The sequence below is a fragment of the Cardiocondyla obscurior genome, linkage group LG17 (assembly GCF_019399895.1).
Source record: "Cardiocondyla obscurior isolate alpha-2009 linkage group LG17, Cobs3.1, whole genome shotgun sequence".
Classification (NCBI taxonomy): Eukaryota; Metazoa; Arthropoda; class Insecta; order Hymenoptera; family Formicidae; genus Cardiocondyla; species Cardiocondyla obscurior.
In genome coordinates this window covers 3487657-3731449 of record NC_091880.1, presented here as the reverse complement: position 1 = coordinate 3731449, position 243793 = coordinate 3487657, and the positions used below count along the sequence as shown (strand labels likewise).

The window sequence follows — 243793 nt, the reverse complement described above, 5'->3', positions numbered from 1 at the left end:
CTGCAAATTTACAATCGCTTGTAATAAGCGGTTGCGCGCTTCGTTCACGATTATGAGCTCACTTCAGATACCGAGGGGACTTATCGAGTTAAGGCCCTTCTGTAGCGCCGGGCTACGTAAGGAAGGGACGTCCGCGACTTCTCAAACTGGAACGACAATGGGAAAGGTGCGCGCTTTGACTTGCTAATGCGGTTTGTATTTTACGCGCTCGAGGAATCTCGTGCACGAAAATGAGATTCATTGTTCGTTCCAAAGTAATTTCGCCGCTTTCGCGCAATTAATCTTTCGATCGAGGGTCCTCGACTCGATTCGCAGACGGGACGCAATGCTTACCAGAATGAACGGTTAGGATGTCAAGGCGCAGGAATGCATCGGCCGCACGCAATGTTTCCTGTAGGGCCACGTGCGACGTACGTTGTTTAGGCGGTCGGCGCTGGGTATAGCCCAAACAAATTCGCGTCAAGGTCGCTAACCACACGACTCACTTGCGGTCAGACTCGACAGCTCACGGTACATCTGTGGAATACATTTATCATAATTGCAAATACATATTATTCCATTCGACGCTTATCGGGATTCGACTTTATACATATATTTTTACATTCGATGCTTCTTACCAAAGATGAAAATTATTTCGCGGCTGCCCGAAATCCCGTGGAGTATAAGCCGTCGTTTGATCGCGAGGTGTCGGTGTGAAGTCGAGGGCAAGAAGGAAAAGAGAGCCGAAACTATATTACCGCCATGAGACTCGCGAAATAATAACGGGCGCCCTTTCGACGTATCATCGTCAAGTTTAAAAAAGCCATTACGCACCCCGCGTCTATCCGATCTTTTTCCTCGTCGCGTCGCAAAGCGCGGAAGGGGAAGGGGGGGTGTCGGCCGCGGTGAAAAATTCGCCAATTAAAAAAATCTCATTTCTCCGCGGTAACGAGGGGTGGCGCGCAATTAACGTCAGACGCGAAAATGATTTATGGCAGGCGAGGGGGGAAGAGAGGGGGCGGGGGGGAATGCGCAGCCCGTGGGCGGTGTGGCCGAGCTTATCATAAATTAATGAATTATCGGGGCGCGCACGGGCACGAGACGCAGAAAGGGACAAGAGCAGGAGGAGAGGGCGAATCGCGCGTGATGCTTCAATGTGGCGTCTAAAATATTCATCGGCAGCGCACCGGTGCGCACCGCGTCCCTTACCATCGCCATATTTTTTTCGGTTAAAAGTTTCGAGTCCCTCTGCCCCCTTCGAGCTTCCTCTCCCTCCGCGGCTACTTCTCGAGTCCAAGAGAGGAACGCTAGCTGATGGAAAACGGCAGGAACCCTGAGAATACCATTGGGTTTGACGAGCGTCGCGTGCATCTCGTAACAAAATTCGACGCTCAGAGCCGATCGTCTTCGAAAGAGGCTTGGGAAGCACCGAGTGCCGGGATGACGGAAGGAAAGTGATGCAACTTACCGTGGAGCTCAGGGCATTGTTCGCGACCTTTCTCCAAGCGATCTCGACTCGCGATCGTTCATCAAGGCCAGGATGCGCTCGTCCTTCCGTGACCGATCCGAAATGACGCAGGAGAGTACGCGGATTCTGACCGGCGACGAGTCCATTGCCGGAGCCGTTGGTCGAATGCATTCGAACGACTCATCGCTACCCAGCGGTACGGTCGGTAAATTATCTCGCCGCTCCACGGCCGAACTTCGGCCGCCAGCCGCGGCGTGTCGCACAGACGCAGTAGTCGACAATATGGCCATGTGTCGAACGTGCGGTGTGTTTACGCGAGAGTGGCGAGGTGTCTGATTAACGACTCCGCGAGCGGAATCGCTGCAGCGGAACCGCCGCGGGTGATTCACGGCGACGATGACGCGTTCGTAGCGGTCGAGTGACGTTCGTGCGGCATTGCTGGCGACATGGCGGGCGCGGACGAGACGCAGGTCATCAGGTGTGCCTACGGCTGCCAGGACACCACCTGCAACGCCACGGAGGTCGGGGAGAGCGGCGATGGGACAACGGCGAGCCGCACCGTGCGCAGCTACCGGCCGCATGGCAGCCTGGCGAGAGTGCTCTACGACAAGCGGAAAGCGGACGAGTGGCTGGCGGCGTACGACAAGCGCAAGGTAAGTCTGGTTCATCTTCCATTCCGTTTCCGACGTCCCATGGAACGGCGGAACAGCCGGCATGAGGCGTCGATAACTTCTTTTTTTACTTGTGGCCTGTTGAAATACGCGACGAGTCTCGCGGCAATGACGAGCGAGCCCCAGCCGCCGGTTGTCGCGATTCTGTTGAGCTCTGTCTCGTTGAGCGTGCGCCTTTTCGTCCCGCGTCCCGCCTCGTCCCCGTCTCCGCCGCCCCGCCACCCCGCCACCCCGCCGTATCTCGCCGCACGCCACGCGTCTCCTTCGATCAGTGTCTTAGGTCACGTCGGTAGTCTCGGGCGAAGCTGGAGCGATAGCGAGATGAATCACGAAACTTTCCAACGTTTAACGCGATCCCCGAATACTTCGAGCGCGGACGTAAATCAATGGAGCATATTCGCGTAGGCAAATCATTCGCAAAATTTATGAAACTGTAGTAAAAAAATATGCGGAGGGAAAGGGAAGTGCGAGGGCTACCTTCGCGGTCTTTTGCAGCATTTTTTTTAATCGATTTTAATTTAATTACATGCAATTAACAGAATTAATTAATTTTTTTTTTTTTTTTTTTTCCTTTGCATTTTATTGAAGATGTATAATATAGTAAATTTAGAATAAATGTTCGTTTATTGGGAGAGACTCTAACGAACCCAGGACTCTTCGAGGAATTTTGTCGCGGTTTAATTATGCACTGCAAATAATTCTCAGGGATCATTAACGTTCCGATAAACCGCGCAGACTTTTTCTCTTCGATGGGAAGCGCGGTTACGCGTATCTTTTCTTTCTTTTTCTTTTTGTTCTTTTTATTCTTCAAGATCACATGACAGCGTAAAATTTAACGCACAATTATACCGACGTTCCGTCTTGCACTCGCATGCCTAAGTCCCCTGTCGATTACCCCTAATTTATGCGGCCGTAAATTAATTACGATTTCCCAGAAACCTCCCACCGTCAATTTTACGACGACGCCCGCGGGTATCTCCCGGGCGCTAACAAAGATTTTTTTTCCGAGAAACGAGGTTCTGAAATCTCCGCGAGAGTCCCGGGACTCTCGCGGGCGCGGGCCACCGGGGGTAATTGGGCGGTCGGGGGTAAAGGGGGGGGAGGGAGAAAGGGAGAATACACGGGGGCACCGGCACCCCGGGAGGGCGGCAGGGGAGGGAAGGGCAGTAATAATTAGTACAATTACCGCACAAGGCCAACCACTGACTACCCCCACTAGAATAACCGCCGGGACGCAGAGCTGCTCAAGAGTCAAGACCGCGCTCGGTAATTACGGGATAATTACGTCCTCGATATTCCTGAAACGGGGCCGCTTCGGGCATCGTCCACGACGGTATCGGGGGAGGAGGGAGGGGGGTTAGGAGAGATTCTCTCCGCGCTCACCTATCCTATTTATAATTACGGCGACGGGAGAAGTCCACGCCAATTTAACTCGCGGCGGTCACGATCGCGCGGTCCCCGTGACGATCGAGGCGAAAAATGCGCCCTCGACTTCATCGATCTGGGATGCGGCTGCGATCGTGGCTACGAGGCACGAGAGGCGGCACGCAGGCTTTTTAAATGTCACTGGAAATCGCATAGACGAGGCATTTGGGAATAAAGAATAGTATGCGAAATATTTCTCACGTATCTTCTCACGTTGAGAATGTTAGATGTAATATTTTATTTGCCTTTAGACATTATTCACAGATTAAGAAATACGCGTATGCTGCTGGTTTTCTTTTTCTTTTTTTTTTTTTTTTCTTATTAACAAGGAAATTAAAATTAAATTGATTGTCGAATAAATTAACAAACTCGTTTATTTCCTATAAATTTTTTATACGAAATATATTTGTCTGCATTAGCGCAATTAATTTTTTATTTATTTAGTTTTCATAGCTCTTATCTCTGAAGAGGTCTAATTGACTCACGATCAGTTGCTCTAGCACTTGTAACTTGTTTGATGTAAATTTGATATAGTAATTTTTAGCGCTTTGAATAAAATTATATATGTTATTAAATGCAAATTATAAAATTTATTATTATTATTACACGTATAATTACTTATGCAATATATAATATAAATGATAAATTGCTACGTGATACCGTACATACGATTTTAGTGATTAATTCTGCATAAATATTGTTGAGAGATAACGTTATCTGTTAATGTGTCGTTATCGATGCGTGGAACATGTCACATAAAATTATTTTTATCGTTATTTTTTAATGAGCAACGTTAAATTTAATTAGTAACACCGTTTTTTTAAAGCTTTTATTTCTATTTACACATGACACAGTTTACTTCTCTATTAATAAATTGTTTCTTTAATTTTTACTTTAAATTATTTTTAATATATTATTCAAAGTGACAATATTAATTTGCTATATTAATATTTTATAGTCAATTTTTTTTTCTCTTTTTTTTTAGACACTTTCAATATTTTGAAGTAACTTCTTTCTCACGTGAACATATTCTAAAACTTCTTTCAAGATCTTTTCTCAGATTCTCGCCAAAACTTTTGAGAAAGCACCAGGTATTAAGAAAAGCTGCAAAGTAGTCAAACGTGAATCTGTATATCTAAATTGGTTAAAATATTGAGGCAATACAAAGTGCAGAATCGGGAATAAAGTTTTAAATCGACAATACTATTTAATTAGAATTTCCTCGGACCGCTAATTTCAAAAGTTCTGCTCTCTATCAGCGATCCTTTAAAATTTTCCAAAGGAATTTCCTTTTTCGAGAGCTAGGTACTTTTAACTAAATTCCGATCTGTCTATGAAACTCCGCATTCTTCCTCTACGAGAGCGACTCTCGAGTTACATATGAAGTTACGGTCGATATTACATTCTCAGATCGTGCTAATCTCCCGCGCGAATCGGACAATCCGGGCGCGTCTCGTCCGTCAAAAAGGGTGAGGAAAGAAAAAATCAGGTTGGGGGTGGAGGAGGAAGAGAAAACAACGGCGCGGCTTTTATCTCCGTATTCGCGAGCGACGTTTTTCCCCCGGTCTTGCTTCCCGCTACCTCGCGAGACGCAGAGCGAATCGATCTCAACTCCGACGACTGCGGTGCACACTCGGGCAGGTGCGCTCACGGGAGAAGGGAAGAATCCCATTCGGTCGCGTGAAACGAGAAATTTGAATTTTCTGCGACGCCAGGGGGATGGCGGCAGGGAAAAGGAAAGGTGGTGGATTGCCCCGCGAGGTTTTTCTCCTCCTCCCGCGAAATCGACGCGAGACATCGCTTCGCGTCCCCGACGCCCGCCGCCGTTATCGTCGCCGTCGAAGTCGGCCGACGCCTTCGTCGATCGGGAACGTCGCCCTCTAATATCCTCCCCCCGGCAAAGTCTAAAAACTTTCCTCCCAGCCCGGACGTAGTGTTGATGCGGCGGCTCTACTTCGCTCCGATGTTTTAAGCTTTTAAAAAGGGCTCACGACTACGTCCGCACATCTCGCCGGATCAGGAACGCAAGGGGGGAAAAGGAGATAAAAGAGAGAGAGAGAGAGAGAGAGAGAGCGTTGCGCGGGACATAGCTTTGAAATATTAAGTGACTGATGGATGAGGCTTTTGAGGGGAGGAAAGAGACGAGGGGAACTCGGGAAAAGGACGCGCACCAGACAAGTATATCTCGTCGTTATTTCTCGTTTGCCCTTCGCCCGTTGTCCTACTCTTCCGTGCCGCATCCGACCCTTATATTTCGCTCCTTTCTTTTTTCTCGCGCCCTTCCAACCGAGCGTGCGTTCCATTTCTTAGGAATCTTAAGTATGCCATGTATGAGCGTGGGTAATCAATATCAGTTTCGGAACTTATACATTTACAGTGGCAATATTCTTCAGACGAGAATATTCAATGAACACAAAAGGAAATAATAATTGTAATTATTAACTATCAGGAAAGAAACAAATTTAAGATAATTTATCGCGTTTTACGTTTCGTCGGACTAATCTCTTTCTTCGACGTAATAATTTTTCATCAATCAATCGCAACGTTGGATTACTGACATCACTAAACATCCGAAACGTTCGTTATCAATCAAAATTCTCACAGCCCCGAGCAAATTTATAACGCACGTGTTACGCTACACTTGTGCCGGTGCTCCGGCGCATCGGAGGAGGAGGGCTCAACGGCCTCGCGGAAGTATTCACGTGGAACATGAAACGATCTGTTACGATATGATTACAATTTGCGTAACATTTTACGGGCTCGGATGATACCCGCGCCGTCGTGCCTGATCGATCTCGTTGTAAATATCGACGTTAAAGCGAAGCTATCGACCCATGATCGTGCACGCATCGCGCGCTAAGCAGCGATGCAAATAACACCTCGACTTCCTCTACCCCCGCCTTCCGGCTCTATGATATTCATTACGCGGCTTATTCGCGGGAACGTAAAAAAATAAAAAAAAATATATATATATAAAAAGAGAAGAAGAAGAGGCCGCCGCGACCAGATGCGCTATCGCGACGGGATAGGGACGCGAGAGATTGTTTGGAGGGGTGAGGGGGGACCGTGAGCGGATGATAAGCCTCTGCGCGCGTTTATGACCCGGTGTAATCCTCAGTCTCTTTCTCTTACGACACGTCGTCCTTCTCATCCGACCGCCCGGCCGACTTGGTCATCGCGAAGGAGGATCTCGACGCAGGATCCGCGATAAATCCGGATGGCCGGCGGATCTCCGCTTATCACGCCGCATAATCGCACGTGGCTTATACGAGGCCGCGCCCGCGGACCGGTTACGTCAGAAAACTGATTTCTGCGAACGTGAAGCTTGACATTGTGAAGGTGGACATAATTGATATAATGGTTTAAAGACGTCAAGCGTCTTCCCTTTCAATTTTGTCTCTCTCTCGTTTTTTTTTCTTTTTTTTTTTAATGTCAAAGTTATTTTGCACACCGGGACTTGTTAATATTTAACTGACGAAACAAATGCGAATTTTTCAGTCGCTTCGTGCCGCTTTCGCCGCGAGCAGTGTTAGAGATTCTTGGAAAACACGAGACTCCGACTGACAAATGAGATCGCACGTGCGAGAGAAATAGTACCGGTTCCCGGGGTGAAAATGATACCCCGGCGACGTAACGCGGAAGATACGCTTTGTGCGTTGCCGAAAGTTTGCGCGCGACTGAAACCCGGATTTCGAGACGCCGACTCTAAAATAGCGGGAAACAGACTTCGCTCTGGAATGGCGGAGATGAGAGAGATCTCGTTAGCCCCGCTTTCTCGGACTTTTTATTTTATCTTTCGGTTTCTTTCTCTTTTTTTTTCTTTTTCTTTTTTTTTTTACGGAGGCTGTTTTTCATAGTCGCGACCGTATCCGAGACGGCGACGCGTGAAGGAAGAAACGCACGACGAGAAATACGCGGATTTATTTCATATTTTTATTCGACAGAAAAATAATATTGGAGCCCGCGTACGAAGTTCCAGACATCAGAATAGCTTACACGCTCTCGTGGATAACATCTTCGTTGCAAATTGCATCAGCGTATGTAAAATATTTTGCTTCCAGTATTATAGGAAAATATTTCAGCTTCTAAGATTAAAATATAAAAACAGTTCGTTATTTGCCGTCTTCGTCGCGTCGGGTAGGTGTTTCCCGAATTCGCATTTACGCCAGTTCTTTTGGCGCAAACGAACTGATATTCTAGGCGCGGCTTGGTCTCGTTAGCCGATTGTCGATCTCGATGAAAAACTCCTCACGGTTAGTTACACCGCCGTTGCTTTCCCAATCAAGACACTCGCGCTCCCTTCGTGTGATTTTTACGAAAGGGGTACCAGCTTTGCTTCGCGCTTTTACCGCTTCTTTAGTTTTCCGCCGACTGCTCCTCGTCGTTACACTCGGCAGACTTTACCTCGGGCGTTCGATAAAATTTCGCAAATCAGTTTCTTCGTGTAGAAATTCATATGTAACCATTTTTTTTTTTTTTTTACTCCTAAACCTCCCACTTTTATTAAATACTTTTATTAAATAAAATATTTTATCGAAAATATCTCATAAGAAAATATAATAATAGCTGAGTGAATACGAGGAAAAATAAAAAGACTTTTTACAGTACAATTTTTTTTTATTTAAATAAATTTTAAATTTTACAAAAAAATTTTCCGAAATAATTTCAGGCTACATGAATCTAACCCTATCTACATCAATTGCAAACAATACCCTCGTAGTATTTACCACCTTCCGTGCGAGTATCCGACGACCTTTCGCTCGAACATAAGTTCTAATTCCGATCCCCCGTGCGATAGAACTTCTTTTGTAAGACGCGAAATCTCGTCGCGTGCCCTCTTGGAGGCGGGAAAGAGCTTTCTCGCCGGGAGAAAAAAAAAAAAAATTCGACGGGAAGGAACGGGGAAGCTCTCTCGTTCTTCTCCCACGGCGCCGATATAACGCCTGACGACCCGTCGCCACCCTGGCAGCAATAACATAATGGCGCGGGAAGAGAATGCGTTTGACTCGCGATCCAACACGCCTCAGGAATCCGAGGAGCTCCACGTAGCCGTGCGGCCAAACATCCCCAGTATTCCGCGCGGAAAGCATAAACCGCTCGACGACGTTGTTTATCGTTCGCAGTTCGCGCCGGGTTTACGCGTGTTCCGCTCAATTTTCTCTCCCGGAGGAAGAGATCTCCAGAAAAGAGAAGAAAACGTACTCACGCGAGCGATTCCGGAGCTATGACAATCGAGCACAATAGCGTGTTTCAGAAATAGTCAAGACGCACTGATTTAAAATTCCAACAGACTGTTATAATTTTTCGCGACTGCTGAACTAGATTAAAACAGAATTGTTGACACCTTTTTTTTTTTTTTTTAAATTTAAGAATATTCGAGCTTTATTAATTTGATAGAATAACTACAATATTGTTTAAAAAAATTAATAAATAAATAAACGAACGTAAGATTCAAAATCTAATGAAATTGCGCGCCGCGAAAGAGACTGAGGCTCTCGAAAAATGTTATCGCCACGGTGCGCGATCCACGAAAACAATTTGGTAAACACATATCAATTCGGAAAACGCATGTCGCGAAAGCGCAGTCTGATCGTCCGAATGATAGCTCAACGTTACAGTTTGCACTTCCACGGTTTATGTTTTACAAGTTTTCCCATGCATCGTTCCGCGTCGGTATAAAGCGACGCATAACCGTCTCGGACCAAGTGCGCCTTCAAACATAACTTCGCGCGATGATCAACAGACTCACGAGTCTCAAATCACAGAACGAGACTTCCTCTTCGGCATTCTTACAGGACGAAGAGCACTATCGCCGTAAGCGTTACTCCGTTACTTTATATTTGAAAATTGTGTAAAATCGCAATTTCGCTGGCATTCCTAACGACGCGTTTCTTGATATAATTATTATAATATAGCCCTCTATCGAAGCTTTTTACGCGAGATAAAATACTAGAGTTCCACGGATTCTCGACGGCAATCTCTAATATGTTCTTTATCAATTTCCTCGATACTCGAACGTTACGAATTAACAGTTCCCAATAATTACATTATATCGTAGCCGAATTGCCTAATCGCCCTAATAACGGTAAATGAACAAAGCCTCATTAAGCGCGAGAAATAAGAATTGTTCCGAGACTCCGCATTCATACTCGATCTAAATGACGGCGAATGCCCGGCGCGTATCCCGCGAGGATCTCGAGGTCGAGGGCGTCAAGATCTCCCGGCGTTATTTCGCCCGTTCGTCGCGGTGAACGCGCGACGTTGATTTAGATGGCTGCGATTTCCGAGTCGGCTACTTGTTGTCGGTCGCCGAGAGGCGCGATTGGTGCGTGGCTACACGGAAGGCACCGAAGGTAGCGGCGGTCGATTGTCTCTCGTCCTCCGTCTGCGTTACTCCGCCACCGTGCCCGGGTTCCTCCTTTCCTTCCCTTAGATCCCTGGCGCGGCGCAGAAAGTCCCGCCACTAATGACACGAAGAGGAATGCTGTCCGGCAGCGCGCGCGACCACGTCGGTAGCCATTTGTAATGCCCCCGGGGTAAAAAGTCGAATCAAAGTGTGATGACGTGGGGTGAGCGCGTCGGGCTACCTGCAATTAGCGACACACGCTGGTAGCCATAATTAAAATTGCACGCGCGGCATCCTCTTTGCGCCGCAAACGTGGCTCGCCTTCACACTTTCACGCGCCGGCGGACTTCTTTGTCTCGATATTACCCTCGCGGTGGTTGCGCACCGGTAGTGCTTTTTATTCGAAAGTAAAGAAGCGCCAAAAGTATAGGTAGAGATAAAGATATTCGTATATTTAAATAAGTTCTTTTTTTCTATTTTTTTTTATCGGATAAAAAAAAACACCGCTCTTTATTGACTCTTGAATTTAATTCGACACGATTAGCTTAATTATAAATGCAAAACCTGCACGCGTGAAAATAATAATCACGGGAATAAAAGCAACGGAAGTGCAATTGCAAGCGAGATTACGTCCAGCAATGTTAAATTTGGCGATTCACGGGTGCATCGCGAGAACATTTTGAACCATCGAAAAAGGTTCGCTCTTGAGAGGTTGTGGAAGACGTAAGGGAGACTCGTTCGAAACACGATTACTCATCCGGCATCGATCGGGAGCGCGTTTTGCGAAAGTCCGGCATTCTCATACCGTAAGTGACTCGAGGTGTTATATCGCGGGGTCTTATCGAATGCCGGGCGAGCTGCTCGGCCCTCGGACAAGAAACGCTACGATCCGTCGCGCCTCCGCCCGGTGGACGATGACATAGTCGATCGGCGGGGAATTAACGCGGGCCGGCCGAGTTAATGTACCGCCGTGGCGAGAAGAGCGGACTGTTTTAATTAGAGAATCTAATTGATGGCCGGCTACGCGGCCGCGGCAACCGGGCGATCCATAAACGACTTCTTAGGGCCGCGCACCTGGGCACCACGGTGTTAATTACTCTCCTTCTGTGGCGAGGTCTTTCCATCTACCAGGTTTTTTCCCCCCGCCGGCTTTCATCCTGTTTCGAGCTCTCGACTACCGAGAGCCGCGCGCGAGAACGGGACGGAGAAAGAGAGAAATTTACGGTGAAAAAGAACGCAAGACGGAGAGATGACCGGGGGAGGAGAATGAGAGACTGCGACCGGGAAGGGGGGGGGACGGTAGGAACGAAGGGTGAAATAAAAGGTAAAAAAAAAAGATAAAAAAAAAAGAAAGAATAGGAGAGAGATCGAGACAGAGGGAGACGCGACGAGAGAAAATGAGGGAGCGGGAGAGGAGCGGAGCGAGCAACAAGTGTCCCCCGTCGCGAGGCGCAAAAGCATTCCTAATTACACCCCTGCCCCGCTTGGAGCGAAACGAGACAAAAAGCGCCTTGATTACATTTTCGTATAATTTCATCGGCCGGCTTCTCTCGCCATTAAGAGCCGCCGTTCCGCGCCGCGCCGCGCCTCCGAGCGCGCGCGCAAATTAGATCGATTCCTTATTGCCCCGGGGCCGCGTAATTGGTTCTCATTCTCGGAAGCTGACGGTGAAATCGGATATCTGTCGTGTAGCGCAAGGCCCGGTGAACCGACCGACCGGCCGGCCGGCCAGTCAACATAATTGCTTTTCGGACTGTGTGGCGTTTCGCGATTCTTCCCGAGGACGTGGACGAGGACACGGACGTAGACGGCAGGCGGGAAAAGAATCGTTAATGCTGGCGATACGCGATTTCGACAATGAAGCGAAAAATGCTCAGTGGACGCGACCAATCGCGCGGCGCTTTAATGAAATATAAGACGTTATGGGGCTTTCTTTTTCTCGCGCATTAACGGAGTCGAGACCTTGCGCCGCTCGAACCGCAACCGCGACGGTGCGCTCCGTAGCCGATATGTGTATTTTGCAAGAGAGGAAACACGTGAGGGGAAACGAAAGAAGAAACCCAGCGGCGCGTAATTACGCAAACTCTTGAGATGTGTAAGAGCTCCGAGGGGAAAATTGATCCGCGACCGAGGGATATACGTATCGTTAATACCGTAATACGCGGCCGTAATGAAGCGAGAAATACATTTTCGGCGGCCCGCCCGGTGGGACGTTAATGGAATATATACGTGGAACTTCACGAATTTTATTCCCGCAAATTGATGTACCTTGTACACCAAGATGATTTTAGCGATCAAACAATTTCGCCCGCGAGATTACGCAACATTCGGAGAAAATCAATTCTTATTATCCCTCCCTTCCCGGTTATAATTTTACTCCGTTATACGGTTAGTTATGTAATAAAATATTATACGAGCATCGTTCTCCCCATCTTAGAATCGTGCTAATAAATTTCAAGGCTCGTTGTAAAATTTTCACGAATACTTCTCGCGCGGATAAAATCCACTTTAATTTTATTTGTTTATGATGCAAATACCAGAGCGCAGCTAACAATTATATTTTATTTTTATAGTGGTACAGGGTAGACAAAACTAAGATCAGGGAAGATCTGCTAAATTTGTGGGTCCCGCTTGGTACCGGTTCCAACGCCGACCAGCCCGACAAAGCCACCGAAATTTTCCTCGTGAGATCCGCGGAGAGATCCGACTCGCTACCCCTGCAGGCTTGGCACTCGTTAGCCAGGTCGGCGTTATCCTGGTTCATCAGTCGAACATCCATAAACGGGTAAGTGCCCATTACGCCGTTTTGTATTGATTTTTGCGCGAGATATCTCAATATCGCTGCTTGCGGATCTCGCTGAATCTAATTTCATTGCGTTTGTTATCGATACGCGTTGCTTAAAAAAACATTTTCACTTCTCGTCATTATAATTTATAACAAGCAGGTTATACTTTCGTACAGCTAATAACGAACATTATTCGTATTTAATTAATATTCCGCGATATTCGTGTATTTCGATATAAATTAACAGAATAATACAAAGCGTTTTATTCGACACTCGTGGAATCTCCGCGATACAGCCTAATAGCGTACGTAATTTTTCGGTAGCTTTCCGTCTCTCATGCGTGATAATCCGTCTCCTCGTATACGCGCGAGCATCCGAGTACTTATATATCAACCGAGAGGTCCCCGAGCTGCAGCTGTATGCTATCTATATGCTAGGGCAAGGCCGAGGGCCCTCTTTCGCTGAAGGCGATATCGTTTGCGAGGTGATGAAAGGGGGCCTTCCCTTCTCGGCGGTTAATTAATAACCACGGAGATACAATCTCCGCCTATCTCGCTGTCCGCTGCGAGACTCGACAAGCTGGTGGCAAAGGCCCTGGCATGGCCGCGGGTCGGCCAGGCGGCGAGGTGGGCCGTGGGGGCCTCCGGTGCCGGGATAAAGAAAGAGAGACGAAACGAGAGAGCGAGAGAGCGAGGGCAGCGCCGTGGTTATTGATGGCCAGCTTTGTTTGCCCCCCGAACCGTTTATTAAAATCCAGCGTGGGTGATTAACCTCTCTCCCCCGGCCGCGTCGTCCTGCCGGCTACCAGGCAACGGGCAACACCTCCACACTCCGCCCGCGTACGTGCGTGTTACTATGTATGCGGGCATCAGTAACCCGGGGAACCGTTTATTAAAATTTCTCCCGACGCGGCTAGCCGCGGCTACTAGGCGTGACACCGCCGCTCTCGGCTCCGAGAGACAGATTGCTGAGCGAAAGCGTAGAAGATCCCGACAGTCCTTGCACGCGGAAGAGTGCCCTTGACCGGCTAGACGTTCGGGGATGGTAATTAAAAAATGTACCGCACTTAACCGGGCGATCTTACGAAATACAAATTTCAATTAAATCGCTAATAATGTGCCGCGGAAACGTGAAATAAATTGTTATCAAATCAAACGGAGAAATTAATTTAATAGCTGACGGGCGTTTTTTTTTTATTTTTTATTTTATTATTATTTTTTTTTTTTTTTACTGAACCGTCGATACTGCGCCACGAAAACGATCTTTCCGAATTCGATGCAACTCAATCACGACCAGACGGTAACGGACGGACGCAGCGTTCTCGCATCGCGGTCGGGCATGTCGAGGGACTTTAGTCACGGTGGTACCAGCTGATCGAAAACTCGACGAGTTTACTACTGGCAATCACACTTAGGTATTTGTCTTCGTCATCGCCGAGACGCACGTAATTAAACCCTTTCGCCACGCCATCACGGACCCTCCCTACCTTCGGACGCGAATTGATTGGTGTAATAATCACCGATATACTACATCGCGAGTCAATAACACGCGGACACGCGCATTCGTGCGAAATGCAAGTTTAGTCTCAATTTCGAAATACAATTACATGAAATAATCATATATTACAATTTAAAAAAATACTGGTGTTAATTACGTGGAGATATAACGTTCGCGCAACGGTTGTTTTATCCATACCATCCCCGTTGCGGGCGAAAGTGCTCTAACTTTTTTACAAACATTCTCTTTTTATTTATTTTTCTTTTCGATATTTTAATTACATGCTTCCCCGAAATTATCCACGGTAATTACACTTTGTAACACAGTACCTATCGAGCCCAGTGTAATTTCATAAAATTGGTAATTATGAAGAATTTGCTTGTCAGAAGTTTATAAATGGTTTCTCAGTTCCGCCGAGCGACAATTGGCCTCGGATCACTAAATAATTATCGATAATTACTCACAATTATGTTCGATCTGTAATTATAGTCACACGCGATTCGGAAAATGATCAAGCCTTCGCTGCGTGACGTCAGAACAATTTAATTCATATTAAATAGTAATTAACAGTAATTGCTCGCAATTATATTGAGCGCGCAATTAAGTTACATTGCGGGGCTGTAAGAGACCGAAATAAGATAATGAAAACTGTAATGGTATCGCCGACAATGCCCATCCAATTTCGTAACGTGCATCTGCTTGAAATTTTAATTTCCGCAGCGTTCTTAACGTGCCTTATCTAATCATGACTATTCCTTCATCGCGCGGAATCCTCACGATATTGCATTCTTTTACAAATCCGAGAAACGCTATTATCGAACAATACGAGCATTAAAGAAACGAGCTGGCCAATTATGAATAATGATCGCGCAACTATATTGAATTGAACGGGAGCTAGTAACTTAATTTTTTGTTAGACCATTCGTGTATTTTTTTCTTCTTTTTTTTTTCTTTCTTTATTTTTTTTCCTCACGCTGACACGTAAATTATAATGTAAATGCATAAAACATTAATATGATAACGACATAAAAAGTTCGATCGTTGTAAAGCCAATTATAAATGTAAATACTTGTAAAAAAATAATTTTTAATATCGCGACTTGGAATTAATAGGATTCGAGAATCAAGGATGTCGGGTATAAAGGATATATATTTGAGAGTTAAATAAAACACGCTGTGTTTGAGATTTGAGCAATCGCAGCCTCACGAAGGGACTTTCACTCGTCTAATAACACCTGCGCTAAACAAGCGAGATCGTTGTCACGAATAACCAACCATCGCGAGATTATATCGCGTGCCCATTAACCCATTCGGAAGAGGCAGTTTCATTTGAATGCGCTTTATAGACGCGCGTACGTGCATAAATAAAATATTCATACTCCGGGAAATAAATCCACGAAGCATCGACTCGAGGTGCAACGAGGGATCTGTAGAAGAAAGAGATTAATACGCGCTTGTGAAATTAATTTAACGTTGATTTTTTTTTTCTTTTTTCTTTTTTTTTTTTTCTTTTTCTTTGCCTCGCGTTTGCGGGTATTTCTCAATTTACACCTGCTAAATTTTTATCCGCCCCAAAAATCTTTGAGGAATATAGCGCCGGCTTTCATCGATCCGGACCCGAGAACCCGCGGAGCGAAGGATTTACTACGAAGCTAAATGCTCACCCGTGATTCTTACATTTCGAATAATTGTGCACGTTCGCCCGTGACTCCGCGGCTTCACTCGCGTCTAATAACGCGTGCGTTAAAGGCGCGCGAGATAACCAGTCGTGAATAATCATCGCGCAATTATATCGAGCGCGTAATTACGCGGCGCAAAACGTCCGCGCGTACGATTGGACCGGTGGAAAAAAAAAAAAAAAAAAAAAAAAAACCATATCTCCCTGCACTCGGAACGGGGAAACCGTCAACGGAGTCACCTGGGTGACGTTCACGTGACGTTGCAACGCTCCGTCCTGCTGAGAATATTAATTACGTCCTCTCCCCCGGCCCTTCCTCCCCCCCCCCTTCGGCATCCCCCGATTCCCTGCGCCCCCGGTAGCTGCCGAGTTCGAGGTCTTCGCTCGCTCGTCTCACAAATTAATCATAATTAGCGGCGAGATGTCCTCCATCAAAGCGCTGGTCGTTTCGTCCTCGGCGGAGAGGAGAGAGATACCGAGAGAGGAGAACGGGAAATCACGAGGTGGCGGGAGGGATGTGGGGACAAGGGGGCTAGCAAAGAGAAGGAAGAAAATTAGCCACTCGAAGCGTGCATCCGCCCTGCGCTGGCGAGAACGAAGGGGGGCCTCTCTCGCTCTCTCTCTCTCTCTCTTTTTCTCTCCCCCGTCCTCGCGGAGTCGCGCGGAGCAAAGCTGCCTTTTCGAATCTGCCGGTGCCCGCTCGCATTTTGATTTTATTTTTCGCGCAAATTGCGCGCAATTTTCGCCGGGCCGGTGAACGGCGCGCAGGTGTACTCGAATAGAATTCCGGGGGCATTCGCGTTCTTCCGCGGGTCTCGCTCTGGACGATGTCAATTAACATTGATTGGCGCCCGGAATAGGTTATTACTGCTAATTGCCGGTCCCGGAAATCCTTCCCGACGCGGCGGAACCGACGCACGAGGCGTGCGGGAGGGAGGGATTTCTCCGATTGTATCTCGATGCAAATTCGGTGGTTTATACACCGCGGGGCTCGACTCTCGCGGAACTACGCATAATTACTAGGTCGGCTGCCACCGCTCCTCGTTCTAATATTATCATTTCTGTTGCCGAAAGTACGCGCGCACGGACGAAATGCGAATGCGTCCCAGATCTGATCTCGCCGATCGTCTAATAAGGGAGGACCCGACGTGTAATTTCGCGCCCGTTGTCCTTCGCACGATTGGCCTGTCTCTCGATTCTCGCCAGATTTATCCTCGCGCCGACGTGCCCGACGAGGCTGCAATTTTGTCGTGAAAAGTTTAATTAGCCACGAAAAAAAGGACCAACGCGAATGGATAAAATCGTGATTGCTGCTGACAGAAATAAGAAGGTAAAAGGGACGCGCGCTAAAACGAGAAGCGCACATTTCTTTCACTTTGGTTTTTTTTTTTTTTCTTTTCTTTTTATCCGAGTTTTGTTGTAAGAAATAAGAGGAGGCTCGAGAAAGTAGAAAAATGTTTTTGTTAACGGACGTAGCGAGTGCGGCGGTCGTAATTATTATTTCCATAATATTACTTTCGCGCCGCGAGTTATTGCCCGCGATTATAAAATGAGCCGAAGTAGAGCTCCAGGCTCATAATCGAGCCGTTGAACAATAAAACATTCCGATATCAGCGCCGTATAAAGAAAATCGTAAAATCGCGAATTAGCGGAACGGACAGATTGATAGCGCGAGCGCCAGTCAAAGGGTTAATCATTCGGTAGCCGACTCATGAAAAGAAAATGAAGAGGAGAAAATGACGTGCTGAGATTCTAGCGTGGCCGACGGGGGGAACGGAGGATGCGAGGGAGATTATCAGGTACTGCGGCCGCAGACGGAACCCAGTAGCTAGTTTTTGTCTTAGGGCTCAACCTGTATGGGACCGATGAGAGCCTCCGATGGTAGGGCAATCGAGCGAACCGTCGAGAGAAGGGGGTATTTAGTTCCGCGCACCACCTGTTACCTTCCTGTCTCCTCGTCGACCTCCCTTCCTCTTATCCAAACCTGACTTCTAAAGGGTGACCGGACCCCGACTTCTTTCCTCCGCGTACGAATGATCCGCGTTTCGTTCAGCGATGGCTTCGAGAACCATTCGGCAAAGATATTTTCTAAATCTAGCTAGTGATTTCTTTATCGTATGACATAAAAAAAAAATCTTCCACCGTTAGTGTTCTTATTAATATTAATTATAAACAATCTTTGCATATAAATATTCCGCGAGTCTTCGTTAGTTTGAGAGCACGCGATAGTTTTCGACTTAGATGGCAACGAAGACGTATTAATTTCGAAGGAATTTAATGCGTCGTTACTTTTGATAACAAGGAAATGATTCGGTGCGTTATTATTTGATATATCGCGTAAGATAAAAATATCGTGGAATACGTACTCTCAAACCGAGTCCGTCACGGAAATTCTGGCAGTTAATTTCTCGTATCATAAGTTGAATCTAAAGACATATACCTGTCCCGTATTCGATTACTCCAACGTTAAATATAAGTTTTATGCAAATCAGCCGATGGTCGTTACATCAAACGGCAACCGTAGGTACGGAAAGTAAACACGGGAATTTATATGATAATGAGGTGGGTGAAGAACAATTAAAGACTCCGTCATCAAGGAATTATACGCGCGCAATTGCGACAGGTTTCCCTCGTCACGCTTAGTTTGAAAATCATTAACTCGGTACACGGTTCGGACCGTCGTAGGAAATTTCAATATCCAAAGTGAATTGCAGGAAAGAGAAAAGAAAAAAAATAACGCAGCATATGCAAAAGCAATTTTTATTAACATACGAATAATAAAATTATGTACGTCACTCTGCCATTTTTAAAACGCTGGAAAGATTGGAAAGATATTTAATCTCACACACAAGCTTTTTTTTCCTTTTTTTACATGAATATTAAGCGATTTTTTATCTGATTTTCTTTCTTGTGAGAAATTAGTTATCATTTATCAGAAGATATATGGAAAATTCTTAACTTATTTGGAGACATTTTATTTTTTTTTATAATAATTTAATGAATCAATAAGATATTAACAGTGTGCGAAAATAGAAACGTAATTTTCATATAATTGCCACTTAGATTCTCACGTATCTGCGTCTATTCTAAACGTTGAAAGATTTATCGACCGTCTGCATTGTTCTCGTGTCAAAGTTCGTATCTGTCACGTATGTTCGTGTCTCTTGCTGCGCGCCGAATACGGGACAAACGAGCTGGACACGTATGGCGCGTTCGAACGCCACGAGGTAAATTCGATTTTAATGAGCGAAAAGAAGCCACGTGGGATAATAATGCGCGGGGACTGGGCCGAACTTCCTTCTTTTTTTCCTAATTCGCCGACGGTCGAACCGGTAATTTTCCGGAAACGAGCCGCCGTGCTCGTAACACACGTGTTACCAGGAAGAAATTACCGGGAGGTGGGCGACAGTAAGAGCGAAACGCGAAGCGTTACATTCCGCTTCGCCACTCATTGGACAGCGCGCGTAACGCGCAATATGCAGTTTTCCGGATACATCGACCTCGCCACCGGTCGTAAAAATTGTATTTGCGGTGTTAAGGAAAAGTGACAACTCGAAACGCAGCTTCGGACGGAAGTGCGGTTCCGCGAGATTAGCTGCGGCTTCAATACAATCGCACGTCAAAGAAAGCGCGAGTCGAATATTAATTGATATGTTACTCAGAAGTTTCTTAATCGCAGTTGAATATTTTACGTTTTTTTGTCGATAATTTAAAAATAATAACAGTTCAAGTAGTTCTGTAATTTATCAAACCTCCTAATGACTTTATTCAAGTTATCAGCGAGTTTCTGTATTTGAGACGATCGTTTTTGCGCTTGACCACCCCTCGAGCCACCCCGAGCTGCCTCCGTTCTCTTTCGGGCTGCCTTTCTTTCCGCAGGCAGCATCCTGCGATTGGTCCGCGACGGGGCGGCGGTGCCGGCCCAATTGGTCAGTAATTATCATTAGCGCGTTTGCGCGAGGGGTGGCTTTTCCTCCGATTGGCAACCCTCTCCCGTGTAATTAACGCCGGGGCGCAGGCGCGAGTTCTCGCGCGCCGAGCGGAAAAGCCGTATCGGCGCCGCCTCGTCCACCCTCTCAGGAAACCGACTCGACCCAGGATCTCGCTCTGTCTCTCGGTCTCGATTATGACCAGTAATTACGAAGACGAGAGGCGGCGCCCCGAGGGTTTATTCCCGGACCGCACGACGGGGCATCGCGCCGCGCCGCGCCGGCGCGCGTTTGCGCTCTCTTAATTACTCATTAACTCTTTCCGGGAGTGACGCGCGCTACGAAGGGGCGGTTTCGCAACGTTCCCGGGCACGAAAGGGGTGTTTCCCGCTCATCTTACTCTTCCTCTCTTTCTGACGTAATTAAAGACTTGCTAATTATCTCACGGAGAAACGGCACGCAGGCTTCTTTAACCACACACCACAACAAATTTAATTATTTCGTTATGTATATTTGTATTTATATTAATTAGCAAGATAATTACTTTTTTTTTTTTAAGGAAAATTACGTTTCTTTTATCCTTCACTTAACTTGAAGCGTTAATAATATATAGTTACCTGCCATACGATACTTCATAATTAATTACAATAAATTTACTGTATTTTATTAGAGGAAAAAAAAATTATATAGTACTCCTCGCTATCGAAAGTGGCACGCGCACTAGTCCCATGATATCGATCGCCTCAATATTATCTTCGTAGAACTGCATATAAACGCATACGAATGCGGGGTTACTACCAAACAAGTCAATTAACATCCATTATCGGAATCACTTTATTGCTTGCACATGTAGAACGAGGTAATACGCGTTGAACATAATTGCCGAAAAGCTGTAATAAAAACCAATAATATTCTCGTTTCCTCATATCTCTTAAAGAAGATATGTATGTATCTTATAACGTTCTCTGGCTTAGAGGTACATATAAAAATACAGGTATACGTTTCCTTATTTTAATCAAAAATTATTATGCAAGATCATAGGAAGGATATTCTCACAAATAGATGTTAGAAAATAAATTTTTAATGCACCAAATATTATAGATAATGTAAAAATTTTCTTACAATGTGAAACACCGCGGACTCGCAGGCACAAAAATATATTCAGTCGTACGCTAGATAACGGCTGGAGTACTGAGCTTTTCGTACATCAATAACGAGTCTTGTTACTTGCGTATTAATCCATTCTTTCCGGGAAACGCCGGGCAAACGTGATGAAAAAGCAGCAAGTCGCTCCGGGAAAGAGTCTCTTTAAAATTCACCCTTTAGCTTTGCAATACACGCGATGCGCGTAATGATACAGCATTGTTGCTTCGCTCTATTTTTTTCTTTTCCACACGGTTTTACCAACTATCAATCATATTGCCTTACGTAAATTCGCATTACTGTAATGATTCACATATTCGTTGCGTGCAAACTGCTACGTACTGCAAAAAGGGGCGAGACTGTTAGACTAAAAAAGAAAAAGAAAGAGAAAAAAAAAAAAGGAAGTATATCATCACGAAGCAATCGTAATCGATAACACCTAGCGATTTCATTGATCACCTTGACGACATTAAAGATACAATATAATTAGGCATAGATAAAATATCTGTCGTCTCAATAAATTATTAATCCCGAAATGTGATACGGCACGGATGTCAACTCGACACGCGAGATTAAATAATCAAGCTTAATTCCCGAATCGACGGTCTGAAGGGAACATTTTTGCTTCGTATTAAATATGAAAATACGGGCGACACAATGGAGAGATCGTTAATGGCGCTGTGCTACGCAACGTACGCGGGGATGAGGTCGGGAAACTTTGTTGCGACAGAATGCCTTCCGCGTAATCGAATTATAAGTTCGCAAGGATGAATTTTTTCCCCATTCTCCACGTGACTAATGAGGGTAAGCGTGCCCGGACGAGCGCATGCAGCCGAGTGTATGCAGGCGCACGGAGTCACCGGCACGGCTCCGGCCGAGTTTACCGGTGCATAATGCACACGCTGCATCCGAGCAGCGTCCGCGTGTATGTATGTACGTGCCGGGACGGGCGCATGGCTCGTGGAGGAAGGATTACATCCCCTGTCTACTACGTGCGCCGCTAAATATGTCCGGCTAAATAATAAATCCCCTGATTCACGTGCCCAGCGTCGTCCCCGACTGTCGCGGGATAAAGATGTGCTTTTCGGGAACGGCCAAGTTTAAGTCTAAGTCGCTTTAGTTGTCGAGCAGCTGTCTTCGAAAGCAGCTGACTCGAAGTGAAGCAAGAATACGCTGCGATATTACTTTGGCTCGCGCGTTATAAATCTGCACGCCCGCGTTTAGGTCAGTACGCAAACGTTTGTAATGAATTTTACGTTTGTCTCATTTTTACTCGAATTTGACTTGACTTTAAGCGAAATTAACGCTCGGTAGAACGTGCAATCGCGAGGATTTTTTTTTTTTTTTTTTTCCTCTCTCTTTCTCGAGATGACGATTCTTTTATAAGTGCGCTGAAAAAGAAACTCACGCGATTTCCACGAAAAGATCAACGGCACCTTTCTTCGTCTTTCTGTCGACTTCTTTTACGACGCAGTACACGCGGTACTCGTACGCCAAATCACGATGTTTAAAGCGTCTAAAATTCAGAAATGTCCCCGTCAAGAGAGGGATTTGCTAGTGCCGGCGAGGAGAGAAACGAGTTATAAAAGTGTATGTTTCCCTGGCGAATAGCGCGCGCACGCCTCGTCCTCTTCGACTTCCCGTCCACTTGGAAAATCCGACGGCGTCGCGTGGCCTCGGCCGAAATTAACGATCGCCCTTGCTGTCACGTTACAAGAATAAAGCGATTGGATGTTGTTCAGCCACGTTACGCGCTCTTAAAACGCGCGAAATCGCCGAGAAGATTGACCCCACGAATGACATAAAAAATTGTTAAAAATTTCTCCAGAACCTCGGCGCTGACCTAGATCGAAAATTACAAGTTCCATATTTTACAATAGATCAGACACGGTCGCAGTTTCTTCTATTAAACGAAACGTGAAGAGACAATGGTGGAAGAAACGGGCGACGGGTATAAAATGAAAAGGATCTCGAGACATCCCGAGAAAATTGACAAAATTAACGAAACGAAGCGGGGCAAGAGAAAGGAGGACTTCCTCCGCTCGTGGACGTCTCGTCAAGTCACAGGGGGGGTGGCGGGCGGAACGGGCTGCGTCTGCTCTCGAGACTCGATATGTGACGTGTGATCTGCGCCGCGGCACACAAACACGCGCTCCCACACGTCGATATTGCACATATGTACACGTAGACTTTCTTCCAATACGATTCACAGAGTCGTCCACTTACTATACGTCCACTGTGCAGCGAGGGGGTGGGTGAGAGGCGCGATGGTAGGTCTAAGGGATGAAACGAACGGGCCAAGTATATAAGAGACAGGGGTGGGAATTGAGGGAAGAGCAAGAAATCGGAGGGGAAAGGGGAGGGAGGGAGGGAGGGACGAGGCAATCGCAGAGAGAGCACGGAAGAGAAGGAAGAGAGCACGGGAAAGTCTCGCATAACGATCCCGTTTAAGAATCACTCGCCTGCCCCTTTCCTCCCCGACGCGTCTCGCCGCTCACCCTTCCTCTTGCCACCCCCGCTTGTGACCGGGCGAGATAGCGGACCGTTCCCGGCACCTACTCCGTCCACCGACCTCCCTTTCTTCCCGCTTCGCGTCGCCCAGCCACCCTCGAAGGACAGCATTTGCAAAACTCCGGCGTGTATAATAATTATTATTGTCCACGGCGCCCCTCACCCCTCTTTCCGTCACCCCTCGATGCCTCTCGCCCGTCTGCGCCTCCGTTCGACGGCCGCGGTGGCGTGGTCTCCCCTCCAACCGTGGACAGGGTGGTCCATGGTCCACGCCTACCCAGCATCCCCAGCTTCGAGTGACGTTCGTTCGCCTGCCTCTCCGCGCACCCTCTCACCCCTGCACCCACCCCCACGGATCTTACGGACTCGTACCCGCGTTCTATGTGCTCCATCAACGGAGAAGGACCAGCGGAGGCAACGCGAGCGAGAGGGAAGGCGAGGGAGAGAAGACAGCTAACGAGACGCTGTGCCGGTATGGGGAATGCTAAATACACGTCTGCTCCCTCTCGCTCCCTTTGCCGCCTTCCCTCCCTTCTTCCTCCACCGGTCGATTCTGCGATCGGTCCATGTGTCTCGCCACGTTTCTCTCTCTTTCTCTCTTCTGCGACATCCCCACGCCCGCGACACCGGACCCCGCCGCGCGTGAAGGGTCCCCGCGAGATAAATTCGCCCTCTTTGCCGTTCCCTTCTCCCTTACCAAGGCGAAGGTGGCCGATGTTCGCCGAAGACTGCACTTACATTGTCACTACGAGAGTGCACGTCGCGCGATGCATGTCGCTCTTGTTACTCGCGCCTGTGCGGCTCGTACCATCTCCGTCGTGTTCATATGCGCGCGTTGGGAGGGCGGGAGGACGAGAGGGTGGCTAACGTCGATTGTATAATCGCGGCGAGAAAGAGAGAAAAAGCCACGAGAAAGATGAGCCGCAATGATATCAGGACCGAAGGATCCTCAGCTCCTTTCTCGTACGCTTTCTTCCGCGCGCATCCCTTTTACGTTCTTTCACCTAGCCGTATTTTTGCTCACGAGCTGCCGCTAGCTCTCGTACGTCGCCTTTTTACATTTCGCACATTTACGTCATTAATTCAACTGAATTTTAAACGCGCAACAATCAATTTATTTTTTTTTTTTTTAACATCAATTTTAAAAAACAAGCACGAGGAGATAAGATCGTTAACCAACGTTACATCGTTCTCCGTAGAACGCGAAAATAATTGGCAATCTTTCAGCTGCTCGGTGTAAAAGCTACGACTTATCTCGCGAGTGCGTTACAATTCGAAGGAAATCTCTTAAGAGGAATCCCCGATAACTTCTCCCTTGCATTCGGCGATGGCCAATGATCTATGAAATTTCTCCGAGTCTCGGCGGTCCTTTTGCCTTCTCCGATTCGAAATACATTTTTCACGCTGGCGGACGTTGATTGAATGCACGTAAGGAAAGTAATATCGCGAGAATTTACAGGCTCCAAGTTTTGTTCCGCGTAAGATGTAATGGAGAGGAGCGGATGTTCTTTGTTCCGCTCGCCAAGTTAATTAGGAACTTCACCGATAGTCAATTAAAAAAAAAAATCTAATTATTATATTTTAATTATAGATTTATTATTACAAAAATGTAACGGTAAATTACAATACGAAGTATATAAACTCTCTCTCTTTCTCTGGCCAGAAAATCCACGCTGATTCTTTACAAAAATCATACATCGAGTCCGATTAAAAATCGTCAGCAGCGGAATGTAGTGACAACGATAAACACAAGTATACAGTTTGTATCCTGTATTAAGCGGCGATAACGTGAATGCATTAACGATCTCGAAAAGCAATCTCACTCGATGATATAGAGGGAACTCGAACGTATCGGAGGAACCGACGAGAGAATTGACATCGAAAAAAATATAAAAAAAAAAAAAAAAAAGAGGAGGGAAAAGAGAAAGGTCAGGACGCGGTTCGTTGCTCGTTCAGAACGACGACAAACGAAGGTAAAGATGACTGGTCAGATTCCTTAAGTGTTCCCCCAATCATGAAGAGAGAGAGAGAGAGATGGGCAAGATCCCATGTCACTCGGTTCATTAATCCATTCAGGACGAACTCTGAAAAGTTCCATCCCGCGCCGTATTACAGAATTACATTTCGTTCGCGCGCTTAATAACGTGAATACGTAATGATCGTTCGAATCGTGCGTATTCTCGAGCGTGACGAGATCCAATCGAGTTATCATCGTGCTGGATATATGCACGCCACCCATACAGACATCCTCTATCACCCTTTAAAATGTACCTAACACGCGTCCTTAACACATAATTTATAAATACAATAATTACCAATTGCGGCTGCATATTGAACGAAAAAAAAAAAACGCATTCCACTTAAACTTTAATTAATTGAAAAGGAAAAGTAAAACCGTGTCTCGTTAGAACAAAATAAAATTGAGCGTCCCACGTTGATCCCCCGAAATATATTCTTTAAAAAAGTTTTTTAATTTGATTTAGTGCGTGCTGCAACCCGCTTTCTCTCTCTCGCTCTTTCTCTCTCCCCCTGACATTCTTCTCAATTAGTTATCTTGAATGCGCCGCGCGTTGTTCGCGGATAACATCGCCCGCGCGCAATACCCGTCGAGGATTCGCGCGCGGAGGAAAATTGCATCGCGAAGCGGCGAAGAAGAGCTGACTCGAACGGTGCCGATCTCGCTGGATCGCTCGGCTCGACCAAGGATTTGCAAACAATGGCGTCGTAGCGCGCGGACCCCTTCTTTCGATGGCGGCTCGATACGCATCGCATTTACATATTATTGCTATTATTAGGTAAACGATCCTCCGTCGAGCGCCTCTTTAACACTACCCGCTCGCTCGCTCGCCCTCCGGGCTATTTTACGATCGTGGGGCCCTACGCACGAGCGAGAGGGCGAGGGAGGGCTCCCTTCTCGCCGCGTATCGATAAAAGCCCCAAGCCTCGAGCTCTCACCGGCCGCGGCTCGGCCCGGCGACAAAAATTGAAGCACGACCCGGGCCGCCGAGAGTGGGTGGCTGGAATTGTAAATAATCGTCCTGCGGAGAGATCGTTATCGGACGAACACGGCGCTATCCTGTCCTCGCCGCCGGCGGCGAGGACTATCGATGTCCGTCGCGTCTCCTCCTAAATCGATTTCGCCATCCGGCCGGCGTCTTTACATCGCATGCGATAAAGACCGCGGCGCGGAGGGCATTAATGAACGCGGGATATTTGCCGTGCTTAATTTCGATTCCGGGAACCCGGAGCGCATACCAGCCTTCCTGAATATGAGACACAAAGCTGCGTTATTAAGTGAACATTAAAGTGCCGAATAATCACTTAGAGTAAAATTACTGTTGAATTATTTATGAGCGCATTTGCGTGCGCTCTCTTTCCCTCTCCCGTCGTTTTGAAAATAAGAAATTAAATTGTTAAAATTATCAGAGAATTGGTGGAGGCACGATCATACTCGCATTTTTTTTTCCTCTTTTTTTTTTCTCTCTCTCTCCGCCTTGTTATAATTACAGATATTATAAATATTGCCGTCGCACCCTCCGGGATATGTTGCATTAAATCCGGTTAAATGCTCGTTTAGTGACCTAAGGGGAAGAGTTGCAATCTGGGCTTTTATTTTACAATCCGAGAAAGGTCCGCGTGGCAAAGCTTAACATCCCCTGCAAGTTTCTGACACAGACACACCGGTCGATGTGATCGAGATACCACCGGTCGTCCCGTATCTCCACATATAATTACTTCGCGTTGCCCGACGTTCCTTTTTAAGGCCTGTAACGGCATGGTCGCATAGCTAGACCGCGTGACGCCGGGCCCGCATTAAAGCCCGCGCTTTTACGGGTCGGGAGTTACTGCCCCTCCCCCCCCCTTACCCCGTCGTCCTTTTCGAGTCCAAATGAGGCAAAAAGGGGCCCTAGTGGTCCTCGATAAAACAGAAAGCACCGAGATAGAACCCAGACGAGGAAGAAGGAGGGAGAGAGAACGAGATAAAAGGAAGTGTTCCGAATCCTGGAGGGAGAGAGAGGGTTGTACGCGCATACAATGGGGTCCCGGAGGGAGAGGAACGGTCAGGGCAAAAGCGGCGAATTAATTGTCGCTCGCGCCGCCGACGAAGCCGCTGCGATCTACGGATCTGATTTGTGGACCGCTCGTATATATCACCGCGGCCACACGCACACGCGTGTACGTGCGCGAGGTTCCTCCCGGTCTCTCCTCTTTTTCCCTCTTTCGACGCATGAGGCTCGCAGCGGAGGCTGCGAGGGCGACGCGACTGCACCGAGGACCGGTGGTGATGCTGGGCGGCTGACAATGGAAACGAGCCCAGAAAAGGAGAGGGTACGTGCACAAGGGAGAAAGATAGAAAACAAAGAGTGTAGAAGAATGAGAGAGAAGGTGGACGAGAAGCTGGGAGGACGACACGGTAGAGAAAAGAGGGACGAGGAGAGAAAACAGGAATAAGAACAGGAGCGAGAGGACCGCGCGCGACGTACACGAAGGTGAAACCTCCGACGAGCGAGGGAAAAGGGGGAGGACGAAGGGAAGAGAGAGAGAGAAGGGTGACTTAAGGATCCGCAGAAAGAAGGAACAAGGTAGAGGAGCCGGACGATACTACGAACAATGCGCCAACCGGGTTCGCGGGTCTCTCCTTTCTTTTCCTCCCGTGACGCTCTCTCGTCCCTCCGCCGTCTTCTTTTTATTCTTGTTTATTATTCAATGGGGGCCAGGAGGTGCTCGTTAATTGATGGCACCGGCCATACCCGAGCGGCGCTCGGAAGAAGGAAAGAGGAAAGCGAAAAGGGGAAAAGAAAGGTAAGGGCGGCGGAGGGCAGAATCGGAATCGGACGGGAAGAGAAAGCGGGGAGGCCAGCCTCCGTGTGGGCCACCATCGCCTTATTTATAACGCCGAGGGGGTAACCGAATTCACGATCAAAATCCCGCGTTCCGCGGCATTGATGGATCGCCGTGCGCCGCGCAACGCCGGCGACGGCTCTGGTATTTTCAAATGAACCCGCCCCTTTTTCCCTCGTGATGCCATCCGCACACGGAGGAGAAGTCGAAGGATAGGGGTGGAAGCGAGCCGTGCCCTCCCGCACCGCTTGCCGGGGTTCGCGCTTTCTCTCTTTCTCCCGTCTCCCTCCCCATTCATCCCGGATGACATCGACGAATTCCGCGGGGCAACCTGCTGCCGCGGAGATGCCTCAGGGATTCGATTTTTATATGCAGGTGCTCATTCGTTCTTTGGTTCGATCGATAGATAGCGAAGTACCGCAGATCGGGTCGTGCTCCCTTTTCTCCTCCTGCACGTTTTGAGCCTGAAATGTAAAAGAACGTAAGAATTAATGAAGCACGCATGAGTTTAAAATAAATTTAATTTAATTGAAATCCAACTGCGTTAACACAGATTGGCGAGCGAGCGGTGTAAGTTTTTATCCCTCGGAAGACGGCGGAGGTACCCCGGCGTACGTCATATACCGAAGTAAATCTTCATTCCAACGTAAACTTATTGATTTTTAAATAATTGTACTTAAATGTCAGCCTCTCGGGATACTTATGTTAATGATTGCAATTACAAAATAAGACAGATCCGACGATCTTCGGTTTCGCCTCTTCTATCTTTCGAGTATATTGCTTTTTCATGAAATTGCACGGACGGAATGTAAACGGAGACACGCGGCGATTATGCGGCTCGTAACGAGCCTAATTAAGCTTGTGCTCAGGCTCGTAAAGTTTCATGGCGAAATGAAGATGCATTATCGGCCAGTAATATGCAGTAAAAGCGCCTAATGATAACGCTGGTAGCACAATCTTCGTCGAGCCAGCTTATATCACGTTAACTCGTACACGACTTCGTACCTTAGTACTTTTATAAGTCTCGATCTAAATGTTACGGGCAAGTTTAACAATGCGTTTAAACATTTAAAGAATTCTATAAAAAAAAAAAAAAATAGAAAGAAAAAAGAAACTCACATGATATAAAAATAAATCATCGATATTGCGTAAAAATTTAATAGTTTAATTATCGTTGGGAGAGAAACGAAATCTTTTAGTATAATATTTCGCAACTAACAGTATCTTCTGTTCGCAGACTGTTGGGCCGCGGTTCCATGCACGTGTTCTCCAGCGAGCAATTTCAAAAGCTAATGGACGCGAGCGGCTTCACGGGTCCCTGGCATTCCTTGGTGGACCTCGGGGCAGGTGATGGCGCAACCACCGCCCACGTGGCGCATCTCTTCGAAAAGGTGTACGCCACGGATATCTCACCCCCCATGAGATGGGCTCTGGCGAGGAGAAAGTTCACGTATGTAAATTTTATTAAACGGCAGCGCGCTTCTATTCTTCCACAACTCTTATTATGTCCTTGTTGTAAAAAGAAAAAAGGCTTACAGAAAATCGTTAATTCTTGGTTTAATTTAATTTTATTTATTTAATTATTAATTTTTTTTTTTTTTTTTTAATTGTTTTAAGACTTAGAACTCGTTTTCAAAATGCCAGATGTGTAATTTAATTCGCATAAAATTATATGGCGTATTTTTAATCAAGAAACTGGAATAGTTCTGAAATCAACTGTTACCGCGGTCATTGTACGCGCTTATGCAAAGGCGATTCGATCTGAATATTCTGAGAGGAATCTTTACTGGCTGGGTGGAAATTTTTCAACTGCAAAGCTCCCTTGCGAGAGCGCGGAGTCGCATATGCGAGAACGCGAAACAGATTACATTCTTTGAATCGAATACGTGCGGCCAAAGGTGGGCGGTGGAATCTTCGCTTCTTGAACGTGCATTTACATTTTCTCGTAACGGCGACACACGCTCGGTGGATTTCGCGCGACACATTTTATCCTCATCACAGCTTAAAGCATTCCGTAAAATCGCGCTCGCGACATTTTTGATTGCGAAAGAATAATAATTTTTAACAGAAAATCTCTACGTTTACTTTCACGAGTTAACAATTCTAATTCATTAAAAATCTTCTTTTTTTTCCCTCCTGATTTTTTTTCGCGGTGTTTTCCTCGCGGTAGAATAATTCTTCGTTACCGGCGACAGCGGGAGTAAACACGTCGGGGAAAAAGAAAGCTATCGGATTTATGCAAATCAGCGTGACGCGAATCAGATCAATAAGGAATCAGCGAGTACGAGGATTCGCGATTACTCGATACGGATCCCTCGATAATGTAAGCGCGCGGCAATTATGCCCGTTCGCCGGGCGAATTGAGGGGCCATCACGGACCGGTGTTATTACGGTTATCTAAAAAAAAAAGAAAGAAAGAAAGAAAAACGTGGGCTTCATTATAAAGTGAGATAAGATAATTGATCGGCGGGCCGGCCGGTCCCGTCGCGCGTTCGCGCCGGCCCGAGGCCCGACCGGCCGCGGCGAACGATGCATAAAGCGGCACTTGTCGACGCCCGTGTCGATACGTAATATTCTCGACACGATGCGCCACTAACAAGTTTATTGCGCCGAATTGATTGGAGTAGAAGTTTACGGTGGTTTTACACCCGGATCGGAGCGCACGCCGCTATCGGGACGTACGGCTCTCAGCGCCGGGTTCGAGCTAGGTCGGTCGCCACTCGAATTTTAAGTGAACATCCGTGGGGCCGCGACCGACCCCGTAACTCATTTTATAGGACTCTGACTATTCCCCGGTATATTCCCTCTGTCCGCGATAAAATTAGCCGATGCGCGTCTAAAATCTCCTCTCTGCATATTTGAAAAGATGTAATTAAGATAGCGTACTTACAGCGTTGGAACGTAGAAGTATAAGATTTCTACTTCGCTTTTTTGCAGAGTACTCGACGTGGAGAGATGGCACCAGGAGGCCGGTCCTTACAATGTCATCCTCTGCCTGAACCTTCTCGATCGCTGCGACCGTCCAAACACCCTGCTGAAATTATTGAAGACTTCGCTGGCTCCCGGTGGCCGGCTGGTCGTTGCCCTGGTGCTACCGTTCAGCCCCTACGTCGAGGTTGGCGAACGGGGTAGTCACAAACCGTCGGAGTACCTACCAGTTCGAGGTAGCGGACTCGAGATTCAGATAGCCAGTATGATCGACCGGGTCTTCGCTCCGGTAGGTCTGCGATGCCTCGTTTGGAGCAAACTGCCGTACCTGTGCGAAGGCGATCTAGGACAGTCTTACTACTTCCTGGACGACGTGATCTTCGTGTTGGAGGCTGAGCCAGTTAACGCGCGATCCTGCGAGCTCGCGGCGAACGATGGTGTACCACTGCGAAATAACTGTTAAGGCTCGAAGCCAAAGTGTTTACAATGTATTTATGGGGACGACTAACGGGGGCCAGATATTTAAAAACGAAAGAAAGTGATACTAGGCGTGTCTTTCACACTTGTAAAAACTTTAATAATTGCTGTCATGAGTTAGAATTATGCGAGAGTACAGAAGAGCAATACTGGCAAGCGACGACGAGCTTAATGTGCAGACACAGCGGTTAGCGTTTGGTGTACGAATATCAATTAGCGATCCGAGTTTAAAAAGGGAACGACGGATCGACAACGGTGCGCATTTTACAATCGTTTATCATCTTACTGTCGAATTCGGTGCGGAAACATGTACACGGTCTCTATGGTATAAATATGGCGCGAGAATAACGAGATCCGGAAACGAAATCTGTCCTTTTTCTACCTTTTTCTCGATGTGCTAGACTCCGTTCGTAAAATAACGTTTTTCTATGGCTACGGCCAACGTAACGCTGCAAATTATATTGTATTGAAAGCATTTATCTTTTTTTTTTTAATGAAGAAAAATGAGAAAAAGAAAAACAATGGTTTAAATTATTTGCAGCGTTACATTGACCGAATCCAAGTCTTGCTATAATTATTTAAACTCGTAGAAATCAACGGACGGTATACAAAGAAGAATATTAACTACTAAACTAATGCACATTATAGCATCAGTTGCAGCAACAGCGATAAGTTACAAAAAAATGGAACACATGTTATTAAAATTTAACAATAAAGTAATAACGATGCTATTGTTAATAAAAATACGGCGGATATAAAACGAAGACTGAAGAAACTTACTGTGCTGTGCTGCAACTTTTGCGTGAAACAAAAAACTAAACGCACAATATTCACATATTTAAAACACAATTGCGCTGTGGTGAATTTTTCGGAGTCTCTAACGTCTAATGTATTTCACAATTTTCTATTTTGGTATTTCAACTCCTTTTCTCGTCAGACTCTGTTTCCACGCTCCCTTTTCCCTATTTGGCATAAATTGCAACGACTTAGTCATGGATATGCTTAATTGCGTTGATCACACGGACCGATCAAAATACAAACGACGTTACGTTTGTATTTTTTGATAATACGTAATATTATAAGAAATAAGTCCACCTAGTTATTGGAAATACACTTTGGTGTGCAACAAGTTATCGTCGAATTATGAACCATATTGCAGCAGCCTTCTTGTCAATATATATATAATATATATATATATATATTTATTACATATGTATGTCAACAGAAACGCAGTCTATAGAAGCCGGATCTACATACGTTGAAACAGCTATGATAGCCGAAAGAAAAAATAAAGAATCACTGAAAATTATTCATCACATTTATTATGTGATTGTAGGTACCCCTACGTACTTTCCATTTATGAACGTAATACCAAATGTAAAAGAAAAAAAAAGAAGACCAACAATTAACATACGAACACAAGGAAGTAAAAGAGAACAAAAATGCACGAAAGGTAAGAGAGAAAAAAATGTTTGCTTAATCTTTTAAATCATGAATCCGACTTCTAAATGGTAATCGATCGGCACATTCGCTGCATACGTATAGTAAATAATAACAGATACATGTATAGAAAGACATCTTCAACATACACGCATTCATATAAAATTTTGCTATTTGATAGCCAAAACTTCGCATTCTTGCGGACACGCACACACAGCCCACAAAACAGAGCCCACGCATTCAAGTTTCGCTCGCGATGTTGCATTCGCGGTATACACGGCATTGTCACTTACATCCAAAGACGAATGCCTTGTAACTTTATTATTATCAAGAAAGAAGGAAACATTTTATCATACCGCTTTTATATGCGCATATAACAACCGAGTAGGAAACGATTTTACTCCTGCAACCGATACGATATGCCGTTTGCTCGAGAAAGTGTTTGATGCAAGCCACAAACGCAATTCCTCTAATTTGCAATTTTTCTCGCAAGAGTAAAAAAGTTTCAGTGTAATAATACTTAGTGCACGGTGAAGTCTTTGAGCGTCAGTGCAAATCACACCCCCTTAAAAGTTCCTCATAACAATTTCGTTCTTTTTCCTTTTCTACGTATATATTAAGAAATAATTTGTTCTTTTAAAAAATACTTACTTGAATTGACTAATGATTATTTTTTACGTGTACGCCACATATATTGCCTATGGAGCCTATTACACATTTTTTAACATTTCTAATGCATGCTCGTAACAACCAAACTACTAGAAATAACAATGATATATGTTCCTCTCATTTCTCAAAATAAATAATAACGCATATAAACCTTTTTAAAAAAAATATGTATTTTAAGGAAAATATATATATGTGTGTATATATATATATACACAAATTGTACACATAAATTGAACACAATAATTATTTTTCTAATCGAATAACTCGTCTCATGTTTAAAGTTTTAAAGAATATATAATATTACATTTAACAAACAAATTAAAAACAAAATAACGAATTTAATAATTGAAAAAATTGCCAATTTTTCTTCCATGCATCTTTATCGCGTGATATAATAGCATTCGATTAGTAGCAAAAGCTTTTGTACCAGACCAATTTAGTCTTTTCTTCTCACTTTTGACTTACATTTTATATGCCTACGTAACAGTTTTATACGTATAAAAAAACTTATCTGTTAATAATCAGGTAATAATCATTAGAACACAAACGGCAAATTATTAAATCGATAAATGGTAAATGCTATTTGTATTGCACATTTGTTATTTATGCAATTTATATAATTATAAACTCAATTTCTAGGCTTTCGGTGTAATCACGGACATAATCCGATATATTATTTGCCAAATAAGCCCCATAGGCAGCTCGAGAGCAATGTCAATATGTCAAATTAGAGCAGTGAAATAAAGCTAGTAAGAATCCCTAAAATGACGCGGTGTAAGTTTAGTCCTACATATAAATCTTTTTTCACGCTACCCACGTTTATCACAGTCCACGCATGACTCATTTTGTCCCTTAGTATTTGAAGTCCTAAACGCCAACAACTTTTTTGAGCAATCCATCGGGTTGTTTAGATACGAAACACCCAGCTAATCAATAAACATCTTGTGACTAGAACATCATAGAGCGCAAAAAGACGAAACTTGGTCTGTCGCAAGTAGAACGAAGACGACGGTTAGTCTAGCTTACGCTGCTCACATAATTCTTCCATCGCGCCAGCTTTTCTGTTAACAGTAGAATATGTATCGTAATAGAAATATGTATTAACAGCAAAGTTAAATATACTAGTCTCAAAATTAAGTAAAATTACTCACAACGATGACAGGTAAGGGGTACCGGTGTGATCTAATCGGTGTTTATCTTCGTTTTTCCAGCTCGAAACTGGTATATGTGGGGGCGGCAAGAAGCTTCTCAATGACTGTATAAGCTGTATTGTATCAACCAATGCTGTAATTGAGAACAAGCAACGTAAAAATCTCTGTAAATTACTGTGAAAGAAAAAATCGATATAAAATACATTAAATTCATGTAAAAAAAATTAAGAGAAGACAAAACACAGTCGATAAAATCGAGAATCATTACTTTTTTGCAGGGCCTCAGACTGTTTGCCGTACGGCTTGCACATTGCTGGTCGCACGCAGGCTTTCATTCTTGCCATATTCTTCATCACTTCTGCAAAAGCACGCACAATCTTCTCTTGACCACCTGTGAAAACTCGTGCGTTAATATAATTTTATTGTTAAAAAAAGTGCGCGTTATGTGAAGTGTATACCACGAATGTTTTAATCACCTTCCGAATTCGATGACCGAGAACCTTTTTCGCCTTCTAAAGGCCATGCACCGTTATGCAGCGCCAACAAATCCTTATTAGCGTTCCCTAATCCTTGTAAGTTTCCTAAACCAAGAGAAGTGAGATTGTCCAAGTTATCCAGATTGGTGCGTAAAAAGTCCGTCAACTTATGATCGGAGATTGGTATATTAGGTATTAAAGATTCGTAATGCTGCTTGCCGGATGACACTTTCTTCTCTTGCGATACAGGCCGATGCGGAATATTTAATGACGGACGGCTTGGAGGACGTTGAAGATTCATTTGGTTGCCAGCACCTCTCATCTCTGATAAATCGGCCGCGGATCCTCCTCCCATATGTGTATTAGGATTAGCGCTGCTTAGGCTCTAAAGATTTAATGATAAAATGTCAAATTTAAGAAATTTAACTTGCGTAATAATCGAGAGAAAAAAAAAATTTTCTCACCGCTTGGAAATCTGTACTATGTGGAAAACCAGTGCGTAGTAGAGATGCGGTCGCTTCGTTCTCTTGAATGTAAGTGGGTGCCATGTGGCCCATCTTCTGAGTGAGCTCTAGCTGATTCTTGTAATAGCGACAAGCGGGATTGGGACAGTTTTGCACGACTTCTATAATAAATTCCTTCTCCATTCCAAAGCACTCCCTTCCAATGGTGTAAGATTCCATGACTGCTCTGACAGTACCCTCCAGGCCTAAGTGCAAGCCATGTGGCCCATTCATATGTTTCAACATTACAGCATTGGCGAAGTGTTCATAGGGTAATATTATCTTGCCATTCTCTCTAAGGACTAGTCTTCCCTGGGAATCCAGCGCTACTCTAGACGCCATCATCCTACAAGCGAATCAAACACAGTAAATTTTGTGCAACAAAAGCAAACTGGTGAGTAAATGTTTTTTATTCTTACTGTAAGTAAGCAGCGCTCGGCATCATGGACGCATCCTTGAATTCTGAGAAGCATTGCAATAGCTCAATACTGGGATTCCATCCTTTATTTTGTAAATACGCTTGCAACAACATGTACATCTTCTCCGTGACGTAACCGGCACTGCTTGGTGTTGCAGAGTAGCTTGATCCTCCACCTGGCGGGCCCATTTCGGTTTGCATTCCTTTGGCAACAATATTCTTCATAGTTTCCGCCAAGTCCATTCTGCACGCACATATAATAATTAATATATAAATTTCACATAATAAAATTACGAATAAAATTATTATCGTTAAAAAAATTATTAAAGGAAAATAATTTGCCAATTATACAACGTATGCACGAAAAATAAAAAAACCCACAAACAAATGTTAATACTGTCAGCGATCGATACGCGGCCACGACTACTTCGCTCATTCGTAATCGCGTCGGGATCCGCGGCTCCAGGAAGAGTCGTCGCCAAGCGGCGGTCAGCCGCGAACGTTAATGAGCATGATCGAGAAGGCGCGAATTTCCGCCGCGCGCTGAGCACGCCCCGCCGTCATCCGGCCGACTGGACCGTCACCAGGCGCTACGAGCACAGTAGACGACCGCGTCTGTCGGCGCCGTAGCTGGTCGTCGGCCTCGTGCGGCGTGACGCCGTACGTGGATCTCAGCCATTGTTATCGCCAAGCTGGCTCGGTGGAAGCCGATAAAAAAAAAAGTAGCCGGCCGCATGCGATCGGGCGAGCGAGCGAGCCACCGCCCCCCTTTCCAACACGCGCAGGGGGGACCGCTGTAACGCCGGAACGTACATCACACCTCTCGGACTTGCCCGCCGTCTCTTACTTACCCCGTGCCGCGGCCGCTCGCAGCTGCACTCCACTCACGGCGTGGCCGGGTAGCCCCAGGTGCCCGTCAGTCGCCGTCAGTCGCCGTCGCACGGCATCGCCTAATTAATTAAACCCCCGGATCACATTTGCAAATAACATAAATCGCGATAATTATTTCCGCGAGGGTCACTTGCACGGTCCGCCACCAGGGGCGCACCGCGCTCTACGCGGCTTTTCGGCGGAGCGCGAGCGTGTGTGCGGACGCTCGTCTCGCGGCCCGTTACGTGCATGTACACACGTGCGTGCGTACGCGAACGCGTGTGTGCGAGCGGCACGGACGGCCCGGCCACGCTTACGCGACGCCACTTTGCGCATTTATCAATATTACTTTTTGCAATTGATATATTACGCCGCCTTGCGGCACGCCGCGCGACGCGCGTCGAATTAGACTGATAACCCACGCTCTCGTCGAGGCTTCGAATATCGGACTCAAACGTTGAACCTCCGTGATTAAAAATTCTCGCGAATTGTTTAAAGTGACCGCATTAAAAATGAAAATGTAAAATGCCTGTTTGTTGTGTAAAAAAAAATTTTTTTTTTAGAAATTTTTATTTTATTTTATGTAATAAAAAAAAATTTTTTTTATTTTATTTAAAATTTATTTAATTAATTATTGCAACGTACTACTGAATTCGTTTCCCAATAGCTGATTTGAGGTTGAGTCGTATTACTACCACTGTGTCGTCTTGTGTTGTCACCGCGCGAGGTCTCTAATATAAATTCAGAGTAATCGGAGTTCGACCATCATCATTCTTGTTAATCCTTGGCTATCTTTGGCTGCATTCGGCTGCCTTCAGCTGTCTTGGCATGAGGGAAGTAAATAAGACGTATTAGTGAAGCCAGTTACATTTGTCTTTCAGATTACATTTCGTATAATGTTTAATAGCTTTGCGTCGCAATGTTTAAACGGCCTGACGAATCGATCGCAGACGATTATTGTTTACCTGCGAAGCGAACAAAATTCGACATTCCTAATAAGATAGATTACCGTAAAGCACAAGAGGAAATCCCTGTAAATAAAAATGTTCAGAACGACGATCCTTGGGGCGATGATTTCAATGAAAAAGATATCGAGGAGATGGATTTAATTGCTTCTCAAGCTTGCGTGCAGGTTGTATTATTGCTAAGAAAAGCTAAGTTTAAAAATGTATATTAAAAATTTTATTTATAATTTGAACTTTTTACTTTATAGGACACTAACTTGTTGAATAATGTTTGTAATGAAGCATCTCATTCTAAATTGTCACTGACCACGGAGAAATCCAAATCAAAATTAAAAACTTATGTACAGAGTACAAATCAAAATGGTCAGGATATAACTGAGATTAATTATTCTCAGTTTAGAAATAAGTTAATAAATAATAAAGAATTTAATTCAACTTTCCAAAAAGATATCTTTATTACACAAGGTAATATTATTATATTAGACATGAATAATGATAAAATAATTGTATTTAACTGTTTTTTGTATTTTTTTTATAGATAAAAATGCAGAATTAAGAAAATTAAGAACTGAAAATACCAAACTACTAAATGACTTAATCACTAAAAATGGTGAAACTGCTTTTTTAAGGCAGCAGTTACAGCAAACTCAATTGCAAATTGAAAATGAAAAACTAGAGAAAATGCGTTTAATTCAAGAACAAAACAATCGTCATAAATCAGAAATAAATATGGTGCATAAAGAAAAGGAGCAACTAAAAACACAAATAGAGCTACAAGTGAGTATATATTTTTTATTGTGTTATAATGTAGATATAATAAATTTAATGGTAATTTAATGGTAATGTTATTTATTACTAAAGAATCTAGAAATAGGAAACCTTCAAGAAAAGTACAAATTGTTAGAATCTGGAAATATTAAATTGGAAGAACCACAAATGTACATAAATACTTTTACTGATAAATACAAACATACAGCACCATTAAATCGGTAAGATAATTTATTATTTTGCAAAAATAAAATGTATTTAATGTTTTAAAAATAGTATTTAATGTATTCTTATATAATTTATATGTATTTAATAGGACAAGTATAAGGACAAGTATAAATAGCACTTTTAAAATAAAAGAGGCATTTGCACAAACTAATATTTGCAAGAAGAATGATTTTCAACTTAAGACATATTATACCTGTGAGTATATTAGAAATATAAAACTTATATATAATTATAATTTAATAATTATGTAAATAATTTTTAGATTATCCTCTCGCAAGAATTTCGGAATTAATCTTCGGATCGTCGTTACCTGAAAAATCAATTGTTGATGTTAAAGTCATAGAAAAAACTGGTAGAAGAAATTTACCGATTTTGCAAGAAGAAGAAACATGTAGAATTTTTGGTAAGTATTTGTGAATTTATTGTATAAAAAATATGTTAATACATTTGTGTGTTACATTTATATTATAGAAAATCCAGAATTAGTAAAACCAGTAGTTACCACTGTGAGCGGAAAAAGATTAACGACAGAATTTGTTTTGCTCGAGATTACAGCCATTGAAAGGAGAGTTAACACCGAAATGGAATCGGAAAGATGTATACCTATAATTAACAAAGTATATAAAAATATTAATATTTAAATTTGTTCAAGATTCTGATATATATGTAATTAATTATGGACAAGTGTATCGAATTGTGTGTGCGTCCGTGTACAAATATATTTCTGTTTCAGCTAATTTTATCTACAAGAGAGTTAATGCTGAACATTATAACAGTTTTGGAAACAATTTTACAAGCTATGAGAAATGATGATATTCGGGATATGAACGATTTATATTTTTCTACAGTTTATAAGAATCACCAAGTGTGTATTAAATCTGAATGCGAACCTGATGCATGGCATGAAGGAGAACGTGGTATCGAAGCTAGAAGGTTGCTCGGTATACTTTCGCATATTAGTATTGAATCGTCATACTTGAGTAATTATATAGCGGGAAAGTCACAATTGCTCACACATAATGATGAATGTTATAATAATTATTTAAAACAAATGACACGCTATAATACGTGGTCAAAAAAAGGACATGAATTTGAAATGCTCGAAATTATTTTAGAATGTGTTACTTTAATAGAACGTGTTGTAAGTACACATTTTATATTTTGAGATTACATTTTATTAAAAAAAAAAAGTTATATATTATAACTAATTAATTAATATTATTTTCAGAGGAGATCCCATCAATTTACTGGTCTTATAAATGCAATTATAAAATTATTGTGTAACGTACAACAAAAAGTGGGTTATTGTGATAAAGGGTATGTTAATATTATCGATATGTATTTATGATATACTTATTTATGTGTGCGCACACGATAGTGTACGCTCTGAAAATTAATGTTCACATACTAATTTTATATAAATGTGTTTTTTTTTCCAGATTAGAATATATTTATCTTATATTCAAAAAACTTATATTTTCAAGACCATTGTCACTTTGTTATGTTTCATTAGCAAATTTTATAATGGTCTTCAGTAAATGTAAAATATTCATATTAAAACTTTGTGCAAATTCCCGTAAGTATATAAAATATATTTAACTAAGTTTGTTTCTTGGTAATTAATTATTATTATTTTAACAGAGTTAGCAACGATAAAAATATGGAAAGGAGTTTTACACTTTACTCCAGGTATACTATAGTATTTAAAAATAATTAGGATCTATACAATTCTACAATCATATAATTTGTATTTTAAAGAAATAACTCTGATCATAAATGTTTTTATGTTTCAGATGCTTGTGTCTTACAAATTTTTATGGCACAAGTAGAGCATTTTTATTCAGATTTTCTTACTACAGTAAATATGACACATGCATTGTTATCATCGGTATGGCATGTGCTGCAGAGAAATAATTTAGTAAGAAATGAAAAGTCAGACTCTTGTAACTGTTGTATGAAATTGTTACGGTTTATAATTAATATGTTAAATAGATGTTCCGAAATCAAGTTAGATATAATTGATAATACTACGCGGCAAGATTCGTTTAACGCTAATAAAAAATGCTACGTCTTGAAAATAATTAATTTTAAAGAATCAAATCAGTCGAAATACAATAAGCAGAATATAGAAAAGCATTTGGCAGAATATTCGGAAAAGTTAGATCGTAATTTTTGGCTCGATATTAAAAAACTTCATTACAAAGTGTTGAGACAGGGCATTAGATTTCTATGTCACCTTACGATTTGTGATCCGGATTTTGTTGTTCGATCATCTGACGTTGAAGATTCATTTCATTTATTTATACGAAATGTCGTTTCCTTTGATGATTTGATACTTCATGAAAATGAACGTAAGTATCATAATGCATTTCATACATATATATTACTCGCTTTTCACGCAGATAACATTTTTATTATTTTTTCAGGAGAAGCATTAGACCGTATAAAAAATACATTTGTCGTTGATAAAGGTATACAATCGATCAAAACCGAGACGCATTACGAAAAAATCGACCAATTGTATATGACAAATTTTGAAAAAAAAGCAACACCTACAACTGAAAGGAATAATCGTACTCGATCTGTTGAAAATTATAGCAGAACATACTCTGCCATTAAAACATTATACAATTCTAAATTAGAATACAGGAACAATTAAATGTATAGATTTTTTTTTTCTAACTGTATTATAACGTTCATACAATTATATATTTATATGTACATAAGTTTTAAGTTGTAGAAAGATATGAAAAGAACAGGAAACGAAAGACAGGAAGAACGAGACGAAGTGTATAATTAACAATTAATAATCTACATTGTTAATATATATATTTATACAAAAATTAAAAAATGGATGCATGTGCAACATGAAATAATTTCTCTGTTGAAGGATATCATCGTAGGTTATTAAATATATTTAAATAAAAAATTACAAAAATCAAATTTATTTAATTTGAATTGTAAAAGGAAATGTTTTCGTATTGAAGTTGCAGAATTGTCGGGGTCGTACCAAATGGTCAATTTTCAATTTCTCCTCTGCGGCAAATTACGATTTTAATAATACGCTTTTTGTTAAGCTGGACTGCAATTTTCTTGATAATTTCTTGAACATGGAACGTCTACAAACTTTCTGTTGTCAACGGTGTTTGCGACGGCCATTTTTTTATTCGCTCGACCAATGAATAGACGGAAAGAGCGAAGGACAGGTTGCCCCATCTGTTATTTCTAGGTCGTTTTGATAGACGCGGACCACGGGCAAAAACCAAGCAAAAAGGCAATGGCGGCTACCCGTTGGATGGCCAGCGAGCTCGGCTACATGAAAAATCTCGGAAAGATGTGATCTACACGTTACGATCGAGAGCCGTAAATCCGAGGTATGTGCCCCGCGACTCGTCCCTTTTGGCGGCGAGGAGCTTCTTGACCCAGTGGCCCGTCGAAGTGACGCGAGAGCGGACTCTGGCAACATGTGGACCCCCCCAAGCGACTCGGTCGGAAAAACAAGACTCCGTTACTTCGAGAAAATAATTCTCGTCGAAGTTACCCCCGGTGCTCGAGCCGCTCGCGTTCCAGCTCGTAAAATAAATTAGACGTTCGCTCGCCCCTCGATTCATCATACGCCAGTTGCAACAGATTCATTTTGTGTTAAAGAAACGTCATGTGTTTGCGAGTAACACGCGTGTTTACGAAATTTGCTCCACGCACTCGCTCCGATTTGCCGATTTCTATTAATGAAATGTGCGGTGTGACGTAAGCGAGTTTGAATTAATAACCAATTCGATAAAGATAACTTATATTAATAACTGGCTGTAACATCGCTATCTTGTTGTTATATTAATTTTATAAATTAAATTATTTCGAATTGAGAAATAAAATATAGAATCGAGAAATAAAATTGAGAAAAAAATGAGAAATTTCGAATTTAGCTCTCGCTAATTTTTTTTTTTTTTATTTTTTTTTTTATAGGTGTATGGCAGGGGAGTTTCGTTACCTGTAAAGGTAGAAATGGCACACAGTATGTGCAAAGGATGGCTGATAGACAAATGGACTTGTTATCGAATCAATTAGACAACGAATGGTGGCCACTGGCAAGTCTCACAGAAAGATACGACGGCACGCACGAAGGCGTAAATGAGCGAGCGCACCTAAGTAATGAGCGAGTCTCGGCATTATCCTATTCGTTCGGTCTCGGACTTATACGCAGCCGAGGAAATAGAGGTGCTTCTTCTAGAAGAGATACGCGATTTAGAACCACCACCTGCCATATATTCTAAACCCGAAGATATTCAAGACTTCGAAATTGGTATGTACAATGTTTTAATTAACATTAGTTGTATGTTATTTAATAGTTTATGTATAGATTCTTTTTTATAAAATTAATAAAAGTTTCAAGCTACAAATACTTCGTAATCGCTCTCTATAACGTCGAAATAATATATCGTTATTTAAACGCTAGCTGCCTCATTTTATTTATTTCGTTTAAAGTTATGCATGCATAACTGCATACACAAATGTATACATAGTTTTGACATTGTATCAATAGCAGGCAGTAGGACAGGGGGGCAAATTAGCTCCCAATCATCAGAGCTGGATTCGCCAGGGGTGCACTCGACGGTCCATTCGTGGGATTCGCATGCTAATTATCACGGTCACTATGGTAATAGTGACCATAGACCTGGCTCATCGAACACTATGCCTTGGTCACGCGCAAGCCACGTGGTTATTTATTGCGACATACAAGGACATCTTAAAACACCTACGGGTGTTGTTAGACTTTTATTACTTGTGAGTGTAAAATCACTTTTATGTGTAGATGTATGAAAAATTGAAAATTTGTGCTACCAAAATTTATAGATACATTAATGAGCGCATTTCGTAGATATCTTCTGCAGCTTGTTTGGCAACTTTATGCAGTTCTGGCACTGCCAAGGTCAGCATATTTATGCTGCCTTTAGCAGATCGTTTAAGATTCATGATCTTTGTAGCTGTTTTCTGTTTCTTGGTCACTGCAGCCCTTCTCTTCCTTGATATTTCGCATGTTATTTACATCCTTCCTTTAAATTGGGCTAAGCTGGTAAGTAATATTTTAATATATGTATTTCAGAAATTATTTGTGTTATTATTTAGGTGTGATTAAATGTGGCACATGATGTTATGTGTAAGAGTTAATTTTCTTATTTTTTAGAACGCTATAGTATTCACTGGCATAGGCTTGTCATATGCCGCGAGTAGCGCATTACTAGCATGTACAATATGGGAGTACCACAGTGGAGGTTTCGTACCAAAACGCACACGCTCTCAATTAACTGCTGCGGCAGTAGTGGGACTTTTCTGTGCTCTCTTAGCGTTTTTACTGTCCTGGATACATTGTCGTAGTGGATCAACTTGTAAGGGTCAAGATTCTCGTAGTCAGACTCCAACTCAACTTTACAAGCCTGTTGACAATTCTTCTTCCTCTGGGGTAAATAATTTGCTCGTTTTATAGCGCAAATCTCTTACGATCTTACGAAGAGAGTGTTTAAATAATCTAAAATGCAGGTCACTTTGAAGGAACGTAGTCCTAAGAGACCGGGTTCGTGGTCTGTAAAAAATCAGCAGTCGAAGAAACGCAATGTGGACAGTGACACGAACACTAGTAACGGTGGCCATCGCGGTAGCAATCATAAGCAAGGCGCCAATAGAAAAGACCACTGGGCTTCAGCTAAGCAACATATGTTAGGCACTCACACAAATGATGAAGATACTCAACGGGAGGATTCTGACATGGAGAGGAGACGAAGGAGACGAAGGAAAGACGGTGACAGTAGTTCAACCGGTGACGGAAACGCGCCAGGTAGTAGTAAAGTTGATGCTAGTCGTGTTACTACTGATGAAGCTAAAACTAGGCGAGTGCCGCGAAAATTACCTTTACAGTCTGCAGTGGAGCAATCTCAGTCGTGGTCCGACGCCGAACGTAGAAATAGTGGTACGCAAATTAAGAGTAAGACTAAGCGAACGCCAGTGAACAATGACGCACAGAATTGTTGTGAGATGAACGAGGCTAGAGCAATCAATCGAGTGACTCGAAACGGCCTCCGAAACTGGGAAGCAGAATGTACGTCAAATAATGGCGTAGAAGAAACTACTGATACAAATGTGGTTCGTAACGCTATGTGGCCCGGACAATGGCGCCCACCACCAGATGATGTTCAACCTTGTTCTAGCAAAACTATTGATCCCTACAGCTTTGCCTGAACGGTTCGTGTAAATTGTCTTGTGAAAACAAGCACACATACATACACACTTTAGGTAAAAATTTAACTTGTTCCATTGAGCAGTCTTTGCGAACAGTGACATAACGAAATTTTGTACAAACTAAGTACATCTATATACTTTACGTTCAACATTTTTTTTTATTAAATTACGTTTTGATGATCGATACTTAATTAAATTGATCCAGTTTAATATTTTTTTTTATTTACATACAACTCGATTTTTTTAACACGTTTAATATTAAATAATGTGTGGTAATAATTTATATAACTGTATTTTAATTTAATATGTTGTGTTCGTGTTTTAAACTGTGTTTAAAGTCAAATGTAACTTAAAATGTTAACGCAAGTGTATAGATTACTATATTTCATGTATGCAACAGGTGAGAAAAATTACAGTTTGGACTTATCGAGTTTGTCGCTATCGAATTTTGCAGGACAAATTGTGTCCAAAATCTTAAGATTGTATAAAATTATTGCTGCCTTGTACATTTTGCTGCCAAGAAGTTAGGTTCTCTCTTCAGTTCGGGTCCTGACGTTTTGCATCACACAAAACCAGACTGCCCAACTTTTATAAGCAAATAACGCCACTTCATTCCAATCATGTACCAAATAATAAATCTAAAGTAAGTTAATGGGATTTTGTAAGTATAAGACCACTATATGGCACGTAACACTAATATATAATTGACTAATTATTTCTATCATATTTTGATGCCAACATATTTTGTGCTCCATGCATACTTGTAAAAGCATTTAGTATGTACAGGGAGAAATCGCCTATTGTTTAAGATGAAAATGTATATATTAAATCTTGAAAGAATTGTATAAGTACATGCATATTTAAGATGCAGCTAGACCGATCTTTCTATCAAACAAATCCTACATACAAAGAACGGCGGTTGCAATTGCAAATTTTTAAAACACAATCGCACGATTTCTTTTATTAATTTAATAAAATAATTATATATTAATTTATTTAAAAGGTTTACGTTTTGAAAAATAGAAAAAATTAAATATGAAATTATATATATTTAAAAAGAACACTTTTAACAACTAAAACTAACGCAAATTAAACATTAAATTTTAATTAGGCTATGCTCTGGTAGCTTATTAAATTAATCAGCAACATAAAATTAAAATCGTATTTTATTTTGCAACGACAATACCAAGTATATTTCACACAATGGCCTTATAGATCTTTAAATTTTTATTAAAGCACGATTTGAGAAAAATATAATTCCATATAGAGAGATTTTTTTATTAACTCATAATAAAATTATAAAAGATATATCCATTTCTTCCACATGCAGATTAATTTTAATTTTTGCTTAGCTTACTTTTTATCTTTTTCTAATTGTTAAAAAAAATTAGAAAAAAATAACAAGTAAAATAAAATTAATAAAGTTAATCTACATATGTTGAAATATATATTAATCGATATTTTTTTAGTATTGGAAGATCGGTTTGGCATTTAGTTCCCGTATTAACAAAATAGTATGCGTGGAACTATTATTCAGAATATTATTCCGATTAGCTCACACTCTGAAATGTGCTCATTATATTATATATGGAATCATTCTTGCACAAGGACGGATTTATAAACTGCTTAAGCCACACAAACATTATTTCAATTATAAAATGTCCAAATGAAATAATACTAACTAATAGTACTTAAGAAATAACATCGCTAAGTTTTTATATTAAGTTTTATATCAAAACTAAATATTTTAATTTGATTTTGCATATACATTTTTAATTTTAATATAAAAATAAGTTTCTGCTGACGGAATTAAGTATTAAAAGGAAATAATCCGTCCCTGTTCTTGTATGCATCATTTACAAATATCTTACGTAATTTTAAAATTATTAGATGAACAGTATTATTTATTGTGTTAAGGCCCGGTTTCACGAACGCGAGTTAAATTAATCGATTAGTTAACTATTGGGGTCGTAACTGCCAAACGTAAAACTGTTGTCAAAAATGCATTACAGTTTTATAAAACATGAGTTACAACTCTAAAAGTTAGCCGATTAATTAAATTAACTCGCGTTCGTAAAACCGGGCCTGATTGTGTTAGTCCTTTATTTAAATAAAAAAGTCTAGTCACTTCTAGTCAAGCACTTTTTTTGTAAAACTATATCTTTTTAATAATCATTAAATTAAAGAGCAAAGTATTTTTAGTACATACATATCGTATTAGAAGTACAATTCATCTTAGAAGAAAAAAAAAAGAAAAAAAACTGTTGAACGCTTGTTTCCTGATTGATAATTCCATTAAATCTCTTAATATATAATACCATCACATAGTCTTCAGAATTCTTCTGATATCTCATTTTTTTTTCATTTAATGTATCACGACCATTATACGATCGAATGTAAGCATGTTAGCTAGTCTTGAATAAGACAACTATTTTTGTCCGACAACAGCTATTTTGTCTTTTGATACGATGGCGCGAGTATAAACACAAATTGAAAATTATACATTTATTGATGCGTCGACCTTAAATCAATTAATAGTGTAAGAGAAATGCGTGTTCATATAGATTCATAAAGAAAAATAGCATATAATACAGCAGCTTCGTTGTGGCAAATATCGATGGTGTTACAACTTATAATTCATTTCTGTTTGACACAATAAGAAAATTAATGGCATTTACTCTTCTGTATATGATTAATTCTTAATATGCTGAACAAGTGTGATTATTTCAAAATAATCTTACATTAAGAGTGATTAATCGAATAAAATGTCACTTAGTGGAAAAGCAATTAGCCTTGAGCTAAATCAAAGTGTAAAAACACTGCCAGAAGAAATATAACGCTTTTTAAATGTAATATAATATTAAATTGTCTCTGTACAGCCGAGACTTGTAATTTTTAATCCGAAAATTGGGATTTTAGAAAGAATAAAAATTAATTATTTGTCTTATATTATCAGATTAAAGGGCAAATATTAAATTAAAATCATTAGTATTACTGCAATAGAAACTAAACTGTCTCTTCGATATTCGCAACAATTATTTGCTTCAACGAAGTTAATATAACAAATAGCAGAGTATGTTTGTGATACATGAAAAGCACTGTTTCCTTAGAATTTGTATGAATAAATTATCATTCAGGCAATAAATTTCGATTACGATTAATAGACGCAGATTTCTTTATATACTAAGCTCGATTGACAATGACCTGTAGTGATAGCATGACAATCCAAATCTATGTATGACCTGAGTCCTTTAAAAATCAGGCGAACTAAAAAGAATCGATAGGAAAAATCATGTGATTAAAACAGGTATTTAATGACCATTTTTTATTAACTAAAAAATATATTTATTACGATTTCAAATACTAAAAAATTGATTTTATGAGATAATTTCCTGTCAATTCATTTTAATTCAGCTGTCTATTGAATAATTTAACTGGCCTAATTCCTTATTCGCTAAATGATAGACATGTAATGCGTTATATGCTCTAAATATAAAGTATTTGTCTCATTTAAATATTCTAATGTGTTTTAACATTTATGTAGATGTATTCAGGTATTGATATAGTATTTATACATATATAGTGTCATGGTATTAATATATTTAGTTACATGTGAATGAATAATGTGATGCTGCCAATACTCATAATGAACATGAAAATATAGCAACATATTGTAGGTTTGTTAGGCGAATCGTGAGTCGAATGTCTTTGCAGAAAGTCTGAAACTAAATATGAATAAATAAGAAGGTTGGACAAATTATCAAATATGACGTAGATATCATGCGATATCTTGGCGATTTGTCAAGTTGATAACGAATGATTTGGACAATAAATGATTCATGAGTCACGTAACATCTAAGTTATTAGCATTATCACATATTCTTTTAAATGTCATTTTATACATCTAGGAATAAATGAACGGTAAATATTATACACTATTTGATTGTGCAGAGTTGTGCGTGTGATTGTGTATGTTATTTAACAATATATCACAAATCTAGTCCGAGTGAATTTTGTGTAACTTAAAAAGAACAATGTACGTTTATTTAGTAAATACGTTAAACACGGTTTAATTGGCAATAGTTAAGTATAATATTCTGCGTATATAAAAACCTATTGTCACAAAATATAAAAAAAAAAAAATTATCAAAATCAATACGCGATTTGTTAAACTTCAAGCGAAGAGTTACAACTTATAAGGAACCAAAGTGTCTGAAGAAAAATGTGTGCATAAATTATTATATATAATAATCTTTTTTATAATCAATGCATAATTATTTTTAATGCGGAGGTAAGGTTAATACAAAAAATGAACATTTAGAATAAGATCTCGTTTATTCAGCTTTGCTACATTATGTCAATCTATAATTATATGAATTGTCAACATTTTTATCATTACTGTTATATAAGTCAGTTCTTCAAATTAATATTTAAAAGCATCTCGTAGAAACTAAGAATAATATCATTTACGTATGCAATTTTAATGAAACTTCATCAAACTAATGCAAGAGAGTCAGTTGAAATTACTGGGTTCAGTCTCCTTCAATTTTCCAACTATTTCTTCTAAATTTTGACGACGTACACGGTACTTTGTCTCATCACTTTCGTTTGGTACAGAGAAGTAAGGATATCCATGTCTAGTATGCCGATGAATCCAACCGCTTGAAGAATGAAGAAATCCAAAAAATGTATAAATAGGACTGCAGTTGAACAAAACTCACATTTTCAATGTACTTCTGTTGTTGAACATAAATAATATCTTACCTTTGATTTTGGGGATTCCGAGGCAAAGTCTGTAATAATATACAGTAAGTAATATATTCTGAAATAATCTTTATATCTTCTTACCTGCCGTTCAAGTCTTAATTGCTTCAGTAATAAATATTTGCAGATGGATCTCGCCCAACTGTACGGTTCACAATGCATGCTCGATAATCCGGATAAATCCATCGGGCACGTCAAAAATTGCGATCTCTCTGTCAAATGACGCTGTTGATGAAGCAGGTGTTGCTGCTGGCGGATGTAATTTGTATAATACGGATCATCGTAAACAGTTAAATGATCCGAGGGAGATGCCGAAGAATTTGATATTGCGACTGTAACAAAATTTAAGTAATTAATATTTTATTTTTTATATCTGATTAATCATTACGATTTATTGCGTTCTATATTAAAGTACGCTTGAAGAATTACTTATGTTGAAAATAAGCAAAATATGTTGCACATAATATAGCATAAATATAATTTTTGTTCCATTAACCTTTTGCTTTTTGAACATTCAATAACGTATTGTAATATCGTTTCTTGTATGCAGCTAGTTGAAACATAGAACGAGCTTGAAAACTGTCATCCAAATTATATATGTTATCCAATTTTGATTCTGTTTTACATCTACATTAGAAATTATTTTATTATTGACATTGTCGTACGTAAAATTAGAATTTTTAGGATAAAGACACATTTACCTGCGGTCCACATTTCCCGTATTTTTCTCTTTACATTCACATTCAGCAACTTTTTTTTCTGCATCATAATTTAAATTACTTCGTTGTGACTGCAATTCGGCAACTTTATTGAATTCCTGAAAATTGCATTTCTTTTGCGATCTGTTATCATAAGAAATAACTTTTTGTTTTGTTCGTTTAGTTGATTTTTTCTGATTCTCCTTTACGTTAATATCTATATCTTGCTGTTTCATACACATGTTGTCGTTACTTGAGACAGATGCAAAATAATTTAAAATTTTTGATGGTGTTTCAGATTTTCGTTCTTTTGATGTGAAATCTACCACGTTCGACGAGCCCATTTGTGGATATGATTTGATGCGTGGAAAGCCTGACAATTCTGTGGATAGAAAAAATTATTTTTATAAGTTTATGTGGTGTTTATAATTAGTATACATATTAAATAAATTAATAAGATGAATGAAAATTAATAAGAAGAATTACCAACAAAGATTTCTTCTTGCGCTCGTTTTAAAAAGTTACTTATACTTGTTTTAAGTTTATCGCGCGTTGTCGGTAAAAGATCATCCGTCTGTAGAATAATTAATCTTATTTGTACAATTCAATCTTAATTCTAAAAATATTTTAAACTAAAATTTACCACATTTAATACATTTATAATAATATTCTGATCTTCGTCCTGACATACATCCATTTTATATATATCACTTTTAGTCTGTTTAATTGCTGCATGTTGATCGACATCGATTATCATATGTGAAGTGCTGGATTGTGTATCAAATGTATCTTTAAATCTTTTACATCTAACATTATTTAATCGTTGAGAAATTTTATTAGGTTCCAAATCTTCTGTTATGTCAGTTTTATTACATATTTTAGTAGAGCATGTATCCTAAAATATAGTAATATCTTGTAATTTATTTTACTTAATTTTTTTTTACTTTTTTTTATGTACAAACCTGATATCCTGTACGATATTTTGAGTGACAAAGATGTGATTCACCAATGGAATTACAGACATTAAAGTCATCAGGTACAGAATATTTTTTATTAAGATGATGTTCATGAGATGGCACTTGATACTTGCTACTTCTCTCCAGATAATTACGTGCATTATCATTTAAATGGCTCAATGAATCCGCCTGTTAAAATGCAATATACATTTAAATTGACAACTAATTTTTAAATAAAAAAAAACATGTGAGAATATTACATAAATTATATAATTACATTTTTTATGTGATTGGGGATCATAGAAATTTCACTCGGGGTAAAACCTCGAAAGGGGAATGTTTCGGAAAGCAACGACTTAAAATTAGGAACATTATCGTTTAAAGAATTTTGTTTTAGCGATGGAATATTATTATCTATTACTCTGTCCATATTTTGAGTATCAAACGTATCTCCAAATGTATTGCTGTTGATGTAATATAAAATATAAATTTTTATAACGATAAAAACATTATTGCAAAGGAAACTTACTTTTCTTGCATATTGAGTTTGGTAAAACACATGGTCGTACGAAATACGTCTTTAATCGTATGATCTGGTATATTACCTGGAAAAAAAATCATTGAAAGTATAGCTGAATATAACATTGACAGATTTATTGCTGCTGTGGCGTCAGTATCATTTATATTCTTTAATCAAAGAATACATATTCTAATTAATTTCTTCAAAACTTTAATCCTATATTTTTATTATAATAATTTTATATTTAAATCGTTACAAAAAATTACTAGATAATTAAATATATACGACTTAATAAATGGAACTGACAACCACAACCCATATAACTACTTCCTTTATTTTTAGATAATTATACTAAAGCATATTACTCACGCTGCTGAGAATTGTCCATGCTTGTAATAACGTAGCACTTCAATGAAAAATGGCAATATGTTCACAACAACCTTAGGGATCCTCAAATTCGATGAGTCAAAATAAGGTATTCGTAAAATAATTGAAGATTTTCCATTATTAAAAACAGCTGACGAATGCAATGCACACGACTCATTTGTAAAATAATTAAAATCCAATCGCGTCCATAAAATGCGTTATTTATGTACCTATATAGTGAATAAAAAAAAAGTAATTTAGAATATACTAAAAAAAAAGAATTTATAATATAACTGCATTTTTTCTTAAATAAATGCAGTATTTTTTTTTTTTTTGTGAAAGCACGACTGTCTCCACTGATTAAAATAGACGTATACTCATGATAAAGAAATCGCATTTCTCCAAGAAGGAATTACATTGGCTAATTAAAATAAGCAATTGCAGGTTCTACATGTGGCGAATAGATTATTTTAATAAGGCTCCGTTGCGGCAGCATTTTCTATCCAGCTCATCTCGGAGACTTTGCATGGATTATTGATAAATGATTATTATAAAAAGGAACTCACAGTACGGACCACGTTACTTAGTACGATGTCCCGACAAACAGCACTTTTATTTTCCGTCTGCCTGGTGGCATTCGTTACCAGTTTAACTCTGGCACTTCCACCTGCAGCACCATGGACAAATTTCGTATCTAAACCAGGTAATGTATTATTTTCTCGTTATTTTCTTATTTAACGCAAATTCTTAAATTCATAAATTTCTTTACAATATTTTTAAATCTAAATTAAAATAGTTATTAAAATCAAATTCTAAATATAAAGAACTTGCAACTATTATTTTCTAAAAAATTTTAAATATAAAAAATTAAATTAATTAATACTAATCTTTATTTTTACAGTGTACTCACGAGCTCTCGGACCTCCAGGAGGAATAGACACGATATCTGTACCGTATATGCCGAAACCTTCGTTTATGCCAAAGTTTGTCGACCCGAAGACATTTATTTCTAAAAAAACAGATATGTTAAGTAATTTATTCGGCGGTTTAGGACCAGTTGCATATAACGTGGCAGATACCAAACCGATTATACCGTACGGTTCAAGTGAACCATTTTTAGATAACACTGATAGTACAATATTCAATAAACGAGATATATTACCAGATACGAAAGGAAAAATCATAGGCAGTAGCAATGTATATAAACGCGGTATGTTTGGTCCGTTCGCCTCAAAATTTGGCTCAATGAGTCCAGCGGGTCCGAAATTCGGCCCTTACACACCGTTCTTTTCACCAGACGTAACATCTGATTTTATGGATAAAACATCTTTCTCCCGTAGAAAGAGAACTATCGAGGCATCTTCTACAGATAGCATTAATGCCATTCCGGGCTCACCGTCTTATCCAAAAATAATAGGAAGTCTGCCAACAGCAAAACCAGCCGCTGATGCACTAAAGGCATATCTGCCAAAAACGTTTGGACCTTTTGGACCAGGCGGACCTTTCGGATTTGGTGGACCTTTCGGATTTGGTGGACCTTTCGGATTTGGTGGACCCTTTGGATCAGGGAGCTCTTCTGGACCAATAGTAGATCCGAGCGCAATTATTTCGAAGAAATCAGATTTTCTGGACACGCTCTTCAACAATCTTGCTGTTCCAACTACTGCTCCAACAACGACAACCGAAGCATCTACGCCGAAAAGTACTGTTGTCCCGCCTAGCTTTTGGATACCATCTTCTGTAATTCCCGGGCCGACCGAGTATACCCAGAAAGTGTCGGATTTCTTAGATAAGTTATTTGACAGCTTAAATACAACCACATCAGAATCGATCGATGATTCAGACACGACAAGTAATTTTCTGAGATCTCTCAAATCTGATGACATTTCATCAGATAAAATTGCAAGATCCTTGGATGATGTGCCATCTATTACAGCAGCTAAAGATGCAATCGTCGATACGATTTTATCAGAGCTTGGTGATTTAAAAGGTGACATGATAGCAACGTTGAACGATTTAATCGTGTATGAAAAAGCTGCATCAACTGCTACCTCTGCAAAGAAGCCTTTCAAGCCTTTTTCTAGTAAATTTTCGTTTGCAAAACCGACAGTGGATCCAACGCTTCCATTTCAGCAGAGAATGGCTGTACTTAGTCAAGTATTCGATATGCTGACAGATCTGCAAAGAAACATCAGTGTAATTGTGAAAAGTGCAATCGCAAATAATACCAGTGCTCCAAATAATTCAGAATCATCAAAAACTCCATTACCTAATGCCGCATTTGATGCTTCATCAATTAACAATACTCTCTTGGCAGCCATTCTAAAAAAAATATCCACTATCGAGACCGCAAATCCAGCTTCCTATTCGGCTTCTTATCCATCTTCATATCCAGCTGATTCTGCTCAAGAAAATTCTATAATGAGTAGAGAATTGCCCGAAGGACCAACATCTTTCTGGGTATCTTATCCGGAGAATTCCGCTCCTTCTGTAAAACGGCAAGTGAACGATGATTCCCTGCCGTATTTCGGATATGACCGCAATAATAATCAACACGATCAAAGACAATACACGAGAGGCGTACAAATGAAGATGCATCAAGGCTATCAAAGTTTACCTGCAGGAGCAGTTGAATCCGTACAAGCGGGAGGAGGTTCTACGCCTGAGCATCAAGGAGGAGGAATCAAGTTGCTGGTAAGAGCTATTTTATTTTAAATTAATTTTAGAAACAACTAACTGAAACATCGTAAGAGGAAAAAAAATACATACAAGTATACAGATCCAAGAGTGAATTTTAATGGACGGCTCAAACGTTTTACCGTACGATACGAATTACTAACATTACAGTCGGTAACTCATATCGTATGGTAAAACGTTTGAACTATTCATTAAAATTCACCGGTATACAATATTTTTCACTATAATTTATAATAATTTCTATATTGCTTATATTGTAATTAATTATAATAATTTGCAACGGAATTATTTTATAATTTGATAACAGTAATATTTAAATTAATCAATGATACAGTAATTACTATTCGATTTATATTATATATTTTTTTTTAATGTTTCAGTTATTATGATTATGATTTTCGATTAATATTATTTTGTTAATGTTATTATTAAAACGCCAACAATTTGCATTTTTTTTTTCTCCTTTTAATCTAAGAATGTCATGATATAAAATGTACTAGAATCTCTCTCCAAATTGGTAATATATACTTAAAAAAAAAATGTATATTGATATTAGAGATGATTCTTATCGTGTTTTATCATTTCTTAAATCTATGTCGAAAGATTCTATATGTACCTATTTACTTATTCAAGAGTTCACTACATAAATCACAACAACAAAACTAAATATTATATTAACAAAATATTAAATTATTTGATAGTTTAACCAAAAGCAGTGTGCTTATATACAATTTAAATAATATATTATACGCTATAATACCTTGGAAGCCTATATACAAAATTGTGTTCGAAACGAAAAATAGAAAGTTGCATAATTATCTAACATTTTTCGCCGAAGACCTTTTTCTAGATTTTTTTTAATCTTATGGAATAATACCCATAAAGCTATAAAATATAATAAACTAATTTGTTTTCAGATTCAAATGCCTAAATTGCCTAACTCTCAAGCTCCAGGCTTTCAAAGTATTAATTACAGTTAAGTACGTGCAAAATGTCTCTGAATTATGAACCGCGTGGCTATTTGTTCGTTTGTCGCAGGGATCAAACGCTTACGGAAATTCAAACAAATGGGCTGACTGGATGCAGTATCATGAGAATGAATATCAAGATCGTAGGCACCATCATAACCACCATTAGGCCATTCAGCCAGGAGGAGTATTTCTTTCATGTATTTACATAATTAATTTTCAATGAAAGATCTTTTAAAATTGTTATTCAAAACGTATTCGTAAATATGTATAATATAAAATGATTATTTCCAATAAAATGTATTTGGCAGAAGATAAAAAGGAAACGGCAATGTTACAGAATCATTAAAATTATCTGCGATATACAATCGTGGTATATCTAAAATACCGTTTTTCATCAATCACAATATATAGTATTTTTTCTACGTGTATGTACCAAAGGATATGAAAAGTGAATACTTTTCTGATAATGTTTAATATATTTTTTATATACGATCATGATCTATATAATAATAGCAGTAATACGTTGATGTGCCCATCAAATTGCGACACACGGACACAATCCTGCATCAAGTGCGTTGCTTTGTTCGTCAATCAGCAATGCATTGCACGCAGGGTAGTGTTAGTGTGTTAGGAAGCATCACAGTTTAGTTATATGGGACATTGCATTTTATAAGAGCGCGCACATTATTAACTGACATTAATATTAAACTCGAAAAAAATGGAGAGACAAATTTCTTTACTCCGGCACGAAAAACGTTATTTATAATACTTGCTAAATATACCTGATTTCCTTTTTAATCTTATTACACTTTCATACAAAATTGTGGAAATATTGGCAGTATTGTGCTAAGTATAGACTTATATATTGCCCGTTTTAATACCCTAATAATTTAAATTTCTAGAGATACGATTTATATTCGTAAGTAACGAGCCACTTTCGGATTCATCGCAAAAGCGAAGTATTCTTACGACTTTGGTACTTTGCAATTGATTGTACTATACTTCCTTAAAAGTAAGTCACTATCATCTGCCTTTTGTGACTCTAGTGATGAGATATTCCATTTGCTGATCGATACGGAATACCATGTAAAATGATGCTAATATACTACCCAACGTTACCAAAAATCCAATTCCTTCGAATATCAGCTTTGGCGCGAATATCTTCCAAACCATTAAATGCCGACAATGTATAGTTGCTGCAAGCATGCTGCCGAAAGTCTAAAAAAAAAAAAATATAGAAAGTAAGTAGAAATAAAATATCAATATTAATCATACAGATTTTTAAGTGAGATTTATTTTCGAGAAAATATAATTAAAATTTAATTGTTACACATTTTATAACATACCCGTATACCATGAAGTAATGTATATTTTCCAGCAATCGCAAAAACTGCAGCGTGAAAAGCAGAATCCTGTTCGAAGAGCAAGAGTTCACCTCTTTTAATATCATCGAAAAACTTTGCTTTGAGAAACTTCGGAAATGCCCGGTGGAGTGTAAATGGCACTATTACCAATAGAGGTAACGTTGCACCCAATATAATATGCGATCCAAATGTATTAATACCTAAAAATAATATTATTAAAAAATTAGAATCAGTGGAGATTTAAATTTATTTATAAATACTCACCGATTAACATTGCTGACACTAAGTTTCCATAAAACTGACCGCCAGTTCCTACAAAGGCAGCATGCCAATGAATGGTAGGAAATGTTGCCTGATGGCCGGTTCCATAAAAAAAATACTCGGCTAGTAAAAACCAGCAAAGTAACACAGGCATCGATACGTCAACTAGCTCAGCTATATATAACAATTTTTAAAAAGTATTAGAAAAATTAAGAAATTAATTATGCATGTAATATAAACATTTTATCGTGTATACTTACAAATATTGTTAGCATTTCTGTATCTCTCTATCGCAGATAAACCCAATACACAAGCGCACGTGACGAACATCAAAAATGTGCCAGGCGACAACGTATCTCCCAATAATAATGCGTACAAAAGCGTAAGAAATACGCTTAATGAGATAAATGCAGCGCTGTAAGTACTCCCGAAACCATAAATGACCGGGAGCTCGTCGGTGTCTATTCGCTTGCGGGAAATGGAGTCTTTTATCTTTTCAAATAATCGAGGCACTATATTTTCATCACGGTAGACGTCGATGGATTCCTTCTTCTTTGGCAGCAAATATATACTAAGCGGACGATAATAGAGGACAAGAATCGCGAGGACGCAAGAGAAGTAAACCATATTAGGTAACGTATTGATCTCCCAAGATAACGCGTGTTTCGGCTTGATAATCGGAAGCTTTTGCAAAATCCAGTAGCAACCCATGCAAACGCTTACGATCACCGGACAATACTGGCCTATTATAACGCTGGGAGCAAAGCCTGTAAGATTTCCACAGCTTTGCAACCATAATCTAACTATTACTACATACAATGTTGGCATTATAATGACTGAGGCGAATAAAACGACGAGTAGAGCATGCTCCCAGTTATTTGGCATCGTTGACCAACCAACTTTACCAGTCGAAAATATAGAGCACTCCCGTTGCAAATGCTCTTCCCTACAACGCCAGAAATAATGTGACAGCCTCACCGAAGCACACGCTAGTAAACCAATAATTAATACGAGTGTCCTGAAATTTGATTTTGTTGGTTTTGAAGAAGTAAATCTCGTTTTTCTCTCGGAAGTATTATCGGAATCGTTTTTTCGCAGATCAAACGTGAGCAGACAAACAAGTGTAATAAAAAGAAAAGATAAAACCTTGTCTTCTTCGACTATATAACTGTTGGAGAATAGTCCGCATATTGTTAGAAGAAGAATTATCCTCGCTACGTAAGTCAGCAGCTTGATTCGACGATGATCGTACCAGCACATCGATATGACGTCCCAATTCTGTGCAATTACTATAACCAGTAGACCAATCGAAACAGCTCCGGTAGCAAAAAAAGTTGTATTCCTCAATTCCTCTATAACATTTAAAAGAAACAAGCACATCGTAATTGCGGCGGTAATTAAATTCGCTATAATGGCACATTGCAAAAATGAAGATTTAAATATGTCACACATACGGCTTTCGGGAATGCCAGTGATAAAGAGATAAAAGAAAAATAATGAGCAGAACATTAAAAGTAAACCTTTGGAAATAAGTCCGGAATCAAATTGAACCCATACTTCTGAACATGTGTCTTTCAATAATTTAAAATATCCTTTGGTATCTCGAATAAATGCTTCCAATTTCTCGAGATTATCGACCTGTTTAACACGCTCCGAAAGAAGACTATAAATGTAATGCAAATGCTGCAGCTGCTCTTTCGAAAATAAGTAAGTATCTGCGGAATATATTTCTATGTACTTTTTCGTCTGAGCAATGTTCCTCCACAGAGAATGTAACGGATATAACAATTGGCCGGTGGCCGCCTCCTCGATTTTACTGGGTAAACAATCGAGTATTACAGATCCTAAATTAGAGAAGGGAATCGGTGTGCCGAGAATCGATGCCAAAGTAGGAACGAGATCGATTTGATTAACGCTATTGTCGTCATTAACCGCGAACCCTTTCAACAAAGGAGTCGTCGAGTAAACGAACATCGCAGCCTCAACTTCGCTGGGGCTGTCACCGCCGTGATCTCCAGTCTCAGTCATACCATGATCCCCGACGACAAAGAGCATCGTGTCCTTCTCGAGAGATGTCACAATCTCTTTTATAAGCGTATTAGTGTCATTCAATTTTCTCGTCATTTCCGGATGGTGCGTGCCGTGTTTGTGCCCGCAGTGATCAATTCCGAGCGTGTGCGCTATCAGTAGCGACCAGTCCTTCTTCTTCATCTCGAAAAAAATACGATATTGCACGTCCTTGTCCACACTGTCCAGATCCCAGACGTTGAACGACGGCGATGGAAATTGCCTCATAAATTTATCGGGAAATAGATTGGTCCACGTATCGTCCCCCATGAAAACGATACCTCCGGCGGTGTTTTGGTCAATGAGATTGTCTTCTTGAATATATTCCGAAGCAAAGTTTGACCCCACCTCTATGAACGTAGGCAACGAGCCCGTTGTAAGACCTTTCAGGCGCTGCATGGTCGTGGTAGGTGGATCGGCCACGAATTTATACAGACGGGTGTAAGACGGATGTTTCTGCAGTAATTCGTGAATTACGGGCAGTTTGTTGCGGTGGTAGGAAGACACCGCGGCGTTCTCTTCGTGCCACTCCGCGAACTCGTATTTCAAGGCGTCAACGATCAGGAGAACGACTCGCGCTTTGCGGCCCAGGCATACCTTGGCGGCATGCTCCGTATCGTGAAGAATATCCGTGCCGCAATCGCCGGTCACCGTGCACCGCGCGCATTCGGCCCGCTCCGGCCGGGAAACGCGATTCAGTAGGAAGCCACTTGTGAAGACCAGCAAGCCGGCCGCCATCAGGTAAGACATCCATGTCTGAAATACCAGGTAATTCCATAGTCGGCTCATTTTCGTCAAGTCAATGTCGCGCGCGGGTATCGTTCACTGACGGCACTGAATCGAGGAAACTCTGACGGGGACTTAACCCGCAGTACGCCGGTCCATCTTCCACCATTGTCGCATCTGGACGCGCGATCGGCCACGCGTGTTGTTTTGCCTCTGCTAAATGCCGAAGACGTTTAATCGATAATTCATGAGTCGCGGTTCGAACGATACATAACCTCTTCGCCGCTATATGAAGCTACACGGAACAGCTAAACAGCCCAACTACGCGAACGTCGCGAACTAATAATGGGACACGAACAAGGCGCCGACTAGGGAGGAAATCCGCAGTAAAGAACGGATTCTTATGGATTGACGCCATTTTAAAGTCTCGTTCTGTGTAGCTGCACTGGCTGCAATCGTTCACAGATAGGTGCTATGTTCGTGTCCCACGTTTTTAACTCAAACGTTATTGAGTTGGGTCTCCTCATATTACTTTATAGGTAGAACGATAGAAACCTACGCACGATTTATGGCATTTACAATAATTATAACGGCTGATAGAATAGAATAAATGGAATTTAGTGATTTAGTCAAATCTTCTCTCGTGGCCATCCGGCCACCGAATCTATTAATTAATTTATTCCCTTCAAGGACGCACGTTCCGGCTAATGCCTCTCAATGAGACTCGTCCTGCTTTAGAATGGAAAAATTCCAGTCAGAGTCACAGTGTCATACGTGGCAGATCGTGATTCCGGCAATCGAATCGGCCCTCTCTACAACGGTCGAGCTTGTGTGCGAGAAAAGCGATAAACTTTTTTCTCCTCCTGTTCTCGGTAAGAAAAGTTTAATCAAATATAAAAAAAAAAAAAAAAATGTGTAAAAAGAATTTATGTTATCAAACATTATACGGAAAGTTACGTATTACAAATTGATAAGATGCCTCTTACGTGTGAATTTCAGATTGGCCTTTATCACAAAGAATAAAGAGATATCAGAAAGGAATACTTGAAGTAATAAATCACGTCAGAAGATAAGCGTTAGTATATAAACCGCGGCAAATTGCATGGGGTTATCAATATTCCGTATTACAATCGCGCGCTTATAAGTTCCTTATTTTAGCGAAATCAATTTAAGAAAGAAATCAATTATTTAAGTTACCATCAACATTAGTTTCAAGTAATCAGTATTCAATAGTTCAGCATTTTGTAAGCACTATCAAATATCTGTTAAGTACAAAAGTAAAATCATGAATCAAACTAAAAATCGTGTTAACTTGAGTGAGGTGAGTGACAAGTTCACGGAAGAGGTATTGGCAGACGTTCTGTCGAAAGTATGTGATGGAAAAAAGGTACAACTAACAGATTGGGATTTTGGCGAGGGATTTACTAAAGGTGACAGCTACCTGTCGACTGTTAACAAGATCAAACTCACTGGCACTCTAGACGATGGTTCTAAGAAAGAAGTACAAGTTAATATCGTTGTAAAATCAATTCCCAAAAACATTGGCAGGAGAAAGACCTTTAGGAGTGGGGAATTTTTTGGCAATGAAATCATATTCTATACAAAGGTAAGAAAATTTATTAACAGCTTTCTTTTACATGATTAAGCAAAACGGTTAACGTCCTCAGTCTCAAATAAATTTTGTATTACAGGTTGTTCCCAAGATTAAACAATTTTTAGAGGAGAGAGGTCGAAGTGATCTGCTGTGCATACCACGTTACCTTGCTTCTTACATGGACGGTGAGAACGATTTTATAGTTTTAGAAGACGTCTCTCCTTTAGGATTTGGACCTGCATCTAGACAAAGCTGCATAGATTGGGCAGAGTGTACCGTGATTTTAAAAACTCTAGCAAAATTTCACGCAATTTCATTTGCGTATAGGGACCAAAAAAAAGACGAGTTCGCAGAAATTGCAAGTCACTTGAAAGAAACTTACTTTGGCGCTAATCATTGGGGCTGGTACGAGAGATTCCACGTAAGTGATATTACGTTTCATTTTTTATATTGCATATAGATATTAATAAAATATCTTTGCGTTTGCAGAAAAAGCTAGTGGACATAACGAAGCATGCATTAAAGATGGAATATCCCAACAGTGAAGCAGAAAAAAAATTCAATTCCTATAAATTTGGCACACTCTACGAGAAGTGTTCAGAATTATGCGAAAAAAATTCTCTCACGTCTGTTATTGCCGCGGGCGACTGTTGGGCTCCCAACTTTCTAGTCCGAGATGCTGGAGAAAATAAAAAAGAAGCACTGATGTTAGATTTTCAGCTTGCTCGTTTCTCCAATCCTCTTACGGACCTATCGTTTTTGGTTTATTCTTGCACTCAGAAATCATTTCGAGATCAGTATTACGATGATATATTAAAAGTTTATCACTCTGAATTAAGTAACGCCATTAAATCTCTTGGTTCAGACCCGGAAAAAATTTATCCGTGGAATTTATTTATGAAAGAGGTAAAACTATTATTTTATATTTAAGATTTCGAAAAGATATTGTACTAACATCGATATTAATTGCAGGTGAAGGAGTACTTTATAGTGGGGTTAGTGTTTTCTACGGAAGCAGTCCCATTTTGCTTATTAGATCCGTCTCAATCGTTCGATTTAGACGCCATAGTCAAGAGCGATGAAGAAGTAAATATTGCTGATGTATGGACATTATCTAATATCGAAACGTCAGCGGGAAGGCGAAGATTAGCAGATGTAATAGTTCATGGAGTTACGAATGGATATTTATGAAAGTAATAATTTTTATTTATGTCATTAATCTTTCTGCCTTAATAGAGAAAATTTTAAAATTTAATTTTTATTAAAAAAAAAAAAAAATAATGCATTCTATTGAAATTAATATATATATATATATATATATATATATATATATATATATATATATATATATATATATATACAGATCAGTGGACGATGCCGAAAATGATAGGTAGATTTAATCGAATTAAAACGAAAAGTCCTGTACCATTTTGAAAAATTCTCAATAGTTTTCAAGAAAAAAATTAATTTATGTACACGTAAGAGCGACGAGGAAGCGTGGGCTGAGTGAGCGCGACAGACAACGGTGCCATTTCTAGTCATTCGCCTGTCGCGCTCACTCACGCGCAGCTTTCTTGTCGCTCTTACGCTTATACATTTAATATATTTTAATTTTTTTCTCGAAAACTATTGAGAATTTTTTGAAATGGTAAAGGACTTTTCGTTTTAATTCGATTAAATCTACCTATCATTTACGGCATCGTCCACTGATCTGGGACACCCTGTATATATATTTTTTTTTTTTTGTTAAAGTAATATTGAAATAGTACTATTTTGACGTATACAATTAATTTTAATAAATCTCTAATAATTTTATTTTCATATTTGTATTTTTTCAATAGATATGTATCGCAGAATTATATTTATACATATTTAGAATAAAACTTTATGTAGTTATCAAAAATGTATAAATTTAAATAAAATATAGACAGTCCATGTCCTTTCGTATAATTTTAATTATAACAACGTAGATTAATTAAAATATAATCTGTATAAGAGAAATATAACCACCCATTAATTCTTAATTAGATCGCATACGATATATATCTAAAATTTTGCGTTATCACATAGTAATATTAACAGGGTGGACAGTACTGGTAGAAATATTTTGTATTTTTTTCATTTTTTGCTTCTTTTTTTTTTAGGAAAAGTACATCTATTGCTGACAAGCATAGTATATTAATGATAAATGCATCACAGATGCACGTTTGATGTTAATAACTTTGCTGCGTAAAGCAAATTACTTTTACGACGTTGAAAAATGCCTTAATGTGTCTCGCAGTTGATAGTCCTCTTGCATTCCTATATTAAATAGATTGCGACAGAGTTACTTGAATGTTGCTCAGCACAATCACGATCCCGAAAACGCTATACAAATGACATACATAATAGCGCAACGGTATATTTCGCTACAAGTCACGTCTATGTAACATGATGCTGAGCGTTGATCGTCACAACGTTGCTCGCATCGAAGACTGTGGTATCTTCGTCGTCTTCTTCTTCTAGTGGCAGCGGTCGCATCTCGACGTCTTGCCTGTGCGTAAGAACACCGTACTTACGGACCAATTGGGCACGTGTTTTACTTAACCTGCAGGTAAGAGCCGATTAAAGCCATAAAATTATCAATCCATTATTTCTATTTACACGTTGTCATTATTATCTGTTAAAACGTACCTAAAACTACGGAACACGATGTAGGCCATGACGAAGACGCTTAGTCCCACGAAGACTAAGAAACCGCGTACAAGAGCACCAGTATTGAAGGACGTGTGTCCTTCGCTGGACTGCCGGGAGAAATTAATAATAATTTAAGATAATAGTAGTGTAAGAATAATTCAAATTGGTGATATAGTTCGTTAGAACGAGTGTAGTGTGTGACACGATTTGTAGATTTAAATTTATATTATTCACAAAGTTCTGAAAGATGCTTTATTAGTGTGAATAAATTGTAGGAAAGTTACAAATGTGATATTAATTATAATATGTGCTCTAATATCTTAATATACATATTAATAGAACAAAATTAAAATGTAAAATACATTTATATATTCGTATTTAATTGGCATATTAATGTGGCATGAGTTGCTTTTACTATATGTATATTTGTGTAACCTGCTGCAGTTATACATTGTAATTAGAATTTATCACTAAGGTATAATTAAGATACAAATTATCTTCATTTTTGTTTCCTTGAATACCAGGAAATTATACATAGTAAATGATAAGAAAAATTATTATGTATAAGAAACTATATAATTAGTTTTTTTTCAGTAGATGATATTTGCCTCACAGCACTGAGTATCAAAAAACCACCTCTAATCCTTTGATTTAAAATACAAAGAAAATATAAGAGGGATTAATGTTCTCAAAAATATAAAAAAAAAAAAGAAAAAGAATGCACAAACATGAGTTGAATAAGTTTCATCAAAGCTCCTCTTATCTTACCAAAAGCTTTTATATTCTACAAAGCTATCTGAATAAGAATACAAGTAAAATCATTTAAAAAAAATTGTTATCTTTAAATTTTTATATGGAAAAGTTTTATTCTACTCTTTTATCTTTCACTTCTTTTTATCGTTCCAAATAAACGTGCCTCATAGAAAATACTCCAAGTTTTTATCTCGATTTACGTCAAATGAAACAAATTCGCTGTTTAGAAAAATTACTTTCCATTCACATCAGATTTTAGATAATTAGAACGTTCTACGTCGCTCCGTCTTTCATCAACTCGGATGTTAAACACAAAGGCGGGATGACGTCATAAGTGAGAATCATCTCGATCGTGATAAGTAAAGCAATAAATGAGAACTGCACGATATCAATCGGGACGGTACATACCTCGTTGGACGTGTCCGCGGTGTCGAGTGTGTGCACGGTTTTATTCGCGACGGCGACGTCCGACAATCTCGAGGTTATGTTGTCGTGAGTTCGATTGCTGTCGAGAGCCGGCTTCTTCGCGTCGCCGGCCGACCCGGCCACGTTTCTCTGACCACCCTTGTCGCCGGGTCGATCGTTCGTGGCCGCGGTGACTGCGGCAGCCGCCTTCTCCTCCACATTCGACGACGATGCGCCTCTCTTCTCCCGGTGATTCCCGTCGCAGACCCCGGTCTGCGCCAGCAAGAAGATCAGCAGGAATATGAAGAACCTGAGCTTCTGGATCTTCGACCGCGTCATCGCGCCGCGTCATTTAAACGACCAAGCGCAGCCTCCGCGTGTCTCTGGGCGGCTCACAAAGCGATAGCCCGACGTTCCGGCGCGTTCTCCATGTTGCCCGGCGCGCACGTTCGCACAGCTTGACTGAACGTCTTCCTTCCGCGCCAGCCACGCTTCCCAGTGATGAAAATTCTAGCAGCTTGTCGGCGAACGCCGCCGCGCTCGGCTCGGCTCGAGTTATAAAAGAGGACGGATATAATATGTTCCGTCCTCCTTCCGCCGCGACGAGGCAGCTACAATTCGTAGCTTACGCCGACTTCGCCGAGTCGGATCAGATTCTTGTACGCTGGAAAGCAGATATAGCGTTTGCTGCACCGAAGGCAGCTGGCGAACGTGACTTTAGAGTCGTGTGCGTCGAGTTTCACATGTGCCGCATGTATGTACCGCGCCGGCCGGTTTGCCGATGACTGATTTCTCCCCCGTTCTCTTCTCACCCCTTGCCACTGCCTCCTAAGGTTACATACGCTAGCTGCTATCGTCGCAGAAAACGCCATATCTGTCTTTCGGTGTACGCGGCCGCGAAAAGCATTCACGCGGCGAAGAGAAGGAGGGAGAGGGAGGGAACACGTGTACGCGTATGTAGTTACATATTTTTTTTTTTTTTTAATATAAAATGTATACTCGATTATATAAATGATATCATTAGAAATCGACGGAATTTAAATAGTAGTTAACTTCGGTATATATTAGATGGAAAATACTTTCATACTCTCAAACTGTTCTCATAAAGCATCTCGACTTGAAACATTTCTAAAAAGATCACGTATTATAGCAATACATGCCTGTAGGTCACTCTTATAAATTTCATCTTAATATTCACGACAAGTATGATGGCCAGCGCAAATATAAAGTCAAGAGAACGAACTTGAACGCCAGCTTCACGTAAACTTAAAGTTTCGTGTGACAAAAATATAAATATCGTTAAAGACTAAATTATTTTAAAAATTGTTTTTCCTTAAAAATTATCATTAGATAAAATTAGATAGATTACATAAATATCAAATCTTCGCGTCTGCATTCCGTTTGCATTGCAAAAAAGTTAACATTTAAAGTCTTTAAAATTTTACAAGTGTTTTACAATCTTTTTTTTTAATTCTACAGTTTTAAGCGTCAGCTTATTTAGTAATCAATGAACTCTTATTGATTGTTACATGTTGATATGGTAACGTGAGTTATTTATTCTGCTTTAACTGTCTAGTTTTCCACCTCAAGAATACGATGAAAATTCAATGAAGAAGAAATTTAATTAAACAAATTTAAATATCGGTTAGTTAATAGTGAAATTATTAATTATGCATGACTACAGATTAATCTAATTATTACAATAAATGGCAGTATTAATTTTTGCTTTTTAAGATATTAATTTCACTAACAATGGCAACGGGTGGTAAAAGTAAGAAAAAAGCTGGTACAAAGACAAATGGAAAGAATAATGGAAAAAGTAGTAAAGGTGGTAATGGCGGTAAAAATAAGGGATCGAAAAAATCCAGAAGAAGCGGAGGGAAAGCACGATTCGCCATGGACATCTTTAACGATGAGGTGATGGAGAATGCATATTATACATGTCACAACATCATGGATGTGTTAAAGTGTCGAGGATTTCCGTGGCCAGAGGCTCAGAAGAAAAAAGGCAAAAGGAAGAAATAGTCGCGCGACCATCTGAAAATGCATCCTGTCAAGATACTAATATTGATAAAAATATTTTATTAAACTTTTATATATATATATATAACTATAACCTTAAGTTTTAATGTTTTATAAAAAAATATAATTTATAACTTACACGCACTATGCACAAAGGTAAAAATAATTTTTTTTTAATGACTAAGAAACATGTCATACATGTGCATATTTACATAAACGCAAGGCATCCATTTTTTTACTGCTATTTCCTTCTTTTAATTAGCTGACGATATTAAATAATTGCAATAATCCTCAACATCAAACTCGAACTTTTCATCGTCTGTTTTAACCAATCCATTAAAAACGCAATGAACTGTCACTGTCTCAGCATATGTTAAGTCAGGCAAGAGCTGTTAAAGAACAAGATTAATAAAAATTACCGTATAAAAAAAATTTAATTATCATTGTTATGCTTACTTTTGGCGTAAGTAAAAAATATTGGGAACTGCCTGGTCTCCCTGTTATTTTGACGAGTAAGTCAAAGACACGTCTTTCGTTCATTGCGTCCATTCCCTAATAAAAATGCCACACAAAATTTTAATTGTGAAAATCAAACTATAATATATAAATTAAATTACTATTATTGATATTATAAAAACCTGATTAATTTCATCCACACAGCGAAACGGTACACGTGATAATTCTTGCAAAGCTATCATGTAAATTGCGGTAGTCACTGTTCTTTCGCCACCGCTCTGAAAATGTCTTGTTAATTCTTGCAATTCGTCAGCATCACGGAATTTTACTTTGATCTTTAAGCCGTATTGATCGAAATCCAACTAAAAAATATATTTTTATATTATTAGGAGTGAAAGGACTTATTTCGTATCATGCGTTTACACTTACAGCATTTTCACCATGCGAGAGTGTAACTTCTCCAGCGCAATCCATCGCGAAAAAATAAGAACTAAAATTTCTGTTTATCTTTTCAACCAACAGCTCCAAAGGTATTAACCACTTTTCCTTCAACTCCTCAATTTCTTTCGTTATTTTCTCTAGTGCAGCATTGTTTTTTTTAATATATTCATTTAATTTTTGAACATAATTTTGTAAGTCTTCATATTCTAGAAGTACCTAAAAATGCAAACAAAATATTTAATTTCTTTGTTAAGCTGAAAAATAATTACACTTCTCATTGTCATACTTACATTTTCAGTGTCCATATTTTTAGCCATACAAAAAACTTTGGCTTGAGCGACAGTTAACTCATTATTTATTTCATTGATAGTAGCTGGTAATTTTTCAAAAGCTTTATTTAAAGGCTTAAATGCATCATCTTGTGGACTAAGATTATTTGTGCTCAATAATGCTTCGCTATATAATCTTTCAGCTTCTTTCTTCAAAGGTTGAAACTCATTATCGTGTTGCTTAAACATTTTTTCAGCTGTTGCAAATTTATCTTTTAATTCATGAACTGCATTTTCTTTGCTTATTAAAGTTTGTTGCAGCAGCGTTACTGCAATTTTAATCTCTACGTTATTTGTATTGTAATTAAAACACTCTTGCAAAACTGTATTATACTCTTTATACATTCGCAGTTGCTTATTTATAATGGCCTATAATAGCAAATAATATATTAAACATAAATATAAATTTTATCGGATACAAAATTTTAAAAAATTATGAGTTATAATTAAAAAAATAAAATAAAAAACCTTAATCTCTTTGGTATATAATGCTTTGATATCTTCGATATTTGTGTGAGCCGTTTCCAATTGTTTGATTTTATCTGTAGCTATGTGTATTCTACTTTTTAATGCTTGAATATTCTGAATATTTTGTTGAAATTTATTTTTATTGGCTCTATATTCATCTAATATATTAGTCTCTTCACGTATCTTATCTTCCATCTCTTTGATATAACTTAAAGTTTGATTCTTATTTTCTTGTAATTTTCTTAACCTGTAAAATAGTTCAAATATTAATTCATATTAACAATAAGGCTTATTCTTTATTTTATATTAATTTAAATTAATATACCGTTCTTGAAGTTTTTGTAATTTAGATTTATCCAAAACAATAGACAGCATTCCATTTCCATTGATTCGAGATATGCTAGTTGACGTTTCGTGCGTATACTTAGATATTTTTACGGAATACATATTGTTTTCTACAAAGAAAATTTTATTAAATATAAATATACAGAAAATAAAAAAAAAAAAAGTGTAAAATCTAACTTCTCGAAAATATTACTTACCACTAAAATAACAATTTAAATTGTTGGGAATGTAACTTGTATTATTTTCGATTTCACTAGTTCCTACAGGAATATTATTCAGCTGATACATCGAGATTAGGTATTTCAATATAGATGGTGGTACTTCGATAAGTTCTGCTAAGTAATACTTAAAACCAAATTGTTTTATGTTCTCCATTGGTATACGCGGTTGCAACGAGATGTTTTTTATTGGATCAGAATGTACCACATTAACTTGGAGTTTCTGCTGTTCTCTTAAATACTTTAATAATAAATTCATATCCTGTTTATCCTCGCATGTAAATGCAATTAAATCCCGGAACGGTATTATATTTTCTAAATATTTAGCATACGAAGCTTCTTTTACGTTAATGGTGAGAAACATGGGTTGATGCACTGTTGCTGAAAATTTATCTAAATTCTCTTTTAACCAAAGCGCAGCTTTATATGCATTTATATCTCTTTGTTTTAACAGTTCTAAACGTTTCATATCAATGTTGAAACTTTGAAGCTCCGCTTGCAAAGCTGCAATCATAATTTTAAATTATATATTTAATAACAAATAATTACGATGAGAAAGTTATAAAATAATCAATTAAAAATAAATGGATATGTATTTATTTAAGTATATACCTCTTATTTCACGACTAATACTTTCATCTTCATGTTTTAATGTAATATTTTTATTCGTGAAATGATTAATTTTTTTTCGATGATTTTCCATATTAGTTGCTAAATTTATCAATTCCTTTTTTAGACTTTCCTCTGAAATATACGACAAATATCTTATTATTATTATCATAAGTGACTGAAAGAAATAAATTATTAATTACAAACCTGATCCAACTTCATCAATCATAAGAGATAAGTCATTTTCGAGTTTGCATTTTTGTTGCTGCGCAAGTTTAATATCTTGATCTCTAGTCTGTTCCATTTGAATTTTTCGAGAACAAGTATGCTCAGCCTCTTTGATCGAATTTTCACAATTAAGAATTTCATTCATTATGTTTCTTAATTTTTTATTCTTAGCCTGAACATTTTTGTTCTAAAAATATGAGTTTTTTGTGTTATATATAATTAATCAATTAAACAATTAGCAAAAAAATTTTTTAATAACTTTATTTTATACGTATCTACTCACGTGATCGTTTAACTCAGTTTTTAATATTGCTATGTTACCGTTTATTTCTTCAATTTTTTTTTTCATTGGTTTTAATTCTTCATCTATTACTTGCATGTCTCTTACTGCTTTATCCCTGGTTTTTTTTGACTATATGAACATATATAAAAACATCGTTAATAAAAATGTAATAACGTAAATAAGGTATTATTTAATAGTATACAAAATTAATTTTTTAATTAGGTTTATTTACCTCCAGTAATTTCCTTCGCATTTGATCGTACAAAATCCATGCTTTTTTTTGTTTCAACGTTATTATTTTTTTCTTTATCAATTTTCTCTCTTTTATTGTTGCAACAATTTGTTGTAACGCATCACGCCTTTGTACTTTGGATTCTAATAACCGTTTTGTGTTATTTATATCAGTCTGTAACTTCTTAAAATTGGCTCTATTTTCTTTCAACTTTACATGATACTCGAAAAGGTTTGAATCTCCAACAGATCTTTCTGTGTTTTCTAGTAACGCTTGAGCATCCATTTTTGAGAAATCTTGTACTTTATCTTGTGGCAGGAACTGACATAAATTATTGATCTGTACAAAAATAATATATGAATTAGATATATCAAGATCATTAATTTTTTTAAATTACAAAATTATAAAATTAAAAATATAAATGTAGAAAAAACATACTTGAATATTAAAACTCTCTGTAAATTTTTGGACAGCTTTTACATTTGCTTGGTTGCCATTAATCATCCATGTAGATGTCCCATCTTTAGTAAATGTTCTAGTTATTACAGAATCCTTGTTAGAATCATTTTTCAGATGGATTTCTATCTTTGCTTTGTTCTGTCCATATTTCACAAATTCCCCTATGTGAAGAGCACGTCCAATAATATTAGGCTTGCCACCCAAACCAAGAACTATAGCAGAAACAATGGTTGACTTGCCCGAGCCATTAGGTCCAATAATAACATTAAGATATCTTCCAGGCTTTATGTTTATCTCATTATAAGTTCTACAAGAGGAAAAAAAATTGCACATTTAAAAAAAAAAATATATATATATATATATAAACGTTTAATCATTTCGTTAAATAAATATCTTTACAATCTTATCAATGAAACAAAAGAATTAAAATATTCTTTACTCACATAAAGTTCTCCAAATGTATATGAGTGATAACACCTCTTTCCATATCATCAGTCATGTTGACAGGTTATGTTTCCATATATGCACTTAAAAAATACGTAAATTGAGAAATACATTAAACAAGCACGTCTATAATAATGAAACCAGTATCTAAACGTAAAGGGGAGGCAATGCAGTTTACGTTATTCACTTTCTACGTACTAACGGAACAGAAACGCGACGACTGCCCGCCAATTTCGCAAACAAATAAACGTCTGCGAAGTCTAGGCGGCGTTCGCGCCGTTCACGGCGTAGGTAGAAATGATTTGTACGTTATGATTGGCTAAATTAAATTTTCCATTTTGATCGACTCTCTCAGAGTATACCAGTTGACGCTTACAAAAAAAAGCAACTGTTTAGTTCATTCAGAGTTCTAGGATCGCACGGGCCGGCACGCGGTCGATCATGCGGCCCGAGAATGGAGATGACGTGATCTAGGTAGAACTGTAAAGTTAATAACGCGCATATTATTTTTTTTTTTTTTTTCGATAGCTCCGTCGCGGCTTCCGACGCCACCGTACGAGCAGACAGCACGACTTAACCGCGTGAAAGCCCGTCCCGATCTTTCGTTTCCAATACAAGACAGCTTTAGATCTCTCGACTTAAAAAACAAGCCACTTCTTCCATACACTTTGAAGTCTTTGTGGAATTCGTTTCCTTGAGACGAAAACGAAATGATAAAAAATAAGAAAACTTAAAATAAAAAAGACACAGGGTTTTTGTATGTACAAAAAAAATGTTTAAATCTCATTTTAGGTTATACCGTAAAAGAAAAACTATGCGTATCACTTTAGTGGAATAAATTTGAAAAATATAGATTCTGGATGTAACGCTCAATTAGATATTTAACTTCTTTTAATAATTCTATTCTGTATAATTTTTATCTCAGTAATTCCTACTTTTCAGGCTATGCACCAAAATCTATAGAATATTTTAAAGAAGCATCTTGTAAGATATTTTTATTTGCAATCTTAAAATCTGTGCCGCGTTGTTTTAAACGTTCTGATCTATTTCACGATATTGATTTTATCATGAACTCTTGGCTATTAGCTGAAAATTGCAGATATGTATCTCAATGGTTTTTTTTTTCTTTTTTTCTTCTTTTTTTCTAGAGAGCCTTTCAAGGACTTTGCATAAACACGTGTAACATTTTTATGCACGAGTATAAATGCTCTTTGTTATATATATAGCATTAGAATTATTATCGTTTTAAATACAAAGGACAAGCAATAAATACGCTATTTTACGAAGCGTTGTATGCGAATACGTAAAAATGTTTAAAGCGCGTTTCGAGACGACAAATACACCAAGTTACACAAGATTGTGTGAAACGTCTGCAAAAATTTTTCACATAAATTCTTCATTGCGAAAAATATTCCCGCACGAACATACATATAATAACGTATAACACGATGAATATTTATTTATGCTAAATAACTTTCAGATCTAAATTGAGCATACTTTAACAAAAAGAGAAAAACAAAATGTTCAATAAACGTTTGTCGAAAAATACAAAATGAAAAGTATTACAAGCGTTATACATCTGCTCTTTTTTACATTTTTCTCGTAAAAAAGAAAAAAGAAAGGGAAAGTAAGAAGTAGTGAATCGCAAGGTGACGAAAGAATGAAATAAATAATTTGCGTTTGCTTCTATGAATGCCTTTGAGTCAAAAGAAAATACCTTTTCTTTCATCATCTGCGATCTTTGAACGTCTCGACAATTTCAAGAAAAATCGGCTCCTAATTGATCAAAGAAATCATAAGAATAAAAGGACAATGCACTTAAAACATTTTAAGTGCATAATTATTTCTGTCAACGATTGCTTTGATTAATCCCGTCTACTTAGTTCTTAATTAATTTGAAGAAAAAAAAGAAAAGAAAAAAAAAAGTTTTAGCTTGCTTTTATTTTACATATTTTGTATTAATTCCAAGATTACGCGGAAAAAACCCAAATTCATTGGAGGGATGTTTGTATTTCACGCTTTGATCGTGAAGAATAATTTGATGAAGCTTTGAGGAAACATAAACGCGGTCGATGCATTATCATAATGATAACGTTCGCCACCTCTTTAGTGCCGTTAAAATACAAAAGCCCAGTCATCTTAAAATAATATGTTGCCCACGAACCATGCCGTACCTATTAACAATTTCATCAGTCAGGGGAATACGTCGATTAACTCTAATCTAGATAATAGTGTTGTCCTTGCGTCACAGGTTGGTTTTTCAACGTTACACTCGTTGTTACGTATACGCCTTTCACGATATCGATATTTTTATAAAAGGCGAGCTGCGCTTTTGAATAATATTTTAATGTCACGTGTAATTATGTGTTAATTTATTAAACATCGCGAAAGTGATTTCTATATCACGGTCGCTTATAGATTGAGCTTGGCAAGTGATTATCGACGGCAGTACGCTTTCAAATTTGTGATATAAACGGGTATCGATATTTTTGCATATCAAATAAAAAAAAAATAAATAAGTGACTATGTCGTGATAAAAAAAAATTAATAAATTGATTAAAAATTTAAAAAATACCTTGAAAATTTTCGAAGCAATTAAAGTGCATTATTTGTAATCGTTATTGATGGATATATTTTTGCGAGTTATTAACCCACGTGCGAATATTGCGCAGCTGCTGCCTTCTCAGTTTACGTGTGCACACATGATTCGTCTTGAGCGCGACCTAGATGCGAAAGATGATGGGTCGTGCGGTATGTTGTGGCAATTATACATCATTTATTTTATGCAATGCATCCCAAGGGTGACGAGTGTGCCGATCGAAGAACGCCATGGTTACTTCACGGCTAACAAATGATCCCGCGGTGACCGCTCGCAGTTTTTAATTCGAGCTCGTCAGGTTTAGACGACGAGAGGGGGGCCTCGTGTCGGCGTTTATCGTGCTGAGAAACGAACCTTCGCCCGCTTAAAAATTGAAGGAGAGACTTAATCCGCGAGACTTGCGCTTACGTTTCAAATGCGCCAAGATGCGCCGAAAATGCGATCGATAATTTTCAGAGCGCAGTCTACGATTACGGTCGCTGTTCTCCGACGATACCCTCGCAATGTTCAATTTGGCTTCGTCCAAGTCCCAAGGACGTGCCAGGAACAAAGTGCGGAAAAAATGGTGGCTGTTCCGCGCGACGGACTTCCAATCCTTGATGTTGCCCTGCTTCGTTTTCTGCAGCTTTCTCGGCTTATTCCCGTACAAGACCAGCACCCTGACCTTCGAGATCTCCAGGCCGCGCTACATTGTGTCCAGCATCGTAATATGCGTCGTCATCGTTCACGCGCTGTCGATACTCTACCAGATCGACGTTTCCTTGACGATAAAGTACGAGGGCATACCCGGCGCCCTTCAGTGCAACTGTTATTACATTCTGGGCGTTTTTATCGGGATCGTAACGTATTTATTATCGAAGCCTCGAATGCATTTGCTGCAGACCACGCAAGAGATATCAGCGAGGCTACCCCCGGAGACTTATCAGAAAATGTCCAGGCTGATCCACGCCAAGGATATTATCGGCTTTTTATTCTTAATCGCACAGACGACGAACTGCTTCTCCGACGAGTACAATGAGACTTTTTTCAAGCTGTTAAGCGTATATCTAACTCTGCTGGTGTTTCAGATGGATATGCTGTACATGAATTGCGTATGTGTGCTAAAAGCCTGTTTCAAGCGAATCGACGACAACCTGGTCAACCTGCGGGAGCTCGTGATAAGTGACGAGCCGCATCTACTCAGGCGGGTGTATCACGAGCAGAAGAATCCATTTCTGCTGATGGAGATCAAAGCGCTGAAGAAGCGGCATTTGATGGTCAGCGACACGGTACAGATGCTGAACGACATTTTCAGCCTGCAGCTTCTCGCCACCATCGTCATGACTTTCGCCGAAATCACTTTTAGCCTGTACTTCTACATAGTGCAGTGGAAGGAGAGCGTGCCGATTGTCAATCTCGAGAAACAGATTTGGCACGCTTACTTCATCACATCCTTACTGTATTACTCGGTAAAAATGGGGTTCGTAGTGTGGGCGTGCGACACCGGCAAGGATCAGGCTCTGGAAATCGGCACCACTGTCCACGACGTCCTTATCAACACCAGCGACAAGCAGCTCAAAGATGAGGTAACCATATATAATTTAATTATTTTATTTAGCAACGTTTTAATTTGCTTTTACGATAATGTTTTACGCGCGCTGCATTTAATTACACGGTGTATCTATCGGTGAGGTGTCTTGACATTTACAGCTGCAATTGTTTTCCCTGCAAGTACTGCATCGCGAGAATACATTTTGCGCGAAAGGTCTCGTTGTGGACGCGTCGCTCCTTACTGCGGTAAGCAATCGGTAATTTGTCTTAATTAATTACACGTATTATTCATTCTGTGATTTTGCTTGCAGATAGTGGGTAGCATTACCACGTATCTATTAATTTTAATACAATTCTTAGTCACGTCGAAATCATGTTCCAAGTCCACGAGCAATACTACGCAGGCAACTTAACAATATATTATGTATATATGCATGTATGTGACATATGTAATTAAATAAAAGAAAAACCGATTTTTTTTTTTATATTAAAAAAGAAAAAAGAGAAGATTTGATTACAAGTAGATCGTTTAAATATTCCTTTTTAAAATAATTTGAGTAAAAATATTTATGAAAAATATCGCATGTAATCGAAGCTTTTAATTACTTCTTTCGTTTTTAAATTAAAGCGCAATAAAATTAATATTTGCGTCGTTAATTCGGTATAATTTGATATTCATTGTTAATATTCAAGAGTATTCGACATTGCGAATTTATTTACGACTAGAAGAAACCATACGCGTGCTACGTGTGCGCTATTTTTTAATAGCACAAATTTTTTACAGATAGGATATGTAAAAATATAATTACTTTACTTAAAGTTCCGTCTTCAAACGTCGGCGGTATCGTACGTTTTGTAATGATCAGCAGCCAGTTTAGTAACACAGATATGAATAAAACAGCAGTAAAGCTTTCGTTTCATTGATGCCACGTGGACGGCGGTATCACCGCGGAAATTCAGCGATAAATGCAATCTTCGAGGTTTAACATCGCATCTCGGTATTTCGCGCTGCGGAAGAATGGATCGCGCTGCAAAACTCTAAAGCACGAGCATAATTTTTTAGGTATTTTCTCGCGCGGAATTCTCTTTATCGCGAGCGAGTGACCCGCGGAAGTGACTTTTGACCGTGTCACTTTGCTATTGCTAAATCATAAATTCGTAATTTCGCTTGTCCTCGAAATTTTATTTTTTCTTTTTTTAAACAGCGCGTGTCTATTTCGCATTTTAAAGCCATAGAGATTTATCGCTCTGTTCGTTTGATTCATTATTTGGTATTTTATTAAAAAAAAAAAAAAAAAAAAAAAAAACAGGAAAGAAGACGATACCGCCTACAATATTTTTGCCGGCGACAACTAATGAAAGTAGATATTTTAACGTCAAAGTGAGCCCGTAAAAACGAGCATGGGACAAAAAAACAATTTATCATTAATTATTACAGATGCCAGTAATGCGGAGGAATGCGCTCCGCGGGATTGGATCGCCTAGCTGCGACGCCGGCGGCGGCGGCAGCCTCGAAGTTGAATTTTCATTCAGAGCGGAGACATTGTCGAACGCTGCCGGACCGCGCGATCTATTGTCGTCAAGGTTAACGCTCCGCTGCGCGATAATATCCATATATAGTCGCAAAGGTTAATTTAGACCAAAAGGCTAAATGCGTTAATGATTTCAATCGGACTTTAATGCCGCGTCGCGAGCCGCGGGTCACGGCGGCCGGGCGACACATTGTTTATCGCAAGCGCAAGTACTCGGGGAGGAAAACATTTTCCCCAAGGAGAGAATCACTTCTTACGCGCTTTTTCGCCTCCGCCGCGGCGGTATCGCTCTATTCCGTACAGAAGTCGAGAAGCGACGGGCATATCGATGAATTACAGATATAACGAATGAATTATTTCGTCACACATCGCGCGACGTGTCGTTTATCTCGCTGGACATCGGTCCAGACGAATACGTTTCGGCGGAAACTGAACGAGGCTGCAATTATGCAACGGCGCGTCGCACATGCAAATCACCTCCCCGAAAAAAGGAAAAAAGAGGAAAAAAAAAAAGAAAGAAGAAAAAAATAAAATAAAATAAGAGAGGCACGTGCAAAAACTTGAAATGCCAACAGACTATGTAGAGTCGAAAGCAGGAAGTTTTCGTTAACGCCTGGTTTACGTAACGCGATGACAAATGAATTTGCCGGAACGTCTCTCTCCCTCGATATTAATATAACAATGTTGTTATTCCAATTTTCGTTTTAATTATTCTCGTTACTAATTAGTCCCGCGCGATCCCGCTGAGAAATCGGAAAAGTGGAACAGCGCCTCGTAACAGTGCTATTTATACAAAAGTGTCTTAAACTTTCTCGCAACTTTTAATTGACATAAAAAAAAAAAAGAAAGAAGAAATTAAAATTAAAATTAAACTGTGACGAACGATAGTCGCTTTCGATCTTGCTAAAAGCGATAGATTTCAATTTCATCGGAGAATCTAGTACGTTAAAATAGCTATTTAGAACGTGCTCTACGCGCCACGTATGTGTCAAATAATCGATCCTGCGTAAAATTTTGACAACGTGCGTGCTGCGCGCCAGCATTCGCGATACTTGCATCCGATCGCGCGTGCATTGCGCTCCGTGATCTTGCACGTGCAGCGTGCGTACCTGCCGCGATTCTTTCAGCCCGGAATTCCGTTCTTTTGTCTAATTCAGGCGGGACAGGGCGCGAGGGGACGGTGGAGGTAAGAGAAAGAGAACGAGGATCGAGGAATAGAGCGGCAACGCGCGCATGGGCGATCACGCGATTTCGCGATCGCGTCTCATCGCCGCGGACGCCGCGGCGCCTCTGACTGTGTGACCGATTCGCAATCGCCAGAGTAGCTAGTCAGCAGTGCCGCGCAGACCGTCGCGCCGAGTGAACGTCGAGGAGTGTTGCTCCCGCACGAATACAACGCGTCGCGAGATTGAAGCCTATTCAGGGAACGGCAGCTGCGACGAGTTCTTCTCCCTCAATTTAAGCGACGTCGTGTCTTTTTCTCTCTCTCTATTTTTTTGCGCGAGTGACGAAGAGGCCAGAATCGTCCAAAAAAAAAATAATACATCCGATAAAAAGACAGAGTTCTAAGTGCTGACCGAACTGACAGCTCGAGTGGCACGTGGACGAGCGCGCGCTTGATCTCCGCGCGTGTACGGTGGGACGTTTAAATCCCGAGTGTCGAGCTCGATCGAATTAGAGCACGTCGCGCAGAGGTGATCCAGCGGATACGAGCGCCCGAGGGTAAGGAGATCCGACTCCGGTGATCCATGCTAAGACGCGGCCTCGTACGCGGATCTTCGGCGCGGCCGCGTCGCAGACTTCCCTCGCGGTAGCGCGGGTGCAGTGACGGGGTCCAGGATACGAAACAAAGCGGAACACGTAATCGGCGCGCCGCACCGGCGCAAGTGGGATGCAGCGATTTTAATTGCCGCGTGAGAGCGCGCCGCCGATCTACGCCGCGGCGCTCGGCCTAGTGAGGTGCAAGGGCAAAACCGATTCCTGTACGACGAAGTAAGTAACCGGCACTTGGCTTTCGCCTCGCGCGAGGCTTTCCCACATCATATGCGCCGCAATCCGAGACTCTTCTGCGCTTTTCCGCGTCTGGACACTATGTCCGAGAGATCATGATTATCGTCCGGTTGAATTTTATTACGCGCGACAGAATTATATGTTTTTTTTTTTTTTTTTTTTCTTTTTCTTTTACGTAGCGAGCAATAATTAATGCTTATCGCGTTAACGAGCAGTTGAGTGCTTTTAAAACTTTTGGGCAATACCAATGGGTTTTTTTTGTTTCTTCATCCACTTCCGGTAATTATCTCCGTATTAAGTTAACGACTGTAAAAAGCCTGCCAATTATTTTCCCTGTTGGCGTACCGAGTTAAATGCATTCATCAAGAAAACGACTTATCTCAACCCTTAGAGCGCCACGTGGGTCGTATATAATTTTTCAAACTACCGCTCGCTCGCCGGGGAATATTTTAGAACGTATACTTTATGTTTAAAAATTGCTATTATTAAGACACTGACGACACGGACAATGAAACGGTAGATTGGGTTCGCGCTATATTTACGCCGGCGCGACTCTTGTATCACCAATCCTAATCGAGACGACGTGCCAAGAAATGTGGGTAAAACATTTGGCGCAGTTTGTGGAATTGTTAGGGTACTGTCTCACGTCATAAATAAGTGCGCGACTCGTCTAACTCGTGCAAAAGTCACGGCGATGACCCGCTTTAATGTACCAGAAATCCCAAGTCTCGCGGGGAGGGAATAAAATTCACGAGCGCGGTGCGGATCGCACGAATTACAGATCTAAACACCGCGCGTGAAATAGACTCAGATCGGCTTAAAAATAATCCGGGAAAGTCTTTTCTTGGCGAGGTCGAGAACGATACGAAGCTAAAAATAAGTAAGCGGATAACGTGTGCCGAGTTTAAATAGAACAGATAATTATTCAACAAATTGTATTGTTACGAAAAAAAAAAAAAAAAAGACAAAAAAACAAACTGAAGTTTCGCGTGTGAATCCGCGCGGCGGAAGTCAGTGAACTTTTTGCAGTGTATACGCGACGCGCGATGGACGTGACGTTTCCGTTAGACGCGCTCGACCGCGCAATAGCGTCTTTGAGTTATTACACGGTGTTAGCGAAGACTAACGAGAATTTATGAACGCGACAATGAGTCGTCTAGTCTTGTCGACAATGCGCGGCGAGTGTTTCTCATACCATTGACTGCCGGGTCGCATTCTTCTATATAAAACTGTTCTCTCGAGAGTTGATCACTTTATCCGCTTTTTCATTCGGCAACGTTGCCCTCGGGAGAAAAGTAATTACTCGTGGCGTGTTATAATTAAATTCTAACAATCCGTCATAAAACTTTCTTCCACTTCAGATAAAATTATCTATTAAAAGCGATTACCATTAAACAGAAAATTTTAGTTTCTTTTTTTTTTTTTTTTCTACTTTAATTATTTTAATGGACGCTTCCGACCGGTTTTTTTTTTTTTTTCTTTTTTTGCAGCTGGTATACTTTCGCAACGTAAACAATCAAATGTCACAGGCGACGTCAATCATTATCTTGATCCACGCTTATTGCTCGATTCATGTTTATCACTACGCAGACCTGACGTGACGCGCATAGTAGCGTAACATACGTGAAGTGCATTGAAAACGCCTGCCGAAGACGGATTGAGTCAACTTGTGCTAATATTGTCGTTCGATAAATTCGGCGCGAGCAAACAGCCGACGATGTGCTCGATTATCATCGTGGCGAAACTTACGCGCGCATACGGCGGGATATTTTAATTCTCATCTCAAGGCTGCTTCGGATCTATATACGGCGCGACGAAACGGTCATTGTGGAAGTCGTTTGAATGAAAAGGTGTGAACTCGCGCGCTCACGTGTCTCGAGATTCGCGCGCGTTCGCCCCTCGCCGAACTGTCGGTTTTCGTTGGCAAATAAGCGATTTTACAAATTATCCGATCACACACGGGCACCGGCAGCGTGTATACACGCGTCTACATCCTACGTCTACGTCAATGTAGATCGTGCATTACGTATCGTTTATCATTGTACGTCGCATTTATTATCTGTCCGTGCAATGGCACGCGCGCAATAAAAGCGATGATGATTAGCGGCGCGCAGGAGAGCGGAACGTGTTGCTAGCCTTCCTACGCGCGATTAGCCAACGCTGGATCTTTTCTCCCGCACATTTTACGGGTAATTAATAACAATTTCGCGCGCGCTGACAACATCCGACGAGACATCTATTTTTGCGTGAAAAAAAACAGAGAAAAAAAAATGGGTTTAACGCGGACGTGACATTTTTCCATTTTTCCCGTTCTCTTTCTCTCGCGTTGTTCTTTCAGACTTTTATAATACAATGAAAAGTTACGACGCTGCGTCATTCCGTGTAGCCTCGAGTACGCGGTTTATCGTAAAGTTTATGCGTACGGCGCTCAAGCAAGAGAATCGGTGACCGGGGTTATAGCCGACGTGATAATTGCCGCTCGGTTACGTGGTGAGAAATCGCGAGAACGCGAAATAATCGGTATGCGAAACACGCGCGAAGCGGACCGAGAATGCGGATCTGCTATTTTAGCGAAAACAGCCGTCCGTCTTTTTTTTTTAATTTTTTTTTTTTTTATTTTCGACAGTCCGCACTGTCACCTCTTTGGAGATCCGCTCTCCAATCGCTTGACCTTGCCTATGATGGCCATTGTCACGATTTAGTCGATCAAAGTTAGTCGCCGCACTAGACGGCGACTTCTTGCGGGTCGGAGATCGGCGGCAATTATATGCCTTTGTCGGAATTAATTTTTATATTTTTTTTTCACCCCCCCGAAGGTCATCTGCATACCGCGCCATGTGGATATATAGATAAAATACTAATTAACTCACAGGTTATAATTTACCGAAGCGATATACCGTGTCTTTGAGCAAAGAATTCGCGCTAGTGACGTATTTTGCGGTTTGACTTGCGAGTGAACCGGAGGTGCCAATTTTAGCTTGACTCGCGTGCAATTAAAATCAGGACATATGCAAAATTCTCGATATGTACGTTACTTACGTTTTACGTCAGCGTATTCCAGCCCGCCCAGCTTCCTCGGCGATGTTGCATCGCCTTCGAATTACGATCGATGCTGGTTTTGCGCAGTTTCGCACTTCCAATTGCGACGTTAAGACTTTCCATTTATCCTGTATATCTCGGCGTTGCTCCGATTGCTACACTTCAGCATTGCTTCACTTCTTTCTCTCTCTCTCTTTCTCTATCTCCCGCTCTTTCTCTTTCTCTCTTGAAGCCTAATTGCGACGCAATTCGGAGCTCGGACGCGCGAGGAGCCTCGACAAAGGTTTCGATTCGCGACGTTACTTTGCTTGGCGCTACCTTTCATTCCCCAGGCGGAGGCAGGCATTAATTATGCGGGAGGAAAGAGTTCGCGTATGCACAACGAATGCAAGCGTGTGCGATTTGCACGCAAATAGCGACCCCGTTGACATCATGAGGAGTGTATTTTCTTGACTTTCCTTACGATCAACGTAGACCTTCGGGGTCTGATGAAGATGCGCGTTCGTTTAAAACGTAAAAAAAAAAAAAAAAAAAAAAAATCTTATTCATACAAATATTCTTAAAATATAACTCTACCTTATATTTCTATTTATTAAATTTCTCTTATTTTTATACAAATTATATTAATGCTATTTTTCGCGTTATTAAAATTTCCTAGCGAGCCACGGCTCGAGTGGAATAAATTAAATAAAACCAAGTGGCCTAAAACTATCCGCGTTTCTAAATCCGATCATCGTTCGCGGCTTCCTTTGACGACGTTGACGAAATCGCCGCGTTTCGATTCGGTGGGCGATTTTTTCGCGCACTTTCTCCCGTCACCTCGAGAGAGCGAACGGATTCATTCATGAGAGAGCGGAAAGATAATAATTTTCTACGAGAGCGTGCAAGAGTATCACGGCGTAAGACGCACGATGACAAGTTGTTTTTCTCGAGCTACGTAATGGCACCGATGCACGGCGTGTTACAGCACGGAGATAAAATCGGATCTGGGTTGCGCCGCAAGTCGCGAGTGCGTGAGTCAGTCGGCAGTCGCGACGTCCGCTGGAACAAACAGAATTATTAGGCTGATGTACGAATAACGGCCGCTTCGGCATTGACCGATGCATATTTTTCTAGTAGATAAACGTTTCCACGAAGTTTATTATGTAACAGGCTCGGCGAAGACCTCCGATAGAGGTAGAGAATGGGGCGACGGTATCTTATTTTCTCTTTCTAGAATCAGAAAGTGCCTTTTCCTTTAGAGAAATTCAGCCGCGGTGTGACGTAACCCGAGGAAACTCGTTCCCATTAAATTCTTTTTTAAGGAAAATGACTTTGTTGTTTCGGAAACAGCAGCGAGGCCTTCTTACATTACTTTTATCATTCTTACGTTATTGCTCGCAAATGTTTGTCGCTACGCGTGCATTTCGTCCTCCTTCTCTCTCTCCCTCTCTCTCTTTCTTGAAAAACACAATGCGAATATTTATGCGCGTAAAAAATGTTTTCTGCTTTAACGTAAAGAGTAAGCACTCGCTGATAAGCGAGTTGTAAAAATTCCTTGTAAATATGATGGACGGATATTTATTACGATGAATATCGTGTATTAATGTCTAACCATTTATACCGACAAGTCCGCCGCCCCGCTGCGAGAAATTGACGTGAATTCGTTCGGTCTTCTCGCGGCAGTCACTTTCATTAGCGCGGCGCGATAGTCCAAGATCCTAATCGTTTGGAATGCCGTGCTATTAGACGCCGAGTATCTAAGTAGATCGGAAATGGCAGAGAAAAAAAAAAAAATTATTATTTGCTTCACTTGGATATGTAATTACTTAACGTAATTACTCTTACATGAATATAATCGTCTTATTCACCTAGCGAAGTAAACGAACGACGTTACTAATCGCCAAAACATCGAGTTGCCCAACTGGCTAATTAATTATTTAAACCGCATAATGAAAATTCTCTTCCTCTCGTCGAAAGCAGGCGCTCAGAAACTTTCGAGCTTTTAGCATCCACGACAAGCGCAAAAGTATTTTCGATCTCGATAATTATGCGCATTTATAACCCGCATAGAATGCCTGTGTCAGTTATCGTGCATGACGCGACACTTTTTTTCCTTTTTTTTTTTTGACGTACATCGACGTAAACAAGTATAATTTTTTTCATGAGCGCCGCGACGATACACGCTCACACGCGCCGATAATTGCGAGAAACACACACACATACACAACGAAGATTCATAAGCTTCCAATAAAAGATCGCGCGCGCGTTAAAAAATTTTTCTGCCATGTGCGATGGTTTAGTCTACGATAATGACATTTATGAAACGGTCTCGCCGAACTGTATACGATCGATTAATATTCCTGCAGCGATTCCAAACTTATGCACGTTTTATAGAAACCGTATCCTCAATGAATTTCAGTCCGAGCTCTTTAATCATAGTTAGCTGGGTATGATTTAGGTTTAGATTAATGCTTATAATTATTTAATCTCATGCAACGCGACATAGTAAGATTGATACGCGTATTTTACGATAAACGAGTCTTGCCAATGACACGTTGTCAAAGTATTTGAGGAAATCGCGAGGAGAGAAAAGTCTAGACGAGTTAAAGGCGCCCGGAAGTGATCTGTATCGCGAGTGCCCGTTTATAGGCGCCGACGAGGTAACGCACGTGTCGCTAAATTAAATTAAGCGCGGCCACTGACGTTGGCAGCCGCGTTTCTCGATGTTTGCACAGAGGAATCAGCCTCTCGAATTACGGATATCTCTGTCTTTCTAGCACAATCGGCCGGCTATATGAATATTTTTATATAATTTTTCTTTTCTTTTTTTTTTTTTTTTTAATACTATTGATATTGATGTAAACGAGTTCTTGTGCACTTCAAAGTGTTCTACTTTAAAATATGGAATAACTTATCCAAGTTTGAGCATAGCAATCTCGAAGGTTATCAAATGTCCGCGTATCGTCACGGATACGAGGTGTGATATGGAGAATTGAAAACAAATTCGTATCGGTACTTCTGCAAAACGTGGACGCATAGATTAAGCGGTTAAAGACGCTCGCGATAGGTTGAAACTGGGGCATCTTTGATGTCGATAAACTGTGAGAAAAATTAATATCAGCTCGCGAAAGAAGGTATCGGTGAGCTGCGAACATATCTTGCGTATGTATTATCGAAACAAATTTTAAAATAATATATTATTTCATTAAATTCTAAATTTACGACACATACTTTCGTTTATATCTCCCGATTGTTTTTCTTTAATTTTATCTTCGCAGTATGATAAGAAGCACCGATGTTTTATGAGGAAAAAATATCGAATAATATTGATTTATATGCGATATTCGATTGTAAAGAAATTAAAAAAAAAAAAAGAGGGAAAAAATAATTTAAGCTTTATTAAATTTAATTAACTAATTACGCGACTGTTAAAAGATTATGTTAGTTATATTTGATAATACAATAAAGTGAACAAACTTATAACTTAATGTTTAATTTAATACAAAGCGTAAAAATATTAAAGATAAAATCTCTGAAAATTTTTCAATCCTTTATATAAATATATAAATATGTAAATATGCAGAAAGTACCGACGCGAACACTCGTATGTATTTTTATCTGCGGAAGATGATTAATCCTATCGTCGTATATATTTCTTTTGTATGCAATTTTTTTTTTTAAACTGATTTTCACGACGAGTCAAATTTCTTTTTTACATTCTTTTTCTGGGGAAAATCAGCGAACCGAAATGTTAATCTGCTTCTTCCAGCGCCATGCCTTTGCAATTACTTTACGAGAATACCGCGGAAGACATTATGCATGAAAGTAACGGTTCACCGGTATGACTACTGCTTGAAACAATCTGTTCGCATCCGTCATGTTAAACAGCAAACCGCGGTTACAATGCCATTATGAGCGAGCACGACTGCAAAGCTGTCGTGTTTATGGCCATACGTTTCACTTTCAAGTGGGTAGTTTGTGGTACTCAACGAGTACATTAAAGTATAAATATATTCCGGTGTTCCGTCCAGCTGAAAGCAAATATTGTCGAATGCAAACGGTTTGTAATTTAATACCGCGATAAAATCGCGGGTGTCTCGAGAGCCTTCCGAAAGTGATCGATTCGAAATTTTGTCCCGTAATCGCATTTCAGCCGTATTGCGAGCGTAGCAAGCGCGTCATAAGCAACGTCTGCGGATTTCGTTATTCGTTTGCTTTTAATAAACCGAATTTGTTTTCGTCCGAAGGTGAATCTTAATTGTCCCACTTCGATTCGACGCGATTGTGCTAGTTATTCAGCCTTCGCCGCCTGTTATAACCTTTTAACCCGTTCTCCCAAAATATCGGCGAAAACTGATTTCTTGGCAGGCTGAAAACGGCGATATGCATCACGTTCATGTGACGCGACGATCAGCTGACTGTCACGTCGCATGGAGGCGACGAAAGTGTAAGTCGCATCCCCGATGGTGCAACCCGAGTCGGAGCGACCGGTTTTGCGGTTCCGTTCCGGCGTCGAATTCCACACACGGCGTCGCATTACGCCGTTTTCGTATCGTATTAGCCACGTGCCGGACAGCGATAATACTTTCTCGCGTGTCGCGCGTCATTCCCTGATCGATCTCTTCTTCGTCGCCTCGACCGTGATGCAATTTCGTGGATAATGCTCTTGCGGCGCACGCACACACGAGCGTCCCTCCGCGATTGGCAAGGCTTCCCTAACGAGCCACGAGCGAAGGGGGAAAAAAAAGAAATCGAGTCCTTTTGAAAAATCTACCCAAAAGCTCGCCGCGCTTTTTAATTCAATTTTTCAAATTAATCGATCGTTGGCTGGTTTGTATAATTATCAATTTTCGATAAATTCCAACGAGGGACACGAGTGGCCGATACTTTAAAATCGAAACGATTATCAAAAGCAAGCGGAGGGAAAGGTAAAAGGTTTGAAGAGTCGCGTGATCTTTTTTGGGAAGTCCCTTTCAGGCGTCGCTACGCAATAGACCCCGTTGTCGTTCGCCGACGGGAGAGCAGACGGTCTCGCTCATGCACAAGCGATTTTTTTTTTTTTCGGATTATGGCCGCGCGCGCTGCGCTGACCTCGATTTCGTTGGCACGCACATGGCGCGCTATCACATCGGCTGCCAAGCGCAGCGATATCTCCGCTTCGCCGGTAGGCAGCCGCGCGCTCCACGTACAGAGAAACCTCTTTTCCGTTCGATAATAAATTGGTTTGCGTATTGTCTAATTATGTGGAAATATATTCGCGGTAATTGTGATCGCTGTCAGATTCGGTTCGTCGATTACGACGTTGCGGAACGACGAAAATATCTAACAAACGTCTTCCTATTTGCACGCTCGTTTGGCTTGCGCGCGGAATCATCGTGTAGGCGGACACGCTCAGACGTTTCCCGAGAAATATGTTCATAAGCAACGGCTATTGTATTTCATAACATAGTTGCGGTCTTTTGTAAATAAATAAATAAATTATCCACCGGCTCTATTTTTAACCGGCGTGATAATCCATCCCGCGTGTGCACCCAGAAATTAAAGGCCCCCCAAAACCCACCCGTGATAAACTTGTTTTCGCGTCGGAGCTCTGTGACTCGAAGGAGAGGAGGAGGGCCTGCGATTCTAACCGGTTCTATTTACGGTTCTATCTACTGTGTACTGACCACGGTTAATCGCGCCGGTTTCATTAACGTTGAATCGTCAGTTTGCCTGCTTTTATCTAAATTTAGTATCGAAAAGATCCGATAAACCAAGATTAGATAAAACATCGTCTACGAGATAACACCGTGGTTTGTGTACTTCGTAACGTAGCGGGGCCCGTCTTCCACTTACTTTTCACGGCCACGAATTCTCCGGTGGGATCGCGAAAGACTTCTATTTAGCACTAACGTGCAAGGGCGCCTTTTCCGCGTATCGATACCGAGTTGGTTGACTAGCTTCGCTGTTTCCAGCCGGGATAACGCGAGCCGTTCTCGAGCGAGCGATTTCGTCGTTGCGAAAGGGGTTAGCCGGCATCGAGGAAACCGGCCCTAAGTCGTGATCCCCCGCGTTCCGGGTGAACTACGCGCATGCCGCGTCGATGAGTGGCTATGCGGCGTGCCGCGAGCGGTTAAGTATGCAAGTAAGCAGGTCAATGCACTCCACCCACACCTGGCCCGTGCGAAATAGCCGGTCTGTCCTTGACACCGCGTGAACCGGCCGCTTCTCTATCTCGGAGTAGGGCCCGCTCGATCCGCCCGGTAAACGCGATCGCTCCTCTCCGACTTGTTATTCTATCATCCGTGGAAAAAAAAAGAAAGAAAAAAAAAAAGAAAAACTTTTGCAACTGACCGGCGAACCAGTCTCGAATAACTGAAATAAAGACGGCTGATCGATCGCGTACCCTCGGCTCGTTAAATCTCGCAGCCTGGTCATTTATCACAATCGACGCTTCTTCGCAGACAGTAGCCGTCGCCGCTTTGTATCTATTCCGAATGTTTTGGCAGTTCGCTATTGACCTGTCGCGCCGCAGTCATGCCAAGTAACATAATGGCGCAGCAACGTATGGTCGATCGGTTGCGTGTGCTCAAGTGTGTACAATGAAATTCAGGACTGGTCGAAGCCACGGCGGCTTCATCGACCGTGTCAGCGACGCCGTGGCGGTATAATACTTCCCGTAAAAAAATTTTTATGTACCATTACTACTGATCTCGGGGTACGAAAATTTCGGCGAAACTAAGAGACGTTCGCGCGAGGCTTCAGCAGCTACGGATGCGAATTAAAAGGCGCCGAGAGGCCCGTTGAACCAGCGCTGGATGGCGTGCTATAACTCGCGGAGCGGACAGCTGCATCCCCCGTCGTCTTCTGGCATCCGTGAGATCGCATCAAACGGCGCACGTGCCCTCACACACGGCCCACGCGTACGAGGCGGATGAGGGATCGCCACGCGGCGCGGGAATGGGTGCGAAACTTGTTTACGCGACGAAGTAACGTTGCGCATTCCGCGGCGCAAGTTGCAGTTATTCAGGGAGCCTTGACTCGCAGCTTCGCGTAGGTGCATCTCACGTGTGCGCGAAGGCGAGGAGAGGAAGGGTCCCGCGGATCGCGAACCGTAAATGGACCGGAATTAATTGCACGTTACGATTGCCTGGGCCGCGAGTGCTGAGGATATTTCTCGCGCTGTTGATTCTCGCGCTCTGCACCTTCTACAACGTGTGTCGCGATCAATCTTCACCGTAGATCGATGAGGAGAGCGCGAAACTGTCGGCAATAAACGCCCGACAAAACGCTCACGTGTTTTCGGCCTGAGAAACAAAGCGAGTTTTCAGGACGATGAGTTAGACTGATTTTCGGAGGAAACTATCTCGCGGCTGCACTCTGAGGTTTTTTTTTTTTTTACAAAATCTTTTTTTTTAACGCAAAATGTTGGATATTTTTAATCACTAGAAGAAATCACGTACGCGCTATTTTTTAAGAGACCCTAAATATAATTTTATAATCGCGAAAATTACTTAATGAAGATAACAATTAATAGCTAATTTACGCGTTACACTAATTTTTTAAGATAGAAAAAATGATATCACGAGCCTCGTTATCTCTATCTTCTTTCTTTTACAATTCGTTTCGCCGGGTTTAACATTGAAAAGTCGAGGAATACAATGTAGTAAGCGAGGCTCAACCGAGAGCATCGATAGCGATCAATCAACGACGAACGTTTCTGTTTCGAGAGCACAGTAGACCATTGTGCGAGACGTATTACATGGAGATCTTGCGTTACTTCACGTACAAGGTCAACGAATTGCCACGGCCGAGGCTGATCGCTCGTTGGAATTTGTGCGAAAGCGGCGGCGGGAGCCGCGCGATTGAGCCGTGCGAGTACACCGTACTCGAAGGGCTTTATCCGCCGCGTGGGAGGTCCGGATCAATGTAGTTTGCCGTGGAACGCGAAAACTAACCCGTCGCGGTAATCGCGGCCGGATGGTTTATGGGCCGAGCTATCCGCTAGGAATAATGGTGCGTGCGCCGTCCGGTCGCGAGGAGTGCGCGAGGTCAAGCGCGATGGTAGGTCTTTTGTTCCGTCCGAAGTGCCCGTCCGCACAAAGGAACTTTGCCCGTAAAATATGCACCCTGCGAAAGGAACGGAGGAGGTGCACGAGACGTCGTAGTTTCCCACGTGCCGCAGATCTGGAAACCCGATTTGCCCGGCGCGATCTCTGTCCCATGATTATCCCAGGTGAATATTTATACGTAGAAAGCGCGAGGAGGCCCCAGGATTCCCGTCTAATAACAATCGCGGTTACGTGCCTAATGAAGATTTCACGTCCCCGGTGCGGCAAATATTAATAGGATCGTTCCTTCGCTAGAAGTTACTTTCACTCGATAAAGGATATACTTATGCGCAATGTCTGGGATTTAATGAGCACGTAATAGCCTCGTTTTCATTCAAAGTTGACATTATAGCCGCGTATATCGCGCGCTGAATTAAAACGGCGTTATTAATAACGACCTAATTTACGTCCCCGGATGATATACGCTTACGGTTTATCGCGCCGCCAGAATGCGGTTACATTTTGGCCAGCCGGGTACGCTTTGCGATATCGTGGATAGGAGACTAACGATTTCATCGGCTGCTCGCGTACGGACAAGGTTAACCGGTCGATGAGCTCAGGAGTCAAGCTGGAAGCGATCGTCAGGTATCCATATTGCGATTCGCTGTCACGCGCGAGGGCTTTCTATTCCTTCGCGGTAATAAAACCCGCCACGCGTGGAAATCCGGTTTCCGTCTTTCCGTCATTTACATCCGATGTTCTTTTTTAATTTTTAAATGTTCTTTTTTTTTTTTTTTTTTATTCTTGCATATCTAGATCTGCTCGATGGAGCTTGGTAGATATAATATGTCTTACGCTGGGTGCGACCGAGCGAAAGGACACGCTTGTGGCTCGCGGGATCGGACAGGCAAAGTTATTTCTCGGCGAAAGAATATCCCGGTAAATACACGTTGTACTCAATCTCGAGATAAGTGTATAAAATGCGAAGGTATAAATCAACGGTTTTGCATAGAAATTCCACCGTGCCCGAGCTGTCTGCCTCCTCGCGCGCGCATACGTTCGCCACGTCAAACCTGCAACAGCCATCCCCGCTCGCCTTTGGCATCCGCGAGAAAATCGCGATACCGTACGCCGCCAGCTTGTAATTAGTATTACGCGCTTCGCTGACTAGGCAAACAGTTCTTGGGCGGAAATTCTCTTTTCGCGATCGGAATTTTTTTTTTTTTCTATTTCTTTTCGTTCGACGTCGCTCGCGCTTTTCGCGAAGATGTCCGGCTCATTAATGATTTCGCACATTCCTCAAGGAACGTTGCCGGTAACGGTGTTGCTCCGTAGATCTATGCGGCGGTAACGGTATCAGAATACCTCACAATGCGTTTATTATCCATTAACACGTTTATGCAATTCGTACTCGCAAACACGCCCACGAGTAATAGATATTTTATTAACGAATGCGTATTGCGCTACGAGCGATGAATCTTAATTAACCGCAGACGGATTTATATTTATCGACGACGACGGAATTTCCGCGACGATAAATCGCGACAAAGATTTTTTTTTTTTTCTCCCGCGAAGATCAATCGCAACACATATGCGCGCGGTTCGAGTCGGCGAGTGGTTAATTTACACGAACGGATAAGTACGTTCATGATCGACGTAAACGTCTTCGCGAGAAAGTTTTCGTTAATAGAGGCGTTTAAGATTTAACTTTCTAGAGCGTGTTGGATAAAATCAGAGAGAAATAAGGAGAAAGAGAAAGAGATAGGCGAATCAGGCTACGATTAAACAGTGTACTTAAAATTCTAAAAAAGATTTCTGCGCCCGAAAGTCTCGCGAATGTGAAAGCGAACGTCAAAAATATTCGATATTCGAATATTATTAATAAATAATATCGTAATTATATATATAATATTAATAATAATATTCGAATAATAAAAAGAAACTATTTGCATAGATAAGAAACGCATTAAAGCAAAATACGCTAGTAATGCGTTAATAATAGTAAAAATGCGCATGGAATATACCGATGAGAATACATGAATAACGTCAACGTTAAATGTGGCTGACCGAAACGGTCGGTGTTGCGCACACAAAAATGATATTTATCGTCGTAAATCGCACCCATGGTCGTGACAAACAAGTGTCATCGTGACGTCAACAAAGCTGACAAGTGCGTGCGATTCGCCGACGCTTCTTTTTCTTTATGTATATACATATATTTATACCGATCACCCCGGCACGCAAGACTTCTGCGACGAAGGCGCAACGTCACAGCCCGATGCATTTTAACGATCCTCCCCTCCCCGATTTGTACAACTCCCCGCCGTTAGTCGCCGATTGATATCGGATTGATATCAGTTTCTCACTGCCGACAATTATCGATATCGCGTGCGGAAACCAGCTCGTTTACGATATCGCGTCAATGTCGGCTCTTTCGTTTCTTCTTTCCTTTTCTCTTCCGAGCGCATATTGAAAAAGTATATGGTTTTACTGTGACGTATCTTGTTTTTTTTTGTTTTCTTTTCATTTTATGAGATAATTCGTGAGAGTTAATGGAAATTTGCAATCAACCGATGGAACCTGATTTTTAAAATCATTCTCGCTCCGTAATGCTTATGGGATTCTTTCGACGCAATAACGTACGTAATTCTTCAGTTAAAACAAAAATTAAAAAAAAGAAAAAAAAATTTTTTTACGATAATTTCGAAGCGGGATCGACGTGCGGATGCAAAGAACTAGCGAAAACATTATGGATAGACCTAGTTGTTGCACCGATTTTCGTAAATTGTTGAGTACGCATTAAAAAGAGTATAGTCTTGAATCTTTCAACATACGTTTACGAGAAGATATTTTCTGGGAACAATTTAAAGCGACCTTTGTGCAGTTTTACGATTTGTTTGCTTGTTTTTGTCACTGTGGCTGAGAGCCAGCGATCTCGCATTTTCTAATACGAGTCTTACATTAGTCAGACGTGGTCTCACGGATTATCCGTTCCTACTGCGTAATTAGAATATCTACTGTTACAGTCGGCACGACGTAAGCTGGCGTTGCACGCAACTGATTATTTTTTTTTTCTTTTTTTCAAACTGACAGACGTTAATCGCGAGATCTATTTAATATTGCGCACGAAAGTAAATATGTAATTAACAACAATTAATAGTGGATAGTAAAACAGCTTATTAAAACGCAGCTAAAAAGATTAATCGCTATTAGCTTATTAGCGACTAGCTACCATTTAATAATTTTAATAAGACTCGAAAAGAGAAAAAGAAAAAGGAAGAGAGAAAGAGAGAGAGGGGCGGGGAAGACGAAAGAGGATAAGGCAACTCCAGATTGGTCTTTGCCATGACACTCGTCGCGCGCTATCGAGATCTCTGGCCTCGGGCAGCATAAATTTCGTCGGTGTGTATCGGCGATATCGTCTTTTATCGTTACAAGCGCGCACGTTTCCGCCGTCGCGGGAAAAACACTCGATAAGACGGCAAACGGCGCCGATTTGCGATTTTCATTCGCGCTTTCCCTCCTCTCTTCGGCGCCGCAAAGTCGCTTCTCCACGCAATTCGCCTACTTGCGTGCGATCTTGTCCGCGCGCACGCGATTACGCTACGCGGCGGCCCGGTAGTGTTTTTCCATACGCGCAATAGAACGCAAGTGTGGAGACACTTTATTTCGCGCGCGCAAATGTGTTTACTTACCAAAAATAGACGGTACAGCTGTCGTTCGATGTTTTGTCGTCCAGAACGCCGTATCGTCCTATCTCTCCGATGGACAAAAATGGAGATATCACGCATCGGCAGGATAAAACTTTTTTTCCTCGAACGACCTATTGAAAACAAATACGAAAAGAATGTAGATATTCCCCGAATAACAGTCGCGTAAAATATTACGTGTACAGAATAATAAAACATAAAAAAAAATATATATATATAAAATAAAATTTAACAGCGATTTAGTCGCGGAAAATTACGTGCCTTGAAATAATAAATATTTGTCGGCTCGTTTCGGCCAGAGCTTTTGAATCAGGTTCTAAAGTGAGATCTAGGGTTAACGTTAAATAAAATCATAAGGATGGAAGATGCGCCACGCGCGGTTCGATAAAATCGCTCCCGACGTTTCGCGCAGCGTAGTACGATTGGCCTCGGCGGCGTGTTTTCCTCGCCGCCGTGTCGTCGTTAATCACGTCACTCGCCTGTGTTATTTCCCGACGTTTCACGTGTATACCTTCTCTTGGAAGCCCGGTGCCTAATCTCTCGGGGATTGATCCGCGGCTTCCCTCCTCCGATCTCACGGCGCACTTCGCTAAATCGTTACGGACTTTTCTCGTCGCTGTGACACCGCCAATTACATCATTCGGCTGTGTCATTTCGCAATCTTCCTCGCGTGTCGGAGGTCTTCCTTCCTCCCACCGTTTCTTCGAGATAGATACGCGACGCGCCTTCCATCTCCGAGTCGTTTTCGCGACAATTTCAAACGCAACAGCCGACCCACGCCACTTAAAAATTTAATAAACATGCGCTACGTCAAAGCCGAAGTTTTCTACCGAGGGGTGAATGAGTAAAAAGGTTTCCCTCCTTTATTGTTACGTTCGGAAAGATTGCCCCGCTGCGATAGTACATCTGAACGATACTTCGTATCTGCGAATAACGACGGCAAATATTGTCTTATTGCGCAAACGAGTTTCAAGAAACAATAATAAGGAAAATGACGTAAGAACAAACACAGACTATTCAAACATAAACTAATGCGAAAGGATCTAAATAGCAATCCAATCGTTAAAATCGTTTGAAAGTTAATGCGCTCGTTAGTGAAATGTATTTTATACCGCGTTGGGTACGATTGCACGAAGCGTGGAGACACCGAGTGGAATCTCTCGCGATAATTATTCCAGCCGAGAAGACCGTCTTTGGAAACCGACATTTATAGAAAAAAAAAAAAAAAAACTAACACCTAGAATACAATTGTTCCGATCCAACTAGACGTAATTACCGAGAAACATTCCAATTAATGAAAAAATTTCTCGCGTGTAGGAGAAAGAGGCTCGGTGCGCCGTGTGGCGAACCGCGAGCTCGTACCGATTAGAAGCTCGGCTTTTATGCACACGAGACTCGGCGCACGGGCACGACATTGTACACCCGCAGCTCGACTTTTATGCACACGCGAAGTCGCGTGCACGGTCGCGTGCTAGCGTCGCCATTTCGTGCGGCGCTGTTAAAATATTCGTACACCTATCAGCGCCCGTCATCTAGGATAGCGGACTCCACATCCGTCCATGCAAAACGTTCATTTTGCCACCTGAAGCGGGGTCCGACCCCGCTGTACGCCGCCTTATCTCAACCGGCAATCAGCACGAAATTAACGTTACAATGTTATCATATGACGCAACAAACTAGGCTTGTGATGTACATGCCCGGGATCAGGGGTTACGGTTGAACTTGCATACGAATATCGCCGGATATTTGTAAATTTTTGCATTCGCGTGACGCAAATGTCTTAATATTCTTCATTTATTTAAATCCTTTCTTTTTACCGCAGATTAATGTACATAATCGTGATTTGGGATTAAAATGTGACGACCTTACGGTTTTTCTTTTTTTTTTTTTACTTTCTTTTTTTTTTTTTTAAGCGACGGAATAAATGAAATGCTATCGTATTATTTTCAGATCTCTTTTATCTCGCGTTTTGTATTATTTTAACCCGCATCTTCTTCGTTCGTGTTTCATGTGGGCCAAGGAGAAACCGAAACGAGATACTTGTTAAACTCATTTTGGGAAAAGGAAAAAATAAAAAAAGAATAAGAAAAAGAGTTTATAAGTACACTTGACGGCTAACGTCATCTCTTTTGTTATGATAATGTAATCGTAGAGAAGCTCGGAGACGTAATCGATAGCGAAAAAATTGCTAAGCGCGCGTTATTACAGTCGTATGTTCTTGCGGCAATTACATTGAGACGACGTTGCCGAAGACTTTGAAACCGAAACAACGCATCGCTGCTTTCCGTGTCAACGAAAAAAATTTTCGAATATATATCACGAGACGTTGAAGCGTAGAATTATCTGCTCCGCGAATTTCGTGATTTACATAATGGAAAAATTGACTGTAATTGAACGACTTATGCTTCAACTTGCGTAATACATTTAACGTACAGATTTAATTCCGCGAATTTAATAACGGATTTCTTCTTTCTTTTTTTTTTATCCCGACGTTTACACGTAAATCACATTAAGAAGCGAGATTTCGAAAATGGCAATAATAAAAAAAAGGATTACTTGTGCTATCTATTCCTTATCAAAATTTTTGCATCTCATTCATGATCAGCATCGGCATTATGTAAAGATTTTTTTTTTTTTTTATGGAAAAGATTCTGAATGACAGTGACGAAAGTCAGAAACGTTCACGCAAAGTTCAACCGATTTACGTTTGATAATGTCTTATTCATGCGTGATAACGGGGGGCGTAGGTCGGATCGCACTTCGACGCCTCTGCACAGTATCTAAATTGCGAGCGTTTCGTCATTCGCTCGGTCGTCTTGTCTTCTTTGCGCGGTTCGCCTCGAGATGCCGGTGCGATATTATTTTGCGCGGCTTTCTGCATAATTCAGTCGGTGCGTCGTATAAACGGGGTTAAAATATCGTCAGCATCCGTTCGCGAGGACCGAATCGTCGCGTCGCGGTGGAAATTTAGGTACGACGTGTAAGGGGGAGGGGACAAAAATATTCCGGTTAATTGTATCCGTAGATATTGCGCGTTTTCCTAATTTTGCGACTTATAAATACGTCCGGCGGCGACGAAGAGGAGGCTTGAAATTCGAGATAGACCATGTGAGGAGACCGGAGAGGACTTATTTTCGCCTTACGTCGCGCAAAACGGCCGCGCATATTTATCGGCGGAACTGACGAACGCGTCGCTGTCGGGCTCCTCTGGAGCCGCATTGGACAGATGATGCGTCGGGGTCGCGTCGCGACGACATTCGTACGCGTTTTCGTCGACGAGTTGACGGACCAGAGGCGGCGACCGCGTCGTCATGAATTCCACGCGTAATCTTTTTTTAAGTGAGACCTCCCTGGTACCGTTGAGCATATTTGGTGACGCGTGTATTAATCCTTGTCGCTCGAAACTGCAGGATGTACAGCCGCGTTTAAAACAATGGCTTTACATTTTATTCGAAAGAAAAAAAAAATATATATATATATACAATACTTTAAACATCGAATCAATGTAATGAATTATTAATTGAATTAAAATTTAAAACGGAGCGTTCACATGTTTAATTAAAGACAAAAATGTTGTGCTGTTTTATTTCTGACGAGCTACAATGAAAAGGGATCATTGTAGCTGAATCACTGGTGCTTCTCTCGTTCGCAAGTTTCGGTTCACGTCCCCGCCGTCGTCCGTCTTAACTTTGTAGTAAAGGAGCACGTTGAAGCGTTCAAATGGCGTGACGAAATTCGCCGTGCCCAATTCCGCCCCGACGAGGCGCGATGGTTGTTTTATACCCTCCGAAGATACGACCGGAGTTCAGACGTCGCGGCGGCATCCGGGCGCCGACGAGTCTGGACTTTTCAAGCGTATAACGGCCCCTGCCCTCTCTGATCCCCTTCGCGACCGACCATTCCGCTTTTCAGACGTAATCCCTAAGTTAATATAGATCGCATGCAAGGATCCGCAGCTTTGGCACATTCGACGATGCTAAACTAGCACCGCGGCGACAAAATTTCACCTGGGCAATAGTATTTAAATTACGCGCAGAACCGATTAATATGCTAAGCGTAAGCAAATTTATTTTTACTTATATTTATTAATTTATTTATATAAATACTTATTATTAAAAAAATTGATTAAAACAGAGTTCGTCGTTCGTTACTTGCGAACTAAAGATTTTATAAATTCACCAACGTAGCATTTAATTGATTAATTAAAATTTAATAAAATGCGCGGCTATTGTTGTTGCTTTAATAAAAAAATAAAATACCGACGATAGTGCGACGAAGTAAGGAGAAAGTTGAAGCTCGATTTTAAGACGTCTTTTCGATAAACTCGTTCACGCCTAGCTGCCGCTTTTGTAGACGATCTCGTGCGAAACGAGTCAACGCCTCGAAGTCATGCCTAGTGAACTCTAATCATTTTAGGTCAAATACGCTTAAATCGCATTGTGCACGCCCGTGCTGCGCACATCGTAGACGCTGTCGAACGTATCTGCCGAACGTGTCTGCCGAACGGACCCCCGATGTTTCCTCTCATCGCCTAGCTAATGTTCGAAACCGGAAGTTTCTCCAGCCCGCCTCCCTCGCGCCTTGCAAGCGCGATATCACGCGCGACCGTAACAAGACCGCCCTCTCGATCGTCGCGGAAACCAGCCACGCGTAGATAAAATCGACTGGTGCTCGAACACGTCTGTTACCTTCGCAGTCCCTTGCGACCCTATCGCTCTACGCCACCTCGCCTTGATAACGACGCAATATTGCTCGTGGCACTAGCAGTGCGTGATAAATACGAACGCGTATTTGCGTGCAATTTTTCGTACCGCGTGAGACTGACTAAGGCGATAAAAATAAAATTGATAAATATAGAGATACTTAAAGCTGACGTACAGTGAAAAAATATAAGAAAGTGGATATACAGAAAAGAAAAGAAAAAGACTGAAAGAGACGGATGATAAAAATGTGATTTTTAAAGATTAAAAATAAAAAAAGGGTGCAGGCAAAATTCACGAGTTAAATAAGACGTTGCGGATACATCTACGGCTTTCACATGTTTAATTCGGGCCTCAATCTCTCGGGTCAAATTGCGGAACTGACCTACCGCGCGTTTCGCACCGGATGCACCGAGGGATCGCACGTATACATACATATATAAGAGGAAACGAGGCCGTCTCTCCTTTTTCTTATTGTCCGACACTTCGTGAAATACAATGCGTTCACGGTCCGGATTGCGTGTCGTCATGATTATTTTCTAAACGGAATGCCAAGCAACGATGGTTGCATCCCGGTACTTTCTAAGATGCAATGTCGAGCGCGAGTGTTAAGTATTTATATGCCGATCGATTCAGGAAAAAAAACAAAAAATAATTATAAAAAAAAACACGGCGTCACTTCATCCGACAGTCTCATACGTGAGATCAATCCGAGAAATTTAATTTATTCGCCTGCCTTGATTTTTAATCGGTCTTTTCAATAATATTTGTCATGAATTCTTGATGCAGACGGAACAAACACGTTTCAAATAGCAAGAAATTGTTGATGGTGAAAGAATACGTGATCGACTAGAAAGGTCTCGCGAAGTTATACATATATACGTGGTGAATGCGATACTATTTTGTTTTGTTAAGCCGCTCTTAATCATCCTAGCTTATTTTTTACCGCTAAATTTATCAAAGATTACATAAATTTATAAACCAGTGCGATAAATGTCGATCTGTTTTCGAAAAACACAGTAATTACAGTTGCACAAATATAATAATAATATATAAAAAAGAAAAAAAGAAAAAAAATAACACTGAGAGAGAAATACAGAACGAGTTTAAATTTTAATATTTTATACCTTACATTTTAATTTACCTAATGACATTAAGTCGGTATAAAACGGTCGTTTCTAAACAAATCGACATTGATCTCACGAGCTAATCGACCGTGACTAAATTAATCCATTTTTAATGAGCAGTTTCTATAGAGCGCTATGTCTGTTGCAGGATGAGAAGGTCACAATGCTAAGACCCGGATTCGTGCTGGGCCTGCTGGCCCTCGTGGCCGTGCTGAAGATCGCGGACTCGAATCGCTGCCTGACAATGCTGGAAGGTAAATCGCCGGTCATTATCGGCCGGCCCGATCGTTGCACCTCAATTACAGCGCATTTGTCAACTACGAAGACGCCGATATCACTGCCGTCGGGGAAACGGCGCCACGTAAAACAACCCGCTAATTGCCGCGATAGTTAGACGCGGCTCAAAGCATTAATTGAATCGCTCTCACGGATTCATCCGCGCGCGATCGCCCCGGTCGATGAGTAATTAGCCGTATTAAGCCTCGCGGCGTGTAATTAAAAGCCGGAATACGTTTTCCGTGCGCGTTAATGTCGCGCAGCTTACTCACTTATTATTATCGAGAGCAGAGTCATCCCGCGGATTTGCAACGGGTCGGAAACGCTCTTGCCCCGGCTGCGTGTTTTTTCTCAGGCATTTGCATTGTGCGATACGGACAGTAAACGCGACCTTGCCATGCGTTTCTACATGTGAATTTCTACACGCGCATATGCATTTTTGTAAACACGCTTCCACACGCGCGATGATTTTCATCTCGTTTACCAGCCGTCGCGCGTAATCTCGTATATATATATATTTTTTTTTTTATCGCATATAGATCGGTTCGCGGCGAGATCTCTACTTTTCGACGCCGTCGTGATTAAATTAATGCAAACTAATTTAATCCTTTGCAGAGGTCAATCCAAAGAGAGTAATCCATCACGACGGTCATTTCTTAAATATAAAGTTCGAAGTGTCGAAGAGGGTGACGCAGAGATTGTCGTCGGAGGTCATGAAGATCTTTTTGACCGAGGTACTGGGGTATACCGGAGTCGTCATCGTGGAGAAAGACGACAATTTCAATGCGTCCGAGGTCTTTGAGAGATTGTCCGAAAGGCCAACGTACACCGAGTACAACATGTAAGACGATCGAGCGTACGTGTGCGCGTGAATTTAAATCGAGCGATTAATATTCCTGTCCCGATCCGCAGATTTCCAGAAACGATGGTGAACATGGAAGTGTGGATTCCACCGCAGCAAGACACGTTGCCGTTACTGAGCAAATACGCCGTGAAGGAATGCGGCTCGATAGCACCACCGGGTCACTTCGGCTGGTTCGTCCCGGAAACTTTAGCAAAGCCCGACGACAATTGGCTGACCTTCTCCAGGCTGGAGACTGCCAGCAGGTTCGCCGTCGACGAGGCATATTTGCCGATGGTTAAGAGTTTTATGACAAACGCAAACACGGGTGAATACTACTGCCGCGAGGCCTTCTGCCAGAACGGAATGTACGTTCCGGAACAGTGTCAAGGCCAAGGTCAGCAAAAGCCGCCGAATTGCGCGCTGCTGCTGGCCGAATACGCTGATGCAACGCGATTTATAAAAGTACACATCGATCAGATGAAGCTGTACGCCAAGGTGGCGTGGGTGGGTCCAAATCTCAGGCATCTGACTAAGTACTTGACTACAGAATACACGCGGCTTCCAAAAAATTCGACTGCCAACGAGAGGTATTGATTCGAGGAATGTGCAATTTTCTAAACGTCCTCGAGTACTAATATAATATAATTAGAAATGATACGTCAAATTCTATAAACTAATTTTTTTTTTTTTTTTTTTTTTTTTAGATCACTGGTGATCCTGCATTATACGCCCAGCAGCGTGATCCCGAACGAACGACAATTTATGACGATCGACTTTCCACGTTGCGGGACGAAGAAGAATTCGATCGGCTGCGCGTACGAGTCGAATAGATTGACGAAGCTGGTGTGGAGCGGACTGGAGATGATCGCGAAGATCGCTTTTCAGGCGATAAATCGTGCGAAGTTCAATCGCAATATGTACGAAGACTTGATCGCGCGTCGTGTACGAGCCCTCGCGAATGTTTCGGACGATCAAGTAGCCTGCGAATGGTTGAGAGATAATCTCAACTATACTCTAGCGGAATGGAAGCCTAACAACGACGACAAAAACATTCTTTACGTGGGTGGAATATTTCCTATGAGCGGCAATTCCTACATGGCAAAATCAATTGTGATCGCCGCTAAAATGGCGAAAGAAATCATTAACGTCAATAACACGCTGCTGAGAGATTATAACTTGACGCTGTTGGCTAGCGACGGCCAATGCAAGTCGGACATAGTGATGAAGTCTTTCATCGATTATATCATGCATAACTATTATCAGAAATTAGTTGGCGTGCTGGGCCCGGCTTGCTCGGAAACGGTCGAGCCGTTGGTCGGTGTATCGAAGCATTACAGAACAGTGATCATTAGCTACAGCGCCGAGGGATCTAGCTTCGACGATCGCACAAAATATCCGTACTTTTTCAGGACCATTGGAGAGAACAAGCAGTATAAACACGTTTATGTGCAGCTCTTGCAGAAACTAGGTTGGCATCGAGTGGCTTCACTCACAGAAGACGGACAAAAGTATACCGAGTACATATCGTACATGCAGGACATGCTCAGGGATAATGGTATTGACTATGTAGCGAACGTTAAGTTTCCGAGAGAACGAGAAGCTGACATGATGACGAAAGTAAGTTTAATATCGATTTGCGAGATATTTATGAGAAATAATTTTTTTTATTTTGCATATAAAAGATAATGAAAAACGGCGCAATTTTATAATATTTTTAATAATACGGATAAAAGTAGATAAATATTTAAGCCGTAATAAATTAATTTATGATTTTAATTTTCAGTACCTGCAAAGTTTGAAAGAGAAAAAGGCAAAAATTATTATCGCCGACATGTATGGCGAAGTAGCTCGTCAAGTCATGTGCGAGGCGTATAAATTAGAAATGACAGCTGTCCAGGTAATAATTGTGAATTAAAAATTTATCGCTTTCAAATGAATCATAAATATAAAATAATAAAATTATTAATATAAAATCGAAAATAAGCTCGACAGTTATGTTTCATTGACGATTTAATTCATTGACGATTTAAAGGGTTACGTATGGTTTCTCCCGCTTTGGCTACGACCGCAGTGGTACGACACCGATTATTATAACGCGAAGAACGAGCAGATACCCTGCACCACGAGCGAAATGATGAAGGCTATAAACGGACACCTCGGTCTGTCGCACACGTATTTCGCTCGGGACGACGATATAATGCAGGAGGGAATCACTGTACGCGAATGGCGTGAACGTTATGAGAACATCTGCCGAGCGCAGAATCAAACACCCTCTAACTACGCCGGTTACGCCTACGACGCCATGTGGACTTATGCTTATGCCATAGATCGGCTTATCCGTGAGAACCAAAGTTACGTCTTCGATCTTCACAGCGACCATACGGTCAATCGCCTCACGCGCATTATCGGCGAGACCGATTTTTATGGGGTTAGTAAAGCATTTGTCGATTAGCTTACTTAATAATATTAATCTAGCTAATCTGATATAACGGTGAGAAATAAATTTTCACTCGGGTATACATAAATAAATTAATTATTTAATTAATATTTTTACCAGTCGTCTAAACTCTAAACGAATTACAATAACCAGTTTTAATATTTTCAGGTATCTGGAAGAATAAAGTTTCTAGGCGGACCATCGCGGTATTCCGTTATTAATATCGTCCAGTTCATCGATAACGAAACGCACGTCGTGGGTAATTTTTATCCGAATATCTCCGAAGCGAAACACGAAGTGATAGGCGGACTTTTGGACCTGAACGCATCGGCTATCGTCTGGTTATCGGAAACGATACCTGACGATGGTTCCGAGTACCCGTCGAGATGTGTTTTAGCAGGATTAGCGGAACTGTTAGACGTTTCTTGCGAAGTAGCGGTTGTAATCGCTAATATTATAGGCGTCGGCCTCCTCGGAACACTTTTAATCGTCGGCTTTATCATCATTAAACGAAGGTTAATTACCATTTTATATTTATTAAAAAAAAAAAAAAAAAATTTTAATTTTAATTAATAATATTGTTTTTTTTTTTTTTAGATATGACAAAAAATGGCAGCAGCACGAAAAATATATAAAGTCCCTGGGTATCCTGTCACGGGTAGACACTTCTAGTTTGGACTTGTGGGAAATTCCGCGAGACAGAGTAGTAATTAATCGAAGACTCGGCGAAGGTGCATTCGGTACCGTTTACGGTGGCGAGGCTTTCTTTCATAATAAAGGCTGGCTGGCCGTAGCCGTGAAAACTTTAAAAGTCGGTAGCTCGACCGACGAGAGGCTCGATTTCCTCAGCGAGGTTCAGGTCATGAAGAAATTCGAGCATTCGAATATTATCAAGCTATTGGGTGTATGCATAAAGTGCGAGCCCGTGTTGACCGTGATGGAATTTATGCTCTACGGCGATTTAAAGACCTATCTACTAGCTAGAAGACATCTGGTCAATGACCGAAGTTATGAAGACTCTGACGAAATTTCAAATAAAAAATTGACCGCCATGGCGTTGGACGTTGCTAGGGCGCTCAGCTATTTAGCGCAATTAAAATACGTTCACAGGTAAATGAAGCGATTTAATTTTTGTCTGCGATAATATTGGCAATGTCACGATTGTATATCTTTAAATGTTCTTTTTTTTTTTATTGTTAGGGATGTCGCTTCGCGCAATTGTCTGGTGAACGCCCAACGGGTAGTAAAACTCGGTGACTTCGGTATGACGAGGCCAATGTACGAAAATGATTATTACAAATTTAATCGAAAAGGTAAGAAAAAAATTACGTTTTTATTTTTTTTTATTTTTTTGTAGAATTATGATTTTATACGAGTGCCCCGCTAAATTTGCTTCGTTTTATAGGCATGCTACCGGTAAGATGGATGTCGCCAGAATCGCTAGCACTAGGCATTTTCACGCCGGCGTCTGACGTTTGGTCTTACGGCGTCATGCTATACGAAATCGTTACATTCGGCAGTTTCCCTTTTCAAGGGATGAGCAATAATGAAGTGCTCACGCACGTGAAGGCAGGCAATTGTCTCACCGCGCCGAAAAAAATAAAAATGCAACTGTAAGTAGTCGATTACGATAATCGTTAAATTCGTTCGCGATCTCGTTTCTACGGCGCGGTTATAATGTTTCGCGATTGATTTTATTTGCAGAGAAAATTTAATGTATTCCTGCTGGAACGTGGACCACACGAAAAGGCCAACGGCACCGGAGATCGTTGACTTCCTGGCACTAAATCCTCGCATTATCGCGCCTTGTTTAGACGTGCCGCTGTCCAGCGTGCAATTAGAGCATACCGCGCAGCTCGACATACAAATACCGGACAACATTCGGAAATTTTCTATGCTATGGCCACCGCAGAGATCGATCTCGCAAACCCAAGAGCAGAAATTTTCGAATTCGCCGACGCCGCTTCTGCTGGACTTGAACGGGCAGGACGACGATCAGACTATGGAATCCCTGATCAGCCAGTCTTCCGAGCAAGACAGTTCTAGTCCTCTGTTGGACTCCACGAAAAATTCGGTTATAAAGCAAGCATGGCTTCACGGGAATTCCAACGTCAAAGACAGCGAACCTCACAAGTACGTTAATTTTCAGCCGGGTATGCTAAAGCTGTCCGAACCCGGCAGAAACGGCAGCGCCGGGAATATTCAGATGGAAGAAAGAACGACCATGCTGTCCGAGAAAAAAAGCACTGACAACGTGTCGGTGCTCTGACGCAAGTAGACAATTTCGTGAAGAAATTGGGAACTAGTCAGATGCCTTGAGGTACGTTCGATGAAAGAGAAATGACTGTACAAAATCAAGGTCGAGAACCACAAAAACGACGATCATTCCGCATTGAAGCAAGGAAGTTAATACCCGAACAGTTTCAAGGTATTCGTTTTTGTCAAGTATAATCATCAAAGTTATAAAAAAGAATTTTTTAAATCGAGAGAGATTTCGCACTCTCCGATATGGCATTTTAATTAACCAGCCGAATATTCCTCGGATTTTTTTGATGGAGAAACTACTAAAAAGGGAACTACTTCGCGTTATTCCCTTGTAAAAGAATTCCTATCGCGTTTTGGATATAAAACGTCTTAGATTAAACGCTAATAGCGACATTCGGTCTCGAATAAACAGAAAGATTCAACGATGAAATCTAAGTAAAATATCCGAAAAAAAAAAATAAAATAAGCGTAAGTAAATTATTTAAACACTAAGATCTTGTCGAAAGTACGTATCTTTTTATAGATACGTCATATGCGCGCGTGAAAATTATAACGTGTCTTTAGCAGCTCAATAAGGAAATGATCAAGGAAAAATTAATTAAAAACTGTTGTAAACCTCAGCGAACGAAAACGAGAACTGCGATTTAAATAGTATAAAATTGGTACAAAAAAATGCATATTACTCGAGACAACTAATTATCGGTGACGAAATTAATTTAATGAATCTATTTTTGAGACTGACTTCCATTAAGTTGTATTGTTTGAACGTCACAGATGATCGACATTATTCGTCATCGTCAGAAAGTAGCCAAAAAGTACAAAAAAAAGAAAGAAAGAAAAAAAGAGCTGCTTTTCATAAATACGAATTTCGCGACAAAAGCGGAACAAACGATCGACATCGGTGCATCTTTCATCCAGCAGTTTTGCCACCTTCTGCTCAATGCATCTTTAAGACTGACTCTCGAGATGGAAGGGACGCATCGTTCTTTATCTCCTTTTTCTTTTATTTTTATTTTTTGATTGTTTGTCGAGTCACATTTCGAGGAAAAACCAGCGCATTTGAATAATTTCGGTGTCTTGTGAGTGGCGACGTGTTCGCGTAGCCATGACATTTATTAAATTATTTACCCATAAAAAAATCCGGTAACGTTTCTTTCGTTTTTAACTCTTTTATTACTTAATCATTTTTGATAGTATAAACTCAGACGTTTTCAAATAAAATTAAAAAAAAAAGGTTTAGGTAATATTTATTTTTTATACAAAAATTAATATGATAGATTATATTTATTGTTGCATTTTTACATTTTAATCTTAAAATTGCAAGTTATTATTTAATAAAGAAAAAAGAGAGCTAGTACTGTGACTAAAAAAAAAAGAAAAAAAAAAATATTAACATATAATAATGATATATGATGTAGTGAAAGAGTTAATATCCCTTTGCGAATGCAATTATGCGTTTGCCGATCACGCGTCGCCATCACATTCACCCTCACATCACAATTTAATCAATTTATCGTAAGACTAATCATTCGACTGGCTACATACTCGATTACAGATGCGATTATTTATTTGATATAAGAGTGGATTTCTTGCGAAAGATTTTTATATACGTGCTGCTCGTTAAAAGTCCACTTAATAGCATTCTTGTATAAAGTATTGTTGGCAAATGACGGAAACTACATCCTATTTTGTGTAAATAAATTCACGTTTGGCCCTTTCCGGTTTATTAATTTATAATTTCTTTTTTTTTTTTTAGACCAGTTATTTTTTATGTTCCTGCATTCTGGATGTAAATAAACACCGTAAGATGTATGCAAAAAAAAAAATAGATATATATATATATATGTTCCTTATTTTTAAAGTAAGTTATAAAAAGTTTATCACTTTCTAAATAAGTAATTTATATGTAAAGTAAGCGTGCCATTCGTTAATTAAACGAGTGCAAGAAATTAAGCAAGTAGTTATCACAATCGAATAGAATTATATTCTATTCAATTATTATAATATATATAAAGCTGGAAAGGGTTAACTTTCAGCATCTACTGTTCGATTTAACGACTGAATAATTATACAACTAAGAGTGTTCATTGAGAACGCAGAGTATCGAAGACTCTGATAGACAAGTATTTTTAATTCCCGATTCCAATGTGTAATCGTTTGCGCACATTCGGTCACGTCGCAAAAATATATATGTTCTTAATGTACTATTCTTTTTGTATACAAGTAATTATATGGTCCTCACGTGCATTATAAAGCCCTATACACATACGACATCCATTTAAAAAGTCACTATCCAACAATTTTAAAAAGACTTATTTCAATTATACAACTATAACATTTTAATACGTATGATTCGTAAAAGCTCAAAAAGATAACAGACAAAACATCACTCTAAAAAAAAATTAAACAAAAATGTACATATACAATATATGTAGAAGTAACGCAGGATGATTGAAAAAGAAGAAAAGAAAAAAAGAGAAACGGTTATTTATTTTAAACTATTTTTGTCGTTTAGAATTTTTTTTTTTATACTATAATAAATAGCGGCTTTTTTTAATGTTCAAAGAATCGTGTTTGTAGCAATTATACTATTATAAGTGTATATATTATTTTTTAACAGTAGAAATATTACGCCAATGTCGCGAAAATGGCATCGCAATGATCAGAAAAAAAAAAAATTGATTCTCGTTATTGCGAAGCGACACGTTCTTTTCGAGAGAACACATTCGCGAAATTGCGTCAGCGTATTCCTTCGGCAGATGTAGACTATATAGACTCGTAAAAAGTTACGTTTGTATTGCGACGTCACTATGTCCTTTCTCTAGTAAATAATTCTATAAAAAAAAATAAGCCTGGCCATTACGCCGGACATATGCCGATTACTTTTAGAGCACGTATAAGGTCCTCCTTGAATTTACTCGTTACGGATTATACCAATGTTATTTATTATCGAATTATATTGTAATTTAGTCCGCAGCGAACGATATTCGCAGCGTGCGTTCCTGGAGCACATATTTATTGAGCATTTTGGAATTAAAAATAATGTTAAACACCACTAAATATTCTTTTTCTTTTTTTTTTTTTTTAATTGCTCATACGACTATTCTTTTTTATATATGTATTTAAAATAATTTAAATTTATTTCGAATATTCACATCAGTGGATGTTGTATAGACATCTAATCGTTCGCCTTCAGCATCACTTTCATGTCACGAGTGTAAAACTACAAGTGTAACATACGTCTCTTATTTTGCGTTGTACATACTTCAAACTCCTTGTATAATAATCGTTTATCATTTAGTTATTGGAATCTTTTATAATTTCGATTAAGATTTTTTTTTTAAGTATAAAAAGAAATATGTGGAAACTTCGATGTTTTAAAGATTAAACAAGTACTTTACAAATAAGCTTACGATCATTGCTTGCTCCTTACATGCAGCAACACATTCGTCTTCTACAGAATGTGGGATATCTTTACTCAGGCTAAAGTTTCGTTCAGACTAAGAGGTATAGTATACCAATAAAAGGAAATTGAGGTATAGCAAAGTTATTTAAAAAAAATAATTTATGCAGTCAATAAAATTAAGAAAAAAAAATTTTTAACGACGATACGCTAATTGTTTCTATTATAATAATATTTAAGACATCATCAGTAGTTACAATGAATTCATGAATCAGTTTAGAACCAGTTTCTCTTTTTTCCGACAGCTTGCGCCACCATAAACTATTTTACCATCGAATCCTTAATGAGCATTTAAACAATTGAATATAATATTAAAACGACTATAGAATTAAGTAATGTTTCAATCTATTTAACAGACATTTATTTCAGCTTCAACGAAATTTAAATAATTAAAATAAAATTCCGCACGTTTTTCGAACAAGCGATTCAGTGTTGACGTAGCGTTTCAATAATTATGCAACGATCGATACATTTCCGTTTGGACACGTCGAGGAAATTCGCGATTTGCAATTCGCGAGATGCCAGCCGTGTGTACGTTTAGCCGGGCGCGCTATAATATCTCCATTGTCGGGCTGTTTATTTAGTACGGGCTTAAAAGAAAGAAGAGTGATACTCGAGAAAGCTCTACCCGGCGATGTACGTAGTAAGTCTTCCTGGGCGACGTTTCCGACGCGCTTATGCGGGTATTCACGACCGTATGCCACAGATATTCGCGATAATAACGGCAACTTGGTATCTCCGCCGCGCGACTACTCGCACGTACTCCTCGGCGACACACGCGCAAGTATTTCCCTCCGAATTATTAAGAGCCGTTCTCGGCCGGCCCGTTGTTTACGCATGTATCGTTAACTAGCCTCCTCTAGCTACTCTAGAGATGAAGATAATATCGTATACTCCGGCGAACGACGGGGGGTCCGCCCGCTCTCTCGCAACAGGTCGCGTGTTCCTACCTGTTACGACTGTTCTCAGGAGCCCGGTCATTATAATGTTAAACGATTCGGCAGAGGCCCGTGTTAACGCGTCGACGGACTGTTGCATCAACCGATTTTCTGCTCTCTTTATCGTATTTTCTTATCGCGGGTATTTTCAACGTCCTTGGCGATCGCGAAACTGTAATCCGCTCCACAAAACTGGTTCCTATACGAAAGGACACGTAACGCACTGCTCGAAAAATTATTTGGTGGCAGATATAAGTATTAGATAAGATAAGAATTAAATAATGGTCGAGAGAGAGAAAGAGAGAGAGTCGGAGCAAAAGCTCATAATGAAGCAAGAAATTTTAAAACATTCCCATACGTTTGTCCTCGTTTATAATACCCGCACGTGCGCGAGTCCGCTCATCGACGACTTCGGTCTGTATAAGTGACTTGATATTATTTATTTAATAGATATTAAACTCATTAAAAATGCTAGTAAAAAAAAAAGTAAAAAATAAAAAGAGGGAAACAACCAGTAACTTAAGCGTGTAGAATTCTTTTATCGCGTTCGCTCCTACGAATAACAAAGATTATTAATTCTTCGCGACACGCACGTGACATAACTCAATTGCAACGTGTGTTGTCATCTAGTGTCTAATAGGTATTAACATGGTATTACAGCCGCGTGATTGTTGTGCCACGATCAAACGTCAATCGTTCCCAACTGGCGATAATCTCTTCATTGGATGACGTTTCGTTGTCAGCGAGCTTTCGCACGTTATTTCCCGATTGATTAATTAATCTTGAATTTATTGTCACGACCTAATTCCAACTGGATTAAAAGTGAGAGTATATATATATATTTTTTTTTTTTTTTTTTTTTTTTTTAATACGCGAACAACGATAATATCGCATTGAGCAAAGTATGGACACCGAGACAAAATCGTTCGTAGAGAAAAAGTACATTTCTCACAACGGATACGTGCATTAATTTAATCCCGCAGTTAAATGTAACTGTACAAATATCTATCTCTTTAAATAAAATTATATATACATTTAACGCGCGGATAAAAGTGCAATAATAGAAAACCGGTCAGAGATGTATAAACATACGCGGGTTGTAGGTATACGTGTATTAATGATCGAGCATTGATCTTCCGTTTCTCTTCTTTCTGCCGAAAGAGAAATTTGACGCGCCGATGTGTTATGCTAACGTGGCTCATTCTTACGTAAGAGCGCGCGGGCGATTCGTTGTTATCTGATTGTTCTCCGCAGAGCTGACCAGGAGTCATTTCACGAGAGTTATGTCATCGTCATTACGGGGGAGATTTTTTTTTCTTTTTTTTTTTAACCGAGAGGAGAGGAACAAAAGAAATCGAGACCGCGTAGGAGACATCGGCTGCTAGTCCTCGCCGCGCTTTATCCCCTTGCCTAGTGCCGGAATAAATCTCTCTCTCTCCTTCCTTGGGCCTATTCTACTCCTCGCGTTAAATAAATTGTAAACGAGTCGCCAATTAATCTGGTGCGGCAGCTGTGCGCGAGACCACTCCCTACATCGGTGGCCGATTTTCACCGATGTCGGTGCGCTCTTTAACCGGCCGTAAATCAAATCGAAAGCCACCGAAGTCTGCTTTCTTCTTGCGAGCGGTGCGCTCGCTCGCTCACGGGCCGAGACCGTGCTTGATCGGACCCGAACGAGAGGAGATCGGTAACATCATTATTATCGGCGCCAATATCGCTATCGAGCGCGATTTTCTAGCTTAATTGACACCGCGAACTCTAACGGAGCGCTGCCCGCGGGAACCCGTGCGAAACGTATGAGAAACGAAAGTCCCGCGCTAACGTTACGCAAGAGACGAAATTAATAATGAACACTCGCAGTAGATTTTCTAAAGGTGTCTGAATAACTATGAAAGTAAGGAAGGCGAAGGGGATTTAAAAAAAAAAAAAAGGGAAAAAAAATAAATAAGTGTTTTCGCAGCCGCGTGATCGCTGAACCATAACGCGACGGCGGTTACGGGATGCTCGATACGTTTACGATGTACGCGATCCCGTCGGAACGGAATGAATTCAGATTGTTAGTATCATTCAAATAACGTCCTGAGGGTAAAATTACAGACGGAAAATAAGTTTTGTCGATCGTTTCCTTTGCCGGTGCGTATTAACTTTATTATCATAATCGTCGAGACACGAGCGATCGTGAACTTCACACCTTCTCCAATTTTTTTTTTTTTTAGATAAAATCCTTATGGCATTCCGCGGTTTAGCGCTCGCGTAAAATCGCGGAGAGAATCGTTGGATCGCGCGCAAGTAGGAGTGCATGGTGTTTGTATACCAGGTTGTTTCATGTTTGAACGGCCGAAGGCGGGTTTTATGACATTTAAATGCTATGACGTTCCACCGATTCGCGAGGTTTTACACAGGTGTAAATAATAATCGACGAGTGCGGCGGAAGCTACAAATTCCGAAAGCAACGAGTTTCCGAATCGACCGCGACAAGTGTGCACGATAACATTCGGGGAGGAAAGAGAAAACGCGAGTCAGGTTGCGGATTTCTTTTCCAGAATTTTTTTTTCCTCACAAAATCTATTACGCTCTTATCATTAGAGTATCGCGATCGTTTGCCTAAGGCGGCCACGTTCACACGTGGATACAATGCGTCGTTTCGCCCATCGTGATATACAAGTATCTAATGCGAGACGCCTAAAAGTCTTCGGCGTTTCCTCGAAGAAGCGCGTCGCGTGCATTTCTTATATTATCTCGGTCACTAAGGAAGATATAGAATGTCGCCTAGTGGACAGAAAGGTAATTAATGATTATCTAATCGCACCGCGCCGCCGAGTCTAAGGTGTCCCTTGTCTAGACACAGACCAAGATATTGCGTTACGTTAATTAATGCGATATCGCGACCGCGATTAAAAAAAACCGCGACAAAATCCAATGGGCAAAAAAAATTGTATTCAGTTTTCTTTATTGTTATAAAAAAAAATAACTACAGTGAAAAAACTCACGATTATTTTTACGTTAAATCCAAACAATGTGGATTTATTATTAAAAAAAAAAAAAAGTATTCTACAATTATTGCGGATAGTACAATGTGGCAATGATCATGTTCACCAGCGTAATGAGAACGGCTGGAAATCGGCGGATTGAGGGATCGTCGGTAGAACCGGATAAATCTCAATACAAAGTCAATTACGGCTGGCAGCTACGATCGTGCCGGTGGGCGTGAATGGCTCGCGCGAGTCATTTGCATCGTGCAGCGCTGATATCCAGTTGATTTACAAATTCCAGCCTGCTCGGCGCGACTCCGATGATTGACAGCTTGCCTCGCGTATTGTTTATTTACGCCGCGGACACGGATAGAAGAAATCGCCGTAATTGTTACGATATATGCATTAAAGGGTCTCGAGGTAGGAGATTCTTTCGCAAAAAAGCGAAAGAAGCGTGTATAAATCGATTAAAAAAAACTTATAAATGTAGGGAATGTTTTCTTTTTTTTTTTCTTGAACTTGTTCATTAATTTAAAATACTAGAGCAAAACATGCGTACGCTTTGCATGCATTATTTTTTAAAAGGTCTCCCCAATTCGTGTGCGTCATTATATTTAAATAATCTACGATCGACGACGTGTTATCGAGAGATCCGATTAGAAACTACAAAAAAAAATTTATGCCACTCACCGATCTGCATGAACTTCGGCGGAGTTGTTAAATGCCGGTGGCTGTAACATAAAGAGAAAAATATTAATTTAGACACGTAAATTATTTAATAAAATTAATAAAAAAAAAAGGTAAAAGTTTTTATTTAATATTTTATTTAAAAAAATGTATGTTCACCTAAGACTTACTCCGCCGCAGCAAGAGCAATGTAAATATTCAATTTGAGCGTAATTCAATATTTATGAAAATTCTGGCAGCGACAACATAAGTTAGGAAATTTATAACCTCCTTCTAGATTAGCCTTATCTGCGATCGAGATAGGGGGGAAAGATTGAATTAAATAGACTTAATCAGCAATCGCCGCGACCCGAGAGCGCGGTGCACCGGGACGCTGGTCGGTTTTCTCAGCGCGAGCATGTTAACGAACGGATCGATCAGGAATTATTATGCGTCCGGGGGATTTTTCGCGCGCGTGCATGATTTATCCCGCGGACGATAGTCGGCCGGTGCTTTGTTACGGGGTAACGTTTAACGCGCTTGATAGCGTCATTAATCCTTTCGGGTATCTGCGGCCGGCGAGAAAAAGTGTTAGATCGCGCGCGCAGAAATTGTGTTACGTGAACACGCTGAAACGAGCAACGTACGAGACAAACGGGCGCGCTGTCGGAGGCGAACCTAACAAATTCACGCGGGTAGGCGCGGAAAAGTGACGTACGCCGGGTAGAACGCGAACGTCATAATGATGCATCTCGTGTCGTTTGCATCGCGGCCGCACGATGATTAATCGGGACACAATAGTCTCTGTTTCACGAATGCGTCTCGTCGGGATTGCGTCGCGTCTCAATTCTGCCAGCTGCGCCGGAAGGCCTCTCGGAGAAAATAAACCGCGAGGTCTCTTCATTAAAAACCGGGGGCGATACGCGATATAAAACATTACGCGAACAAAGTTAATCCCACGATTCTCCCTTACTCGGCGGCGAACGTGGACGCTTGCGCGCGCCACAAACACGCTCGCGATTAAAAAAGCGGAGACGTAAAAAAAAGAAACGGACCAGGAAATAATTAAGGAACCTTCTTATGCAAGTGGAGTATAAAATCTAATTTGGCCGTAAGTCTGCGATAAGGCCCACGATCTGGTTCCGCTCTTTGTCGTTCCCTCGTCATAACATTATACCTTTCCTGTGTTCAACGTATAATTTATATATCGGCCGTAATTACAGCGCTAAATATGTTCCGAAAATCCGCCGCTCTCAAACTAATTTGCTCTTTCAACGAATACCGAATCGAAAAACAAGCTCGTTTGAATAAACCTGCCGTTAAATAACAGCCTACTCGCGGGCAAGTACCGCCGCCAGTAAAGTCGCGATCGTTCTGGTGGCACGTTAAAAATCGTTTATTGTCGGTAACGATGCAGTTTTACAACTTTGCGAGCGTATTTTTTTTTTTTTCCTTTTCTTTTTTATTTTCGGCGCTTTCGCCCGCTCGGGATAAAGCGCGTGGGACGACGCCAGTGCTTTCTCTTCCGTGTATCGGCGAAGAGTCGGCCGTGCTCTCGCGGCTAACGATCGATATGAGCGGGAGACAAAACTAATTAGACGGGATTATTAAAGACAATATGGCAAATTGCGCTAACTTACGGGGCCGGCGGGGGCGCCCGCGCGATCGTGCGCCGCGATACATGGGCGCACCGACGGAGCGCGTCGGCACGATTCGGCTCGTTAATTATACCATGCTTACGATTACACGATCGCTTTAATTGCGATTGCGTAACCCCGGCGCTCAGATCGATACACCGTATATAAAGATTTAGCCGTGGCGAATGTACCCCGAGGGGTCCCCTACCTCTCGTACACAATCCCACTGACCCGTTTTCCATCCCGAGACGCATCCAAGTAACGCGATCGACCGAGAACCCTGGTTGCGAAATCGGTTTTCGCTCGAGGTGCTAATTAACCCGCGCCGCGGGAATTTTTTTTTTTTTTTCGGACTTTCATGTCCTTCGAGGGTGGTCCGCGCCGTTGCGCCGACAGGTACATTAATAAATCTCGGAGACCCTTCCCCGTTCCCTTGCCCAGCTTTTTTTTTTTCTCTAGATGTGCGATTTATAAATGTAATAAGCTGCTCCGTTTTTTATATACGTGTACCTTTAAATGATTAGAGATAGTTCCCTAATACGCAGATGTAATCACTGAATATTAAATGTAAGATATCCGAGATATTTTAATTACAACAAATAACTATGAAATGTCTGTTGTACAATGTTCCTGATCATTCTCACGATACGTGTCTTTAAAAATGATACCTAAAAAAAAGTCTCTACCCTGCATGTATACGTTTCGTCGGATCAGAATCGCGTTTAATGTCAATTTCGAATTTCACAGACGTCCTGATAATAAATCGCGCGTTTTATTGCGCACGATTAGCAGAAATCTCGCCGCGAAAAGCCACGACGTGCCGGCGCGGGGTCCGGAGATTTCTCGCGCGAGATAAATCAGACAACTTGTCAGCTTTTTGCCAATTCCGCAAAGTACGCGTGCGGGCCTATCCGATCGAGCGTGAGCAGCCCGTGTACATCTGTCATCGTGCGCGCCGCAAATCATATTACGCGCATATCGCGTTTCAATTCACGCTTGTACAAGATCGCGTAGCGTGATCACCGAGGCGCCGACAGTCGCCACCGATCGCTCGGTACCTACGTCGATCCGCTCAAATGAGTCAGAATGACCTCTCTAAGCGGTATCGGGGGATATTCAGCACCGAGTTAGATCGCGTATCCGCCATCCACCCACGTCCGCAAATCGGTCGATAGATCACGCGCTATTGCAAACTGATCACTCGAGCCCGCGGCTTCGATTCATCCGGCCGACGCAGCAGGCGCCTGCTTTCTGCGCGCCGAAATGGTTTTCAATTTCATCGCGAATCAATGCCGCCGGTTCTGTTAAGGCGAGACCGAACGCGTTATGTCAGTATCGGACGGTGTTGACACCGCGTAGATAAAAAACGAAAAAAGATTGATCAATTTATTCGCGAAAGCCGGACTTATTAAAGCTATTAAGCGTTCAATGCCACTGACGTTATCCTTGACATATCAAATCGTTAATAGAACGCTCCGGTTCACTCGAAATGATCGACAATTAATTCTGGCCTTATTGCATTAAAATTCTTTTTTTATGTCTTACGACTAGTACGATAGTTTAATCACGAAACAGATATGACGACAAGTCGATGCTTATGTGTGTATCTTTTTTTTTGTATTTTATTTGAATGCTTTTGTATTAGACATTGCATTCGGAAAAATATAAAAAAAAAAAAAATGTGCATTTTTCTTTTTAAGTTAAATAGTTCAAAGTACAAAATCGGATAATAAATGCGTATTAAATCTCTGTATATGTTTCATTCGTTACGAAGCCGCTGTATCAGCTAAATAGACGTGTTATGAGTTTCATCCGCACGTATCGCGCTAATGCATATACCGGCCGTGTGTCATTAAATCCGAAGCTGACTCATGTGTAAGATGAAACGACGCATTGGTAGCATATGTCGCCGTCCAAAATCATCCCTCTCATCTTTTCCCCCTCTGTACGCCAGCTCGATGAAAAATGACTGATCAGTTCGTATTAAAAATTTTCCTCCGAATATATATCTAATATTTCAAATTAGGTAATAAATGTAATATTCTCTTCTATAGAGAATCCTTCTCTACCATTCGTATTTAGAAAGTTACGCGTGTGAGAAAAGTATTTGATCGCTACAAAAAAGTAAAGGCGACCGTTAATCGAAATTATTTTAATTCGATATTCTAAACGAGCGCGCAAGCGGGGACTGGCGAAAATTATGTAGCGCTAACGACCTGCGGATAAAGGGATTGTTTACGATCGTCGTAAGTTTAGCTATTGTTTGCTCGGGAGAGAATATTGTCTCTCTATCGCGTGTTTTATGGCCGCTCTCTCGGTTATCCCGCAAAGGGAAGTCGAGACGGGAAATGTTGCAACCCGCAGGGCGGAGGGAAGAGGGGGGGAGGGAAGGAATGAAATAGCGAGGAAATTCAACTCTGTGGTTAGCACTATATCGAGAGAGATCTCGCATCAGGGAATGTCGCGAGATTCTCTGCGTGACCCTGCAGGACAACTTTACGATTAACGAGAAAACGAAATTGGTTCGTTACACCGTTCTCTACTTATCTCATTACAATCTGAATCCACGCAAGGATCCGATTGCCATCGCGGATGACGCGCCGATTAGTCGGACCACGCGAACATGACTGGGTCGTTATTCTTTCGCATTTTCGTCTAAAAATTCAGGTAACGTCGGCGACGCGTGTCCTACGCGATATCACACGTGGTAATAATAGCGGGTGCCTTTCCTCATTGTGTGCAAATGGCCATTAACCCGGTGAATAATTGGCGACGTTCCTCGGGTCTCATTAAACATTTCTAATTGCACGGTAACATTTGACCGCGATTCGGGCTTTATCCAGGAAATTCCTCGATCCCTCGAACGTTCGCGTTTCATTATTGATCTTTTTCTATTGTTTCTGCGTGCGAATCGGTGTCTGCATATTTAATTAAATACGCAGGGTTTTTTTTTTAAACTTTTTCCTTTTACCGTCGCTATTAATAAATATTTTTACGAGTCAACATCGTATTTAATAAATAATAATAAGTTGAAACAATGTATCTAACAGATTTGTTATTTTTATTATAGTTTATCGCCGCGAATGAGAAGGATGGCAATGCGTGATCGACTCGAAGAAATTTTCAACGATCGCTGCCAACGCGATCAATGGTAGCGCACAGTGACGGCACAAAGACGAGAGGTGGCAATGTCGACAAATACTGGCGTATATGCTTACCACCGCGGAGGTGGTTTCAAACGTGAAATAATCACGCGTGGTCGAGTAAGAGATGTCGAATGAGTCATGCTGTGTACAATATTGCGACCCGCGCGGCGGCGAATAACGCCATCGTGAAGACCGTTAACGTGGTCGAACAAACGGCAAAGAATGTAAACTGGAAAAATCACCTACATTGCCGATACACATGCTATCTAATCGAATGAATAATGTTATGTGAAAATAAGCAGATAACGATGCAAAAATAAGAAATGGTAAAATATTCTGATAGTAACTTTTATTTCAAAAGTGTTTCATAATTATCGTTACATTCGCACACACGTTACATTGATAAAACATATATGTATATGGCGTAATTTGATTTAAAAAATGAGAAAACAATACATTTTTATTTACAGAGTTGTTAAAAAATTTTCAATAATTTAACGAGTCGATTGAAATAAAAATTATTATTTTCAGATACGTTAATATTGTACATAAATTAACATCATTGCGAACGAGTTTCTCACGGTGTATTTCTAGCGCGTCTATGATGTTCCACGGTTCGCAACAGCGGCTTTCTTTTCGGCCTTTGTGCGACTTTACACGCGCCACCATAAATTTGCAATTAACGGAATCCGATTGCGTCGTGTCGAGTCGATTGGACGCGCGTTCCGAAAGGCGTATAAGCCTTGAAATGCCACGAAGCTGTTTCTTTCAAGTGTCACACGTGGGTGTCCCTTTAAGAGTGTTGATTTCCGCGACAAGTGTCTCAACCGTTATTTTCCGATATTTTCAACTTGACGTAAGAATTAATAATTTCGTTTCTTTTTATAAACCAGATATAATTAACTTAACGGTAATAAGACATTTAATTAAAAAAAAAAAAAAAAAAAATCTTTAAAATTTCCATCGATAAAAGTTCACGACCTGTTCTTGTCATGAATAACTATCTCGATCGTACCACGATCAGCAGGGTGCATATTCTTGGCGCAATAATATGACACTGCTCTCGTTTGCGGTTATGATCGGGGTGACTTCGTTCAAGAGTTGCTCATAAACGAGATCGTTATCCTGCTGAAGTTATCACATCCATCCGTTCGCGGTACGTGCACGGCTACTGCTCGTGACATCGTAGACCTCGACGACATTCGTGGGATAACAATAACCATATCCGGTATCGGATCACGATCTACGATTGTATAAGCAGCTACGGTTTACTTAATGTTGACGAGCAAGCCACGTGTCGCTATCGTTCCTTTTTATATATCGATTGACTAAAAGCGTGACCTAAAGCTACTTGTATATTGTACGCCGACGTTGCAGCTTTTATCGGCTCGATCATTCTGTACGGGATTCGTTTGCCGAGTGGATTTTACATCAGAGATGAAAGATTGATAATAAAATAATAAATCGCCGATCTATTTCTATTAAAACGTTTCCAGAGCAGAGTCTCGATGGCCGTTAATCGAGACAGTCTTTAACGAGACAAGCGCGCGGAACGCTTCTTTTGGCAGCTTTGCGAAGGTGGAGGATATTTGCATCGTAAACTACTCATCGTGAATACGAGTGGGTCGTTTTGGCCATTGTTATTATGAAAATGACTGCGTGGTTTAAAAAATAATAGTCATGCACTTGCGTTTCAGTACATAAACGTTTGTCTACCGCTTTAAAGACAAACGCATTTCAATTCTATCGCGTGTATCGCCATTTACTTCGAGCTAAGCTTGAAAAGAAGAAGAAAAAAAAAGAAGAAAAAAAAAGTTAATTATTTTTATACGTCACAAGGAAATAAATTCAAAGTTCTGCGTGAAAAGATTTCTTCGGTTAGATAAGAGTAAATTAAGATGACACTTATTTATCGATATCTTTGTGGCATAAACGAGGAGGTATTCATCCAGCATTCACTCATCCAGATGTTCGTTACTTGCGGTACGATATTGTGCGATGGGACGTGCTATGTAGACGCTAGTCCTCGAAGGACTTCTATCTTCGATCGCGTGGAGAAGCGCGAGAGATCGAGGAAGGATGGCTCGCGGCCCTCGCGCGATTTGCATACTGCGATCAAGAAGGCACGTGGGCCAGCGCAGCGTCGAAGTCGTAATGAACCGCGCTTATGCATACGCGCAATGACACCTTCTCTCCACTCGAGAGTGTGAATCATCATTCGAGCACGAGATAAAAAGTTCCCCCTCGAGAGAAACGTCCGCGTCTCCGCCGCGTTCTCGTCTACCTGCTCTCGTCGTTCCGTTCCTCTCTTTCCGCGTCGGACAATAATGCGCGACGGCGCGAAGAGCTCTCGCACAGCGTACGCAGCTAGTCATTACAACGCTAAATTATAGATATCCACCGTAGGTGACGCGCGAGCGTGTGCACGCACGCGTGATAATTTATTCCGCGGCGCGCTCGCGAATGGCCGGCCGGACCATTCGCGGGATAATTGTACGCCTCGATCTTTCGGCCGCGAGAAGAAACTCTCGCGGAAAAATAAATCCGCGGGGATCGCGCGCGAATCGAAGGTCGGCGGGGAATTTCACTCCGATATTCTCTCGCGGAAATAAAATAAGCGAATAACGAATGCTCTCGAGGTAATCCCATCCTCGGATAAGGCACCTGCGAGCAGATAATAACGATCTGGGAGGAAAAGGTCGCGAGCAGCCGTCAGTGTCCGGGTGCACGAGGTTATCCGTGTCGCGAATCAGCGCTATTCGTTCTGAATTCTCTACTGGCGAGCGGCCGATTCAGGCGAATGGAAAACGGAGGCACTATACGACTGTAAAAGGGAGGAGCTCGCTTTGTGCGCTTACGTTCGGCACGACCGTGGCCCAAGCTCGGTGAATGTCCGGGGCACGTATGGTAATAACGCGATCTGATCCAATCAGTTAAATTTGTTTGTGAAATTTTAAACGAACAGATACGGATAAATGGATCGACGAGGATAATTGCATTATTTCACACGAACAATCAGACATTACTGATAAACCTAATCGTATACTGAATAAATCAAATTACGCAATTAAAATAATCCCAAATGCAATTTTAATTGTTTCTTTTTTCTTTTAAATTATTAGACGAAAACTATTTTAAAATGTGTGTTGAAATATTATTTTATAATTTACCTTTTAATTTCTTTTTCTCTCGGTGACTACTAATACCTCTCTCTCACGGTTGAAATTGAAACTTACATTACCATCATTACGTTACAGGAAACAATAGCGCGGAGCACGCATATTGCTCTCGAGTCACGGACGGGAGCACGGGCGGACTGGACGGATTATCGGAACGGCAAAAAAAAGAAAAAAAATTATCTCGCCGACCCTGAGCGAGGGTTAGACCGGCGTAGACGATGACGTCCGGCTATGCTGGCGGCGCTAGAACGGATTCGCCGACGCGAGCCGGCTCGCGTTCGCCTTCCCCAAGCCCTATGAATGAATGTGGCGCCAAGTGAATGGAGTATGTCTGCGCCGACGATGCCTACGCACGGGCTCGCGATGTGATCCGGAATCACCTAGCTCCTTGGACGCGTGCGTGCCGTACGTGCGTGTGTTTCACCCGTTGCGTAGGAATCGCGAGCACGAGGGATCGGTGACTAATTTGCACATGCCTCACCTATACGCGCCCCCGGTTGTCACCAATTCGTTCGGACGAAAGAGACGGGCCACCGACGTCGAGATAAATTCTCGAGATAAATTTTCGGCGCGCGATTCACCCAGCTAACGCGCCTCGATATCTCGACCGGCGAATTAGGATCAAAACAAAACTAGACGAGGAGTTAATATGAATTAATAAATTATCTTCGAACGCCACACCTGTCCAGATGACTTTTACTTATTATCGACGCGCTTCTTAATCTTCTTAGTAATTTTGTGATACGCTCAAATAATAAAGGTGGATAAGAAAGAAGAGAAAAAAAAAAAAAAAAAAGTTAACTTTGTCGACCATGAAGAAATCTGGTTGCTACCTGTTTGGAAGGCTGCCGCCGAAAAAGGCGTTCAACGAACGGGGCACGATTGTATTTGCGTGTGTATGTTTATGCATGTGTACGAGTTCGACGATGGCCCGCGGCCGGTGATCTTATCACGCGATGGTCCGTGCCCAAGTGATGGGCAGGTATTAGGCAATTACGCGTCGCTTAATTGTTGATTACTCAAGGGCGCGATAGCCTACCGCTAATTACGCGCGCTGACAATTTATGCCTGCTCGTTCACGTTCCGGGCGGTAATTATCGGGCGGCTTCTATAGTGACACACGACTTTGTGGAACCGCGGAATTACAGTGATTTAAAGAACGACGGGACCACAATTACCAGCTTCAACGGTCATTATGCGTTATCGATCGGACCCGGGGAAGCATCTCCCATGTAATCTTTCGAGAAGAACTAGAGAGAATCGATGAACTCGTTTGCGTGAAAAATCACCCGTTTATTGGAAACCACGAGATTGAACTCGGTATAATTCTCACTTCAACCATGTAACGATTGGATTTCTAATAATTAGCTTAGGCAGATGCAGCGGGCAGTTCTTAAACCGAGGCCTCAGGTATTCCGAAACATTTTACTTCCTATTAAGTTTTATATCATTTACACATTTTTGTTTTTAAATAACCTCAGATACCTGGAATTACAGCGCGGTGTAATTTTGAAAAAGTCAAGGGACACCAATCCAATCTCTATCGTCAATTTGATATATAAAACGTACCGGTTTCTATTCGACTCCCTATTTCTAGCTTGCTCTCGCGGCATAATTGAAATTACGTTGTCGTTCGTAAATCGCTCTCGGACTTCAGCGATCGGCGGTAGATTGCAGCGGTTTCCGCAAAAGCCGTGCCGGCGGAACCGCGATGAGAGACCCGGCGCGGTGTAATTATGACAGGTTAATGTCGCCGATGCAATTCGAGAAGGTCAACCTCGCGGCAAATTGAACCGCCCACGCAATATTAGCGGGAGACCGCAGCGAAATCTCCGCCGTTTCGCGACGACGTGCACATTGCGAATTCGTACATACATACGTATATGTGCCACGCACGCGTGTTATTCCATTAACGTGATCCACTGCGTTAGAAGCAAGGAGGATAAGGGAGCCCGAGTTCTCAAAGTATACGCATCGCGCGCTGTTCCGCCACGTTATTTATGTGACGTTCCATTACAAGCTCTTAATTGTTTGACTAATGCGCGCGTCTAAGTCACGCCGCAACGTCTGCTCCGAAGATTCATTTGCGCTTAATTGCCGCGATTTGGAAGTAAAACTTCCAATTAAAATTAATTCGACTTTCGCATTTAATTCAACGCCGCTCGAATTTACTTGCCGCAAATTGAATATCGATTTGCTCGATCAAACGGACGGTCGTCATATGCACGGCCAAAAAAAAAAAAGAAAATAAGAATCACGTTACTTGTCCTCTGTATATATTATCAATTAATGTGTTCAGTATACATAATTTCTAGAGATAATCTTACGAATTTACATAATGCGTTTTAATACAAAACCTCAAAACCTTGTTTAAAAAATTTTGCCATTCCACTTCGGCAGTTCCGCGCGTGCGGCAACCGTAAAAGTGGCGAGAGCTCTGCCTTCGAAGAGGCGCAAAGATGCCAGGGCGATATCCGGCACCCAATTATCTCCCCGCTCGTTATCTTGGCCCGATCGTTATCGCGGAGCGCGACCCAGAAAATAAGAGGAAAAAGAAGAGGAGACTGAGGAAGCTGGACCGAAACGGGACCTTAAAGCTAGCGGGGATACCCCGTGGCGCCAAATTCATCGGCGATTTCCAACCGAGACAATAGCGGTCTGCTTTCGCACCTGCCTCCGAGCTATGCGCGCGATTGAAGTTCTATTAAATATTGATTTTTAGCTACGCAGTTGAGACAAAGAGAGAAAAACCGGAGTGAGAAACCACCGGCGGGGGCACCTGCCAATTTAAGAAGATTATTCTGCAACCGGTTCCCGATCGCGTCGTTTAACGCCCCCATGCAGATTTACAAGGAAACCAATAAAATTTAGACCGTACGATTCTAACTATTAAAAAACCGCGTAGAATATTTATTTCTTTTTATCCTCGATAAGTGTTTGCCAATTTGTTAAATTATGTGTTACGTTGGGCCGAATGGCACGAATTTCCTGCAACTTTTTTCTCGTTTTCGATTCCCGAAAATCATGTGCTTAAAAAAAAAAATATAAAAATTAAGCTCAATCATTTGCACATGTGTATAATCAAGAAATTTGCGTTCTATCGATAAAGGGGCGTGGGCGCCTTGTCTACATGGCCTTTGTGCTCTTCGTAACCTCGCTCTGCCTATTTTTCGCGCGGCTAATGGACCATTGAATATGTTGATGGAATATGCACTCGTCGATACAGACTGTTGGTCGGAGGTTTGAATTAAATTGCAAAGTCTCTTCGCCGGGTACAGTGGGTAGCGCGCGTAATTGAAAGGGGGACGCTTGCTTAAGGTTGGAATAAAGAGGTCGGTGCAAGAAACGACCCATCGGTATAAATGAGTTACAGCGTGGAATCTCCTGTGCGTAAGTGATTAATTTTCAAAATTGCCGGACATAGCTTAGAGTAAAATGTCTCTTTTTTTTTTTATTATACGATACACACATCCATATTTTACAAGAAAAATATAGAATTTAATTATAAATTTAATTTTAAAGAATTTCTTTTTTTTTGTAACGATAATTGCGAAGCATACGCAAAAAAGTTTCAAGGACTAGATATGTAATACGTATTGTTTGAATAATATGATACGACAAGGACGATATCTTGTCGCTCGTATGCTCTAACTACAGATTCAAGTTTCCGGGTAGAAGCGGCGTCAGCTCTAACATTGTCCGATAAGCTCCGAGAGCAAGACAACACGAAAAAAGCGGAATAAGCGTCGCGATACGCTCCAACTTAATGCCTCACAGGAATCGCTTGTATTAGACCCTAATACGGCAACGAAAAATAATGCGAAGTCACTTATGTTTAGTCTGTTTCATAACGAGCGTAAAGTAAAGGAAGTTACGGTAGGTCGTCTCAAGAGAACCGTTCTAACGAAGCTTGAAATCAATTACGGAGCCAACAGAATACGCATTGGGTATTCCTTAATTCAATAATTTCACGGATGCGGCTAGGGATTCCGAGAAGAAAGTAAAAACGGATCGCTAGAACCTCCTCTTCCGCTCAGAAATCAATTCGGCTAATAATTTCCTTGTTGGAAGGAAATGAAATGCACAATTGTCTGTGACTTTCATAATAATAATTTTCGTAACTTTCTGGATTAATTCGATTAGAAAAATAATTATTTTTCTGCTTTCGAAGCAAGCCGCGCTTATCAAAAATCAAACGTGTAAAAGATCTGATAATGTAACAGTCTCAAATTGACAAGAGTACGTGCAGCGGTGACTCTCTAGTCCATATTCCGTTATTATTGATTTTTATTTTCAACGCGATGTGAATTTGACGATAATTCCATGCTGCTTAATCATCCGCGCATCCGACACGAGGCGTGAAATATCTCGCGCGCGAACTTGCAATTAAATAATTTCGCACTCCCGTGCCCGCGGCTTGCTCGTCGCTTCGCGCGCGGCCAAACGAGACGGTAATTGTTATAATTAAACGCGAGGCGCATTCACTTATCGCGCGATTATTCCGCCCACTTTTCCGCGTCGATACGCTGCGCGCATTGTCTGAAAGACACGCTCGCCTAACGAGTGATTAATTAACATACGTCACCCTTTTTTTTTTTTTTCTTTCCTTTTCTTTTAATCGGCAACCCGAGAAACTTAATATTATAAGACAACTCAGCGCGAGCTGCTTTTATAATTCCCTGTTGCGAGGGTGTGCTTTAATAGCGAGGCTTGCACGCTCCGCATCGTTATCGCTAATCGGTTGTTAACAATGATAAATAAAAAAAAAAAAAAAGAACAAAGAAAATACGAAGCCTGCATTTTAATCAAGTGTGAAGCAATGCCGCTAAGATAAAAGAGTATCTTCGATCGGCTGGATTGACGTGGTTTCGAGATTGATCGATAAATCATGCACGGCTGCAATACGGAATGCGTTTCTCGCTACCTGCCTGTCTCTGCGGCGAGAGTGCTCCGATCGAAATGATTGCTTGAACGCGTTCGACAATTATACCGATTATATTCCAATCACCTAGTGGCAGGTGCCACTGATCGCACAAAAAAAAAATCTGTCTTCTTCACAGACAACAAAAGCATATTAATCTACATATGTTAAGCTTATAAAAATCGAAAAATCATACAAAAATAAAATAAAATAAAAAATAATTAAATTTTATAACGATCTAAATTATGTAACAAAAAAAACAGACGTAATAAAAATAAGCGTCAGATATAATTATTATTTCGACCGCGCGAATAATTATTTATACGTCAAAGATTTTAACATTCACTACCAGGCAACGATTCTTATCGGAATATGCAATATCAGTAATCCGCGAGACAAGCCACCGTCTGATAGAGATTTAATTACTGTCCAACAAGTAGAACCTTATTATGGACCTTATTATCGCTGAATAATTACTGTATCGCGGTGTTAAAACTGAAATCAATCTTGTTCGAGATCGATTAGCGGCGATTTCGCTATACGACCGCTATACGAAATCGATTTCATTTATTACATTTCTTTTTTTTTTTATATTTCACGAGAAATAGACTGCGTAGATTATCGCCTTTGCTGCAAGGATTATTACATCCGCGAAAGAAATATTCATATCAAAGAACGCGGTGATTATATACCGACGAAATGAAAAAAACTGTACTCGATGAAATCGAGATTGTATCAGGCGTCAAATTTCCCGCGGCAAACTCGTTAATTAAGTTGCTGATTTATTCCACATTCCGCGAATGTTAATATTTTTTTTTTTTTTTTTTTTTTACTAAAAACTAAGTCCGTATTTTTATCACGACTATTTCTTAATTTATATTATAATTCTTAATATGCTCGTTATAAATATCAGCTAAATAAAAGTAAGATCTATATTTTAAAATAAAGAACGATCAAACAAATAACTGTTGACGTATCAATGAACCGTATTGTGACGTGTATCATAATCGCGAAAGTTTAGGCATCGTCGCCGTCGCGGTTATCGTACATCGCGATTTACAAGTCGCCGCTAATGCAACGCGCCCGTTTTAACATTCTCGTGTTCTTCTCTCCATACCGTTCAATCGTGACGATTGGAATAATGTAACGCACCGGCATTACAATAACGATTCACGTAACAATTGCTCCGGGTCTCGTCACGTGCTTACGCACACGCGAGGCAGCAGAATGGCGAGGGACACGGTCCACTGACCAGGACGATATCGCCGATATTATTACTTTGTCTCGTTATCCGTCGATCTTCGCGCTGTTATGACGTGTTTTAAATACGCGCCCGTGTCAAAGCGAGCCACGGGGTCGGATTCCTGACGGACACGAAATGAAGACTGCAATTTATGTCGAGATACATACGTTATTATTACGCGCAGCTCGACTTACGTTTAAATATCACACATGCCCGCGATACCCGTTACACGCGATTTCATTCTAGTCCCCTCGATAAGCTGTCCATAAGGACGAAATTTGCGACGCGATGCTGATAGGCGGCGGTCCCTAGATTGCGCGTAAATGGATCATGCGTTAAATGTATATCGCGAAATGAGATTACGTCATGTTTCATATTGCGCCCGTCAAACGTTGGTATTTTCAGATATTACTTTGTGTACGAAGTATTACAGGCTTTTCTTCGTTTCTTTTTTCTTTTTTAATAACTTTAACGCATGTATATTAATATTGCTTAAATTATTCAAATTAATTACAGAAATATATTTCATCCATACTTATTTATATTATATTATATATTTAATTGCATAGGTCTTTATATCGTTCGTGTACTCTCTCCCTAAAAGTTATTTACGGTTTATAACTCTCATAAAAAAATGTATAATTTTATTATCGATCCTCCGCAGAAGTTTTAAAAAAAAAATTGATCATGTTTTATGTTGGAAGTGATAAACGGGTGATGTCCTGGTGTCAGTCGACACGACGTTCCTTCGTGACGAAGGTCGCGGGCGATTTACGTGTTTACAAGAGGCAGCCGACAGCATAGCGCGTCCTGCACATTGCATCCCGGTGCACATCCTCTCCGATTTCGTTCGCGCGTGCTCCCGTCCACGAATTATTTGCAACACGTGCAGGTTTTGCCACCTACTGGCATTCGGCCAGCATCACTGTCGCGAGCATTGTAGCTTGGATCGAATGTCGCCACGAAGCTTTCTCGGTAACTCGGTAACATTCCTTTTAACGCCTCTACGCGTAGATATCTAGGGCTCCCTTACCTGCCGCCCATGGCTGGGTGCTCGCATTAAATAAATGTGTGTTACACGTTTTCTAAACGATTTACTCGAAAATTTTACTTGATATCTCGGATAAACTATTTATCGCAAGGCAAGTTTATTTTACGACGTTAAGACTTGATATTTGATATTTGATTTTATTATAATTTTTACGTCACGTATTAGAAGTGTGCCTCAACATATTTTTTATTTTGCAATATGGATAACGAGTCAAAAAAGAATATTTGGAAAGAGAGAAAGAGACTACTTTTTCAATTGTCAAATTTTTTTTTGTCAAAAAGATTAAGCTAATGAATAAGTCGCGAGAGTGTTTAGCCCTGTTGCAAATCAGTGTTTCCTCCGCCCTTGCTCCTTCTACCACGCTGGACGCGACACTTGAAATCGAGAAGATATCGCGAGAGCACGTACGTATATCGCACGATTAAATTTCTTCTTGATGTTTCATCAGCTACCTCTCAAGAGACGTTCGATGTTCTTCGATCATGACCAACGTCAGAAATAAATATTTATCAATGACGACAAATATTTTTTAAACTCGTGCACCTGCATAAGTAAACCGACGTTATCGTATCGACTACATTCGACGAAAATCATTCTTCGTACGTAATTAATATGAAAAGGTAGAGTTTCAAATTGTGAAACGGGAACTGAACAGACTCGAGCAAACTTGCACGTAAGAATTTTTGCGATAAGGCCTTGGGACGCGCCGAGACTTTTTATATTTAATTTCCAAGTTATCATGAACCCGCGAACAATAACTCGATTTCTAAAGCGCGCACCTGCCGCGGGAGAAGATATCTAGCGACAGACCTAGCGTCGAAGGAGGTGATCAGTCTCTCTGAATCGGCATTATGAATCGACGATGGTCGATTGTATGCTCGACGATGTTTGGAGGGGGCGGGCGGACGTGTGGGCGCCGGGGCTTTTGTAACGGTAAATTACGGCGCGAAAAGGTGGTAAAAAGAGGACGTGCTGCGGCAGGCAGAGGGAACAAGGGTGGAGGAGACACTGATTTGAATATCGACGTTGAGGAACAGTGAAGGATCGCGGAGCGTGGGCACCGCTGTGTGACTGCCTTACAATCTGTTTTGCCCTGCTCCCTATCACGTTGCCCCCTTTCGTGTGGTGCCCCCACGTTACCGTCGCGAGGAGATTTAATGCAGCCGCGTGTGCTTTCGTAATGGTGAATTGCGCCGCGAGTAAACGATATCGGCACGGCTTGCGTGTAAACGGCGATGTTAAAAAAAAAAAAAAAGAAGGGTGGGTTAATTGAAGCAAGTTAATTTGTAGGAGTGAATTAAACGACGGCGTGGCAATGGTTCATCCGTGAAAGCCCAAGTCTGTTCGCTGTTAACAGCGATCAGCTCGATGCATTCGTCCGACCGAACGGAATTTCTCGTATTGATAAGATTTAGAGATGATTAACGCTATAATTTACATATGTGTAAGGTTTTATATTCGCCTGATTGATTTTAATACCAATCTGCCGCGTGAGAAAGTTCCTTCCAACCGGCACGTTTCGCGAAGTAATCGATTTCGTCGGGACCGATTAGATTTATCGATTTACGCGCGGCAGATCGTTGCTTAGGGTCGTAAAGAAATCGAAATGTAAATAACGCGTTTTATCAGGTAATCATTTCCACGCAACATTTATATCGCCGCGGTAATGTTAGTTTTTGATAACTTATGTCGATGCAGCATCGTTTTCTCGGCTACCTTCAGTAAATAACAGCAATTTTATTATCAAACGTCTTCTCTAAACGATTAAATATCACGTTACGGTATTCTCCAAGCAGTTTTAATTACTATTCACGCCGGTTAATTATTTTCGGGTATTTTTACGAGAAGGGAAAAAGAAAGAGAGAGAGAGAGAGAGAGAATTCTCGCGATACTGTTACAAAAGTGCAGTTCATAGAAATGCGTATTGATTTCTGTCCGTGCTTAGATCGCCGGGCCGAGTTTCTCATAGCGCGCGTTCCATTGCATCCTCCGCGAACTCCGGCCACACCTGTACGGTTACGAGGAGACGGAAGACTTCCGGTCCCTCCGAGTGAAACGAGTTGTCGTTAAACGCGCGTGGATCCATTCACTCCGCGAGCGTGGCGCAAGAAGTTCATTCAGCCGACTCGCACGCTTGCCGGCCGCCCACGTGTCGCACTATGTGCGCATAGATCCGCACGTATGCACGAAGTTTGCCTCCGCGGGGTGTATTTACATACTGGATCCGCTATCGGCGACGACACCGGAATAGAGAGGACATCTTCTCTCGCCAATGCGCGAGATCGCGCACACGGAGTCACTCGTTTGGATGTTAATACGACAGAGCCAGGCGTTGAATCACCCCGCACGAAGATAAGCGAACGCTCGATACTTCTTAAAATCGAGTTATAATGCGTTTCGATGCGGTCGCACGACGGGCTCTGAATAATCACGCACGCGGCGAAAAATATGAAAATTATCCCCGTCTTAAAATAAGTCTTTTTTTCTTTCCTTTTTTTTTTTTTCTCTCAAATATAAATACGTGAATAAATAATTATACCAAACGCAAAACACGCCACGCGTATATATTATGCATTAAAGTAGTAATAAATAGGAGAGATGGAAAATGTTTCAGGAATAGAGCTTGATCGTGGCTGTGCCTGTATAATAAGTCGTAAATTGTTTAACGCGTCGTATCGCAATCATAAATGCGGGAACAATTTTATGTTGCCGAACGAAATAAAAACTCTGACGTCGCTTCTTTAATCGGCTTTGCTCAAGGGCCGAATAAAACGAAACAATACTCTTTTTCGCTTTGTCGGTTGTCCATCAATGGATCTCTGTCAGCTGTATCTGGCAAGCGATTTACGAGCGAACGACGCGTCACGCGGCTCTGCGTTGTTCTCGACATTTGGGAGGAGCGAAAGTCGCGACGGTGACTTTCGATTGGCTGGACCAGCGGACCGGTAGGCACCGAGATAATTATACCGCCGCGATAAATTAGCTCGGCATGTCACACGCCGCGCGAAACCTGTCTCGGGACACGGGGGAAACCTTGTCCGGTCCGCGAGATTTCACGGCAACCAATGGAGGTATCCGATCGGATCTCGACCGGTCGAGATACGCCGATCAGCCTGAGTTTTATTGATTCACGATCTCGTGTACGTAGTACGCGCCCATTTCGCGTTAAGAAACTTCTCGTGCAAAATTTGACAATTGAAATAAGCGTATTAACTTGACAATTAAAATAAAGGAATTAATTTCTAGATCGAGGAATACGACAGCTGAACTAAAATATGAATTACAATCGACTTTGTTACACGGCGAGAAAAGTATCCCTCGAGTGATATCGCTTAAAATATTTATAATAGACGAAAAACGAGCGAACCGTAGACCATTGACTTCGTTTAAGATCGTAGATTAAGGCGTAAGCAGAACTCGCTGGCGGGCAAAAGTAAAGTTTGCGTTGCGATATACGTGTATATCCATGCGTATCGCGTTCATAATTTGAAATCGCAATACTGGGGAAAAAGCATCGGAGCCATTAGAGCATGAATCATAAATAATTGCCCCGAAAATTCCTTACGATCTACAATGCGATCGCGCCCTTTCCCGCCGCGAGGTGATAAATTCGAGTTCACGGACGCTATAATACATCCGCCCACGTTAGACTTGACAAAAAATCGACCTGTTCCCGCCGTTCATTTTAGATTTCAGATTAGACCGCGTACCGTTGAACTTGTTTTTAACTGGCCGGTGATCTATCGAGGCATTCCATTTTCCCTTCTCGAGATTTCATCGCGTTTTCTTCTGTACACTGTGAGTTTAATACCGTTCGATCATTAGTCACGTGTATCTAAATACGTAAAAAATCGACACCTTATCTTAGACCGCGAATGAATACCTAACAAAGTTCCTATATAGAAGCTAATATCTCTAAGAGAAGCCAGGCTCGACTTAACGTCTTCACGCGGCAAGTGAAACAAAGCTGAAATCTCGAATAAATAAAAATTTAAATAAATTTATTTATCCGAGAATAAAGTAAAGGATATTGATTGCTATACCACGTGATATACTCGCGTCATATCGCCCACGCTATCTCGAGGGAAATTATCATGTCGATGTGTTTAAAATACCGATAAACATGTCGTTGAGATACAGCCGCGAGAAGCATCTTCTTCCTCTTGCGCACCTTCGACCGATAAACCTAAAGTAAATTCCAGCGAAATCGTCGATAAGACGAGGGTCGACGTAAGTTTCTCGGACGCGCACATGTTTCCGCGCTGTATCGCGAAAATCCACGACATTTAGTAACGTACGTGCGAACTGAGACGCGGCCGTAAAAAGCCGGAGATGTACGCTGAAAAGCAGATATGGCATTTGCTGAGGCGACGGCAGCTAGCGAACGCGACTTTAGCGTCGTGTTCGTCGAGTTTCACATGCGCCGCATGTATTATATACCGCGCCGGCCGGATTGCCGATGACTGATTATTTTCTCCCCGTTCTCTCATCCCTTGCTTCTGCCGCCTAGGGTTACGTACGCTAGCCGTTGTCACCGCGGAAAATGCCATATCTGCTCTTCGGTGTACTGACGTTTTAAATTCAAGTAAATGCGAAAATTCTATCTCGTCAATAACGCAATAAAGATAATAAATAATTACGTGAATTATAAAATTATACCTTTGCACATTACACGCGGTGCAAATGTGACGAGAAATTTATTTACGTGTCCCCGCAAACACGAAACTAAGCGTAATAGTTTTTCGTAATAATTCTTATATTAGTTTTTCATTTAAAATTAAAATTTATAATAATGTGAAGTAATGGAGAAACGCACCATTACGCGTACTTCGATTGCGAGCGCCGAAGAGGTGGACCGAGTAATCAACGAAAGCTCGCTCCGGAGCGTTCCTGAAGACGCGCCGCTATCGGCACCGTTATCATCGTCGTTCGCAAATACAAACTACGACACAAGGTGCATAACGTTGTATATCGCGCATAATAATCCGCGACGCGCTGTACGGCCGGTTCCAGCAGTAACAACGGGACTTAAGGCGATCGCAGCCGCGTTATATATTTGGCGTTTACGCATTCAAATTGTCCTGTAACAACATGTAAAGCTCTCTTGCAAAACGCTTTCACGAGGCAAGCGGATTTCTTCCGCGCGAAGGCACTGCGAGAACGTACGTGTATTCGGATAACGGGGCTACGGATAACAATTTGTTCGCGTGTTCGCCCATTTAAAAGACAATTCGATATTTTAAAAGCTCATTAAGTACGTAACAAGGTTCTTTCGGCAAGTTTTTTTATTTATTTTTTTTTTATTTTTTATTACTTTACCTTGCAGATTAAATACGCGTTTTTTTTTATTCTACGGTAAATTTTTTGCAGGACACCTTCGAAATTATATTTCGAAATTTTTGATTAGATTTTTTTATTATTAATATTTATGTTAAGTATTTTGCACAACGTGTAGAGAACTTAAGATTTTTTTTTTAACTGTATCACAAGACTTTCTCGCGCAACGATATTCTAGAGCGCATCTTGGCCTACTTTTTCGATTTCCTTTTCAAACGGAAATTTCTCGTCACCGTAAGGAGTCCCGCTAAATACAGTGATGCATCCGGTCCTGCAAAAAAGATCCCACTTTGGGCGGCCTCCTTCGGCACAAAACTCGGTCGGATTGAAAATAGATGAGCTCTCGCGAAGGGGGGAAAAAAAAATATTAATAAATGGTGGGTGAGCCCTATTTCCTGGGATCGGATCCTTATGTGGGGTACCGACAGTCAGAGGGAAATACCGTTAACCGTCATCGATAATCGACAGGCTCGATCGTCCTTTGTACGCGACAAAGCACGTCTTTACATCTTCCGGAAGTAATACTTCGTTCAGATCTCGCCCGTCCTTTTTTAAGGTCAAAGGCCTATATACATGAATATCGACGTATATGCGCAAGAAAAAAAAAATCATGTGTTAGTATCGCGTGACGCGTAATCAAATTACAGATAGTCAAAGAAATCTAACCATATATACGATTATTTATATAATAAAATCGGTGCTCTCGTTATAAATTTCGATTTCACTGGAATAATTTTGCAGTTGCTTACGATAACGCGAGATACGCTCGGTCGTGGAACAATCAGCACCTTGTGTCGCACGTGTGCTTTTTACATACAAACTGTTACGAGTACCATTACGCCGATCGCATTTATCTCGCACTTAGGCGAACCCGAAATGTCTCACGCGATAAACGACGTCGCAACGCTTGGGCCGACTGCGTCCGTGGCTCTCGCGATAATTTTCTATAGAGCCAGCCACAAAATATATTTTTCGTCATCGCTCTCGACTTTATTACACCGTACTAAAGACTTCCGCGGACTCTCGATCACCCGCAGCCACGATCGTCTGAAATTAATCTCCTCTCCTCCCGTAGAGAAGAGTCATCGGTCGACGCGAGCGCCTTCCGAGATCGTTAATCGACGATTTACGCAATCGCGTTTCGTAACGGTTGCCCCGTACATCTGCCACCTACACGCCTTGGGACAGAAATTATCCTAATGACGGTCGAGGGCTGTTTATAACGCCTCAAATTGATTCCGCCGCCTTGTGGTTTCGGGCAGCGTGTATATCCGAGCAGTCAATCACTCTCTCGGTATATATCCCTCATAACAAATTCTATCTGCTTGTAACAGCAAGAGATTGGCAAGCATCCCGGCGTGAATCATAAAGTACGTGGCAAGACATATATCTGCGATCATTATCTCTAAATAACGTAAAGGTAACCGAGGCAAAAATTATCGCGAGTTAAAGCGTTATAATCGTTAAACGGCGTAATGTGTCGAGGAAACAGAAAATTGCAGATCTACTTTAACATCGAGCTAAATATTTTACTAAGATATGATGAAAATTTTTTAGCTAAAAGATTGAAGTGACAAATAAAAAGTAAATTAGCTTGTATTTTTTTTCTTTCTCTCTTTTTCTCTCGATAAAAGTTTCGAATAAAAATACCTTAATAAGTTTGTGATTGCAAGAAATAGATAGAAAAAAATTTTTATTGAAATTTGTTATGTCGACGGTATTGATGGTTAAATGAAAAATTCTATCCGCGCCTCTGTAAATTTCTGCCCGTATATATGTGTAGATAACAGCAGTTTCCGGTTACATATAACGCGGTGCCAGACTGTTACGTGGCGTCTCGTCGCAAAATCACGCAGCGTAATCGCGACTTGGAACTCAATATGGAATAGAGATCTCGAATGTTTATGGCATTACTACGGCAGGGGATTACTCCCAGCGACAAGGAACAGTTTTCTGGAGCGCCCGTACCGTAAAGCACCGGGCGAAATCGCGCGTCTCGAGTTTCGACGTCGCGACGTTTCGAAACGCTGCGCGAGATAGTATACGGCCCGTATTAGATGTAAACTATCAAATAAAGCTTCGCGGATCTCGCTCGCCACGGGCTCGAAGTTAGCTCGATGTCTTGTAACTACAATAGCACAAATCATATCGTTGTCCCAAGATACTACATCTATATTTAACGAAATAATATTAACTCCATACGTCTCGTTAGCCGTCCCCCGCATATATTTATGCGCGCTTTCACGTGTACACGGACAGACAGAAATAAAGGGATTTTACTTTGACATTTTTACATAAAAGTAAACGTTTTAATTTTTTTTTTGTACACATTGCTTCGTTTATAAATATCTCCTTAACATTATGATTCGCGAAATGTCTTTAGCACGTAATAGTCCGCGCAAAATTGCACGGATTAGTTTCGCGTAAAAGTCGTCTAATTATCTGTGCACTAGCGTCAGGACCGAAATAGCGACGTTTCCTAGGTAAAAACTATCTTTTATTATGGCGCACCGCCGACCCTCGAACGCCCGTATTAAACGGGCACGTGCGCACGTGCTCGTAATTAACTCATTAGTTTAGCACAATGAGTCGCTAAACCTGCCGTCTAACCGATTTGAATCGCGCCGTGATTTTAACGGTCGGTGTAAACGTGAGGAAAAAGGGATCGCGATAGTGGCTTGCCGCACGATGGATAGCGTGTTATTTAACATGCTATACGCGAGAATGAATGGGTGGAATAATAAAACTGAGATTAAAGCTATCTCTCATTGCTTAACACAATTTAGTCTAATTCGTTCCATGTATTCTCGAATATATCATTTTAATTCCTATTTCTGAGGATAAAAGAAAGAATAATATCGGACGATAAACAATTATTTTCAATTTTTATTAACCGCTTCTTGCTTTCAATCGATCCAGCTTTAAACTCGAGACACTAATGCAATGTGTAATAAAAAAAAAAATTATAAAAAAATTATGAGAAGTCACGCGAGTAATAAGTGGAAAGGATTGCTCGGATTGCACTCGCGAAACTTCATCCCGTCTAAAGACACACCTGTAAGCAAAGCCATCAATTGCCTCGCTCGCGCAGTCATTTGTCGTGCCCAGTAACCGTCGATTAATATCTTCGAGAAACGAGCGCTCTCCTTCTAGCCAGCGAAGAACGGCGATATTATTTTTTTTTTCGCGTTCGCCCAATGAACAGTCGGCATTTATTGCTGTCACTGTTACGATCTAAAACGACATATCCAAGCGCGGCTCTATTACCGTAACAGCCGCGTGTATTTTAATTTCTACGACATTTCGACATAACTCCGTACTTGATCTCGAGAACAAATAATTTTAGACAATTTAATTTTAAAACGTGATTAATTAAATTAGACTGATATTAGGCATCTATCGAACGATCGCCGAATAAAATTGATTCGAGTTGCGCTACGCGAAATCAGTTTCCCCGATGCGGGACTAATCGCACATTCGCGCGTGTGAGTCTCTTCATGTACCGCGCTCTTTGTCGAACGATTAGCTGCCGTAATCCGAGTCTCGCATTCGATAGCACCCATTAACGGTCCATTACTGCCCCGCGAACGGGAACGGTTCACCTGTCCGGCGCCACGGGTTAATAAATCATACGGTTTTTAAAAGAGAGAAGAGGAAGCGAAATAAAATAAAATAAAAAAAATAAAATAAAAGAAATTAAAAAAAAATAAGAAGAAAGGAGCAAGGTCTCTATAGAAAGAGAGTCCTTCTTTCGCGCTTTCGATCGCATGGCAATTCATGCGGTGTGTATACAGCGCTGATCATTAACCGACTATTATACGATGCTCTCGCGAGACTATTTTTTTTTTTTTTTTTCCTCAACGGTCACTACGTCTCGTTCTCGATCGCTAGGTGGAGAAGAAGGGAGCGGACACGGAGATCTCTCGGAGCATTCAGCCGACGCGTTACACTTGTTGGCCTCGCTTTGTTCGGGATCGTATGCCGCGTTACCACGGCCATTATTCATCCTAAGGGGTTGTCTACCCGGATACGTGCCCTGATACGCGAGCGTCGGCGGTCCTCCTCAAGCTACTTGTCGGTTCAGAGGAATAATCCGGCTCGCCGATCAAATCGCTCGTTAACGTCCCCGGTGTACGCGCCCTGTTTGTTCGGTCCCCGAGCGTGTCACGAATGAGACAAGTCGAGTTCGAACTTACGTAACTGTAACGGCAGGTAAAAATTTTTTACGCTATCGACGCGATGAGTTATATACATGTCGATTGAAGCAAAGGAATCATACCTCCCCCGAGTTACTAAAAAAAAAATTTAAACACTTCCTAATTTAAAAACTAGCCGCGTTAAATTGATTCGCGTTAGATCATTACTCTGCGTGGACGAAAAATGTATGTTAACGTTCTTAATTCATTAATCTGTCTTTAAAAAAAAGCAGGGCAAAATTGTCAGAAGCCTCGAAGCGCGCGTAAGTAATAACAGGGTGTGGAGAAAGAGCTGCCAAGGTCGCACGTAAAAATATCTCGCCCCGAGTCGAGATAATGATTCCAGGCGCGTGTTGGTCCTCTCATAAATCTCTGGCCATTTACGGGACAGATGTGCCGATAACTCGGGCGCGGTTTCACGTTCGCATCTCTCTCGAATCTATATAGTCTTGGCGTGAGCCGAGACCTCTGATTATTAAAGTCGGAAGAATGCTGGTTAAAAGGCGGCTGTGCGAGAATAGGCGGCAAGAATTAAATCGTATTTACGAGACACGAAGGGAGGGGGAGGGCCCGAGGGGAATAGAAAAAGCTCCGAGCTGATTTTACAACCTGGCGCGGAAACGTTTGACACGACGATCACGATCAAGTATATTTCGCGTTAGATTCATTTCCTGAAAGTTATTCATTCGAATTTTTTTTCCCCATGTTTTTACCTCGCAAATTTATAACTCGCGTTCATTTATAATGATTAGTTAATGATACTTCTGTACAAGACAGACAATGCATCTTTCGTAAGTGGTTATTACTGTAAGTATGCCGGCTAGCCGTCGGACACAAACGAAACGCCGAGTATCCGATCCGGCTCGCGTAAGAGGAGAGGAGAGAAGAGCGGGAGGCTGCAATCCGTTTCGGGATAAAGTAATACACGGCGTAATCACAAAATGCCACGTCATCGAGTGAACAACGAGTGATCTATCGACGTGATCATCGGCACGGCCGATGATACGCTGCCGCGCTGAGGGCCGGAGGAGAAGAGAGGAATCGCCGCGGCGACTAGGCGCTGAATCATCGCGCTCCGACGTCGAAGGATGCACCTGCGGGACTCCCACGCGGCGAAATCGGGGAAGAGTCATCGCCGAAGGCACCGGAAAAATCTCGCGTACAATGCGCGCACACGTACGCGTGTCCAGCTCGTGTACGTATCCGGCGAAAGGGAAAATGCAGGCGTAACGATCCCACAGTTTTAATTACATCGACGGGGTTCGGGAAGCGCGCCCCCGCGGCGCACACGGTTCGCCGGGGAATATTTCCAATTATTCGACGCCTAATTAAATATCATTCTTAACGACGTACGTGTCGCCGTTGAAAAAGTAATGGCCGCGCCGTTAATGAAGACGTAGGCCGCGCGCCGACGAGGTGTTGCGTTTATTAATGAACGCCGGACCTTCTACGCCCGTCTTCTTTCTCGTTCTTATTTCGGGCGGGTCGTCGGCACAATGAAATTTTTCTCGAGCGGTATCAGGAAGCAATCAGTCATCGCAGCTATTGCGCGGATAACGTAATTGATATTTGACGCGTTACAGTATTATTTATCATCTTAATTTGGATTAGCGAGATTATCTACCTTTCTTCACGCATCGGTCGCTTTCATACTCGTTACGCGTTATCTCTACGAAAAGTAAAGCCAGAATAAAGTGACTGTGAGCTGCGGCGGATAAAGAAAAAGAATGGCCCGCGCGAGTTCGTCAAGATGCAATTCCGCGTCGGCGACTTTCCCAACCCGCGCGGTCCAGAAATCCTCCTACGCTGCGACCGGACATTACGTATCGTTTTTAAATGCGAAACGCGTTACGTGCCGCCGCCGTCGCGGATCGTTTCTGCGGGCGAGATCGGCAAAAAGTTCTGGGGCCGTTACATCGCGCGGTTAACGGGCTTCGGTAGCTTTCTCGCTCTTCTCGTCAGCTCCACCCTCCGCGGGTTTCTTATTGTCCGCACCGCGCGCTCGCCGATCGGGCCTTATCTCGCGGTCTCGCTCCCTCCGGAATCCGAAGGAGGATTGCGTGTGGACGGGGAACGGTGCGCCGCAAAACTAATAACAACGGCTCGGCAAACACGCAATTACGGCTCGACGGCGCGGCATGAGCCGCGCTACCGCATTACGACGTGCCCCCGAACGAAATCTCGTTTTCGCGTCCGCGGCCGTCGCGAGAAAAAAAAAAAAAAAAAATTGACACCGCGAAACGAGTCCCCCCGATACTTCCGTTAACAGGCTCGAAAAGGCACGCGGTCTTTTTAAGGGTCAACCTTCTGCATTTTAATCAAGCAAGGAACGGCAACGTGATTAACGTTTGACGCGAGCATCCTCGAAGATCCGAATATATTTAATGTCGCATGGAATTAAAACAACGTTCGCTCGATTAATTACGGTAAACGAAGGACATTTGTATTTCGATTAAATCTCTTTAACAATGAAAATGCCCGAAGGTAATCGCTAAGAGACCGGCAATTGTTTGAGTGATACGTTATTGTGTACGTGTAACTTAATTACGCACATGCGCGATTCTACGATTAAAAACTGTCTTTAGAGATTAGAAACATTGAAGTTACAAGATATTTTCAGTAACGAGAGTTAATCAATTGGTATTCGATCGATAGTTAGACGGCACAATGCTGCGATTGTTAGTCCACGGTTCACCTTTATCCTTTGCATACGATCGTTTGCATAAATTTCGTTATAGCGTGCGTCGATGGTATTTTAAATAGATTCCGCTCGTGGTCGAGCCGGAAAAGAGTCGAAGAGTACTTTTGCCATGCGACCTTTCCTGCCTTTCTCTCTCTCTCTCTCACTCTCATCAGAACGCACGCAGGTGCATGGGCTTTCGCGCTTACGATATACGTTCGTTGCGGAGGCGACGAGCCAAAAGAGTAACCATTAATTTCATTGAAAACGCGTTAGAGACCTATAATTGTCTATTGATCACCTCAAAATTTTTCTAATCGTATATGCGTCATAATAATTCCGTAACCATTCCGTATACGACACACTGTGCGTCTAAATAAAAAAAAATTAAAAAATTAAAAAATATTATTTCATAAAAAGGTTAGTTTATTTAAAATAAGATTAGAAAACGACGAGAGGTTTTATATAATAAACTTTACGCGATAAGAAAATCGCGTATTCTCATGATCGTAATTGAAATATTACGAGATATCTGTTCGGCCTCGTTATTATTGCAAGATTATCCAAGAACAGTACCCGGGGGAGACAATGCAATAATAATAATTAAGAACGCGTGATTACGAGATCATTGTTCGCGACGTTCGCGCCGATACTTTTAATATCACGGAATGATTCGCAGGTCAGGCCGTTATTTATTCGTCGGAATAAGCGCACGTCGCATTAATTTATTTCGATACGTTCTCCGCAATACCTACGAGAGGGATATATCGGTCATAGTCCCACAGGTGCGATCGAGAAAGTCGTCGATCGTATCGAAAGGCAGCTCACGGAAAAGTTCAATTCCCTGGCGCCATGTACATCTGGCTCGGTATAACATCTAACACTGGCGTTAGGCGCGTTCCGTGCACGTTACAATGTTTTCGCAGGACAGTCGTGGAAAAAAAAAAAAAAAGAAAAGAAAGAAAAAATAAAAAAAAAGAACCGGCAACGTGAAAGCGTGTCACCAAGATTATACAGAGATAATGTTTGTTTAAGGTCTATTGAACGGCACGGTATTTTTCATTCGTACAGCTAGTGTTCTAATGTAGATCATTTTTAAATTGAAACCCCGCAGTCGACGATGTCGCAAGTGCATTCAGTTTCTATCGCATCCCCTTTAATAAAGACCATATCTGATCTTATAACGCCGTCAGATCTTTTTCTCTTTTGAAACACAAGACGCGAGGCTGGTTGTTCTAGTTGCGTGCTGTTGAAGCACTTCAATGGATACTATTGACAAAGAAAATATTCCCACGAGAGAATTGCACGCTCTGAATGTGCTTAATTGAATTCGATGATCATCGCGGATATGTTCAACGCCGCGTGTGCCACGAGCACGGCCGAAAGGTAAAGAGTATCAGTTTGGTGGAAACACAATATACAGGAAGTAATGAGAAACGTATCGCAAGCGTGTATCTTTCAAACGGTTCAAGAAGTGCCCTAAAATCCTTAACCTTACGAGTAATAATGAGAGCACGCTAACGTTATGAACTTCATAGGCGTCTAACTTCTCTTTTGCAGCGAGCAAAATACGTTAACAAGTTTAAACGTCACCACAAATAATTTAATTTTTAATACAACATTAATATGTAATAAAAAAAAAAATTCTTATTAAATTTTAAATACCATTTATATTTCTAAAAATTAAAAAACAATATTTCTTTTCTTTTTTATGCAGTATTATTACAACTAAAATAATTTTGTATTTTACAGTGAATAAAAGTTAGATAAAATATTCTTCTGCTTAATCCGAGAGATCCGAGAGAAGAGAAAATTCTTAAAGGACTACTTGAAACGTCTAAAGCACGGCGAATCCCGCAAAGAGGACGCCTATGATTTTCTAGCGTTAGAGATCCGACAGGATTCGGTTATCGGCGCTATCGGGCATGATAGATGGCGAGTGGTGGCCACGATAAATCACCGGCTCACACTATACGAGGAGAATCTACGAGACCTGTCCGACTCTTCGGCTGTCGATCAGCGGCGCAGGCGGGAAACGGCGTGGCTGATAACGATCGACGACGAAAGTATTAATTATTATTTGCCGCTCGTGCCTTTCAATTTGTTTTGTTGCGCCGCGCCGGCACCGTTTCACCTCGCGAAAGTGACGAGACCCCGCCGGAACGATTTTGCACGCCGACAATAAATCACGGACGGGATTTCGCTTCCATAACGGTACGAATTCGCGTGCGCGAAGGTGGGTCCTTCAGATCGGCGAACAATCGCGCGAAACTTTACTCGAGAAAACGCTAATACATCATTTACAACAGTATAAATATGAATATATCAAAGAATTTCAGAGTGATACATTCGAGGCGTTTAAAAAAATCCTGTCGAACTCTAGTGAGATCTCAAAGAAAAAAAAAGAATCAATAAAGTTAAAGATAGGTAGCCGGATAATAATCAGGGATCGTCGTAGCTTCGAGCGAAGCGTCGCAGATTGCACGTTGCAGTCAAAAGCTGCACCGAGGAAGACGATCCACTTCACACCTGGAATTAAGTGGCGCGAAACAGCCCCGTAATTATGCTCTAACTCTTATGACTTAATCTTCCGGCGCGAGAGAATAGCCGTGACGAGCTGACGAGCATCGCGTACAGTTTCAACTTATGTGCAGCTTGCACTTGGCCCGTTTCTAGCCATTCGTTGATACGTCAGCAGTCCTTAATTATCGAAATTATCTTCCGAAAGAATTCCCGCCCGCGTGTATCTCGCGATAATTACGAATCGTCCGCGGCGCCGTTTGAGCAGCGGCTTTAACGCTTTCGTAATCGGTTACGAGGTTTATTTGCGAGCTCAGGATAATTTTCATTAATTGCGCGTTGAAACGCTCTGGAAATCTGACGATATAATCGTTCGTACAGTGGCAAAGTTGGACGTATCGCGTAGGAGTGCCCGCGATATTAAATTAAATAATCGAATGCAAAAAAAATTTGAAGATAAAATTAATTAATTTCAGTTATTCTTCTTTTTTAATTAATCCCACTCTTGCCCTTTCTACCATTAGAAAGTCACTCCCAGGAATAAATAATTAAATAATACAGTTTCATATCGTTGCAATTTTTAAGACGACTGAATGAATTAATTCCACAGTAATTAAGTCTCGATTTTTCGCATTCGCAGATTCTTTTCCTACTCGACCTTTAAATTTCTATCTCTATCGACGAAATCGCGATCGATACACACCTGTTAAGAGATTGTGCAACGCGTACATACCGAATGAGGGAAATCTCGCGAATCACGGCGGCGACCTGCAACGTCGTATACGCAATCGGCGCCGCTAATTATCGACGTAGATAATTGGTATCCGCGCGGTGAATCGATCAAATTTCCAGCTGTGGGTGCGGTGGCCTACCAGGTCGCGGCTACCGCTCGCTTTTGCCGTGCGCCGACTCGCTTGTTCAAGAGATGAACCCGCGCCACCGGTTTTTTTTTTAACTCTCGAGGAATCTCGCGACGCTGCAACGGCGACTGCGCAACGCAGAGTGCTTATCAAGTCATCAGAGCGCTATTACGTCCCGCGCAACATTTGTTCGACCCCGAGAGATTCTGGAACTTACTTTCGTTTGCGCGAGAAGTGAAACAATCGCGGCCAAGACGGTTGATCAATTTCGGCTCTCGGGTGAGCACGAACGGGCTCTTCGTTCGTTCGTTCGAGCGTATCAGACGGGTGCCTGCCCGATATTACCGCGAGCCGCCCTCCCCGCGACCTCCCACGTAATAATTAAAGGGTCGTAGGTTAATTAACGGCTGGTCGAACGGTGAAAAAGTGAACGTTCGCGTACCGGGATGCATCGTCGTTTTCCCCGCCGCTGCGGGGTGGCCCTGACGAGAGGAGTAATACCGAGTATCTCGATCGAGCGATTGCATCCGAATACTTTGCATAATTACTGTATCGCGAAGCTGTGCGACTTCAGTGCGCCAGCAAGTTTTTGGCTCTCGTCAAAAATCGCATTTTAATTTTTCCCTAGCCTACCATAATTCTCTCCGCATTTTTACGACATAATTCCTCTCCGATAGTCGAATAAATAATTAATTTTATATTTCTTTTATAATTTTATATTATTTTATTAAATAAATGAATTATCGTTGCGCTCGAGTGCAACGTTACCGTTTCTAGTGAGACCAAGTGCAGATAAAAAAAAAAATAAAAAATTAAATTAATTACAGAAGAATATAAGCTACGATTATTTTTAATTAGATTCAATAATTACTATCTTAATAATTTTTTATCGAACTCGGACCACGCGTTGTGAGTGTCGCATATTTTACCCTCCCGCAATATTCATCTTCTACGAGGATTACTTTTTTCCTCGACGCAAACAAAGTAAAGCGTACAATAAAAAAGTGATCGAACGATCGCAAGTGTGACAAGTAAATTAACTCACCGGAATGCTGCCTCCTGGACGCCGGCGTCGTCGCTCACAGGAACGCGGCTGACCTCAGTTCAGCAGGTAATTAATCTCGCTGGCCGCTGCGGACTTGGTGGCTGGTTCTCTTTGCAGTCCTGGATCACCGTCACCACACACATCACTCGCGGATCGTTCTCGAATGACTTGACGAAACGAGTACCCGACCGACAGTCTCTTTTTAAGGTGATATTGCTTAGCAATATGGCATACGGCTCAGCGTCACCATGCACATAATTCGCGGATCCTTCTCGAAAGACTTGAAGAAACGAGTACCCGACCGACGAACTCTCGTTTCAGTGATATTACGTACCGATATGTCGTACGGCTCGCGAACTACTTCGCAGTCAGTCAAACACTCCTGAGTTCTGATACTCGGCACTTGAAGCATCGATCCTTTGTTCTGACTCGATTAAACTGGCTCAACGCGACGGACACTTGTTGCGTAGCTGCTTCGTGCACGATGACCGGGACGTTGATGCGTGAGCACACAAAATGGCACCTGCGCGTTACCAAAGTCGTCGCGAGGTAACCTGTTGGTCGGCGGGTGGTCACTCGTCGCCCATTACTTCTCACCACTCGATTCAGATGCTCGGGGCGACTTCATAGACAAGATGTTCGGATAATTGTCATATTCAGCATTGCACGAGCACTGAGATTCGCAAGGAGACTTCGTGTTGATGAACGCGTTGGCCTTGACCTCCACCCACGATTACCGAAAAACGACTGCGCAACACTGGCGATGAGCAAGCACTTACTCGTTTCTCCCACTAAGCCGTACCTCACGCCACGTCACGTGACCTCATTCCACCAATCGCAAGGCACGGCAGCGGGCCAGCCTGGCTGAGCCAGCCTGGTTGCCGAATCGGCAGAACTGCGGAAGCGCTTGACCAGAGTGGACTGTTGCAACCACCCAGCCGTCTCAATTAACGACGTATTTCGCAACGGTGGAAATATTCTACGGACATTACGTGGACGCTTCCTACGTCGGACGAGTATGAAGACGTCGAGCTGAAGCCACGACTAAACCTAACGGCTTGCACAATGCGTCGCATCTCTTTATACAACGCGTTGATTAGTTCGCGAAGGAGCAAGATGCTCGAGCGGCGGTAAGACATTAATGCTTGTTCGAAGTTCAATTCGGTTTTTACGACTCGCCACGCTCAGTGTGCCGAATACATTCGCGTATCGAAGACGTAGCTGGGATTATTTTTTGGAAGGTCACTGTATCGCGATCGATTGTTTTGTCTCGGGAACAAGCTGCCGCGGTGGAAAAATACTCCCACAACACGACCTGTACCAATGACGCGATAGGTTTATTTTTAAGGCTATCCTACATGTTACTTCGTCCGATTTGCGACTCATTTCATGGCCGTGGTGCCATCTCTCGTCCGTCTCGTTACTCCGTGTCCGATCGCCATCTTGTGCTCCATCTTGTCTTTGTAATCGCGATATTAACGAACGCGGAAAGAAGTCTCGCGAGTACTGAAGCCGGGTTAAAGTAATTAACAGTTACTGTCGTCGTTGTTTCCCATATTTCAAGACTGTCGTATAAGGCACGGGCGAGCTGTATGTACCGAAGTAACGCGGTACGTATCGAGTGAATCATAAATTGACTGTAGTTGTGACTGTGGCAGAGATACGGCGAAAGTGCGGCAAGACGACGACGACGGCGGCAGGACGACGGCGGCAGGACGGCGGCGGCAGGACGGCGGCGGCAGGACGACGGCGGCAGGACGGCGGCGGCAGGACGGCGGCGGCAGGACAACGGCGGCAGAACGGACAAAGATGCATCGACTGGTGAGTAACTATCTATCTCCTTTCTTACGATTTGGGTACTTCGACATGATAACTGACTGCATTCTCGCGCTGTGCTCCATGCCGACGTATGCGTGTCCCTCGGGAACCGAGGTCCTCGTTCGTGTCTCGCGAGTCAAGAAACGTCGTTCCACACGACCGCGTTTCCCGTCACCGCGGCCTAAGGTAAATGGGAAAAAGCCCCGGATCAGTCGGTGCACGAGGAAGTACGCGAGCGCGGAAACCGCGGGACGCGGAACGTTGATCTATGTTCCGACTCGATAATGATTTCACGATTCGAAAGCAATGCGAGTTACTTCTATCGCTGCATACGCCAAGAGCGCAGAAATTCCTCGGTCTTGATACGTTTCTGTTCACGTAGATTTACTTTATCCTTCGTTTAACTTGCTTTTTATTTTTTTCGCAAGAAAAAAATATAAAAAAATTAAAAAAAGAGTTAGTCTTTCAATTCGCAACATCTGGAGCTATATAAATTTTTTTTAATTCACCGAGCTATAAAAAAATTATTATCCCAATTATTAAATACGCACATAGGTATACGCATTCGATTCAGTAGATTTATTCCAATCATATTTCCCTTCAGATTTCTTACTGGCAAAGATTTTGCAACGATATTTCAAACGCGTAAATTTTCTGCTTAGCTCTGCTAATATAATACATGCAGCGTAATCATATAACAAATTATCGGCAAAAGTGAACGCAACGGTCCATGCAGCTTCTTATTTACTTCATACGGCTGGAATTGGTAGGAATTTTAGTGCGCAATCAATTACCACTTCTATTTCCCGTTCGCGAGATATTAATCCTCGCTGGGCGTACATACTCGGCCGACTCGGGTATCATTCACAAGTAAATAACACGGAATTATAAGCATCTAGTTTTCTCGGTATAAAACGTACTTATCGTTGGGAAGCGGTTCACCGCTGCTATTAAGTCGTTAAATCCCAATACCGATTGTATCGAGGGTGGAATTCTTGTCGACAGGTACTGTTGAAGAGCGTAAAGAGAAAGAAAGAAAAAAAGATAAAAAAAAATAGGGAGAATTCTGACGCAAGTCGCGTTTCGCGGTAATATGAAAAATCACTCGGAAATGGAGACTATAAATTATCTCCAGTGATCCGTTATGATGCTTAGATAAATAAAGAGCAGACTTTTTTTTTATTCTACGTTTTTATCTATTCGCGCGAACGTATTGAAAATTTTCGAAGTCCGTCGAGGTATCATCCGTTCAAATAAAATCTCACCCGATGTTAGATAAAATATTAAAATGACTTACATAATTAGAAGGTGATAACACCCTCCGCGCGTAAATTGCCTTAACTTAATAATTTCAATCGGACCGCGCGTATCGCGCGGCGAATTGAGGACCGACCGACCGACCGACCGCGCGGATAATAAATATAAATCACGGCGGCGAATAAGAGAATGCGGGGATAATTCAAGCCGTACGCTGCCATTAATCCGTAAATCCGACAGCAAAATCGAGCCTTAAATTCAATCGATCGCACGAGAAGGGCGGAGCGCGCCGCTGCTCAGAGCGGAGCAAAAAGCACGGCCGGAAGTTGCGTTTCGTAGATAATACGGATGTACTGTTAGAAATTGCCGTGCGAATCGCGGACGCGATGTGTTGCGCCGACGACAGCCGGGTATTCAGCCGGGAGTACCGGCGGATAGTTATTATTTGTACCTGTCGATCGGAGAAGGCGCGTGTACGCACCGTCACGCGCGGCACTCCGCTACTTTTTCACGGCGCATAAAGGCGATCATTATTACGCGGCGGTGTGCACGTAACGAACGGTCGGGGCGGTCCATAATACACGAGCGATTGATAAAAGTACCCCTGGATCTAGATTATGCGCCGGAGCACAATGGGGGCCTCCGGGCGGCTTTCCGCCGTGCGTTCCATCGGGCGTTCGAGCACGCACGCATGCGAAGCGAGATGCGTTCTTAAAGTATCGGAAAATGCGTCGTAAATCATCTCCACGCGTCTGGCACGCGAGTCATTTTTGAACCACGCGAATAGCGGGCGCTTTTTAAAGTTCATTCGTTACCTGCACCAGTTTGGTAATTTTTATCAATATTAGAAAGCGAAGGAATTAATAAAAGCACGTTGAAATATTTTGGTATTGACGTGATCTCGTTGCGAAAAATTAATTTTTTTACTTCGTCGCCTCATCGTCGCCGCGAAAGGCGCGGACCCACGATCGACGGTGGCGATTAGACGGCGTGAGATTAAAGAGGATAAGTCGTTGCGTAAGTAACGGCACCGCGCTCGCGATACCCTTTATTTCGCGCCGCACAAATACGCGTCTTACGCGTGATCGATCGCGCCGCGTATTGCGGCCCATTAACTCCGTGATTTCAATTACTTTTCGATAAATGCGGCAACGGATACCACGGCGACTCGTCTGGTGCGAGGCCGCGAAAGCGGGGCGCCGCGGTGAGTGGGGAGAGGCGCCACGCGAAGGCGGAAAATATTGGCCGGCCGGCGAAACGGGTTCTTCAGATTAACCCACACGCACAGAATGATCGATCTTTTTGCGAAATGCGACCGATAATACGCTGGCAGCCGCGTTACGATTCGCGGGCGCGCGCGCGGACGAGGACTTTTCCCGGCGCGCAATATCATTCCTTGAGCCGCGCTTTTCATCGTCCATTAGCCCGAGCCGATAGCTACTCTCGCCGCACCGTGACAAATCAATTATAACGTGGGTAGAAAGTCGTTTTGCGGAATTGCGCGACGCTCGTTGTTTGCGCTCGGAAAAATCATAATGATCCGCCTTTATGAGCGTTTTCCGCCGTGATATTTCAATCGATACGGCGATAGCCGCCTTGAAATAGAATCCGCCGCTCGGTTTATCGCGTTTGCGCAACGTGGAAGACTGTTCGGATATACGCTACGATCGGGAAGTCGCGTATTTCGCATTGTGTTATATTTGTCACTGGTTACGCCACTATCTTGACGCAATAATCTCGAGAGTTTGTTCCTGTAATTGGGATAGCGAAAGAATTACGTTCGGAAGTGCAAGTTCTCTCGCGACAGAAAGTTCTACGCGCGATGAAGTAAATTAGAATATACGAAACAGCAGCATGGTGTAGGAGAGGAATATTTTTACCGAGCAGGATTTATCAGTTAAGGTCACATATACGTATTAACTGTTGGCCAGTTTGCAGCACGAGCTTCTCAATATCTTTTATTTTATATTACATCGTCATTAATATTTATAACACATATACGTATATTTTTTAAACAATATATCGAACTTAGCCAGAATATTGATTATCGCACTTAGAATTCTTAACGGTATAAATTATAATTCTAAATTCCGCCACTCAGATTAATTGAGTGCAAAAGTATGACGATATTACAGTGAGATATTACAGTCCGTTAATTATTTATTTGTCTTAGTCGATTCACACCTGAACGATTTTTACTGTAGGTGGAGAGATTTTTTTTTTTTTTCTGCGTAGAATTCACTGAGCTTTAAGAAGTGAATAGCAAATTGAATTGTCGGGATTTCGCAATCGTGTCTAATAAACCGCGGTTGATCCGACACGAAATCTCGCCGGGATTAATTATCGCTTTAATCCTATTATCATCTGATTTGTCGAGCGAGGCGTTTCAATGTACGCCAACACCGTCACGCCGCGCATATATACGTTGACACGCGTGCTTGTGCATTGCGTCAATTGCGTGCGCCCAAGTGCATTACATTGCGTAAACACACGGCATCGTGCAGCACAAGATTTACGACCCGATCATCGGCGCGTCTCGCTTCGATATTCTGAAATTTTATGAAGAGAGAATTCCACGAAGCTAATGCTAAGAGTTCACGTATCGAACATTGTTTAATAATGATAAAAGAGTATGCTGCAATACGAATAAATCGATTAACAGTCGCATCGAAGATATTAAACCTAACGAAAATCAAATCTTAGATCGAATCTTAGATTAAAAGCACAGGATTTTTTTTTTTAGATCGGACGTGGGAACATGTAGATTTTATACGAAGCATCATCGATTAATTATATCGCGAATTAATTATATATCGAAAATTATATATATGTACAAAATAATCTATACGCCGGGTAAATAATAAATTAGACTTTATTCCCTTGAAAACGTTAACTAAATACGCTTTAGCGTTCTAACGTCGAGAAGATACATCTCGCGGATGCGGAATATAATTGAAGTTCGCTAAATAATTTTCTCGATTGCCTCTTGGAAATCTGGATGTCGCGAGTCACGTTAACATACTAGGGGTGTGTACGCCGAGCGTGTACGTGGATCCATAAATACGGGAATAATGTAAACGTGTTACGGTAAATCCGCGCACGGGAAACAACTCATCGATACTCGTTCGAGGGAGAACGCGAGCGCGGCAATCTCGTGAGAAAATCGCGGATAAGCCGCGCCGCTCACGTGACTCACCTGATATGACCCCGCGGTCAACCACGACTGCAGCCGCGGGCAGACAGGTGCAAAATGGGCTCTAAAAAGCGACATTCCACGACGTTAACGGTGTTACTAAATTTCCGAGCCGGACGGCGGCGTCCCTCGCCGCTGACGCGTTGGCATTGTGCTGGAAATAGCGTTTCAACTCGTTTATACGTAATCCGCAGTTTCTCGTGTCGCAAGAGATAGGAAATAATGGTCGCTATCTCGGCGACGTCGGCGGCGGCCGTTCGTGCTTTAATATGACGAGAGAAAATATAAGCTTGTCGGGGCGCAGTTCGATAGCCGTGGCTCTCTCGCAAACGCCGAGCGCGGATTTTTCTCGAGCGCGTTTCGCCACAACGGTCTCTTGACAAAAATTCGCAATTTCCATGCGCGTGAGACTCGTTGTAAATTAACGGAGATAAGCCGCGAATTTATTTATCGCCATTATCGCTATTTTACTTTCACACGTATTCGCGGGTGGCGGCACGCCAAAGCGCCGTTGTTGACTCACATGATTGAACATATAATCGAGTGCATTACCCGTATCGTTCATCTAAAAAACACTCGCGTTTCTCACATACCACGTAATGCTAATTGATTAATATCGTAACTTCCTTCGATCAGAAAGATACGAAGCTAGAAACAAGTGAGCGCGGGTTATTATTATTATTTTTTTTTTTATACCTTACGAAAGATACATATCGAAATAAAAACTCTATAGGAAATTTTTGTGACACATTTCTATGTTCCACTTAACGCATTCGTGAAATGTGCGTAGTCTAATTCACATATAGCTTTCCGGTTTGGTGAAAGATATCAATTACACAGTTTTTCTATAATTATACAAAGCTAATATTGGGTTGCAAAATTACGCCCGTAATTAGTATCATAATTTCGTTATCAGATCGGACGCCGAAAGTCATCGGCGTACAACCGCGATCGGCTCGTACAGTAAATAAAACTTCAACACGGGAAATGAAAGGAGGAAAACAATTTTATTCCGAACATTATAATTAAACTGATATTTACGAGGGAATAAAGCATCGCGCGCTACGTGGTGTTAATCGATTTCCGCATACGCGTGATGTCAAAACGGCGGTACTCGGTTGTAAGAAGTGAAGAATAATGGGCGCTGGGGAACAGGTGCTTTTGCCTTTGACGTTTAAATGTATGGCTATAACCGTCGCAAGAATATCAAGCCGAACACGCGGACGACTTTTCTGCTTTTACCGTTAACCGCGTTTATCTCCTTCTACAAGCATCTTCTTAGTCTCGATCCACCTTCAATAAGATTCGAGATTAACTTGGTCACTTAACGTGACAATCTTTTTCCAAACACCTGTCCAGAATACGTGTCGCAATATTATTTACTATTATCATAATAGAAATTTTACTATCAATTTAATTGAAAATTTTTATTCCCATTAATAACGTTCTATTTAACTTCCATCTGCGTGTTTAAATTTGTAAACGTGTTGGTGCACGTGAAAATTAAGCGTCTCGGTTATCTGAAATCTCGAAATATGTTACGAAACCGCGACCCCAAAGAAAAGATCTTTGCCAAGAGAGTAATTTAAACTATCGATGAGTGGCATCGTTCGTCTATTCTGAACAATTTTCTCGGTGACTCACCTTCCATCTGACATTCGAGAGAGACATGGTAAGGGGGAACAACGGTACCCGCATTCGTCGTAATTAATCCACTAATTTACGATACACGCTCGGCACGCTGTACTTCAGGAGCGGTCATATTTATATACCTGGCGAATCGGGTAAAGATATCGCGCGCCAGTCGGCCCCGGCGGTTCGAGACGCGTTACGACGATAACCTCGCGATTTGCGTAATAACTATCAACGGCGCGATCAGCATCCGGTAATACAATCTTTTGTTGCAGCCTGGCCCGCAAAAAGCGCGCGCTCAGTGTGTGGTATCAGGCCCGCGATTTGATGCTCCTTTTTCTCTTTTTTTTTCTCCTCCCCCTCTATTTTTTTTTTCCTTATACGCGCCGTGGCACGGTGTATACACCGCCGTCGCATATAGCGGCCATTATTCGAGCCCATTTGAGCGACATGCGGACAATGAGGAACAGAGGCCACCCGCGGCTTAAGTATTCCCCATTAAAAGTGCGAATTCTCCTGCGGAATGCTTTTCGCTCGGGATAACATAGAGTTCCTAGATGTAACAATTACGTCGCGTGCTGACGGCTGCTACGATACTTTCCACTTTTATCGTATTTATCTTCCGATAAAACACAGACCCACATACAAGTATAAACGAACGAATAACTCGCGCTTGTACAGGCCAGGGGTAACCGTGCGCTGATATATTATTACATGGAAATTACTTTTAATTATTAATTTTTTAAATCGATGAAGCAGCGGATTGTTTAATATACCGTCGTCTAATTTAAAATTAATTCAGTACTATAATTAGCCCTTAATCGGCAATATGGAGCTGCTCGATTGGCGAGAGTTAAAAGGTTTCACAGTCCGCTCGTATAATATTGCTGCGATAGCCGAATATCTTTTGCTCATTAGGGATCGTCCGTTCGATACCGGCCAATGATTTACTGCTGCGAATGTACTAGTATTTCACGCGCGTAATTGATAATCCTCGCACGAGCCGCAGATTACCGATATCTGCTAGCGCACCAATTAATTGCGGTTCGATCATTATACCACGTATTTAATACTATCTGCAATTTTTCTAACCGCGTTCGCAGATGAATACGCGCGTGTACAGAATCAGGCAACATTTTGTATATTACGAAGACATCGAAATGTCGTCTACGTGCATCGTTTTCTTTCTTTCTCTTTTATACGTGCATAAGTAGCTACTGTAATTATTTCCAAATATATAAAAACTCATAATTTTATGAAACTTTTACCTCCGTCGTTAAATTGATTTTAACATTTAAGGATGTTACGCGATTAAAAGAATTTTTTTTAACGTACGCGAATTTTTTTCTGCGTTTTTAAATTACAAAAAAAAAAAAAAAATTCTAATGAGACATCAAGGTGAAATGAACATCCTCGATATCGTGGTATCTCATTGGTTAATTGCGACTGTCACCCGCGGTCTGTGATTTACGAGACCGAGAACGATGATATCGTTCCCCCAGTTAAAGCCTCATCCTAGATTATCAGTCCCTCCCGTAAAACCAGTTAGTTGCGTGTACTTTGGTGACCAAACTCGCACTAACTCCGAACTTTTTTTTTAATAATATTAATTATCGTATCGTTCTATCTTTTTCATGCGTTAATCAGAATGTGATAACGTACGATATTTAATCCGTAATACTTAACGTAGTAATAAATTTACTCGTTTTTCTATTATTTATATAATTTCGTGGATGCGAATTTTGTACGTTAAACAATAGTAATAAAATATAAAATAATACGTTTGGTCACTGACGAAAATCAGCGAGCCCGCATCTCTTTGTTCAAGCGCGTTTGGTAGAATTCAAAAGATTATCGATCGTGACATCGTCGTTTGCTGATCGGGAGCCGCGGGGAGATCGCGATCGTATTTATTTCACGGAGTGATCTGATTATGCGCTGCTTATGCATCCCAATGCAAATAGCATGCGAGAACACAGTGGCCTTTGATTCTCGAAAGGCTCTCGCTGTTCTTGGTAGTGCCCGAAAGGCACCTGAATGGACCCATTTCGCTCGACGGGGTGCCAACATTAATGCGCTATCATCCCGACGGACGTATGAGAATGTATGCGAGCGTATAATCGTGACGAGACACTGCGTCCGTTAGCAAGTCGCGACCTGAGATGCGATCAAGAAATTATTATCGATGGAAGAACGCTCGGTCGCGACTCTCCGTTAATTAATAATTCCGCGTAGCATATGGCTGCAATTTAAACGAGACTTAGCTAACGGTGGTTTACCGGTGGCTCAAGCGACGCTTGTACCGTAGACGCGACGTTATCCTTTAAAGACAATCGTTCGTTCGAAAATTTACTCAACGCGGGGAAGCTTGGCAGTTTATCTCGAATTAAAACTTAATTTACGATTCTGTTTTTACCTCGGGTGGATCGCGGGGCTATTAGCGCGCACCGAGAGCGAAGCCGCGAGGTCTGATAAAACAATATAAAGTAACTGTACGTACCGGTGGGAAATTGTCGGGTTGGAATTCGGAGCAGGTGAGCCGAAGCACGTGAGTCCCCGCGGATGCCTCGGTATTCCGAGGGCACCTACAACCGAACGTTACGTATACATATACGTAGCACAGATACGCTCGAGTACACACTGTCCGCCGTAGAGTTATTTTCATACTTTCACGCATAGTGATTGTTTGGCTGGAGCCGTCGGAGTCTGCTCCCTCGAGCATGAATAATCCGGTAATTAAATTTATATCACTACATCGACGTGCGCTCGTTACGTGTACCCTTCGACTTCTTAATGCGGTAATTTTTTACATAAATTTGTGAATAATTAAATAATAAAATTGATAATTTTGTCACAAATTAATTTTCGAGAGAATTAAAAAAGAAAAATATTTTTTTTTATCCAAATCTGATTTTTCTAGTATTAGAATCGTTTATATTTATTCTTACGTAAATCAATTTTTAATTTAAAATTGTAAAATGTGTGAAACGACTTATTTTATAAAGAATGCTTATTATTATTTTTTTTTAATTAGTGAAACATATTACTAACTCGGTCGCTCCAATGTAGATCAGTATAGATCGAGTGATAATTAATGGAAAAGTCACAATACTCAGAATACGAGTCATGAATCTCGCGCAAAGTCCGTTGATCTTGTTCCGTGGCTTATCGACAGCTGTAAATAATCCCCGCGACGAGTCACGATCGTCATACGAAGCTGAGCCTAAGTGTGATTCAGCACGTGAGAAAGAAATACGTATAGTATGATGGGTGATTGACATTCTCGAGGGAGGCGCGACTTGTGACACTTTCGGATCATCGACCGACTGGACTGACGTTCCTGAAAAAACATCGACAAACTTGCGACGTGATCTCGCCTACAAGGCCACATTTAGCCGTCGCGAATATGTTAGATATCTCGTAGGCGAAACTTCTTTCACGCGCATCTCACCGTCGTGCTCTTGTGCGATTCACTCGTTACTTATCATTCATCGACGAATGCAAACCCATCTTATAAAACGGGTTTAATCGATCAATCGATTTTCCATGTAGACTATCTGGAATAGTGGATCTAGTTCATCGTTTCTCAGTCGACTTCGAGTCCACGACGTAGCTTCCGACGAAGAGTTTGCTAGAACGATAAACATAAGCAGTCTGTCGAACGAATGATCGATACTTTGATTCTTATCCTTTCGCAGGTTTATATGTAGATATTAGCTCGACTTTTCTCAAAGGACTTTTCTTATTGCATACTTTTAAATGATATGTGCCGTTAAAATCTTCATTTACATATTCAATTTTCAAGCATAAACCATTTTACACAATAATTCTAAACGTCAGTCATACTTTACATTACTATTTCGCATTTAATCGCAATTTTTTTTTTTTTTTTTCTTTTCTCTTTTCTTTTCGCTGAACATGCTCGATAATTATCCCGCGAGCGGCAAATCACAATGGTTTAGTGCACCGCTTAACAGATTGTGTCAAATTGAACTCGCGTGCATACTATTCTTGCTGGTATCACGTGTAAACTGTGTACCACGTGGCGGTATTATCGGTTATCTAAAAAATCGATCGAATATCGAATAAATTGCCACGCTCGCGGATACTACGTAATAATAATCCAACGTTATGAAGAAATCCTTTCCCCTATTGTTACGCTGCGAAATATGTGGCCGTTTCTGACGGCAGTTATACGCCTTCTGAAATTCGAGATCGATACACCCGTGGACTACCGATCGGCCGTAGATCGGAATCTGCATTCCGCGATCGAGATTGTGGGCGGTCGCATAAATGTTCAAAGGCAGAAAAGTGGGCTTATGCAAATCAACTTGCCTCGCGTTTCAATAGAAATTATATTAATTTCAGGAATAGACGTGACCGGTAACGAAGAACCGCTTTTACTCCTTAATAGAGCACCGCGTTCCGTGTTTATTATCCTCTTTTGCTTGAATAAAAGCCTCTTTATGCGCGGAGGGTGAGAGGAGTCTCGCTTTATAACGCGCTTAAGAGCGCGACCTGGAACAGGTTGAGTTTAATGCACGCCGCCGCCGGCAGCAATCGAACGTAATGCCGTTTAGGTTTGGCGTCTGTCTGAATCTTCCCGACGCCCACTGTACGTCGACGACATACCCGGCATTCTTCTTTTCTTCTTTCAACTATCCTCGTTTTCTTTCCGAGTAGTTCCCTCGAGTAGATCCTCGCGAAATTATTATTGCGAATGTGTACAGAATTCCTCTGAGTTTACGTGGAAAAGGAACTATAGAATTTTTTATTTTTTTTTTTTTATTTTAAAGAGATGTAATAAAATCAGATATAAGTTGACGCGACCACTATAACACGATACCAATTTCGTAAGAAAACTAGAGAACTAAGGGACCCGTATCGCTTGCTTATCGAGACAAGTCTTGTCGCTATCCGATCCATTTCCGGAAAAATAAAACGCGCCGACAGAATGCACCAACGCGTTTATAGGTTTTCAAATGTGTTATATTTATTCTTTGTAATATTAGTGTTACAAATCAAGATAAATTAATATTTGATTTTTATATAGACATATAATTTGAAACAATTTTTTAGTCTTACATATTTATTCCCAGAATTGAGATTTGCGTTGCTAACAATATTCATCCCAAGCATTTACCGCTTAGACTAATTGGTTTGTCATATTATCTCGTTGGAATCGTTAAGTTTCAATAATTGGCGATTGGCGATCGGTTTTGTCGCGTTACGATCTACGCGATCAATTGCACGGCGATTGGTAACCACCGTAGCAACAGTAGCGCTTTAACCACGTTCATTATCGCCTGCGGGAGAGGCAGGCACGAAATTAGAGGACAGTTCGACAGGCTGACTGCCGGTGGCCGGCTTAATTAACGCCGAGCCAGTCGCCTCTGTCCTGCGCCGCTTAATTGATTTGCAAACGTCGTCGTCTCGGGTACGCGGTCACGATCGTGATCTCGATCTACCAGCCGATGGGATCGCGCGCCGACAATTTGTCTTGTTCCTTTCACGCCCGAGACGCTCACTAAGGATAGTGTGGTTGAGAAGAGAGATAGAGAGAAAGAGAGAAAGAATAAGCTTTTGAATTTTTTTACGGAGAACAAATTGAATTTTTATTTTAGTCTAAAAAATTACACAAACAAAAGGTCAAAGACGTCATATTTTTCAAAAACGGATAATTTATCGAAAAAAAAACCTGCTCGTGTCGAGATTAATTTCGTTATTTATGAAACTCAGTCGGGCATGTGTCCACATTTTCCTATGTATTTAACTTTCGCGATTATGTTTGCATTTATTCCGTAAAACGATCGTCGAAGTTTATAAATCCGAATTACCGACATATTCACAGTTGCGTTCATCACGGATTCCGTGATTGCGACTTACAGTTGTCGCGATCTACGATCGCAGCGGCGGTTAGGGACGCGTCTCGTGATATGATAAATCTAGCGGTTGTAATACGACGCGCGCTCGGGTCCGCATGCCATGAATTATCGAATCGGTGGTTAAGTCCGACTTTTTGGATCGTTAATTTTGAGAAGCGGTGGAAGCCGCGTAATGATCAAAGCGTCGTATATCTCGGCGGTCGGGAGGAAAAGGAAAGACAGAGGAAAGAGAGAAGAGAGAGAGAACGAGAAGGATCGAGGGATCGTACGAGAGCGAAGCCGACGAGTGACACCGCGTGTACCGTTAATCCTATTAAAGGAGGACTAGCTTCTCGCGGGCGCAGCTCCGGTAGCCGTCGGAAACCGATACTCCTTACGGCGGAGGTAATCGTGTACGGGTCCTGAGAAAGCGCCTGTTATTTCTCTAATCCACCTGCAGTTTCAGGGATCACTGATATGAGAGCCCGCAGTCCTGTTTGTTCTCGAACGCTACGAACGCTCACCTACGACCTTCTTCGCGCGCGGTGAGAGATCACGATCGATCGGGCCGAGCGGGTCGCCCGCGACTCTCCCCGTATAATTAAGAGAAAAATCGTAACCCCGATTAGATTGGAATTCCGAGATATTTCCAGACGTAACCCGAAGCGAAGCCGCGTCGCCGTCACGTATATTTCATTTTGCGTCTCGGAACGGGAGGCGGGGCGAAGGGTGATCCCGCGGGATTCCGGAAATTTAGAGAAACACGCGTTAGATCTTCGTACGATAACCCGCGCGCCGCCTGTGATCTCGACACGATAATGTCGACTTTGCCTCTCATCGATTGAGATTTGATTCGAGAATGAGCTGCGTTTACGAGATACGCAACGCACCGCGGAATGTATCCGTGGAAAGGAAATCTGTGTTCGAGATCAATCACGGGCAAGTTAATTCCATGTAGATACGCTCGCGAGATTAACGTTTTAACGAGATATCGTGAGATAATATTGGTATTTCAAACAATTTTTATTTAATTTATGAAAAAATAAAAAAACATAAGGCATTAATTGTTTATTAATAAAAGATGCGCCGTTAGTAAATTTATAAAACGTATATATCGGTAAGCATTTAATAAAACATAGACGTCGTGGAATTGTACTAAATGTACTATCAATAAATTACCGGAAAAATCAATCTTTCTTTAAGCAATTACTATGACTTTGATCGCCGTGCGCGATCGGAGCACTTTACGAGTTACTCTCTTGAGAAGCTCAGTAATGGACATGTAAGATCAAACTGGCAGACTTGCACACATGTACGCACGTCGGACTGTACCGCGAAAAATGGCACGAGCCTAGTTACATGTCGATCAATCATGGGGCAGCGCTCGGTTGCGAAAGCAAGCACTCGGTACACGGCCTAGGCGAGGCGAGCGTGTACGTGACCCTCGTAAAATTCGAACAATCGGTCGTATTATCTCTCGCGCGTACTATTACGCTCGACATAGTCAACTTTCGTGGACCGAATTAGCGGAACGAGAAGAAACAAACGAGCGATCGTTTTTCAAGACGAGATCGCCGACGGCTAACCGGGGGGGAAAAAAAAATATCATATATCTATGTGCTTTCTATCGGCGCGAATTATACATGCGGTCGCGTACGAGCGGCTCCGGGATCGTAAAAGCATCGTAATGCTACGCGCCGTTACGATTGGCACACAATCACCCTAAAGCGCCGTTTGATGCACAACAATATAATAGCACATTTAAACGATCTGATGTAATAATACAACGTAATGAGGATTACACGCCGCGCCACGTGGCTCGATAATTACACACAACGACGTTAACGAAGCGACATGCGTTTTGTTGTTAACACATCGAAACGTGAGGCGTCCGCGCGATTAATAAAACGTTACATAACCGATATACGTACAATTATAATATATCCTATCGTAACTGGTAGTCGAGTGTTTAGGATACATTGCATTAGCTGTCGCGACTTTCGAAAATTATGGAGTCAAGTTGTTTTCAGACTGACAGATTCAATTATCCGCGAGTCCCCGCTCGCGCCGAACAATCAATTAGCGCCACGCGCGTTGGCAGCGCGTTTTTTCCGTGTCTCCTGTCGATCGAGATTTCTCGCCACCGCGGCGGCAACAAAGTTGACCGGCGAGCGGCGTTTCGTACCCGCCTTTAAGTAGTAATTATCGCCGCAATTAAGTGGTTTCAGGTGAACGCGGAGCGACGTGTTTTACTGCCGCTTCGCCCGGCATTTTTCGCCGATATTCCCAGGCCACCGGCCGTCGTATATCACCCGCCATTGCCCGGTGTTGAAACACGTAATTAAGAACTCGCGCGAATATGGTGGCCTGCCAGGCCGTGGCGTATTGCAAACTTGTTAGACGGTATTCCACGCCATTGTACGTCACGTAAGCAGCGCGATACAATGGACGCCGTTCACGCGCGCCGGTTCTTTGTACCCCGGTCCGTTACGCTAATAGTATTAACGTTAATATCGCAGCGGAAAAATTCAGCCGAGACCGGAATACGCGTCTTGCGCGCAATTACACATCATTCGATTTTCAACCCTTTCCAACAGTATAATCGAATATTATTCATTCTTGTGCAACTGACGTTCGTTATTAATGCGAAATCTGACGATTATTAATTGCAATGCGATTTGTTACATAAATTATATACTTAAGAATTTTTATAAACATGTTACAGCCCGCGAAAGAGATGATAAACGTTGCATTATAAAAATATATTACGTTTTATTTATATTAATTGAAGAATTGATAGGCTCTGTAATTTTATACTTCGTCACGGTAAATTTTTTTTTTCTTTCTTTATTTTTTTGATATAACGCGGCACGGAAACGCGACGAAGCGATGTGAAATGTTCGTCTGCCATCGACACTGATGAATTAAATTCACCCTAAGGGCCATGCGCATGTTCCTCGCCGCGTGGGAGTATTAGATCACAAAAAATATTAGGCCATTTAAGTGCCTGGATATTACGCGTCCCCTTCTCCGCAAATAGAATACAAATCTCACTGTTGGTTCCGCGTCAGGTGGAAATTTTCACGCGAGAGTAGCGTGTGAGGTATGAGAAATTTTGATTGCGAAGATACCACGCGAGTTTTCGAGGGGAGTTGATTAACTTTTTTATTTTTTAATGAAATTTATTGTACCCGATTTTCGTGCACGCATCTTAGACGCGAATAAAATTTATTAACACGAAAATCACATTTTGTCTCGCTTTGAATCGCATACGTTGGAGAATGCATGCTTTGCGTAGTATTTAAAATGTACTTTGCGTCATTAATGACCATACCAGTTGACGATATCACCTGTTGACGCGCATACACGCGATAAATTTACTCTAAATTGTATCCACATACTTGAGCATCGCGATAACTCGCGTGTATCGCCTTACACGTGTTATTTAACACGTTGCGCGGGTAATCGCAGAATCTTCTCGTTAAATATCTCATTCAATCACCTCGTTACTTATCGCTTCTCTGACGATGAAGGAAGTAATGGAAAGCGAGGATGTGAGAGGCACTGTTTCGCAGATGGGATCCTTTCGCGTAGCCCGCGCGAGAATCGCGATTTCCGCATCGCGTGGCTATCAATCATCGCCCATCGCGGAAAAGGCCCCGATGCGCGATTCTCAACTACTGATTGGCCCCGGAATCGTTCACGCGTCATTAGCGCATCGCGGCTGTCCGCTCTAATTAATTGTCCTACGTCAAGATCCCATCGCGCAGATTTCTACTCTAGCCGCGGCGCGCTATGAAGTATCCGTAGGTGGAACTTTCTGACATTTCGCTCTGGACTTCCTACGATCGCTCGCGCGAAAGTATTACGCGTTTCACGTGGAAGATGAGGTCGATCCTTGCGACATAATAACTCTATAGCTCGTCACCGTTACAAGCTGTACATACTAGCTTACAAAAAATTAATATAATTGCACATTAATGTTTTTTGAGAAAATCCAGTTGCCGCAAATAAGAAAATTTATTGTGTATATATGGAATAAAATTCCACTGTCGTAAAATCACAAAGTGCGGCGGGTTCCATATGTCTGCATAACTATAAATTAAAGTAGAACCTCGACATCCGGCGGCAACAAGTTAAATTAGCCATTAATATCAATTACGTGCGACGTAATTCGTGGAAACTACCTTATCTCCCACATAATTGCGTTCTCGTGCTATTCACCTTTATTAGAGAACCGTCTCGCTTAATTTCGTCCAATCAAACGATACGGGTCCACCTAGATGGTTATCTGTTCGACTCGGCACCGAATTTAGCCGTTTTCTAAAGTCGAGCGCGTCACAACTACACCTGGGCTTATGCGGGCTCCATCGAAGACGGTTTAATTCATATATTGATATCAGCCCGCAGGTATGCAGGCAAACACCATGTCGGAATTTCTAATCTTACTCTCGCGACACATTCTTTTCTCACTCTCTCTCTCTCTCTTTTTTTCTCTCGTAAATAATTTAATCGTTTTCATGCATTTATTAATTCGTAAATTTAATTAGAATTTTTCTTTAATTCTATTATGTACAATTAACGATTTTTTTTTTATAATTGGCATTATGATTAAAAAATTACTTGTTCGCCCGACCCTCGATCTTTCCCATGATGACAATGCTTGTGGATCGGTTTGGTCCAAACTTGCCACCCTTCTAATCCTCATTGGGGTGGAAACATCAGAAGGTGATAGAGAGTAGGGTAGGTAAAAGGGACGTTCTCAATATGCCTCGTGCCAATATTATCAGCTCCCTTCGCTTCGTAGGGAACCGTAACGACTGAACGAAACGATGCACCAGTCCCACGCTCGTGAGGTCACGTGCCATTTTCAGGACCTGCACGGTGCACCGGTCCGTGTGATTCTACGAAAAGTACCTTCCATTGCAAACGTCATCCCCCTTCCTGTACTTTAAAAGATTTATTTCACCCTCCGATAGTAGTAGCGTTGTAAACGACAAATGTTGCAGATTGCTTAATTAATTTCATTTTATTTCAGTAAAAAGAGTAAAATATGTGCGAAATTAAATAATGATATATTTAATATTTAATTTAATCCGCATAATAATAAAAAGAATATAGCGAGGTAGCATCGCGAATTTACAATAATTCCAATTACGCGATCCATTTATATTGTTATCTCTGATCAAACGAGCCGCGCATTAATGCGCGCACTGATAGAATTCCAGTCGGTGCGTCGGAAGAATTGCGCGGAACGATCGTACAATGGTGACTTCCGGCGTGAGATCGTCGGTGTACACGAGCCGCCGACTGAATTGCAGTTAATGCATTAGGCTCCCTGCGCACGTTATTCGGCCGTAGGTCAAGGGGGTGCCGAGGGCTGGTGCGGAACAACCAGCTTCCGATTGGCACGAGTGGGTCGATCCCGCTCTCTTTCTCTCTCTTCCTCTCTCTCTCCTTCCCTCCGCTTCTCTTTCCGTCGAGGCAAATATCTCGCTGATATTCGTACGAGAGGCAAGTCGTCATGTGATTCAGAGCGGATATGCGTCATAGAGGATTTCTAGACGATTGAGCTAAGTGCACGGTGCCGGGATCGACGATGTCGAGCGCAGGTCGCTCTTCTGTACGTCGGATTTATCTCGCGCCATTAACTACGGCGAGCATGCAGTTACGTTGCATCGATTGTGCCATCACCGTCAGTAGTTCTAAATAAGCCTGCCAAGAATTGGCGCGCTCGCCGCTTGTCCCTTTTACCACCGGTCACAGTTTATCCCCCGTTCTCTTTCTCTTTATTTTCTCGATAAACGAAATTTGTATAATATTATTATATCATAAGAGGCTTTAATATTACTTTAATCTTGTAAGGCTGTCCCACCACATATAATTGCTTTTTGGGGTAGCAACTTTAAAACTTTAGCAACTTTTACTCGAATTATTTCTAACAAAAAAAAAATATTAGATTAGATTCTTTTTAATTTTATCGCCGTGATTAATAGAATTTTGCAGGATAAAAGTAGCGGTAGTATTCTTGAGGGTCTGATTAGGATTTGATTTCAGATAGTAACGTCCCCGAACATATGCATTCTGTAGTGTATGTATCGTGCGCTTGCAAACGCAATAAACGAGTACAAAATTCGCGGTCATGTGGGAAAGATATACATGGTCTCGACGTTGATGGGGACCGAAATCGAGGCGAGTTGACTATCAAGCTTTATTAATTGTAGAGTAGTGGTAGATAGCTCGAATTACGAGGGGTTTCCCCCTTGTCTTTCACAAATAGCTAAAGGCTAACATCCAACGAATGGCTCGAGAAAGAAACGCGCGTGTGTAGCACGAAGCGCAGGACGAATGATGAGTCAAGGGAGGAACCTGTTTCCACCCTTCACTCTTGGGAGCGGGGGAGTTTAATTGGGTCTCTAATTTCCTGGCCAGACCGGTCGACATACGCTGGCATAGCGAGTAAATTAAGAACTTTGTGGTAATAACGTGTATCATTTTTAACGAGAAGATCAATCGCGGCTTTAGTTTGAAGTAGAATTATAGAGATAATTAAAATTGACAATTTAAATGATTTATCGAATTATTTAAAATTATATTAATATTCACTTATTATCATAAATGTTTTTTAATCTTCAGCAGTTTTTTTTTTAATTGCGCGGTTTATATATTATATGCTTATTTAGTTGCTTTTTGTTGCTTAGCAATATAAAATATTTTTCTTGTAACATATGTCGCGTAGCCGATAAATTTCTCACGTATCTCATTTTTCATTTCTCGCGACGATTTTTCGTGAATTGCGTAATCACGGCTGAATCATTCGCATGACTATCAGCGCGAAACGTACGACTGCCGGATGTCTGTCTACACGTGCGTAGAGCAATGGACGCGTGTGGTCCATTTCCGTGACTGTCCCATCGGCAGTCCCGTCGAGATAGAAGCAAACAATAACATTGAAACAGTATTTCGCGAAGGGGCAGAGCCTCCTCGTTCGCTATCTGCCACCCCTCATCTTCGTTATGCGCGGTCGAGATTGCATTATGTAAAGCCACTTTTGGCCACGTGCCGACACGCATGGTTCGGTCAACTATGACCTGGCGAACAATAGACTAACGATAAGACGAAACGTGAAATCTCCAAAATCAGAGGACCGAGAAAATTCAGTTTGCGCGCAGGCTGCATTTAATTTATTATTTTTAAGATAAATCTTACCGTTACGAGTGCTTACGAAAAATAACGTAGCTTAACAAAAGCTCGCTTATAAAATTCCACAACGTAATTCTCAGCAGTGTCAAAATTGTAATCGTAAATCGTTGAAAAGAGATATTAATTGGGCACAGTCGCACGCGTGAAATAAAGCTGTAAATAAAGTTGCGCCGTACCTGCTGATGAAGTTAACGATCCTCCCGCTGAGCATCCGAACAAATGGAGAAATCGCTTGCTGTGCAAACGGTGGAAATCGTTCACACGCGGCGAGATGAGGCTCTCCACCGTTCGGACAGCGGCGAGCATGCGTCCGTCACAATTACATAATGCGATGCACCCTCGCGTATCGAGAAGACCTGCGGTGCACGCGACCCCGTGAACGTACGCGTACCCATGGGAACCGGTAATGAGATGGTGGTCACGGTTTCCCACCCTGCGAAGGTGGCCGCGGAGGGATGCATGCTGGTGGGTGCGCTCTCTTTCCCCGTGGGGATGATACGGGTCCGGACCCCCCGTAGCTTTTGTCAACACCGGCAATATGCTACCGCTTGATGAACCGACGCTTATGAGAGTGGACCTGTGGGAACCGAGGAGCTCGCGATGTTAAACACGAAAGAGAACGCTTGACGTTTGCGGAGGGACGTCTCTTTCACAATAAGGCTTTTTTTTGTTCTTTTTTTTTTATGGCGATTGTGGTCATTTTTTTTTTTTATATATCTCGAGTGTTATCTCGAAACGGAAAGCGAGAAATCAGCCGAAATTAGATAGTACACCTAGTTAAAGCGTATTATTTACATTAGAGGACGGCACAGAGATTCTTTCGAAACGCAGTTTCCCTTCTAATATCAAAATCGTGCGCGGGTAGAGGGAGAGATGTGTGTCAAGAGTACGTGATAGTAATGTATATTCGCGACAGCGCTAATTAATGTTACGGCATAATTCATGAAATCGATGATCGTACATGTAACAGCGATTAAACGAAACCGAACCGGAGAACAATCCTCGTAAAGTCGATAACGACTCGAGCTCCGGGTAATGCAACGTGAATGAAAGTCGTTCCACCTGCGTTCTGTGCCGAGTAACGAGCATCGATAAGCAATCGGCGATCGGTCCGAATCGCCCCTGGCACCGGCGATTATCGTACTTCTTTGTCGTGGCATAAATCACTGTTCTCCTTACATCTCGTCATGCACGGGCCTAGGTTCTTCACGGCTGGGATCGCCCCGCGGCAACGCCGTTGCACGAAAACGAAAGACTGCGATATCGGGGGAAACGCGCCATTAAACACAATCCCTTTTACACTCCCTTCGTGTTTCACTCTCGTTTCTGCGTCGGCTATTCTGGTATTCCATCGGGTCTGTGTCTTCATTATTTCGTACTTTGCCTGATCTTCTCTTTGCGTGTACCTATTATTTTTAAACGGATCTGAAAAAGTATCGTGTCTTATACGAAATAAATACGTGAGAAAATTAAGCGCAAGGATAAAAAGACTTGACGGAGATATTTTACATTACGATATTATTTCGAAATAGGGCGTTCAGCTAACGTGAAACTTTCGGGCGGAAGAATAGCGATACGCGTGGGCGCTAAATAATCGAAACTCCCGGCGGTGTGTTTATTATGACTTCTCGAAAAGCGGTTCTGCCACAACAGAATTCAATGAGTATAAATTAATTCAGCTCGTTAGCGGACCGTCAGTGACACGTATGTATGCGCTACCACTTGTAGAACAAACCCATAATACACCGCGGGGTGTAAGTCTTTCGTACGCACGTCGTTACGCGCTAACTGGGTCATATTATCAGATTAATTAGTCATTTACGTGTTGTTACAAGTCAGTATAGTGATCGTCTAACGGCGTATCGATAACAACGAATATCGCCCATTATAAACTGAATATTTATTAGCTTGGAACACACAGTTATGTCGAAACCAGGAAAAAACGGTATAAAGAATAATTAATAAAATTTTTTTTTTAATATAAAAAGAAGCAATCAAACAGATTTTCTTTTAATTCTGCATTACTTTTTTATCAAATCGTGTTTTATTTTATTGCGTCGGAACATGTGACGATAAATATACTTTATACGCATTTTATCGAATTAATTAGCTCTGTAACGCGTGTTAAGATCGTATAATGATCCGTTAATGATGCATCGATACGCATCGAGTAGCCACAGTCGCCGGGATCGTAGCTCATTAAACTACGTGTAAACGGTTCGGCGTTCGCGGTACACGCGTATACCGCTACCGCGTATCATTCGGGATTTAATGAAGCTGTTAATTAATTAAAAATTGACGCACCTCTCGTCGAAGGCACGAATCGAGATGCCGCGGCGTGGCAATAATGACGACGAGTACACGGATCTCTCAATCGTCGATGTGTCGCGATAGGGCATGGCATTTTTTTCGAGTATTCGAGTATTCGAAGAGGTGGGGGGGGGGGGAAAAAAAAGGAAGCAAGAAAAGAAATGAAGAAGAATGGACAGTTGCCGGCGGGGCGAATCGGGATGCACTTCTGCTGCGGCCGATCGCGCGAAACGTTATTGCATCAGACGTTTATTCTCGAATAATTTACCGTCACGATTCCGCGGATCTTTACGGCGTCGTAAATCAAATTAAGAAATTTACGGGAAAATTCGAAAGTCGCGATTTTTACGCGCGGTAAAATACTGTCACGCCGGCGCAGCGTGGTACCGGATTGATTTAAAGCGTTAAAAATGAGCGGCGATATTACGCGTGTACACCATAATCGTGCGTAATGTAAAAAAAAAAAAAATAATACAACTGCTTCGATGGCGATCTTGCAGTTAAGTCTCTTCTCGCTTATTCTTCTTTTTCCATCGTTTCGTTTTTTTTTTTCCGCGGCACCGTCGGCGCGCGTTCAGAGGATCTTCAATATTTACGTTCAACGTCATATCTCTTCCTCCGCAAACTCAGGACATGCGGAAACACGCGCTCCGCCAGATAATAGAGTCGTACGCCGTTGCCGTTTACACTACGAATGTACATTTATCAGATACAAGTCCATTTCGAAACGCAGTTCGCAAAGAGCTAGGGAAAATCTTTTCTCGAGGTACCGTCGCTTGCCTTATCCAGATAAGGTATTCGAAATACTGGTTTTGCTAGAGTGGGTATATCTTTCCGCCCGCAAACGAGCGAGCGGAGAACCTGCGGCTAACGAGAGCGTCCCTCTAATCCCGGGACCAAGAGCAGAGAGATAGACGATCTAGCGAAACTCCTGTCCGTCCCACGGCGCGCAATACCCGCTGATTTGCAGACAATAGTTCTCAAAAGGGTACTGCGTGCTCGTTCGCGTTCGCCTGCGCCGACAATGGACACGTGACGTTCGCGTGCTGCGGATGACAGTTGACTCGACGTGACATGTGACGGGACAAACGAGGATTGCGAGGCTGCGTGCGGCGGAAGTGATGCACTTGGACGCAATTCATGCCAGAAGACGTCACGGACGACTCGATGAGACAGTGTAGATGCAACTCCCTCAGGGATCTGCAGTCATTTAGACTTGGCGAATCCAAGCTCAAATGCACTGCGGATACCCTCATACATTTGCACATTATATAATTTGTAATCGATAGTTAGTTTCACGCATGTTTGATGATAGAAGCTTCTAAGAGGAAAAAAAAAAAAAAGTAGGAGAATATTTCATGGAGAATAAATCAATGTTTTAAGTCGGTGTCTTTTTTTTAAACATTTTATTTGCTGTTAATTACAATGCATTACAATAGAAAATTTCTTTCAGTCGATATGAATTGAATCACAAGAGGTACAATAGCGTGAATAAAATTATTAATAGAGTACTCTGCACCGGTTGCTACATATTGCGTGTACAAATAACAATAGCGTCCACGATTCATTTAGCGAGTTTAAAAGGGAGCGAGCGCGAGAGTGCATATGTTCGGGGTCCATAAAAGAGAAGTTGTTTCGTCTGTGGGAAAGCGTTTTTTTCGCCGGGTTACTAGTCTATTGCGCGTACTGATCTAGCTAACGCGCGCTCGGTGCCGAGTCTACCGGTCGCTATGGTCAGCTGTGAGCACGTGCGTGTGTTTACCTTGGTCGGCAACCATCGCGCTCGCGGTACGATCCGGTAGGAGCGGGCTGCGCGGGCGGCGGGCGGGAAACCCGGCTGACCCGGCGGTCTCGGCAGTCAAACGCGCGTTAGCTAGGTCAGTATGTGCAGTAGACTAGTACTTGGCGAAAAACGTTTAGATATCTAGCTTTTTATTTCTCTAATATTAACAATTTTTCAATAAACATTGTATGTAATATTAATTTGAACGCTCTTACAATTTTAATTTCGTTTTTATGTTACAGGATCTTCGTGAAGCTCCGCTGCTGCGCATCAATGGGCTAAGTCGCATGCTTTTTTTTAATATATTAATAAATTAACACCAAGGGAGGACCTACAATCACTTGTAAAATAAATTATAAAATATATAATAATAACTTCCGCCGTGTATAATTAAAAGAAGGAAACATAAAATAATATTAATAGAAAATATTCGTCTAACTCGCGTTTAGTAATTAATTGTAGTTACATTTACTAATAATATATTTTCTAATGTTGTTCTGATTGTTTACTCCGAGGATATTATCTAAGTAAAACGCTTGTTTCGCTTAGATAAAAATCCGAAGGAGAATTACAGGTATCGCCGTCGTCGATTAATTGAATTAACGAACCACGGTCGGGGGTTCGTCGCGGATATCGTACATAGTAGCCGGGCGACCGAAATTTATTTTTAAACCTTTGAAACGGGAGTGTTGCAAACAGACTGTCCTGCGAATAATTAGAGTCACAATCCGCGCGCGTATCCGCGAGTGTCGCGAGTTTCTTGTGCGCGGAAGGACGATCTACCCCAGAGGACTGAGAGGAGGAGGCGGTCCGGGATGGACATCATGCCTCGGTGGAGCAACTTTAAGGTGAGTTTCATTTTTTTTTTTTTTTTTACAAGAAATTAAAATCCTTGTATTATTTATCGAGATTGCCATATTGTATTGATAACGTAATAAAATAAAGAAGTCAATAATTAGTACAAAAAAAAAATTTTATAGTTTACAAAATTAATTTTGTTAGATATCGTTTGGATAATAAATAATTTTTATTTTTAATAATTTAATTAATGGGTTAAATAGAAATGTTTAATTTAATTTTATTTTATTGTAAACCTTGATCGTCTCTACAATGTAATTTTATATTTTTATTTTACAGCGTCGTCTCAGCTGATCTCCACCGCTGCGCATCGAACTGGTGAGTCGCATGCTTTTTTATTTTTTTTTTTTTTTAAGTAGAAACGTGTGGAAAGTAGTTAGACAGACAGAGTGGCTCCTCGTGTCTGCGAAGACAGACGCATAACACGATGGCACCGTGATGAACCGCACCCACGTCTCGCGTAGACTCTGCCCACTCTTGCCCACGTCCGTCCGGCACACTTTATGCTACCCACTTAGCCGAGTAATTTGTTTTTACAGTTTTCCTTCCCAGCCCTCCGGTGCGTTTAGCCCCGCCGAAAGCGGTTATTTTTATTTTTTTTATTTTTTTTTTTCAATTACGAAGGCAACGGTCATTCTCGTTACGAGCGCACATCTCACTTTCATAAGGCGCTACGAAATGTAAGGTTTCCGTTTTAACGTTCGCGCAATTATGCCCGCCGATTGAATATACCTTGCGCGTTTTTTGCACTGCGTCCCTCGCTTTGAACAAAAGATTATTATCACAGTGGTATAGATTTCCAAATATTAACTCAGCATTAACTCAGCAACGTCCTAATAAAATTCAAATTTTCGTCAGCTTATATTTTGAAACTTGGTTAAAGAGACAGGGTGAATAGAATTCTTTTTCGTCGACCGCTCTACTATCAAATCTATATTTCCATAGTTAATTCGCTGAAGATAAATTATTGACGAAAGTAACAAATCAAACGCCGATAAAATTCACAATATTGAATGTTATCACGATAGCTACCGGCGAAGACGCCTCAACATCGAGCCGGTTGTAGTATTACGTAATCCTTCTGCACGCGCGATTTCAGTGAATTTATTACGCAGTCTGAAATTTTTCCAAGACGTAGTTGTAGCTCTCTGCCGTACGCTGCCACTAGAACCGTTGAATTATACGTCGTACCGTCCAGACGCACAAATCTCAGGCGCCATGGAAACCTCCTCTCTTCGCTCTTGTCGTGCAGCTAATCTGAAGCGACTAACCGGTCATTACCGCGAAATTAATCATTTCCGTGGTCTCTTACACGAGCTATCCCGCCGTATCACTAAATCACGCCTGCCTCCCGCTTTCTTCCGCTCTTCGAAGACGCGGGACAATGCAAAACGGCGATAAAACGTGTACTAGTTGGAGTTGTCGTTTACCCTGGTCTGAAAATAGACTCGCTTGATTAGGCATATAATATAGCGACATACATTTAATTTTTTTTTCTTTAAAAATATTAAAAAAAAAAAAATTTTTTTTTTATGTAGATATTTATATTTCTGATCGCCAGAAGTGGATAGGTAGAGATCTGTAGATTGAGAAATTGCCGACTGTCTGATAGGTGGCAATATAGCTATCTCAGTTATATACGCACATCAAACAGGATGCAATATTACTGTCTATATTACTATTCGCAAACAGACTAGGAATAAGTTATTGGTTCTGAATCGAGCGATAGATGCTGTGGCGCCAAGCCCAGCTGTCTCGAGATCCTCGACACGCTGTCTATGACGAATGAGTTGCTATCGTACCGTCGATATTTTATTTTTCATAGCCAACCAGTCGAAGATCAAAGATCATCGATCATATCCTTATTACTTTTATCTTTATTGGATGTCGTTAGATTGGCGTGAGAATAAACATTTTTTTAATTGAATCTCGATAGGTACCGAGAGTCGTAAAACTTTTAATTAGAAGATTAATTAAAGTCGCAATTAGCAGAGTAACGAAGTATCCCGGTAGTTTTAGAAAATATAAATTAAAAAAAAAGGAAACAATAAAAACTGAAACCGATGATTCAAGTTATTTCGATAAATTGTTTTAAAAAATAATTTGGGAGGGAAATATTTGAACATATTGTGTTATCTACCTGGCAATGGTACACGCAACGGTACTGTTTATTTATCGAAAATGAAAAACTAGAAAAGCTAAATCTAATCTCGCGAGATCGAGACGTGGAAGGTGTGCTTCCACGGAAGACCGGCTCCACGGTTCATAGTCTGTCGATGCACGGAGACTGTTCCTCTCGCCTGTAATAACTCGCTACACCCATGTAGATAACATCTCGACAAATAGCAATGCCTGCCTACCGATCATTTACCGTCTTTCTCGCGCGCATTCACGGTAGGGATTTAGCATGCTCGCGCGGAGTCACGCGCCCCGTGCGTTATTCCTCTCGCATCGACACGCAGTGATGTGTGCACGCGCGATGATCACGCGCGGTTACGTAAAGCCCGCGCGCGTGTCTGGGTGGTCCCTGTTTATTCAGAATTTATTACGAATTCGGTACAATATTCCGAAGAGTCGCGGTATTTTCCGAGAGTCCGCCGGCCGTTTTGGACGCGAAGCCGCGCGAAATTGTTCCGCACGTTGTCCCAGCGATTTTCCGCGAATATGTGCCGGCCGTTTGAAGACGAGCGATCACGTCGGTCGAGACGAACAATGGGAGAGTTATTGTACTCCGCTATCTTTAGTAATCGGTGTCCCTTCGGCGGTGTGCGCTCGCGTACGTACGCGCGATTTGTTCGGGTCGAACGGTGCCGCCGCGAGAGCCTATCGACATTCTCGATTGGACAAAAATCCCGCCGGGCTCCGTGACTCAGAACTGGAAGCACTTTACGAGAGACGGGGACCGCGGCGTCACGTTTCGCGAATACGGAGCAATAAATTACGCGGTATCGGTAATCGGCGGCGCGGGGCGCACTCGCGCGCGAAATCTCGTACGCCCGCTCCGCAGCTCGTTCGCTTTTATTTCCTATGTTAACGTGTACGCCGTGTGTGCGCCGAGCACCGCGGCACATACGATTGCCCACGACTTTGTTACGGCCGTTCCGTTTTGCTCGGCGGGTCGCGTCGATTTGCGCTAACAATGCAGAAACGATACAGGTACTTATGATCTCGAAACTAGAAGCCAATTCAGGCTGCCGTATATTTATTTTTAATCGCTGGTGTTGCTTCTTTCTCCGGGCTGTTCTGGCGTCAGTATCGATTGATATTTATTTCCTTCCAACGCAATATTAATAATCGTGTCCGCAAAATTTGTAGAATTTATAATTGATTTACGAATCAAGTTACTCGTTTGAATTTCTCGATTTAGAGTTGTGTTACGCAGTGTTGAGAACGGTTCTCAATGAAATAGTGTTTTACAATGTATAATCGGTAACGACGGGCGGACTGGACAACACCGTTGGTTCACGATATGTAGCGAGACAATTATCAGGACCAGCTTCGTTAGCCAGTCGGCGATTGCGCTTTCTTGACGGAGTCGTAAGTTAATGGCGTTGCAACGCAGTAGGCTAATGAGCCTACCTGCCGTAATTTTAATTAGATCGACACCCGCTGCGATCACGATTCACATGCGTCGCGCTTGTCACTAGGGAAAGGTGAAATCCAGATCTCGAAATGATCACGTAGATCATTGTGATGCAACGTGGAACGTACTAATCTTTTTCTGAAAAAAAAAAAAAAATTAACTTTACGCGTGAATTAGCTGTTAATTGTCGCCGCTTTTCCGCGACGTTGATTAGTTTTTCTGACTTCGCTCACTTTGTGCTAATCGAGAGTAAAAGTCAATTGTCAATGTTACTATGCGTGATTTTTTAAGAAATAAAAATTTTTACGAAACAAAAAAATATTCGGATTATTAGATTATTTTTGAGGCTTGCTTGAATCTTGAGTCGAGATCGAGGACAGTCGAAGACAAATAATCGTTCGTCGCGTTTCTTAATTTTAATCGCAAAAAAATCGCCGCGATAATCTACCGTTATTCTTTCGGTCGTTCGTCTCTCGAGTGTGTCAGTGATTAGGGATAGTAATTATAAAAAAAGAGCAGAGTAAACGTATAGGGTTAAGTAATTCGAAGTGTTACAACACGTCAGGATAATACAAAATACTACCGCGGAAAGAAGAAAGAAAGGAAAGAAGTATGTCGAACGCCGTCGGACGTATATCACTCAATTGTAATTATCCTAAAAAAAATTAATATAATTAATTAATGTCCGAATCTAATAACGCGCGCGAAGCGATTTTGCGCGGGCTACGCTTTTTATCCCCCGGCTTCCTGCTCATGAACACGCACGATATAAATTCCCGAGACTCGCGGTGATAAATATGAATGCTGGACTTATAGGAGATTCAGAAACGGCTCCCGCGAGGGCGAGTGTATAAATTATGAGCACGAGTGATGCATCGCTCGCTGATCCGCCGAGCTTTTCGGCCTAATTGATTCTCGGATTAAGAGCGACGTCAGAGATGATGTTTCTACATTTCTTACGACCTAATGCAAGTTGCCACAACGTAATAAATAGTTTAGCGCGTTTCTCTATCGATGCTCCATCATTTTGGTGCGGTCCGTTCGTATCTCACGCGGGGAGAAGGAAAGCAAAGCTTAATTATCGGGTGATCCAACATTATTTTCACTTTAGTTGAAAATTTGATCGCTGTATTGTCTTTGTAATCGTTATCTGATTATTCTCGTCAGTTGAGGAATCTCGCGGAGAGACGTGTATTGAAACGCCACGGTTGTAATTCACGTTTATATGTACCGACTATAAAGCACGACTTACTTATCCGCGACGTTAGATCGGTGTCGGATGCACGTGTGCGCTGACAGACACGTGCGTAAATGCATGCAAGCGCGCGCGGCGCGATGGTCGACTCTTTAAAATTATTACGGCAAACGTGCTCGCGATATCGCGACGTAGACGACACGTAGAGCGGCGCAATGGCCGCTTAGATGATTCTCTGCTTAAAGGATCGGCATCGTGTGGGTGAGGACACGCTCACCGCGACCGGTAAGCACACCTCTCTCGGCCGGTGTGGCACGCGTGCGTGCGTATGCGTGAACGTTAACGCGCCCGAGAAAAGGCACACCCGCGCCCGAGGCACGCGCTTCGTGCAACACGCAACCCGGAGCACGCTCGGAATTAAGGGAACAGCTCGCTGCCACGCTTGGATCGTCGTCGTTTTTCGAGATAAAGCCCGCCGAGCGTACGGTATCGCCGCGTTTCCGCCTGCGTGACTTTCGTCGTGATGTTCATCGATTATACATATTGTACGCGCCGCGCATTGTCGATGGAAATAAAACGGAGATTCGCGACTTAGTGAAATTTTAATCGCGTATCACTGAATTTTTCAAGGATTAATTCTTCTAATAATTTATTCAAATTTATTAACCGGTTGAAATTATAATTTATAAACGATATATTTGGTTAGGAAAAAAAAAATAATAATAAATAAATAAATGAGTAAAACATAAGGATTTCTTAACAATTTTCCTTGAGAAACACTTCGGCTTAGATCTCGGGAACACAACGAACGTACGGCAGGTTCGTTTATGCAGCATCGCATGTTGCATCTTGTCAGGTCATAGATTTAACCGCGGTGTGTTATCCGCTCGTAGCGGGTTCCTTCTTCCTGCTCGAGCATGGCACCGTCGATCGTCCCCTTTTCTTTCGTCCTATCTCCGCCTCGCATACTGGCGGTCGTTATGAGATAGTCAGGTACGTTCGGATATTCGATCGGGAGGAGCCTGTCACAAGACTATCGTTCGAGCCAGACGCGCGATCGATAGGCGGAGCACGCCGCGAAAGGAGAAAGCTGAAACGCAATTAAACAAAATATTTCGCGCTTTCTAATTACACGGCATATGGCTTGCAGGGTTAGGTCTGACGCGAGCGAGAAAATTATGTTCCAAAATCGAAAATGATTGAGTTAAGAAGTTACGTTTTTTTTGTATCGTTACGGAGCGCCGTGGACTGTAAAACGTTGAACGACGTCCAGATGTCTTGGTACGGACGTAAGTATGCGCGATCTGTGTCGTAGATCGACGATCCGGCGATCCGCCGGTACGATAGGTTCGCTAGAGAAACGGATAACAGCGCGCGATTAAATCTATGGGGCTGCCTTCGACGGCTTCGTCTTCGCCGGCATGAAGAATATTTGTTTCGGGATGAGGATATCCGTCTTGCGCTCGTGCTGTTGCGAGAATTCACGCAGGAGCGACCACCGCGGACTCGACAAGTATTCAAATACGGTAATCGCGACAAACCGCGCTGCAAACTTTGTGAAATTTAAAAAAAAAAAAAAAAAAAAAGAAAAAGGAAAAAAAAAGAATCCGGCAAATCTAGTCCACTCTCGGTATGCTATTCAAATCGAAAAAAACTAATTTATCCGCGTGCATTGTCGGGCGCGTTAGAGGAAGAATATCAAAAGGACATTAATCAACATTATGTCATTGCATATTAGTGCATGCGCGCATCAACCTCCTGCGCGCCTGCACGCGGTTCGATAATAAATAATTGAAGTGCCTGTATGACCTATCTACCGTGCATCGCCAATCTCGGCGTTTCTGTTTTCTTCCTTCTCCGCGCTATAGAGCGCACCCGCTGAGACGATTAATCACCGGGGCGAGTAATTGATAAATTATTCGTATCGAGGGCGGGGACACTTCGCCGCGAAGCGCACTCCTCGTTTCTTTCTCTCTCCTAGCGGGGATCTTTCGTTTCCGCCGACGGCGGGATTATGAGCTCAGCCATCGCGCGCGTTAATCTTCAATGTCGACGTCGTATTGCTGAAAACGATACCAGATGAGATCACTCATTGAAAAACTCGGTATCTCCCCATTTCCTGTTCTTACCTTTTACTTACGTTTCACCTCGGAATAACATGGCATAAACATTGAAACATACATGACGTCTCGGTCTTAACATTTTCTTCATTTTTGCATTATTAACGATTAGAAATTAGCCTATAAATTGTGTGTCTACATTGAAGGAAAGGTCTTTACTCGCCGCGTCGCAGTTTAACTAGAACGTTAGAAATCGTTACGAGATGAAATAAGATCCGTCACGATAGATACCGTTACGCAGGACGATCTTAAGTAAGCGGGAAAATAGAAGGATTAGCAGACTCGAGGACGACGTGATCTTAAAGCGAATTAAAAAATTAAAAAAAAAAAAAGAAGAGAAATTTACTTTTTATTATATAATTATATTAATTTATCCGCGCATACGATATTTCAACTTGGAACTCGTAACAACTAAAAGTAACTGAAAATTCCTATTTGCGCCGTCTATAAATTATAAATCCCGACGTGCATGGGAACGTACAATTTTTGATTATCAAGTATGAAACTGAAATTTATCAGAGCGAACGTGCGGTTAGCTCGCGAGACGGTAAATGTAATTCGTTTATTTGCGCTGCGCTTCCATCACGGCGATCAACGATTGCAGTCACTCTGAATTCTTTCGCGACCACCGTCGGAGTTTAATTTTGATACGCGCCTACGCAATATCATCGCGATCAATGGTCGTCGTGAGCGAGAGAGATGGCTCTCGTTGGCCGGGTCAAAAGCGTACTCGAGCGGGAATAAATGCCCGACAACTTCGAACGATGGTAGTAACAGCTCCGCGCGAGCTCCGTGGAATTTATCGGACGGATCATCGCCGAGGTAAGAAGGTCGGGATTAACGGTGGTCGCGTCCAGTACGAAAATAAAACGCTCCTTAAAAAGCCTCTCCGCTGACCCAACGTGCCCGTCGCTGCGTTGCCCGGGCAATGAAAAATGCTGCCAGCAACGAAACCTTTACGGGCATCCGCCTCAAAGCATTTCGCAACGTTATCGCGAGAATCGCGCGAGAATTGAGCCGTTCTTTCGACACGTCTATTGATCGTCTCTTTGTCGCCGACGCTTTAGGCATGCGGAAACGTGTAATTCTCTTGTGTATGCATATATATCTTCTAAAGAAAAACTGTTTGAAATTATAATCCGTTGAATCGGAAGGCTCCACAAAGATTAGATCAGGAGAGAACGATGAAATTGTTAATTTTTTTTTTTTTTTTACGTTAGAACTTAAAATCTGAGTCAAATAAACGTAATTGAACAATTATAGGTTTGAAGTCAACAGTCGCGTGTATTTTTGTAATAAAATCGTGTACGGCGCGTTTAGCCGATATATTAATACGTTACGCCGCTCGCATGTCGCGCTATTTACTCTCGTAACGTTCACGTAGCGTAACCGCCACGTGCGCGTATCACGCGACTATCTTTGCCAGTCTCGTGTCGCAAATCTCGGAAAGGAATAGCCGGCAGCTATATCCCGCGGTCTTTCCGACTCGCAGACGCTATCAGCGGCGGGCCTCGGGTGTGACCGAGGATGCCCGTTCTCCTTTTGTCCCCCTCCGCGTCTGACGCGCGGCGTCGACGGCAACGGCTCGAGTCTCGACGCATACGAACGCGCTGCGGTTTCGCGTCCGATAAGTTACTCGCCACGGTTTGCTGACCAGTGTGATAGGCGGGCGCCAAGACCACCGACCGTCTGGGAATGTGTCTCCCTTGAAATCGGAACGGAGTGCCGCACCGGGATTTAAATGGCGCTGTATTATCGAACAATGTACCGAGAGGGAAGGGGGCGGGAAACGCAACGCGGAACGATAGTCCGGCTGACTCGCAGCGCCGAAGGTACGAAAGGGTCGACGACGCCCGCGTGCCGACTCTAGGTCAGCTCCGGAATGGAAGCGATATTGCGTCAATATCGAGAACCCGGCGCGATAAATAAGACGGGGAATAGTCTTTATTGCTAAAGGAAAATACCGCCCGTAGAATGGCCCTGCTATCCGGCACGTAATCTCGACGTGCCGCGAAGACAAACGTTGACGCGAAACTCGAATTCTACAGTCGAAAGAATCCGAGATGCGGAGATTACGAGCCGCGCGGTACTCGAATTCCAGATATCACGAAACAGAACACCGATCAACAGGGAAGGGAAACTTGTAGATTTTGTTTCAAACGATCCGAGATTTCCAGGACTGTAGATCCATCTCGCGGATTTAGAACGGAGCGTTAATTTGTCTCGACGATTCCGCCGTTTCTTCGATTTATTTCGTCTCGTAAACCTACCGAGGTAACTCCTACGATTTTCATTAGGTCCGCCGGCACGTTAGCGCTCCTCTCACCGCGGGTGATTCGCTCGCACACGCGCGTGGCTTTGCCTTCGTGCGTCGACGATGCGTCTACGCGGCAAAAGTCACAAACTTCCCACCCTTTCGAGGGCGCGCAGGGACACAAGGTGAGACTTCCTCCGGCGCGGTGCAGCGCGCGCGATCGCAACCGGGGGACGCGCTCGGAGCCGGTTCTTGCGCCACGCACAATGGGTGCGTTGCGACACGCGCGCGATTATACGCGCCCGCTGCCTGGATACGTTTAACTGCCACGTTAATTTATTCGTGCCGCTGCCTATCGAGGGCGGCCGCGCGCTCTCTCGCGAGAGCTCACCGCGACGGGCGAAAAATTCTGCGCGCGGACGACACACAATGGACCATTCACAGCACGATAACTCTCGAAAAATCGTACGCCGATAAGCGCAATTTCTCCGCGATACTCGCTGAAAACTTGAAATGTAAACCTCAATAGAAATTTCAAATTAAATTCCCTTTTACATCGAGCCGAGGCTACAAGTTCGGTTGCGCAAATTTCTTTTTGTTTATTATATCGATTATAAAAAATTAAAAATCGAAAAATAGAAAAAGATTAAAAATAGAAAAAAGGAAAAGGAGAAGGAAGAATCGAAGGAGATACCTCGGAGTCTTAATCGTAGCTTTCCCGTGTTTCTCGATCTCGGTGGTCCACGGTGTGTCAACGCGAAACGCCGAAGCTTGTACGTACCATCGAAAAACACTGCTCATCTGGTCGACACCGTGCCCCTTTGCCAATTCTCTCGAGATTCGACGATAAAGTACGATATTTACGCACCGGGCGTACCCTATAATTGTCGATATAGAGGACCGGTGGACCCGCAGTAGGCGATGCCTACAAGTGTAATCCATTAAGATGCGCCCACTTTGTTTCCTGCCGGTCGTACATACGAGCGCGCACCACCGTTATCGTGCACGCGAGACTAGAATCGCGCAATACGTAACGCGTGTACGCACGCTCATAACTTCCTCCCCGCCGACGTGAATGGACATCATCGATTAAGCGCGTTACTTCTCCTCGCGGAAAGAAAATAAGATACGGCTGAGAAAGTGCAAAAATTTATCTCCCACTTTTATATCCGGAGAATCTGTTGGATAATTTAACTCCAAGCGGTAGTCAATTCCAATAAATACTATACTCGAAAGTTACCGTATTACGAAACGAGGCGAAGTCGCTTCTAAGGTTACTTGCAATATACTTCGCGGAGTAACTTGGGAGCGTGTACTTACCGTAAAATGTTCATCTCCCTTCGCGAGCCTGCGCCAGGAAAATATATATCGACTCCGCCGTGCTCGCGAGTAGGCATCGCCGTGTATCTGTACGTCGCAGCTATGCGCTCGCTGGTGTTTAGGCGTGAGTAGGTCGCCGCACGCGGCGCATTGATGTGTCACCGCGCACTGCGTTTCGCAAGGTATCGACAGACTGTGTCTGCGGCAAATATCTCGTAATATGTGATCACGTAAGAGCGCTTACTCATTATCAGAATTGATCGGGGAAGGGGCGAAGAGGGAGACGATCGATCAATTAATCTTCGTTACTCTATATTGGTCACGCCGGACACTTACACCGCGCGGTTTTGCAAATTTATTGAAAAAAAAAAAAAAAAAAGAAAAAAGTATTTTCCGAGATTTAATTTCTCTGTACTAGTTGACGAGATACAAAATACGATACGGGTTAACATTGAAAAACCGGAATGTCTACCGTGCCGTATAAATCTTGTAATGGCAGAGATCACTATCCCCGCGCGCCGTTATTATTAAGCAAGCCGCGAGCAACAGAGGGAGCAGAAAGAGAAGAAATGCGGAGACACGTGATCGGATAATGAGATTTTCTAACCGTGGAAGCTCGGGTGGAAGTGCGAGGGAGGCGCGGGTCTTTATTAAGGTCTCGGTGGTCACGAAGGGACTCATACAGATCGGATCTTTCGGGCCGGTGGCCGCGAGAGAGGTGAGCTCATTAATTCAAATAAATCGTTTATGCGCCGCGATCATCTCTTCGAGGCTCGGAAAAGGAAAGGCAGACTTAGCGGACAGATTCGATAAAGAAAGAACACGGATATATATATTGTTTATTCCCATTTTTTATTTTTCTTTATTTCTATTTTTAATACATTTTTGTGGAAATTAATTAAAAAAAAAAAAAAAATTAAATAATTAAAAAAAATGAAAAATTTGTTTTTTCTGAGAAAAAAAATATAAAAATTCTTTCGATAATTATTTTAAAATCTTTTATAGCTGAACTAAATTGAGAACAATATTTAGATTTAGAAAAATTTTTTACGTATTTATATAAAAGAATTAAGTAATTCAGCTTGGACGTTTTTCATCCATCATTCTTCTATCCGCGCAATACGCTGCGAATATCTCTTCGGCGACCTCGCTCATTGATTCTTTCTTTCCCTTTCCCTGTTTCTCTCGTTCTCCAGGCGGAACAGGGGCGTTCAGGTCGTGAGATAATTTTTGTCCGAAGCCGCCAATTACCAGTCGCGGTACCCTTATCGCGACAACGCCTCCTAGAAAGTCAATTTAGCGGTCTCTCGCCTCTCTGTCGGCCGGCGAAAAGTCGGCTCGATATTATTCTAAGCGAAATCGGGAGATCGCGGCTGCGATTTCAAACGGGCGAGAAAAACCTGCTCTCCGTCCACGGTCGCGCGAGAGCGGTCTCTTACGACACGCGTCGCGCGAACCGCCGCCGCCGCCGTCAAGAGATGTAAGCCGCCGATATAAGATTTATGTTCCCCGTGCGACGCGAACCCCGTGGATTAGAGATAAATCGGCGCGTGAGCACCGCGGACGAAATACCGAGTTGCGTTAAGTAATGACCAAATTTGGAGTAATCGCGACTACTTGAGCGTACTCGTGTCACTCGAGCTCATTCGAGCGTGCTTAACACTTTTTTTTTTTTTTTTTTTTTTCTTCTTTAAAGAGCGAGTGCCACCCGCCTTTAACTAACGAGCTGGTCTAGGATTTAAACTGCAATAAATATATTAATTGTGGGAATGTTGCGGGACTGTCGGCGAAAAAACCGAGCGAAAAATCGCACCGCGTGCGACCGCGTTTCACTTTCGACGCCCACCGAGGCGAGAGATCTCGCCGATCGCGAGCGACTCGCGCGAGTGCGTGCGACGGCGTGCGTTGCACGCGCACGCGAAAAAGGGCAGGTTCTACGTTTTGTTTCGGCGGATTCGGCTTACCGGCCGCAGGCTTATGGTCAGGCAGGTTTTATGGTTTACACGACGGCATATATTTAAAGCGTCCCGCGGCCGTGATACGGCTGCTCTGAACTTTCGTTACGCCCACGCGCAAGTGACCGGGTGCGAAAGACAACACGTCGGCGCGATCGTGTCGGTTTCCGGAAGTCGCCCCTTTCGACACGCCGTGAAATCGTCAAAATTTTGCACCGTTGCGTTGACTTTGTTCCGTTTTCAATTTTACAAAAGTCTAAACTTTCAAATTTTTTTTTTTTTTTAAAAGTTTAAAAAAAATTTTGGGAAATAATTAATTAAAAGAAATAAAATTAAACCGAAAATGAAAGAATTTTAGAACAGACGATAAAAATATTGTTATGTAAGAGGTGAATCTCATATACAATATAATTATATAATTTTTTCAAGACTGAATCGTTATCAAGCGTATTTCTTGATTAGCCGATCACGATGTATTAGGTCCGTAGACCAGCCGACTGAATCGTCGGAATCGTCGGAATCATCGGCGCTACATAAGCCGTAATTGGATTGATCGGACGATTGAGCAATGACGAATGATCCGTCTAAATGCTAAAGTGTTCGTAATGGGGTCTCTCGGAGTTATTAAGTCTATCCGTCCATCCGCGCTCCTTTTAGGTCCATTAATTTCGGTTTACGGTGTCTCGTGATACATGTCCCGCGTTGGTCCACGATTTCGAGCTGCTATCGGGACCAATTATGCCAAGTATGCAGCCGCGCTCACAGATAAGATTATCATTTGGAAGATCCGCATTTATCCCGCAACGGAACGCAAACGCCGCACGATAGAAACGAAGCATTTAGGTCATCTACCGGTTTATCATACCTTTATCGCTCGAAAAAAAAAAATTAATTTTTTTTCTTTTTTTATTTTGTTACCCGATGTAACAAGTTTTACTTTACGTTGTTAATAAATAAAAGTTAGTAACGGAACCGAAACGTCGTTTAAGTCGATGACAATGTATCGAAAATTGCGTTCCCTTTGCGAAATCATGCGGATACAAGTTCGTACAACGTATCGAGCGATGTGTCGCATACGTGAGGGAGTCAATGGCGGTCAATGGCACGAGCGAGCTCGATCAGGTCCACCGAGAGCAACATCTCACCGACTGGCATAGCGGGCGGCACCTGGGCCAGACTTAACCCGACTCGACGAGCACTGAACATCGTTAGCCAGGCTTCACACTAAACATTCTCAGTCCAGTCCTTTATTTAGAATGAAACTGTAATCGAAAATGGATTACAATTTATTTTATTCATAGAATATGCAATAGCAATTTATACGTTATCTCCAACGCTTTAAATTTCTGATTTTAGATCTTTATTATTTTTTTTCTTTTTTTTTTTTTGTTTGTTAGAATTTTATTTTAAAATAAATAATTTTTTCTTATTTGTTTTAATTTTTGCACATTATGCAACTACAAATGTAATTAATATATGCGAAAGTAATAATTATTAGGCGATAAATTAAATCTGTAACACCACGTTATTTTTCATTCGTCACACCGCTTTATAAATCGTAATGACACGGGACGATCTTTCTCAGGCAGGCTGATAAAAAATGTTTGCGCGTGTGCTACGGGGAGTTAACGGTGGACAGATCGCGCGAGTGATTAGCGCGCGGAGGTATATTTTTTTTTTTTTTCCTTTTCGGGATTATATCAGACGATGATTAATCGATCTTCTCCAGCATAGCCACCGGAACACCGGCGACGATGTTAACAAATTCTCACTGAGCGAGCGAGCGTGATCATTAGCCCGGTGTGAAAGTCGCCTAAGGCGACATCGAAACGCGGACCAGAAGCTTCGTCGCTTCATGCTTCCGAGAACATTACCGTGCATGATAATCGGCGCATTCATCTCCGCCACCCTTCCTTCTGGGCGATCCTCGCCCTTTACGTTGATCATCATCTCCATGTCTATTTCTTCCTCGCCAATATGTTATTTCTAGATCAAAATGTGAGATATTTCTCTGAGACGCGCGATAATTTTGATAGTATTTTCCGAAAATTATGTCATTAGTCAACAATCTTAATTATTCGTTATCACGTCAAACGATATTCTGTCCTCGGAGTTTTCTGAGATTAGAAACGGCACATTCCAAAGCGCTAAGTTTTATTCTTTCGGCAAAATTATTGCCACGTATGAAAGATCGCAGATTACAGATAACGTATCCGTGTATTTAACATTTAACACATAAATCGATCAAAACCTTTGAAAGGGTCACGGCCTGCGTAGAGCCCCCCCGGGCCTTTAATTTTTCACCATTTGCCAGCGCGGAAAAAGAGAAAGGATCTGACAATCGAAGTCTGTCGACGATAGATAATAGAATTTTGTGTTCTGGTACTGCGATTTATTGAACCTCGGTATAATCGATTCGTCGGTCAGCCGACCAGCGTTGAAATTTTTGGCTTGCTGTTGAACCTCCGAAGGACCTCTCACAAGGTTCATATTCACAAGCTTCGAGTGGCGGATTAGAGATTTTATCGATACATTATTTTTGCAAAAATAGGTATATATAATTTAAAATCGATCCTAAGTAACGTGGATCTAATTAATTTACAATTTCCGATTACGTTACTGTAGTTATTGATCTTAATCTTTTTTTTTTATCAATCATATTTCTAAAATTTGATTACATAGTCGTCACAATTAAATACTTAAAATTAACAACACACAATAATTATTCTCTTCTAATATGATACGTTATCATATTCATATATATCACATGTCTTTTCGCTCCCTTTATTTTCTACTTTCGTACCGTCACCGTCGTTTTTCTTTTTCCGCTTTGTGATCTCGGTCGCGCGTCCCATGCTATAACCAGGAATCATATCGTAAAGTAAAGAAACACCATGGAGGCAATTTTCGCCCGTAACTCAATTTACAAGCGATAACATAAATTCCCGATTTAATTCCGGCCACCCAGTGTCGCGTATAAAAACTCCGGGGACGGCCAAAGGCTACAGTATGTAGGACGCGCGCGTGCGAGGCTTGGTATACACCTGAATGCCGCGCGCGTATCCGAGAGAGTTTCGTCGACAATGTTACCGACGAGCCGCGCGCCAAAATTATACGCATTTAAGCTGTCGAACACAATAAAACGCATCGCATTCCGCGATACGGTATCGGGTGGAGGCACCGCAAAATCGTATGCGCGAACATCGGTCGGGGGCGCGGGGCGAGGCGGAGGTACGGTGCCCAACGACGCGATGCGATGCAACGCGACGCGAGACGCGACGCGATTTCTCCGGGGTGAAATTTACTAAAATCACGTGGATTTAAATTCAAACGCGCTGTAACATATTTCACGCAATACAATATGATATCGCGTGACAACCGCGCGGATCCCTCGCAACACCGTCGACGATTTCTCCGTCTCGAATTCGAACCTCAAAGGAGGCGTTTGCATTGCCTCATCCAATACTTATCCGGTCACGGGAATCGCGGGACGATATTAACAGAGAACTACTCGGCCGGCTTCGCGCTGGCCCTCATTGCGCACTACCGATGCCCTCGCCTTCGAATTATTCTAATGACACGACCCTCTTGCCCGTTGGCGAGTTTCGATTTATTGAGATATGCCGATATCTACAAGCGCCGTATCTTTACCTCGGTTTCCGCGAAGAAGGAAAAACGTCAAGGCTAGATTTCTTGAAGGTTGCCACGCCGATGTCGATTCGCATCTTAACGTCGCTATTTCAGCGCGCATATTTCTTGCCATAAAATGTAATATTTACCGTCGTTGTTCCGATAAATTCTTAGTTATGACTTCTCGAAATTGTTATATAATTTCTCATCGCACATTTAAAACGTTAGTTGAAATCATTTACTAGATTTTTGCACGAACGGTCTACATTGATTTGATGTGAGCTTAGATGTTTTCTACACTGCGAGTTAAAAATGTTGAATTCAAATATGAGACACGGTGTTTCTGTCGCTTGGTCCGCGCGCGCGTTCGCCAAGTTTCGCCCGAAACTCTTCCACGCGGTTGAAATAGGTTGCTCGTAAAAGTCGCGCTATAAATTCACCCTGAGATCGGTGTCGTCGTGGAAATCTTATACAGGGGAGCAGCGGTCGTAAAACCGACTGCCGCGATTCCACGGCCTCCAAAGAGAGAATCCTCCTCCTCTTCCACCATCGGACACGGACGAATCTGTATTAACGCGCGTCCGTTACTTTTTAGCGTTTTTATGAGCTCGCCCCGATGCGAATTGCGAAGCATGGGTGTTGTTTACACGGGGAACATTCAGAATGACTAAATTACGGCGAGTATCCTCCGCCTGAGCAAGTATTTTATAGGACGGGATTATAAAAGTGTTATTTCCATACAACTTATTTTGATTGATTCGATAATCCGTTCCGATAATAATGGCATAAAATTCATAAACCGTTGTATTATTCCTCGGAGCAGATATCATGTTTGAAATATATTCCATTTTCGACGTGTCGCATATGAGATTCCAAAATATTCAAGGTATCAACGCGACGGTTATACGTAACAAATATCACGCGTATTATTTTAGATGATTTTTATCTCGTCAACAAATAGGTAGGTGAAACGTTGTCGCGGTTTGGATTTAACGCCAAAGCGTATCTTTTAAAATCATAGGATTAGAAAAAAAAAAGATAGAAATAAAAAAAAAAAGGGAGAAATCCGTTAGGCCTTGTGGAGATTCGACTCGGGGCCAGGTAAACTCAGGACGCGCGGGTCTTCCAGGGCGATGCGCGATTGAAAAAAGTCGCTTCTGCGACCATGCGACGAAAATCTCGGCGGGACTACGTTCCCTTGTTCTTTTTAAAGTTTAAAGATGGTATATAATATATATGTGGAGAGACCTATATGCCGTCGGAATTCTCCCGAGCACATACACATACCTCGGCTTCGCCAAAGACGCAACCTCGCAGGGCCTTAGCTCCGTTCCATTCAAGATCGTACCTCGTGCAGGCACTTTGTAAGCCGCGAGCACAATAAAGCCAGCCAAGCTGAAAGGTACCTGCCGCCCGAAAGGTACCTCCAAAGCCCTGGACACCTGCGCAAGGAGACTTTTGATTTTTCTCCTGCTGCCGTGCGCTCGCCGAATTTGTCATTCACCCTGGGCCGAGGCGCGCACTTCGTGTTAATGAACCCTCAACCCCTTGACATTGGCTTTCCCAAGGTACGAGACGCGGTAGAGTTGTAAATTGAATATACCTGTATCTTTGAACTTTCTTCTGCGATGTACCTTTAGTCTGCCTTTTTAGAATTTTATTTATATAAGAAGAAAGTGCAGTTTTTAAATTGCACGAGAATAGAAATATATTTTTTAATCGCAAATACGTTTGATGCGAGAAACAAATGTTATTAATAATTTTAATTTATCGTATAATATTAACAATTTAAATAAAGCTTATAAAAATTGAACGTTACATGTTTCTTGACAAAGTCGCGTAATCGTTAATTAAAAATCCTCCGGAGAGTCAATGAAGAGAGGCGTGCGATATAGTAGGAAAGGGCTGAAGGTCAAAATCTATGTGCGTACATGGTCCTACGCCGCGCTATTGAAAGTCCCACTCGTCGGACCCGGTGACGACGGTAAAACGTCGTATGCGCCGACATTAACTAAATCTGAACAAACACGCTGCCGCGTACGCTCATTCTCTTTCTCTCTTTATCTCGCTTGCTCTCGCTCTCTTATCCTCGACCAGCTGGTCGGAGTCCAAACAGCCCCATCCCCAAAGTTTCGGCCCTTACGAACGACGAATACACCGCGTACGTGTGCGTGTATGCGCCGTGCGTGAAGTAAAAAGCGAATGAGGCCCCTGGAACGGTACACCCGGGGCCCTTCAATGGTACTCGTGCGGATCCGCGCGCTTAGGGTACGCGTAAACGCGCCTAGTTCGAAAACCTGATCGTGAACGAACCTGATATCTCGCCAGGAACGCAGCCGGGGTACAGTTAGACCGGGGTATTCGCGGTTAAGGTCGTGCCGTACGTCTCTTCCCGAGGGATCGTGTGTCTCTGTAATGTGCACGCGTCGAAGTAGCCTTCTAATGAGCGATAAAACACTGGAACTGCTTTTGATATCGTCTCGAGTGTCCCATCGCGTGCAGGCAGCGAATATAATTCGAGCTCCTGCGACGATAACAGAATGTAATATGGCCCTTAATGCTTTTCGACGGATATCTAGCATGGTCGTACGTACAGTTTTCTCAGCAGCATATTGCCGTTTCGCATGCGGTTCCTGATTGCTGTATACATTTATCGGTCGCGTTGATCGAAACTTATTTTAATTGATTTCCTTGATAATCTATTAATTCTTATTTTCTTTCTTTTTTTTTCTTCTTTTTTTTCTGTATATGTATGTATAAAAATAAATGCACGTATCATAATTGTAGGAGTCGCTTGATTAAAATCTTGTGTAATTTAATTAATTCGAGCGATCGTATCGATCATATCGTAATTACTGCAATAATGTACCTGCGCACGTGCATATCGGTTGATGTCGGTGCTAGGTTGTAATGTACGGATAATAAGACCAACTGATGCAAAGAATGCAGGTCGGTTTCCCCACCTTCGTGCCGTGGCAAAGATCAAGGCGGTCCAGTGACAATGGCGTCGTCGAATTACCATTGTATTCTCGCGATTACGCAAATGCAAATGATGCTCGAATACTCTGCTTCTTCATCATTTCCGTAACATCATTTCCTTTTCTTTTTTACGTCGATTGCGTCTTCGACTTTCGCGATTTTTCTGACATCACGGTAGGAACTCTTTGAAAACTGCGAGCGTCGCGTCAGATAATTCACCGATCCGTTTTTCTTTTTTTTTATTTTTTATTCCGCGAGCACCGTGGTTTCGCTTGTAAAAAAAAAAAAAAAAAAAACGAGGGAGGATAATTGACGTCATTCAACGCTTTCATGCCTGAAGTACGGTGGACGTAGGCGAGCGCGGACTTCTTTAGCATCGTCGGTTCCCGCCCCGGAGAGAGCGTCTTCGTTCGCGCTGATTGATAATCCTGACGGACGTCGGTCGTAGTATTAGCGTCACGGTGCTCGCCGTTCCTGTCGCAAAATGACGGCCGCGCGAAGAGCGAGGAAGAAGAAAACCGACAAGAAGACGAGGCCGCCCGTATGTCGGCCCCGCAACCTGATACCGGCGGGCATCGCGATTTTATTCGCCGTCATGAAAGAGACTTTATGCCCACGACTGAACTCGCACTGTCTGATAACCGTAACAATTATTTTATTAAAGCTCGGCAATCGTAGAGACCTCCGCTGAAAAGTTTTTCCTCTATAAAATCATTCAGATTCGGGCCCGATTTGCTTTTAATAAATTCTCAAAAGCGACGTATCTCACCTCGAATATTTATAAACTAATGATCAAAATGAGTGCTGTTATAATTATCGTTGCACGTTCGAAAAGCGTAAGAACAATAATTAATTATCTATTTCACCCAGCGTTTCCTCGCGCGCTTTAATGACGCGTCTTCGAAAAAAAAAAATTCTTGCGCATCATCGATTGGTATCTGAAAAGGCCGACATATACGCGCGCCGCCGTACGCGCAGGTATAAATCTATAATGCAGGATTTATTTATTGCATCGGCACCGGCCGAATGTATTCCGCGCAGAATCTGAAGGGCAGGCTTGACGGTAGCGCACCATCCCGACGACGAGAAGGGCCAGGTGCTACCGCGGGGCGCGTGTCCGTGTTGGGGTAGGGGGCAGGTGGGCCCCCTGCATTGTCAATCTCTGCCTTTCTGTACCCCGTGCCTGGCTGCGTGTATACGCTCGCGCGCGTGTGCGTCTTGACGCGCGAAGGGTTCACCGACGACGACAAACGTGTGTAAATGCGTCGTTCGCGTATGCATACGCACACAAGCTCGGAAGAAGGGCCTGCTCGCGCGCAAATGGGGCCCAGGTCCGAGGGTCGCGGGGTTGCGGAGGGTGCGGCTAACACATAATGAGGATGTACGCGGATGAAGGAGGGGTGGCTTCTCGGATTGGGGATGGTGTGTGCCCACCTCGGCTCACCTAACCGAACGAGCACTCTCGCTATTGTAAGTAGAAAAGGCAGGTGATGAGAACGGTCGGTACCACGCGACTCCGCGCGACGGTTCTCAAATCAGGGACCTGAGAACGACGATGAAACTTGATACCGTGTCTTTAGGTTTATATTTTACGCGCGAACAAGTTGAATTTTTGCGATCTTACGTATATATTTATCTTGAGGTTCTTATATCTTTTTAAGCTCTCGCAAAGTTTTTTTATTCTTCGAAATAAAATAGATTTAATCTTTGATTGTCGATTAGAAGTTTTTATAGCTAAATTTTAAATATATAATAAGCGTATAATTATTTTAATATTATATATACTTAACTCTAAAAATAAATTTAAATTATTATTATTATTAATAAATTAATGATGCTAATTTTCAATAAATCTAAAATAATATATGTACTGAGAACCGTCGTCTATTCGCAATATGCCGCAGTTATAGCATTGTGTACTGTTGCATCATAGATTGCAGTGTGCGAAAGTTGTTTCTCTATTTCGTATTTAATACTTGAAGAGAGTACGCGCGATCAATTGTTCACGCTGGACCACATCTGGAATGAAGATGGATGAGTCTTTTGTAAAACACAGAATGTCGCTCTCACCCGCGCTATTAACAGTTTCATACATCGCGATACTAAATAGATCAGAGCAACGTTAGTACCGTATCTTCGTCGTAAGATTAATTCAAGTTAGGCGAACATCAAAATCAGACAAGTCAATGGTTTTACGATTTTTGCCGTGAAGGCTGTTCTTGATTATTTCGTTGATTATTTTGCACGAGGCTCTTCGAGGTTGCGTAAAAAATAAAATAAAATAAAAACCAGACGCTGAACGGCGACGAGAAAAGTCCGGCGCGGAATCGTAAATCCAAGAAAACGCAGTAAATCTGCGCCCGCGGACAATGCGAGAGTCGGAAGCGCCGTGATCAACGCGTGGATCAGTAAGACCGCCATCCTGGCGTGGCCAATGAGATTATGGTTCTGGTCCGCGCTTACGCCTGTCCGAGGCTATCGCTTTAACTGGTCCGAGTCGAGTTGGGTCCGGTTGGTGGTGAATAGCACGTGGAGATTTCAAGGATCTATCAGACTAGACGAGCGATGAATAGATGTATGGGCTGAATGAGCCTCTTTGAATCGAAGCGCCTATGTGTATCAACATTTTTAGCTACCGGTTTACGCAAGCGGAAGGGGTTGGCGCGTTCATTACATGTCTATTATTTTTGGATTGCTGTGAAAAATGTACGATTATCGTGGTTTTACTTCAAGTTTTACTTGAAAGCGGTACGTCGATTGATTTTTAGACGAGCATAAGTATCCGTTTAAAGGCGCGAATGCAAGATAGATTTCTTTACTCGGTGAATTCTATAAATATGTTATAATCTTATCGCAACGGGAGAGTAAGTGCGACGAGCTGAAATTATTTTTCTTGCTCGATTTCACGGGGATCAACGCGCGAGTACGCGCCGCGCAAAAATCAGCGGCACCGACGACCCGGCAGAATTTACGCGCGCGTTTATTGCATCGAGTATCCATTATGCTTAAGGGATAAAGGCATTGTGCCGGTAATACAAGGTCGTGAAGCGCCGGGCACACCGCTCGAGCATTAATTACCGCGGTCGCAAATACGATTACGCCCGATTATAACCCTTCGCGCTACTATTAATGATGTGTAACGCGCTAGCCGTTAATGCGATTCTAACGGCGTATATCAAAGCCGTTTCGCCATTGCGAATCTCGAGAGCCTTTGGGGAAGGAAAGTAAAATAGGGAAAAAAAAAAAAAAATTGCGAAAGATATCTCCCGACGTTCTTATAGTTGTTTAAGTTGGTTAGTTTGATCCTCATTAGCGGAGATCGGTGTCCTTTTTTTTCTAAGTGTGCTCGTAATTCACCGCTCTCGCATTGCCCGTGGTGTCTCATTCCGTACGTTGCTTCAGCTCTCGGTATTCCTTCTCTCGCTTTCGCCTCTCTCTCTCTCTCTCTCTTTCTCGCTCTAGAAATACAATAGTGCGATCTTAAACACCCAACACCGCGTAAGACAATCCTCCTATCAGCGCCGCTGTAATAGCCGTTCGCGGGGGACAATCGCTTCGCGGCTGGCGTGGGCTCGCGAGCCAGTTTCTGCGGCAACAACAACACCGGTAACGTTGCTGGTGTAGTCGACGTATATACCCGCCGTGCGTGTCTAGCAAACCGCCCCGAGCCTCGTCCGTAAATGGCAGCGCGGAAGAGCAGATCTTCTTTCTGACGGATGAATTATTGCGTCGAACGAGCGAGCGAGCGAGCGAACGAGCTGATACGTGTTACGATGTCAACTGTGATACGATGTGGTCGTAATAATCGCCGAGCCGCGAAAATTGCATCGACCGGTTCCTTGCGCAGAGTTACGCTTGTCAGAAAGATCGTTCATCAGAAGAGAAGTAACGTTTGATAAAAAAGAAAAAAGGAATTTTTTTAATTGAAAAAAAAAAAAAAAAAAAAGTAATATGAAAAAATATACATATAATTATTTTAATTAAATTGTTTTTCGAATACTTCGATAGATACTTCGCGAGAAAAGAAATTTCTGCAGTAATTGAGAAGAGCTTTCTCTGCTTTCTATTCAGGCTGATTCAGGCGACGTTAACAGTAATCGGTCGGAGCGATCGCTGCTTTCGTTCAATTGACCAGTCCCGGAGTGTACGTACATACCGCGATTGTCGGCACTTCCTGCTTGCGGGCGGGCGGGGCACGCGCGATCCGATACGAAATGGCGACGGTGTTACAGGTTAATAGAGCGATCAAATAGCCGCGATGTAATGGAGCATGTGTGCACGATGCTTAACGCCGGTCAACGTCGGGGCGAAGTAACTGGCCCCGAGATTTGCGCGCCGTTGCATGCTTTCTCCCGTCCGGTTGTTCCCGACAACGCGCGCCGGCTTTGCTCTCTCGAGTCTGGCGGATCTCGTTGCTCGCTCGACAGGGCTACCATGGTAGCCTCGTGTTGACCTAATACGCTTCCCGACTATCAATCATGCATACGCTCGGCGTGGTAGGCGACTTCTCTTGCATAATGCGACAAACTCGGCGGACCTCACACACCCGACAGATAAGGGGAAGATAACCGCTCGCAATTGCGCGGCGCCCCCGATTTTTGGCGTGATATCAGGCGTTTCGTGACGTTAACAAGTGTAGAGCCGGTGTATTACGATCTCGGCGATCTCGCGCGTGCAAACGTAACTCGGTACGGACGGTGCGGAAGGAACGGAGATTATTCCCCGGGCAAATAATAACTCGCATCCGCGTGTAAATATAGTAATTTAGCGTAATCTTTTTTTGTCTTTTTTTTTTTCTCCGCGATGTTGCAAAACGAGTCTATTACATGTTATCACGATTTCAAATTGCTTGTCAATTTACATCTTACATGTGGATACCTGCTTGTTTGCCGGACCGCTCGAGAGGCGAAATGAAATCCGCGGTGCGGTCGTTGGAGCACGGCGGCGCTCGCTGACCTAATAATACACTTCCCGGCTATCAATCATACCCGTGCGTAGAGCCCTAGCGGTGGTATACATCGTAACCGACAACTTTCTTGCATAATGTGACAAAGGCGAGGATTTCTCCGCGCGCGGGCGGCGCGCGCAGCTTGCTAACGCGGACAATTCAATCAGAGGTCGATAAGAAATTACGTTCGAAGCATTTCGCCCACGTCGATTATGTTTCGCATTCAACTAGCACATTGTTACCGTCGAAACATGAACTCGTTACAACGGCTGGAATTTAATTCATGAAGTGCGGCCTATCTTTTCCCCGACACGCACGTTGAAGATTACGATAACTTAAAGCGCCGTCTGAAAAGCACGTGGACGAAATTAAATTGACAGATTAAAGCTTAACAAACTGCGATTCGATTAAACGCTCATTGGTCAGCCGATGCTGAACCATAATGTATTCGCAATCAAAAAAAATAAAAAAAAATAAATAAATAAATAAAATAAAATAAAATAAAATAATTAAAAAATATATAATTAAATAAATAAAGTAAGAAATAAAATTCGACAAATCTCAAGATGGTCGGTAGCAACGGAAATCTCGATTTCTTAGCGAGGCTGACCCGAGGGTGCGGCCACAAAGAGCAGCAGCGGTGTAAACGGAAGTGATTGCAAATCTTCGCGGTGTTCTCGAGTGCCCAGGTGCACTCCGAGCGGAATAATAAGTTCCTCACGTCGGATCTAGATACTTTACTACGCGGCGCATACGGGCGTTTTGCATCGCTGCTGGTCGCCTTTCCTTTCGTCTGGAAGAGAAACGGCTTGTTCGCGAACGGAAGAAGAATCGCACTCGAGCCAATCAACGGGAGCTAATGGAAACGGGGGATTTCGCCCTCTTCTTCTTTCGCATTTACCTATATATCGGCCGCCGTCGGCCGATTTAGAAAAGGGTTTGAAGCTACGGTGCGGCCTCGAGTGTCCCGCGAGGACGACGGCTACTTCAGGTTCTCAGGACGAAGCGCGTGAGAATCGAGACGATGAATTGAATCGCCTCGAGAACAGTCGCGGCTGCCAGCGTCGCCGCAGGGGCGCCCGTGTTTCATGTAGGAATTCATTACTAACCACTCTTAATGCTTCAACAAGCTTTCTCATCGTTGCGAAGGGATATGTTATATTTTTTCCACACTGCTCGCCTGGTCATTGAGAATCGACGATAGACGTAATAGACGAACCGTTAATTGAATTCGAAATTCGTTGATCGGCGTTAAGCGTATTGATTAAATACGATAAATATTTTTTAATATATATTTTTCTTTAATTTATTTGTATGCTGCGGTTGATTGCGCAGTTTATGGATTTATTATATATTTAGGTAATTAGTACCGTGATAAATTATTCATATCTTGTAGATTGTAGTATTGATAAATAATGGCGAAGTGACGTTTGTCGCGTCAGAATGGTAGACTGATTGCAACCGTTAAAGGGCGACATATTGATGGGGGGATCATCGTAGGGTATTGAAAAAGAAAAGCGGAGGGGGAGTGTCGACAAAGGAAGCGAAGTTACAGAACGCCGATGCACACGCGCGACGCGGACAGATGCATGTGCACCTTTAACGTTTAACGTTTGGTCCATTGAGATGCCGCCTGCTTTCGTATGTTTAGAAAGCATATTTACAGCTTATTATAACTAGGCTTTATTTGTTTTAATTCTTTAAATTTTGCGATACATTAGAGATGTTTAATATAAAAAAAAAGCATTTAATAATGAACAGCAGAAAAAAAAATTTGTAATATTTTTCAAATTATTATTATAAGTTTCAAGATAAATATATTTAGACCGGTATGTAAATATATTACAATTTTTTCGGGACCGTGAGGAAATTAAAATATAAAACGGCGTCATTAAAGTTTTATGTCCGAAAATCGAAACTCGGGGAGGGAAGACAACATCCCAAGTACAAACCGTTAAAAGTCGCCGCACACCGACGCTCCCCAAACGCCTGCGCCCAAGAGGGTGCAGCTTTTTGACATCGTTGCAAGGGGGCACGTTGGGTGCCGATGCACGTAAAATACGGACAGATGCATGTGCACATCTTTACGCAGTGCGTAGGTCCGCCGACAGCCGCGAAGCGGACGCACGCGCGCGGTCCACGTACGTGTACACATGTGCATCGTACCTCGTCGTTACCACCGGCACCCCGAGTACAATGCCAATAATAACCTATCGCCCTCGTGGCATCCCTCTCTTCGCGGATTCCAGCAGATGCTGCTTGGATCCACGCGACCCCTCGTTCCATGGCGGTCTTCTAGTTTTGTCTAGGAGGGGTCGCGCCAGGGTTTTTGGCGCACACAATGAGCCGCAGGGGCAGGTGTGGACTTCCCTTCACGGGTTCGTGGCGAGCGCGTGCCCCACACGAGCGGGGGCGGGGTACTCCCCCTTCTTACTTTCGTCGCTCGCGCCGTTTCCCTCCTTCTTCGCTCCTTTTATTATTTTTTTTTTTTTTTTTCTTCCTCCGTGCAAGCGTCTTTAAGACAGGGGTGGCTACGCCTTGGCGCGACTTCCTCCCTTACGACAACTGGAAAAAGCTGGCCACGTGCGACTCTCCCGTTACCAAAGGGGAAGACACATGCCTTCGTTGGGGGTTGCGGCAAGTCGATTCACGCGGTGTATCGCGATGTTTCCTTGACAATACTCCGTAGACGTTGACGCAATCAAATCTTTTTCCGTTGTCGGATCGTGAAGAAAAATGTGGGCGGTTACTTTCGATGGCGAAAAAGCGGCTGACGTATAACGGTCGCGATACAGCCGGACGTGATTTAATTTCACCCAAGTCGTATCGTTAATTAATTAGTAATGCTAAATTACAGATTTAATTAAAATTATTTTTTGAGCATTGTAAATTTTACATCGGTTTTCTCACTCTTTGTATAATTAGACCGGGGGGAAAAAAAAAGATATCTCGAAGGTACTTTTTCATCGTGCGGTTACTCGTGTGTCGGTATACTTGCAACTAGCGCGGCCCGTCCAAATCTCAACGGTCACCGCGAAGTCGCAGAGGGGTGGCGGTGGCATGTGTGCAACGAATAATAAGAGCAGAGAACGCATGTGCGCTTCCGCGGGGCGTGTGTGTTCGCTCCCTTTCAGCAGAGGTTTCTAAACGGACGCGTGCCATCGGTGAGAGTTGTTCTGGACCGCGCGGGGATATGCAGAAGGGCCCCGATTTAGACAAAAATAGTCCTCCGTGGCATTAGAGGGGGTTTTACATCCTCACGGGCAGCTTGGCACGACGCTCAAAGGGTTTCATTGTTATTCTTTGTCCGCTGTTTTGTATCATTCTCTAACTCCTCTAGGAGCGGTTGACTTCCCGAACGTTACGAGTAAGATATTAAATTAGGGAAAGCATCCCGGAAGAGCGAATAATCCTCGCGTGCGTGTAAAAGTAATTTTTTTTTTATTTTTATTTTTTTATTTTTTTAAATATTACTGAACGTGGAAATAAAATTAATACTTTCCCCGGTAAATAGCCGTTGTTAATATATAGTTCACGGTGATTCACTTTCGTCTATCGCACCATTGAAAATGCAGACTTATTTGTTTAGTGAAGGGAAATAAAAGATGACCATTTCCTGTGGTCAAGTGCGACAGCCTACGTTTTCAAGTACTTTGCTAATAAGCCGCTGTTAAAGACGGAATAACCGGTGCTCAGGCTCGTGTTACGCTTTATAATAAAATCTAAAATGTATTCTTTCTTTTTTATACAATTGTTAAAATTATTAATGTTAGATTTCTTTTTTCTTTACATATTAAAATTTTGTTTCTAAATTAAATTCTTTGAGAAATATCTGATGAATCTGTCATTGGTTGAGTTTTTTTTTGGTGACAATAGCAGATGTCCAGATGTTTTATCGAAAGGTACATCTCTCACGGGTTAGCAACCCTCTCTTTCGTCGAACTGATGGATGGAAGAAAAATCGGTATTGTAATCCGTGGAAGAACAAAGCCCCCGCGGAAGGCACATTCGTTCTAGGGGATCGAGAAAGGAGGTCTCGGATGTCTACATCCGGTTGGTCACTTCCGGCACGCGCTAAGACACGTGGCCTCGGTTGCCCCTTGCACTCCCATGGCCAGCTCCTTCAATTTACGCGCGGTGGGGGAAAGTATTTTTCTTGAAGGGCCAACGAAAATTAGTGCCCCCTGTCCAGTCTAAGGGTCTGTATCTAAATATTAGGTAGGAAATAGCTTTTCGATCTGCCGAATGGAGAGTTCTCTGAAGTGGACGTATTATTGAGCGTGACGCGTTGATGGTTCGAACAATTCTGCATAGTATATAATTTATTAACATTTAATGTTAAATGTTTTATAAGAAATAAAATCTTTTTTTTTTTTTTTTTTTATATAAATAGTTTTATATAAATTTATTTTTATATTATTTTTATATAAATATTCGAAATATTTAACTGTGAAACGCGACTTGAGACTCACATTTTGAGACGAATATATTTAAAGAGCGCTTCTACGGAGCTCGGTAGGACAGACTTACACTTGTACGCCGTTTACGCAAGGCATCTCGCACTTGCCGCTATTCGTTTTCGCCCCGAGCGCGTACCTTGAATGGTCCAGGGTTTTGAATAGAGAAGATTTCACAAAGAACCGAGCAAAAGGAACCGACAAGGGATTCCGAGACTTCTTTTGTCGAAGGGTCTCGCAGTCGAGGTGACACAGACTCGGAGTCGCGTCGCGGGGCTTGGAATCTGGTCCAGGTTCCCGGCCATCCATGATGAACCTGCCCAATCTATGAAATGCGCTCCTGCGTATCTTCTATAAAAGATGTAAGACGCGAGGAAGAAGTGTGTGGACAGGTGAGATGGCATGCCATTGATTCTTCTACGAATTTTTGCATCTGTCGGTGGGTTGTTCTTCAGGAATCTCGTTTTCTAGAAACGTGCCGTGAATCCTCTTTTTCACGCATCTTGAAATCCTGGTTTAAGTCGTAGCGGAGGCGGTTAAATCATCGTCTATTGCGACAAGCGAATCGCAGTCTTATTTTCACTAAAAAAAAAAAATAAAAGAGCGTTTTTTAGTTACGAAATTTTAACAATATCGTAATAATAATTAATATATTAATTTAATATTGACAGAGAGAAAATTAAACATTTATTTCACTTTTGCATTTATTTATCTTATGACTGGAGAACGTAAAAATTTTTTTTTTTATGAATGATTGCTCATTCACCGTTGCCATTTTTCGCGTTCATTAATGTGACCCTTCGCTACTTCCGGTAGAGACAAGCAAAGTCTTTGACCGTCTCACCCCATCGCGTCTCGAAGATGTGAATGAAGTTTCGCAACAATGCGAATTCACCCCGAAAGAAAGGGTTGCAATTATGGCGTGCATGCATTGCTCCAGACGCGTATGCATCTGCCCAGCATCTGCGGACAGATGCACGGCCAGTCGCCTGGCTCGAATGCCCGGAAATGAAATTCTAAACACCTCCCCCTATTTTATGTTCCAGTTATCCATCCTCCTTTCCTTCCTCTCCCTCGCCTGTTTCTTTGCCCCGCGAACAATAAGAAGGAGACTGACTGTAAAACGTACGACACGAATCACGAACGGCGCGAGCTTTCGTTTATTTGGCGAAGATGATGTTACACCAATTACCATAACTTGTAATCTTTACAATTGGCATAACTTCGGTGGGCGAGGAAGTAATAAAAAAAAAATTTTTCAAGGACTCGCTTTGTAATTTTTTTTTTTTTTTTGTGAATGTCCGACCGATTCCATTTATAGTCGAAGCGTTTAAGAATAATTCACACTTTCGTAGTTTATTTCGGGAAAAGCGCCGAGACACCCCTTTTCAACGAGGAAAAGTGAATGTCACGTAATGCTTCTCGACTTTCGACGACTTGGAAAATTTCGACAAAACATCAACACTTCTTATTTTCTCTCGGAGATGCTTTGAGGTGCCGATGCTTTTACCGATAATTTAACATTATTCGAAAATAGAAAGAAGCTCAGGATTGATGCCTCGCACTTTGCATCCGCTCACGAAAATAGAAAGTAATATCCGTCACGTGAAATAGAAATTCACGGTAAGAAATTGCGTTAAAAAAAAAAAAAAAAAAAAAAAAAGATAGGGAGAGTTCCGTCAATTTTTGTTATGCAACGTGAATACCTTCCAATAATGCAGGATTCAATAAAGGTGAAACGAAGGCGCGCCACCGACCTAAATGCTGACGGGTCATAAATTTCTCAGTCATATTTCCGCGTAACGCGTGCGCTTCTCTTCTCCGTAGCCCCCCCCCTTCCCCCTCCTTCCTCCCTCCTCGGAGTATTTATCAAACACACCGCACCTATCGGTCCAAAACTCTCGAGGCAGATGGGCACGAAAGTACCTACTCACTCAGAAAACACATGCTTTCGGCCACGTGGTCTTTCGGTAACGCACCCGTGACCGCGCTCTTCCACCCCGTCTTACGTATGCCTCATACGACGTAGACAAACATGCTCTACCCTCTCGCTCTTACTCCGCGCCGCGCGAAGCGAAACCGATTCAATCTCCCTAATGGCATCATGTTCCTCGCCACGAGCTAATACGATGTATCATGCACCCTAATAGGCCAATGGACTCGTACCTGATCATTTCGGCGATGCGTGGGTTGGCAGGTGGTGCTCTCCTGGATGAACTCTTTCAAAGAGGGTCGCGATATGGGTGCAACCATGACGGCGGTAGCGGTAGATAATTCGATACTGACGCATCGCGGACAGTTTACGGAAAACAAAGGCACAGCACGCGTCAGTCAAAAATTTAAAGATCGCTCGATAAATAAAGTCCATCAGCGAAACGCTCTCGTTAATAAGATATTACCCTATTAATATCGTTCCTGAGGAAAGGAAAGTGGGATAACAAGGGAGGGAGAAATCAATGGGATTTGATTTACAAGATTTAACAAAGTGACCGCGTGTATCTTTTTACGGTCGATCACGCCCCCCAAGTATCGTACCTAATTGACACCGTCGTAACCGACACCTTGTCTGCCTCGAAGGGCTTCACGGACCTTCGCCTCTCGTCCTGTCGACCGACGATTGTGAGACTAAGGACCGGTTTCGTAATGGGTTTAAGCCCGCCGAGGCCCACCCTAACGCACGCTAGTCGTTGGTGCTCGGTGCGCATTCGGAAATTGTTGGTTATTAGCGATTTGAGAATGAAGAGGCCGGCGCTACAATCTATTATATCTAAAAAATATTGATCGCGGTCGTTATCGTTAATGTTGAAATAAGATAATTGTTTTCGGCATTGAAATAACTTTGCGCGAATACCGGCCCTTTTCTTAACTATCGCTCGATTAGAGGAACGAAAATGAAGGAAATTTTATGTAAACTTCTTTCGGCCATATAATGTGTATCGTAAAGATAAGAGGAAAGCGAATTTTCTTTGATGCGACGCGACAAAACGAAACGCCGTCTTATAAATTTTTATCCCACCCGCCGTTATTGGAGATTTCCTTTATCGTTTCTAAACAACGGCTAATCCGAAAATATGACAAGCGATACGATAATACATATTTGACGATTATATAACATAACATCGTCGTTCTCTGTCGTTGAAAATTCTGATAAAGACCAAACAAAACCGAGGCGCAACAGGTCGGAAAACTTCTGATAAAGACAAACTTCCACCTTTTCTCAAATTTATTCTATGATACATTAAGGTTAATAAATTAATTATCGGGCAAATATTATTAGACTTAAAATATCAAATGTGTAACTTCATAGAAAGTTTTTTTTTTAGACCAAGAAAAATTAAAAAATAATAATAATAAAGTTTAAATATACATTGACATTTAATTTCTATATTAAAATTTATTTTATAGGCGTTTATCAATTTTTTTATTAAAAAAAAAATTTACATTTGATATCATTAAATTACTAATTACAATAAATACCAATGTTAATTATAAAACATCGGGCGTTCTTTTCTAAATGGTATTCCGATGGAAAATCGAACAGGACGAATATAACGGGACGGCACCTTTAGTGTCACACCGTGATAACAGTATTTGCTACTTTGACAGGTGACAGACTGTGACACGTTAGTGACAACCGCGCGAGATGACAACGCACCTTGTGGTAAATGCAAATATAGAGCGGGTCCCATGGAATCACCATAGATAGAGAAGGAAATTCTGGGCACACACTTAATGTACAAAACGTGCTCTCACCCGCCTATCTTCAGGCAGATATCGAGGGTGAATGAGGCGTGTATTGGAAGACGAACTATAAAGATAGAAATGTAGAATCGATACCTAAGAAAATGACGTTGAGCTTTATAGATATATATGCCGCATAAATAAAAAAATAAATCTTACAAATATGCAATTAAATTTTTTTAATTTAATTGCATTTAATATAAAAACGAAATAGATATCCGTTGTTTACCGTTCTTTGAAAATAATAGGATTGTTTAGTGTCTCAATTTCGTAACTATTTTATCAATGATAACGTTTAATGACGTTAATGGGAACGTTATATTCCGTAACGTATCGCAACTGAAAATCGCACTGGAACCGAACGCGATCGCCTTTCGGAGTTCCCGGCTAATGCAAAATTGATGCCCTACAGTCTCGACGTTTACGATATCATACGCGATAATATAAGGTATTATTACGCACGGAACCGCGCATGATATATATTGCCGTTTCCATTGGAGAAAAGACCAATAATCCTCGACCGTACGGACGGCGAGACACCAGGCCTGTGTAAGATATGCCACCGTGGCAATATAATGGTTAAATGTTACTAATAACCGGTTTCGAGCATTTAACTAATACCAGCATTAGGCGATCGAGTCCTCGATAAGGGTGTCCCTAGCGGTGGGTTCTCGCGCGCAGTTTATTCGATCGCTAAATGGAACTCCGCGGTTGAGCCCAATATTCATTTGATCGAAACTATTTTCCGTCTCGTTCCGGCCCCGCTCAGCACAATGCAATTGTTTCACAATTCTCGTTAGCGCACGCTAAGCTAACTGTATTATTCCGCGGGGACTCGTACGTTCGAACACGTCTCGTAACAAATATGAAGAGAAATATTACGTCATTTGTGTTACATTATATTGTTTTAATAATAATACGATATTTATCGAAAGCGGCGTCGAATCGCACCGGTGTAATTTATAGCCTGTCGCTCTCTTCGCCCTCGAACGGCGGCCCACTTTAAAAAAAAAAAAAAGAAAAAAGAAAAAAGAAAAATCTGACACCTCTCCGATCACCGTTAGAATAACCGTTTGAATGTTCATCGAAGTGTTTGACATGTGTCGACTCGTGTAAACTAGTATTTCGCAACGTGTCGGAAACACACGCGTAAATTATCGCCAATTCGGATATTCGCCATTTTTATGTTTTAGAAGAACCGTTTAATTTACACTTTGTTTTATTTTGCAAATTTTAATTCTAAGAAGTCACAGTCGTGAAATACTCGAATGGTTTCTTCTTTTTTTTTTTCTTTCTTTTTTTGGGTAGGTGATTAAGAATATTAAATTTGTCGATTCGTGTGCGCAGCACACGCAGCTATAAATTTGATCAAAGTAAATATCAAATCGGAAATTTTACAGTTAAACGACATTCTTTCGACGTTTCTACCATTATCAATTACATGGTTATTTCGCTATAGGTTTTAGTCTTCATTTTTTTTATTTTCTTTTTTATTTTTCAAGGCTGTCAAAACGGTTTCTGCCATTGTTGCGTATTCATCGATAGCAGGTAGTTCGGAATTAATATTGTGGTAAGAAAATAAACAGTAAGAGAGAGAGAGAAGGAAAAAAGATGGAAAAAGAGAGATGACTCGTTGCGGTCGAAATCATAAGGCTTGTAGTATAATAAAACTTGTGGTTTTGGCGGTCGCGTCTTTACGATAATCTAACCATTTGAGCGAGTGAAGTTGTTAGACATTTTTCTCATTCTCGTTGAATACATGAAACGAAATAAAATATTTGGGAGGGTTTATATTAAATGAGTAGACTATAAATTGACACATAAAAAAAAATTTTATTAATATGCTAAAAATTTATAAATTTATACATTTTTTTTTTACAAGCGCTGATCATAATTGAAGTGAAACTTAAAAAATAAAATCATGCAACGGAAAGATAGACTCGATGGTTGAACCAACGGTCGATATCGTTCAACAGAGGTGGCTTTATCCTTTCGTGGATTGTTGGAACAGTAGTATTTTTGTACGCGATCCACCACACGTGCCTCGCGATAAATGTACCATTGAACACTTATCGAAGAATCGATAAATGCCTACACAATGCATTCGTGAGAAGTTAGGACGGAAACTTGGATTTTTTTTTATTACACGGAAAGCAAAAGCTGTTAGGGTGAACGACATTACATCGGACGAGAACTTTTCAAAGCAAACGTTCTATTTGTTGAAACGTTGCGGCATAATTCTTTAAAAAAATAATAAAAAAAGAAATTAATATTTCCGTAAAAAAATTTTTTGAATTGCATGGAACTCTAAAAAAAAAAATTTTTTTTTAATTATTTATTTAAGTATCGTAATGCAAAATAATTTAAAATTTAATATAATGAGCAGAAACGTTTACTTTTCTCTCTCGCGGTTTTCAAACTTCCTGCTCGCCATGCGAGATCCATCATTCTCGTTGCATGTGGGACGATCAACGATCCAGAGGTAGATATCGGGCCGGTCGGCGGAGCGCGCGATTGCTCGGCTCGCCAAAAACAGACAGAGCGGACGGATTAATTAGTGCGCGTTTGTTCGTGGGCACCGTCGGCCGCATCGGCATCGCGGCGAAAACGGTATTATCTTATTCAGAGCGTCTCGAGTTGCCCGAGGTCGGGTACCGAGCAGCTCCGCCAAAGGAGGATGATGGATCGTTGGCATTAGATAGAACGTTGGTCTTTCATGAGAATGCCGGTCCACGAGTGCCCGGTACACGAGGCGCGACTTAATAACGCCATTGAGACTCGTGTACCTACGTGCTGAACGGCCAGAGCGATGTACCTGAATGCGCCGCGACTATGTTGTTGCACGAGTCCACTGAGCATCCGGGGAAGTCGCGGGGGAGGGGCGGAGGGGAGGGAAAGATATCTTCGCTATCTACTATGTAACGTCATTGCGTGATGCTGCGCTTCTTGCGCGACATTAAACGTACAAGAAATTTCTGTCCGATTTAACTCGAAATATGTAAATCAGCGAGAAAATTTGTATCTGTTCGGTCCCAGTCGTAGCCGCATTTAAACTCTTACGGCATGGTAATTAATCGTCGTAGACTCGCCGTCCGTAGCGCTACTACATTTTATCTCGTCGCGAAGTCGAAAATTGATAATCCCACCCCGTGGCCGCCGTTACGATTTATTACGGCAGCACGCGGGTAACTCCACCACTGGATTTTGCCAACAAAAGGGAGGATATTTGTTCACATTTTACGTACTTGCTTAAATTCGACGGTGTTACATTTTGTTACATACGCGGCGCGGCCTCTACATCATTTCTCAGGGCTTCATTTGTAAAGAGGCTGCCACCGTATTATTCTGCGATTCCGGAACGTCCTGTACCGTAAATATTTGAGGAAGCCGTATTAAAGCGTGCAGCCCCTAAAGAATCACGAACAAGTTCTAACCGGCCGCGCGGCATCTCCGCGCCATAAATTCATCATGCGAGTCTTGCGATCGTCTGAAGAGGACGACCGGCGGCGAGCAAACAGCAATTTCACACCGTGATCGCGCGAGAGAAGACGTTTTCTATTTTTTTTTTTTTTCCGAGAGGCGCGCGTTCACGGATCGAATCGCACACCCCGCGCGCGTTTTTCGTTGACAGAACTGGTCATATGCAACCAGTTGCAGCAGCACCGACAGCGGCAACAGTAGAGGTAGCGCGGTAACAGTGTCTCGCGCCGGCACACAACCGTCGTCGCAACGCCGGCGACACGCCGCTCTTCTCCGGTTCCGAGATCCATGCCGGAATGAATGACAAAATTAAGATTGTCTCGTAACTCACGCCGGCTTCACCCCTTCCGTCTCCCGTTTCTCTCGCCGCTGTGCCCCGGGGATTAGCATTTCCAGCTTAGCGCGACCGCGAGCTCGGGATCCTTTGTCTCCCGCGGGCAAGGTGTCATCGCGACGAGCAATCGGCAGAGGAGAGCGAGAAAGCGAAGGAAAAAAAAAAAGAAAAAGAAAAGGAAAAAAAAAAAAAGAAAAAAGGAGATAGGAGAGAAGAGGCCTTGCGAGGAAAGAAGAGGACCGGTCGCTGGGATGACGCGTATTAGGGACTGTCACAATGGGCCGGTGAGTGTCTTCGTGGGCACAGGTGACTGTGGGAATGACCGTTGAGGCCCGGACAGGTTGAGGCGGTCCCCCCGGGACCGTTGAACGTGTGAAAAACATAAGCAATAACCGTGCGGCTCCTGCAGAAAATCTTCTCGGTGCTTTTTCTAGCCTCGGAACGAGGAAGGATTTACAACGTTTCCGTTAGGCGGTGCGCGTCAGTTGCGCTGACGCCGAAATTTTTTTTTTTTTAACGATTAAAATTAAATTTGTAAGACTATCGCGCCGATTAAAGCAGCGGCCAAAATTACGGATCAGAATGATTTAGATTTATTAATTTTTAAGGAAGAAAATAAGGAAGAGAAAAGATTTCTTTTGTAAAATCAAAGGGTAGTGGTTCGGTAGGAAATTCGAAACTTGAATAGTATGTTTAAACGCCCGTCGAACGCCGTTTATCGTTAGATCGATCGAATCACGGGGAAGGATCGAGAAATCTAAGACCGTACGAGAAAGAGAGGAAAGCGCATCTGCTCGTGGCATACTGCGGGGGTCGGGCCAGGTGCCGACAACTTTTCTAAACGATCATCGTATAGGGCGCGGGGTATAAGATCAATACGGCGTTAATTGATCGGGCCGCCGCCGCCGCTAAACCGAACCGCTTGAAACGTAACCCTCGTCATCAACGGACGGATGTGACTTGATGATTCGGCGCGGCTTGTCGAAGCGTCGATTGTGAACGTTCCCGTCTTCGATTCCTCGCGAATAGTTTTGACGCTGGAACGCCGATAAATAATTATAATTTTAATAACAGATAATATTTCTTTGAAATTAATTTTTGAATCCGCGGGAGAGAAACTAAAAGATATATATTTAATTATTTGTTTACTACTGTAAAAATTAATTTTAATTTTTTTTTTATTAAGCGAGTAAGAAAATAATTGTATAGATATTTTTTTTTATGTTTGAAAACCGGCAGTAATATAGGGCAATTAGGCGTGCCGATAAAGCGGGGAGATCGAGAATGAAAGGAACTTCGAGTGTGGGCTTCGTATCGGGCGATCGATAAGACGTCGATTAGGGGTTTAGCGGCTCGCGTTTCAATGAGGTGGAACCGCATGCATTGTCGTCCGTAAATTATATGATTTTCTTGCAATATGCCTTATGGGCTTAGAAATGAGGCGCCAACTCGTCCATAGGCTGGCATAGTGCTAGGCGCCACCTGACAGCCTCGAGTGAACGGTAACGTGTTACACGTACGTGCAATACAAATACTGTTTAAAAAGAAATTATGCAAATTTTAAATATTGAGAATTTTTGTACGAAATTTTAAAAAATCACACCGCCAATTTTTTTTTTCTTTTTTTTTTACAGAAATTTAATCCTCTCGTGTAATTGTTTAAAATGAAAAAAAAAATGCTTGGAATGCGATTTAATCGAATGCCGGGAGCTATTTTCTGACGATTGTTCTCGCCCTCACCTCGGTCCGTCATAATTTCCACTGTCTTGCGCAGGTAATAATCGCGGGCGATTTATCTCGGATACTCGCGCACGAGCATCAACGAGTCAATGCAATAACCCACGGATACGATTGCGCCAGCTGACTGCGCGATTCTTTTCGCGTTCTCACTTTTTCGCAGATCGGCAGATAGACATATGAGTAGAGACTATGAGGGAAATAATTGTAAGCTGGCACCTCGATCGGCGCGAAATGCCGTGTAGATCAGCCGATTGGAATCGTATTGATCGATCACCAAGTCGATCGTGAACGTTACTAGAAAAAAAAAAAAAAATAAAATAAATATTATGTAATAATTTTTTTTTTTTTTCTTTTACGCATAAATGTAGGACTCGAGCGTTTAGTTGCGGTATTGATTCGACGAAGCGGAATTTCATCACAGGTTGTTTCAGAAAAATTATTGTTTATAGAAATTATTATAAAAGAATGTACTTAATCGTTTATTGAAAGGCGCGAACGCAGAGAACATCATGAGAACAAAATCCGGAACAAAGAGTTGGCCGTGGCGAGGCATGAGAAAGTCCTTTCTAGCATCTCGAGTGGCTCGTAAGAGCACTCTCGAGACGTCAGCGGATTCGAGAGTGCCGACGACAGTTCGTTACGCTTTTTCTCATTGCGATCCTTTCCTATCCCTAGAACTTTCGGACAAATCGAGATCACAGACTCAACGAATTCCCATTCGACTGTTTCGCAAACGGTGATTTTCGCAAACGGGATCTCGCTCGTCAGCGCGGACAGGCCGTGAGTGCGTGTGCACGCGACTCGATCGGCCATTGTCTTGTTCGGTCCGGCGATCGGAGAAAGTGTGGCCTTAATAATTGACAGAATGATTAGGGGAATCGCGTCGGGCTCATTTGTCCGACGTGACACATCGGCTAGTTTTCAATTATAAATTTGACTACAATTAACGTGAATAAATCGCAAAACTTTAATAATTATATTTTAAAATATAATTAATATAATCGCAGATATTGCGACATTTCGCACCTGAACTGACGGCGTTTGAATAAATAATCAATTATTTGCGTATTTTTATTCGTCGTTTGAACCGCTTCCGTGGAAGATTCCGTGAAGCCGCAATAAGGAAATCGTCGAAATTTAAACCACGCCGACTTATTCACGCGTCACGAATGCGGTACGGCCGATGTAAAATGTACGGACCGGCTGACACGGCCGGTCACTAATAGCTTTTCCAGGATATAAAGCACGCACGATGCACGAAGGATGAGTAACGCCGACGAGTCGCGGAGCCGCTCGGCGTCTCGCATCTCTGGAAGTCGCTTTGAATAATCTAGGCGGGTTGAGAGCGCACGCAGGAGCAGCATCGGCTGACGGGCATCGTCTTTTATACCGCGATGCTAATTAATTGAAACGACCGGCCGACAGTTGCGCAAGGAGGAGGCCGTAGCAGTAGCTTCTCGCCGATATTCTAAGCAATTACGTTGGACGGAGAGAGACGGAAAGGGGAACCGAGATTTATTTAACGCACGCTTGTCCGCATGAGACCACCGACTGACAAAAACAGTAGGGCGCACGATCTACCCGCCCTCGAAATTATTCGCTAACCTGCGGACTAATTTCATTTCCGGACGAAATTCGCGTACGTGTCCCAGCTTGGTTCAAAAATATCCGATGCGTTTTAGCGATAAGAAAATATTTTCATTTAGAAGTTTTGCTTTTTGCAAATATTCCGAATTGATATATAGGAAGTTTATCCGCAGCTTTAATCATCTGCTTTATATTTAATCACGAGCTGTAATTGAAATTTTAATTGTGGACTGCGATTCTATTTCGATTCCCGTCGCGAACTGTTATAAATGATGGGAAATTGAAGTCCATGTAGCGTCGCGTCGTGTTCCCACTTTTCACAAACGGAGAGCGAGTTATAAGCAACGATAAATGAACGATCTTCGAATTGCCGCAAGATGAATAATTTTAATATGAATGCCGAAGCTAGGAAGAGATTTCTTTCCGCCTCTGAGAGATGAATGGTAGCGTGCGCCTGTGAACCTGTTTATATCGCTAAGAAATAATACTGATGTATCTAATGCCGATGAGTGATAACGGCTGAACGCGACGGACACGAAGATGCAGAAAGATGAGCTCAGTTCACCGAGTTGGTTAAGCAGTTAGGCTCCGGTTATAAAACCAACGTGCATTTAATAAGCGAGAAACAATAAAAGATTTAAAAACGTGAAACTTTCAATTTAATTTAAATATGAATAATAAAAATTTAATTTTTTTTTCTCTCGAATATAATGCTATTAAAAATAATTATATAAATATTATTTAAAAGACTTAATAATTTTTTATTAAATTTTTTATTAATTAAAACAAAATCGGGACGTGGTATTTTTTTTTTGATCGAGATCGCACGACGTTCGTCGTCGCGTTAAAACCAGCAGATACCCACGAAATTAATTTCCGTACGACCGCGCCGCTACTATCCGCCATCTCCAACGAGAGTATAAAAATGTTAATGCTACCAGATCGCGAGATCCATTACGTTCCGCGATAAAAAAACTAATATCTCGCTGGTAGCCAGATCCAACTCGGCTACCTGTTGCTTCCTACCGGAGCCGCGAGTAAACGCTGGCCGATCGTAAGATGATCTCGCCGGGACCGAAGGGCGATCTTGGGGTAAAACGGGGGCAACGGGCGAGAGACGAGGATGGGCCGCGGCGGCCGTCGAAAGCGGCGAGGCATAGACGAGAGGCCGGAGGGAGAAGAAAAGGGAACGGCGTAGCGCGGCGGCGTCCGATCCGCGGAGGATGGGTAGCACAGTAGTTGGCGGGCCGCGTTGACGGGCGCATTTTTTAAAGCAGATGATATCGGCCCCCGGGGGACCAAAGACTAATGCGCCGAGATAGCGGCAGTAAATCAAACGGGAATTCCAGGTCGTGTATGTAAGGATGTTTATGCTCGCTCGCGACCTCGGGGCCCGAGCGCGCGGAACGAGATTTACTTTCTACCGGTCCTCAAATCGAAGAGATAACCGCGCGCCGGTCCGCCCGATAAAATATTAACCTCGCGCCTGACTGACGACGTTCCATTTCGGACCCGGGCGGGGGGAGACGCCCGGGATCTCTCGCCGTGCGATGCGGCTCGATGGTTGCGTGCAACGATCGCGCGTCCGGCCCTCTTTTCCGAGGCGGCACGTTCCGCGGCTCCGGTTCTTTTGTGCCCGCTTATTTCACGCGCTCGGGACCGCGTTATCGGCCGTCGGAGCTGCCTTTAAAATCCGTCCCTCGGGATCGGCGAATGAATTACGCCGAGCAATCGACGCGCGAGCGCCCCGTACCACCGTTGAGATTATTTAACAATCGTCGCAGGAAGTCGGTGGAATAAATAACGTTTCCGACGTATCCATAGATCACGCATTATAACAGTTCATAATTCTATCGCGCGCGGGTCTCGTAACGCCGCGTAAGATTTGCCCGTTGTTGCGTCGCGATTTAAAGGAGAATAACACCGTTATGCAATAAATTATCAGACTCGTCGTTGGCAGTCGCGAATGTTGCACTTGGTTGCATTTGTGAGCGCCTGCATTTGCATATGAGCCGGCATGGACGCGCCGCGCGCGCATGAAATTACAAGAAATCAGTGCTCCCCGATCGGAGACGTCAAGAGGGTACGTTAAATATCGCGCCTCGCGATTTTTCATCCGCCCCAGTCTCACATAAATTTCCCGGCCGCTCTCGGCTAATCGCGATTAACGTTGTCTATCATTTAATGCGCCCCATTGTTTTTATTATCTGCCTTATCTAATCGCGCGGCCGCGGCGTAATTTCATCGATTAATTTTATTTTAACATTCCGCGAGCCATCCGTATTTAACGATTTTTAACGTCGAACAAAAATAAATAATTAACCAAGTTATGATACATGAAATAAAATTTATTATTAGCAGTATACATTAATCTATAATTTTTTTGTCCACCGTGTATTTATTTTCAAAGTACCTCGGGCATTTTTTTAAAGTCTTAGGGGTGTCTGTTTTCCTTACGAGCAGTCCCGACAATGTCATTTCTCGTCGCTCTCACATTTTTCCGCTCGCCGACCGCTTTAAAACGCGCCGCGACCTCTCGAAGCCGGTGAGATCTCCATTCTCGCGCTACCATTTTTATCTCCGAAAGGCTTCCTGTGCGCGACAGAATCCTGGGACTGGAACGTGCTCGACTGGTCAAAGATCGTCTTATAAACGTGATTACGTGAGAAAACCCGCTCCTCTTTTCGTCCCGTCCGGAATCGCCCATTCAGACGGAGAAATCCCGGAGAGAGATTCCGCTCTCTTTTCTCTCTAAAGAAGATTCCTCTCGCGATGGAAACTGTCCCTGAATCGGGAACAGGTTCGGCTTCCTCCACGTCTACGCGGGATCCTGCGGTTTGGCCTCGTGATCCTGAATATCCTCCTCTCGCGCCTACTCCTCCTCTCACAGCCAGCGCCGCCGCTCTTTCTACCTCTTTCTTACTACGGCGAACGGTGCGCATTGTACCGACGTTGAGATGCGTGTACGCCTTGTCGACGCTGATTATGAACGCATCCGTAAGCTCTGCTGCCCGCGTGCTAACACGAAGAGCTCAAGTACATGGTCGTTCAACCCTACACGGGGGAGATGTATTTCTTTTTCTTTTTATTTCTTTTTTTCTTTTTTTTTTTTAGAGGGTAAAGCACTCGTGGGACGACCACTCGCCACAAAACCACGGGAAATTAAAGAGTTCGGGCTCTCGTTTGACGACTCAGCGCCTAGATTATAGAGATTCGTCGGATGTTGAAAAATATTTTCTCGTTAAATATTTCATTGCGCAACGAGGCGGGGAACAAGTGGGACATTCGGACGGTGCTAAAAGCATGCGGCTGTTCCGGCCATGTCCAATCCGAGGTAACCGTGTCGGCTGAAAATATGACGAAGGATCCCGCGGCATTGGGCTAACGGTCGGCGCGTTAGTCGCGTTCCAGTTCCTGTCGGATAAATCGTTGAAATTTCGTGGCGCGACGCGTAACAGACGGCGGACGGCTGGCACGGTTGCGTTACGGTAAGCGGTGCAACTTCTCAAGCGGGGCACCCACGAACGCCCGAGGCGTCTCCGACATTGTTATCAAGAGCGTGCCGTACCTGTATCTGATCGAAATAGCGAACACCGGTGTTCGAACGACCCGTGCTGTCGCAACTGCGCGGGTGAAAGTGTATCGAGGTTCCCTCTCGGCGCGAGACCCTAATTGAAATTAATTTAATTAAGCAAGCACTCACCGCGGAGAATGCCGGGGGACCTGCAGAGCACCTCTCTGCCGCAGAGTTGATTATCGATTATGTCGGCCGATGCTTATCGGTGAAGGAATGGCAAGAATTGTTATAAATTATTTTAAAAGGTATTTAGAAAAAAAATTATTTTTCTTTTTTTTTTTTCAAGGATATTTATTAGATATGTTTGAATATATAATACGTTGCTTAATTTTACTTATCATGAAAGAATAAAAAATAGAGACGTTGATCAAAGACAGCCCAGAGAACGATAAACCGCACGGTCAATATCGTGTTGTTTATGAACTGATGACCGCAAGCACTGATCATCACTTTTAATATGTTTATTCGAGAGAGAAATATTTGATCGACAGTTTATTCCGTTTGAAAGTAAGCGGCATCGTTATTAATATACTTTCTCGTTATTTTTTTTTTTTTTTTAATTTCTGACGTCATCAAAATGTATACAATTATAGATATGCATCAAGATTCGATTAATTGATTATGAGAATATTTAAAAACGGGTTAGAGTTTAATGAATTGTTAATAATTTTAATAAAAAAAAAAAAACAATCGTACGGATTTCGTTTCGAGGGTGCGACAGGTAAAGGTTGCAAAACTCTTCGGGATATGTCGCATCAGATAAAGCGCTCGAAAACACGTGAGGTCCTGTCAAACGGACGAAAACTAGTCCATCGAAGATGTCGGACGGTAATGACGTGGACGTGTACGGGGAAACGAGGGCGCATCCCGAAAATATAAAAGTCAGCCGTGTTTTGATGTATCAACGTGGTTAGTGTCTCACCCTAATGGCTGATCAGATAAGGGCTCCTTGTTCGGTGGTCCTGAGAGATGCTATCGCGTTCGCACGCTCTTACACCCCGGGACGTGTACCGTGATGTCATTATAGCGCCGGAATATTTTGTAAACGCGCTGCCGAAGGCGGAACACCGGCCACGAAGACTCGCTCGGACGAGAATTCGGCCGGGAGGCACTTCCTGGTTGACGAGGGACATGCTATCAGCCACAGAAATTGACTCGTTTCGATGTCGAACTCCTTCGGCTTGCTCTCATTACGACCCCGAACGATTTTCTCGTTGGCAATGATCGATGCCAGTAGACGCGTTATTCGGACCGGACGTAATTCAGGAATGTTCATTTATCTTTTCGAAACGCGTGCACGTTTCAAGCATTCAAGAAATAGATTCGTTCTCTTCAGGCTGGAACGGGAGAATAAAATTGTGTATAAGTAATTATTTCAAATATTACTTTTTTTTTTTCGCTATGTTAAATAAATTTACTGTATAATACTTGCGGAAACAATACAACTTGACGTCGAATTTCAAACAAGATCTTCGTAGAAGGATAAAACACCCCGTTGGTCCAGATAGAATCGTTAACACTGTCGAGAGCCCTGCGAGAGGCAAGATGGACACGATAGAATTTTACGAAGGTAGAGTTTAGCAAAGTTTTGGTCATCTGGTCCATGTTCGATCACCTGCCCGCCCCTAAGAACGCACCCCTGATGGGCACGCGTCGTTCCGCTGCGAGAAAATCGTCTGGCAAACTGACCATATGCCGCATTTCTGGAAATGTGATCCACCGTATCCTTATCTTCTTAGATTGACAGACGCGGAACGCCTCACGTATTTATTCGGCACGATATTAGTTGCTTGTCTTTTTTCTTGAAAAATTTTTTAATATTCTATAAAATATTTTTTAAACGTTAGAAATAATAAAATAATTTTTTTTTAATATCTTATACATTTATAAAATATAAAATTATCTCTACACGCATGTATGTAGGCATATATATGTACATCTATATAGTTGCGTGAGCTGAAAACCGTTTTATTTATTGGGGCTAATAATAGACGAGTCGTTATACTGGAACTCTATTCCGGGGACCGAATCCCCATACGCATCAATTTTTCGTGTAAACGGTAACGTTGCCACGCGTCCCATTGGATCAGCTGTCCTGAATCCAGGACAGATGCTGCCCGCTCCGGTACGTCCGCGTACGTTGCACCGGAGATTCGTCCCCGAATTCTTTGAGACGTCGATTTTTCCTCGATGAAGAACGCAGGTGAATGCGCTCGGGCTGAAGCTGAACAAGTTTTCGACTCGCATGGAAGACGTGAAAAATCGATATTTTTTATCAGTGAAAACGCGTTTTGTTGCCAAGGGCGTCTTTATTGCACGGCACCGAATTGTCGGGACGGCAGGTTACGTTAAACAAGTTTCGTTGAGAACTGTCGTGTGAATTTTGGCCCGCTGGCGGCGTGTAATTGACGAATTATGCTGATACCTGGTTGCAAACGAACGGTAACGGTACGTTGTATAGAGATCATGACTGAAAATGCGCAGACAGACTTAGTTCAGGATACAGATATTGTGTGAGAACAATTCTTTCTTAAAAATTTTATTAATTTTTTTTTCTTGAATAATTAAAAAAAAAAAAAAATACACAAGAGCTTCTCTGTTGCTTTCTTCTTTTTTTTTTATCACAAACTATTTGTTCACGCTCTGAAGTATTGAATAAAATAAAATTACGTAATCAGCAATAAAATAACATTTAATGACGTGAATGCGGTAAGACAGTGAATTAAAAAAAAAAAATTATATTAGCAGGTCCCCAAGCTTGTGATTTCAAAAAGTAAGGTCCAGGGCCTTTCTTGGCCGAGCGGACTTAAGACGAGGTAGTGATTCTTTGAGTTCGTTGCACAATGAAGAGGGCTTTACGCGTCGTGGCGGCTATTCACCGCGAGGGAAAGAAAGAAAATAGAGGAAAAACTCAGGCGCACCGTTTCCCATTCACGATCGACGAAATAACCGTCATTGTGAGCGCCGTGGTTCTCGCTCGGTTCCGGGGAACGTCGTCCCCTTGTAAGTAGAGACAAATTCGCGAACTGGGCGACACTGGCTTGTTAAGGGATTGAGAGGGAAAGGGCATTCACCTAAGACACACGTAAGTGGATTTTCGGAATCCGAGGAGGAATTCGCATTATTATCTCGACAATATCATATCAAGTTCTGCAGTTGATTAACCTGCGGTGCATTTCAAATACCTTCGGGCAGATAACCGCGGGAAATATACTAGTCATCGAAATTTTATCTCTTAGACATGACAATATTCAGATTTTTGCGACGATGGTACGTTCCATTTTTTTTTTTCTTTTTTTTTATAAGATAATGATATTCGTATCTATGTCAAACGTACGTGAGGTAGGCCTAGTAAAGTTAAACCGAATAATGTCAATGCTTTTTTTTTTGTTCTTCTTATTTCTCACGTTTCCGTTTTAATTCGTAATTTATCTGTTACGTGCCTTATCGTTATTTACGTAATAAATTAGCAAACCGACTATTCGAATAAAGTGTCACAAATACCTCTTTTTTTTTTTTTTTTTTTTTTATTCCGTTTCTGTTCTTTTCTAAATTCAATAACGTAAAACATTTGATAATAGCCACTTCATTCAAACTCCGTTTTAAGTATTGTCCGCCGATACGCGTCTCTCGATGTCTATACACCTCGTTGCACCCCCGTGGTGCAATCGTTTTATTTTCTGAGTTGTTCCGCATTGAGCGGCAATCCCGAACTTTTGATACTTCGAGGAGCGTACACCTGTGTCGTGTGGTGGTGTCCATTTCCGCGATGAATGGAGATCAAAGGTAAAAAGGCCAGAAAAACTCACCTTACAGACTATAGTTCTATTTAAAAACTTATAAGTATCAAAAGCGGTCTCGAAATATTTTTGTTAGATTTATCACAGATTCTTAGATTTAATATAAAACACTATTTGTATCAATACCAATATTTTTCCACAAAAAAAAAAAGAAAAAAAAATGTTCTAAGATATTTTTTATAATTCTGAAAAAAAAAAAATATTTTTAACTCTTAAATATCACCAGTGAATAAATAGATATTCACATTTTATAATTGATTGCTATTAAAGCGTAATGGAAAATACGTTTGATACGATTTTACTTAAAGACGCCTCGGAGCTGGAAAATTTTTTACTAGTAACAAAGTTTGGCGTCAGTTCTCTTTCTCTCTTTCTTTCTCTTCGATGCAAGAAGTAGTATAAAGCCCCTTCAATTCCTCCCTCCAGTTTTCCGAGGATACCTGGCACACGTGTAAGGATCCACGGGTCCCGAAAATAGGTCTACGTAGCTAGTCTCGGTGGGGCCAGTCGTCGCATATGGTGGCGCGCACACATGCACGTAGCGTTCCAGCGGTAATAGCCAGGTGTTTCAAAGGTGAGGCGATGGGGCGCCCCTCGAGGCGGCACAACAAAAAAATAAACCAGCTTCCTTCCGATGGGGCTACCTTCCAGTGGGGCGGCCACCCGGTACACACATACATGTCCCTCCGTACGCGTCGTAATAATTATACAGATTTATTCGAACAGGCCTGGATCGCAACGGGTTAACAGCGTGCGTGCGCGCGCGAACTGGTTGAGAGTTCCGGGGAATCGTAACGTCGCGCATCGTGTATCTCGCCAAGGGTCGAAGAGTCACACCTTTCATTTCCTCGGCTGTAACGTGTAATTTACCACTTTGAGCGGGAAAACAAGAATCATATGAGAAACCGGCCGTAAACGGTCGTCCATATAAGTATATACTTTGCCGAGATGTATCTATCTTCGAGCCGAGCGTTAATTCTCCCCTACAAATTGTTCACGACTGCGGTTATCCATTGATCGATCGCGCAACGTTACAAACGGAAAGTGGCAATGAAAGATTGGGTGGGAAGGGGAGGATTTGGATCGACATCGAGTTCCTTCCGCGAAGTAGATTGGAGAAACAACGAGGGGTTAACTCTCGTAGCACGATAAAGCGACGTACCGCGTTAAAATTACGATTAGCAGCATCGAAGAAATGAATCGAGTCCCATCGTTTGTCGATTTCAACCTGCTTGTATATTCTCTCTTTTTTTTTCTTTTTTTTCTTCCGCGGCAGGGCGGAAATGGTTCGCTGTTGCGGCGTAACAACATAACCGACGAACGTTGCGGGCACGCCGCCAGTGGGACCTGCTTCTATCTACGCGCGCATAAAGAATCTTTTTCGCAAGCAACCTGCGCGAACGCGCGATTACCCGTGGTATCGGCGTGAAGGGCGCCGGATTGTTCCCTCGTCCGGGATTCACACGCACGGGGCATACCACGCCGGCAAACAAAAGCGGGGACCCGTAACTTAGCGCGCCCAGTATTCCGTATAATTTATCCGCCACGTAACGAAGGTAGGAAGAAAGAAGCGGAATTCTTTGCCGGAACCACCGCCGGTAGTTACCGGAATAACCGGATAAAATGCAGGTTCTCTCGGTCTTCTCTCCTCGCCTGCTTTTTTTGCACTCTTTCTCTTTCTCTCTCTTTTTTTCTTTTTTTTTATTTCTTTCTTCCTTTCCTGCTCGCGCCGATCTAGGACGGCGCGAAAGGGTTGTCTCTGCAGAGACAGATAACCGCGTGGAAGGGCGTCTTTGTGCGCAGGTAGATGATTCGCCGACGACCGGTGCACGATTCATTCCCGGTGCGTTCTCTCTCTCCTTCTGGTGCAAGTTCCCCGATACGCCGAGGCCCGAAGGCAACCGTAGGGTGTGCGTTTCCTCGTAAACCGCCACGAGAAGAAAACGCCGATCGACCCCCTTCGCGCATATTTACGTGACAACGAGAGAGAAGATTGTGGCTTTTAATTTAGTGCGGTGCATCGGAAACGGCAGGTAGATTGGCGGGACGGTCGTGGATTGCAAATTAAACGCGTTTATCTTCGGGGATGAGGCCGTGGAAAAGCGAAAGAAATACGCTTTAGATGCATCAATGCATTTAACATGCTACGTTAGGCCCCTACGGTAATAAATTAAAAAACAATTAAAGGCGTGCTAAAATAAATTTAACGCAAAATAAATATGTCTCCGAATCGTAGATATCTTATTCAGGGCTGCGATTTCGCGATGATTCGCGATGATTCGTGAGAGATAATCGTTTACGTAATGTGGAAAAAAATTTTTTAATTACATGACAAATGTTTCGTCTCATCTTCGTATAACAAAAAGTAACCGAGCGACGCGATATAGATTTCGAAAACTAGCCCGGATTCGCCCGAGGATCGGAGTCGGTGCACCGTGCGCTGCGTTTATTGCATTCCTCTCGATCGGGGCGGTAGTGCATCGGTACGCATTCTACGCGCGCGACGTTGTATTCGTGGGTGTCGATGAGATAAGCGGGGGCCAGCAGGTACGGGGACAAACGGGTGATTCGCGCCGCCGTTCCGTTGCCAGCGGATAGTTTCTTTAGGATCGTGACCGCCCCGCTTATCGGCGAGCGAATCGTGCGCGCTCGCTCCGTCTTGACTAACGATCGTATAAACTTGCAATGCGTGCAGCAGCCGGCTAGATCATGTCACCCATGCGTCAAGCGCGCGGACAACAGTGACTCAACCCAGTACCCCGGTATTCGAGCGGCGTGTCTTCAATTAGTCGACGCCGTAATTTATACGATACGAAAATGTCGCGGGACGATTCCTAGTACGAACGAAATCTAATCTACCTTGCGTTTCGGGAAATAATCGCGAATTTAAGCGCGCGGTAATGCACGAGGCGTGATGTAGATATATTATCATTCAAGTTCAACGTACCGCGCGCGTGCCACATACGGAATGCGCCGCTTAAAGCGGAGTGAAATGCATTCGCGCGCGCCCGATTGTCTGCAATATTGATATTGTAATGCAAAGTGAAGCGACTGTAAATATGTATTGACGGTAGCGAGGACGTTTCTCCTGTCGAGACGAACGGTTAATAACGCGGCGCGGCCGTGACGTATCGGTTACTGCCGAGATTTTATCGCGAAATTCTGCCGGCGTTGCACGCACAACGCGGACGTCTCCGTTCTTCGTTCTCTCGCTTCGTCTCGCCGGCGTCCGGTGTTTCTCCTCGGTGGTAAAATAACGCGATAAAATGATTGGCCGCGCACCTAGCAAAAACGTGGCTTTGTGCGAACGAGCTGTTTACGAGGACAAGTACCAGAGGGGTTCCTGTGCCAGAAAATTGCATTTCCAACCGATACATGGCCATACCGGTCTCTTATCCCGACTATCGGTCTCGCGATAGATCGATTCGAACGATCTCTTTTCTCTCCGTTGACAAATCTTTCCCGCCGCGTATAAAGCTATTTACGAGATCTCTCGCGATCTCATATCGCTTTGGCAATTCGTATAAAATTTATCCGACTCTCACCGTTCGTAATCTGAATTATTTCCGCACTGTGGAAATTACGTTACACTAGTCTACGACGGTACAGTTAGATAATATTACAGCGTCGACTTTAGAGACGAGTACATTTCAATCTTATCTTTTTATCTAACAATAAGTAAAGAAAGGAGAAAGTGTGCTGCAAGTGGAATCGAAACTCGGAGGTTTCAACCGACATCGAAGAGAAACGAGAGAATAACCAGGGAACGTTACTGCTGTTTTTTTCTTTTTATCTTTTCTTTTCTTTTCTTTCTTTACGCGCGCCGACCACGTGGCAGCCACCGAAATTGAACACGGCGCTTTTCCTCTCGCGCTAAAATGGCAGGCGATCTAACGTGGATTCACCGGGTTCGCGCACGGGGAGACGGGGGTGCCCGTGCGAGTACGCGTGCCTTAGTCCACACATGCTCGCGAACCCATACACGTGCGTGTGTGGGTTTCCAGCGCGCGTGGGCGATGCTGTGGCACGCGACACGACCGTTACACGTTCGGGCTGGTAACGTGGGACGACGCGGAAGAGGGGGTGAAATTCAGAAGGGGAACAAGAGGTGGATTGTAGAGCTTGCGCGTACACGCGTGCACATGCACGCATGCATACACGTGCACGCACCCGCCTGTGCGTGAGACGCACGTATCGGGTAGAAGAAGGAGGGGGAGACAGAAAACAGTCGGCGCGACAACCACTCTCGGCACAAAGAGCGAGAGAAAGAACGGTGCGCGGAGTTCAGGTAGGCCGAACGGAAATTCGAATAAAAAACGCGAGTCGCCGGAGCTCTCGCGCGCGCGCGGAGGGGGTCTAATGTACCCACACGCGCCCGCGAACACGAATTCCTGGTGGATGTGTGCGCGCGTGGAGTGGGTCCCCCGAGAGGGGTCACAGCATCTGCTCCTACGGAACAACACAATATACACATACTGAGACTTGCGAGGTGTGCATGCGTGAGGCGGAGGGAAAGAAGAACGGTGGAAGGGATAAAAAAGGAAGGACATGGAGCGTAGCGGACTATCGCGTTGCACTCATGAAATATCCTGCATCTCCCGTTGTGACGATAACAGTGGGGGGACACTTGGTGGAGGAACGTATCCCCTGGTCGATTGGCTGGTGGCCCGCGACCGTCCGTCCCCCATTGGCAAGCAGCGAGGGGCCCGCGGGCCCGCATTGGCTCGGCAGCACGTGCGGGCCACCTGCAATTATTTGGTGGGGCAACTTGTTATAAGAGGCCCTGGCGCAACCCCCTGCTAGTCAGAGACCGGCTTGCAGCCGAATCGTTTCGAGTCAGTCGCTGCAAAATACACGTTTCTCGTGCCCCACGCGAGTCAAGATTTATCCGAGTCGCAATCAGTTGAATTTAGACGAGCGCGTACCGAGGATCGCTCCTCGAAAAAAAAAAAACCCTTCGAGTGTCATTTTTCTTTTTCGTAAGCTTTTGACTTATGTGTGAAATAACAACAGTGCAGTGAATTGCCCGCATATCGTTGTCTTACGAGACAGTGTAATTACTGGATTAAATGACGGATATTCGTACGAAAAGAGAGAGGAGGATGCTGTAAGCGTTTTCCGAGTGACAGCATCAACAGATCAAGAGAACGCTGAAGGTGTATTTAAACAGTATCAAAATACAGTGACAAAATGCTTGTCGACGAAGTGCCGCCGCACGGCTTAATGAAGAAGAACTACAACTACAGTCATTGCCCTTTGAAGAAGCGGCCGTTTTACTACACTTCCGAAGATGAAGAAGAAGCTCCCGAAGCTATTAAAGGTATCTTCAAAATTATTTTAAATAATCGCCGTAAAAATATCTTCGAAATCATTTCTCACGTATGACGCATTTACATCGTTTTGAAGTAATTAAAAATAATTATTTATCCACTTGTAATCTTGAACTTAATATCTTGCTTTATCAATAAAAATAAAAATAATAAATAATAATAAGTATTATTATTAATTAAAGTATCAATATTAATTAATTAAAAAGTAATTATAGCTCTTTCTACATAAATGTGTGTTTCTTGTTTGCAGAAGAAATAATTGACGTAGGAGTTGACGATATCCCCGAGCCTGAAAATCTCAGCACGAAGCCCGAAGATCTCAGCAGAACTGCGGATCGCAGTCATAGTCCTCATCAGCAGCAGCCACCGCAACAGCAGCAAGAACAGCAAGAGCGCGCGTCCAGCCGTATGCCACCTCCGATCTTTAAGACGTCACCGCCACCTTTGACGATAGAGCCGTCCTCGCCGACAAATCACCACGCGATGCACTACGTCCACCAATTGCATCATTATCACCATCATTATCCGACCAAGACAATCACGCCACCGGCGGGCATCGCGCCGACCCATCACCCGATGGTGAAGAAGGCACGGGTCGAGGTGATTCAACACAATGACAATTCCACGGCGACGCCGACGGTAGGCGTCACGGCGACGTCGACGCCGCTGCATTTCATGGTGAGCAAGGCACCTCTGGAACCGTTAAATCTCAACCCACCGGTGGAGCCGCTGGCTCACTATCCTACGCCGGCCTGGGCTCGCACGGGCTCGCTGTACTCGTCGCACTATCTGCCGTACGCGCCGCCCACTTATCATCGTTATCCCGGAGCGGAGCTGTACTCGTCGTACCCGGTACCGGCGTACCCGCACTCTTCTCCGGAGCATCACCCATCTGTCTCACCACCGCCTCACGGCGCGTTGACTTGCTCGACGATTCAACGGCCCATCGCCAGGAGCTACCCTCACTGGAGCAGCCCGGATCATTGCGGCTTGTCGCCGACGAGTTCCGTGGGTTCCGGTTCCCTGCGCTCTCCGCCTCCCGTGACACCGGAAGACCTCTCGTCGCCCAGCAGCGAGAGCGGAAGGTCGTCAGCCGGTAGCACCTCCGCCGGCACCACGATCGTGAACACGAAAATAGAGAAGGGAAGTCCGAGCGCCGGCACGAGCACCTCCTCGAGCGCGTCGACGCCCAGGTACTCGTGCACGGATTGCAACAAATCGTACTCGACGTATTCCGGCCTGTCGAAGCATCAACAGTTCCACTGCGCGGCCGCTCAAGGCCAAGCGAAGAAGTCTTTCTCGTGCAAGTTTTGCCAGAAGGTGTACGTCAGCTTGGGCGCGCTCAAGATGCACATCCGAACGCACACCCTGCCGTGCAAGTGTCACACGTGCGGCAAGGCCTTCTCCAGGCCGTGGCTGCTTCAGGGCCACATCCGGACGCACACCGGCGAGAAGCCGTTCCGGTGTCAACACTGTAATCGCGCATTCGCCGACAGGAGCAACCTCAGGGCTCACCTACAGACCCACAGCGACGTCAAGAAATATTCCTGCGACAGGTGTAGCAAGACGTTCAGTAGGATGTCGTTGCTCACGAAGCACCAGGACGGCGGCTGTCCCGGCGTGCCCGTCTCCGTCGGCTACTCTTGCTAAAGTTTCACGATCTTGTGAGCCACGGCAAACGTATGTCGTTCGTTTTTATCACGCGGTCTCAAAGTGCCTTAACGCAGTACAAATGTCGAGTTAGTGAAGTCCGGTATCTTGGTGAATCGCTCGCGAAACATATCAATTGACTCTTTCGCCATCGGACTATACTCTCCTAGGAAAGTAAACCTTGAAAAAAGCTGTACAGTTTTCACTCTAGATAATTATTCTCCGAATTTTTATTTTACGATAAAAACAGTTTTCGTTTTCGGTTAATATTAAGAGAAAAAAAAAGCTATTAATTTTTATTAATTTAATATTGCAAGTGGCGAAAGAATTTCACATCTCCGGTCGTTTTTATCGAATACACTACTAGGCGGATATTTCAAAAAGTTTCGTGAAAGTTTCGTTTGTCCATTATTTTTCGTTGTAAATATCGGTGTACAAGTGTACGACGTACAGCGATTCACAAACAACTAATTCTCTTTTAATTGCTGAATTTTTGTTGCAAATTTTTTAATTGAATTTAGTTGAACTTTAAATTCTGCTTACAGAAAAATTACGTGGGTTTTTTTTTTTTATAAATATAAAAAAATAATTTGTTATTTTATAGGATATCTTCGGAAAATATCCAGAAAAAATATCAATCATTCTGCAATTAAAAAATAATTTTGTGACTCGTTGTACGAACGTATCAACGATATCATAGTACTGTAAGTAGAGATTACTTCGTCCTTTCAAGAGATCGATCACGTCGCTCAGAGTACGTGAAAAGAAAATATCGATTATAAAAAGCTGCTCGATCTGCGTGATGCAGTCCCGTGAAACTGTTGTGCCATTTTTTTATTTTTATTTTACATGCCTTTTTTTTGTTCTGATGCACTCGAGCACATAAAACGTAATCGCAAAACGAAAAGATCGAGAAATAGGACGAATTGCACGTTTTCATGTTTTTCTTTTTTCTGAGTTACGTTTTATTTCATTTGTCGGCGTGCGAGCGCATCAAAGTATTAATCATCATAACTTGATAAAAACAAAAAAAATTTCTTTTCTTTATTATTACGTAACTTTGCAGTTTTTTTGCGAATAAATTAAAAAAAAAAAATAAAACAAACGCGAAATTTGATGAAAATATGGAGTGTAAAGTTTTTTTTCTTCGAAAAGGTGCATTTCAAGCATGATTATAGAGGTTTGAAAAATAAAATTTAATTAAGAGTTATCACGCTGCGATGCACCAAAGTGCCATTCGCGAAATTGCCACGTGCGCGTCGCGTCGGGTGGAATCTCATTCGCGCGCTCGCACGCGTTAAAACGCGGATTGTACATAATTTAGCGCTTAATGGTTAGCGAGTAAAATACGCACAGTACGAGCATTATAACTTGTCAGCATTGGGCCGAAAAGAGAGAGAAAAACAAAGGTATTTAATGTGTGGAATTAAAAAAAAAAAAAAAAAAAAAAAAAAAAGGATAAGATCTCGGCTCCGTACGTCGCATTATCATTTTCTGTATTTTGCATGTCGCAAATTCACCGTAAGTTCTTAAACAAACTAGTCATTGTATTATACGCAGAGGAAAAAAAGACTCGTTATGATTATCGAAAAAGATATAAAGAGAAGTGGACGGTTAAGATGAGCCATCGTTGCGTACTTCTACTTCTTATCGTGCGTGTAATTAGCATCATGGCTCGTGGCGAGTACCACTATTCCTAGTTTTGTAAAGAGAATAAACTCTACTATGAAATACAGATATTGCCTATGTATAGAGATATTTTATACGATATAAATTACGTGGATTTTAAATTTTAACCCTTGTCTTTTTTGTGTGATTCTGAGAGAAAAAAAAAGCAATCTCTTTCTCTTTCTTTCTCTTTTTTTCTCTTTCTTCTTATCTCTTCTTATCTCTTTATATCTTTTACTTCTAAATCTAAAATATGTATATTATCTTCATTCCATTCATTTCCCATACACCTTTCCCATGTTATTCATTAATCTCATCGAGAATTAATTCTCGAATATTATATAAGATATTACGAAATAGTGATTGTTACGCAATTGGTAAAATTTGATTGTCGATCGTTTGTTTCGTACACACTTAGATTACACGCGTATAAAACGATGACTTTCGCTATCATGTAACTATATTTTGAGGACGACGTAATCGGACGTTTAATCTTTCGACAAACGATGCACGCGCGAGCCTAACTTCCTCGAGCGATCATTCGGACGTCGATCGCCAAATGTTTTAGAAGAGAAATGAGAAGACGGGGGGGAGCCTCGTTGATAAAAGTAATCGCGCTCGTGTTTGGCTCGAGACGAATCGATTGGATCCGACTTGAGATTCGATGCACGGTCGGCGGTGTTTGATCGCGCACGTGTGTACGCACGCGTGGACGTAATAAAGCCACGAAAGTGACAGAAAGTACGCGGCGGCGAACAAATATGTCGGTAGTTTCGACAAGCCGCGATATTTATATTCGCATTCACCGACGCACTCCCGCAATCGTGCCGCTCATTGTCACGTTTACGTAACGCCGAGAACGATTGTTCGCGATCGTAAAAAGAATCCTTTCCGTCGGCGCTTTATGTACGCCGATTGCCGCCGTTTGTTAACTGTAGCTCCGGTCCGGGTGGTCCAGATCAGTCATGCGACGACTGAAAAATTCCTCCCGTGCGATTTATCGAGCCGATATTTTATCGGTCTTCCACATCGCTGAGCGTTTTACGCGAGATATCTCCCGAGTCGCAGCTGGGATAATTAAAAAGGTATCTTAAAAACAGTCGCGAATTTTACAACGTATCGTCGGAGAAATTAAGAACTCGTAACTTTCTTTGTCGCGCAAAATATGTACGTGCTGGGACAGCTGCGGCTTTTTTGTTTAATTTCTTTTTGCAGTCGGGAGACATATAATATCTAGCTGACCTAAAGCGAAATTAATCCGCGCGTCGGTCTCGTAATTTCACGCGGCATTGAGCGTGTCAGTCGCGTTTTATAGTTGTGACTCCTTCGGTGAGTCTCGCGACGGCTAATCGACGAGCTTGGAATTGCGTCAGCGTGAATCGTATACGATTATCCGGCAGGTTATCCAATTTCTTCGTACAATGAGAAACCAAGAGGCTTGGTTTGGCATTGCGCATCTCTCTCTCTATTTTTCTCCGTCGCGTGTTGCGTTCATTCATACACTTGGAGGCGCGTAACGCCAGGATAAAGCTCCTTTTGGCGGAGCAAACAACATATGGCGGGTAAACAACGCGCGATGGATACGCGCTCTCGATTTATTTCACCCGGGTAAAACGGGGCTACCTGCATCGCGTATTAAATCCCACGCGCCTTCGGCATACGTGCCGCCGATTGAACCGACGACGCCCGGGTATCCAGTCGTGCTTTTTGTTCGACCGAGACTTGCCCATATGGGTGCCCGAGATCGCGCCGCGATTCCCCCTCGGCCCTTCTGACATTGTCGCGCTGGTAATATATGGGTCGACCTGCGATTCGAACGCACTTAATCGAACCCTTGAAGGGTGCGTCAACGCATAGCGAGTAACACGTGTTTTTATTTAATAATCCGAACCGCCGTTCAGCTCCGCGCGATATCTCGTTTAGGATAGAAGAACAAATTCTTCTCTCGTCGCTTCTGTAATTACAGTAATCCCGATGTTTAAAGAAGATTAACGGTAAATCGTTGCCGTAATGATAGGATCGCGAAACTCGTGCTGTACCTGAAACTCGTAAATATTCAAATCCAAGCGATTTACACTTGCGGCCTCGTTGTGTAGTTAGCTGCCATTATGACTGTAATTATGTATGACGGCCCATTGAACGGCGTCCTTTCGCTCGGCACGACAGGTGCACGCGTCATTTTCGAGTACCGGCCCTCGCAGGCCGCGCTGTGTACATACATACACTCTCGCAGAACCGCGCGCGCATGCAAGAAAGTGTGGAGGCAAAGCGCTACCTCGGCCGCTGGGCTTTTATGGCGACCGGTCCGATCGAACAGGTGCGTCAGAACGGATATACACACATAAAATGTCGGGGTAAAAGGTTCCATTATTCGTTTGTATACGGCACCGAGGCTTTTGCGCTATGCAAAGACTTTTGCGAGAGAAAAGCGGGCCGCGCGCGGCGACAAAAGGTCGCAACGTCGTGCGGGCCGCGCCAAGAATGCACGGGGACATCAACCACGAGGTTTTCGGGGACAAAGCGAAGGGGGTCGAGGCCGGTCGTCATCGACAAAATGCTACCCGCTGTCTCGTTAGATTTTGCAGATCGACGACGTCGGCTCGCTTAAATTTACGTTCGAGTAATAATAAAATCTTGCGGTTAATTGCCAAAGGAAATTTCAGGTTTTACCTTTAAAATAAAAATGTTATAACTTTATTTAATTTTCAGAAACAATAGTCAAAGATCGTGGAAATTTCGTTCATTATTAACTCATTATTAACAATGCATTTTCTTTTTTTTTTCTTTTTTTTTTAATTTTTGTTCCTTATCTACTTTTATTTTATGTATAATTATTTATTATCTAAATATAGGGCGTACGATTTAAATATTTTCGCACAGAGCTACGAGGAGTAACGATCTCACGACCTTTGACACGATCGCCGTAGAATCAGGCTGACCTCGTATAAAACTGATCGCTCCTTTAGGATGTACATACAGCACACCTGACCAAGGATCGAGAGTCTTTCATCGCTTCCCGGAAGACTCTCGTCTTCTTGCAACCCTTTACTCCGTGGTGGTACGTGTCCCATTGTGTCAGCGCGGATCGCCACTGCCGGTTACACCAGGTGTGTTGGTGCTCGTGCGTTTCTTCTTCGAGAAGCGTGATCGCCGATGATGCGGCGATCCGTGCACGAATTATATAGTCGTCGCCCTTATGAAATTCTCAGTCGGCTGAAAAGATCCTTAGCCGAATAAGTATTGAACGATCGGAGCACAATGCGAAGATTTCAGTCAATTATCTTATCGTCACGCGACGTAACACTAAATTATTAAAATGTCTTACTCTATCTCTCGAGTCCGCCGAACTGTTATCGTCGATTCAAAGAAACGCCAAAATTCAGAAATCAAAATGTTATACATATAATATTTTTATAATATTAGAAAAATTGTCGTTCGTTAATCTATTTTTAATTACGTAATGTTGTCGTGACTTACTTATATTTATTATTTCTTTGTAACGCATTTTATTCATGCTTTCACGCACTTTTTTTTATTTCTCATTTTTTTCTTTTATTTTCGAATTACCGGGAAAGCCGAAGAACCCGTAACCGTGTGAAGTCTCACGCCGGCGGGTCATTTAGGAGCCTAAAATACCGAGTCACTGTACAAGTAACGAATGGGCCTTATATTTCAGTAGCGGCGATCAAAAGCGGCGCGAGGCATCGGGCCAATATACGGGCAGAATGGCTCATTAGTCCGTGGAGGACCTTTAAGGCCGCGGACAAAACAATCTCGGCTTCGTGGCAGCAGCAACCTGTTACCCGGGCGTTATTTCAGGTCTTAAAGTAGCGTGCGCAGCATATGGCTTGCGGGCGAGTTCTGGCAGATTTCACCTGCCATTCTGCGGAGCCTCTAGGTCCCGGATTAGTGATTCTCCCGCAAAACTGCAGCGCGTGTCCAAATACTTTTAGTTTGTCGGCCGTTAAGGAGGCTACGAGAAAGCTTAAATCAACCGTCGCGCGGTCTCTTGTACCTTGTATCTAAATTGACTGGGGTATGAATTTACTCGCGCGTAAAGAATTGCCGTTATCGCGCTCTTCGCGCCGGCCTTAATGATCCCTTAACGGTCGTTTCGGGCCCTGAACTGCGAGATGCTATCAGCGACGCCTCACGAAGGGGGTCCGTGGCGGTAGAATTCGTGAGCCTCCGAGAGAATGGGCCGTCGATGTGAAATAAGTTGCGTGTGGCTGGTCCTTCTTATAGATTTCATCAATTTCAACACTTGAAACTTTGCGTTATTCTTTGTAGATTGTATATAGCGTAATATTTTTTTTTTTTTTTGCAAATTGCAGAAATTTTATTTTTTAAACGTGGCGTTTACTGCCTAATTTTCGGTGTTTTCTTAACTTTCTAGATAAAAAATTATTCGATAATGGAATTTTCGGCGCGGCCATACAGAGGATCCTTTAGAGTGCGTGTCATGTATCGGACGAATGATAAAGTGCAACACTTGTCTCGGCCATGTGTTACACGAAGGTCTCGTGTGCTCATAACGAACGGGCGCGAAACGGATATATTCCAGATCGCTTTTTAGAAAAATATCACCACTTGTTTCTCGTTTTCTTCCGTCCTCTTGATAATCTTAACAGTATCGGAATGTACCATTTTGGATTTTATTCTTTCAAGTCTTATAAAAATCTTATAATTAAATAATGTTTTTATTCATCCTAAAAAAAAATTGTTAAATAAAATTATAGAAAAATAGAACGCGAGATCAGACAGGATGTGACCCTCTCATTTTGATGGTTACCAGATCGTTATTATGCTAACCAGTCATCAGCTGGAAATCAGCAAACTCGGCCGATTCGATGCGCGTTATTATCCAAGGTGTGGCACTGCTGACACCCATTGGTGGGTGGTCCACTGTTCGCAAACCGCTACGTGTAAACCTCGATTCGGTTGACGATCGTCCCGATTCACCATTATCATGTCAGAGGCGAGAAACCAGCGAAATCGAGGATAATAGCGCACACTTAGCTTTCTGGGAGAACTATAATTGAAGATAATTATAAAAAGTATATAAGGAACTAATAATCTCTTTACTAATTTTTTATTTTTTAAAGTCAATTCTATTTTTTCTTTTTTAATAGAAATTTAAAAAAAAAAACGACAGATCATTTTTTGTCACAACGTTATACTTATATTTTGTGATGGATAAACAAGAGAGAAAAGGGATATTTTTTTAAATGTCACGCGCGGTCGCCACCTGTCGCTTTAGGTGGCTATAAAAAAGCGTTACGGAAATATGGGGTGCGTCTTGAAAGGGTGAAATCTGCTACCTGTCGTTACAAGAACTAGCCAGGCGAGGAAATGGTTGCTCGCCGCCCGATCTCTCTAAGAGAAACCTAGCAATTTCTAGGAATTAATCAGTGTCGGAATTAATTACTTTCTCGCGTCTGTGTGACGCCACTCGTTCTAAACTGATGAATATACCGGCATTAGTATACAGGATGACATACACGTGTCGTTAAAATCCCGTTTTAGCTTGTACGACGTACATCTTGCATTCCTTATATACATATCTTCCCACTATTCTCTCAATTACAAGTCCATACTCGTCATAAAACTCGACTATTTTAATATGAACACGCACACAAAATTTCTTTTTAATTTATCATACGTGATTGTGTGTAAAGGAAGAAAAAAAGAATTAAAAAATTAAATATTTGCAACAATCAATTAAAATCAAAATGCACTGCAAAAGATTATGAAAATATTTTTTACCGTAAATCGGCACAAAAGTAAATGCTTTCTTTCGGTCAAATCGAAATCCAAGCCAGCGATAATAAATCGAGCGCGACAATAATGCAGTGCAACGGATCGATTTAGCCGAGGGTTAAGGCCACCTTGCGACTCGCTTACGTAAGAAGCGACACGTAATGATCTACGCGAGCGCAATCGGAGATTTGGCTTTTAATTATCTGTACATATCGCGTCTAACCGTTACCGGTCGGCGTTTCGAGTCTTAACGAGCCCGCGTCATTGCTCGGGGGAGACATAGTTGGCATACTGTGAAGTCGGTGGTCTTGGTCGATATCGTACGCGGACGTTCGTCGAGCGCGAGAGTGAACCCCCGTCCTCCCCCGGCGATTGGTAATTAAAGTGAGTCACGGTGATCGTTCGTGGCTGATCCTTGTCATCGATCGGACAACGCGCGCCGCCGGGTTTATCCGTTCTTCCTGGACGGTGCGCGCCCTTTTCACCCCGCCCGCCGCTTCCTCGCCGGCAATTAAGATAATTCTTTAGTAATCACCGTGCGATATCTACCTGCGATCGCAAGAACCGGGCGCGCTCGTTTGACCTTGGGCGCGATGCCACCGCGAAGACTTTTGCACCTGCGATTCGCTGCCGGTAGTGAGGCGCGAAAGGCGACGCGAATATCGAATGTCGGCGGTAAGACCATTAATTGCGCACTGCAGTTAATATCCGCGGTGAGTATAATACGTCGTTGATTAAAGAACAATCTCACCGTCGCAGGTGTCGCAATCGCTCGGCACAAGGTGGATTCCGGTAATAATGGAGAGCCGCAAATCGATTTAACACGTACCGCGGTTTTTTCTAAATCTTACCATTTCGAGTTTCATTATTTCAACGGGAATGTTAGCGGTTCAAGCCGATATCGAGGTCGACTTTATGATAGAGAGCTTTATTAAATGTATTGCATTTAATTACAACCGGTGGACAATGCCATGACGAACGTGAGAAGAATCGAGATAATGAGAATTCCCGAGGCTGGGGCCATCGATCAACTCGTAGCTGCTAATTGCTGATCGAATAATGACCGCCCATGTGCATACGTAAATACAGCGTTACGGGGCGCGGTACGGTTCTTGTGCGTCGATAATTTATGGTAGATTGATACCGCGGCGATACTTTATTATGAAACTTTTTTTTTTTTCTTCTTTTGCGGCGCGGATAATAACGATACGGGATATCGTAGTTGCCAGGTTGTGTGTTTGTGGTATTTAGGCGAGTTAACCGGATCGAACTCGGACCGATCGAATCAATCGCGCCTATCGGTTTTATCTTCGCGATCGAGAAATTGTTTCCTGTACGTGACGTTTAATTAAGAATCGCGTATAATTATTGAATAGAAATTAGCGTTCCGGTGTTATTAAATGTATTCAAACATTGAGAAATTGTTTCTCACAATGTGCAATTAAAGAATCTTGCGCAATGATTTGCGCCTGGAAAATCTGCGCCAGAACTTTTCGAATTTAATTAAGTCGGAGGCAGCGGGGAATTTTGAGAATATTCTTAGTAGAGTCCTACATGTCGTCCGTGGAATGTCCCGTGCACGCAAATGAGAATGAAGGCCTCGCGTACGGGATAATTATCATGCACGAATGCGATATGTTCGCGGTGACACCTGTTGCGCGGCAGGTTGCGTGACGCGAAAGTAATATTTCGCGACTAACTTTTGAGGAGGTTCGTTTTAGAACAATTGAAGAAGCGCGTGAAGATTTTTATTCAAAGCCATGCTTTCAGCCGACGAGATATATTTATTTTAAATAACTCGATATAAACTTTGATCTGACGTTACTGTGAAATTAATATTTTTCTCCGTGTCGAGAGATATATTTTTTAAATATCTATAAGTATTATCGATAATCTTTGACAGTCGTGAATTCTGATTAACAGATATTCGTCTTTTTTGAGCGGGCTTTTTTCTTTTATTATTCTTTTCGCGGTCACTGAGACGAAGGGACAATGTTGCGGTCGGTGCACCACCACCTTTCGGCCTGCATTGTGTGAATATTCCACGTGTGCGCGATGCGCGCGTACACCGTGCATAAAGGAGACGCCCAAGTGGGTTAATACTGACAATTACGTGTTTCATGCGTCCGCCCATACGAGCAAATTTCGTTTAATTCCGTTAACCGCCAACCCCGCTTCATTTTTTATTCCGCCCCGCGCGCTTTTATCTCGTGCCACGATGCGCGCAATCACTGCAAGCTCTGTCGAGATGAGGAGAGATAAATATATAAAAAAGAAAAAATAAAAAAAAGAAGAAAAGAATATTTACGAGTCACCGTAAATACCGACTTTTACAGACTCGGTGCATCGGTGATATTTTTATTCCGTTCGATAAATTATCCTTGACACGTAGAAGACAGAAAGCATGAAAAGCGATAATCGTATTACTGATTCATAGCCGAGGTGGAACATTCGTTGAGTATGTTCGTCATTAGCGAGCTTTGACTAATCGCGAACTAATTTAATCAAACTTGTAATGTGACGAATCGCCTAGACACGAAAAGACATACATCAGTGGTTTTCAAGTTAATAATTCTTTTTTTTTTTTTTAACTTTCATACCTTTCTTCGCAGCAAGTTATGCTCTAATAATTCACGTATTACCAGTCAGCCACATGGTATTAAAATACAGTTGCGTCATATTCATTTCTTCACATATTTGTAGCTAAGCAGCTATTATCTTTAATTTTAGAAATTTACGTTCTTCCATGTTGTTAGGCGAACATTCGATTTCCAATAGATTTCACCTATTTTTATTTTCTCTTATACCTATTTTTTTTTTTTTTTTTGCGATTACAAGAAATTAAATTATTTATGAACTTCGAGATTGTAATTATTATTTCGGTACCGATAGCTCGTGTTAATAATTATTAACGGAGCTGCCTCTTCGAACAACTTCGAACGATCTCTGTTAGAGACGGAAGAGATATACGGAAAGCAGCTCTAGAACAGAAAAGTCGCAGGAAGATCGATTGCGACAGCTCGCGCGCGTTTTCGCGCTCGATAAGTGCCCGTTGTTATGAGATCGTGACGCCGTTCTTTGATTTATAGAAGACCGGCTTATTGTGCGTGGCCGTGGACGTCCCACTTATTCGCTCGCAGTCTCTGAAAAGTCGAGAAACGAGGCGCCTCGCGAGTCTATCTAGCGTTTGCGGGCAAGGGCGACAAGCACACGCCCGTCGCGCGCGAGCCCGCCGAGAATTATGACGGCCGGACATTTATTCACGTCGTCGATCGGCGCCTCGGCGACCTGTCCGTGGCCCGTAATGATTCATTGACCTGACAGGGCCGCTAATGCTGCACCCACGTATCAACGCTACCGTTTCCTACGAGGACGGAACGTCGCCGGGAGAGCGGATTAGCCGCCTCGATATAATAACGCGCGCGAATCGTGGGAGACGCACAATGCACCCGGCGATTGCATTACCGCTCGTCACCGACCGGATTCTTATTCCGCGACAATTGTGGGCGAAGCGACCATCACGGACGGACTCGAAATCGCAGAGGCGAGAGAGCTGTGCAAATTTCGTTTCTTGTGAACGAGCTTTGATGATACTTTCTTCAAAGGATTTAAAATAATTTTCTTTTTCTTTTTTTTTTTTTTTTTAATGAAATTATATATACGCGATTACGGAATATCTATTTTATAAATGATAATCTTGCAGCGTGTATATAATATTACCGGAACGAGACTGTTCCACGCCACTCGTCGAACTCGTGTAATAATAGAGCGTGTTATCGTTCGCGGGAGATGGTTACGTCCGATTTGATTCCGCCGGCCGATTTTCAGCCGCGCCACGGAACGCGCTTGTTTCTCGGAGCGCCGTGGCACGGAAGTGTCTAAGCGATTGGTGATCTCCACGGCGCGCGAAATATGGTACGGGCCGCGGAGGAGGCCCAACCTGACCGTAGATCGGACAGGTTGGGTCACGATCGGGCCCTACGGCGCGATGGAGCCTCGCCGGGTTTAACCGTCGACTCTGATAGGTCTACTTAAACGCCTCCGGTTATGCAACCGAAGCTTCTAATAAGCTTCCTTTAGCGTGAGTACCTGTCGGGGAAACCCCGCGTTGTCTTAGGCAGGATCGATCGTACGAAACGTATCTAACGTTCGGTCGATCACGACCGACCCCCTTCTATTCCCCGATTACGAATGTGATATCAACGAAATCGCCTTACAATTCGCAGTAATCACGCGCGTCTCGCGGAGTTATAAATTGGCAAGACCGATTGCGGGGTTATAGATGATCCCTCGCAGAAACGAGGCGCCGATCGAAATTCAAATCCGCCCACGATTCTTAGACCCGCGGTGCCTGGATACTTTAATGAGAGTCGTTCGACGTTCGTAGGATTTATCGCTTGGAAAATGTAATGGAAATAACGACGGGGGCTAATAGCATTGACGGGGCGTCGCCCCGAGATCGACGACGAGCGCCGAGAGTGGAAATGTCAAATTTCCAATTGACCGCGTGCCGATGTAACGTCGTGAAGAAATCGACGGACATTCCTGCGGCCTAATGATCTCCGAATCGATTTGACCGCGTGACCGACAGTCATATTTTCTCGCGTCCCGATATCGCTTTCCCTTCGCGCCGCCGCGGCCGCGGTCGACATCGAGGGCAGCGTCCGCGGCGAAAGGGCTAAGGGACGACTTATCATTTCGCGCGCGCTCGCTCACGTCGCGGGAAGTCGCGTGTCCGGCTGCGCGGCTGAAATATCTCCGGGCGACCGACATATTTACTTGACAAAGTACATCCACGACTCCATTACGCGGCTAACAAAAAACCCCTGGCGCATTATGTCCGCGCGTTAACCAGCCCGATTGTAATCCCCGACAATGCTTTTTCTCGCCGTCCTCTCGGATCTTCGCCGCGAAGCGAGTCGTTCCACCGGTACTTGAATTCTTTCGTTCCTTTTTTGCGGAGGAGGAGAGGCGCGAGAGCGCAGGACGGAGGTGGAGGCCGCCGTGGACGAGGAGGGGGAGGGAAGGGCAGCAAAGGCGGAGAGCGCGACCGACAGTGGGACGATATTAAAAATCACAATGCAGGCATATTAACTTGACCTACTATCGACGCACCAGGAAGAGCCCGTGGTCGTTTAAAGTCCCGTCTGTAGGTCCTCCAAAAATGAAACGCACGCACGTACGCATGCCCTCGGTGCACGCCGCCGATCGGCTGCAATAGTGTGCGGGAACACGTGTGCAACCGCCGGTACCGCAGTAAAAGTAATGCCCACGGACAAACGTGTTAAACCGTCTTTTGTAGACATGACATTATTGCCCGTTTGATACATGATTCATTTTTATCAACATTTTATATCTGCATATTGTACACGACGTAATCTAAACTGCAAGAGAAATGAATCAGCTAAACGTGATATAAAAATCCGAGTGCAATACAAAAATTTCGCAAAATTTACATTTATTTAAATAAATTTATAAGTCCTAAAAATCGTCGTTACAAGACGATCCATATTTCTTTTTATTATTTCTTATATTTCATATTCTATACTTACCATGGCATCGCTATGGATAACTTATCAATTAATTATTCTAGAATTTATAAGAAAGTCTTCTCGTGCGCTCAGCTGGGATAGCCTTCGTATCGAAGTGCTGATTAAAAGACGGCATTTCTTCCTTAATTCGGTAATGATAAGCGTGTGCAACCACGTGCACATTCGCGTCGGAGTTGCGCGCGGCGCATATGCGGGGAATCGCCCTCGCTTTTACGACAGGCCGAGCTTTACTGCGGCCGAGAACGACCGCAACGGGAGAATTAGCAATTGTAATGTTATAAGGGGCAAAAGCGAGAGAGTGACCGGCGCAGGGAGAAACGGAGGGCGGGGGAGCGGCCAGAGGATGCAGAGAGAGAGAGAGAGAGAGAAAGAGAGAGAAAAAGGAAGAGTACGAAGCTGCTGGATTAAGGATAAAGAATGCGGGACCCGAGAGGTCACGAGGATTTCATTTGACGGAATAACGTGGCGTTTAAGAGCCGGTACCGTTATCGCGCTCGTTGTATATAAGTAAGTACCAACAGGATTGGGCGACCCCCCATCTTCCCTGGTGCATTATATTTCGAGGAATCGAAGGTACCGCCGTGTATCCTCCTTCGCTCGCTCCGCTTCGCCGTCCGCTTTATCTCCCTTTGAATAATTGCGCGCGTTCCCGACCCGCCGGTAATTACTCGACATCCCGCCGACGCAACGCGACGGGACGCACGCGACGAATTGGGTTACTTATCCTTAGGTGCGAAACGGGCCTCTCGTGAAAGACGATCGGATGAAACCGCTGTGAAAAGCAAAAGCACCTATCCGGATCAAGTTGCCAGGTATTTCTACTACTTAAAAAAAAAAAAGAAAAGGGTGTCTTGAATTATAAAATCGAGTCTATATTATAAAAAAAAATTACTTAGATCTTTATATTTTATTTCTTTTCTTGTTGTAATAATATTACACGTTCGTTAATGATAGTTTATGTTGAATTCGATTAAACTCAATTCAATGCTGTCGAGCAGTTTAACTTATTCTTATATTTCTATGCACGCGCCTATGAAGAATCAATATATCAGTGGACGATCCGACTTTTCGGCACCGCTGCCCGCAATCTTCTTCTCGTGGCGGATATAATTTTTCCCTCATCCGATGACTCAACGTCATCATCGCGGTGCCCAATCCTCCCACGCTCCTTTCATTTTGGCTTCAAGCCGTAGGACCCCCGAGCGAGGGTGCGGGAGAGAAGCGGGGCGGAGGATCCCGGCACACGGGATCATCAAAGTGGCCCATAATGAGCGGCTCGCGCTGCGGGGTCGCAGGTCACGCGGTAATGAATTGTTTTGCACCTCGCGGGCAAACCGGGCTCCGTGAACCTTCCGTAAGAGCTCATACACGCGCGCGCGAGCGGTTGGCACTAATACGCGTAGAAGGGTACTCGGGGCCCCTCATCCGGCTGGCGCGCGGTCCCAACGGGCACTCGAAGGGCGACTTCGCCATGAGAAAAGCGTACAAAAATCTCGGTAACTTATGGTGGTCGATCAGTCAGGCCGCGATGGCGAACTAATTGACGGCGCGCTGCGGCCCGTTAACGGTTATCGAATTTCACGCTGATCGCTTTCTCGATTATTTTCGTTTGCATTTAAATGCCGGCCACCGATGTGTGTCACCGATCGACGTTTCTATCACGCCAGACGCGGCTGCCGCTTGAATATTCATTGACGTCGGCGGGTAGATCCTTCATTGTCGTCATTAGACTGACCGCTAGAATTAAACGGCCTCGGTGCAATTAGGAACAAAAGCTCTGGACTTTTACGAATAATTGATACTGATGTACTCACGTTATAACGCCCATCATTTAAGAGCGTAAAAGAAAAAAAGAAAGATTTAAATTAACGTCGGAAATTTTTAAGTATGTATACGTGAACTTTACGCATTTTGTCTTACGCATGCCTTATAAATATCTGACGAACTTTTTATTGATTAATAGGGAAAAAAGAAAAAAAAAAAAAAAAAAAAGATAGAAAGAAAAAGAAAAATATTTGTCTGGCATTCCGAAGGCAGATCGTTTCCGTAAAAACGACACAGTGTATCCTTGTGGTCGACTACTGTATAAAATAACCATACGTCATTTCACAATGGTATCCCGTGGTCGCTCCCCATGGTTAAGGTACATAATGCGGCAACCCGCAGGCTCCCCGGTACCGAAGCTAGAAAAATTAGTCAAAATCAATTGCCTTTGAGTATTCTTTAACCCTTCCGGTTCTCATTCTCCGTCTCGATCGTGTAAAGCGACATTCTCTCCTATTCTTTTCGAAGTGGGGGCCCTATTACATCGCTGGTAATGCGACTATAATTTCCGTAGGACCACCGCGTCGCGCGGGAAGAGGAATGGCACCGAGTGGCAATCTTTTTTCGGTGAATGCGTTTTTTAAAGAACGCACAGGTAGGAGGGTGGAGGGAGATAATCAAATGTCGATTTATGTCGCTGTCTTTGCCCACGCTGCGAGCAATCTCTACGTGATACCGGCAACCTGTCGTCTGAGATACGTCTTCTTAACGGGACCGAGATCTAATGGAGCGATTAGAGGTACGATAGCTTATAACGCCTTTCCGTTAGGAGATTTGATATGGAGTTGCACGGGTGAAATTAATTTAAAATACAAACAAAGAAATAAGATCAGATAAGTTTTCTTTATTTCATAAATTTGTAAATTATACATAATTATCGCAAAAGAAAATTAATAATTAAACTATCTTAACGGATTTTATTTTGCACAAAGGTGACGCTCGTTAGCGCAAAACGCCGTGAGCGTATCGACTGCTATTCATCCACAAAACAAACGCGTACTGATTCGCGGGCGAGTCGCCGCGCACGATTCGTCGTGCGTATGCACGCACGCACGCTTCCCACAACTCGAGATCGCTCGCGAAGCACGCATGCTAATTCCTTATTGATGAGTGTCATTTATTACCATCGGCCGTTCGTATATCCTCCTCTTTCCCCCCGTCGCGCGTCCCTCGACGAGCCGCTCATCACTTTCCAGCAATCGATGGCAGCCACCGAGATTGCGTTACGGAAAAGCGCGCCGTTGTGGCTAATTGTCCCTCGAGGGGCCTCATTTTTTGGGCCCCCGATGGCGCCGGATCCCTGGGCGATTTGTTAAACGTCAGTGGGCCCCGAGAACGTCACGATCGATCCATCGATCGACAGCGTCGTTAGCTCATGAACTCGTAACAGTGAGCGAAGCCACGTCGGCGCTCCGAAGTCCCTTGCTAGACAATCTAGACAGAGAAAAAATAAAAATCACACAATTATCACATCAAATAGGAACAACCGCTTACGTGGCCGCGCGCTGTCTTTGGCCCGTAGTGAGAATATTGATCGTGGTTTTACGGGGATTTCCGTTCGGAGATCCAAGGAACGAGCAGAAAACGGTATATCTCGACCCGAACAGGCACCGGCCATTCCGAACGATTGCACCTCGAATGCCCGAAGGCCGATCACGATTCGCGCGCGAGTTATACACAGGATCGGTAGATCACTACTGATGTAGATCACTGGCGGCCAGCGGCGGCTAGATCGCGAGGTCTTTTGTACATCTCTCACCCCATCGCACGCTGGTTGCGGATGCAACCGCATTCGGTGAGCGCGATGCGGTCTTAGAAGTCGCGGGGTGAAATCTCTCGCCCTTACGATCCCTTCGCCCTTCCACGTTTAACTCACGAGATAAGATAATTTATTGTGCCGTACGGTTTCTCGCTGATTCGCCTTTGCTCGAATAATGAATCGCTCTCGGGCTCGCGCGGTGCACCCCACGGTATTTGCGATCGCTCTTTTATTACGCTCCCGTTGCAAATTTCAAATAAATGTTTGTTATATTCGAATTTATTCGTATATAAATTGCGACGAGTATTTTACAGAGCAAAAGCTCAACTCTGAAACGACGCGGTTCGGTAGTTGCGCGGATTCCAGCGCTCGTGTACGCCCGAAGATGGCAGAAAAAGGTTCTCGTTGCCCGGCACGTGGTGTGCCATTATCCTGCCATTTCGTCATTTTATTTCCGTGCCCCAATGGCCAGCCTGATGAGCCAATAAACTCGGATACGACCGTCCGCGCAAAAATGTCGCTCGCTAACTCGTGCCTGCCAGGCCACCGAATAATCCGTGGCTCGACGACGATTCGTGCACGAGGTTTCGTTATTAAGTGAACGGCGAGGATAATCGTCGGTCGTAGGAAAGCGTAAGTACCTGCCAGGAGCAAGCCCTTTCTGGCAGGACCCCGAGAAAACAGCGCAATTATACCGACTTGACGTAGAGTTTAATGCGTTCGGCGTGCACGGTCGTTTTCAAGAATAAACATTTTCTGGCTGCTATCCGCGGACTTTACGTTATCGTCGGAAGTGACTATCAAATAGCCATAAACGAAGGCCGCTGGAGCACCCGATGCTTAATGCATCTCGTTTCCAACGTTATGTGTGCCCTCCACATTCTTGTTCATCTCTCTCATTTCGAGGTCACGTTTAGAAGATACTCAGCGCTTTTTGCGTCCAACAG

At 42.5% G+C, this 243793-nt stretch overlaps 13 protein-coding genes across 26 annotated transcripts; 8 read left to right on the top strand and 5 right to left on the bottom strand.

The window, feature by feature from the left end:
* Positions 1-1726: 1726 nt before the first annotated feature.
* LOC139109312 (protein-L-histidine N-pros-methyltransferase) lies at positions 1727-32988 on the top strand. The gene is made up of 4 exons (XM_070668271.1): positions 1727-2100; positions 12463-12674; positions 29512-29724; positions 31212-32988. The coding sequence occupies exons 1-4, from the start codon at positions 1894-1896 to the stop codon at positions 31663-31665; spliced, it is 1086 nt and encodes a 361-aa protein (XP_070524372.1). The 5' UTR covers positions 1727-1893; the 3' UTR covers positions 31666-32988.
* Positions 32989-33936: 948 nt separating this feature from the next.
* On the bottom strand, positions 33937-37372 carry LOC139109309 (uncharacterized). Of its 2 annotated transcripts, XM_070668265.1 has the most exons (8): positions 37188-37371; positions 36338-36580; positions 35880-36264; positions 35635-35800; positions 35416-35520; positions 35208-35330; positions 34940-35072; positions 33937-34849 (listed from the first exon to the last, which is right to left on the bottom strand). In XM_070668265.1, the coding sequence occupies exons 2-8, from the start codon at positions 36577-36579 to the stop codon at positions 34801-34803; spliced, it is 1203 nt and encodes a 400-aa protein (XP_070524366.1). In that variant the 5' UTR covers position 36580; positions 37188-37371; the 3' UTR covers positions 33937-34800. The 2 variants fall into 2 exon arrangements, with proteins under 2 accessions (XP_070524366.1, XP_070524365.1); XM_070668264.1 differs by having other exon boundaries at positions 35416-35800; positions 37188-37372.
* Positions 37373-37574: 202 nt separating this feature from the next.
* On the top strand, positions 37575-41831 carry Mus304 (mutagen-sensitive 304). The gene is made up of 14 exons (XM_070668254.1): positions 37575-37726; positions 37874-38338; positions 38420-38636; positions 38710-38948; positions 39033-39160; positions 39256-39362; positions 39430-39570; positions 39639-39784; positions 39901-40308; positions 40396-40484; positions 40607-40743; positions 40809-40856; positions 40961-41518; positions 41594-41831. The coding sequence occupies exons 2-14, from the start codon at positions 38126-38128 to the stop codon at positions 41824-41826; spliced, it is 2664 nt and encodes an 887-aa protein (XP_070524355.1). The 5' UTR covers positions 37575-37726; positions 37874-38125; the 3' UTR covers positions 41827-41831.
* Positions 41832-42403: 572 nt separating this feature from the next.
* On the top strand, positions 42404-49478 carry LOC139109308 (uncharacterized). 3 transcript variants are annotated; one of them, XM_070668262.1, is made up of 6 exons: positions 42404-42541; positions 43131-43467; positions 43711-43949; positions 44044-44238; positions 44350-44625; positions 44703-49478. In XM_070668262.1, exons 2-6 carry the CDS (start codon positions 43317-43319, stop codon positions 45396-45398), a joined length of 1557 nt encoding a protein of 518 aa, XP_070524363.1. In that variant the 5' UTR covers positions 42404-42541; positions 43131-43316; the 3' UTR covers positions 45399-49478. The 3 variants fall into 3 exon arrangements, with proteins under 3 accessions (XP_070524363.1, XP_070524364.1, XP_070524362.1); XM_070668263.1 differs by having other exon boundaries at positions 43708-43949; positions 44715-49478; XM_070668261.1 differs by having other exon boundaries at positions 43708-43949.
* Positions 49479-49666: 188 nt separating this feature from the next.
* LOC139109307 (uncharacterized) lies at positions 49667-53396 on the bottom strand. 3 transcript variants are annotated; one of them, XM_070668258.1, is made up of 12 exons: positions 53269-53396; positions 52706-52932; positions 52346-52421; positions 52094-52280; positions 51823-52005; positions 51504-51755; positions 51347-51434; positions 50864-51242; positions 50659-50789; positions 50247-50494; positions 50163-50191; positions 49667-50059 (listed from the first exon to the last, which is right to left on the bottom strand). In XM_070668258.1, the coding sequence occupies exons 2-12, from the start codon at positions 52722-52724 to the stop codon at positions 49912-49914; spliced, it is 1740 nt and encodes a 579-aa protein (XP_070524359.1). In that variant the 5' UTR covers positions 52725-52932; positions 53269-53396; the 3' UTR covers positions 49667-49911. The 3 variants fall into 3 exon arrangements, with proteins under 3 accessions (XP_070524359.1, XP_070524360.1, XP_070524361.1); XM_070668259.1 differs by having other exon boundaries at positions 51516-51755; XM_070668260.1 differs by having other exon boundaries at positions 51552-51755.
* LOC139109306 (uncharacterized) lies at positions 53294-56693 on the top strand. 2 transcript variants are annotated; one of them, XM_070668255.1, is made up of 3 exons: positions 53294-53405; positions 53604-55396; positions 56438-56693. In XM_070668255.1, exons 1-3 carry the CDS (start codon positions 53294-53296, stop codon positions 56534-56536), a joined length of 2004 nt encoding a protein of 667 aa, XP_070524356.1. In that variant the 3' UTR covers positions 56537-56693. The 2 variants fall into 2 exon arrangements, with proteins under 2 accessions (XP_070524356.1, XP_070524358.1); XM_070668257.1 differs by having other exon boundaries at positions 56317-56693.
* Positions 55391-61082, bottom strand: Pig-o (phosphatidylinositol glycan anchor biosynthesis class O). Its single transcript, XM_070668249.1, has 4 exons — positions 58256-61082; positions 57999-58169; positions 57717-57934; positions 55391-57588 (listed from the first exon to the last, which is right to left on the bottom strand). The coding sequence occupies exons 1-4, from the start codon at positions 60849-60851 to the stop codon at positions 57394-57396; spliced, it is 3180 nt and encodes a 1059-aa protein (XP_070524350.1). The 5' UTR covers positions 60852-61082; the 3' UTR covers positions 55391-57393.
* On the top strand, positions 60681-64317 carry LOC139109310 (uncharacterized). Of its 3 annotated transcripts, XM_070668269.1 has the most exons (7): positions 61192-61327; positions 61479-61660; positions 61788-62394; positions 62480-62803; positions 62872-63288; positions 63355-63575; positions 64224-64317. In XM_070668269.1, exons 3-6 carry the CDS (start codon positions 62074-62076, stop codon positions 63571-63573), a joined length of 1281 nt encoding a protein of 426 aa, XP_070524370.1. In that variant the 5' UTR covers positions 61192-61327; positions 61479-61660; positions 61788-62073; the 3' UTR covers positions 63574-63575; positions 64224-64317. The 3 variants fall into 3 exon arrangements, with proteins under 3 accessions (XP_070524369.1, XP_070524370.1, XP_070524368.1); XM_070668268.1 differs by lacking the exons at positions 61192-61327; positions 64224-64317 and adding an exon at positions 60681-60803 and having other exon boundaries at positions 63355-63678; XM_070668267.1 differs by lacking the exon at positions 64224-64317 and having other exon boundaries at positions 63355-63678.
* A 2-nt stretch (positions 64318-64319) lies between these two features.
* Positions 64320-67023, bottom strand: LOC139109313 (membrane protein FAM174B). Of its 2 annotated transcripts, XM_070668273.1 has the most exons (4): positions 66220-67023; positions 65056-65165; positions 64767-64969; positions 64320-64683 (listed from the first exon to the last, which is right to left on the bottom strand). In XM_070668273.1, exons 1-3 carry the CDS (start codon positions 66553-66555, stop codon positions 64804-64806), a joined length of 612 nt encoding a protein of 203 aa, XP_070524374.1. In that variant the 5' UTR covers positions 66556-67023; the 3' UTR covers positions 64320-64683; positions 64767-64803. The 2 variants fall into 2 exon arrangements, with proteins under 2 accessions (XP_070524374.1, XP_070524373.1); XM_070668272.1 differs by having other exon boundaries at positions 64320-64969; positions 66220-67021.
* Positions 67024-67671: 648 nt separating this feature from the next.
* Smc5 (structural maintenance of chromosomes 5) lies at positions 67672-147383 on the bottom strand. 4 transcript variants are annotated; one of them, XM_070668252.1, is made up of 17 exons: positions 146686-147383; positions 114895-114935; positions 95168-95295; positions 72750-72833; positions 72286-72613; positions 71848-72186; positions 71616-71744; positions 71312-71519; positions 71108-71239; positions 70475-70999; positions 70258-70387; positions 69933-70179; positions 69426-69833; positions 69124-69351; positions 68877-69056; positions 68695-68790; positions 67672-68627 (listed from the first exon to the last, which is right to left on the bottom strand). In XM_070668252.1, the coding sequence occupies exons 4-17, from the start codon at positions 72803-72805 to the stop codon at positions 68493-68495; spliced, it is 3141 nt and encodes a 1046-aa protein (XP_070524353.1). In that variant the 5' UTR covers positions 72806-72833; positions 95168-95295; positions 114895-114935; positions 146686-147383; the 3' UTR covers positions 67672-68492. The 4 variants fall into 4 exon arrangements, with proteins under 4 accessions (XP_070524353.1, XP_070524352.1, XP_070524354.1 ...); XM_070668251.1 differs by lacking the exons at positions 95168-95295; positions 114895-114935; positions 146686-147383 and adding an exon at positions 83461-84446; XM_070668253.1 differs by lacking the exons at positions 95168-95295; positions 114895-114935; positions 146686-147383 and adding an exon at positions 72949-73537.
* Positions 75097-78324, top strand: LOC139109311 (putative gustatory receptor 28b). Its single transcript, XM_070668270.1, has 3 exons — positions 75097-76914; positions 77039-77125; positions 77191-78324. The coding sequence occupies exons 1-3, from the start codon at positions 75853-75855 to the stop codon at positions 77290-77292; spliced, it is 1251 nt and encodes a 416-aa protein (XP_070524371.1). The 5' UTR covers positions 75097-75852; the 3' UTR covers positions 77293-78324.
* Positions 79740-109985, top strand: LOC139109302 (uncharacterized). Of its 2 annotated transcripts, none has more exons than XM_070668248.1 (12): positions 79740-80403; positions 101158-101263; positions 101901-102126; positions 102198-102716; positions 102834-103746; positions 103913-104026; positions 104162-104557; positions 104735-105081; positions 105164-105676; positions 105767-105879; positions 105972-106179; positions 106271-109985. In XM_070668248.1, exons 2-12 carry the CDS (start codon positions 101173-101175, stop codon positions 106833-106835), a joined length of 4005 nt encoding a protein of 1334 aa, XP_070524349.1. In that variant the 5' UTR covers positions 79740-80403; positions 101158-101172; the 3' UTR covers positions 106836-109985. The 2 variants fall into 2 exon arrangements, with proteins under 2 accessions (XP_070524349.1, XP_070524347.1); XM_070668246.1 differs by lacking the exon at positions 79740-80403 and adding an exon at positions 93146-94111.
* A 76655-nt stretch (positions 147384-224038) lies between the features above and the next one.
* LOC139109284 (protein snail) lies at positions 224039-227739 on the top strand. Its single transcript, XM_070668207.1, has 2 exons — positions 224039-224623; positions 224884-227739. The coding sequence occupies exons 1-2, from the start codon at positions 224494-224496 to the stop codon at positions 226281-226283; spliced, it is 1530 nt and encodes a 509-aa protein (XP_070524308.1). The 5' UTR covers positions 224039-224493; the 3' UTR covers positions 226284-227739.
* The last annotated feature ends 16054 nt before the right edge of the window (positions 227740-243793 follow it).

Excerpts from the sequence above, each read along its gene's own strand:
- LOC139109311 (XM_070668270.1), top strand. The coding sequence starts at position 75,853 with ATGTTCAATTTGGCTTCGTCCAAGTCCCAAGGACGTGCCAGGAACAAA. Across the intron at positions 76,915-77,038 it reads ACAAGCAGCTCAAAGATGAG|CTGCAATTGTTTTCCCTGCA; the intron begins GTAACCATATAT and ends TGACATTTACAG. Across the intron at positions 77,126-77,190 it reads ACGCGTCGCTCCTTACTGCG|ATAGTGGGTAGCATTACCAC; the intron begins GTAAGCAATCGG and ends TTTTGCTTGCAG.
- LOC139109309 (XM_070668264.1), bottom strand. The coding sequence starts at position 36,579 with ATGGACTTGGCGGAAACTATGAAGAATATTGTTGCCAAAGGAATGCAA. Across the intron at positions 36,265-36,337 it reads CCGAGCGCTGCTTACTTACA|GATGATGGCGTCTAGAGTAG; the intron begins GTAAGAATAAAA and ends ATTCGCTTGTAG. Across the intron at positions 34,850-34,939 it reads ACCCCTTACCTGTCATCGTT|AAAAGCTGGCGCGATGGAAG; the intron begins GTGAGTAATTTT and ends TACTGTTAACAG.
- Smc5 (XM_070668252.1), bottom strand. The coding sequence starts at position 72,805 with ATGACTGATGATATGGAAAGAGGTGTTATCACTCATATACATTTGGAG. Across the intron at positions 72,187-72,285 it reads CAGAGAGTTTTAATATTCAA|ATCAATAATTTATGTCAGTT; the intron begins GTATGTTTTTTC and ends ATTTTTGTACAG. Across the intron at positions 71,520-71,615 it reads AAACTGAGTTAAACGATCAC|AACAAAAATGTTCAGGCTAA; the intron begins GTGAGTAGATAC and ends TCATATTTTTAG.
- LOC139109302 (XM_070668246.1), top strand. The coding sequence starts at position 94,082 with ATGCTTATGGGATTCTTTCGACGCAATAAC. Across the intron at positions 105,082-105,163 it reads TTTATCATCATTAAACGAAG|ATATGACAAAAAATGGCAGC; the intron begins GTTAATTACCAT and ends TTTTTTTTTTAG. Across the intron at positions 106,180-106,270 it reads AAAAAAATAAAAATGCAACT|AGAAAATTTAATGTATTCCT; the intron begins GTAAGTAGTCGA and ends TTTTATTTGCAG.
- LOC139109307 (XM_070668258.1), bottom strand. Across the intron at positions 52,281-52,345 it reads AAACTCAATATGCAAGAAAA|CAATACATTTGGAGATACGT; the intron begins GTAAGTTTCCTT and ends TTACATCAACAG. Across the intron at positions 51,756-51,822 it reads AATATCGTACAGGATATCAG|GATACATGCTCTACTAAAAT; the intron begins GTTTGTACATAA and ends ACTATATTTTAG.
- LOC139109306 (XM_070668255.1), top strand. The coding sequence starts at position 53,294 with ATGTCCCGACAAACAGCACTTTTATTTTCCGTCTGCCTGGTGGCATTC. Across the intron at positions 53,406-53,603 it reads AAATTTCGTATCTAAACCAG|TGTACTCACGAGCTCTCGGA; the intron begins GTAATGTATTAT and ends TTATTTTTACAG. Across the intron at positions 55,397-56,437 it reads GAGGAGGAATCAAGTTGCTG|GGATCAAACGCTTACGGAAA; the intron begins GTAAGAGCTATT and ends CGTTTGTCGCAG.
- LOC139109284 (XM_070668207.1), top strand. The coding sequence starts at position 224,494 with ATGCTTGTCGACGAAGTGCCGCCGCACGGCTTAATGAAGAAGAACTAC. Across the intron at positions 224,624-224,883 it reads AGCTCCCGAAGCTATTAAAG|AAGAAATAATTGACGTAGGA; the intron begins GTATCTTCAAAA and ends TCTTGTTTGCAG.
- LOC139109313 (XM_070668273.1), bottom strand. The coding sequence starts at position 66,555 with ATGACGCGGTCGAAGATCCAGAAGCTCAGGTTCTTCATATTCCTGCTG. Across the intron at positions 65,166-66,219 it reads CCGCGGACACGTCCAACGAG|TCCAGCGAAGGACACACGTC; the intron begins GTATGTACCGTC and ends TTCTCCCGGCAG. Across the intron at positions 64,970-65,055 it reads ATCGTGTTCCGTAGTTTTAG|GTTAAGTAAAACACGTGCCC; the intron begins GTACGTTTTAAC and ends TCTTACCTGCAG.
- Mus304 (XM_070668254.1), top strand. The coding sequence starts at position 38,126 with ATGTTTAAACGGCCTGACGAATCGATCGCAGACGATTATTGTTTACCT. Across the intron at positions 38,637-38,709 it reads AGATATCTTTATTACACAAG|ATAAAAATGCAGAATTAAGA; the intron begins GTAATATTATTA and ends TTTTTTTTATAG. Across the intron at positions 40,857-40,960 it reads AGTTTTACACTTTACTCCAG|ATGCTTGTGTCTTACAAATT; the intron begins GTATACTATAGT and ends TTTATGTTTCAG.
- LOC139109308 (XM_070668261.1), top strand. The coding sequence starts at position 43,317 with ATGAGCGAGTCTCGGCATTATCCTATTCGTTCGGTCTCGGACTTATAC. Across the intron at positions 43,468-43,707 it reads TATTCAAGACTTCGAAATTG|CAGGCAGTAGGACAGGGGGG; the intron begins GTATGTACAATG and ends TTGTATCAATAG. Across the intron at positions 44,239-44,349 it reads CTTTAAATTGGGCTAAGCTG|AACGCTATAGTATTCACTGG; the intron begins GTAAGTAATATT and ends CTTATTTTTTAG.
- LOC139109310 (XM_070668269.1), top strand. The coding sequence starts at position 62,074 with ATGAATCAAACTAAAAATCGTGTTAACTTGAGTGAGGTGAGTGACAAG. Across the intron at positions 62,395-62,479 it reads AAATCATATTCTATACAAAG|GTTGTTCCCAAGATTAAACA; the intron begins GTAAGAAAATTT and ends TTTGTATTACAG. Across the intron at positions 62,804-62,871 it reads GCTGGTACGAGAGATTCCAC|AAAAAGCTAGTGGACATAAC; the intron begins GTAAGTGATATT and ends TTGCGTTTGCAG.
- LOC139109312 (XM_070668271.1), top strand. The coding sequence starts at position 1,894 with ATGGCGGGCGCGGACGAGACGCAGGTCATCAGGTGTGCCTACGGCTGC. Across the intron at positions 2,101-12,462 it reads CGGCGTACGACAAGCGCAAG|TGGTACAGGGTAGACAAAAC; the intron begins GTAAGTCTGGTT and ends TTATTTTTATAG. Across the intron at positions 12,675-29,511 it reads AGTCGAACATCCATAAACGG|ACTGTTGGGCCGCGGTTCCA; the intron begins GTAAGTGCCCAT and ends TTCTGTTCGCAG.
- Pig-o (XM_070668249.1), bottom strand. The coding sequence starts at position 60,851 with ATGAGCCGACTATGGAATTACCTGGTATTTCAGACATGGATGTCTTAC. Across the intron at positions 58,170-58,255 it reads CAGAAATGCTAACAATATTT|CTGAGCTAGTTGACGTATCG; the intron begins GTAAGTATACAC and ends TGTTATATATAG. Across the intron at positions 57,589-57,716 it reads CATTACTTCATGGTATACGG|ACTTTCGGCAGCATGCTTGC; the intron begins GTATGTTATAAA and ends TTTTTTTTTTAG.